The 276,735-nt window shown below is 35.4% G+C and overlaps 37 protein-coding genes and 1 pseudogene across 69 annotated transcripts in view; 17 read left to right on the top strand and 21 right to left on the bottom strand.

The window, feature by feature from the left end:
* The window catches only part of LOC143445052 (uncharacterized), a 51,600-nt gene extending 40,549 nt beyond the window's left edge, over positions 1-11,051 (bottom strand). For 2 of the 4 annotated variants that reach the window (XM_076943864.1, XM_076943865.1), the window contains exons 1-34: positions 10,694-11,051; positions 10,422-10,552; positions 9,967-10,057; positions 9,599-9,778; positions 9,329-9,445; positions 9,060-9,176; positions 8,828-8,985; positions 8,598-8,702; positions 8,273-8,444; positions 8,103-8,202; positions 7,793-7,931; positions 7,387-7,516; positions 7,117-7,230; positions 6,893-6,984; positions 6,415-6,556; positions 6,029-6,303; positions 5,755-5,910; positions 5,147-5,316; positions 4,927-5,068; positions 4,555-4,721; positions 4,273-4,394; positions 3,784-3,930; positions 3,629-3,667; positions 2,887-3,462; positions 2,626-2,768; positions 2,421-2,525; positions 2,109-2,280; positions 1,891-1,990; positions 1,674-1,812; positions 1,460-1,598; positions 1,105-1,218; positions 817-908; positions 561-699; positions 43-293 (exon numbers count right to left, since the gene is read on the bottom strand). In XM_076943864.1, the coding sequence (XP_076799979.1) occupies positions 43-293; positions 561-699; positions 817-908; positions 1,105-1,218; positions 1,460-1,598; positions 1,674-1,812; positions 1,891-1,990; positions 2,109-2,280; positions 2,421-2,525; positions 2,626-2,768; positions 2,887-3,462; positions 3,629-3,667; positions 3,784-3,930; positions 4,273-4,394; positions 4,555-4,721; positions 4,927-5,068; positions 5,147-5,316; positions 5,755-5,910; positions 6,029-6,303; positions 6,415-6,556; positions 6,893-6,984; positions 7,117-7,230; positions 7,387-7,516; positions 7,793-7,931; positions 8,103-8,202; positions 8,273-8,444; positions 8,598-8,702; positions 8,828-8,985; positions 9,060-9,176; positions 9,329-9,445; positions 9,599-9,778; positions 9,967-10,057; positions 10,422-10,552; positions 10,694-10,748 (5,031 nt within the window). In that variant the 5' untranslated portion in view covers positions 10,749-11,051. The remainder of the gene's footprint in view (positions 1-42; positions 294-560; positions 700-816; positions 909-1,104; positions 1,219-1,459; positions 1,599-1,673; positions 1,813-1,890; positions 1,991-2,108; positions 2,281-2,420; positions 2,526-2,625; positions 2,769-2,886; positions 3,463-3,628; positions 3,668-3,783; positions 3,931-4,272; positions 4,395-4,554; positions 4,722-4,926; positions 5,069-5,146; positions 5,317-5,754; positions 5,911-6,028; positions 6,304-6,414; positions 6,557-6,892; positions 6,985-7,116; positions 7,231-7,386; positions 7,517-7,792; positions 7,932-8,102; positions 8,203-8,272; positions 8,445-8,597; positions 8,703-8,827; positions 8,986-9,059; positions 9,177-9,328; positions 9,446-9,598; positions 9,779-9,966; positions 10,058-10,421; positions 10,553-10,693) is intronic. The other 2 variants (XM_076943862.1, XM_076943863.1) reach the window with 1 other exon arrangement.
* Positions 11,052-11,162: 111 nt separating this feature from the next.
* On the bottom strand, positions 11,163-17,709 carry LOC143445053 (putative tRNA pseudouridine synthase tag-124). The gene is made up of 9 exons (XM_076943866.1): positions 14,998-17,709; positions 14,763-14,838; positions 14,202-14,337; positions 13,757-13,934; positions 13,454-13,549; positions 13,125-13,256; positions 12,502-12,617; positions 12,173-12,303; positions 11,163-11,807 (listed from the first exon to the last, which is right to left on the bottom strand). The coding sequence occupies exons 1-9, from the start codon at positions 15,153-15,155 to the stop codon at positions 11,244-11,246; spliced, it is 1,587 nt and encodes a 528-aa protein (XP_076799981.1). The 5' UTR covers positions 15,156-17,709; the 3' UTR covers positions 11,163-11,243.
* A 4,934-nt stretch (positions 17,710-22,643) lies between these two features.
* Positions 22,644-29,014, bottom strand: LOC143445744 (GDP-L-fucose synthase-like). Its single transcript, XM_076945046.1, has 5 exons — positions 28,683-29,014; positions 28,389-28,576; positions 27,926-28,098; positions 27,036-27,229; positions 22,644-23,349 (listed from the first exon to the last, which is right to left on the bottom strand). Exons 1-5 carry the CDS (start codon positions 28,926-28,928, stop codon positions 23,182-23,184), a joined length of 969 nt encoding a protein of 322 aa, XP_076801161.1. The 5' UTR covers positions 28,929-29,014; the 3' UTR covers positions 22,644-23,181.
* A 10,114-nt stretch (positions 29,015-39,128) lies between these two features.
* Positions 39,129-40,923, top strand: LOC143447251 (putative methyltransferase DDB_G0268948). Its single transcript, XM_076947262.1, has one exon. The coding sequence runs from the start codon at positions 39,230-39,232 to the stop codon at positions 40,136-40,138; it is 909 nt and encodes a 302-aa protein (XP_076803377.1). The 5' UTR covers positions 39,129-39,229; the 3' UTR covers positions 40,139-40,923.
* Positions 40,924-41,511: 588 nt separating this feature from the next.
* LOC143447494 (otoferlin-like) lies at positions 41,512-90,782 on the bottom strand. Of its 8 annotated transcripts, XM_076947629.1 has the most exons (50): positions 90,523-90,782; positions 88,942-88,997; positions 88,138-88,226; positions 87,937-88,036; positions 87,545-87,681; positions 87,102-87,146; positions 86,650-86,691; positions 85,729-85,905; positions 85,093-85,199; positions 84,699-84,810; positions 84,568-84,622; positions 84,300-84,494; positions 83,908-84,069; positions 83,570-83,649; positions 83,221-83,407; positions 82,708-82,894; positions 81,379-81,496; positions 81,087-81,192; positions 80,894-81,002; positions 80,264-80,459; positions 79,707-79,827; positions 78,076-78,270; positions 76,676-76,792; positions 76,358-76,510; positions 75,273-75,453; positions 74,794-74,918; positions 73,887-74,021; positions 72,576-72,737; positions 72,410-72,496; positions 69,753-69,875; positions 57,177-57,335; positions 56,843-57,002; positions 52,923-52,955; positions 51,613-51,746; positions 51,345-51,446; positions 48,996-49,119; positions 48,374-48,418; positions 47,010-47,140; positions 46,355-46,570; positions 45,930-46,111; positions 45,672-45,842; positions 45,360-45,517; positions 45,040-45,182; positions 44,823-44,911; positions 44,592-44,690; positions 43,464-43,599; positions 43,102-43,201; positions 42,679-42,863; positions 42,364-42,464; positions 41,512-42,295 (listed from the first exon to the last, which is right to left on the bottom strand). In XM_076947629.1, exons 1-50 carry the CDS (start codon positions 90,599-90,601, stop codon positions 42,115-42,117), a joined length of 6,387 nt encoding a protein of 2,128 aa, XP_076803744.1. In that variant the 5' UTR covers positions 90,602-90,782; the 3' UTR covers positions 41,512-42,114. The 8 variants fall into 8 exon arrangements, with proteins under 8 accessions (XP_076803744.1, XP_076803746.1, XP_076803747.1 ...); XM_076947631.1 differs by lacking the exon at positions 85,729-85,905 and having other exon boundaries at positions 90,523-90,781; XM_076947632.1 differs by lacking the exon at positions 85,729-85,905 and having other exon boundaries at positions 85,093-85,196; positions 90,523-90,781.
* Positions 58,786-61,946, top strand: LOC143447497 (uncharacterized). Its single transcript, XM_076947640.1, has 3 exons — positions 58,786-59,616; positions 60,336-60,413; positions 61,540-61,946. Exons 1-3 carry the CDS (start codon positions 59,449-59,451, stop codon positions 61,756-61,758), a joined length of 465 nt encoding a protein of 154 aa, XP_076803755.1. The 5' UTR covers positions 58,786-59,448; the 3' UTR covers positions 61,759-61,946.
* LOC143447496 (uncharacterized) lies at positions 62,169-66,351 on the top strand. 2 transcript variants are annotated; one of them, XM_076947638.1, is made up of 4 exons: positions 62,170-62,879; positions 63,026-63,385; positions 64,580-64,921; positions 65,553-66,351. In XM_076947638.1, the coding sequence occupies exons 1-4, from the start codon at positions 62,850-62,852 to the stop codon at positions 65,877-65,879; spliced, it is 1,059 nt and encodes a 352-aa protein (XP_076803753.1). In that variant the 5' UTR covers positions 62,170-62,849; the 3' UTR covers positions 65,880-66,351. The 2 variants fall into 2 exon arrangements, with proteins under 2 accessions (XP_076803752.1, XP_076803753.1); XM_076947637.1 differs by having other exon boundaries at positions 62,169-63,385.
* Positions 90,783-94,518: 3,736 nt separating the features above from the next.
* LOC143447331 (two pore channel protein 2-like) lies at positions 94,519-105,527 on the top strand. Its single transcript, XM_076947380.1, has 16 exons — positions 94,519-94,965; positions 96,637-96,834; positions 98,978-99,106; positions 100,230-100,349; positions 100,584-100,810; positions 100,991-101,117; positions 101,645-101,800; positions 101,991-102,226; positions 102,562-102,732; positions 102,982-103,046; positions 103,248-103,402; positions 103,589-103,793; positions 103,885-103,975; positions 104,104-104,217; positions 104,314-104,447; positions 104,709-105,527. The coding sequence occupies exons 1-16, from the start codon at positions 94,588-94,590 to the stop codon at positions 104,840-104,842; spliced, it is 2,640 nt and encodes an 879-aa protein (XP_076803495.1). The 5' UTR covers positions 94,519-94,587; the 3' UTR covers positions 104,843-105,527.
* Positions 105,528-105,625: 98 nt separating this feature from the next.
* LOC143447334 (protein YIPF4-like) lies at positions 105,626-111,525 on the bottom strand. 2 transcript variants are annotated; one of them, XM_076947384.1, is made up of 7 exons: positions 110,141-111,525; positions 109,314-109,472; positions 108,827-108,850; positions 107,462-107,567; positions 107,185-107,311; positions 106,743-106,934; positions 105,626-106,136 (listed from the first exon to the last, which is right to left on the bottom strand). In XM_076947384.1, the coding sequence occupies exons 1-7, from the start codon at positions 110,220-110,222 to the stop codon at positions 105,999-106,001; spliced, it is 828 nt and encodes a 275-aa protein (XP_076803499.1). In that variant the 5' UTR covers positions 110,223-111,525; the 3' UTR covers positions 105,626-105,998. The 2 variants fall into 2 exon arrangements, with proteins under 2 accessions (XP_076803499.1, XP_076803500.1); XM_076947385.1 differs by lacking the exon at positions 108,827-108,850 and having other exon boundaries at positions 110,141-111,519.
* A 493-nt stretch (positions 111,526-112,018) lies between these two features.
* Positions 112,019-113,581, top strand: LOC143447333 (uncharacterized). Its single transcript, XM_076947382.1, has 3 exons — positions 112,019-112,350; positions 112,475-112,655; positions 112,744-113,581. Exons 1-3 carry the CDS (start codon positions 112,076-112,078, stop codon positions 113,299-113,301), a joined length of 1,014 nt encoding a protein of 337 aa, XP_076803497.1. The 5' UTR covers positions 112,019-112,075; the 3' UTR covers positions 113,302-113,581.
* A 597-nt stretch (positions 113,582-114,178) lies between these two features.
* Positions 114,179-116,904, bottom strand: LOC143447332 (T-complex protein 1 subunit delta-like). Its single transcript, XM_076947381.1, has 4 exons — positions 116,266-116,904; positions 115,581-116,132; positions 114,655-114,885; positions 114,179-114,552 (listed from the first exon to the last, which is right to left on the bottom strand). Exons 1-4 carry the CDS (start codon positions 116,836-116,838, stop codon positions 114,289-114,291), a joined length of 1,620 nt encoding a protein of 539 aa, XP_076803496.1. The 5' UTR covers positions 116,839-116,904; the 3' UTR covers positions 114,179-114,288.
* Positions 116,905-121,309: 4,405 nt separating this feature from the next.
* Positions 121,310-125,058, bottom strand: LOC143447355 (uncharacterized). 4 transcript variants are annotated; one of them, XM_076947416.1, is made up of 5 exons: positions 123,112-125,058; positions 122,361-123,013; positions 122,049-122,170; positions 121,595-121,888; positions 121,310-121,504 (listed from the first exon to the last, which is right to left on the bottom strand). In XM_076947416.1, exons 1-4 carry the CDS (start codon positions 123,387-123,389, stop codon positions 121,613-121,615), a joined length of 1,329 nt encoding a protein of 442 aa, XP_076803531.1. In that variant the 5' UTR covers positions 123,390-125,058; the 3' UTR covers positions 121,310-121,504; positions 121,595-121,612. The 4 variants fall into 4 exon arrangements, with proteins under 4 accessions (XP_076803531.1, XP_076803530.1, XP_076803532.1 ...); XM_076947415.1 differs by having other exon boundaries at positions 121,310-121,888; positions 123,112-123,403; positions 124,794-125,058; XM_076947417.1 differs by having other exon boundaries at positions 121,310-121,888; positions 123,112-123,373; positions 124,794-125,058.
* Positions 125,059-130,445: 5,387 nt separating this feature from the next.
* On the top strand, positions 130,446-131,830 carry LOC143445166 (AN1-type zinc finger protein 1-like). The gene has a single exon (XM_076944073.1). The coding sequence runs from the start codon at positions 130,848-130,850 to the stop codon at positions 131,616-131,618; it is 771 nt and encodes a 256-aa protein (XP_076800188.1). The 5' UTR covers positions 130,446-130,847; the 3' UTR covers positions 131,619-131,830.
* Positions 131,831-131,872: 42 nt separating this feature from the next.
* On the top strand, positions 131,873-132,929 carry LOC143445163 (proline-rich protein PRCC-like). Its single transcript, XM_076944071.1, has one exon. The coding sequence runs from the start codon at positions 131,889-131,891 to the stop codon at positions 132,927-132,929; it is 1,041 nt and encodes a 346-aa protein (XP_076800186.1). The 5' UTR covers positions 131,873-131,888.
* Positions 132,930-133,918: 989 nt separating this feature from the next.
* Positions 133,919-135,383, top strand: LOC143445167 (tRNA-uridine aminocarboxypropyltransferase 2-like). Its single transcript, XM_076944074.1, has 4 exons — positions 133,919-134,057; positions 134,118-134,499; positions 134,597-134,725; positions 134,871-135,383. Exons 1-4 carry the CDS (start codon positions 133,975-133,977, stop codon positions 134,976-134,978), a joined length of 702 nt encoding a protein of 233 aa, XP_076800189.1. The 5' UTR covers positions 133,919-133,974; the 3' UTR covers positions 134,979-135,383.
* LOC143445165 (ribosome biogenesis protein NSA2 homolog) lies at positions 134,727-138,058 on the bottom strand. Its single transcript, XM_076944072.1, has 8 exons — positions 137,898-138,058; positions 136,664-136,731; positions 136,071-136,197; positions 135,840-135,983; positions 135,663-135,747; positions 135,489-135,583; positions 135,155-135,347; positions 134,727-135,059 (listed from the first exon to the last, which is right to left on the bottom strand). Exons 1-8 carry the CDS (start codon positions 137,898-137,900, stop codon positions 134,992-134,994), a joined length of 783 nt encoding a protein of 260 aa, XP_076800187.1. The 5' UTR covers positions 137,901-138,058; the 3' UTR covers positions 134,727-134,991.
* A 1,527-nt stretch (positions 138,059-139,585) lies between these two features.
* LOC143447212 (ADP-ribosylation factor-like protein 2-binding protein) lies at positions 139,586-140,050 on the bottom strand. The gene has a single exon (XM_076947198.1). The coding sequence runs from the start codon at positions 140,048-140,050 to the stop codon at positions 139,586-139,588; it is 465 nt and encodes a 154-aa protein (XP_076803313.1).
* A 36-nt stretch (positions 140,051-140,086) lies between these two features.
* LOC143445162 (endoplasmic reticulum-Golgi intermediate compartment protein 3-like) lies at positions 140,087-142,035 on the bottom strand. The gene has a single exon (XM_076944070.1). It carries the CDS (start codon positions 141,980-141,982, stop codon positions 140,822-140,824), a length of 1,161 nt encoding a protein of 386 aa, XP_076800185.1. The 5' UTR covers positions 141,983-142,035; the 3' UTR covers positions 140,087-140,821.
* Positions 142,036-143,712: 1,677 nt separating this feature from the next.
* On the top strand, positions 143,713-151,949 carry LOC143445834 (uncharacterized). 6 transcript variants are annotated; one of them, XR_013113867.1, is made up of 9 exons: positions 143,859-144,043; positions 145,991-148,770; positions 148,920-149,046; positions 149,131-149,263; positions 149,591-149,754; positions 149,894-150,053; positions 150,549-150,620; positions 150,699-150,872; positions 151,035-151,949. XR_013113867.1 is itself a non-coding variant. In XM_076945170.1 (7 exons), exons 1-7 carry the CDS (start codon positions 148,754-148,756, stop codon positions 150,752-150,754), a joined length of 729 nt encoding a protein of 242 aa, XP_076801285.1. In that variant the 5' UTR covers positions 143,851-148,753; the 3' UTR covers positions 150,755-151,949. The 6 variants fall into 6 exon arrangements, 2 of the variants coding, with proteins under 2 accessions (XP_076801285.1, XP_076801286.1); XR_013113869.1 differs by having other exon boundaries at positions 143,713-148,770; positions 148,942-149,046; XR_013113868.1 differs by having other exon boundaries at positions 143,715-148,770; positions 150,699-150,811.
* On the bottom strand, positions 146,677-148,011 carry LOC143447210 (zinc finger BED domain-containing protein 5-like). Its single transcript, XM_076947195.1, has 3 exons — positions 147,918-148,011; positions 147,127-147,474; positions 146,677-147,038 (listed from the first exon to the last, which is right to left on the bottom strand). Exons 1-3 carry the CDS (start codon positions 148,009-148,011, stop codon positions 146,677-146,679), a joined length of 804 nt encoding a protein of 267 aa, XP_076803310.1.
* A 2,989-nt stretch (positions 151,950-154,938) lies between the features above and the next one.
* LOC143446347 (uncharacterized) lies at positions 154,939-157,537 on the bottom strand. 2 transcript variants are annotated; one of them, XR_013113918.1, is made up of 7 exons: positions 157,275-157,537; positions 156,957-157,093; positions 156,712-156,811; positions 156,332-156,596; positions 156,192-156,250; positions 156,059-156,124; positions 155,897-155,973 (listed from the first exon to the last, which is right to left on the bottom strand). XR_013113918.1 is itself a non-coding variant. In XM_076945942.1 (5 exons), the coding sequence occupies exons 2-5, from the start codon at positions 156,239-156,241 to the stop codon at positions 155,076-155,078; spliced, it is 876 nt and encodes a 291-aa protein (XP_076802057.1). In that variant the 5' UTR covers positions 156,242-156,250; positions 156,332-156,472; the 3' UTR covers positions 154,939-155,075. The 2 variants fall into 2 exon arrangements, 1 of the variants encoding a protein (XP_076802057.1); XM_076945942.1 differs by lacking the exons at positions 156,712-156,811; positions 156,957-157,093; positions 157,275-157,537 and adding an exon at positions 154,939-155,650 and having other exon boundaries at positions 155,789-155,973; positions 156,332-156,472.
* A 12-nt stretch (positions 157,538-157,549) lies between these two features.
* LOC143446348 (uncharacterized) lies at positions 157,550-162,494 on the bottom strand. Of its 2 annotated transcripts, XM_076945943.1 has the most exons (6): positions 160,126-162,492; positions 159,367-159,562; positions 158,928-159,169; positions 158,637-158,745; positions 157,876-158,103; positions 157,550-157,690 (listed from the first exon to the last, which is right to left on the bottom strand). In XM_076945943.1, the coding sequence occupies exons 1-5, from the start codon at positions 160,138-160,140 to the stop codon at positions 157,922-157,924; spliced, it is 744 nt and encodes a 247-aa protein (XP_076802058.1). In that variant the 5' UTR covers positions 160,141-162,492; the 3' UTR covers positions 157,550-157,690; positions 157,876-157,921. The 2 variants fall into 2 exon arrangements, with proteins under 2 accessions (XP_076802058.1, XP_076802059.1); XM_076945944.1 differs by lacking the exon at positions 157,550-157,690 and having other exon boundaries at positions 157,874-158,103; positions 160,126-162,494.
* A 5,363-nt stretch (positions 162,495-167,857) lies between these two features.
* On the top strand, positions 167,858-169,931 carry LOC143446350 (large ribosomal subunit protein mL42-like). Its single transcript, XM_076945945.1, has 4 exons — positions 167,858-168,752; positions 168,972-169,023; positions 169,148-169,288; positions 169,422-169,931. The coding sequence occupies exons 1-4, from the start codon at positions 168,677-168,679 to the stop codon at positions 169,627-169,629; spliced, it is 477 nt and encodes a 158-aa protein (XP_076802060.1). The 5' UTR covers positions 167,858-168,676; the 3' UTR covers positions 169,630-169,931.
* Positions 169,780-180,636, bottom strand: LOC143446346 (guanine nucleotide exchange factor DBS-like). Of its 4 annotated transcripts, XM_076945941.1 has the most exons (27): positions 180,356-180,636; positions 180,176-180,269; positions 177,670-177,880; positions 177,422-177,512; positions 176,947-177,066; positions 176,750-176,866; positions 176,478-176,627; positions 175,964-176,076; positions 175,716-175,818; positions 175,506-175,640; positions 175,185-175,376; positions 174,806-174,973; positions 174,326-174,523; positions 174,092-174,124; positions 173,833-173,930; positions 173,664-173,730; positions 173,150-173,335; positions 172,814-173,002; positions 172,375-172,494; positions 172,088-172,191; positions 171,520-171,691; positions 171,200-171,395; positions 170,948-171,126; positions 170,768-170,837; positions 170,520-170,590; positions 170,199-170,312; positions 169,780-170,087 (listed from the first exon to the last, which is right to left on the bottom strand). In XM_076945941.1, exons 1-27 carry the CDS (start codon positions 180,359-180,361, stop codon positions 169,965-169,967), a joined length of 3,420 nt encoding a protein of 1,139 aa, XP_076802056.1. In that variant the 5' UTR covers positions 180,362-180,636; the 3' UTR covers positions 169,780-169,964. The 4 variants fall into 4 exon arrangements, with proteins under 4 accessions (XP_076802056.1, XP_076802053.1, XP_076802054.1 ...); XM_076945938.1 differs by lacking the exons at positions 180,176-180,269; positions 180,356-180,636 and adding an exon at positions 178,171-180,146; XM_076945939.1 differs by lacking the exons at positions 180,176-180,269; positions 180,356-180,636 and adding an exon at positions 178,171-180,146 and having other exon boundaries at positions 176,953-177,066.
* A 143-nt stretch (positions 180,637-180,779) lies between these two features.
* Positions 180,780-183,520, bottom strand: LOC143446351 (small ribosomal subunit protein uS17m-like). The gene is made up of 3 exons (XM_076945946.1): positions 183,303-183,520; positions 181,891-182,078; positions 180,780-181,025 (listed from the first exon to the last, which is right to left on the bottom strand). The coding sequence occupies exons 1-3, from the start codon at positions 183,420-183,422 to the stop codon at positions 180,902-180,904; spliced, it is 432 nt and encodes a 143-aa protein (XP_076802061.1). The 5' UTR covers positions 183,423-183,520; the 3' UTR covers positions 180,780-180,901.
* A 339-nt stretch (positions 183,521-183,859) lies between these two features.
* LOC143445905 (zinc finger HIT domain-containing protein 3-like) lies at positions 183,860-185,469 on the top strand. Of its 2 annotated transcripts, none has more exons than XM_076945298.1 (2): positions 183,860-183,960; positions 184,568-185,469. In XM_076945298.1, the coding sequence occupies exon 2, from the start codon at positions 184,592-184,594 to the stop codon at positions 184,997-184,999; it is 408 nt and encodes a 135-aa protein (XP_076801413.1). In that variant the 5' UTR covers positions 183,860-183,960; positions 184,568-184,591; the 3' UTR covers positions 185,000-185,469. The 2 variants fall into 2 exon arrangements, with proteins under 2 accessions (XP_076801413.1, XP_076801412.1); XM_076945297.1 differs by lacking the exon at positions 183,860-183,960 and adding an exon at positions 184,001-184,494.
* Positions 185,470-186,242: 773 nt separating this feature from the next.
* On the bottom strand, positions 186,243-194,768 carry LOC143445904 (SH3 domain-binding protein 5-like). 2 transcript variants are annotated; one of them, XM_076945294.1, is made up of 9 exons: positions 194,577-194,768; positions 192,866-193,035; positions 192,551-192,730; positions 191,703-191,861; positions 190,784-190,957; positions 190,395-190,523; positions 190,068-190,229; positions 188,993-189,166; positions 186,243-188,847 (listed from the first exon to the last, which is right to left on the bottom strand). In XM_076945294.1, the coding sequence occupies exons 1-9, from the start codon at positions 194,692-194,694 to the stop codon at positions 188,467-188,469; spliced, it is 1,647 nt and encodes a 548-aa protein (XP_076801409.1). In that variant the 5' UTR covers positions 194,695-194,768; the 3' UTR covers positions 186,243-188,466. The 2 variants fall into 2 exon arrangements, with proteins under 2 accessions (XP_076801409.1, XP_076801411.1); XM_076945296.1 differs by lacking the exon at positions 191,703-191,861.
* Positions 194,769-196,232: 1,464 nt separating this feature from the next.
* On the bottom strand, positions 196,233-213,964 carry LOC143445151 (3'-5' RNA helicase YTHDC2-like). 2 transcript variants are annotated; one of them, XM_076944048.1, is made up of 32 exons: positions 213,792-213,964; positions 213,574-213,664; positions 213,330-213,449; positions 213,122-213,195; positions 212,826-213,028; positions 212,430-212,596; positions 204,949-205,051; positions 203,161-203,320; positions 203,031-203,085; positions 202,836-202,888; positions 202,564-202,646; positions 202,336-202,400; positions 202,127-202,263; positions 201,853-202,045; positions 201,593-201,729; positions 201,205-201,383; positions 200,886-201,064; positions 200,459-200,666; positions 200,313-200,394; positions 199,779-199,928; positions 199,442-199,570; positions 199,198-199,310; positions 198,958-199,089; positions 198,637-198,798; positions 198,311-198,454; positions 197,982-198,137; positions 197,552-197,706; positions 197,299-197,375; positions 197,073-197,155; positions 196,868-196,978; positions 196,606-196,749; positions 196,233-196,545 (listed from the first exon to the last, which is right to left on the bottom strand). In XM_076944048.1, exons 1-32 carry the CDS (start codon positions 213,883-213,885, stop codon positions 196,480-196,482), a joined length of 4,005 nt encoding a protein of 1,334 aa, XP_076800163.1. In that variant the 5' UTR covers positions 213,886-213,964; the 3' UTR covers positions 196,233-196,479. The 2 variants fall into 2 exon arrangements, with proteins under 2 accessions (XP_076800163.1, XP_076800164.1); XM_076944049.1 differs by having other exon boundaries at positions 202,573-202,646.
* On the top strand, positions 204,670-212,341 carry LOC143445152 (uncharacterized). Its single transcript, XM_076944051.1, has 14 exons — positions 204,670-204,761; positions 206,814-206,991; positions 207,734-207,890; positions 208,057-208,207; positions 208,309-208,392; positions 208,537-208,662; positions 208,816-208,974; positions 209,093-209,230; positions 209,336-209,463; positions 209,552-210,684; positions 210,839-210,997; positions 211,076-211,193; positions 211,307-211,416; positions 211,588-212,341. The coding sequence occupies exons 2-14, from the start codon at positions 206,865-206,867 to the stop codon at positions 211,863-211,865; spliced, it is 2,868 nt and encodes a 955-aa protein (XP_076800166.1). The 5' UTR covers positions 204,670-204,761; positions 206,814-206,864; the 3' UTR covers positions 211,866-212,341.
* A 518-nt stretch (positions 213,965-214,482) lies between the features above and the next one.
* Positions 214,483-217,338, bottom strand: LOC143445153 (uncharacterized). Its single transcript, XM_076944052.1, has one exon. The coding sequence runs from the start codon at positions 217,282-217,284 to the stop codon at positions 214,483-214,485; it is 2,802 nt and encodes a 933-aa protein (XP_076800167.1). The 5' UTR covers positions 217,285-217,338.
* A 1,836-nt stretch (positions 217,339-219,174) lies between these two features.
* Positions 219,175-220,521, top strand: LOC143447026 (uncharacterized). The gene is made up of 3 exons (XM_076946935.1): positions 219,175-219,372; positions 219,581-219,648; positions 219,750-220,521. Exons 1-3 carry the CDS (start codon positions 219,305-219,307, stop codon positions 220,412-220,414), a joined length of 801 nt encoding a protein of 266 aa, XP_076803050.1. The 5' UTR covers positions 219,175-219,304; the 3' UTR covers positions 220,415-220,521.
* A 3,875-nt stretch (positions 220,522-224,396) lies between these two features.
* On the top strand, positions 224,397-226,685 carry LOC143445192 (snRNA-activating protein complex subunit 3-like). Of its 2 annotated transcripts, none has more exons than XM_076944116.1 (8): positions 224,397-224,613; positions 224,746-224,876; positions 225,024-225,210; positions 225,369-225,515; positions 225,640-225,776; positions 225,846-226,013; positions 226,148-226,232; positions 226,299-226,685. In XM_076944116.1, exons 1-8 carry the CDS (start codon positions 224,521-224,523, stop codon positions 226,470-226,472), a joined length of 1,122 nt encoding a protein of 373 aa, XP_076800231.1. In that variant the 5' UTR covers positions 224,397-224,520; the 3' UTR covers positions 226,473-226,685. The 2 variants fall into 2 exon arrangements, with proteins under 2 accessions (XP_076800231.1, XP_076800230.1); XM_076944115.1 differs by having other exon boundaries at positions 225,592-225,776.
* On the bottom strand, positions 226,510-243,624 carry LOC143445191 (transient receptor potential cation channel subfamily M member 3-like). 3 transcript variants are annotated; one of them, XM_076944112.1, is made up of 37 exons: positions 243,382-243,624; positions 242,292-242,380; positions 241,694-241,882; positions 239,494-239,617; positions 238,672-238,811; positions 238,519-238,592; positions 238,257-238,381; positions 238,002-238,173; positions 237,499-237,664; positions 237,104-237,227; positions 236,891-236,966; positions 236,404-236,504; positions 236,063-236,197; positions 235,728-235,817; positions 235,292-235,459; positions 234,809-234,979; positions 234,113-234,210; positions 233,284-233,512; positions 232,935-233,068; positions 232,548-232,620; positions 232,184-232,375; positions 231,978-232,052; positions 231,595-231,812; positions 231,321-231,435; positions 231,153-231,258; positions 230,212-230,332; positions 229,884-230,068; positions 229,605-229,725; positions 229,413-229,527; positions 229,031-229,263; positions 228,805-228,893; positions 228,561-228,676; positions 228,064-228,155; positions 227,641-227,957; positions 227,329-227,513; positions 227,069-227,169; positions 226,510-226,991 (listed from the first exon to the last, which is right to left on the bottom strand). In XM_076944112.1, the coding sequence occupies exons 1-37, from the start codon at positions 243,439-243,441 to the stop codon at positions 226,754-226,756; spliced, it is 5,157 nt and encodes a 1,718-aa protein (XP_076800227.1). In that variant the 5' UTR covers positions 243,442-243,624; the 3' UTR covers positions 226,510-226,753. The 3 variants fall into 3 exon arrangements, with proteins under 3 accessions (XP_076800227.1, XP_076800228.1, XP_076800229.1); XM_076944113.1 differs by having other exon boundaries at positions 228,805-228,890; positions 243,382-243,623; XM_076944114.1 differs by having other exon boundaries at positions 239,494-239,605; positions 243,382-243,623.
* Positions 243,625-244,498: 874 nt separating this feature from the next.
* Positions 244,499-250,756, top strand: LOC143445662 (peroxisomal sarcosine oxidase-like). The gene is made up of 8 exons (XM_076944919.1): positions 244,499-244,672; positions 245,536-245,684; positions 245,780-245,987; positions 248,226-248,414; positions 248,651-248,791; positions 249,147-249,305; positions 249,777-249,852; positions 250,104-250,756. The coding sequence occupies exons 1-8, from the start codon at positions 244,565-244,567 to the stop codon at positions 250,226-250,228; spliced, it is 1,155 nt and encodes a 384-aa protein (XP_076801034.1). The 5' UTR covers positions 244,499-244,564; the 3' UTR covers positions 250,229-250,756.
* Positions 250,757-250,855: 99 nt separating this feature from the next.
* Positions 250,856-253,212, top strand: LOC143447192 (peroxisomal sarcosine oxidase-like; annotated as a pseudogene). The gene is made up of 7 exons (XR_013114052.1): positions 250,856-250,958; positions 251,074-251,220; positions 251,317-251,476; positions 251,600-251,788; positions 252,236-252,385; positions 252,514-252,651; positions 252,934-253,212. The product of XR_013114052.1 is annotated as a peroxisomal sarcosine oxidase-like (transcript).
* Positions 253,213-253,350: 138 nt separating this feature from the next.
* On the bottom strand, positions 253,351-258,454 carry LOC143445661 (eukaryotic translation initiation factor 3 subunit E-B-like). Its single transcript, XM_076944918.1, has 9 exons — positions 258,205-258,454; positions 256,168-256,284; positions 255,186-255,312; positions 254,797-254,978; positions 254,316-254,504; positions 254,009-254,239; positions 253,736-253,897; positions 253,502-253,597; positions 253,351-253,434 (listed from the first exon to the last, which is right to left on the bottom strand). The coding sequence occupies exons 1-9, from the start codon at positions 258,397-258,399 to the stop codon at positions 253,396-253,398; spliced, it is 1,338 nt and encodes a 445-aa protein (XP_076801033.1). The 5' UTR covers positions 258,400-258,454; the 3' UTR covers positions 253,351-253,395.
* A 6,621-nt stretch (positions 258,455-265,075) lies between these two features.
* Positions 265,076-273,849, bottom strand: LOC143446366 (protein phosphatase 1F-like). The gene is made up of 13 exons (XM_076945964.1): positions 273,564-273,849; positions 270,139-270,245; positions 269,713-269,915; positions 269,329-269,517; positions 268,648-268,761; positions 268,214-268,337; positions 267,761-267,897; positions 267,500-267,677; positions 266,733-266,965; positions 266,414-266,487; positions 266,185-266,287; positions 265,912-265,977; positions 265,076-265,757 (listed from the first exon to the last, which is right to left on the bottom strand). Exons 1-13 carry the CDS (start codon positions 273,728-273,730, stop codon positions 265,401-265,403), a joined length of 2,052 nt encoding a protein of 683 aa, XP_076802079.1. The 5' UTR covers positions 273,731-273,849; the 3' UTR covers positions 265,076-265,400.
* A 362-nt stretch (positions 273,850-274,211) lies between these two features.
* On the top strand, positions 274,212-276,525 carry LOC143446495 (intraflagellar transport protein 20 homolog). The gene is made up of 4 exons (XM_076946146.1): positions 274,212-274,448; positions 275,275-275,360; positions 275,920-276,023; positions 276,102-276,525. Exons 1-4 carry the CDS (start codon positions 274,319-274,321, stop codon positions 276,178-276,180), a joined length of 399 nt encoding a protein of 132 aa, XP_076802261.1. The 5' UTR covers positions 274,212-274,318; the 3' UTR covers positions 276,181-276,525.
* The last annotated feature ends 210 nt before the right edge of the window (positions 276,526-276,735 follow it).

Below are 276,735 nucleotides of genomic sequence, written 5' to 3'. Positions count from 1 at the left end.
GATTACGGTGACAGTGACCAAAAAAAACTTAACTGAACTTACATAAATAGAAAGTCCTGGTCCAAGATCAATGTAAATTGCTTCTGCTTTAAGTAGCACGCGAACAGACTTAAATGTAATTGTCCCAGTCTGATCAAGTATGGTTTGAGCTCTGACTTCAAACCACCTTTCATTCATTTTGTATACATTAACTTTTGATAAAGTATACATACAATCTTCAGTGAAAATTATTCTAGAATCTCCATCAAAATTGGAATAGGTTCCTTGATCAGTAGTTCCACATGAACTAATTTCTACATGTTTAAAAATACTTTTTAAAATTAATGCATTTTTACACAATAATATAATCTCCATCAGTTCAAACTGAATGCCAGTTGTGCTTGCAAAAGCAAAGATTAAAAAACACAATGACTAGTTACAAATAAATAACATAAATGACAACCTTGCAACAAAATTTAATACACATGATAAAAATTGCTTATCCAGTTATCACTAATACTAATTACAACCACAAAATTTTTTTATTGGTGCTAAAATCGATATTTTCAATCTTCACGAACCAATGTCCTCGCAGTCCAATACGCCATCTCGTATAGAACATATCTCATCATCATTACAACCTCCTTCTTCACAGAGAATATTACCATCAACACAGGCACAAAGTTCACTACAATCCGGGACATAAAACTTTTGATTTGCCTAAATTATAAAGAAAAGATGAGTATAAAATTACACAGTGGTTAATGGCTAAATTGCAATAACTTTTGCTTTCCTTTTAAGATTGGAGTACCATACCAAAGGTTTTGTGAAACACACCTTATAATATTGGCCTTTAAACAAACATCCACATTCCTCTGGCTTCACACATTCTTGAGCAGACAGTAACAACCCTTCATCACATCTGCAGCCTTAAAATAAACAAAAATAGTAGCCATGTAACATTTTTAACAATAAACACACTTTCACATTATGGAAATGAATACTATTATATTGTTTGAATAGAAAAGTAAAATGAAGAAAGTATTAGAGTAGTGAGTAGGTTGAGAATAAACTACTGTACTGGGAATCAAAGTACCATCAAATAAACTGGATTTTTTTTAATACCTGCAACACAAGGTTCACTTGGACATTTAGTTTCAGCTTCAGGATCCACACATGTATTGGGGCAACCGTTTGAACATGAGTCAAAGGTAGAATTAGCTGGACATCTTCTGTCTTCTGCAAAGTAACACAAAATACTATGTTTTAAAAATAATTGTATATATAACCTATACCAAGATTCTTGCTTATACTAAAACTCATATCCACATTAATATACACATAATAATATACCTGTAAAACTCATACTAATATTTATTTCACCAAACATATTAGCACTTAAAATTTAAACTAGTTTATATGGTTTAGTCAGCAGCAACAGGTCAAAACCAGCATTCATGTATACTTTGAAGTAACTTACCTATATCACACCACTCTTTCCATTTATACATTTTATCCATTACCACACCCTCAGTTTCGCAGTCCTTCACATATGATGCTATGTTTCCTTCAATGGCAAAACTGGATCCATTGTGCATGCAAGCATCAAATTCACAGTCCTACAAACAAACAGATTTTTTCACCAAGTAAGACATGAGACAAGACCAATTTGTGAATCTGCTATACTGTCATACCTCAATATAAAGCAAGGGATCTATAATTCTCATGCATTCAGAGAAAGGTGAGTTTGGATCACTCATGATGTCACATCCACACTGACCGACTTTGAATCCTTTTGCATCACAACCAGGCAACTGACCACTGGGTATGCAACTGTTAATGAATCAAAATAGATGAAGTAAGCTTTGGTTCACAATTTAAGAATTATCGTACAAGTTAAATGAAAGTTACCTTATAGGACTCCCTTTAACTTTCCATGCCTCCGCATGTTCAAACTTAGACAAACTCCCGAAGTCATCAGAAGGGTCACCGTTATAGTTACCAGCCAGACCTAATAAATTTTATTATTATGTACAAATACTGTATATAAAAATTTTTGAAATGTTTGTAAAAGGAATTGCTTCAGAAAAAATAAAATGCTTTAAAATCATCTTGCTGGGTTAGTGTACCTTCAACACAGTCATTATAAGTAGTTGGCAATGCAACCCTGAAATTATATGAACCATCATATTCAATCATGATTCCATTCTTGGAGACAATTTTGACTGACAAACCAGCGGATCGAACACGAATTTCCCCATCACGAGTCGCATAAGGTAAATTAACCAACGTTTTGTCAATCTAGATCGAAACAACAGATATCTTACAAAAAAAAATTTTAAGTTTAGTCACTTTTCAAACTTTTTATATGTTCCAAATGCAATGATTATAACACAAACAAAAGCACTGAAAAACATATTGCATCCAAAAGGAAACTTTACCACAACAACACCGTCACGGCGAATTTCGATTTGAAGATACAGAATATCCACAACTGCTTTTGCAAACCAATATGGCACGGCATGTCCAACAGGATCATTAATAAGCTGCATCAGAAAAACAATTAACATTCGGCATAATTTCAACAATAACAACATAGCAAGCGTGTTTTGATAGCTAATTTGAAAAGCATGAAATAATACTTACTGTAACTTTGATCTTGTCTAATGCACTACATGTTACATCTAGCATAACGTAAGTGCATGTTCCCAGAAAACTAAAACTTCTTCCATCTAGAGTCTTGTAGTGAAAATCTCCTTTCATAGCCCCATCATCCTTTTTATTTACAGCTAAAAACATCCAAATAGTTTATGTGGATAAATTGAAATCAAGCATAAGAAGTCAATCAATTATACTCAATCACTACATAGAGCCTACATTATGGAATAATTAGCAAACAAAACTAACCTTTAGCATAACAGAGAGATTCTGCAAGAGACAGGGCAATTTCATCAAGATCATCGAAGTCTTCGACCATGTTAACAAATTTATCACTTGGGCTTGAAGCAATACCCCGTAGCTCAGTTTCAGTTATTGTTTCACCAATTCCCACAACAACAACAGAAGAAATTTCACGTAAAAATGCAGCAGATTCAAACGGATCATCTAAAGATGGGCCATCAGTGATCAAAACTGTGATACCAGGAACCCCAGCTCGTCTTCCATTTGATGAAGTTCGACCCATAAGTTCCTGGGAAACCATTGCTAATGCCAGTCCTGTATTAGTACCACCTCCAGGATATGAAATGGCATCAAGAGCATTGACTACTTGACTCAAGTCATTCAGGTCTCCCAGTTTCCACAAAACTTTTGGAGTCCTGCTATAACTTAAAGCACCGACTTGAACAGCACGTGGGTTTACAGGAAAATTACTGATAACTTTGGCAATGAAGTTGGTGATAAATTTGAAGTTTTTACTTCCAATAGATGAACTTGTGTCAACGACAATAACCAAATCCACAACCATGTCTTCTTTACAAGTTACTAAATAATTAAATATTTTTATCGTTAACAAATATTTATTATAATGTGGCAAAAGCACAATGCGATAAATATATGCCATTGACGTACTGTTATTGCATAGCGAAAACCATAAGGCATATGGTGCATATACAACACATTAGTATAGTATAACGATAACTTCACATACCAGGAATTGTAGTTAAAGAATCAGGGGCTGGAGTAGTATCTAGAAATAAAAAAATAATGCTTCCATGCAAAGCAAACCCATTCAACATGAAAAAAATCAGATAAAATGGTAATCTAACAGAACACAGTATAATTTACATAACTCATTAAACTTACAATCAGGACCAGGTACACAATACGATAGGCCAATTTCGTTTTCTTCACAAACTAAACCATCTTTACATGGGTCATCTTTACAGACATAATTGTTGGGGGAAACACATTTGCATTCTTGCTGACAATGATGTGTAATTTTGCTGAATCCTGGAGCAAAAATGTAAGGTTTTGAGAATCGATACATCTAAGTTATGGGTTACATCAATGTTTCTCCAACTACTTGCCACAACCCAAGTTTGGATCACTTGGGTAATACTAGTGGGTCGCAAAGGTGTTTTGTTCAGCAACCATAGTTGTTTTTAGACTTAATTGGATTTAGTTACATTTTTCAATCAAAGGCATGGTGTCAAATTGTTATATTAACAATTTTTGATCACAAACAATTTGGTTGAGAAACGTTTATAGCTTTGAAATAAACATTTTATAACATATTTGACATAAAAAAGCAAGTAATTTTATAAAAAACGGAAAGAATATAGTGGTTCTCACCTTGCGAAACATAAAAGCCATTGGGTAAAGTGCATCCACAATCTTCTTGCTTTATGCACGCATCTCCATCTCTCAGCAAATTAGATTTACAAACACAACCAGACACTCGAGGTTGGGGGCAACTATACTCAAAATTGAACAAAAAAATATTACAACTGATCTTTTGTGATATTAGATTTTGTTATTCGTATATTTTCATATAACCAAAAATTTTCCAAAACATAGACATTCGAAAGTCAACTAATTGTCAAAATTTGTATGTAGTGAATTTTGATAGCTAACCTGTCCGATGCAAATGGATCTTGGCAGGTGTTAGGGCAAGCTGTGCCACATCCATCATAATGCTGATTATCTGGACAGACGATAGTGAAATTTGATTTATTCATCCAGTCACAATCAACCAAGCTATCGTCTTTCTTGTGACACTCAGATGCATATTCATTGAGCGCCTGCAAAGAAATGTTGAAAAAATAAATTCAATTTAATATGAAGTTTTTAAAAGTAAACAAACATAATTACTACTTTAATTTTTTAATAACAATTCTAATAATATATTACCAACCAATATGTTATGAAACTAATGTTACCAATTTTAGTATTAGGAATTTAATTTCATTAAAGCGAAATCTGGAAATAAACTTAAACAAAGCTCACATTGTCTGCAATTGCCGTATCTTCGTTTCTACCACAAGTATCAAACACACAATTTTTGAAGTATGGTTCAGGATCAACGTGATTGTGACAATCTAAAAACGGTCCTTCAGGACTTTTTATGGCTCCACATTCTGTGCCTTCACTGAAATTAAACAAACCATTGTCAAGTGAATTGAACAATACTGTGTTCAGTCAACAAGAATTTATTATTGGCTCTTACTATTGGTAAACATCATTAACGCAGTCATTGCTTGGTGGTGAGAGGGGATTGACACAGATTCCTTCCTGAAACTTTTGCCCAAATTCGGTAACATTGTCTGTTACAAGTCCTTGATCGTTTGTAATGTCATCATATAGATCACCATTGTAATTACCACACAAGCAATCCAGCTGCAAAATAAGACGTTGTGAATGTTTACAACTTGTAAATGCCATCTTACAGAGCAATAATTCTTGAAACTGCAGATGCAGAGTTAATCCAAAAACTCATTTTGTATCATCAGTCAGTAACCAAAATTAGTGTTGCAACTTGCAAGCAAGTACTTTGTTTCTGGATTGACTTAACCCAAGTCAAATGGCTGATTGACTTGGGTTAAGGCAAGTCAAGCTACGTTGTGACTCAAGTAAAGCCAATTTAAAGATAATAATCAAATTTGCAAAATTTGGTGACACCACACAACGAGAGGAGTCATTTCAGACAACTACCAATTTATTGAAAAAAGTCAACTCAAGTCAATGGCTGTCAGTACATTAGTCATTACAGCATTGCCTGCAATATGTTGACATGATGTTAGAATCAATACAGACAACTAAGGAATATGTACATACTTTCTTTTTATAAGAAGAAGGAAGATGCACCAAAAGCTTTCCTCTGCTAAACTGAATTTTAATGCCATTCTTCTTCAAACTAAGTGTTAAAAAATTTGATTGTTGATTTAATGACATGTACCCATTTGAAAAACTGGTCACTGTCTCTTGGTTGATCTGAAAATTAACAATACTTACATGAACCAACCAAGAAGCGTTACATTGCAAAGGAAAACACAGCTTAAATTATTTTTATGTCAAATAAAAAATTATTACAAGGAAGTTAAAAAAGCACCTTCACAGTTCCATCAAACAAGAAATTAACAACAGAAATGTCAGTGCCACCAATCTCAATAGTAGCAGATCTCATTACAAGCCTTGGAAAATCCTCTATGGCTTCTTGAACTACATGATCAATAATTACTTTAAACCAGTAAGGATCGTTTGGTTCCATTCCTACTGTTTTTGTAAAGCAGTAACGACAGGTGCCACCAAATTCATATTGGTTGTCAGTAGATCCATCAAAGGAAATATAATGGGAATCCCCCCAAACCTTGCAAGTTGAGTATTCTGCAGTGTAACATTAAAAATGTAATAACATTCATCTAACAGGCTGTTACTTAATCTATCCAGAAAACACAAATTGCAATAAGTGTTTAATAATAACAGAAGTTCCATTACCAGCAGGGTAACAACCCAGTACTCCATTTGCATCAAGCTTGCATTCACTGTAATCATCACAACTTGTTGTTTCACAGTGTACCTCTCGATTTACACATTCACAGATCTCCGTGCACCCATCTTTATAGAATGCACTTCCAGTCTGTACAATGACAGTTATAACAAGCAACGTGAAAAAACAAATAAAAGAAAAGTGTTGATGAAGACAAAATGAGCATATGTCAGGATTTTAAAAACAGTACTTTTGAGTTTTTATAGAACAAGACGGCAAGTAAAAGCAGAAAAAAATAAAGGAGAATAGCAAAACTAAACCACATGTGAACACCCAACTCTACTTCAGTTTAATAAACCACAATACCATATCACGCAAAATCAGAAAACAGTCTTACAATGTGTCTACTAATAAAATGACAACTCATGATTACTGACCCATTGGATATATTGCATATGACACCTAAACTTAAAAGTATTGATATACCTTGATGTACTTTTTATCAACCAAACAACCACAATCTTGTAAAGGTACACATTCATCACTAGACTTGTAGAATCCGTCATTGCATTCACATCCTGGTTAAATCAGACAATAAAAAATGCATTATTTAAAAATAAGTTAAAGATACTCAATTACAACACATGTGTTATAATTTGGATCCAGTTTTGATACACTTTTCCAATGAAATACTAATAATTCCAGTATACCTTCCTGACATGGTGCTGTGTTTGGACAATTCTCTTTTGCTCTTGGATTCATGCAAGAACTTTCACACTCACTGACACACTGAGTATAACGAGAATTTGGTGGACACACAGGTACTGCAATATAAAGAAGTTTTAGGTAACAAAAAAGACTTCAAAACATAATCCGTAGTAGGATTATATTTGATAACGAATAACAGAAAATAAGATAAGGTTCTATTAAATAAAAAGCTCAAATCAGAGCCAAAATTTTAATGTTCACCCACAAATTACCAAAGCCGCAACGTTCCCTCCATTTGCATATAGATATACCAGCAGCCTGACATTGAGTGGCATAAGCTGCTATATTTGTTACTAATGCTTGCTGTTCACCCTTGTAATGACACATGTCATATGTACAATCCTGAAAAAATGCATTACAGTAACTTTATTTCAAAATGTAATAATATCTTCCATTTAAGTAAGCTCTAGCTTCCACCCTATCTCAATTTATGTTTCAATTATAAAATTTCACATTTTCAAGAGATGGGGATAGAATTAGGTTCACGTTGGTGAAGAAAGGTAAAAATTTTGGTTCCATAATTAAAACCTTAGTTGTTCAGTAGTATACTTCTAGTTTTTAAAGATATAGTCCAACCTAATAGCTTGCATATCATTATCCAATATTAAGATATCTTACACTCATAAAGTTTTCTGGATCAATTTTGCCATGACATGCACTGAAACATCCATCTTTAGCATTGATGATGTCACAATCACACTCTCCTGTGTCGTAGGTTTTCTTCGGACAATCATCCAGAAGTACGCCATCACGGCATCTAAGCATCCACATAAAGAAATTTTAAAACCCTTCACTAAAAAGTGCTTTGGGTAATTATCAATATATTAACAAAAACATTCACATACCAAACATAAATTTGACCAAAAATTTAAAGTTATAATGTAGAAACACAACTGTTTCAAATAACAACGATTAAAATGCGTTTGACCTAGGCTGCCCTCCTTCTGTTTTCCATTTGTTTCCAAACTCATCCTCTGTAAGTCCTTCAAGATCATCATCTGAATTGTCATTAAAGGAGCCACAAAGACCTAATGAGTAATAAGAAATATCCTTTAAAGTAATATTTTCTACTGAAGTACCAGCACAGTGAATATTTACCTTCAGTGCAATGTTTGTATCCAATTGGTAAAAACACATCAAGGTTATATAGGCCGTTATATTTAATTTCAGCCATGAATGATGTGATTATGCGATAAGATGTTCCAACAGAGAATATTTTCAGTCCGGTTTTTTCATGTTCATATGGAAGATTAATGGCTGCACCATTCACCTGCATTATTACAATATTATACAACTTCAGTAAACACATCACTTGTTTTGTACTATGCCAAAATCCTTCAACTTAAAAACGTAATATATACAAACAAAATGTATCAAATGATCTAAAAAAACTATAAAGATAAACCTGCTTAGCATTACTTGCCTTAAATATGCCACCTCTTCCAATATTAATTTTTAGCCCTTGTACATAAACAATGCCGCGGAGAAACCACGAAATTTTTCGGTTTCCTCTGCCAGTATTTTCAACCTGCATTGCATAGTTTATTGTCCAGTGTTTGCTTTTATCATTAAACATCCTAAATTATTTTTAACATGTCTTTAAAACCAAGGAAATTCAGAAAGCGCAAACAAAATTAACATAACGGCAAATACCTCAACCCTAATGTAATGCAGCGAGCTGCTAGGATAAGTTGGGCATGTGATGTTCAGAAGAATGTAATTGCACGTTCCCATGAAATCGATTTTGCTGCCGTCGAAGGTTTTATAGTGCGGGTCGCCTCTAGCGCTGCACTTATACTTGCTTGCTCGGGCTGCGGCAAAAAGAAAGTATTATAGTAAACCTGAGTAAATAATAGTCGATGTGGCCGTAAATGCTAAGACTAACCACACGTCTTTCCAAAGAACCCTGGAAGACAATTGCATTTGGTTCCATCGTCTTCGTCATCATCTTCAACGCACTTGGCGCCATTTTTACATTTGTTTCTTAAAGTACACGCCGATACTAGAAAAATAATGGTTCATAAAAAATTACTTGGTATCGTGTATATCTACACTAGCAAGTACAGTTGGAAATTTCGAGGTATTCACATACTGCCAGAGTTTTAAAAAAAGCAATTTTGTTTTAAATATGAAGTTCCAGAGCACTGCTATTACCGTCTTGACATCTTTCGCCACTGATACCTTCCGGGCATTTACAGCTGATGTCATTTCCTCCTAAAGAGGAGCAACTTCCGCCATTTAAACAGGGATCATCAGCACAACCATTTAAACCTGTCATAGAGTATTTTCAGCCATTTAGTGATTACGTATAAAATCGGTTACTGCACTATAAAATTTACCAGGTAATTGAGTATAATAATTGCAATAAGTTAACTTTTACTACCAAAGTATAGATCGGTAAAGTGCGCATTGCAGCAAACTTACTCAGTTGACAAAAGTATGGTGCTTTGCGTCGGCAAGCTTTTGTTCGCCAAGAACCAGTTAGCACCATCGCAAAGCATTCCTTTTGCAAATCGGGTTGGGAACGTTTCCAGCCTACCCAATGGCCGTCTTCGAGCGCCTTACCGTCCTGCCAGACATACTTGTCACCAACCAATTTACCTCCTGCAGATACGAAAACGATCTATTAGAAACTTTTTGCTACAATGTTCTACCATTTAACCGAAAAGCTGCTTTTAGTGGAAAAACGATGCTTATTACTCGCGCTGTTTTATTCTTGATTTAAAATTAAGTCAAAATAATGACGCCAAGGTGCAATGCTATAATGTACAGAACCGAGTTAACAGCGTCACCAAGTTGAATTTGTCCGTTCAAGGCAGCAGTATTTTCAACATTAGCTTTGATGTAGTCAATGAGAAACTTAACGGCAGCTTGACTTTTAGGCTAAAAAAAATTGTGTTATTGTAACTTGTTTAAATGACAGAGATTGCATTTTAGTAATTTATTAAGAAGCTAAAAAAACTTTAATTTTAATATTAAAAAATAATGAAACAACCAAAGATTTAATTAACTGCCTAAAGCAGTTAACGACATGTTATAACAGCGTTGGCTAATCTAAAATTAAACTTAATGCACATTTAAAATCATAAAGCCCTTATAGATTTACTACATTAGTGGTGGAAAACGCTTTCGCACCTTATGCCTTAAAACACGCTGTAAACATCAGCTAATTTACACTTTCAATAAGTTGCAAGCATGCTATGGAAAGACTAAAGACAAACACAGAAAACTTGAATGCAGCTATCACCATGGCCATTCTTGCTCCATCGCGCCCACATGCGGCGGTAGCATCATCGTAGCTAGCACTTATTTCGACAAGTTTGTAACATTTACTACCGTCGGTGTAGGAAACGTAATCGTCCGGACACGAAGGGTCTTCTGCAACAAAATTATTAAGCATAAAACGAATTACATCATTTAGGCTTAAGCTATAGGTGAGAATAACTAAAAGCATGTAATAAAACAATAAAATAAAAATTTAAAACGTTCAGTAGAGACTTATTCGCCGTTTGACGTTACCTTGTGCATTGGCAATGCCAGCCAACAATAGCAAAATACAAGACGAAAATAACATCGTAATCAAGCCCTGTCGAAATACACAAGACCACCAATATTTGAACTTTACCTTACTGTGAACTGAACGCAATAACTCAACATACCCAATGATGGCCAAATACGTTTGCTTGTAGATGAACGTTACTTATAAATGCGGGCGAAATGCAAATCCACGTACATGGCGACGTGTTTGCATCAAAGGCGCATCTCTAATCGAAATCAAATGGATTGTTGTTGCTTAATGCTCTTGGGGTATCGTATAATTACTGCATACGTAGCTATCGAGAAACGCGTGGTTAAATGGAAATGTGGACGAAAGTTAACAAATAGCCCAGGCTTAACCGCTAATTTACGTAAGGTTTTAATGGAATCGGAACGAACGGATATGAACCCTCTAGCTTGCAAAAAGATGTGCGCAATTATACAACAAAGACATGGGTAAAATAGTTTATTTACAATGTTAACTTTGAGATGGGTCAAGAACAAAATTGCATTGAAAGGATTACATTTAATGCTATAGGTTAGAAGTTTCTGGTTCTGTATTTTGCTCATTTTCAGCGCTCGTATTTTTTTCGTCTGGCATCGGACTCTGGTAAGCTAACGCAGCCCTCCTGTAAGCCCCTTTGTTAATAAGACGTTTAACGATTGACTGTTTATACTTTGTTCGCGCCTCTTCAAGCGTTTTTGTCTCCGGGCTGACCCCGTGGTATTCATGGGTTTGGTCGTGATCAACTCCACCGAGGTTTTCTGAAAATTCCAAAGCCGCCAATTCTTTCGAATTTTGATTGGTCAGCCGTGAGCACACGTGATCATACATATGACGTATGGTCTCAGATTTGGCTGAATACACATTGTAGTTCCTCGCTAGCATTCTAGAACTTTCCAACACATCTTCGTCCCAACGCCAACAGATATCTTCATCCTTAAATTCGGTGTCAACCAATGTGAGATTGATCGCATTAAATGTGCTAAATCCAGGTTTCTTGGGTGATTTTTCAACGTCAAGAAGATCGTCTATTACGCTTGGTGAAATACGTTTCAATCCTACGAGCCCTAACAGCGACATCATGCAACGAATCTGAAACAAATAACCAGAAAGATAAAGGTATGTAAGCACCGTAACCGTACCATCAACAGAAAGTGATCGCGTACTTACACCCACACTAGAATAATGTCATTCCACGGAAGACATAATCATAAATATAAGAACTTTTTCGTTCCGATATTTTAGAAATATTTTGAATTCCAGAGTTAAGTTCGAAAAACCTATTAAACAGTATTCAAAAAAACTGCCTCAAATGTATAATGTTAGGATTTCCATTACGTGGATGGAATTATTCTAGCGTTGGGGATCGAAAACAGAAAGTCTAAAAGCATTTAACTAAACAAAAACGGTCGATGTTGAATTAGGCATTCATGCATTCTCTATTTTGCACAATGTACCTGGTGATACAAAAAGGATGAGCCTGAAACAGTGGCAGAGCACATGTCACATTCAGGATTGTTTGAATTTGTAATTTCCTCAACTTTAAAGGAGAAAATATCCCTCTTAAAATGCTTGAATACATTCTCGGCTGAAAATAAATTGGTCAAATTGCATTAAATAGTTAGCCGCAGTTTGGCCGAACGGTAAAAATAATGGAGGGTCTTGCAGTAACGAATTGGAAGCAGTTCACTTGGTTACTTAAACTAATGTTGTTCTGTAACGCTAACACAGAAAAATTTTGCTTGAATTATACTTATTCACAGCAGGGAAAGTTTAAAAGACTAACAATGTTTGGTGCAAAAGTTTCTGAAGTCATGTTTTCCAACCAACTTGCTAGCAGCTTCTTGCATCAGTTTGATGTCCATTCCCCCACGAGGAAACACATAGCGATATGTACGTGACCTGGAGACGAAATTAGGCCTTGAACTGTGCAATAAAGCGACCAACTCAAAACCTTAGCAGTGATCGGATGTAGTGTCAGAATATTTACCCTTGGATTGAGAAAAATCGTTGATCGCGGCCAGAACTTGATCATTATTCTGCACCGCTTAGGATCCCAAGCAAGTTTAAGTGCATTGTCCAAAACACATCTTTTATTCAGTTTTTCTTGCTGTATTGCTTAAACTTTAAGCTGTTCAACAGAACAGGTCAAAGAGTATATGGCATATGCCCTTAACCTTAAACCTCTATCCAATACTAGACAAGCACTGCGAAACATTTAATTCACGTTGCCTCTCAATGCGACTCCGCACTACAGCCAAGCTACGCTATAAAATTGACTAAAGAAGTGGATTATATATCAAATTATATATTGCAATATTATTGCATTGTTAAATCGCATTATTGTGTATTACCCTAAGCTGAATTAAAACAACTTTTTTTTTAAAGATATTGTTCACAGATTTATACATGCAGTGGTATCTTGGAGTAAAGTTTCTCCTAACTGGTGACCAAGCAAGAACACGAATATCGGAAGGCAAAGCATCATTGAGCATTTTCACATAAGGGAATTCGTTGTGATCGAGACTGGTGTCACTAATTCTACAAAAAAACAAAAAAATAGATTACCTAACATTTGTATTAACTTTTCCAGAAAATGATCACACATTGCTTGATGTTCAGCAAACCTTTAACCTGATGTTTTACTTTCTAATACTACAGAAACACTAACAGGTATACTTGGGTTTAAAACAAGTCTCCAATTGGGCCCAAATTACAGTAATAAATGACAAGCTTACGAAAAACCATCTTCACAGTAAATGCTTCGAATGACATCTGACTGATTTCCATCTTCATCATACTCTTTAGTTTCTGTTTTACCCCACACACCATACCTAGAAATCGATTGCATTGGTTAAGTTGTGTAAGCAAAGTAATGCTGTTTGCTGCTATCAGTCATGAAGTATGAAACACAAGCAATAGTAGAAGTTCAGAAAGTGTATCTGTGTAGTGTTAGGCATAAAAAGCAAGAAGAATCAATCATCGATAAAAGAAGGAAAAGTTGATCTTAAGAGGAAATGTTTGCTTTCAAAATTTTATACCCTTCATTAAGGTTGCTTCGTAATCTGAGGCTTATTACTTGAGATAAACCGCTGACGTCTCTGTCTGTTCTGCCACATCGTTCGAAATTAAGGCGCCTCGAACCAATATTTGGCACAAGCTGTTGCCTTAACAGTGCTTCCAAAAATACACGTTCCACAACATTCGTATGGCCTACCACTGAAGAAAGTATTATCCTTGTTACAACATTTCAAAAATCACATAAAAATGAAGTTCTTGGACAACTTTTTGAAAATAAGATAAAAACCCTTCCATTTACATCCATAAACGCATTTTCACTAAAATTATTACTGCTCAATAAAATAGTTGACCATCATAAAAATAACAATTTTTAACACAAAACAAATAAAAAATCAGTTTAAATAAATAAGCAACATCACAGTTATGTTATAAAAGGAATAGTTAAGTGGCACAACAGTAACATACTCTTCTGTCCCCATGACGAATCTTGCCATGCGTATCCTGCATAGTCCCAGCCAAGATAAAGAACTTTAAAAGCAACTGTTCTCTCTGATAAAACATCGAGAATAATATCTTCTGGGTCAGGGTGATCAACTCTTACCTTTTACAAATGATATACATGATGATTCAATTAAAATTAAAAGTATCAAACCATAAACTAGTCTGATGAATTACGTATGTGATACATTATTTACAATGATTGATAGCAAACTTTAAATTTCAAATTTAATTATTCATTAAAAGTATAAATAAATTATTCATGTAAAAGTATACATCCGGGGTAGGATTTAGTCAGTTGCCGTGCTAATCAACCTCCTTTAGCAACAATTTTCTTGCCACAATGTTGCAAGTTTTAAGTGTTAGGATTTTTCCTATCCCAACCATTAGCTAAGTTTGTTGTGAGTGTTATTGGTTGGTACATTTTTGAACTTCCATAGATAAGGCAAAAGAATAAACTTGAATATCAAAACTGAACTCTTAGCATGAATCAAACTAAGGCACTACAAAATTGTTTGAAAAAATTACTTTATCTCTTCCATCAAATGATCCTGGATTGTGCATCCAATAGTATGTGTCCAGCAAACGTTGCAGCTTAATCACCCTAAAGAATATGAATCCAGATTTTACTGATATCTACAACATTTTGATGTGGGTACACTCATATATATAATAAAAGTTATAACATCTTCTAACATGATTTAAAGCTGTAAATTTAATTTCAATTTAACTAGTTTCCAGGAAATAAAAAAAATCTTCATACTTGTAAACTAATCGATCTCGAGTCATCTCTCTCAGCTTAAGAAACTCATAGTTACTGTTTCTTGAAGTTTTGTTTTGATACACTGCTAAATGTCTTGCAGGCACCATGAAGTGTTTCCCAATAATAGAGGCATTCTTTAAACTTTTAATAGTTATCATGTCAAGTTTATTGCCCAGACAAGATCACAAATGAGCTTTAAATTTCAAGTGAGAAGTACCACCGTACTACGTTGTTGTTTCTCCTATTGAATTGTTTTTATAAATCAGCAATAAACCAAAGGGGATATCTTTAACAAAGGTTAAAACAACTTCTAAGCTTGGTATATATACATTTTAAGAACTCAAGTTAGATTTCTGCAGAACAGACCATTTGTAGAATAAACTAAAACACTACATTACAAGTTAAAAAACTAATACAATGCATTTATGATAATGTATTATACATGGGTACATTGTATTAACTTGACAATGTACAAAACGAACAGAACTTTAACACAAAATCCTGTTTATACAGTGTCTCACGAGCTAATATCTTATCAAAATATACGTCATATACAAAAGTATGAAAAGCAGCAAAGGGCTTAAATTTTATTAACAATAACAATAAATTTACCTTCAACAGCCTTTTTTTTATAAAAAAAAAACAAAAGATGTTACAATTGTCATCTAGATATCAACTTTTATATATTTTAACTAAATTCTATAGATAAGAACAGTGCAGTAGCAATAGGTCTCACCAAAACTTGAAAATACTTTATGTACTGCAGTTTACAAATTGTTGAAAAAACATTTTTATAAAAAATTATGAGTCAAAATCCATACATTTCTTTGTTTGAAATAGATAAATATGGAATTATGGATACTGGATTGAGTGGTTATTGCACAAGCCATAGACTGCTAAAGAAATCTTCCACCATATCCAAAGATACTACCACTTGGTAAAATAACCAGAATCCCTTTCTTTAAAAATGCATATTTCTATATGTTGAATTGTTTTATAAATGAGGACTATAGCACTAATTTCAGGCACTTTCTTGATGTTTTGTTTTGTTTTTGTTGTTTACATGTTTTTTCCAAAAATTCCTGCACCCTTTGTTTTATTTGCTATACCCCTTGTTGAAAAGTCAGAAATTTTCAAAGTCTATAACAGTGGTGGGCAAACTGCCTCGCCGGCATGTTTTTTGTGGCTCTTCTAGTCGAATCGTAAAATTCCAAAAAAATTGTAAAGGCTACCAAGAGTACCGTTTACGAGCGTTTCTCTCTTTTTCTTTTCTTTATTTAGGCCAGCATTTCGTTTATGACATAACAGTAGACATAGAATTTGAAGAGTTAGTTAACAGCAAGTCAACGCAATTTCATTGCTAAGACAGTAAGCTTTAGCTCAGTTTAGTTTACTTAAATACACTGCAAAACGAAAACGATGACATCTAATGCTAGCAAAAATTAAAAAAAACGTTTTTGTATTGAAATAATTTTGAGGCTCTCTGGTACTTGTATTTTCTGCAAATGGCGCTTCCATTGAATACATTTGCCCACCTCTGGTCTATAACATAGGAGTACAACATTTTTCCTATACAGAAAACATTTACAAACCTTTTGATAGCCTGGACTAATTTTTTTAGATAACAAGCTTATTTCACCAACTTCCACGACATAAAAGAGTGTATTTTTTGGGGAAAGAAACATATCAAAACCAATTCTTTAATTGTTTAAAAAAAATTTCTTTCAAGTCCTTTACTCTTTGGGAAGTTTATGCCAAAGAAAAGGTTTGAGCTAATTTAACCTACGCTGTCCACAACGGTAAGTGTTTCATACACAATGACATGCAAAATCCATTAACATGCTGGTCAAAGTTTTTGAAGTACACATTACAAAATCAGTTTATGGAAGTGCAGTAAAAACTTGCTACATTGCAAGGGAAACAACAGTGGTGAAATAGGTAGTTATAGACTAAAAGTGCCGCCCATTAACTTTAGATATTATAATTTAATACTTCTTGTAATTTAAATTTCACATGAGCCCCTGCGTATATAACATTTAAAAACCAAACTCGAGACTGTTACAAACATGTAATTAAGAGCTTAAAGGTATAAATGCAAGAAAATAAACCAACAATCAATGTGAAAATTTAAAGCAACTATTGCTTTAGTTTAAACTAAAAGACAAAAAGCAGTTATAGACCAGGTTATGACACTTATGATAACTAAGTAGGCTAGCCTAGGTGAGACTGAGGATTTTATATTTAAAGGGCTATACCGCTTATACGTACAACAACTAGAGATTAGTACATTAACAGTGAAAGTTCACACTGTCTGCGCTTTACTCTGGACTACTGCTTTTAAATCGAACAATTTTTGATCTTTTTATCAAAGAAGCATTACAAGAAAATTGTATGTTAGTTAGTTACTGAAAGCACATTATATATTCCTCAGTCACGTTTAAGTGGCGATTTGCCACTGAATTAACCAACATCAGAGAACTCGAAGTAATCATATTGCTCTACTGGTTGACTGGAAAGTTTGTATGATGCACCGGTTGCGCCAATATTCTGCCTATTCTGAAGTGCCTTTTAGCTATTTATTTTATATTATAAGTATTACAAATTGGCGTGGCGCAAGCTTTTGCATTACATTTATTGGCGCATTTATCAATTTTCAAGAATTTCACAGTATATCAGGCCTATAAGTATTACGTTGTAACGTGGGCGTGATGCAAATTTTGGCATTACATTGGCGCATTTATCTGGTACAATGAAAGCAAACTTTCAAGTAGAACCCACAAGTCCGCTTGGCAATCACGCTTTCACCAATTAGGGAAATACCTTAAAATGAAAACACAGCAAAAACATCTTACAACTGCAGGCAGACCTCTTTAATCCAAACTCCGACCGAAAGGAATCCCTGTTATCCGACAGAAAACTACAGGGAACCGATTTCTTCCCATGCATTATACCCCTTTAATCCGGAAACTTCGCTTTCCGAGTCCAACACCGAAGTTTCGGAGCAGATGTGCTAAATCAAGATGCCCTGAAGAGCTAGTTTACTAAAAGCGTGCCCGTAAAATATTTTTTCGTTTCTATGCGATCATTAAAATTTTGTTTTGTTTTTTTTGGAAATGATTTTTGTGACACTGAATAGCTTTTCCCATTTACAATGCATTAGTGTGCACGAAGCCTTTCCTATACAAAATTCTGACAATGACGATAATGATGTGTTCCGACTCAACGATATTTCGCCCTATTTTTTGATTCCGATTATCCGGGTATCTCGCTAAACCCACATTTTATGACGAAAGAAAATGGTCCGGATTAACGAGATTATTTAGCAATAACTATCTTACATCCTTTGTTAAAGAAATTATGCCTGCACGTAAACATAATTAGTAGGGCAAGTTTTTGCAACTTTTTTTTACAGCTTCCGGCAGCTTCCTAAATACTCAGAATTTATGTAGTATGATGTTTTAAGCTGTTTGTAGGAATTTTATATTGCAAATTTTTGCAACTTTTTTCTATTTTTCATGCAACTTTTTACTGCAACTTTTATTAAATATTGTGCAAAATGTAAAGGTGTGATTTAAAAAACATGCTATAAAACTTTTTCTAGTATATTTCTATTCTCTTTGCTTTGCATAACAAAGAGATATGTGTTGGATTAGCTGCATCTCAATGTTATCTATGACGCAACAGTTGGCTTGCAAGCTAGAAGTTTAACAACCCCAGCCAAGCACGACAGTGCCCTAACTAAATTAGAATTGGAAGTATGACTTGGCTTTTGGCCAAGCCCGCACAAACGGAAACAGGTTGTGTCTAGTCTTCCGAGGTCAATTTTTGTTGAGATTGCTTAGTTAGTTGCAGACCTAGGGGGTTTGGGGTGGGGCATTTGACTTGTTTTGGGGGGAGGGGAGGGGTGGGTTAACGCTTTGCTGTTTGGCTTTTTGCGGAAAATTATTTCCGCATTGCGTTATTTTCTTGCTGCGTACCGGCAAAAAATGTTATTTTTGGCGGTCTCGCCAGGCCGTCTGTGAAATGGGAAAGTACCAAATTTGACAGCTCTACAGGAGCTGACAGCGAAATCCTGTCATGTAGGTTTCAAACCTAAAGAACATAAAGATGTATGCATGATCGATTGTATAGCGAAGAAAGAAACGGAACAAGCAGACACCCTGCAAATCTTAAACTGTTGGGTTATACAACGGATCCTTTCGAATATCTCACACCCTAATGCTTTTAAAAACTTGTGCATAAATGCAACTTTTTACTGCAACTTTTGTTAAAATTAAGTGCAACTTTCTCACGTTTTTAGTGCAACAAAAACTTGCCCTAATAATTAGCAATAATATGTGACCGTCACATGCACCGCTGATTAGGGTTGGATTATCCGGATAACGGTTAACCGATTAACCGCAGGTTTTTTTTCTATCTGATATCCGGATATAATTCTGCCGGTTAACCGGCTAAAAGAGTATCGTTGCTAATGCGTTTTACAGTTTTTAGTAAGTTTGAACATTCTTTGTTACGTAGAGGCTGACTCCCGCTGAGCGCAATTAAACCTTTGTTCACACTTCTATTGTCTTATACAGTACTTTCAACTACGGTACTCGTAAAATGCACGAGTGAAATTTAGTATCACGTCACAAAGAAAGCATAATGAATGATTCTTTTAATAGAAGACTGCATTCTCATGGCAAGGTAAAGTCTGTGAAGTGTCAGTTGAAAAGCTTTGGCTACAACCTAGTTTGAAGTGACTAAATTTAAGAGATGGAATTTAAACGTTTCAAAAGTGATAATCCAGTTTGGGGCTACTTTCTACGATCAAGAAATGGTGAGAGGGCAAAATGTGAAACCTGTGAAAACACTTAGCAGTTATTATCCGGTTAACCGGTTAGATCAGGGGTGCTCAAAATAATATTTATATTTATTCCACTTTTTCTTTTCTCGAAATAGATTATTTCCATTGAAGCTTTTATTGAAATAAATAATTTACATCGAAGCTTTCAAAGAATAAATAATTCGTTCAGTGTTTGACAATAAATTATTCTTCACTAAACAAATTATTTTCTACAACATGATTTATTCATCGTCGTCATTACCAACTACATTCATTATCTTGTTGACCTCACTGACTCCCCACAGTTGTTTGTTTGCATGTAGAAACAATTGCGACTCAAAGTTAGAAGGAGTGAGTCGTTTTGATGACATTGAGTCGTTTTGATGACATGGTTAACTTAAATTAACTTAATACCGTAACTTAAGTAAAATGAATTATTTTGAAGCTAGCCGAATAAATAATTCTGAAAGAAAAGAATGAAAAATAAATAATTCTGATCGAAAAAACAGAAAAATAAATTATTCTCGAGGAATTATTTAAATATATTTAAATAAAATATATTTTTGAGCAGGTCTGGGTTAGATAAATTCCAAATATACGGATATATCCGTTATCCGGATAGTAAAAATTATTGATATCCGAACTAACCCTACCGCTGATGTGTTAGCACAAAACAACATTACAGAATTGTGTCACTGCGTATGTAGACAATTTATCTATGTAAGTTAGTTAGGTCTAATTAATTACACCGTTAAGTTCCACGTTAACGGTTGTCTTTTCATTTATACATTTAACAAAGCTTTCTGCCAAAAGTATACGCTATGTCGTTATAACTTAAATTGTTGCTGATAATAATGACGTAGTTGAAGGCCAATGAAGTTGAAGTTTAGACACAAAACTTTACACGTATAGTTTTATAGAGAAACCGTAGCTGCGTAGCGTATGAACCGTTGCGCTTTGGTTGATAATGTGACTGCAAGCGCCTTGGACGTTTATTTTAAGTTTACAGGTTTTTCGCAAATTTTACGTTCTTTCTTTGATTAGTTTACTTAACATACACTTGCGTTTTTTACACTGGGTTAACTAGTTCGCATTATGGTTAATTTAGACATACACCTATTAAGTTTCAGTTAGTTTAATACGAGTTTTAGGCCGTGTTTAGTTGTGGGCTGATCTGCATCAACAGTCAGCACTGAGGATAGCATGCAGTTTTGAAATTAGACAAATGACTGCTTTCCTGAGTCAATTCTTCCCGATGCCTGTTAGATTTCTTCCATAACGTCCACAAAGCCGCTGAGGTACACACTTACACGGATTCAATCGACCCGCAGACGGCCACAAAGCAATATGACCAGTATATGCCAGTAGGCTCGCCTCACCACTAAAAACTGAAGGTACACCGAAACTTCAGCAGCTCCAATAGAATAGAAATGCCCAAATTTGGTTTCCGCCGAAAACCGAATATTTCGAAACTTTGCAAAAAAACTCCTTTATTGCAGGAAAATTATAACAACCAGGGATATAATGTTGCTACACTTAACAGGAAATCTAAGTAGGCTATGTCATTTATGTACCTTTTGGATAACTGACAACCTCATTCCCAGAGGTGGGTAGTCGGTACTTGGCAAAAAATGCACCGACGGTTCTGGTATTCGGTACTAGTTTAAAAAAGTAGTTCGGTACTTTTTGTGTAAAACATGCTGCTGCAAATGCAATGCGTGCCGCAATTATGTCCGCAGTAAAGGTTGTACCGACGGCACCGGTACTGCCCACCTATGCTCATTCCACACTGAACATGATTGCTATCTATCTTCAGGCGCCCTATAAGCATGTAAAAAAACCTACTTTTTGTTTATTTTATTTTAAAGTAAGATTAACAAAAAATGCAATCGAAATATGCCGCATGAGGCTGCCTGAAACTTAGTATGTAACTTTGGTATGCCTTAGGCCAGGGCTTAGGCTATTATTTCATGAAATTGTAATAAAATAACTTATCTATAACTCTTGCAATAGAATGCTGAAGTCAATAGTGAAATTTTGTGCCGAAAAAGTCAAATTTCATCAATTATTACCTACAGTCCTACATTTTAGGCTAACCTAATCATGCGACCTGCAAGTTTTTAAGGCGCCATTTGCTAGGGTAATCCCCACACTGAAAAACAACAGCCAGACTGGGCTCTGATTGGTCTAACTCATACGTGTCAAACTCCCGGCCCGCGGGCCACATCCGGCCCGCTTTACATGAAAACTTGGCCCGCAATGCTATTTTATACATAGAACTATTTCTGGCCCGCGAGATCATTGTATAGTAAAACTTACTTTTTTCAAGCAAGAAACAAGATTATAACAAATCGTAAAATACAGCAGCACAGCAGTTGCCCCACAATACGACAGAATAAATCGATTTATTCTAACGCTTGTAATCTGGGCTGCTTTTTTCTTTATTGTTTGTTAATTCTTTAATGCTTTTGCAAAGAGAAAAATGAAACATACCGATGTAAGAGAAGAATAATTAATCAAAAATAGCCCAGTCAAAAATCGTCAAAAACATCAAAAATTTGGTGTTGTTTCGCTGCCTGTTCCAACTCATGTTTCTTGTCACGAAATGTTTAATCAACTTTTATCCTTGACCGGCCCGCGGCGTTAAATAAGTTTTGAGTTTTGGCCCCTGGTGCGATTGAGTTTGACACCCCTGGACTCTAACTACTCTAAAACACTTTCTTTAACCATGACGTAAGAGTCCAACAAAACCATGGAATCGCAAAATTTCAGCATATACGGCTCCTTAACAGGCTGATAAGGTCAGCGTATTATGATGAAATCAAGTGCATATATTACACCATTTAATACATTTGTCGAGCAATATTTGCCACACGTTATTATCAAATGTTAAATATAACCTGTTTATTTGAACTACATATTTGTTAATTAAGGTAGCATATAAGAAGGGGTAACATGCAAATTGAAGAACCACCCCAGTATAATGTCGCATAGCTCGAGCATATAGGTATGACATGAATTGAAGAGTATCTGCATAATCCAAACACACAGCAACAAATAACAATAAATAACTGAAAAAGTGGGGAAAATGTAAAACTGTTCACCAACTAAAACCAGAAGCATCACTTTTTACGGGGGGGGGGGGGGGGTTGGACAAATGGAATGTAATAATAAAATATAATAGCACCTGCAGAATAATATCAGGTAAAACACGTTGAATATTGTATTTTTGTGTATGTTAGTATGAAAATTCATGGTTATACATTACTTGTATCAGTCAAAATATGGTATAATTATTTAATATACTAAATATAAACAAGAATAATTCACACAATAATTTTCATCACATGGCCACTGAACTATTTTCTGGCGATTTCATAATTGTCAACAAACCAATCACAAGTTTCTTTCAATGCTACATCAATAGGAGTGAATTTGAAATCAGGAAGATACTTCCGCAGTTTTGAGTTATCTGCAGTTTTCTTGTATTGCCCATCTGCTTTTTCGGTGTCAAATATTAGTTCTTTCTGCAAGTTGATACCAATCAGATATCGGAAGGGTTAAAATTCAAGTGTACTTATATAGCTACACAGTAAGATCTCAGTGTGTTTGCGACTTGTATCTGAGTAGTTCATGCAAACTTAGCAATTATAGTTTTGTAAATACAATAACTATACAACATGCGGATTATTATGTAATCTACGTATCAACAAAACTGAAGGCGCTGATCAGTAACCTTTCAAAACTGACGGATACCTTAAATGAAGTTAGGCTAACTTTTTTGTATGTACAACAGACACAATTTGTAAAAAATATGGGCAAAGATGCATCGGCTTACAATTCATGATATGTTTAATAAATCGTGAAAAGTTACTTGTTAAACTTTTTTTGATAACTAGTTGACATGTTTGATAGACTTTAAGTCTATCAATAAACTTCCGGTAAACTATCAATAACTTCATATTTAAGTACATTTTAAGTAATATATTTAAGTCTTTCAATAAGCTCTATCAATAAACTTCCGAAAAAGTTGACTTTAAATAGGGATGAATTTTTGCGAACTCAGTCACAATGTGATCGCGAACTTAAATGGATACGAATTTAATTTAATACCAATTTAAATTATATTACAATTGATTTGTCATTACAGCAGAATTTGCCCAAGCCACCACCTAAAGCAAATGGAAACTACGCAACTTACAGGCCCAACATGTTAATATGCACATGCCCACACAAACTTGAAAACATCTTGAAAGCTTAGTGCCTGAGAAATGAAAAACATAAAAAAGAAGCAATTTTTGGGGTTTTCTGTTGTACAATAATTTTTATTTAAACTGTCCAGAACAAGATGAAATATTGTCCAAAACTACGATGATTTTTGTGTTGCTCTTTCGGATGGCATTGATAAAAGAAGTGTAAAGTGGCAAATAACGTGTCCATAAACACACATTGTGATGGACAATGTGGTTATGTTATTGAACATCACTAACGCTCGTAGATAACTATTCAAAATATCTGAAGTGTAGTTTATAACAGATTAAAAGTTTTTAATGTAATGACTAGGGCCATTTAAAGTCATTAAAGTCATATTTTTTTCTATGCATCAGTAAGTCGTGAAAACAACTTTAATGCAAAAATCGCATCCCTATGAGGTATATATATTAAAAAAGTTATAAAGTCATATAAAGTCAAATTTTCCTGGTTAGGTCATAAATCAGCTTTTTAAGTTATATAGTCATATTTTTGAGTTATAAAGTCATATCGTTGTATACTTTAAACAAAAAGTACCAATTTAAGCGGTGAAGCAATGAAGCACTAAGAAAGTAAAGCAATTTCTGATTGAACATAACACTTACAGTCACACACCTATATTTTATGAGGTCACAAATTGCATTATGAGGTCACAGTCACACATTGCATTGTGTTGCAACACAATCTATTCTACTTCTCTGCATTGAAGTGGGATGTCATGTGAAGTTCAGTCAGTGGGTAGGCAAGCTAAAAAGCTCAACCTTGGTCTAGTTATATACAAATACAGTACAACTAGTAGCAAACTGAAGAATATAACAGTTAAATATATACAGAGACTTAGACATAGAGAGAATATCTGGTTCAGCATGCCAAAAGTGAAAGAATCAAATGCAGCGAAAGTCAAAGCGATTGTAAATGAATTTAAGGACTTCACAATCTCCCCTACAGAGAAACTGTTCTGTCAGGTATGCAGTTGCATTGTGAAGCATGAGAAACGTTTTTTTGTTGAACAGCATCTTGCAACACTCAAGCATAAGAAAGGGATTGAAGCAAGAACGACCCGCTCCTCAGCTCCGCAACAAGCATTCATTCACCCGGTGCAACTAAACGATTTTACCAGTCAACTTGTTCGGGCATTTGCATCAAGTGACATTCCATTGGTAAAAGTACAACATCCATCAATTAGAAAGCTGTTTGTAGATTTGGGAAAAACTGTACCCTCTGAATCAGCCTGTCACCAAAAAGTATTTGAATTGAGTGAAGCAGACAATCAAAAACTGCTGGATAAATTGAGTGAAAAAGAATTGTTTTTTGTGATGGACGAAACAGATTTAAGAGGCAAAAAAATTCTGCACACGCTTTGTGGTACACTGGACAAGCCTGAATCTTGTTTTCTGGTTAAACGCTCTGTGCTAGACAGATCGCCAAATAGTCAGAAGGTAATACATAAACTTGACGATGTGGTGAAAGAACTCAATATTAACAGAGACCAAGTGAATTTATTGATATCTGACGCAGCAGCTTACATGTGCAGCGCTGGAAAAGTGTTAAAAGAGATATATCCTAAACTGCTGCATGTAACATGTGTTGCGCATCTACTGCACAATTGCGCCTTGAAAATAAAAGCCTCCTACCCCGAAGTAGACAATTTGATTGCAAAAGTGAAAGCAAGTATCTCCAAGAACAGAAGCAGAGCTGCCGATTTTGATTCATGTGGCATACCACCACAGCCAATAGTTACTCGTTGGGGTAGCTGGTTGAATGCTGCTCAATATTGTGCCGAGAGACTTCCACAAGTGAAAGAAATAGTCAATGCATGGGAAGGTGAAGGAGTTATTGTAAAGAGCGTCAAAAATTCAGTCAACGATCCAAAGTTGACTAGTCAGTTAACAGAAATATGCCTCCACTACAACAATATTTCAAACTTAATACTCAAAATGGAAAGTTGTACGTACACCATCAAAGAGGCCCATGCTGATCTAAATGCCCTTGATTTCGGAAAAGATCCGCTTGAGCTCAAAAATTACATTAAGAAGCGATTGGACAAAAACGATGTGAAACAAATTATGGAGCTACAAAGACAAGTCATTTCACCAGCGCTTTATGCAAAACTGCAGAAGTGTCAACCCACATCAGCGTCTGTGGAGCGCTCATTTTCATTACTAAAGTCATTTTTACGTCCAAATCGTAACTTCAAAGACTCTAACATTCCACACTACATGAAACTGTACTACAACAGTGGTTTAAAATAGAAATGGATGTGTATTACTGTTATGATGCGTATGTTTTACTCTTTAGTTCCGTGAGTGACGTTGTTCGCATGTAAAAATACACGATTTTCACATAAAGTCATATTTTCCAAAAAATAAAGTCATATTATTGATTTTTTAAGGTCATATAAAAATGGCCCTAGTAATGACGCTGGAAGAATTTTTAGAGGTCTGAATTTTTAGAGGACACTTGATAATACAGAAAACAATAGAATGTCAAACCAGATCAAGCAATATATGGTGACTTAGGCGTGTTCTAATATACTAAAAAAAACTTTGTTTGTTCATGCAACATTATTTGGTAAGCCTGATATCGAAGCCGGCAAAAGGTTTGGGATACAAAATAAATCACAGATTATGACATGATTCAAATTTGAATAGAATGGGGATTTGCTTTGATCCGAGTACATGGATACGAAAGCATCGGAATCAACATGTTTTTGGCTGAGATATTTAAATTATACATCAATGATAAAATTATTTATAATAATCATGATACTACAGTATCTTTAGGATCAATCCCGGCCAAAAATAATAACTTAAATGTTTTTCTCCTGTTTGCTTACTTCTTGCAAAAATGCCTAAATGTATCTGCAGGTTTGGTATTGATGATGATAGTAATAAATACATTTGATGTGGTGAATACTATCTAGTCTTACTACTAGTTCTATCTACTAGTAAAAAGTACTTACAGTAAAATTCATCGCCTTTGCCACTTTTTCAGCTGCATTTCTTATCGATATTTCATCTTCTTCTCCAACAGAAAGAATAATTGGTTCCGGCTCATTATACTCGCGTAATGTCCAAATCATGAGCCTAGCTAAATCTCTTGAATAAATAAATTGTCGAAGAGGTTTTCCTGTGCCCCAAACAGTGAGTGGTTTACCTAAAACAAAACAAGACCTCAGCAAGCAGCAAAAAAATTACTAAAGTGAAGGGCAAGCGCTGAAATAAGCTAACAACATAGAAAGCTATTAACTGAATAAATTTTTAAAATAAATTTCAGTGTTTAAATAATTATTATCATCAATCATAACTTGTAAACTATTATGATACACTTGGTGGACAAGTGATGTTACAGAGAAAGGTATGATAAGTGGCAACAAGATGCTTGCTTGTAGGAATTAATGAGAGTTTTGCATCAATCGAGAGGTTATAATGCAACGAAAACTAGAAACAAGGGGTAACTAAATATGGCAGCTCCTTTTTATTGACACACTGCATTGGGCTATTTGTAATAATTACTGGCCTAAACATCGCACAACCAAACAGGTAGAAACATGTATTGTTGCAAACATGCAACTACACATTTTTGCAATAAATGTCTGACTGTTGAATATTTTAACAAAAATTATTGTTTTTTGTACGGGAATCTTCTTTGACATTAAATGCACTTGAAACACCACCAAGCCCACTTTTTAACCTTTTTGCAACTCCAAAATTATATTGCGTGGCACCATGACTACAAATGAGGCCACATCCACAGTTCAGAAAATTTTGGTATAAAATGTATGTATATCTAACAGTAACAGTTTAATGTTCAAATTGGCTGTAAAAAACATGTTAAAATAACTAATAATACCTTCTAACTTTGCCTTGTAAATTTTATGCATAAGGCCAGGTAACACATGGCCGTCCTCTATGTTGTAATTGTCATGAGGTCCAAATATGTTGCAAGGAATGACAGATGTGTATTTGCAGTCGCAGTCCTGGCTATATCCTCGATTCATTACGTCTATCATTCGCTTTGCATAACTATACATTAATTTAAATACATTTTATTATTTCCAACTCATATAATGAGAATGTTCTATAATGCCTGACACAATGGCTTCTATGCTTTGCTTTGTAACTATAACATTTCTTAGAAATGTAAAAGGCCTTTGTTGTCACCTTTTTCGTACTATTTACACAACGCAATAAAATCAAAACCGTGATATACTATTATGTGCAATGATTTAGACATGAAATGGACTGAAAAATCGAAGTAATATAAATTATAAACAAACTCATAGTTTAAAAATTTAGAAATAGAACAAACTTACCTGTATCCATAATTTGAATCATGTGGTGGACCCTTATGTAACATAGTTTCATTAATGGGATAAGATGTTTTATCAGGAAATATACATGTTGACAGACAAGACACAACTTTTTGTGCTCCATTTTGATAAGCATTTTGTAGCACATTGTCATTAATTGTCATGTTTTGTCGAAAAAATTCCAAATTTGCCTGACAATGACAAAATATATATAAATGATGAGGTAGTAGAAAGCCAATCAATAACTTACTACAATAACATATCTACCTTCGCTTCATTCAATATAACAGCACATACCCTTAAGTTTCCATACAGCCCGCCAACTTTTGCAGCTAGATGAATTACATGAGTTGGCTTGTGTTTTGCAAATACCGCCTTTGTGCTTTCATAGTCTGTTAAATCTGCATCTTTGCTGGACAAAAACACCCAGCTTTCATTTTCTCTTTTTTCACCATTTTCAACAACATATTTTATTCCTTTTCCAACCAAACCTGTACCACCAGTTACAAGCACCACATGTTTGGTACTGGAATCGTTTTCCATTACAACACTAGTTACAAGTAAAATTTAATGTCTTAATGGAATATGCTATGTTGTTAAACTATGATCTAAAAGACAAAAATTTGCAAACTTATTGTTCTAATGACCCCAGTATCATTTTTGGACCTATAACTATCATTTTTTAAATATTTCACATTTTCTTATCTGTTACCACAAACTAAGATTGACTTGTAATACAGTTATACTAAGATGCATACAGTACTATATTGCCATAACAGGATGTGTGTAGAAGAATTTGGAGTAAGAAGTTGAAACTTTCCTTTTTTCTTTTTAAATATGTAATTTTTATCACAATCTATAAAATCATATACATAAATTTTTATCATCTAACCTTGTTATACCGTCCAGGTTATACCGTCTATGACTCAATGAACTTGAAATAATACAACATAGCTTAGCGCCGCCATTTCGGTGAGGGGACTGCATTTTAACAATTTTTTTGCAGAAAGAAATGTTAAACTCAGTATCTGAAGTGTAAATTTCTATTTTGCTTGCAGTTTTAACTTATTTTACTAACTTATAAGGAGCAAAATGGGAATAGCTTTGCAATAATGTCTCGTACAATATGTGAATGTTTTTAATCAATTTTCAAAAAACCGAAGTAAAATAATCAGCACAATTTCAGTAAACACATCATATTTTCTGTATGTACTAAAGTACCCTGCTATTGTGTCAGATTTGATTTTTGACATAACACTTCACAGAAATTTCAGGTTGATTGTAACCCTTTAAACCTTGTGTCCTTTTTCTGTTCTGTACAATCAGTGCCATAACTGCTTTTAAGCAAAATATAAAATCGCGCTAGAAAAACTTTTTAATTATTGATAAAAACTAGTCCTAGTATTGTCTTGTGTTAACAGTATCTGCTCATTTTATTTCAACACAAACTCAAAATAATGTGATTTGTTTTAACTAAAAATGTTACATACAACACATGTGTGATTGCCCAATGCTTTTTTAGTTCCAATTCTGGATGAAATAAAATGGAAAACACTAACATGTGCAATCATAGAATTTGCCCTTTTTCCACATAAATATTTTTGAACACGTTGTGACTATTGCAGGTGAGTTTGAAAAATTACAAAAATTAAAACATTTTGAAGTCGCAAAATGCTGAACTTTTTCAGTCAGGACGATTTTTTTGAATTGTATCCTTTATTTTATGTAATTGTAATTGGGCGACCAAAGAATAAAATGTTAATCAATATGGCTTGATCAAAAAAAAATCCCACCAGCAAACAATGAGTGAGATGAAAAGCAGCAACTCCCAAAGGCTTGAAACGTGCAAGAATAATGTAAGTAAAAGGGAAAGAAAAAAAAATGGTTAACCAGGCTACTAAACCCAACATATAATAAACAAAATACTATGTTTGCCATCAGGCATGATTTCAATAACAAAAGATGCTCAGCTGATGAATTAACTCAGATTTCATCTGCTCTAACAAAGCTCACCGCATGGGTTTGCGAAACGTTGGTTCATAAAAGAAATAATTCACCAGCTGAGCACTTTTTGTTATTATACAATAAACAAGTTAAAAAACAAATTACAATGGCAAAACAGTGCCCACAAAAACTAACATATATATGTAATAAAGCTGGATACTGAGGCAGCGCAATAACTAGGCTACAAACAAGCTGATAAAAAAGATATGTAAAGATAGACTTAGTGAAACGGTAAAATACGACTAACACTAGACTACCGGTAGGCTAAATTAAAAAAGATTAGTGTATCTAAATGATGAAAAGAAACCCCATTCTAAGGATCGAAATCCAAAGACCAAAGTAAGGGCACGATAGCCGGGCCATCAGGTACACTAAACTTATTGAATATTAATAATATTATATCCCAACATTGCATGATACATGTGATTAATACATGTGAACTTCTCACAGCTCAACCGTTCTACACAAAATGATGGCACTGCATGTTACTTAATAAAATAATAATTTGGCATCAATTACTGCACCATATCATAAAACGATGTAAAGAAAAAATTTACACACCAGCAGTTTTCAATGAGAAATTATGTGAGCGGAGACACAAATTTTGGCGTGACATCGTGCGATGAAGCCTCAATTCTGTTTTTATTTAAGCTAGTATAAAATGGTTTTCAAACAATCAACTTTTGCTTTGATGTAAAAAAAAATCAGTTTAAAGTATGTTAATTTAAATAAAGTTGAGCATAAAATAGTATAGGGTAACTCTCAAATTCCAATCGAAATAACTAAAATTCAAAGTGCTTTAAATGTTGTCGAAAAAGCTTGCTTTATACCCTTCAACTACCTTTGCCGTTCGGCGGTCGTACAACAATCATTCTGGATAAATAAAAATAAAAAAGGTACTGCAGCTAGGCTAGTGGATCTCGAAAACAGTATAAACTATCATTCTCAAGCCAGTCTCTTTATTTTATTGCGAAGAATTATCGTGATCGTGAAGAATTATGATAAACGAGACGTGGATGCATTTAGTCTAGTACTAGTCTATTATAACATTGATAATACTTAATTTAAAATTTGTCTCACCTTTTTAAATCAATAAGTGTAACAGATGTATTAAGAAGCTTATTTTCATATTGCTGGCTTTTGCTGCTAATTGTAAGTGTTGTTGAAAGCCTCAAATCCTGAGTCACATTAAGCAGAACACGTCACAATAAGTAGGGTGTAAAATGCAACATATACTAGGGAATTACAACAGGAAACAATCGTGATTGTCAATGATTGCTTACCGTGTTGGCAATCTAATGTTTTGTCAACGCGTTGTTAATATGAAATGGCTTGAACAATGGGCTGATGTCCAATATACACAGCATAACTAACCACAGTTCCACCGTGGTTTAATTGTACAAATCCAGTTAGAATTATGAAAAATGTTTTCAAGTCGGTGAGTGAATGTTTTGCGGTGTGATAAGCATAGGGTAACCAAGCAACTGTCCTTTATTTCCAAATAAATTATTCAGTTGTGCATGTTCTTTTTTTAATAAAATAGCCAACGAAATGCTTAATTTGTAATCTCTTTTCATTGTTATTATTGTTTTGTTGATATGTCGTCTTTTACATTGTTAGTCAATGAAAATTCTTTTATCAAGCAGTCAGGTGCTATTTTACACGCCATGGTGGATGCACAGTGCATTCCCGGCACCCATAAATACTGGAAATGGGGACCGGGTGCGCCTAGGCCCCTCCCCTTTTATTACTGGGGGCGTGAGCCCCCACTTAATAAGATAAGCACTATTATGATTGACGCTTCAGGACAGTTCGCAACCTACCAGGCCTACCCAATAAAAGCGTATTTAGTTGGGGTGGGGGGCATCGAGCTGTGTTTTCTCACAAGTTTGGTTTACCCATTTTTTAGCAATATGCCTAGGCGTTTTAATTCCTTTTTGTTCAATATATTTTCAAGTGAGCGACTCCTGTTTCCTTAGCTTCAGGTGTATTATTATAAAACAAAGACCTTTGTCAAGAACATATCATAATTGTTCTGGTTACCAAGCATTGAGAGATATTTTTCAACACTCTATACTTCCAACCAAGCAGATCAAGCATAACCGTTGTTGATTCGCAGGTTTTTACTGTTTAATCGAGTTGTAAGTTGTAGATAAATGTTGGGATGAAAAGCATAACAAAACTCATTATGATGTGAAAACAGATACGGTCCATATGCAATATAAGTTCAGTTTATCAAAACCTTAGCTGATTCTTGCAAAAAATACAATAGGCTACGGCGTCTCAAAATTGAAAATATAAATATTTTCATATAGGTATAAAAATAAATCAATACAATATATAAATAAATGTAAAATAATAATACAAATAAATGTTTTAAAAATTCTCATAAATAGAGTCAATTACTGTACATGCAAGCATACATTTGAGGGATATTTTTTGGAGCATTAAGGGGTGAAATTCTACGTTCTTTGCTTTTGGGCGAGGTGGGCAGTGTCAATAAATTTAGATCAAATTTTTATAAATTTTGGCCCCTTTCAACGCAATTTTAAATATGCCAGGGGACATCGACTTTGAAAGGTTCCCACACACGATAGTTTCGTATAGACGCCCAAAATATAGTTTGATTAAAAAAGTATGATTAACAGTCAACATGCAAGAGAATTTTAAAAATGTTGGAATTAGATCATAGCTGGATATGAAACAAGACCAAGACCTAATTTGGTTAAGCGTAGAAAAGATACAGAAACTTATTGCTCTGATAGAAATTATTCAGGCCATTTTGAACTTGAAGAGGCTGTAGGAGCAAAAATGGTTTCTTTTCACTAAACTGGGTAAAAGTACCTCAGTCTATAGTTCTTGCATGCTCTTAGAATACTAGAACGCTGTGGCTGTCAGTTGGCTACAGATTGCAACAAATATGCTTACAAGTGAAATCGTTTAATTGAAATTATACACACGTTTTAACGCAAAATTACTAAGCTAGTCGCATCTCGAAAATTGCTGTTCTACTTTTGTAGTGTGTAGATGGGGAGTTAATATGTGCGGCTTGATAAAAAAATGTGCAGTGCATGAGGAGTTCAAATAAGCTTTTCCCAAAAAAACATATTCATACATTAGATAAATGTCAATCATAAGTTGGAAACCACATCGCAAGAGATGGTGCAATGTTATTACAAAAGACTACTCAAGCCACTACAAACTTTCTCTGGTGTTATACCTAAAATAGCCTAATTAGTAATAATAATTATTGTAGCATAGTTATCGCAATCACTAGTGTGCATACACCATAGTCTGTGTATCCACTGTTTATCACAAATACTGTAGTTGAAGGAAATGTAGAGGCAAAATTTCCCAATGACATTATTATACTTTTATTTGATTTGTACTGTCTATCTTTTAGTGCAGTTGTGGGCCTCAACATTGTACCCTCTCCTGGCCACAGAAACGGGATTCCGGTCCCTAGGATGGAGTTTCTTTGGTGCGGCTTTCTTTAAACATCCATTTGCTGTGCAATTAAAATATTCATCGTCATTTTAATCTAACTATGTCACTTTGTATATATATTTCGGCCATTAATGTACATGTTTTTAATGTTAGAAAACATGTCGTCTACATCTTCCAACAGTGTAATTGTTTGTGTTATTTTGGCCTTAAATTTGTTAAATTTAGGAATTATTTTGTGGGTTTGGTGGCCATGCTAACCTACCATCTTATAGCACAATTGTATTATTGCTATCTTACAAGTTTTAAGCCCTTGGGCTTCGACACTTTTTTCTGCTCGTTAACTGTTCGTGAGCATGTGTTTTATTGTGCTATAACTACAACGATTAGCATCGCAACTTTCGCTTCACACAGTTAATTCCGAAAAATAAACAACACAATACATTGAATACAATACAACGACAAAAAGGCTATAGGCTACAGTGGTACGTAATGCTTAGGCCTGTGGCGAAAGTTGGCGCCACAGAGCCACATAGAAATCTAAATTTATGTATGACGTCATTCATGGTTTCTGCTCATTATTGACGTGCTTTCTCATTGGTTGGTTTGTAGGTCAAGGTCAGCTGCCAAAAGATATTGACCATGCCGACCAAATAACCCATCCTACTTGTGACACCATCACAGCCGGTAGTGTGCGTTCTATACAATACATGATCTGCAGGGTGTCCATAAACTCTGGGCACATAGTGAATTTTACTAATTTTTTTTCCAGATTGAATGATGGCTCTGTCTAAAGAAGAACGAATCAACATTAGAATTGAATAAAATTGTTTTCTTTTAAAAAGTATGTATTTTAACCATGTACCAAGACTTTGTGGACACTCTGTATAGTCTACTATCCTGAGTTTTAACGTTTTTGAGGCGATTAAATAGTTCTGCCTAGGAAGAATACTTAGGAGTCACAGCCAGTCGTTGGAAGCCTGGTATTTTATTTAACTTCAAAGATAAACCACCAAGAACCCCTCAGGCCTTTATTTAGGCTATTGTCGAATAGCGTAGGAATCTTTTTTTTAATCGCGTTAATTTCATGCTCTTAATTATTCTAAACCTGTTAGAATGTTTAGCGAAGGCCCTCAGGTGTTAATATACCACAAACATGTGCTAATTAATTTACTTTAAATTTACAGTTGTAGTTAAAATTGTTAACAACTTACTAGTTAATCAAGATATAGTTGGTCAAATATTTCGATACAGATTGTATGGTTTGTACAACAAATGCAAAACCAGAGAGAGATTGTTGTCTCCAAATTCAACATCAGGCTCATAATAAAGTGCGCACAGCCGCACGCGTATATGTTTTAGTCAAACTTTTGTCACGTCACTATAACAACAGTGTCATGTATAGGTAAAAGTTTATTTAATTTTTTGTATTTTGTGTTGTGAAGATAGAAAACTGTTTTAAGCATGAATAAGGTCTTATATAGCCTATAGCTAATTGTTTTCAAGTGGGTAAGGTATAATATCAAAGAATACAGTATTTGCAAGCTTAATTGTGGACAGAACTACCCACTCGAAACCACACGCTACTTAAAAAGCTCCTTGAAACGCACGTTGTACCAACGTCCAAGATCCGGGAGTTATTTTAAATATTTAGATATTGCCACGAAATAATCCCAAACACCGATAAATAACATAAAATATCACAACTATAAGAGCACAGCCATTTAGTGATGACAAACACTACTTATATTAATTGATTATTAATTTCTAAGTTCATCAGCTAGGCGTTTGCCAGCTTAACTCTTGCATAAAAAAAAACAAAAACATTAAATACCGTCGAAAATACAAATAGGCCTATTGTGCGTCAATTGTTGGAGTTAAAGAATTTCAAATGCGAGCTGATATGGCCTACAGACAGGCCTATTTCACCGGACGAGTGAACAACAGACGTTATACTACTGAAAGGTTTACCCAATATTTACATATTTATATTATAGATATAACTGTTTAATATTTCAAAAGTGACTTCAATTCGGTTTATTAAATGACCGTTGTGATTTAATTTTAGAAAGTGACTGTTTCATCAAGCATAGGTCAGGCAGCCGGTTGTTAAAGATAGGTCGATAAGTTACGTTTTTTTCAATTTGTATACATTTAAGCACATTTACTCCAATTCTTGTGATTTTATTTAAAACCATTAATTTTACAACAAAGATTTAACAAGTACCTCACCTGAATGAAACCGGTAACCTATACTAAGTTGAAATGTGCGTTAGTAACTGAGCAAGAAACCGATAACTAACTTTTCGTTGGTCCCCCTGCATGCAGAAGAAGCACTTTATTGTAACAGAGAGAACTCGCATAAATAATCTGAAATTTCTCAAAGTTGTTGTATATTACAAAATTGTAAAGTAAGCTGGCAGTATAGAAACTCCATTTAGAAGATATGGCGTCCAGGGTATAGAGCACTATACCGCAATAAATCAATCCTGAACTGAAATTATGTAATTCCAATATTCACATTAATATTTCCGCTGGCATTTATTAAATTAATTGTGTTAAGAATAAAAACGATACGAAAACGTGTAATACAGTAGTCGTTTTTCAGTGGTTCTCAAAGTCGATATTGATGGGTTTTGTATATAGCAGTTCTTAAGCGCGATCGGACCTCAAGGGTCGCATGGGTTCAATGCAGACCAGAACAAACACACTGTACGCATGATTGAACACTGGCCCATTTCTGGGGGCCATAAACATTTTTACATCTTCAGTCTTTTTCGTTCATCGCAGTTACCATTCCAAAAGAGTAACAGGCAGGATTGTTGTATAATAGTTACCATAGTCTAACTAAAACGTAATGGACTGATCGTCAAACACAGCAGGTTGCTAAATGTTGTTCTACTTATCAAGCATTAGGAGAAAAAGTTTAATGGCCCATTTCTAACAAAGCCAATCTCGAACTGCAGTTGTTGATAGCTAATACGGAGTTTTTCGATTTTTAAAATGAGGTGTAAAGGAAAAGTCTCGGTTATATGTTCCAAGATAGTTATATGATATTGGTTGGAAATATGTTACCAAACTCAATATGACTGGAGTACGGTTTGGGCCTCTACAAGGCTAATTGTTTAGCAGAAAACTTGGTGGATCCTTGCAAAACGCATGATAGGTGGGTTACTGGGTTACTGGGTTATGGTTATACAGCGTTGCAAAATTGTTGAAAAGGGCGTTTCAAATTTTTACACCTTAAATTACCAACCGTTTTGTTTAAATAAAGCGAGCAGGAACAGTATGCAGGTTTTGTTTGGATTGTAAGTTTATTAATTAAAAAATTGCAAGCTTAACTTTAAACATACTACATAACCGATTGTTTAAAACGTATAGTAAAGTAGGATAGATCGCCTAGTTTATTAATGTACTTTAAGAAACCTATATATTAAAAGTTAAAACATTTTTCAACGCAGGCGGGTCAAAAGGTCACCATTGTGACTTAATAAAGCACATATGATTCCATTCTTTTCAGCTATTTAAAGGCATGAACAGCAAAAATTGTGGTAAATCAACATGCCAAGTGCTAGTATAGCAAATGATAGGCTATATTAATATATTGGATATATCTAAGACCAAAGGTCTTTAATTGTGCTTTAGAACTCCGTTTATCTATTCTATTATTGAATCCGTAATTTCTTCTATCGCTTGTTTGTTTCTTTCAACCAACACAACATTTATAAATATCTGAAATTATTATATTCCAACCAGTGGTACGCACCGTCTCGTGTAAACCGGTCCTTGGAAATTTAATGACCTCCGCGAACCGGTTGTTTACAAGCGTATGTATAGGCCTACGTAGATATCGGCCTCGGGGCAATATAGCATGCTGCTAGTGAGAGAACCGGCTGTTAAAATATTTGAATCCCACCACTGATTGCAACCGTGGCCACACTTTAATTACGTATTATTTTGTCATGTTCAGTCGATAAAACGTACATAATTTATATGTGTCGTAACCAATTACAAATCGACACCAACGCAATGCGTCATAGAAAGATATTGTTTCAAACCAATGAAAATCTGGCAACCTGATTACGTCAGCAGAGAAAAGTAAACAAGCAAACGTGGTTATCGCTATTATTGTTAGTTTAAATGCTACTCACACCATAACCACTTGAAAGTTAGGCTACTTCACTACACGCGTCATAGTTAAACTAGACAAGCTACCTTATAGCCACGTAATACATGATGTGAATATTTTAAATGATACTTTTCCTAGCCAGAGAACACACAATCGCTTAATTAACTTTATCTAAACTATGTGTGGCCCGACCCAGTACACAGTCACAGCAAAACGTGGCGTACAGTTGCACTGTTTGCTGTAGAAACTTCAAATGTGGTGACATTTCCTAAAAAAGGTTCAGTTATCTTGTTTGGTTCATGGTTCGTGTTTGTTTTATAAAGTTTAATTTTGTAATTTTTGAAATATTATCATATTTTCATAAATTTGCTCTCTCTCTGCATTGAAGGGTATCGTTTTCGTTTACTCATTCACGCACAACTAACTCCACCATACGGACCACATATGGACGCCACCCATATGGGTTTCTCCTCTCAACATGATCCTAAATACAGCACTGCACGTTATGTATGTTTATAAACGTTACCGAAGGGTAGGTGAACGTTTGTATGAATCTCGCGGGTTTCTATTTTTGAGATCTCTAAAAATTTTAATAGCAATTGGATAATTATAATATTGACTCATCACAAAAGAATAAAGTATTAGCCAACGACACACCATTCATTAAACAGATCACTGGAGTAAATAAAGGCGTTAACGTTGCACATATAGATAGCGTAGAGTTGTGCTAATAAACTGAGAACTTCTGCTGGCTGAACCAAGAAAACGTTATGGTACAAAGAGCACAAAATTAATGCAGGAAGGAAGATAGAAACTTAGGGCAGGTAACTGGATGCAAGTTATTTCAGTTTCTCAAGATGTTCAGTTACTTAACATTATTTAAGCTCTTCATAATATTCAGTAATAGCGTATAAAACAACCTGGCCTATAGGACTTACTTTATCTCAATAAATGCCAGCTGAAATACCAACACAAATGTTGGAGTTCCTCATTTTCAGTCGAGGCTCGATTTATTACGCATGTGTAATTACGCTGAAAGTCATAAAGCTTTTTCTGGAAACAAAAGCCTTGTGAACAAAACATTGCCTTCTAGCTTCGATGTTCTCTGAAACTTTTATTGTTTGATTTTTAACTGGAAGGCTAATCTATTAAATAGTATTGACAGTCATTGTGACTTTAACTTTGTTTTTGTGAACTTAGTTTGGAGGACTAGAATATCATACACTGTAAAACAAATCAATAAACTATCAAGTTTTTTCAACTAAGAATGAATTCCTTATATAAACAAAGTAATGTCGCCAAAGCCTATTTGAAGTACAGGCCAGTTTATTCTAATGATGTTGCTCAAACCATCATGACATATTTACAAAGACATAACGGAAATAACAGTTTATCGTCAACGTATGATTTAATGGTCGACGTTGGATGTGGAAGTGGGCAAGCAACCAATATATTTCCCTCATATTTCAAGAAGATTGTGGGAGTCGATGCCAGTGAAAACCAGATAAAATGTGCCACGGAGCAAAACAAATTTGATCACATCCAATACGTGGTCGGAAAAGCAGAGGAATTGCCTTTAACGGAAAAGAGCGTGGATTTGTTGGTTTGTGGAGAAGCTGTGCATTGGTTCGATTTATCAAAATTCTTGCGGGAAGTGTCACGTGTTCTTAAACCGAAAGGATGTATGGCCATATTTGGTTATTGGATTCAGTCGATTACTCGAACGATCAATCACTCTGAATTGTTTGATGACGATGCTTCGTTTCATCTAACTATAAATTTGCTAGAAAACATGGGCAGGATAGCCATACCAGATAGTGATGTGCATGACAAAATCTTCTATGAGTTGATCGGTGGTTACAAGAGCACTTTTGAGCAAATTTCCTTCCCATCAAAGGAACGCAGAGATCACATTTCCATCAAAAACACGATTAAATTTGCCGATCTTTGTGGGTTTGTCTGTTCGTTGATGGATCTGGAAGAACTTGAAGCAAAACGAGTTCAACTTGATAAAATATTCGGCGATGTAAAGGAAGCTAATGTTGAAAAGTTTGATCTCTTTCAAGCTATTACTAAGAAAATGATGAAAATCTGGAATGATGAAAATGAAACGGAAGAATTTGAAATCAATTTTAATGTTTTCATCTTGCTCGCGTGTGCAGCAACTGATGGGTAGCTCTCACAGATAAGGCTAAAACTTGAAAAACATTTTCGAACTTCTGAGCTTTACAATGTCATCATCAAACTTACTTTTACCCTAAGAGTATTACTCCATGTACCTGGGCATAGGAATCTAAGATAGGCTACAACCATACACAAACAATTAAAAATTAAGTACCATGTAGATTGTAGGCCATGTCATCGACGTTTTCTGATATTGGTGAAGCAAATTTAACAGCTCGCTGGTGCTCGTAGCAAGACCAATGTGATTCCGCATTGCCATAAAATTATATTTTGTGACGTAGGTTTTTAATTTTAACCTCATAGCAATATCGTATCATTAAGATAAAGTTTCTGTGTAATTAAGAAGTTGATTGTTGTTTTTTACGTAAAGCCTGAAGTATAGGTTATATAAAACTTACCCCTAACATACTGTATACATTTCCGAATACAAAGCTTTCATTTATCTGTACCCACAACCCAACATAGAGTTAGTTCTATTCGTGCGTTTACTGATACAACGATCTTGTGGACATAATTATACTTTACCCGCTTCGGGTGTCACACGATGCTTTGTCCGATAAAGCCATATGGTATATTTGCTTCCGCTTGAGTTGTGCGTGTTTGTTCTAGACGTGTCCATATATAGAAATACTTTCCGGTGTATTGGCTATTGGTTACATTTTTCATGCATGTCGGTATGGTATTGTTATAGAATGAGTGCAATACTTCTGTGTGTCGCTGCTCGCTACATCCATTTGTCTAAAACAGGCCCGAGTATTAAATTTAGCAACACGTTGATAGAGGCGTGGCCGTCTTCGATGTATGCGATAATGCTGAGAGAGGGATGAAGTATAAAGTAAATCCGAAAAGTAGATGAAGACCTGCCTCGTGGTGGCAGATGTCACATAAAGGGCACTGCGTAGGGTACACGTTGGTTGGTGAAACATCAACTGCGTCCATATCGGACCGCGACGAACGCAGGCCAAGCAGAAGGCGTTTCTTGATCCATCTTCAAACAAAAATCCGAGTTTTATCGAGTCAACCAGTGTGGTCGATTGCGACGTATGGAATGACGATGAGTGAGGTTAAGTTACCCGACCCAAGGTAATGTTAAAGGCGACGAGTTCTACTCAGTGTAACATTATACTTCCAGAAGATTCCACTCGATTGAGTTATAGCATAAAGTATTTCTCTGAACAATAAAGAAAAATAGTGTCTGGTTTATACTTTGCAGCACTTTGAATCCTACGTACTTGATTTTTTTTATATGATGTCACGGTAAATGCTCAGCATACCATGCGAATCCCAGTAGCATAGCTGTAGCGTTTAGCTCATGGTCATAATCTGGCATTGCTTTACACTTCAGTCTCAAGATCAAAGACTATGTTTGTCAAAAGTGTGTATTTGTTCAACTCTACGCTAAATGTACGATATTGCACCGAATCGACGAGATATACAACAAACATGTGTTAAACGTAGCAGACTACACGTGACAGTGCAAATGGACGGGCTTGTGTGCAATCACTCAGAAAAAATAGAACCAATTATAAATAATCCATTTTATATTAACATAAACCTGAACGTGTGAGATAAACAGGTGCTTTATCTCCAACTCATAACCGATTCAAACAACTTGTTCTAATCCAGCCACACAAAAGATAAGAAAAATATCTGAATGGAAGTTTGTCACGGCGCATAATTGGATCCCGATGAACACAAACTAAAGCCTGGAAATCCAGAGTTAAAGGCCCTAACTCTACTGCAGATCATGCTCATGTGTAAGTCCAAAATCTACAAAGACTGTTACGTTTGGTACAGAAGCGCCTCTGCCTAGCACGCTATTCTATACGCACAGGCTCGTATGTAGCAGAGTCTTCTACTGCGAGTATTCACAAAATATTCAACTGCGATTGAACAGGAAATCAATTGAAACGTAATACTGCCAGGTGGTGGTTACAACTTTATACAGTGAAGATTGTGAGCAAAAACCTAAGCTCCCAGAATTTTTTTCATAAGCCAACTGGGCGAGGAGTAAATGAAGAGGACAATAAGGGCAATGAGAAGAAGAAGAACCAGAATCTTGATGATGAGCCACTTGAAGCGGGTGCAGATGAGATACCGGAGTGACTTAAGCGGATTCATGAACCAGACAAAGGAAGTGTCTGGACGACTATGACAAAAAAGTGTATGATGTATATTTATTTGTACAATGTTTGTTTCTTCCTAACTTGCACTTACTTAGGTTTCTCTAACGGATCTGGTTCATCCCTCCCGTATCCGGCCGGATTCTTTTCCGCATCCTCTGCCGTTAATAAACTTATCTCCGCTTCGACCTTTCCCTAAACATCACAGAAATTCTGTAAAATTCACCGAACAATGCACGACAAACCCACAGGATAAAAAACTATAACCGTTTGATCGATTCATGTGGATAACTACAGTGCATAATAAACGACAACCCGAACAGCCTTTGTCGGAAAGAGCAAAATTTATACAAACTAATACGATATGAACAATAAAATTTTAATCAATATCATAAAAGAAATGGCTTACTGTTATTTCGAGCTCATCCTGATCGTTTTTGGCAGTGAACGGCCACCAACCCTTGATTCGTCTCTGCTTGAACAAGGACACCATCGGAACATCAGCATTCTCATCATCGGCAGCAAGATTCAGCGTACATTTGTTGGCGGACTTCGCTCCTCTTGGCATACGAGTTAAGTCCAGAGTCAACGAGCCTGTTTGATGAGAAGAAAAATATTGATTTCTCAGATTACAGTGTCTGTCTCATGAGGGCATGCACATCTCATTTTCGCATCATGGTGTATAAGTAACGTTTAAATCTGTGAAAGTCTCACAGCTAAACCTTGCGTCGGTTGCATGTAAATATAACGCTATTAATATATTAATTTATCTATTAAGATTTTAACGATAGTAAGACTTTCTGTTGTTAAATTAAATGAAGTACTACAGCACCCAAGAAATCGTCGGCAGAAAAATGATCCGCATCCCAGACCTGCAAATTCAACCTCGGAGGAATTTTGAATTCACTCTCATCCCAGGAAAATATAGATTCCTGAAAACAATGAAACAGCCAAATAAAAACAGACATCAAGTTCTCGCATGCAGTATTGCATATTTAACAACCTTGAATGCATTGAACACATTGTATTCATATGCAAAGTATTCGTAACTTTTAACAGTCTGTTCAATAAAGCCGAAAAGTCAACAGTTTCAGTATAATTTCAAATACAATCCTTTAATATTTCAATTATGACAAAGTAAATTTCATTTCCTTATCCGTTATAACAATGCAGGGAAGTCCCCAGCTCTGATACCTTTTTGGAGACGACAATCTTCTCCTCAGCTACAAGATAATCAAAGGGATAAATAAACCTCCAGTTGAAGTTTCCCTCCCCGGTAAGGGACCGGTAGTGAATGTCGGTCTCCTGTTTGTCGTCACCTAGCAACCACCTGAAAAGGTAAATCAAGCTGAAACAGAACATACACGCAGACCCAAAAAGCCACTTGTAGCAACCTAATTCAAGATAACGAAAACGAATTATTTTTATGTAAACTTCACTCTAAATAACGCGTTTGACCAACAATGACAACACTGACATGCGATTCACAATAGAATGACGTCATAGCCTAAACATGAACTAATCGCTCGACCTCAACTTGCACAACATATAAAAGCAAGGAAATTCAGCGCCGCCAAAACTCTTAGTATTTCGTTTAAGTTTAGGAAGTTTGTCACAAACACAACGGCTTGGACAACACCGATCTGACCCTTTGACGTAAATGTCCGACATTTTCTCGCCCGTGAAAAAATCGTCGTCCTCGCATATGACGTCATCCGTATTCCAGATTATGACACGTATCTCGTATCTGATCCGAGCCGCGTGGAAATGCATAAAAATACGATGATATAGAGATAAGTAGATACTTATGTTGAGGCTGGTTGAAGCGAACAAGACAGTTGGTGTTGACTCCATTGGTTTAGTTCACATCAAATTTTTCACCAGCAAAGTCAACATTGCATCGCGTGTACATTTTTTTTAATTTAAACGTTTGAAGTTTTAATATGGTTAAAGCAAATGTCAGTTCTTTGAGCTAAGCTTAATAATTACCGGTACAGAAAACTTTGTTTTCTGTAGCCAGAGTTTTTACCATATCCCACAAATTACAGTATTTCGATCATTAACTTTTGGTCTAATATGTTGTAGAATGGAGTAGGCGTGTTCTGGGTATAACGAGACAATCTTGGTATTAAAATGTTTTACAGAATCTACAATTTTTGAAATACACATTTTGCTGTTTGGCAATTTTATTATTTACAATGAAAGATTTTTGGAAAATGTAAATTTGGAGATTTTTTTACTAAGCGCATATATATAAACTACAAGTATCTCGAAAAGAACAGGTTCGCGTCAAGCAGCCCAACCAGTTTTCACAAAATGTACCCTTTCACATAAATGTCAGATGCTTTTTCTCCGGTGAAAAAATCGTCATCTTGAAGCAAAACATCGTCGGTGTTCCAAATAATTACTCGTAGCTGGAAACTTTTAGCAAAAATGAAATATTTAAATTTTTATGAGGCTCTGGCTAGACGCAAGGTAGCGCTACAACGCTAAAAACTAGACTGTAAATATAAAAAATGTGTGGTAATATACTGTGAAGAGTTATACACAAACTTTTTGGGTTTTCTTGGCGAAACATCGACCGGCGGACCAGGCAGTGGCATGTCCATGGGAAACATGTCCACCCAGAGCTCTACCCTGCCCTGGCATAATAATAAAACAACAATTACATAGGTAACTGTATCAGAATGAAGATTCAACTCAAGAACAAACAATATATAGTTGAACTAGATTAAATACCTCTTTGTTTATGAATAAGCAATATATTTACCTGCTCAATTCCCGGTTTGTCTGAGCTGAACAAAGACCTTGTCTCCACGTGTTCCGGCACCAATTTGCATCCTACCTTGGGAATCTCGTCCCAATGACGTAACGCAACCAACGCAACATGTTCGTCTGTTGGCTTCTTGTGGCCTAACGACAAAGAGTTTTAGATTTTTTAAGTGCTCTTTTTAATTTTTTTCTACAATTTTCACGGACATGAAAATAAATCGGAGACATTAGTACAAAACACTAGACATTACCATACAAATGAGACAGATATCTTGAAATGAAAAACGACATAGTTTCGGATGATTTCGTGGTAACTACCGTTTTCATCTTCAAGTTCGACTGGTCCTGTGAAAGTCTTCGTCCCGACTTTGACACGACCAGGCATGAAGTTAGGTCCCTCAAGCTTGTGATCCTTGCACAGCTTCTGAAGGATCTGGGAAGGTTTCATCGGATCCCTCCACTGGTTGTAACCGAATCTGCATCATTTTTTTCAATTATTGTTACCTAATCAATTACTTAATACCTGGAAAATTGTGAATAACTTCAAATCTATTCAGCATTAACGCAAAATTATTTCATAGAATAAAGTGTAGCTCGTATAAAGATGTCTACAGTTTCAGTTCAACGTACATGGCATATTTCTCAGCGATTCCACATAGGGATCTATGCTTGCTGTAGAATCTATTCTCGAGGTCAATCTTAGTCTCACCGATGAGATCATCAGCACTTAACAGATCCCAATCGAATATCTGGACAGTCAATATGCTTTCCATGGGAAAAGTTGCTTCAAAATCGAAAGTTCTGGAAGCATTTTTCGAAAACGATTAAACACACAAATCCATTAATCTCGATTTGTTATTAATTAACCTACCAACAGGGTTAACTTACTTTCCAAAAGTCGGGTTTAGCTGTTTTGAAATGTAGTTTTCCTTATCGTTTACTTTGTTGTTGCCTAGCGAAATGACCACGTATGGGTCGGCCTTGCCGTTCGGGTCAGTTGGATGAAGGTCAGTGGCTCTTATGACGTATACACGCACCAAAACATGAATAGGTTCGTTCGATGGCAGACCCTACGTTTAAGAAACGATTTTTAGCACAATAAGCGATGTTTGATAGCTGAAAAGAAATACTTCACAATTTGCAATAATTTGCACTTTGCCTTCTCTTTCAGGTATACCCGACAAGAGAATTATTTTCAGGCATATTTTCAATATACTTAATTTTTTTATCAAGTTATTGATGTTTGAGCACTAGCGTACTATCCTGATATGTGCGGTATACTGTATAGTTTGAGACTAATAAGCTCCCTATACCTTAAACATTCCGTATTGTGGATCCGGCTGTTCAATGTAATGGGGCAAGGGGTAGCGGTAGATCTTGAAAGCCCCCTTAAACATACCCACGATACGTTTCTGGTCTGTGATGTCATCGGCGTGGTCATCTCGCTTGCCCCTGTAGAGGTTAAACGAGTGCAAAAGGTCATTGAACCCAGAGAAGTCGGAAGCGTTTTCAAGCTCGTTGTCGTAGATCTGTTGCACAAGACATTGTTTAGTGATTGCTTTAGGGATGGAAAAGCAATGAATAATAAGCAAAAGATTTTAAAAAACAAAACAATAAAGAAATAGCAATAAATACTAGCATGTTATTTTGTCGCTATAAATAATGGATTCCTAGTCTCATATTTCCGAAAAGATATTGAATCCTAACAACGGGAGGGTTATTGAAACATTGCGCACGCGATCCCTAATGAACTCTAAAAAAACATTATTAAAACTACCAGTTCCCGACACGCAATGTAACTAGCAAGTGCCACGTATATGCCTTACATGGAAACGTTCGTGTAAAATCATTCACTCTATCATTAATACTCGTGTACGAAGAGTGTACGTCCATTTCGGGGTCATTTCTGGCGCGTTTCGATGATACGATTTACATATAACTTTCCCAATACCACGAAACAGTACAGACCTTCAGTTCGTCGATTGGAAGCTTGTTCTGCTTTTTTCTTTTAGCGGGCGTCGCGAGACTCTTCTTCGCTTGCCTCACCGCGCCGACCGCACCACGAAGCAACTTCTTCGTCACTTTGTTGTCTTTCGTTTCTGATTTGAATAACGGAAATTATAATTTGTCTGTAAACAACGCCCCTTCCAGATGGCGCCATTGTACGATTTGTTTAAATCACGAGGCAGTCTGTGTATAATAATAATTATAATTCGTTTTAAATTGTGTCCGGAAACTGCATAGATTAACTAAAGAAGCTGAATTAAACCGACGAGACGCCGTCCGCTTATTTGCAATATGAATAAAGCACGTATGCGTTACTTAAGGATCGGCAAAACAAAATTAAATGAAACATGGCCTGGAATACCTTATTAAACTAAATGCTTAACTGGTTACAGAGTTTAGAGCATATTTGAAAGCAATTACCATAACAAAATTGAGTGTCGTTTTATATACTAGCGCTAAAACGTTTTGGCGACGATTTTTTAAACGTGAGAAAACGGTTTCCTAATTAAACAAAGTGACACAATGGCCAGACGCTCGCTCAAGAAATTAAACTTAAAAACTAATTTTTCTGGGAAAGAATTTTTTTCATTTATTTCTGAGCATGCATCTGGCACGTTGCCAACATCACGTGACCAGACTCACATGGTGCAGGCGAGGGGCAAAAACAAAGAAGAATAACCCAATCAAAATATCTGATTTAAATTAAACTGAGTTGCACCGGTTTAAACTTGAATTGCGCCATGAAAGTTTTCAGACTTATATTGATTGACTTAAAACTCAAAATCAAAAGTTAATTATCTGCTAAAATTAATTAAATCGAACCACATCTTTCAATCTGTGTAGATCAACTCGCAAACAACAAACCGAGTCGAATCTGGTCAAACTTCGAAACGTCACCACATAATCTTACCAAAACGGGTTACTTTACATATCAAGGCTAATATACCGTAAAAGAACAGCACAGCCGCATGCAAAATAATTGAAATAATCATTGCAATCTGCAATGCATTGAAAAGTAAAAAGAAACCCTTTGTCTACCATTTTCTAAAAATATGAATTCATACTATTCACCGAAAAAGAAAAACCAACCAACAAGTAGATCAAACGTATTTAAAATAATTAAAGCCTGTTGACGATTTTAACGTTATTTTAAATACATGATCACAAGAGCATGCTTCGAAACCGAAGCAAAATCAGCACAAAGCTTGTAATTATATGGTGATCATGATTCGAATGCCACAAGTCACACGATTGCCACATGCAATTTATCACAAATCTCTGGTAAGCACTCTAACTAATTATCCAGTAGTTGTACAACTGTATACCGTGTTTCTTCGTGATTGTTTGACCAAAATAGGTCAACGTTGCAGCTGCAGAAAAAAAGTTAAGTACAACTTTAGACTTGGGATAGAAATTATACCATAGGCATATTTTGATATCCTAGCGTGCTTAGTCGCCTATTAAGCCAATGTCATGTTAGGAGATACCAATTTCCTTGGCCTTCCACGTCATTCAGAAGAAATTTTGTTATTGTTTCAAGTATGTGATGACAATTTATAACTTACTGATAAAAATCATGCAATTAACCTTTGCTGCGTTGGAATGCTAATCCGAGTAGAAGTTAAAACAGACAATGTGCATTGTGCAGTAGCTATAATAACGTAGGAATAATAAAAGCCAGGCATTGTTGCCAGCTATTGAAAGCGTACCCAAAAATACACACCATTCGCGATTACATCATATTTGTGGAGAACGTGAGCGAAGAATTTTATGAATAATTTAACAAAACAAGTGATGCACTGTAATAATGAATGAATGAATGCGAAAGAAATTTAAAAAAAAACATTACATCAACAAAAAAAATATATTAATGAAACGTGAAGCTTGTGCGTATGTTCTGTTAACTAATAAAACCGACGAGTAGAGTATACACTCGGCAATGCCTACCGCTTTCCATTGACTTCGTCTTATTATTAAACTGCTTCTCGTCGCCAGATGTCGCTCCGGATTTTTCCTCCTCACTGAAAAGATCCTGTTGCTGCTGCGCTTCGTCATCTTGTTTTTGTTTTTCCTGTAAAAGAGACTGTTTTAAAAACCCTTTAAAGCAGGGATGTCCAACCTGCGGCCCGTGGGCCACAGTGCGGCCCGCCTGAGATTTTTGTGCGGCCCACTAGTCATTTTCACTCCAAGAGTATGTACTTCATGTACCCATTTTTCTTGAAATTTAATAGGTTTTGCGGCCCATTCAATTATTTCAAGTGACAATGCGGCCCACTATAATAAAAGGTTGGACATCCCTGCTTTAAAGCAAAGAAAAAACTCGTTTCCAAGTCAACAGCCATGTGTAACTAGCGGCGAAGAGACTCGTGTTATTTCCTGGTGCAACACCGAAGCAAAAGTTATTTTCAACCTAGTTAATTAACTTTCTATTGAATTGGGCGTTCGTTAAATCTCATAAAAACACTATAAACGGACGCCACTTTTGACGTTCGAATATTCAAAACTTGCCGCAGTTTAATGTAAAGGACTACAAGGGTTTGTTTTTAAAACCTCACACACAAAGAAAATTGAATTCTGAATTCGACGCAAATACAACAAGTTCTTGAATAAAAGTAAAGGTTCCAAAACAGTAAACAAATCAAAAAGTGACGACTTGAGAGAAAGTAATTCGAAAAATTTAAGCTTTCCCGTTATCAACATGGTCGTTACATAATTAGTAGGGCAAGTTTTTGTTGCACTAAAATCGTGAGAAAGTTGCACTTAATTTTAACAAAAGTTGCAGTAAAAAGTTGCATTTATGAACAAGTTTTTTAAAATTATTAGGGTATGAGATACTCGAAAGGTTCCGTTGTATAACCCAACAGTTTAAGATTTGCAGGGTGTCTGCTTGTTCCGTTTCTTTCTTCGCTATTCAATCGATCATGCACACATTTTTATGTTCTTTAGGTTTGAAACCTACATGACAGCATTTCGCTGTCAGCTCCTGCAGAGCTGTCAAATTTGGTACTTTTCTATTTCACGGACGGCCTGGCGAGACCGCCGAAACTTACATTTTTTGCCGGTACGCAGCAAGAAAATAACGCAATGAGGAAATAATTTTCCGCAAAAAGCCAAACAGTAAAGCGATAACCCACCCCTCCCCTCCCCTCCCCCCAAAACAAGTCAAATACCACACCCCAAACCCCCTAGGTCTGCAAACTTGATCCAAGGCATTGCAGCAAAACTCAGTGTTGGCGACTTTAACAAAATAAATAGCCTGAAAAAGGTGACCCAGTGAAAATGTAATTTTCGGCGGTCTCGCCTGGGCGTCAGTGAAATGGGAAAGGACCTCAAATTTAAACGACAGTGAATTAATCAAGCAATCTATTAACATTGAGATGCAGCTAATCCATCACATAGCTCTTTGTTATGCAAATCAAAGAGAATAGAACCATACTAGAAATAGTTTTATAGCATGTTTTTTAAATCACTCCTTTACATTTTGCGCAATACTTGATAAAAGTTGCAGCTAAAAGTTGCCGGAAAAATAGAAAAAAGTTGCAAAAAGTTGCAATATAAAATTCCTACAAACAGCTTAAAACAGCATACTACATAAATTCTGAGTATTTAGGAAGCTGCCGGAAGCTGTAAAAAAAAGTTGCAAAAGTTGCAAAAACTTGCCCTAATAATTAGATATTAGCCCAAAGCGTCAAATTTTGACTTTGGTGACAATTCCATTTTAACAGGATAATTTTATTCTATTTTTTGTTGAACTTAGAAGCAGTCAAAAACGGCATGATGGTGTATTAATAATAAGGTTCATTAGTTCCTGCTTGCAAGAAAGTTACTGTATGTTAATTTTTATTTGCTCAGCGCACTAACAGTAGGTAACAATAACACAAAATTGAAGCCACAATTTGATAACCACATGACACCGAGACGGTTTCCATAGTCAGCCGCATTATTTTCTATGATTCTTGTTTTGAATTTAATTCAGCAGATGTCTTATAATTAAATCTGACATATAGTTGATTAATATCCATGCGAATGTTTTCCTCTTGTGCTCAAGTTGACAATCTCAGAAGACCTGATCGGTTTGCCTTAATCCAATAGACAGTATCACGAGTCATTTTATTAAATTAACTACTTCTTTTGGTGCAGTAATACGTGTAGCTGTGTGCACAGCAAAGTTTTGGGAAAAACATGTACGCCTACGCGGTGTAACAAGAAAGTATTAACCTCCTAATTAAAGAATTGATTAGTAGAACTACATACCAAAGAGAAAAAAAATCAAAATTTAAAAATCGACAAATAAACCTCGTTAAGAGTTTCAAGTGATGCAAAGTACTTGCTCCACCAATCCAACGTTGTTTCATCCAACGGATCCTCCTCTTCTTCGTTGATCCTCTTGTCTTCTTCCTACACAATACGAGCAAAGGAGATGATGAGGACAGATTGCTCGCATGAAAACAGACCGAACTTCAGAATTTAACGTATAACATGACAATATCTTAAAATCTAGACGGAATTTTATTTTGAATAGGAGGCGCATGTATCAGCCTTAATGCAGCAGTTTATGTTCCACCTGAATTTCAATCTTGACAGCGCCGGCTGCCCCATTTGGTTGTTGTGTTTGAACCGGGTCCACTGTGAGCACTGTGTCTTCTTTTGCGGCGATCGCTGCCGCATACGCGGCCCGGTGCTGTTGTTCTCTAATACCTGACAAAAATCACAACAACAAGTAAGATGGGCGTGCTCTGAAAAGACCACCAGAAGCCAAAGTCGCGATTTTCAAACGACAATGGACGCGGTATGCAGAAGCTTTTTCTGTGCACTACACTATAAATCGTCGATGGTAATACTGAACAATAAATGAGACGCAAAAGACATAACATAAAGATAAGGGATGAAGATTCTTTAAACTGTAATAGATGCTATATGAAAATAAGATTCTTAATTAACATGGTGGATGGCGGTATTAGAATGAGAAATAATAATTAATAACCAATGTGCTAAATATGCGTCACCTATTTCCTACGGTCTACGCCATACTTACTACGGTAATACATTAAATACACATGTCGTGCAGACTCTGTTGGGACAACACACAACGATATAACATATTAAAACTAGTTAACACGTTTCAATAGAAAACTGATGATGGGATTTGGTAAATGAACGTGTGTACCAAGGGTCTTCAACATTTTCGGGCCACGGACCGCGAAATGAAAATGATGAATGGTGACAGGTTACATGCAAGAAAAAATGGACGCTAATTCCGAAAAAATAGTTTTACTAAATAATTGCGCTAAAAAGTGGTAACAAAATTCAAATAAACGTATTAAAACACTCATTCTTATTGTTGCACGAGATATAGACGCGAGAGCGCTAAAGGGCTTCTGTAAGTTTTGAAACCAATTAAGACTGCTTTAATGCACATTTGGCTAATAATAATCACCACTGCCATACACGTCATACTAAAACCACAGCGACAGAAGCTGTTCACTTACGGGCAAAGCGGTTTGTGCGACAAGTTTTCTTGTGAGGAAACGAACAAGTACACATACAATTTCGTGACGCCAACAAGCACCAAAATCTCTTCAAAAATTACCAAACGTTTCGATCATAGAACTTGACACAATTGGCTTTATCGCGCTATATAATGCAAAAATCAATATGGCATCGTGGGCCACAGGTTGAGGACATCTGCTGTGTATGAGGAACTTTAAGATACTAATAACGATGAAAATATAATGACTTAGCTCCATAACAGTTTGAATGGGTTTAGCAAAATACAATTTACATGCAAGTTAAGAAGTTAAAACATAAAAGTATAGAAAAGTTAAAAAACACAAAACTATGAAAAAAATTAAAAAAAAACATTATCGTCATTACCTGCAAGACCTTGGCTAAGTAGCCTGCACGCAGCTTGTAAAAAAAAACAATAAAAGTTAAGCCCCATTGTTAGGCAGTGGGCAAAATAAATGCATTTATGATCAACAATTGATATTAGTTACATTCTGCAATTTTCCATAAATAACTTGTGAAAGAGCTTAATTAAAAACTATGGCAGTTTCCCGAAATAAAGATAAACACGTACCTGTAAATCTGCTTAACAATTAGTGATCGTGAATTTGTGTGTTGTTGGTGCAAATTAAAAAAAACTCGCTAAACGATTTTTATGTTGTTTATTGCGAGTCTTGGTGTAATAGGACACAACGTACCATGGTAAAATTAGGACTAGGCTATTGTGGTGGTACGACGCGCTGCCTTATACTTGTTTATGAGCGCGAATGAGTAAAGATATTGCACAAACATAAAAAACACTTTCAACGTAGGGACTTTCGTAATTCGAAGGGCAAATGTACAGCTTTCTCGGGGTGACTCTATTCGCAAAAAGCTTTCTGCTTATTTTACACTAAAATAAACGATATAGCATCGAAAGGGGTTGTGGCTATAATTGGCCACTTGTTAATTGCTTTGATTTGAAAGTACAGGTAAAATGTAAAAGCAAATAGGGCAAGTTCTACAATTTAATACAAATGGCAATCATTTTATATCATTTAAGCATTTATATTACGCTATGCCATATACCTCGCCTGCAGTGCTAAAGTTAGTTAAAAAGTTTTGAACATTCTTCGCCAACCAGCACATCAAACAACTTGGATTTCAAATTTGTTTCGTTCAACTAGCAATCAAAAAGAGATTTCGCGATGCGCAAACAAATAAAATTCTGGTGCGGTTAGATTAAGACGAAACTAAACTTTACATGATAACTTGAATTCGAAATGTTCTGAGGTTAGTGTGCGTCGCATAAAAGCTAACCATAATCGAGGAGTATTGCAAGTTGGCTATCACTGTATCCAGATGAACTGAAGTTGTAGACAAACAAACAGTTTTGGTTTTGGCAGTAGATGAGGCGAAAACAAGAACTTGACTGTTTCAGCGTGCTGAAAGTTACCACAAATAAAGCAGTCCGAAACCATTTCTCATCCACTTAACGAACTTGGCAATGAATCAATTGAATTTAAATTAAAGACTTGGATTAGATATTACATTTTAGTGGAGAAGAAACAAAGCACTTTAAACCTATTCCTGGCAGCCATCCTTTCTTCAGCATTTTATAAAATTTTAAACGATTTATTTTATTTGGCGTCTTTAAGAACCCTGAACATTATAGTTCCATTTTCGGACAATACTTAACTGAAAGAAACAAAGTATTTGAAAATATTTTCAATTTAAGGCCGAAACTGATGTTCTATATGTGACGTTGCTGGGTTATATCATATCAATAAATAGATCGCCTTGAATTGAAAATACACACTAAAATATACAAATCAGACGGATTTTGCTCAATCAACTGGGCCACTCGGTATATAACAACAATGTATAAAATATGTTTATTATTTTGATAAAACTGAAAAACACGTAGCAAATTTTGATGTAGCCTAAATGTAAATCCACATTCAAATTAAACATACTATGAACAGTATGATGGACAACCGATTTATATAAACATTTGTTTGTATTAACGTTTGGGTTCCCCTTAAAGAAAAATTTTGGTAATTTACAAACATTTGAAAATATATCATTTTAAACACTGAAAAAATTTAAAATATATTTCACTGTTAGGATTTCAACTAATGCTATTAAAATGGCCTTATTCGGCAAATGTTTAGACAATCTTTGTACGGGCATGTTATTCAGACCGCAGGTAAACTCAATCTAATACTGATTAAGCCCAAAATGACATGATATATTCTTCAGCATACAACCGGTTACGTATCCAGTTTTTATAATGTTTTATAATGCCTAATTATTATGTAACACGAGTCAAACGACTTTAACGACCTTATATAAGAGTGCTTCCCTTCAGAGAAAACAAATACTTCCGTTTTGTAAAACAAAATGATATAATCGATTGAATAACCTTGTGAATTTAACAATTCTCTATAACTTACAATAAAAAACGAAAAAGGAACTATTTGTACAAACGTCACAAGAAAAAGCTTGTTTTATATTTGATAAACCCGTATTTTATGTTTATCGCAAATACATTTCTCGTTGAATGACTCATAGAAATCATTGGTTTCTAAGCAAGAATTAATGCCGAACTAAATACCTGTGCTTGATTAATTATCATTAAAACAAGATTACATTTCGTTATACAGAATAACAAGTGGAAAAATCGGTAGCAAGAAACCGAACGCAAATGACGTATCAACTTGGTGAGTGAATACGAATACTTTAGACTTGATTGTATCTTCATCGAAATGACGGGTCATTATTATAATTAAATTTTTGAAAAAAACAACTATTTTGGGTGATTTTGTAGAGACTGATTAAAAACATTCTTCACTTGATAGAAGAATTTTTTTATTATTGACTGGAAAATGTTAACTTTTCTTGTTTGTAAGTCTTCCTCAAGGAAAAGATGACACGGATTAACCTCAAATAAACATTTTTAATAATGAAGATTTATCAATTGATCAACAAATTCCGTGGATATTGCACAATGATGAGCACGTTTTGCCACAAAACTGGTGAAGGAATCGGCAATTAAAAATACACTGTGCAAAAAAATAAAAGCCTGCATTTAAATTTATTCCAGATATGACTGTAGGGTAAGTTAGATTTATTTTAAGCATCTTAAGTGTTTGGCGTCAATCACGACAGGCACAACAGGCAAAACATGTTAACAGGCACAACATGCTATTTTCTGACACCTGTCCAGGATACCTTGTTATTTCATTTCAAGACTTGTCATTTCATGTCAAGCGGCATTTCAAAGCGCCAGCTCACCAGTAAAAGATGGTCATTAAACAAGCAAATTGTACTGTTATATAAATTGGAAGTTTTGTCAGTTCGGGGACCGCTTTTGTAAGTCAGGACCATTAGCCGCCACCAAAGTATCACAGAGTGATATAAAAGCGGTGAATCTGGTTGTTTTCACGCAAGAAACAAATGCATGTAATGAAGAAATTGTTCTAGTGTACGATCATAAAAACTAGGTTACGGTTGTTTGACCTTCAAACAATTCTTTCAATTTTATTAATAGAAATCGGAATCGTGTAACAACCACATATTTCTTTTTGTATGAACATTCCTACACAAAGCAATCTTTTCAAAAAGAAGAACAAGAGGCTTGCAAAGTGGCTTGCAGGTTCTCACAGATACCGCATTTTGCTTTTTTGATATCAATAAATTATGACTTGTTAAATGGAAGCCTTAAAGATACTGCATGATTGACATCCTGACGATTTTTGCTGTTTTTGGAAACATACGAACAGCAAATATAAATCATAATTAAAGCCTGGTGGTATTTTTGTAGTTTTGAAGACAGCATGATTTGTTGGGCGCACGATGAAATTTTTTTAATTAATATGGATGACCAATTCGTTTTGCAGATATGGACGGCACAACTTCAACTTCATTTGTCAAAATTTCTATTTTAATTGGGTTACTGAAGAATATATCGCTCCACTGGTTGCTAACGCTTGACTGAGCTATCGTAACTGTGAAAAATTTTGAAAAACATTTGCCTTAATGAATAAGGCTGTGGTTGACTAACTTAACTCCTGTGTAACAACCAGTGCACGACAAACATTTGGTTTGTACCTCGAATCTCGGTTCTATCAAAACCTTTTTTGTAAACAAACATGGGAGTTTGAAAACATTCAAAAGTCATACATTATTAAAAAAGAAATAAGTTAACATTGCTCCTGCGCTAGATAGCGGCGCTTTCCTCTGTATTCAAATCATGAGAATGTCACCAAGCTGTGATGAAATCAGAGAACGTAAGAAATAATGCTCACCAGTGTAGGTTTTTGACTTATCAGCAGGACGAAACATGAACTTGGAGATGTTGCTGATGATGTGTGTGCCCACCAGCACTGAACGTCCGAACGCCCTGCAGTCTACCACGGTGATGCTGATCGGGGGACACCAGTACTCCACTTCAGGAAGATCAACATCCTAAGAGGTATCAAAAAATGAGTATGAACGTCGTTCCATTGCAGAAAAGACGTACAAAAAGTATACTACTAATTGTATCTTATTTACCTCTACTGTGTGTGCGTATGAAAACAGATTTTACATCGTTTCACTTAAATTTAAACGTAAGCATATCTGTGGTGATTGCTGGGTTACCTCGATAAACCTGACAGGTTCGGCAAAGTTCGGATTTTTCTTGTAATTGCTGATTACGCAAGACGAGACGCTGCGACCGGCAATCTCAACATCGACTCTTGGCCGATCAACAGAGATTAACTGCACTCGTTTTAAGTCCCTCAGACCCCAGAATAAGACCTGGAAAAATCGCAAGTCTGTAGACTATACCTGGTTGGTTAAACATTTTATGGGTTATAGAGATAGGTTACGGTTGGAATCGACTCATATCCTAATCTATACCCGATTTAACATCAACAATTATTACGTTATGAAACGTGAGTATATGTTATATACGTCATTCCGGGAGAGCTGTATGCTATCTAAGAAACTCCGATCAGGTCAATGGCCAACTCTCCTTAAATAGAGTGACGCAACACTGTGAAAGTATAACGAAATATAACGTAAATTGTCGGGAGTTTCGGGGTTTCATTTTCCGTGCAGTAACCCTGTCGATGACATCATGATCATGAAATTTGGCCCTTTTTGGTGAATTTTAATAAAAATTGGCACAGTATTTTAGCAACGTAATCTTTTAACTTATAAGATAGTCTTCTGTCAGTCATATTAGGCACATTTTAAAAAATCTTGGGCCAAAATTAAAAATAACGTAGTGCATTTGCATTTTTCTAAACAAAGATATAGTTGATTGCATGAACTCAAATGACCGAACGACTGGGTGCAAGATGCCGCGATTTCAAGAAATGGAGGGGATTACACATAAGAGCATCTTTGTTTTTCTAGCGGCGCCACTAAACACAAAGAAAAGAAACAGAGGTCATTTAAACCTATTGCTGCTTGTAGCACTGCAAGTCCAGATATGCTTGGACTTACGTTATAAGCATACTCCGTTTGCAGAACCGCTTGCGTAAGAAGCTGTGAAAGCGGACAACTTCACTGCTGGAGACCTTTCATTATGAAAAGCACCGGCAAGAAACAGAAAATGTGACAATCCAAATAGCAGACACCGATTGCGAACATGAGTACATGTATACTGTATGAAATATCAGCACGTATAAATGGACCGAGATAATTTGCGATTTTTTTATTACGAATTTCTCTGACGCGTCTAATGACGCAGTTGGGTAAAAGAATTATCTCCAAGCCGTGTGAATCCTGGTCACGAATTTGTTAAAGATGTCCAATTGAATGTAAAACCGGGCGCTTCAGGCGTAAGTAAATGACTTGGTATAAATTCTGTCAAAATATTGTAGATGCAAATATAGACCAACAACGCAGTGTTTCAACTTTCAACATCATCGTTCCAAAAGTTTCATGAGGGTCGGCCTAATGAAATACAAGTTTTCGGGGAAAAATTTGCATGCAAAAATAACCACGCAATAAACAGCTTTCTTGAATAGTTGTCATAATTTCCTGTGCGTTTTCGAAATGTGTAAGGTTCGAAGAAGGACATACCCAAATGCTAATTCTTCACCGGTAGATCATGTGACAATCGAGTAATGAGAATTCCGGTGACGGTTTTACCTGACCATTGGTAAAAGCGTGGTCGATGTTTATAAATAATTTGTGGGGCGCAAACTTTTCCTGCAATTTGGGCGCAAGTAATTACACGCGGAAGGGTAAAAGATTATCGGGACGACGTTACTAGAAAATCTAGACGACATTTGGCCGCACTACTGTGTGATGACTGATGACGACAAAGCATTCTATTGGTGCCAGGCATGTAAATGGATACGCGTGAAGCAAATCGAGGTAGTCTGTACGTTAAAGTTTTCAAAGAATTACATGCCAAAGATTAAATGCAAAAGTAAGTGCCAAAATTATGAAGCCCATGAAAATGCCAACATTTACATGGTAAATGCTACTGTCCAGCTTATACGCAAGCGGTCGTGCGACGCGTTTATCCAAAAGGGTATAGCAATTTTCCCCTTTGTCAAGCAGTTAAGGATTTACGTAACCTTATGTTGTTTACCAAATTAACAGTTACCACGTTACGATATAAGTAAAAATAATCGCGATAGCCAGGAAATATGTTGAAAAAATTTGCTTTGTCAAACCAAAATTTTGAACCGAACTTTTTCCTTACGCACGAGCAGTTACTCAACTTGCACGAAATTGATTATTTGCGCATAGGCTGGCACACTTTTGACTATAACGGGGCATAATGTCAGTTAGTCGCCAGCTTTCAAAAATAGATAACGATTGTATAAAAGCGCTAAATTCAGCCCGTAATGCAAGCATTTGAGAACAGAGATAGAAACAGCATACACAAGCATAACAACAAGAGACAAATATGAAGACAGTGATGACAGTGTTTATAGTGCTCAGCACTTTTCTGTGCTTAGCCAGAGCGAGACCTACCATGCCAACTTACATGGGGCACTCGGACATTGAACTACAAAGGATGAAGAAAGATATGGAAACGGAAAATTTGGTCAGCGTTTGCCCCACGCTTTTAGAGGTAAGTCGTGCTTGAAGTTCATAGTGGGATTTTGATTCCGATCGACAGAAGTATAAAGCGAGAAAGCAATCGAATCGTGTACTCGTACTGTATTTACTGAAAGAAACAAACTTTTATGGGATTTTATAGCATAAGAATTTAATTAATCAACTTTCTTTCCAAAATTGCATATCGGCTGATTGTCAACAGAGTATCTCAAATATTTCAAGTAATTTGTATAAAAAAAAACGTGAATGCGCGCTCATTTGCAAACCATAAACGAATCCTGCTAAGTACGTGTGCAATGAGTAAAGCGATGCGTGATGAAATTTTTCAACATTGAGTCACTCTATTTTGTAAACAACGTAGATTACCTATTGAACTAAATTTGCAGCAAAGTAACTTATCCGGAGAATAATCTGCAAACAACAAACAAACAACAAACTTTCGATGGGGAACAATTAATTATAGTTGCAATTCGACTTAATATGTGAATCGTGGAACCGAACGCCGCAATGCTGGATTATGAGCCCTATTTATAGAAAAGCCTTTTTTAAAATTCGAAAGGATCAATTTAATATAAACAAACGGCAAATAATGTGAAACCTGTCGTCTAGACGCAAGAGATATTTTTGAAAACATTTTGAAATATCTTGAGCTAAAACGAATAGAAAGCGAAATGCAGTGTTCACAAATTGACTAATTATAATTATACAATTAATAAACACTTTTCTTTACAGATCGAAAAGAAGCAATATGCCATACATTACCTGACCAAAGACAAAGTAGACCTCGTAGGGGCTGGCAACCAAGCACAGGTGGGTCATAAACAAGTCTTCATTAGATGTGACGTCATACAATACGAACCAACAAAAATCACGAACAAAAAATTTAATAAGGCCAGTTAATATAGATGGAATTGTCCAAAATTACGTCAAGGGGTTTTCCGCAAGAAACATGGCGCAATATCCCGTCGTAATTTTTAGTCTGGTGAACTACTAAATTAATTTTAAAAATAGAGCGAACTCTACTTGGAACAAGAAACCAAAGTAAGAACAGGATAAGCGGGCACGCGTTTTCCACGTCGCCGTCACACCACGCCGTGTTGCGTAAGGTGGCGAAATCGCGCGACCAAGCGCACGAATGGTGAATTGGCAATTATACGGTAATATTGATAAAACAAACAAAACAGAAATATAATTCGCAAAGCTTGGATACAGGAGGGCATTACCCCACTGCCCACATGCCCGTATAAGGTACAGTTTTTACCTTTTCAAGCGTTTAAGTACGGTGATGGCACGTATCATCACCACAACAAAACTCAGATAGAAAAACGTTAATCGCGGGTTTGAAATTGTCAATGTTACTCGAAAGATAACAAAGTTTGAATGACCAAGCCTAAAATTTCGCCGGTTTAGGCCGCAAATATTTCGAATAGCGAGGCACGCGCCAAAAGCGAACGTTTCCTGTCATCAAAAACAATATGTGTATAATTACGAATTGTTACTGTAGCGCCAGCGATCGCTTAACCATGGCCGCCAGTTCATTGTTTTTGTGTTACCTGCGTTAGACACCGACTAACTCCGTTTATACCGAAGCTGTTATAGAAAACAATCCATTTTAAGGTCTTCTAATAATGTAATTTCTCGTAATTGCGACGTGACTTGCTAGAGAGAGTAAGGGCGAAATCAGATTAAGCAGTCCGTCAAACTGTTATAAAGCCACCACAAAGACTATTACTAAATCTAAATGTTCAAAAATTTCTATTAAAGCGCCTGTTTACACAATAAACTGTACCTGGCACGGTAACGTGGAGTGAATTCGAACATGTAATCACAATCTTGTACACGACCTTATGCATGAACTGCCTACACTGGGTCAGCTTTAATTTGGTTAGGAAACTTGCAAACTATACCGACCTTAACCTCGGTTTATCCTTCACAGAAGTTTAGCGTCGGAAGTTGTCTTTATTCCACACCGATAAATGACGTCGAGGGAACTTGCGAGATTACATCGCAAAGGCACAGGGCATGGATTCAAACGTCAAAGGGAAACGCAGGTCGATATCAACAATGCAGGCCTTCCGATAATGTAGAACTTGTTTGGTGCCTCGAATGGATCGAGTTACCAGGACTATGCCAACTGAAGATACCGCGTGTTTAACTGGACTGTAGTTGGACATTTTTTGCGTCACATAAAGTATTTATTTTTCTACGTATAGTAATTTATGCCGACTAACAGCTCCCAACCGTTTTATACTTTCTACGTGGTACTTCTTCAAAAGAATGTAAATGATATCTTGTACCTTTTGAGTTTTTATTACTGTGCTTTTTTAATATAAAACTTCATTACCTAAACTTGGATTGGTTTTGAAATAACAACTAGAAAAGTAGCACAAAGTCGGACAGTTTCAGAATAAGGTTTTGGAAACATACAGTGTATAAAAAGATTGGCTATCTATATTAGAAGATTATGACTTGGTCACTAAGCAACGAGCAAAAATATTTAAGTCTGCCGCGGGTTATCTAAATATTTTTATGCAGGTACAACGCGGTATCTAGGAATTTAGACAAGGTTAAGTTCATTAGCTGGTTGTCACTGCTGCCGAGAGTAGTAGTAATTGCCCTTGCAACAGACTTGATCAGAAGATATAAGGTTTATCCAAAAGTAGACGACAAGAAAAGACGTAAGCTTGATAAATGTTAATTCGGCATTAACTTTGGCGAGATGTTACCAACAACATGCCGACGGCGGAAGGAAAATTCTTTTGAACAAAGGCAAAATTGTGGAGTTCGGACGCGTTGTGTTTCAATGAAAAGGGCTTTATCGGTTGACTGCAAAATTAAAACCTGCGGCCGACACGTTTCGATGATATGTCAAGGTTACGCGCGGAATGTAACATTACACGTTTAAACTACAATTTGTGGAAAATATAAGCATCAAACGAGGCAGGATTTTCAATCACAGTCCAAACAATCCAGGCCGCAGAGAGTCAGACTTATATATATGAGTTGGTAAACATTTTAAGTACATTGACGGTTGCTCGGGTAAAAAATGGATATTTTTACACATTTGATGGCGTATTTTCCTAGAAACCTACAACGGTTTGCAGCGCTAAGCGGTTCGAGCAGTATTAAGTAGTTATGACTTGACCACAACACGTTAATCCTGCATTTTTAATATACAAGGTGAGGCGATTTCACTTCAATAAAGTTGACGAAACAAGGAGGAACTGTTTATCTATAAAAGCGAACATGTTCGGCCATTATATGCTATATCTGGCGGTGAGTAACATATGATAAACCAGTCTGGTGTAATTAACCAGATATTTTCGAACAACATGCAGCTTAAGAAGCCGAGTGTAAGCTCTAGTCCGTGGGCTATAAAATATGAAGGGAAAAAACTGTTTGAGAGCAAATTTACCTTGCAGTTAAGGAAGAAATTACGAAAGAAAAGGAAAATGCATAAAAAATCCAACCCAACAGATTTGAAACAAGGACTTACTACCTCAAACGGAAGACCATATTTAAATTCTATTGTCAAGCAATGTGCATCAGTAGGCTGCTGGATATTTCTATTAACGTTTACCATGAGGATATTTGCTGCGGAAGGGAATCTCTTCGTCATACCGTCAACTTGTTACGACTGTTTAAGACAATCCGTTTATCCGCACCGTTACATTAACAGTCTTGCCATGTGCTTGAATTGCGTGTCGTTATGCAGGAACCGGCAAGAGCAACTAATGCAGTATTTAATGGGACGCGTTTGTCGACTAGGAAGCCAACAAGAGGTAGGTACTGAATCAGATTAAACATTTTGCGTCATTCTAAATAGCTTAAAAGTTGCATAGTGCATGTGCAAAGTTTATATGTCGTATGCCCTTGAGCGCCCATAGATTTTAAACGGCTACGGAAATTTCTACCCGCTTGTGCGTTTAAGAAGTAAGCGAGTTTACTACTGTATGTAGTAAGTGACACAAGCTAAAATTTCGTATGTTATTCAGAATATAAGTGAATTTTCAAGAAGGAGAATTATAAGATTATTTATACATATAGACATTTAAGGAGCACTGTAGACAATGCATATAGATATTTTTCGCCTATAGACAAAAACATTTGGGCATTCACCAGGAAAGGAAACGTTATCTTCGAATTCAATACAAACATGTCCAATAAGGATGAAACGAACTCGTTTATGCAATGAACAAAAACTCGTGTGTGTCAGGCCAGTCATTTAATTAATTTATTATCATCGAACGAACTTTCGACCTTCATCTGCAAAGACTGAACTTCTTTAGTCGGGAATTTTAACCAAGAGGGAAATCATCCGGGATAAGTGATAGGTTCCCATCAACAGACAAGACGAAAAACACTTTTTCAGGTGAACTTAGATGTTCTTGATACACATATTCAACAAAATGGCGTTTTTGCGATTTTTGTTTATTTGGATATGTAACGGACAATTCTTCTTCCCACCGAGCAAAATATTCTGTCTTACCTTCAACCTAATCTCCAGGAGAAAATAAATTTATAAATTCCAGTCAACAGGAAAAGAGTTCTAACAAAAATAGACAAGTGATTTGAATAGCTAAGTTATGTATAATGATCTCACCGGTCTACTTCGCTATGGTTAACCAATCTACACAGAAAGCGGCACAAGAAAGACGTTTATCTCACAGATTTCCAATCGCTATACCCACTTTTGACACGCATTTTAGCCAAAGCGAAAAAAGAGATCGCTTTCAAACAAGGCAAGAAAACTCACTCGCTGCAACAAAAATATAAACAAAATCTAACGAATCCAAGAGAAAAAACAGCAAAAAGCGGCGACCGCGATACGTATGTTGCTGCGAGCATACATATAAATTGGCGGTGCATGAAAAAGCGATTAGTTCCAGGTGCGAAGGTCTGCTAATACAATGTACTTTCTCAAAGCCGCCGTACTAAGCTTTTTGATTTATTTAATCGAGACGTTACCTGTGCAGGCGACACCAATGCCAAGTTCAAGTCCAGCAGTTAGCACGCAGCAGACAGAACCACGCAATCTTGCCGAGTTCATGGTCGATTACCGAAAGTGCAAGCAAGACCTGGCACAGGAAAGAAAACTGACGAAACGTCTACGAAATGAGAGCGAGGAGAACGGAGGCAAGACACTGGAGGAGTTCTTGGACGAAAACCGTTCTCGATTCGTACATGAAAATGAGATCAGAAGCGACCCGGAGTATAGACCAAGAACAACACAAGAGTACGGGGAGAAACCGATACTGAAAAGTAGCGCGGCGAGGAGATCAGACGGTCGAAGGCCACTTTGTGTAACCAAGTTTGAGGTAGGTTTATTCCTGTTTTTTTTTAGTATATTACAACTGCTTTAGGTTCTACATATGAACAAATTACTGCAGTTTAGGATATTCTTTTATAATTTTGCTATACTGCAGTATATAACTATGTTATTTAAAAGTATGTTACTCCAGTTGCATTCTATTGTTTAGCCGCTTTTAATTTTTGTATATATAAATATTTATTACATTTTTTGTAAAGTCGGGTTCATAAAAATTATTAAGTATCCATCACCTCAAACACTTACTTGGTTATTGTTTATCAAGAAAATAGCCGTAAGGACAGAAACTTTTGCATACTTGCGTATAAGCTTTGCTGAAAGAATTTCTTTCTCAAACTGAGGTAAATGACGTTGTCACGGTGTGCAAGGCATACCAACGCGAAAGTACTTAAAGTGACTTCGCGAGACGTTAATCTGCGGTCAGTAGCTCTCTGGAAGTAACTGGTTAAACGACTATAAATGAATTACAACAACGCGGTACCGCCAAGCACAATGTTACGGTCCTTGGAAGTTCCATTTCTTACGTACTTTGTAGTATCACGGAAAAGCTATCTCAACCAAGTGGTTTGACTGCAAGCGGTTTAGTCTGGACTCTAATGCCAAGGTATTTTGTTTTTCAGCCTGGGACACCACATCAGGCGCGTCACGTCGAAACAGAAGAGATGGTGACCCTGACAAGAATAGGAGAATACAAACAACCATTCCACATAGGGCGCTGCAGGGAGAGTAGGCCCATTTCTGGTCCTTCAACCGCAATTTGCGAAACAATCAAACATCGACATACAGCGATCTTCACTATAAGCAAAGCGAATTACCAACCTGGAAAATACGGGGTCTGCGCACCAATTATAGACCATGATGTTAACGGAATACCGCTGCCGTATATCAATAGGTATCTCTGCCAGGGCTGGATTGAGTTAGATGGCGCGTGCACATTGTTCGTATAGCGTTTGACGACTTGAAATATGCAGTTTTGAAATTACCAAGAAGCTTAGAGTTGGTAGCTTGCCTATCAGAGCGATACAGAGCTGTATGACAGCAACGTCAAGGTGCTTGGCCCTACGAGTATTTTCTCTTTTATTTATATATTTACGCATCACTGTTTACGTATCGCTTCAAGGTCTGATACGAGGCCGTATAGAGAGTATACTCATAATGCAAAATGCGCGACACTGAACAAGTTTATGCTGTAAATTTACCTTACTCTATTCTACCAAGAGCCTGATTATGATAATTTGTTGGAGCGGCCAAAGCTCTGTGTTCAGTATTGGTGTATTTCAAACTTATTCAACGTACTTATTTCTTTGCGTTGGTTCGCAATTTTGTTTCTTTGTTTCGTTTTTCACCCTTCTACTTTGTTTTTTCCTCAAGTGCAATCGCTTTAATATATTAAATTAAACAATACAGAATACAACGGCATGGCGTTAGCTTCTGTAAAGCAGTAAGCAAAAAAATGTCAGAAATAATTATATATGTATATTTTCGGGCCGAATGTGTGAAAGGGCCCATTGATAAAAAAACATCACTGATTCCGCTACTGTTTTGGTAAAATACTAGACGGGAAGGTAAAAATATAGCAAAACGATAAAAATACTGCAATTAGTAAACCTTGGAAACAAGATCAAACTCTTTTCTGCATATAATTAGCTATTTAAAAAATGTTTCAGGAAAGTTCGATGGCGCGTTGATAAGAATAAGATCGGCAGACGTGGTGTATGCTCGACAGCGCCCAAAGGCATATAGTGTCGTGTCGAAGAATTGTCTGAAGACAATTTAATCGCATTCCGGGCGATTTTGCAAGCAAATGAGATCGCGTTTTGAACAAAAGAAAAACGAAAACGTTTGATAAATATTAAAAAAAACGGGTCAGATATATTACCAAAATCCGACTTTAAAGACTTTTGGTCGTACATGAGTGAAAGTCGACCCAACCGAAACGTCTTGTGTAGTTTCACCCAAAATCAAAACCGTCATCTTTAGAGTGAGTGGCGAGTGTGCAATCCATACAGAAGTATTGGCCAATGCTACAAAAAGCTATAGAAACCACAGATTTCACCAAGCTTGTTTAGCGCTCAAGGTGGGATAACTACCTATCCCGTTCCAAGAAGCAAACAAGTCATCGGAGACAAACAACCAAACAAGTTACGTTTGTAACTTATTGAATTCCAAGTACAATGGAGCTGCTTCAACATACCAACATAACAAAATACAATTTGGTTTACTGGCATTAAATCACGTTGCATAGCGATCAGCGTTCCAATAGGGCAATATTGTTGTTTATAAGTCTAACTAATCCGTTCAAGCAAAAAATTACGCGCGTCGAAGAAATCAAAATGCAAAACAACGTCTTCTTTTTTATCGCTTTTTATAATCAGGCGTGTAGCATTGGTAGGAAAGTGTGGGATCTCATACTGCGCAATACTTGGCCACCCAGGAATGCTCTACGCAGAATTTTGCCGCCGTTATCCTTACAAGACTTACACATAAAAATTTTAACAACTTTGTTTAAATTTGATGTCAGTAATCAACTCCAAAACCGCCGCTCCACAATCAACACCCACTGACTAAACGAAAGCCAGAAAATAACTTGACCAAACATGAAGCTATATAATGCAACAAAGGCTTATGCTACAGCATCTTATTAGAAGCCCATTTGTAAAAAACTAACTAATTATGGTCTTATATCTTAAAATTAAAGTAATCTAATGAATTAACTAACAAATTAACAACTTGACTGAAGTCAAAAGAGTTACGAATTACGTATTCTGCATTGTCGGGGCTTTCATAATTATCGCTTTTAAAATGGTTTAATGCAAGACGTTAAGCAAATTTTCGGTAGTAATTCTGTCAACTGAGTTAGTACTTTGCCTTTAAAGTTGGGGTTGAATACTGGCAAAAATATCAAAAATAACTTCAAAAGAAGGCAAACGCTGTCAGTAAAATACAACAACCAAATGCAAAGAAAACTTAATCATAATGGGTGCGATATAACGAACACAATGCAGGTGGTTATCGACAACGAGTGTATTCATGAATTCATAATCGTTGAACGAATTACATAACTTTAACCACGACTTGAAATCGACACAGAAATAGACAAAGAGACGGTTATAAGCGTAGTATGTCATGAAGTGTGTTAATGAAAGTGTCAGATCAGGAGAATTTCAGGATTTCACTTCACCGAAAAATTCTGTTAACCAACGTAAAGTGTTTGTGGTTTGGAGTTAGGTAATATTCTACTTTGGTTGTAAGTTAGTGTAGGGCTATTTAATTTAGTCTCACAAAAAATACGCAAAAAATATAATTACAAATAGTTTCAAAATTTCAATAAAACTTAACAAAATGAGAACGAAATAATTTAGATAGCCTTGAAAGAAACACATTGTTACCACCGCCAACTCGAGCATTATTGGAAACACGGCAGTTGACACTATACTGCAATATCTTCACAATCACAACGCATTCTAAAGCGATGTATCGTTACACTAAAAAATTCTGGATTCCATGTTCCTTCTAATCTGAAGTATTGCCATGCTAGTTTTAACTACTGTACTGCGAAGAAACATACTTGTTAATTTCGTTTTTAAACACCGATTAAGTAACAATGGTTACGACAGATGTACAGTTAAACACATATTTTATTTACAATGTTAACTAATTTTGTTTTTCTTTTTCAATTATATATAGGACCGACGTAAGAACTTCAAAAACTATTTTCAGTAATGCGATCATGAAGCAAAATGTTTACGGGGTTAATTAGAAAAAGGTTCGTGCACAAAAACGTTGAAAGACCAAACTGACGCCTTTTTTGAGCTACCAGTGGAAATAAACAATGACCGGAATTTTTCCAAACACCAATCATTTTCCAAGATAACCGACGAAGTCATATATCAATCACAGTAGGGTAATGAATTTAATTTTATGAATGAATAAAATTTTATTAGGTTAATTACATCCGTTTAAAACTTGGCAAATAAGGCGCTGGTTTGCATTTCAGTATATGGATTAATCAGGGGATTTCCAGTGTGCGCATATTGTATTAATTCTATATCCAATGCGGAAAACAACGCAACAAGCTAAAAGTGTTTTAGAATCCAGTCTAATATACATCCTAGACTTTACATACACAGCTATAAATAAAAATGTTAGTAAACTCCATATCCTTTTCCGTTTTTTGTCAACTGATCTGGATAAAATTAGAGTATTAGGTTAGGGGAACTACTGAGAGGGGATTTCCCGCAACGTGGAGTAAAAAACCAATGGCAAATTAGATTATCACGGAATTCGTGTTTAAACTGCACGAGAGCTAAAAATCGTTCTTTTGTGAACTTTTTCTTTTCAGATTAAGAGCATATTTGTGCACCTAAGAGGTTTAGACCAAACTTCATCTGGTAATTTTTGTAGTTAATCTGGTTTTTCTGCGGAATTAAGTACCGAGCTCCAAGAACTTTACTTGGTGGGATCGATACGATGTGGCCAGAATGACAAACGTGATCCAGCTATTTGTTAAACTCTTAAAAAAATTCCTAACTAATGAGCAACCTAAGCAACGTTCAGATTGTGTGGCTTGGATTAAGTCTTGCGTTCACACAGAAAAGCAGAGATAGCAAGTATTTCAAAATTGCCAGGAAAATCAGCAACCTATACGTCCGACAATGGCGACGCATACGAATTTTTGTTTGGTTTAAACATTCCCACTTTCGCGAAAGAAGCGACTTGAATTACGTCACCAAATATCATCATGTTACATGTGTGAATAATATTTCATGCAGGCACCGTCGTAGACAAAAATGGGCTTCGGTAAGATAGTATAATCGCACCTCAATTCTGTGTTTGGCAAGTAGAGGTCTGATTCCTTTTGGCACTGTGTATTTGGGGCCTTGGTCGGTCAGAATCGATTCAGTAACCTTGGCTGATTCTTCATGGTCGACGGCGACTTTTATCTGTAATATTACAAAATTGAAATCAATTGAAAGTCGCATTAAAGTTAATATTGTTTGGCTTTTTGGATAATTAAATTATGATGTAATTGCTTGTGGAATAAAAACTGTTCATAATGCATTAGGCCAGGAAAATAGAATAACCACTAAGAAAAAAAGGCAGTTGACAAATCTATTTATCCACAAATCATCATTGAAGTGAAATACGCAAAAATAGTTAATTGCTGCGTGATCCATTCGTCACAATTGAATCGTAGGAAATTAAAAGTCAACAAAATTATATTTCTACTCTTTATAAAAGTGCCAAAAACAAAACGGTTTAATTAATAATTAAAACCAATTAGAAGCGAAATAAAGACACGTCAAAGCAAAGCCTTTAAATGTCTATCTTAATTGTTACTATTATCAGTCACACAGTATTTGCATAGTTAGCAATATTCTGTAATTATAGAATAGCACCAGACGCTATTTCAAATGATAACAAAAGAATATAAATAGTGACGATGAATTACTTCATACAAACGAAAAGTTAATTGTAGGGTTCTGGCGCGAAATCACGCCACGAAAAAGCACTTCGAATAAACTATGACGTAACATACAACAGAACGGCCAAAAAGCTACAAGACAAACCGTTAAGACAGATTAAAACTGTCGTTCTCGGTATATAGTGCTCGTTAAAGGATAATAATCGTTATCAGCATGGTAATTATAACCGTGATCAAAAAGTCGCTGTTGGGTTTTTTCCAGTTAATATGATGGCGAAGGACGACAGGGCACGCCATGTTATGTGACTCCACTTGAGACACTCCACGCGCTCTTTATAATTAATTGTTGAAATTTAGTACGCTCAAGGACATATTACGGTAATATGATAGGTGTTAAGTGTTAAATGGAAATGTGTATAATATAGTAAAACGACTGAAAAGACGTTCTGTTAACATCGATGGGGAACAGTGTCAAAAATACCTGGTATTTAGTAGGGATGGGCCGATACGAACCCAAACCCAAATAGATTCGCCAAATATCGCCTTTATGGAAGATTCGGGCGAACACGAATACCAACAATGGCGAACCCGAATACAATATTACTCATAAATTTACTGACTTTTGTTAAAAATGATGATCTAGTTTCCCGACAATGCTAAACTAGAGTCAGCAGTACTTACAATGAAGGTCGTTTTCATAACGATTTTGCTTTTTCGATCGTTTTTTAAACACTATTTCTCGAAAGAAAGCGATTTGTTTATCGATTACATCATGTTACAAGCAAGACTTGACAACTTTTGGATGAAATTTTATTGTTTGGTTCTAATACGAATAAATTCGAGATTCGTTCGTGTCGACCTTCATGATATTCGGCTTCGCACGAACCCGAATAATCTTACTCGCGGCACATCCCTAGTATTTAGTAGTTACTGGAAACATAAAAACCAATTAAAATCTAAATGAGGTTTTCGTAAAAGTATGTAAGAAAGTATACATATAGACATTTTAACTTTATAATTTACGGAAAAAATTCGATGGGGTCATGTAACCTATATCTTGTATCCTACCTCGAAAATAGGCAAAGCCGTGTTCTACATGCAAACACGAATTAATGTGAAAAATTTTAAAATACATTCAGCGTTAAAATTTACGTAATGTTTACGCAATACTTGTTGGAAAGTACCAAGCAAACAAGATTACTAATTTGAAAGTGAAAAAAATGAAGTATAATTGCGTCATTTTAAGAAATATGAGAAATCGATCTTACAAAAAAGTTCTAAAAGTCTACATGAGGACTTTACGTTTTGTCCCCGCCAAAACCACAATTGCTTTATATCGCGAAGGAAAATACAAAAGAGGAACACAATATTTTACCTATAAGAATTCCCCCGATGAATGTAATCAGATTATTAGGAGAAATATTGTTCGTAAACAGAACCGAAAACATCTGTTGTAAACTTTAGAGGTCACTTAAGTTTCCACTATTTATTTCGAAAAAGTTGATTTGAGTTTATTAAAATCGTTGTTTGACCTTGCGTCATCACCATCGGTCAACTTGCTGCTGTCTTGACGCGGGATGCCTACTACAAGCTCGTTGCTTGTATGTGGCAATGACTAACGCATTTCACGCGTTACCTCTCAAAATACTTGAGATCGCTCTAAGATAAAACGGTATATTCTGGCGCCAGAATTGAAATCTGTACATGGTACACGTATCTTAATCCGGAAACTGACAAATTGCGCTATTATATCGCTACATGACCTCCACCAGAAGAGGTACTTTTTCGGTTAAAAGTCTAGTTGTCCGTTTTCGTGATCATTTTTGACGAGGACCTTTGTATTCAGTATTAAATGTGTCCTACATCAAGCCAAGCCACAAAACAGCAATAGAAATTGTGCTGCACACTCCACTACAGAAACATGGTGTTAAGAAATGTTAAAAATATGACATGCTCAAACAATTGGTGTTAGCCATGCTCTTGAGTGAAGTGAGGATGTACAGAACGTTATGAGAAAAGGACGAAACATGATGGTTAGCATTCCGAGCAAACCTCAAAAATATTGTTTTTCGATTGCCGTTTCGTTTCCCTCCATTTTGTTAGCAAAAGGTCATCCATTTCACGTTGGTCATAAGGAATCTATAATTTTCCGGGTTACGAGAGAAACCGTGAAAAGTCAGTTGCTGCATGCCTTGGTTACGCTTTGTACGTTATATACCTGTAATAGCTCGAAAGATGCCAGTATCTCCCCTGCTTTGGTGACTCCACGGTATATCTGGTACCAGTCAAGCTTTGGTGGAAATTTTGGCGATTCGTAGCGTTCGTTGCTCATTTTCACCGTTGGCTTCGCGATAGTGCGCCCGATGTATTCGTCTTTCCCCTGCACAAATCAAAAACAACATTTTCGTGTTAATGTGTTCATGCTGTAATATTTTGAGTACACATATTTTTTGTTGTTATTATATCATCACCATGCCACTGTGCTAATTAATTATTAACCCTCGCGGAAAACTAGTTTTTATTACAAGGTATGTCAAGTAATGACCAAGCCTTATGAAATAATTTTTAAAACAAGTTCAATGCGTGTTGGAAAAACCGGCAAGGCTGTAAAATGAAAATAGATTCACTTCGCTCAATCTTCGATTTTGTAATTTCTTAATATTGTCAAACGTTGCTGTAAATATTACAGGGTTGTATATAATGGGGATGGCATATCAGTGTGAGTAAAATGACATATCCTAGAAGAGCGAGAGACCTGATTTCTTGAATTTTACGGAGTTCGGTGAAAAACATCCAAGTGTTCGATTGCATATTTGTTATCAAGATTCCAATGATAAGACGAAAAACTCCGCCCCTGTGGCAAAATTTTGACTTGTAAGCAACAAGAATTAAAATCTTGCTATTGCAGAAAGCGACGCTAATTCTGCTTAATTGCTATCTCGCAGCAGTATGTGCAGTGACCACACTGGCGTTGCGGGTTTAACATTTTAATGCGCTTTCGCAAGATATAAAAGCTAAATGTCTTCAAGCTGCAACGCGCAATGGTTACATCTGAGAACGTTAATTGCTTTGTAATTGAAAAATGGTTTTGCACAGATTTTCGTCGAATGCTTGAAAATATCGTCTCGGTAAGTCGGTCTTATATCTAGAGCTTTCACCACCCAGTACGCCACGAGGTTGTTGTGGACTTGTAACAATGCGCAATTTCTAAATTTGATCTACGTAAGCCGACTTTATATCAGCCGACAAAAACCCGCAAAGAACATTCCAGAAGTAAAGAAGCAAAATATATGGGCGTTCTTTTTTGGAAAGATTTCATATAGCAAAGTTACACAATTGCACTGTACAATGAGGAATACGATACTAATGACATATATCTGCTATACTACGTCTATAGCAAACATTCAGACATTACTATAAATAACAATCATTTTAAACATTACAAATTAGCTTAATCACATTATTATTATCGTTTACTTTCTTGTAATACAAAATAAACAGCAGTCTAAAATCGTATAAAATGGCTCACAACGACATCTTTATCAAAGACTTCAATGATGATGATGGGCGGATCATCCCTGAGTTCCTCTGCTCGTCCAAACAAGGTCAGATTTGGAATGATCAGGGTCTGATCCCATGTGGGGTTAAGTGTTTCTTCAATTAACTGAAGAGTAACGTTGACCGAACTTAGTCGAGTAAAAAATGTTAACATTGTAAAGACATAGGTAAAAAGTGCTATCCTTCAAGGTAGTTAGTAACTTAGTAATTAATTTACAATAAAATCAAATATGAAAATGAGGGTTATTGACGGTGTTTGTGCGCAGCATAGACTTGTTCTATCTATCGCACTTGTACAAGAAGCGATTCGGTTTAGACTTTAGAGGAATATTCGGAAAAATAATGCGCTTAGCGACATCCTGCAATATGCTGCGCAGCTTGCAACACAGTGCCTGTGAAGTTATGCAAATGCACGGAGAAATTGCAAGCATGCTTAATTTAGTTCCGCGTTTATTAAATCTTCCGTCGCAAAAGTTGCAAAGAATATCAGTAATCACCAGTCAGTATTTTGGAAATACCCGTTAACCTAATCAACTTAACCTTATTAGGACCGGGTCAGTGGCGCATTTGCACGTACGGTCGGACCAGACAGACGACTTAATTATTCGGGGATAAGTATAAAAAAACCCAGACACCCGCCCGAACATTTGAAAGCCGCAACATATTAAATGCGCATTAAGTCAAACCAAATAACGCGACATTCAAGAAAATTAACCGTAGGAGGCTTAATTAAAGATTCCCCAGGGTCCGCGTTGTTTGTGCCAATAACAAAGCTGCTTATAATCGGGAATTAGATCGGGGTCTGTATCTATACGTAGGCCGTCGCCGTTTCGTTAAAATCATGCGTCTTAAAACTACTGTATTAAAATGTCACGCACCTGCGTCGTGTCTGTGTGTATTGAAAATATGACTTTGGCAAATGGATCCGAGAGACCGGATTCATCAGCTGCCAACAGATTCCGGGCCTGGTACATGTGAGCACGAAGTTCAAACTGCTGCCGATCTGTAATGCATGCGGATATATGTACATTGTAGAAGTCAACATTAATGTTTGCTGAAATTAAAATGTCATTAAATAATATCATAAAAAGAGAAAGATGGTCAATTTTAGCTGTATTACTTGCAGAACTAAACCAAGCCCGATTGGCCAAAGATATTTCTATTTTCTAACACATACTATTAAAAACAGTCTACACAAGGATCTCTTCATCTTACGGTATATGGTACTAATTTATTTAAATCGTATCATTGTACAACAAAGTCAGCAAATTCCTAACGACTACTCCACTCGCAACGTGCACAGCTGTACAAAACAGCAGTTTCAGTATCATGCAAGAAAAGAAACCAAAAAACTGACCCTTATAGGTGAGGTACATAGGCGGAGAATTGAGCGCCTTGGTCGCCCTGGTTACCTCGTAACCCTGCGGCAGGCCTCTGAGAAAATCTCGTTTGTTTTTAGCAAGACCGAACCACAAATAAACATCGAGTTTAGCTTGAATGTTCCATCCGGATGGGCCGAGACTCCGTTTTCCCGGTAGCTAAAAAGATTAGTATCAAAACCTTGTTTGGTATTTTCTCCTAAATATATACAGGGTGTTACTAGGAAACAAAGTTAAAGCTAGAAACAAGGTAAGGTAAGGAAACAAGGCAGGTAAAGCGTGAATAATTTTTGGAAACATTTTACTGCTGAAAAATACAAAATACCGGTGTTTGAAGGATTTGTAAAACGAACTAATAAATAGAATTGCCGCTATCCGGCGATGTAAGAAAAACGCAGACACTTTTCTTTGAAATCGATGCAGTGGAATGCAGTATAAAAGTACAGAACTTAAATGTTAAATGTTGAGAAGCTTTTGATAAACAAGCGTGGGTTGTGATTTGGAATACGTCACCACTGACCAGGCTCACAATACCTATTATGTGGTCGAAATGAGCGATAAAATTTGTCACGTAAGCATGTGGCAAACATATTCGGCAAGTTTTTTTCATAGAACTAATCCCACAGCGGCCACGATATAACGTATCCTGCTACCGTCTATAGACGTACTTTGACCAACATACAAATTTGTGTAAAATTAATGTAGTTGTGTATACGTCAAAAACACTCCTTTCACCACCCACAGACATATTCTATACAGAATTGTTCTATTTAGAGATATGGTTTTGTTAACTGTTAACGTTAACCCAAACATGTACGCATTAATTTATAACCGAGAATTAAAAAATGTCATTTCTTAAAATACGCCCACTCATGAGCTTATTGCTGACATTTTACGGTGCTTTGCCCTCAACCTATCCCATAAGGCTCTTGAAAGTTTATAAGAAAAAAACGAAATTTATTCCCAGAAGTACCTAGCTAAAAATCTTAAACGTTTATGTGTAGGATTTCATCCATATTTGGTATATCAAGTTCGCAATTCACAACAAGGATGAGATTCTTACTCTCAGAAAGATGGTTTGGATCTTCCCGCAATGTATCCCGCTCTCCTCCTGCCTCACTGAGTGTAGGATGACGCGTGCCGGCATCCTGGAGTAAGCGACTCTCTTCTGACCACTCAGCATCCAGATGAAGACATCCGGAATGGATTGTTGTGGCTGGGAAGGATAAAACAAGAGAGATTATAATGCAAATAATTCACACTTACTTAACACGATAATGCAAGCAATAATAAAATCATACAAGTTACAAAAAACATTCTGCATTTGTTGTGAGTTCGAACATAGTTATAGAAAAATGTGCAGTCCGCTATGATGCCTTACATCATCACAAAGCCACTTTAGTTTGGCCAATAAAGACTTCATCTTGGCAAATTTTTCTTTTAAAGTTGTTTGCTTCAACTTTTTTTTGATTTTATTTGCTTCGTTTCTCATCCATTCCTGTAAGTATAGACATCATACATACGCAATTAATGAGGTAATAGTTTCAGTGTTACTACAAAAGGCGTATAATTACAACATACCATCCCAGACAATGTTGAAATGTTATATGTAAGACAAATCACGATACGATTAAAGGTCGATCATACCGTAAAAACCCGATTAAGGTCTATCTATAGACTGGACAAGTAGACACACCCATATTGTATTAGTTACACGTCAGATTAAAGAATTTCTATACGCGTCTCTGGCTAGCCAGTGAGCAGACTAACAATACATTAACAAGCGGGTTTACAGTAGCTTAAAAGTCATAGGAATGTTCATGTTTGCTCAGAAAACGCATAAAGCTCAAGTTTGCGGAACAAGTTTGTCTTAAACTGACGTATTTAATGTGTAGTTAATATATCCACACATTTTTCACCTCGAAACCCACCCCCAGCACGAATTAAATTTCGCGGGTCAACACGAAGGTTAAGGAACCGATACAGCGCAGACGGCTAAGTTATGGCATTTAAGGTGACCTGATGTCTGAATACAATGCCAACATTTAGGTAACACTTTTATTCGTTTTTAGTATGCACGTTGTATCGGCATGTTGGTAGGCCAAGCCCTTGGCCACCGTATGTAAGTTAAGTTTTGTTTAGCCTACTATCTTGGTTAAAAAATGCCAAAACTTGTTATCAAACGTTAACATTCCACGGAAAGATTATCACAAATGGAAAAGTCGGTACCTAACACCGTACCCAGCCCACGTTTTGCGCCATTCCATTTGCGCGGAGAAGCACCTGGCCGATGAGTTAACGAATTTTGAAAACGGTTGGGGTGTGAAAGTCTAAAATCAGATTTTAATAATCTAATATTTCATTTCTGGTAACGGCATAAGTTTTGGGGAAACCTGCATGGATATATATTAGCTACATAATGAATTTATTGTTTAATATTAAGACATACTTGATTTAGCGTTACATTAGTCTTATACTTTAGGAAGTGGGGTGCGTCAGAAATGATACGTTAGCGCCTTCTAGCGATTGTAAATATTTCAACAACATTTCATAAACCTCTGTTGAAGAAAATTCAACCTATGGCATGAAGTAACCTTTGGTATGAAGCACGGATAGCAACAACAAAAATATAGCTAACTAAAGTACATCTAACAGCATATGCTACAATCTAACACTGTAAAAAGGACAGTACTATTAACAAGCAACACATATGCTTTATGTTCACTGCAAGGTTTGACTTAAAGGTTTAACTAAGAAACATTCTATGACAATCACACTGACCACTTCTCGCAAACATAATTTGTCTCTCTGCTTATCCAGTCTCGTTCTTCCCATTCCTCTTTCTCCAGTTCCTTTTACAAGCCGGGTAAAAGTAACGCATCCGTTGATAAATTCCTCTGCTACTCCTCTCAACCGTCGATCTGGTCGCTCCTCGTCCGTCTTGATCATCTCCTGGACATCTTCTATCCCTTCTACCTGCGCAGGATAAAAATCCGGAAGATGATATGTGAAGATTTTTAATATGCGTCCTACGTTTGTTGATTAACTGCTAATTAAAAACGGTCGGAAATGCTTTCGGGTATTACTGCATATTGCATAGTCCATATATTTCGTGTGTAATATGTGCAATAATTAAAATATATAAATTACTAAACTCACACATAGTCACACGTATAAAATATTGAGCGGTTGCGCGTTACACCTGAATGTGTTTATAAAGAAGAACTGATTAAATTAAAGAATAATACTTTAACGGTTTGTAAATTCCTTAAATACTTTTACACATTCCAACAACATTGTCTAAAAATTTTGCAGCAAAAAGGTCAGTAGATTTATTTAGACAAATGATGACAAATCGAGGAAAATTAAAGGGGAATTCGTATCAATTACACATAAGAAAAAAGGAACACGTTTAGTGAAACAAATGGGTTTAACGTCAGTTTTAATATTATATATAATTGATTAAAAGCAAAAGCATCAATAATTAAATAACAAAAATCTTTGAAAACCTTCAAGTAAAGGTCAAAGCAACAAATACTTTAGCTTTCCCATTACTAGCAGCAAACTGTAACGCCATCAGATAATGCATAAGCGAGTTCAGATTAATTAATCCCGGAATCCGAAACCTTAGGCACTCAAATATCGTCGTTAAAGGTAAGGTATTCTTCGATGTTTTAGATATTTTTTTTATGCAACGGCTGGTGGGTTTACCGCATAAGTTGATCAGTTTGCAGTATGCTTAATAATGATTCTCCAGCGCGACATGGATATCTTAGACTTAGAGTTATCTCGGAGGCCCCATTGTATAAGCAAAAACGGCAAACTGTCCAAAAAGGGTACATGCGTGACCGGTTATTCATTTAAGCACAGTGTCTCAGATTGGGGCCAAATGAGCCCTTTCAAGGAGTTTGTGTGGCCTATTAAACATTTGCCTTCTTACAAATATCTTTGTTTTGGTTGATAGCCTTTACCAATTTTCACCTGTAGAATCTATTAAGCAATCTTAAAATCAACGATGCTCCGAGGCTTTAAGCTGATATTATATTTAACTATTATAGCTCATCATAAACATTCTCATTGGGGTCTTTAAACGCTATCAATGAACAAGGTTTGTAATATTTTGGTTATGCAAACTTTTGTTTTTTGCATCCTAATTTATTCCCAGTGAACTGAAATGCGGTCAACTAATTAAAAGCTTGCCCAATTCTGGCCTATACACTATACAGTCTACAGTCTTCGCTATTCCAAGAAAAAAATGAAGTAAATATCAGTGTTCTTTTAATATGATAAAATTTTCATTAATTCGTAGACAAAAATATTTTAACAAACAAAATTCAACGCAAACAGCCGAAAATTAAAAGAAAACACAACTTATGCAATCACTGCTCGAACTTTACAAATTTATGACTTACCAATTTGTCTGCAATTTTATGCATGATGTTTGAATTGTAAAGCCGTCGTTTTTGATCGTGCCAATAACTGGTCAAATACACACACGGCTTTTCCTCGAAGTAAGGCATATGGTAGTAATAACTGCAAAATAAGTCAGTTTTAAGAAAAAAAAACTTAATGTTGGGATCATTTATTTTGCTATATATAACTAAAGATAACAAGATCCGTTGTGTGTCGCTGGCAAGTTTTAGGCGTCTATGCAATATGTTCGGGTTATAAGTCCATATCACGTTAAAACAAGTTTATCCACCGTTAAAAATGTCTTTAAGTGTTATGTGTATTTGTGTACGTAATTTATGTTTACTACGTCCTTACACTTGACAGTGTATAACTTAAAAATAAAAAACTTGGCATATCTAAATTTTAACCATTTCTATGGAAAATGTTCACTGCGTCACTTAAGAATATTATGGACGATTTATGAAACGTCTATAATATTCGGCCAAACATAATAAATTATAAGGGCGTAGTAAAGTAAAGTTTGTACGTTAACAAAAATTATATTTTATACACTTACTTATCCGACGTCTTTGGTGTGGCGCTTGGAGTAAGTGATCTGATGTTTGGGTTTTCAAAATTTTGATTGCTACCCTTCAGCAGAACATTTCTCTCATCATCGTCGCTGTCGTCAAGCGAATTATCGGAATCTCCTCCGTCTTCTTGCCGAGTCTTTTTGCTGAAGTTGGCGCCATCGATGTCGTTACCATAGTTACCTAACAGTATGATAAAAGAATTATTTTAAAAGATTCATTCATTTATCATCATCAAACATACTTCAAGGAATGTCGAAATGTCTGCCTGGGTTGAATTCCTCTCAACTTCAGCTTACGATATATTATCCTTTTCATTATTTTATAGGCCTTGCCGAATTTGGAATCGTTTAGTTGAGTTCACAGATAACAAAGCGAGTTGTTTGCTTGTTACAAGTTATTAGTGCGTTGCTGTCACAGTCTATAGCGTCTCAGCTAGCGTGTTGACCGTATGGCCTTTGGGGCGAGAAAGCACTGGATTACCAACTACTTTATCTGAGTTGAAATTGGCAGTTACCTGTTTTTTTTTTTGCAGCTAAATAAACAAGGGAGCTACAACTCGACTGTCGATATGATTGCAATACTACTTTGCCGCGCTGTAATATAGCAAGACTCACCCACAGTGACCTCAAAAGTAATAGGTTTATCAGACATGGTCTTGCTTATCATATTAGCATCAAGAATTGAACCGAAAAGAAAAAACTCCTCGATTTTGCCAGCACCAAGCTAAAAAATAAAAAATCCGTTAAGAAAAGAGCTAAATGTGGTACTGGTATTAAATAGTCACTATAAAGTCTGTTAGAATGGAACCTCCGATAGAGGGGTGATGGTTTCAACTTCTACATCGGATGACCCTTGCCCCTCGCTTGCGTTGATGTTCACCAGGTCGACTGAGAACCCCATCAAAAGGCGAGCTCTATAGGTCGTGTAAATATACGAAAAGAAAGTATTTCAAATCTGCTACATCTTTGTTCTAAAACATTCTAAGTTGCTAAGTTTTATTTCTCATCAAAGTATTAACATTTTGTGTGTATTGAGCAATAAAAAATGTCTTGTTATTTAAACATAATCAATGCAATTACAGCCGTTTAATTATCTTCACCTAAATGCGACTCCTTCACCTAATCCTCCATTCAGATCAGAATGTTCATTGACCATCGTGTAGTTACGAGGTGACCCGTACATGTTTACATAAGTTGGTCCGAAAGTTGGAAGAAATCCTACTCAGCAAAAAAAAGTCGCTAACGCATTTTAATAAGCATTTAGGTTTAACAAAGTCTCATCGCATTTTTGGCTGATGAAATACTCTAGAAGTAGAACAATATATCAGAAAATGCAGCATCTCGAAATAAAAGTGGTAATCGTAATTTCGATCTTATTAATGTTTAATTTGCTTCATGCACGTCAAGGCATTCATTATACTGATCACAATAAAATTAAGGTAAATATTTAGCTAAATTCATGCAAATGCAATACGATACATTGGTTTACGAAAGCCTGTTCAGTAACGATCAGGTTATATCAATGAAACGGGAAATTAAATAATCACAACTTTTACAGGCTGCATTTTGAACGGCTTGTGTAATTTGCAAAACATTTTGAAAGTAACAAGAGCCATTTCGGCTTCGAAATTATAACATTTAACCTTAAGTACTAAAAATTTAGCTAATGTGTCTGTAAGCCGAAATGTGGTTGAAAGACATAATGGTAAATCAATTACAAAAACCGTTCAAGAATTCCACACAGCACACGTTGCAAATGTTACATGCCCATATATTTAAATTTTCACAAAGCCTTCTGTTAGCAACAGAAAACTTATTCCAGCGCCGGGCTTTCAATCAAATGCATTATACATTTCTATTTTGCTAGTCAAGTTCTACATCATGCAGGCTAAAATTTCCAAATTTACCAAAATGTTCTGTCCATCCAAGTGAATGCATGAGAAAAAGAATGGTTAGTATAAAGTAAAGCAAATGGTAATAGTAATATTAATTTTGCAGCTATATTATCATCAATAAATATACGCACAAGCTTCGATATATAGTAAAATTAAAATATGACCTGTCTGTTAGATATGTTCTAGGTATTTTACTATCACCTATAAGACTTATGGATATGTCATGCTTGTTCATTAAAGACATTATTGGATGCTGTGTGTTTCGAGTACATTCCATAATCAAGAGCAAATGCAATACATGCATGACAATGATATTTGCATACTGTAGCTGATGACAGTGACAGTAAGATAGGGATGACTGACTTATCTTATGCTTTATCATAACTATCATAAATATTGTTGTTGTAATTTTGCGTTGTTGACATTCTCCATAAAAATTAACTTTACCCAATATGATAAACTTTTTCAAAACAATATTCTTTTAAACAAATTTCCGAACATTACAACCAAAACATGATCAGGATTTGCTGATACCTCGGTCTCCTGAGTTGGATATTTTCTCCAGTTCTATGAAAGTTGTTCCAATGACAGTGTTGTTTAAATTATCCTTGTCTCGAATTTGTATCTTTATTCGTTTACAAAGTGGAGGAAACAATTCGGTGAAAGTTATCTGCTCATTCCAACACGGTTCGTAGCAATTCTTCCTCACCGACGTACGGCCCTGATCAACAAAATTTTGGGAGGAAAATGTTAAGATAAATTGAAACTGAAGTGCAAAGTAATTCTAAATTTCCATATTGTTTTGTGATTTACAAAATCAGAAGTTCTAATGTTCAGAAAAACGAAATAATGACGCAAGAAATAATACGGAATGCCGATGAGGTCATGCTGTTCCGGTCTTAGTTGTTTTAAAGATTATTATACTGTAAAACTGCCACTGAATTTCACGGTGTGCATGTACTTTTTAAGCATTACAAAATAAAAATTTTGTGTCCTACAACATCTGTATGCAATTACTTGTATCAACGGAGGAACATTTCCTTTTACCTTCATGTCACAAAAAGAAATTTCCACATATGGATCAACGAGGTCACGGGCTTCTCCTTGAAGAACAGTTTTCAATTTTTCAGTAATGCTTGTATTCATCTTGGGCAGCCCTTCAGCCTGATAGATTTTGAAAACGTAACGAGCTCTCTGACGTTCGGCCAAGACGCCTTCTGGCAGGAAAAGATTGCTAAAAGAAATTTTAAAGTTAAGCCAAGGAGATTATCATATGGTCATAAATATTGAAGCTATAGGTAAGAAGCTTCAAAGAGTCTCGCCAATGCCACTACTTATGTTTAAAAACCTGCTATCAGAGAAATTCATCAACGTTTCTTTTGAACTAATTTATCACCTTTCTATATCATCGGCATTGTCATCGCCTGCCTTTGGAACTTTTATGCTGTCTCCTTTGCCAACAACAGACACATCAACCTATTTAAAAAAAACTGTGGGTATAATACATGTAAATCATACATTTTCACACAAAAGTTCATTTAAATATCAGTTTTAAACTTTTTATATTTCTGTTTCATTACATGTTATTTCTTATACATAACTCTGCAAGAGTTTACAAAAAAATTTCTTTTACCTGATTAATATAAGTTGAACATAAATGGTTAATTTAAAATTCAGCTTTTCTCATTTGTTGAATAACAGGAGATTATGCAAATTGTCCAAGCTTGTACTGACCTTTAAATAACCTTTTGGTCCAGTATTCAAATCATCTGGATCTGTTAGCACTGCCCACTTATGATAAAAATTGTGATCTGTGTTTGCATATATCGTTGCAAGATCTATCTTGAACTTTCCTACAAGCTTCCCAGTTCGTAAAAAATTTCTTGATTGCATCACCTTTGTCAAAAATAAAAGAAACTACCCTTGAAAAATACAATGAAATAAATGTACAGTAATGCATTCAATGAGCATTTGTGGTATAAACAGTTTAATAAAATTTCCCATATTATACTTGTTCTAAAACTGAAACAATGTAAAGTCTAACAACAATAACGACCACCAGTAAACCATGAAAAGTTGATTGGCAATTGGTAAGTTGCAAAGAGGTTGGCAATTTTGAAACGCACCTTAAGCGTAAGGATTTTGTCAAACAAAACTTCTTTGGGAACATGGTAGTCAAAAACAAATACTTCGTTATAGTAAGGACAGTTGGTTGATTCTTTCTGATTTGTTTGTTTCTTGTCATCACCAACTTGCACCACAACTATAGGATCCATGTTTGTTCCGCTTAACTGACGAGCTTCAATGACTGTGATAGAAACCTTGCACAAAAATTTTGTAATAAATTTGAGTGATAATTTAACAGATGGTCATGGCTCGAAAAATTTAACTCACTTGAAAATGTTGCGGCTTAGCAGCACCTGATTCAAATCGAGTTTCTGGCTTTGACCTTAGAAAACACAGCATAATATAAACGTACATGACAAGCAAAGATTCGGAAAATCAAAAATGAGACACACTGATACCTCTTATTTGTGACAGGTTGATCAACCATTGTCATGGATACAACAGACATTGCATCTAAATCTGGATTTGAGCGGCCAATCAAAAGTCTTGGCTCTCGAGTAGGTTCCGAATCTTCAAATGGCATAACAAACAAAAAATATTTAAAAATAAGGGACATAAACACCTTTTCACAAAAGAAAACAGACCTTTTTTCACACTTACACTTGGCTCTATTTTTATTAAAATATTCTATGGTTTTTATAACTATTTCACCAACCAGTTTCTATACATTGCTACATAACATTAGCACACAAGATTGTTTGAAAAAAAATGGACCATTTATATAGCACATACATGACCCGGAAATTATGTCTATAACTCTTTCTGTGAAATTCAAACAAGCAAAAGCATTACCAATCGCTCCAGAGTTAGATATGACAAGGTCCCCAGCACTATCAATTGGTCTCTGTTTGCTTCGAAGACCAACAGCTCCCAAAAATCCCTTCCTTTTTGAGCCACTACTAGAAATCAGAAATACTAGAAGGCTTATCTCAAGCATTGTGAGATGACAAGGGAAATACAAACATGCACAGAAACTAGCTTAGGCACTAAATACGGACAGTGAGGATCACCTTCAAAAATATTATAAAAATATTATAATATTTCTTCACCATAAAGGGTAAATTAACAGAAATTAGATAATGATCACAGAAGATGTATCATTGTTTCCACTAAATTCTGTGAGGACACAACAAAGTTTTGTTTGTGTTATAAATATTGCCATTGCTCACATTTCCATCCAATTGCATGACTGATGCTATCATGCGTAAAATGCAAGCAGTCGTAGCAGATATCTCTCCCAAATAGCAGTGCAAACTATCATGCAAAATATTACAATGCAGGCAAAGAGACAAATAGACATTACAACTTTTGTACTTGCAGCTCATAGATTGAGTAAGGAAAAGGACAACAACAAAAAACAATTAATGAAATATTCATCAAAGACTAAAGCTGTGAAGCAAGGCCAGCAAGCTCTTTGTTTTTAGATACCCAAGACTAGACTGGGCACTGCTGGAGCTTTTCGATAACACTGAGGGAGGACGAATAGACATGCCACTTGATGATCTTTCATTTGCTGCTGCTTTTAGTGCAATGGAACGAAATCTACTTAAAGGTTCACTGGGGCATCGTGAAGTACTTGTTGACGGTGGGTTTCCAAAAGGTTGCCTTTGTAACACACACAGAAATATGCCAATACCTTTACTATTTGCATATTCAAATATCATATTGCATTCAATATTCAGAAAAAACAACTGGAACATGTTTGGCGATATTGCAGCCAGGTTTATCTTATAATTTGGAAGCGAGGTATGTATCTGAAAATCCAAATCAATTAACAAACAACATCAAACATTTATAAGCAGCTTCACAAAACACATAGTTTTCCGTTATGTTTCTAAGCAGACGCATTTAAGACATTTCATAAACACATGTGTATGTGTTCGGATAAAGTATTTGCGTTTTTGTTTTCAATAATATCAAAAGTATTGAAGCAATAATTTGATTATGCAATATTACGGATGAATGACGATACACGAAAAATGGTACCAACATCCATGCCAAGCAAGAAGATAGCCTAGCTGAATGCATGCTTCCCCCATTAAATGATTACTTACATGATTTTAACAGTTAAATGTATATTAGCAATGGCTCCCAACAGTTTGTTAGATAAGAAACTGCCCTCTATTCGCATTTTTTTGATGTGGTAGTGTTATGTTGAATGAAGTGATTTTAGTTCATTATTAATAATAACAGAAAATGTTGAATTGATCACCCGGTTTGGCTATCAAATATCCTGTAGTTAATATTGCAAAATTATGTATCATGTTTCATATGTGACTTGCAAGCACTCCCATTAATAATAAAACTTTTAAACATGAAATGCCTCCAAAATTATGAGTATTCTTTTACCTTTCTGCATCCGGATCCTTTGCAAGCAAAGGCTGCAATAAGCTAGGTTGCAAGAATAATAATTTTACACAGTTAAATTAGTCACAAAATAGATAATATAATTGTTAGTAAGGAAAATACTTCACTGCGTCCAATACACAGTAAAATATATTTCTACAATCAGATACAACAACAAAGCAAAACAGTCAGTTTTGAAAAAATATTCTCTTCATATCAATTTTTTTTGGTTAATATAAATTTATCTACTGTTTACCAAATATGTTGTTCATCAGACATTATGAAGATTATAAACCACTAGGACAATTTTATCCAACCTCTTTAAGGAATTGTAAAAATACAGCATTAACTGTTAAGCCAGTAAAGGTGACACCACCTTACAATGCACAGGGGATAAGTAACAATTTGTTCAGAAATTGCTTAAAACTGTCGTCAACAACAAGAATTGTAGATACCTTGTCTCTGAGCTGTCAGAGTTTATTGAAACTTTGAAAACGGAGCTATCCAGCAGCATAATGAAAACAGAAATACAATATGTAATTATAACACAAAATTGACCAATTAATTTTCAGATGATACGATTGATACCATACAAACTTTGACGCAAGATTTTAAAAAAAATTATCATATCAATTACTGTAACTAATATTACATGCTTGATTATGCATGTGTTATTACATTCACATATATATATGAAAAATGATTGCAAGTAATTTCATTTCTAAATTTCACACAATTACAATTTAAGCAAATTAAGTTCAGGCAACAAAAAGTTTTACAAAACTAATGCATAACTACAAAACTATATCAACCAGGCCAAAAAAATTAATTACCCTTCACCGGAACAGTCAAATACAACATAACCTTTAATTCAAGGAATGTATCCTACTTTTCTCACCTTTCTTTTGAGCCAACAGTTACAGCAGAATTGAAGCTAAACGAATCAAGAGGCTTTGCTGGTGCAAAGTCTTCTACACACCAGTTTCCAACAGTACCATCTGGGGCCAAGTACTTGATTTCAATGCTTATGCACTCCTAAATTGATAAATTTGTTAGTTGGCTACTAACATCCGTGGTGTTCATAATCAGTTAATAACTTAGTTCTAAATTTAAATGCAAAAGAAATCAATAAACTATTTCAGTCCTTGAGTTCATACTTCAGGTTTTAACTTATTTTGCAGTGACCCAACTGGCAATAAACTAATACAAATAAAATCATCAACTGTTTTGTATAATAGATAGGATAAAACAGTAGCTCCAGTAAAATATGACAACCACATCAGCAAAAACCTTAAGTGCAACATTATTCATATCAAGAAGGGGTTCTGTCAGGGACAGTTCTCCATTCTTCACAACCTGCTGCAACACCATCTGAAATCTTCCGATCCATCTACAAAGCAACCATTTCTTAGTTTTCTGCATAGCTGACTACAGGAAATGAATTGTGAATTGAAAGCTTAATAAAGTAAGGTTGTATATTAAAATGTCCACCTGTTGGAAAAAACTTTGTTGTAGTTTGATACGTCAATTGTTAAACTGTCACTTTCTTCAATGTTGCTAGCCAAAGGCCATTCAAATGTCTTAAAGTGAACAAAATAAAGTTAGGAGCGTGATGGACTAATTTTAAAAACCAAAATGAAACCCATGTGTGATGAAAAACGTTATCTTTGTCAGAATATTTTATACATACAGATTAAAAGTTAATGATAAAAGATTATTTAAATCAAATTGAAATATTTGAACCTTAGGATACTGTGCACTTGTGAATATTATTACTTAACATCATGTTATAATAAGCATCTTTCATTTTTCAGATCATCCGTCAAGACATATGTTATTAATGACGATGTCATATGTTATTAACGACTAATGTCAGGTCAGTGTATGTGATACTTTAATCTAATACAGTAATACAATGGTTCAACAAAGGCCAGAAATGTCAATATGCTGATATGATGCTGTGTGTGGAATAATAATAGTATATAAGAATGCCGCGACTATAAATAATTGATGACCAGAAAATTTAGCATGAAAAGCTAAAAATGCTACAAAGGGAAAACATCTCCGTGTAAGATAACAAATACCCTTGAAAATAATGGTTATCAAACATGTAGTCATTAACAACAATTTTTTAAGTGATTAATTTTATTACAAAATTTATATAAACAGTTTGCAATAAAATATTCTCTATAAATTGATTTGATAGATCTACTGAAATGGATCGGAAAAGAGTTCAACTTAAACAATTTTAGCAATGAACAAAGTTAACAGCTTAGCTGGTTGTCTTAACTCTACCTCATTGAATATGGCTTCATTTCCACATTCTTCAGATTTTGTTCTATAAGAGTGATCTGTAAAAATAAATCATGCTACGTTGACAAACAATACTCAAATTAATACCAACAAATATATTAACTTATCAAAAGGAGTACAGCAGGTTACAAGGTTTGAGAACTTATACGCTATAAATATTGCTAATTAGTCAGTTAAAATTTTACACCACTTTGAACACGTAAGGCTAAACAAGTTTTAGTCAAGTTATAAGCATAAACTTATGACATCCTTTCTTTAAAAATTTCATTTTTTCGTTCCAGATACGCCGTCAATACTCACGCAAGAAGGTCGATTTATGAGAAACATCTGCTTGGGTTTAGAGTGGTGTTAGTTTAGGATGCCGTTTTTGAAGTTTGGCTATACAACGACGTCGTAAAAGCAAAGAATTTTTGGATTGGCAAATAGTTGCGACATAGTAGCTGCACGATGACCACAGCATTTGAAGTAACATTCTTTACCGCGCCCAGTTTAAACAAATCATTCACTTGTTCATTTCATAGCCTCCCTATTGCGTGAACGAGGCGGAGATTTGTTTACTTTTTTCCGCTCGAACAAACGTGTATATTTAATATTTATCTTACGTAACACTTCTTTCATATGACATTTACGGCAGGTACTTCAAGCTCTCTTATTTCTTGACATCTCAAAACTTTAAAGGGCTTTTCGATAATGTACCTTCTATCAGGATTTATTTTACGTACAATCTATAAGTACAAAGTGTGAAATATGTTATAGAAACGGCAAAAGAAGCCTGACAAGAGATACGATTTTTCGCATAAATTTTCTGAGTAACGTTTCAAGTAGGCATATGGCATAAATTTTGTATGTTACGTTATGACCAAATAACCTTTCAGAGGTATGGGAGTTGCATGATTAATATTCATGATACGTAGCCGCCATACATTTTCGTATTGATTTTGTTTATGTATATTGGTCACTACTTTAATCCCAAACTGGAAATAATCTAAACCTCGTAATGAGAGTCCTAATCATGTAGTTTCGGCAGTTTGTGTAAGCTATTTTATGCATTACTATCGCCGTAACTAAAACCCGGGAAATCGGCGTAAACAACCAAATTAATCGAAAACAATCGTAATTTTTGCTTTGTTATTTGTGTGTAGTGGCGTTATTCCGCTGTAGGCATATTTACGCGTCAGATGTACGTGGACTATTCATATATATCTAAAAATTCTCGCAATATTGTTAATACGAAAAAGTAATTTGTACGACTAGTCAGCTACTATAGGTGAAACATAAACTGTCACTGTAATGAGGCATTTATGTAAACAAACGAAATAAACATTGAGAAGAATGTTAATAAAAACTAATGCACTTTGTTCATGCTCGTGTATTACTTCTTTATCAGTAAATGTTGATTGAATTTGAATCGCCAGTTTTCTACACACGTTTGGAAGGAAAACTGTCATAATTAAACATATTATGAGATACACATCAAAAACAATGTGCTGTTTTCAGACACTAAGTTATAGTGCTGTAATGTAAACCAAGTAAACTTTTTCCAAAATGAATTCATGCACTTACTTCTGAAAGTTATCGTCGCGCTTCTAGCGTTTTTCCCTTTCAGCCCGGTCACACTAAGAATCGTCACTTGCAATGACATTATATCCGGTATTGACTATCGCAAAAACACTTGCAATTCAAATCACAAAATTTGAGACGTTTCACGACGGTAACATAGTAACTAAATCTTGAAGGACAAACACTAGGAACAAGACCATTTATATATTAAGAGCCCGCGGCAAAATTGGACGTCCAAGGGCGGTATGCTGGTCCCTACGTAAAGCTGTTAAACACAACCGTCGTAAAACATTCTCGCAAGACTCCAACACTTCTAATACGTTGGTCATAATCTGCTCTCATAATATCGGACAACTTCCCTGTGGTAGTTATTGGCCTACTTGTCATGCGTGAATGGAAAGCAAACTAGATAAGGCTAAGTCATGGCTACGGACAACTGGATTTCTAACTTGTCGCAACGCATATATGCACTCGCGTAGGAACTGCCATAGGGTAGAAACTCGTTTTCAGCGCCATATCACGAAGATTCTTTCAAATACGTGGTTACGCATATAAAAAGCGTATTTGCCTTTACTTCTTGGTGGACGGCAAATGTTTGGAGAGTGACACGTATGAAAGAAAGTTGACAAGATTGAATTCCATATTCGCTTTAATACAATAAGACAATAGCGACCCATGGACGCGTAGCCAATGCAAACTGAAATTTAAATTCATAGCAAAAATCATAAAATTGTTCGAAACTGACGTGGTAAAGCAATCTAACTACGCCCTTTTCAATTTTTAAAACCAATTTGACAAAGTTAAGTTCGACTCTATTCAATAAGAAAACTTAAAAGGACAAAGAAAAGGTTTTGCTATTCGCGCCACTCGCCTTTGAAACGACTCGGCCTTTCTTAATCGCATTACTATTTCTTTCGTAATCGTATCATGAAGCAAAGTCTAAACAAGTTATTCTGTTTTGACAATTTCTGAAATAGATTAATGAAAGATTCTGTACTGACAAAATAAATATAGGATACTTTGCGGGTTATTGGCTTATGGTAAACTACAGTCGTTAACGATTGTATAAAGTAGGCTACAGCCCAAAACTCAAGGATTACTTTTAACTGTAATAGTACACATACAACTGTTAATTTCGCTGGCCTAAACCATTGCTAAAATAAGAGAAAGGTAACATCTCTGCATTTGCATGCTAAACGGGTAAGTGTTTAGGTCTTACATAATTTACGGCGTTATTTTCGTCCCTCGTCTTTACATTGTATTAACGTTTTCAACCATATCGTTTCATAAATAATGCATGACTAAGCTTGTCAGGTTAACCTGCCGCAAATGGGTCTTATAAATGAATCCCTATATTAATTCTGACAAATAATATTGCTCGTTTTCCCAATAGTTATGAACAAAAATAAAGGTAACAAGATGTGACTTCAAACGCCTATAGTGATATCTGTAAAAGCTCTTAACGCTTTGCATTGTGGAGAAATGCAACATTTAAACCATATATGTGTATAAAGCGGTTAATTCAACAAGGTTATGTACTTATGTCTCCTTGTGCTTTGACTTTTAGATTCTCGGAAAGAGCTCTTTTAGAATTTTTCATTTTTGTTTCCTGTGGACTTTCTATTGAAACATCCATTTCTAACTTGACATTGAAACATTTCTACCGTTATAAGCAATAAAGTGCCAATAATTTCATGAAAACACCCTATTTGTCAATGTAACATACGCTACTAACACCTAATGTAGGCAGCAGGCTACGTCTAATGCACAACAGATAAATCTTGCGTCAAGTGAACGCAAAACAGCAACCAAAAATATTTCATTTTGTAATATCCATTACATCTGGGCAATGGCTAAAATTTACAAGAACATCAATTTAAAGATGTTAAAAAATCGAAACAATGTTACGTATGGTACGGTATCTAGCATAGCGTGCTGGGTTGCCAACATAGGTCTGAATGTTCTAAAAATTGCAACCTACAAAATGAGGCATTAAAATCAGTTTATAATGCACAAATCTAAGGCTAGGCAACCTAGCTATACTGAATTGACAAAATCATCTAATCTAAAATTAAAATTTGCCTCAAACATAACTTGAATCGTTGTATTGGTGCCGCGTGGACAAATCAACTAACGTTACAATGCAACTACAACAAACTTACTGACGCGTAGCGATTTTGGAGTAAGTTAGTCGATGGTTTAACTTGTTCCGTAACGATGTACGTAACAATATAGCAACAATATACAATATACAAATTCCGTAACAATATACAACCATATTTACAGTGTATATTCGCCCTTTTATGTACGCTAATATAAAGTTGAAAACAAGCTCTGATTGTACTGCGCAATTTAACCAATATTCAGGTGCAAGTTGTGCTATTTTAAAAGTAAAACTCCCAACTTCCTTTGACGATTTTTGTGGTTTCCTTTGACGATGACGTGCAATACATTTCGGGTAACAACTGCGTAAGCTAGCGACTTTCACTAGCAGTAAGATATTAAGTTTAATAAATCATATTTGTATTTTCTACATGAGGAAAATTTGTAAAATTTTTTAAAGTCTCAGTGATTGCGTTACTATAGTGAAGTTAATCTTTTCTTTTGCAAAGAACGCATGTAACAGTGTGTAACTTATAAGGCTCATACATGTTGTTAAAATGCGCTCTGAAGCAAAGCGTGAGGTGTCGCTATAACTGCGAATCAAAAGGGTATTGTGTTCTGCAAAAAAACTAAACTGAAGATAGACTTTCAGGTAGGCTATAAGGTGGAACGAAAAATAAGTCACGAAGACTATTTCTTCAACTCGAATAGCGTATCACGTATAGGCCTGTGTATATGCATTATGCACTTCGCTATAACTGTATATAATATGGTATTACATGAATGATAAACATAAGCAAGTAAATAAGTTGATCGGAATACATCTAACATATACATTATTATGAATGGAATTAATTGTCCTATTATTGTTCTCTTCTCCGCCATGTTGTTCTTTTTAATAACTCTCAAAGTTTACTTTTGATAAATGACCGGTCACAACATGTATAAGAATTACACAAAATTTTATCAATAAGAACTATGATAACGGTTCAGACGTCATTCAGGTGATAATTAAGGCGCTCTTTAATTGAGACAGAACCTAAGTTATCTTATTTAAAGTTTAATGTTGCTTAGATTAATTTCGACGTGCAAAGAACCAAATATCGCAAGGTCAGGTAATAGACATAGTTCTCAGCGTGTGTTCACGTAAAATACCTAAACATTTGTCAACATTTTATTAAAAAAGTGTGTACAGGTTTTACTATAAAACTACAGCAGTAGTAAAGATATAAAAATGCTGGCGATGAAATAAACTATTAAAGCATTTCCATTTAGAATCACTTAAAACTTTATAACTATTAATTTATGATAGTTTTATGTAACAACTCGTTGCATGCTGACAAACTTGAAGGGTAACAATAAAGATGCTCACCAAAATAGCTTAATAGTTTGCACAAGCTTGCCGTTTGCCAGCGTCAAATATTAACAAAATCTCACATGAATTGCCGACACCAAAGCATGGCATTCTTTGTTGGCATTTACAACGTCATTTTACACACATAATTAAAAACGTGTTTTTGTGGTCTACGAATTTTATATACTGTAACTTTGTTAACATGTCCATCCATTCGCTCTGTGTTGTAATTAACTAAGCATATGGTAAGGTTTACAGTATAACTTGCCAGTATAGCTTACTTACTTGCCATAACGAACGCTTTGTTTTTGTGTGTTAAGAAACCTTTGTTGGTTATCAAGTTTGTTTATGGAAGATATTCCATTTACAACTCTTTCTACAATTCTAAGTTCTGTGAATGTCTTGCCTTTCATTTCGTAAAGCTGGAGAAAGGACATGCAACGAACAAACAATTCTGGTAAATCATTTAACCGAGTTAAATATTTATCTAAATTCAACGCGATGTCGCGCAGGCTCAATTTTCATTGACTGGGGCGAGAAAAGCCAAATGTGGATGTCACTCTGAAATACCGCAAAAGACTTTGTTCAAAATTAGCAGGCTGAAATTGAGGATGTCAGAAAATCTGGTTATACCACAATTGCGAAGTGATTTAAACAAAAATGAAAAGTTGGCGATAGCAACGACGAAAAACGAGCCACACGAAACTAATGGCGAAATTTTGGTGATGGAGGAGATTCCTGACAACGTTCATATTAACAATGTTATTGTTGAAAATGTCGCTGTCATCAGCACAGGACCACAGATAGAAATGACGTCATCTACAAATGAAGTTTTTGTAAATACCATTTCCGGTCAAGCAACAGGCGGTAAATTTCAGTACCAGGCAGAACGAGAAACATCTCCTAACAATTTAAAGGCAGATAAAGTGGTTGAGGGGAATTTAAGCAATCATATCAAGGATCAAGATCGAAGTAGATCTGAAGAAAAGGTAAATATGTCCATTTTCCGTTCGTTGGCAGCTCGACAATCTGTTTGGGTTTTAAACCGTTGGTTCTTAAACTGGGTTATACGAGGCCACAAGAAGTTTTATGGAGTAATTCCAAAAAGTTTAATGAAATGTTCAGAAAACATATTGCACTGTAGATTAAAAACTTCGATTACACTAAAATTACCCTAATTAATGCAACACTTATTTCCTTCTTGCGAAATATAACCTAAAATGTGCAGCTATTTTGGAAGATAGCTTATAACGAAATATTACCGGGAGTAATATAGAAATCACACAAATGTCAAATATTTTAGAGTCAGTGTTAAAAAAGTTTTTAAAAAACTGCTTTAAACCTACAGTCACTGTTGTCCAGATGACTGCATACAGGAATTTATAAAATTTAAGTAAAAGTATTTCACTCTGCAAAATTACTCGTCAAGTTTGTTTATGTCATGTTCACCTTGTCTGCAGTAACATAAAGAGCGGATAGATAATTTAGATATAGGCTAATATTGCCACACCATACAAGTGTACGGGACATACCGTTTGAGTTACCTCATTTCTCCAAACCATACAAAGATTTTAATGGTTGAAACCATTCTCTCAATGGGATATTAGCAAAACTGTTACATAATATGTTACATCAGTGCTTCTTAAACTTTTTTGGTTTTGTTCACCCCTAGCATCCATCTCCAGATTTCATTCACCCTTGTCCCATGATATGATAAAACTATCCCGTCTATATATAACAGCACAAAATGACTTAGGTTGTTTTGATTTTTGTTAAGAAAAACTCAAGCTAAGTTTTACCATTGCAAATCTACAATTTATATGAGCACTATGGTTTTGCACTATTGCATCACTTCTGTTTGATCACCTGACGGTTCACCCTTATTCACCTCTTTTGGTTGGTTCACCCCTGCAAAAATTTTATTCACCCTGGGGTGAACCATTCACCTGATTAAGAAACACTGTGTTACATCACCCAAGTCGACTTCCTAATCTAATTCTTTATCCAATTCAACCAAAAAATCTAAATTCAAAATTTGCCTATCTTTTCTTTTAATCTCTTGCTGTTTCAAAGCAATGGTTTGAGACAGCATTCATAGGCAATTATATTTTCGACTTAGCCTAAAAAGTAAAACGCCTATACGGTATTTCTTCATTTATCAGCCCACAAAAATGATGAAAAATAAATATAAGTCGCATGAAGAATTACGGTTGGAATACTGAAGATAAAGCTTTGTATTTCAAAACAAAACACATATTTTACTATAATTGGGCCATGCATGCAATTAGACCAAGACGTGAGGAAATTTATGTTAAAAGATATAGTTGCATATGGCTTTACGGTTATTATTTAACTAATTTTGTTCGATCTGAGTAGTGAAACAGTAAAAGCTCTTTTTCAATGTAAGCCATAGAAAGTAGGCCGAAGTACCAATTGAATAAATACAAGCCTTGGCTTAAATTTGAATAATATATTATATAGTACTGCTTATAGTAATAATTGAAGAATTACGATAAATTTTTCAGCAAGGGTTACTTAGGAATAAATTGGGGGGAAATCCCTTTAAAGAAAACACAATTCAGATGACGTGTGTTCTTGTCTAGTGGTTCACCTTCATCATTTTATCTTATGTTTAATGTAAAGGTTTATACTTTACACAGAATTATGAACTCGCGGCCAGCTATATTGAAGATGCCATGTTCGGTCGGACTTTGGAATACAATACAGACCCTACCTCTCTTGACCATTATAGACGTTACAGCAACCGGTATCTACAGTGGACTACGTTACTCTTCATGTGGTTTTTGCTTATACTTGCCTTGTTTGAAGATCCGGCTGTAGTTCCCCTTCCATATTGGGTAAATTGAACGAAAAAGGTTTTTTATAATCCAGAAAATTTTAATAAATTTTATTGATTTAAAAAAATACATGATTAAATGATAAATTGCATGTAGGCCTACTTAGTCGGGTCGGTAGCCGAGTGGTACGAACAGTAGCCTTGTAATAAATGCAGCTTGTGTTCCGTGTTCGATAGGCTTATATCCGACCTTCTTATCTCATGACTCAATATTTATTTGTTCCTGCTCGTTTCATTTTTAAAAATTAGAGTTCCGAAGAAATTTTTCACAGGAAACAGTTCCAAGGTAATATCTAATAAATGGTTTGTCAATTTATACAGAATATAAACGTTTTAGAATTGTCACTACTGCGCAAAAACTGTTTTCGGAAATTCAAAAAAATGCTGATAACTTTATATTCATTCAGTAAAGTTATCGCTGTAACAGCATTTTGAATGGCTTTAAGGTAGGTTGGAGTGCAGCCACAGAATTTTCCCGGAAAAGTTTTTTGAGTTCTGAAGAATTAGTGTACACGATGCCTACTGTAACCTACTTATTTATAATCAACCTAGCCCACATCCTTCTACAGTAGCATGAAAATTTCTGTGTTATTATTGCATTGCGCGGTAACGTAATTTTGTTAATGTTATCAGCTTGCAATGTTGTAAGAAATTTTATTATGTCATTCCGACATAGATGAAGCATATAGCCTAATGTAGTAATGACACAACTATATGCGCCACAAAGACATATGCTGTATTTGTAGCTCTGAAGAATTCCATACCTCAATTTCCTATCTTCAAAAAACTATGCTACTTCTTCCATGCTCACAGTTTACTTCAGGGTAAAATTATTAGAATATGGCAATGTAACAATGTCTTTCAAAACTTGTACCAACAAAAAATGTACATTGCTTTCCCTAAAAGTGTGCTAATTGGTATCTAATAACATTAATTGTAGCGTTGTTATGAAAATTTGTACCCTTTAATCATGTAAACAACACATGGAAAAACCAAAACTTAACTTTTGCTTTTAAAGACTTGTGCAGAGGTTCTATGATTTCATATTAGCCTTTTTAAATACCACAGTATAGAAAGAAAATTTAGGAAAGCAGTCAAACTATTGCTTATATGGCCTAAGTAGACCAACATTAGTAATCGGGTTATGACCTTGGCTCTATTGATACTTAAACGACTACTCATTACCGATCTCTTTTTTATTGATGATAAAATTTAGTAGCTATTTGTGGTGAGCCAAGAAAAAATTGAAAAAATGTTAAAGTTCATCAAACCTAATGTTAATCAATAGGGCCAAGTTGCTCCATTGACGGCCAGATCTGTGACATCACAGTAAGGTTATTAGTCATCGGGCATGTTCTCTGTGTAAAAAAATCAAAAAAGCAAAATAAAAAATGTGTGACAATCGGAACTTGCACAAAGGCTAGCTTGGTAACCTGGGCTCAAGTAATGAAGAATCATTGCCATGTGCATAGTCGTGCAAAGGCTTTCTTCAGTCTGAGGATAAACAATATCATGCTACGCATACCATACCTGTAATAGTTAGTGTAATAGTAAAAGTAGCTTATACCAAATTAATTAGCAAGATTCATAGTATAGTTTAGACCGCAAAGTTTGCAAAGTAATAAGCTAATGTTGGCTTTTTCTAAGAAAATGTGCAGATAGAAGTAACCAAATATGTGGATGCGGCCAACTTTTGTAAATCAGAAACATAGATAAGGGTTGACAGTATTCAATGTGTGGGCAGTACAAATAAAACGATTTTTGCTCAAAACGTGTGGGTGGGATTAAAATTATCAACAGAAAATTCTTAGCTCCATTGTCTTTTTGTAGTAATGCCAGGCATTCTGACACTTGATTCTTCCAAGCATTTCTTGTGAACCTTACCAAAAAGACCACAAAAAGCTGTAACAAACAAATCATCCAATACAAATACACTCTAACAAACTTTAGTAGAGCAAACACTTTACCCAGTCTGAGGACAAATATTTCAATTGTATACTATGGAAGCATACTAGGCTATTAAAGACATGAATTTGAAAGTATACACATGAATTTGTGACAAAGTTCTTTTACTTGCACAAACTCCAATGCATATTCCGAGGTTTCTTGCGGTGTTTTCAAATCCTGCTTTCTTTTTGTTTCAGGCCACGACGATAATGGAGTTGATATGTCTCGGAGTAATTTTCTTCCGCCTTTCACAACTATATAGATTTGTACCACAGCGCACTATGATCACAGATCCTAAGAACATTGTCATTGCCCTCACAATAATAGTAAGTGTATGAAATTTGTACTATTTTTTCCCAAGCTCTTTTTAATCGCAAAATAACACAAAGTGATTGTAAACATATGTCAATCTTTAGTTCATGCATTACTAGTCACCCAGGATGGATTATCTCAGAGATATCACTTCTGCTGATTCAGCTCAAACTTGCATAACTGCAATTTCATCTCACCATGCCACACGTGATTTAAAAATATGCTGTTGTTTCAAATTGGCTTGGCAGTGCACTAGTCGACAACATGGTTGTTGTAGTACCTTTAAGCAAGATATATTACCAATGCTTGCTTCTGTTTATTGATTCCGTAAACAATAACCCAGTCATAGATCAAAGAAAAACTAAAACAACATTCACACAGATAATATTGCAATTGTAAGGATTAGAGGTACACTGAAATTTGGAAGGCCGAATTAGTCCAGTCAAATTGGGTAAAAATGCCCAACTTAGGTTTTGGCCAAATTCATTTCCAGATTTGACCAAAACCAAATACCAGTATTTAAAAAAATTCTAAAAACCTGCTTGAAAATTACTTCATTGTAGGTAAACTATAACAACAGCAGATATGATTGTTGTTGCTCGTATAACAGAAAATCTAATTGTGTAATTTACATACCTGTCTGTTGTAAGTTACATCTAAGTATACAGTATATTATTTCAACTACATATTTTCATAACTATATAAGCCTTGGTCAAAGGGCATTGTTTTGCTTACTTTTACGATACAAATATTTGTAATACTTGACTATACAATTTGGCTGAAGTAATTTGGTTCTTTTTACCGAAAATTTTGTTTTGGACCAAATCAACAAACACAGTTTGGTACACCCCTAGTAAGGATTGTTGTCAACATAAAGTCATACTAAGGTTTTCTACAGTCTGATTAACTTTTCAACACCAAACTAGGAATGCTTTTTTAAAATAGTAACTATTTTGATTTATAACCCAATAAACTTTGTGTTAATCACAATTTGTTCTGAAATTAAATGTGACCTCAGGTGTGCAGTTGTCAGGAAATCCAGACTAGGTGCTGACAATTGTTGACAGCTATGTAATGAAGAACAAATGTTGATGCCAGCAAAAAAGCAAAAATACTGTATATTTTGCTTGTCAACAGGTAACACTAATTGATATGGTTGTATATATCGGAATAGTTGAAAGTGGTGTGAAAGGAGCAATCCGTGTGTCCAGAGTATTACGTCCATTGTTTTTTATAAACATGAATGAAAGCAAACAGGTTAGCTATAATCTATATTTCATAACATTAATTATAACCACTAGCACATAGAAAAAGTCAGGTAAATTTTCAAAGTAAATAAAACTACCTTTTTAGTTGGAAATTTTATTTCATTCTAATGTCATTCTTTTTTCATTATACCTTTTTTGTTTCGTGAAATTATTTCATGTTGTGAGTGTCATAAACAATTTTTAGTAATCTATTGTCTGGTTAATGTTTGTGTTGTATTTTTAGGTGCGAAGAGCATTTCGAAATATACGCAATACCGTTCCAGAAATACTTAATGTACTCGTACTCTTCATGTTCAGCATCGCAGTTTTCACGCTATTAGCATTTAAACTTTTTCAATATCGCGGTCTTTATTATCGTGATGACGTTAGTCAAAAATACTTTGTCGATTACTGGGATTCATTTTTTGATCTTTATGTTTTAGTGACAACAGCAAACAGTCCAGATGTAATGTAAGCATTTTGTTTATACACTGTTTATATATTCATGAATATACCACTAGTCACTTTTTATGGCTAAAACCTATGCTGGAAATAACCACAATAAACAAGTAAAAATCTGTTTTTTGGAAAAATGGATATAAAATTGACATTGTTATTTGCTTTGCAAGCGTTTAATGAAATATTTTTTAGGATGCCAGCATATGATTCAAGTGAATGGTTTGCCTTATTTTTCATTGCCTACATCATTATCAACACCTACATCTTCATGAATTTGTTCTTAGCTGTTATTTATAATAATTACCGTGCCCATCTAAAGGTAAGTTTAACACATTGTTGTTTGCAAATATTACCAAACCAACTGCGCAAATAAAACAAGAACCAAATAACGATAAAGATTTTTGACATAATAAATTGTATTGCCTGAAACCATATGCCTAACCTGTTGGTGTTTCACTCATCTTTTTTAAGACTTTTTTGGTAGATAAGATCATGTTTTCACACTTCCAAGCCATACACTGTTGTTTTTTTAGTACAGCAGTTTTTTAGCAACATTTCTTTTAGTCAAGCGCGCTTGTTAATCAAGCAAATGTGGTATATTTGCATTTGTGTTCTTCCGTATTTAACTTTGATGAATCTGGTTTAAATTGTTTGTGAGATTAATGGGTTCCACAACAAATAAAACAGATATAACTTACTACATGTTACAATGCTATAGATAGCCATTTTATTAAATTCTAAAGCACATAGCGAATGAGCCATAATAGTATGTGTGAATATATAAAGTTGGTAATTTAACTTTGAATTTTTTAAGTTGTAATAATTATTAGTATGTGTTGAAAATAGACTGAAATTCGAGCAGCTGTTTTTTGGAAAAGAAAAAAGCTTGAGGAAGCTTTTGAACTTTTGGCTGATCATTTTCCAGATCAAAATGCGACTGTCACTGAAAAGACGTGGTTTCAAGTGATGAAAAAATTAACCAATCCTCCAACCTATCGCAAGGTGAAATTTCACATAGTATCATAACTTCATGGTATCAGAGTATTTATTCTGAAAATAAGAGAAGTCTCCTTATCATTTAAACTCAGTAATAGTTCTTATGATTAAATCCCCAGTTACTGAGCATTTGTTTTCCATGTTTCCACATATGTTTGGTGTGTTGTTAAGTTCAAAAAATGTAAAAATGTTACAGGTAAATTTGTTTTGGGAAGTGCTGCAAGCATATGGAAAAGAGGATAAAAATGAAGAAAACATCGATGAAACTGACAAAGTAAATGGCATCGGAAAAGATCAATTCCTACAAGTTGCAAATCTGTTAAATGTTAATCTTGTTGAGGATTCTTCTACTGTGAACATCTTCTACATTTATGCGCGTGATGTTTACATGTCTCGACCGAGCAGGTTTATCAGAACTTGCGTCAGTCACAGGTATAATGTCCGACTTATCCATGCATTTAACAGCACGAAATATGAGAAGGTAAAGTCAGCCGTAAAGCCAAAATAAAACAACCAATAGTTATTGCACATTATTTGATCGCTTATGTTTACAGCCAAGTATTTACTGAGAAACAAAACAGAGATTCTAATTTTGTCAGGAATATAATTCCATTGCATTCATAGAATTTCAGTATGAACTTTTGAAATGAGTGAAATAAATTATCATTTCATAGGTACCGCCCACTATCAATAAGTTTTTAACTACATTATAAATTCGTTTTTGGTATTACATTAAAAAATTTCCAAATATTGCTATCTGTTGCTAGATTCTTCGTATATTTTTTTGATCTCATGATCATAGCAAATGCAGTATGTATTGGAATGGATTGGGAAAGTACAGAATGGTTTTTCTTGAGTATTTTTATACTCGAAATTTTGCTGAAAATGTTCACTTTAGGTCCAAAGGAGTATTTCAGTTTTTCAAGGCTATGGAACTGGTAATTATACATTATAAATGTTATTTAGTTTTGAAACTATTCCTGTTAAATTGGTGATTTAGTTATTTTCATATTGGTGAATGTAAACGGGTTGAAGATATTACAATTGATTACGAAAAACTATTCCAAGCCTGGAGATGCTTAATTAGCTGTTTAAGGTGCCTATATTGTTTTCGAGTAATTATGCGTTTTCAAATCGTCATAAATAAGATGTACAGCAAAGTTTTACTCATAATCCTTGATTGATAGGTTTGATTTTTTAATCATCATGTCAGCTTTTATTGCAACAATTGTTGAAGCAAGTCTGGATGAATGTAAGTCTTGTTGTCATAAAACTTAGTTGAAGTAGTACTTTGAAGATTTTGTATAACATCTAAATCGCTTTATTAAAATACTACCACGTACATACAGTTTATTGAAGCAAAGAATTTTTGTTCATAGTTTTGCAAGCGATAGCTTTTGTAATTCATGTTTACATAAAATTTTAGTAGGACTGTGCTTTTGAATTGTTTCAGTAAACACATTTCCACGAGAAGTCCTTGATTTCATAATGGTGCTGAGATGCTTACGACTTGTCAGAATAGTGGGAAATGTCAAACGTTTTCAGACCATTTTAATGACGGTTCTAAACATTGCACCATCACTTGTTACATATGGCATTGTTCTACTGGTAAGTTTATATTCTTATTTGCTTGTATGTACTAGTTCATCTTCGTTAAAATATAACATTAAATAAAATATGCCGCTTAAATCTAAAATAAAATTCTGTAGAAGAACAAAATATTGAACACGTGAAATTTTGTGTCTTTTTCTCTGGATTGTAAAGCATAGAAAATCAATATTTTGTGATTTATAGATGATCTATTATGCTTTTGCCATTGTTGCAATGGAATGTTTTGGTGGATTAATTTCCGGAACAGGTTATGAAAATACAAACTGTGGAAATCCCAAACTTGAGGGTTCAGAATTTATAAGAGTGGGTTACTGCAATAACAATTTCAATGACATCCTTCACTCTCTGGTCACCCTGGTGGAACTAACTGTCGTGAACCAGTGGCACAATATCCTTTCATTTTAAAAAGTGTATTGTTTAACAGTCTGTTATCATCAACAATACTAAATTAAGGCTTTTACTTCCTTAATACTGTGAACTTATCACTCTTGGCTATGTCTTAGTCACAAGTAAGGCCGCAAGAATCTTCTTCATCTTTTTCCATTTAATAGTGGTCATCTTGATCATGAAGTAAGTACTTCAGTTAAATTATTAACACAAAAAATACAAAAAACAACATGGAGAAACGTTCCTTCAATTGCAAGACTGCTATCATAATAAAGTGTCTTATAGAAAACAATATGGCTTTGTATTCTTAGCATTATTGTCGCATTCGTGCTGGAGGCTTTTATCTTGGAATATTCACTCTCAAGATCACATATAGAAATAAGAGTGGAAAAAGTTCTTGAACAACTGGGACTGATGGCACAAACGTACGTAACATGTAGTAATATCACTTATTGCTATATCTGTTAAATTCAGCCGAGATTATGTGTCAAAATGTCATAACCTGTGAACTTCACTTTCAGAAACATGACAAGCGTAGATCACGATCGAACACAGCTGGTAATTGATCAAGAAAATGATGACAATCGTGAATATTCTGGAAGTCATGATGCACGTTACAGAGATGGTCCAAGACATACATTTAGAATCAATAAGGGTAAAACAGTTATGTCTCTTGTTACTATAATTTCAGAGAACCTTCATGCTATATTGAGTGTTTATACAATTGAACTTAATAGATGAAAAAACATTAACTATTTGCAAATGTAATTACTCTCACTTCTAATACAATGACACCATCATCATATCATTCCACCATATCACCTAATTTAATATAATTTTAATTGCAAAAATGTGAATGTAGGAACTCAGGCAATCAATTTTCCATTATTCTGGATTAAAACTACTTCCACCACAGGTCACAAGAATGTTGAGGTTCTACTGCAGAGGATGTTCGAGGGAGAATTAGAAGTCGAGGCAGTTTCAGGATCATCTTCCCAACCACAAACAGTAACCCTGGACGATGTGACAGGTACGAGTGTCACAGTCTGACGACGGGAATTTCTTAACTAGACTTTGTGCAACGGTTGGAATCAACAGCAGAGACACATATCAATGTTACAGGCTTAATAGCCATTGTTTCAAAGATGTTGGTCTTGCTCCTGTTTTTATATCAAGAAGGGATTGAACAAGACTTAATTTCATCAAAGCAACAAGTGCTTGTTCTCTGTTTACAGTCTTATTCTAATGTTTTTGATTTTATTCTCTTTAAAATTTAAATAGATAAATATGGGTGCCTTTCTTGTCTTATATGCAATTTGTAAAAATGTGCAATACTGTCTTCTGTAAACCTCATTCTAAACATGAAACATTTTATTGAAATGAAGAGTTTTAAATTGGGTTTGTGCAATTATATTACATTACAAAATACCAAATTGTATTGAATGCACAAATGCTTGTAAAGATTATCGTCAATGTCAACGTAATATCCAAACATTCTGGTGATGCATGGAATACCATAGCTTCTATACAAAAGATACTGTTGGAAGCCATGAAATACTGCATTCAGTAACTTTTTGTGCCAGAACTAGGCAATATTCATTGTTTGACCGACATTATTTGTATTCGTGTATATGACAACTAAGTTACTATTACTTGACGTTCTTTTGTATAATATTTTTCAGAAAATCACCTCAACTTTTACTATGACTTTAATATCCAGGAATAATACTAATTTTCGTAGAAAACCAAGTTACTACACGGCATTCTGACCTAAATTTGATAACTCTGTGTTTTCCACTACACTGTGTGAATAAGAGACCACACTTAAAAGCATTCCTTAATCACTGTTTAATGAAATGCAGCACCACATTACCTCTGGAGCAAAAGTAGCATGGTAATTAACAATGTATACACAAACCAGTGTCTTGGAAAAAGTGCATTTATAATGATATGCAAACAATTCCTATAGAGCAGAATTGTTTGATATTGAAATAGGTAAAACAAGTGACTTTAAGAGAAATCGTTTAAAATATGTCTTAGTTGAGCCCATACAAACGATACAGTCATTAAACTTTATGTATAAACTAAAAAAAGTTGTCTTTTACAACCCTTAACGATTTTTGTCCTGAAGTAAAATGTAAATCTATGAAAATGATATCACGAGAATAAATACAGAATATGAAATTGTTAACAACCTTTAATCATATTAAACGCCAGAATAAAGCGAGAAAAAATAAACATACAATAAAAATATTGGATAAATTAGAAGAGCTTTCTTTTCCTTGTAGGATTCGTTTACTATTAATGATGCAGCACTGTAAGAAGCCCAGAATATGCCCAATACCTAAACAAAATAATTTAATATATATAGCAAATAATTTCTGCTGATTTTAAGTAACAAAACTTTATTATGGTGATCAATTCCATTTCTCATTTTTGATAACTGAGCTTTTCATGTACATTTAGTGTTTAACGTTCATAAAACGTTTTATTTTTTGTAAACATATACCACTATTGTGCCTATATTCTGCTGCATATGATCATCAGGTTACATATCTCTGATCTATGTTGATAGCTACAACAAGCTTTGAGTGAACAACACAAAGTCATTCAGAAATTTCACATTATTTTTAAGTTACACACCTGTCGGCTGCCTTAGCTGTTACATGTATAATGAACTATTGATTATCTTATCCACTATTGCTAATTGTTAATGTACTTAATACAGCCCATAGTGTTGATCAGCACTGAGAATAATAGCGTTAGGTCACAAGTATTTGCAAAAGTCAGCAAAGGGAATTTCGGAGTGTTTCTTGGTGAGAAATTTGCGTCTTGTACAACAAAAATATTATCTCTATAGACTCTTTATATGCACTAACAAAATGTACCCGTTACACAGATATTACCACTATTTGTGGCAGTTTTCTTAAAGAATTTAATTTATTCTTACTCTTATTAGGAAAGCCATCACTTCTACGCTTCCAACGAGCATCAACAAAGCTGCTGTAATAATTAGTGGGAGTAGAGAGTATCCAATTATTCCAAGGCATTGGGAGTAACCGACATCACCCCCCAATACACGAGCAAGGAGAAATATCAAAAGTGAGCCAAATAACCACATTGTCAAGATCCATGACACAACCTAGATTATTTATTTGAAGGGTTGAATCTATGGTTCAAAAATTTGAAAAATACATACAACACATATCATATAAGAAGAAAATTCTTTAAGCTGTAAGCTTCTTGCTTTTAAAACCTCTGAGTGCGATGTAAAATATCATGGAGAAAGTTTTATGAAAATATACCAAGAAAACTATTGCCAACAATCCAACATATCAAAAGTATAAAAGATATACAGAGGTTATAATCAAAGTAATTATGTCTTCTCTTACCCGAAACTGTCCATATAAAGAGACCATAGAGAATATCAAAACAACTGCAAGTGGGCCCCAGAAATCAGGATTCTCTCGAACAATGTGACGACTTTGTCCAAATGATGGCAAAGGAAGTAATACACATCTAAAAATATTACTTTATAAGAGTAAACTCCAACACAATAACTACAAGGTTTGAGTAAGCGACATAAAGTGTACATTAAAATAAAATTGGTAACCAACATTAGCAAAAGAATCACATAAGACATTTATACAATTAAATAATTCTTGATACCTTATCTTGTAATAAATATCTTTCAAGTCAATGTCAAGTTCTTCAAGCAAAGGCTTCTCTGGTTCATCCTCATCGGTATCATCAGTTTCAAGTAGCCAACCATAGCCTAAAGCAGAAAAGTTCTAAGCACATTCGTTTAGGCTGCAAATAGGAAGGCAGTATGAGTAACCATTATGGTTGTTTTTATTTAGGTCATGTTTAAGAAGTTCAAGTTAAATAAACTAATCGCATTCTGTATCAACCAAAACTAAATTTGAAAAAAAATGTTTTGAAAGTTTTAATACTCTGACCACTAGCACCCCGGCACCAAAATTTTCACTTAAAAATCACTAAATTTGGGAATTTCCTTAGGCCAAAACTGTTGAAACATTAGATTCACAAAGCTGTGAGAAATTTAAACTATTTTTTGTTTTCTATCCTTGTAAATATGAACATATAAATATGATATCAGTGAACATCTTCAAGTGCATTGTTCTGTTGTATTTACCGTATTTTACGGACCATAAAGCGCACCCGATTATAAGGCGCACTGTCAATAAATTTATGCACTGTCACGATCAATTTATGAGGAAAAAAAAGGATTTAAATTGCGCCTTACGCACCGCACCGCGCACCTTGTTACGTAATAAATGTAAGCAAGTCACAATAGTACAACGAGCAAAAGAAAAAATGAGCCTAGTGAATATCACAGTTGCTAGTTGCTTTTACCGTAGTATCGTATAGTATAATAATAGTATCGGTACTGGTTTTGAGTGTAGGCAATAAAGCACTACTTGATCCATACATTAGGCGCACCGGCTTATAAGGCGCACGATCAATTTATGAGGAAAAAAAAGGATTTAAATTGCGCCTTATGGTCCGTAAAATACGGTAGTTATAAAAGCCAGATAGTACTTCAGAAAATTGGCACACTTTATAGCCGGTACACCAGATTTTGGATGATGTAAATATGAACAACCATAGTAACTATTCTTTCAACAGGTCAAACAAATATCTTGGTATAGTAACAAGTATTTTCAACACGGCAATGCTAAATTATTGACATTTGCATGCACCTTAGTTATCACCTTTGCCATGCAGGTGTAAAAACACAATATAACCAACATTAAAGATGTAACACTGATTTATTTCAAGCATACAAGGTCAGCCAATGAATAACTTAAATAAACCAAGTCGGCAGTCAGTAACCAAAAAATAACAGAACAAAGGTTGATATGGTTAATCAACTAATTGTATTATACTGTAACATTCAAATAAATCGTAATAAAGACAAAGTACCTATCAAATTTGTTAAAAAAGAAAAGCTGTAAATTATACAACCTTGAAACCAAACTAAGTCATATAACTACCACCGTTTAAATAAACCTGAATCAAGCAGCAATTCAAGCCCTGAAAATATACATTGCACAGATATAAAAAAATGTATGCGTAGGCTAAGTCCAAAACTACACCACATTCTTACATTTAAATAATATACATTTAAACCAAGTGACACGTAAAAGTTAATTTTTGGGGACTTCGTCTTAAATAAGGCAAAAATGGATATTTGAAACCATAATGGTGACCCAATTACAGAACCATGACTTCAATAAAATCAACTACATAAATAGATGAAATAAATCTGATTGGTGATAAAAACAAAATACAATAATTAAGTGGGCAACAAAAACAGACAACTGAAACTTTGTAAATTAATTATCAATATAATGGTTAAGCGACAAGTTAAATGTTATTTAGGTTTTGTGAAGAAATACTGACTTCATAAAAAAATTCAAGATTTCACATGACATTGACAAGCAAAATTTAATCCAAAAGTATGGACAATTGTGTTGTGAACATAGATCATACATACCTCTCCGTTTTAAAACATTGCCAAAATTTCCATCTTCAATGGGTGTTTGGGAAACTCCAGGTGCTGTTTCAATATTTCCTGAGAAAGATTGACCCATTAGGTTGAGAGCAACTTCACCAGTCGAAGTCGACATTGTGTCATATTTGAGGTTGCTTGTAGCTGAAATGGCACATCACATTTTATTTCCTATTGCATGTCAACTACAGTAAAATCCGCTTAATATGATCACGGATAATTAAATCTGACCACCCACTTTATATGACCATTTTAGTCTGGTCCCAAATTTTGCCATATAAAATTCTCCATTTACTATGACCAGTCTTCTGATATTAAGACCTATTTTACTATCTTTTTCAGGATTTTTTTACCATTTTTTCTTGTCAATAACTCAACTTGACAGTGACAATTGTGTCATGCATATTCTCAATTCACCTACTTCCGTTCACTTTTATGTTGCTGTTTAATGTTAATGAAATAAATGATGAATTTGATGTTTTATGTCATCTTGTACCTAACCGTATCGATCCTGGTGTGGTTAAACGGTATTGTAGGAGTTTCGGTTTTTGTGGCCATTCAAATATTATGACCAAAATGCTCTGGTCCCAATGTGGTCATAATAAGCAGAGTCTACTGTATAAAGCATATAACCAAATGATTAATGTTCTGATATTTATGCTTAACAAGTTAGTAAAAATTAAGACTTTATGAGCTAGTAAAAATAACAATAACAAAAAATTACTGGTATTAACATGTTTCTATAGCTTACCAGTAGCATCAAATGCATACAGTATGTCTTAAGCATATTACCAGATACAGCAGAGACTTACTAGATGAAGCTTGAGATGGTACAAAGCTAAATTCTGACGAAGTGGAAGTTGGACTGTTTAAGTAATGGTCTTTTTCAGTCATAGTTGTCAATTACCCTAGTCACTAGCAATTAATTTAAAATCAAACCCGTCTGGGTAATTTTGCACTAAGTGCTCTGTGTATGCTATGTGCTCTTCAAGCTGGAAAGCAGGGCAATTTTTGACGAGATCTTAGGGGTGCAGGACGGCCAAAATTGGGGTGGCTGGCTGCGGAAGAGCTAAAATCGAGGTGCATCAAGTGCAAAATGGTGTACTAGGTGCATTTTGCAGTCAACAATGAACACTGTAGCCTAAACACAAAGCCTGTAGGCCTTCTTTTTTGCTGGTAAAAAGGAGACATGCAGGTGCAGGTGCAGACATGCAGTACAGTCTTAAAACATCTTGCGGGTGCAGTTGCCATTCTTTCCACTATGGGTGCTCTATGTGCATTAGTTTGTATGTACACAATGTTACCAGGCTAGCAGCATTGCCATTTGCTGTTTGACAGTGTATATGATGCTTTACAAATTTTTTAATTATTTAATGTGATATAACCATTTCAGTAAAAGAAACAGTTTGCTTGAACATTATGTAATATTTTTTATGCTTACTTTTCAAGTTTTAAAGTAGACTAAAACTTGTTGTTCTAGTCTACTAGTTTAGGAAGTGACAAATTCATCTAAAGTGAGCTTTGAGGCTAGGCAGCGCAATAGAGTAACGCAACTACTTCAGTTGTTTTGTTTTCTATATTATTGTGAAAAAAATTGGAAAAAGGTAAAATTAAACTGAAAAAAAACACACATCAAGTACCCTATAATGAAATGTGGGGCTTTGTGTAGAAGTGCACAATCACAGGATGCATTTGTATACTAGACTCAAGTTACTTAAATTGTAATGTCATCTGGTTGTAAACTTCTGCACTAGACACGAAATCTGCCGCATACCAGGTAATAAGTAAGTGGTCAAATAACGTAACTTGATGCTGCTGCACATTAAAGCACTTAGCGAAGAATGAGCACATAGTTCAAATAGGCCACAAGCTGAACAAGCATAAGTGCAAAAATTACATGTTGATCACATAACACACCCATAGTGCACAAGTTCGAGAAATCCGTTACTAAACGACATTAAATTACTTTGGAGCTTGATGGCAGATAAGACGTAGGCCTGACATTCACTGATCGGTGAATGCGTGTGACATTGCTGACACTTCACCATGTTTACCAGATCGTTAACTGTTCACCATGATTAAAGACCATAATGACGTAATAAAGTCACAGCCTACATCTCTTTACTCAGCTTGAAATTTCATTAATCCCACTTCATTTCTGTTGACTCCAGAACCCTACCAAGTGTTGCCATCATATTAAGAAAAGCGCTAAAATGTCTGCTTCAACACAAACAATACTGTTGAAACCAATAGTTTTATTTTCGCCTAAAGTGGCAGTTTTCAACCCACTGTCACTAAATACATAAATCAAAAAAATAAATGTGCTTAACATTTCTGACAAGCACTAGTTTAAATTTAGAGCAAAAACTGCTAAATTGGCAAAATTACCTTATTAAAGTTGATATATTGCATAGCCCCGACAAAACTAAATTGGCAACACGACATAGGAGATGACAATCGCCACATAAAGACGGTGTATGTTTAATACATTTTCAAAGATTTGCCATTATACCTCACTAATTAAACTAGAACCTAAATTAAAAAAGGGATTTTTTAGAAAATATTAAAAAACTAAATGAAAACAAGATTGTGTAGAAAATTAAATATTAAAATCTGAAGAGTTTTGTTTTAAAACTGAGTAGTTGCATAACGGGTGCTTTCCCTTCCAGGCAACATGGCAGACAAGCTTTTGAGTTAGTATTTTAGAGTAGAAAAGTAGTAGGTAGAAAACATTTAAATTGGCAATCATGTTTCGTAAGGAGTTGCGAAACTTTCTTTTGCAAATTTCAGGAAAGCAAAAGTTGGACTTGTGCACGATCGCTTTTGCTTCTATCAAAAGGCAACCTTTTTCATCTTCTCTCGTCATGTTGAAGAAGAAACAAAAGTTTTATAATCGCTACATCGAAGAATATAAACCACGCATTGATTACAGTTTTGTTGATCCATTGTTAGAAAAAACAGAATCAAAATGGCTTACGGATGTGGAAGAAGATGAACCTGATTATAAAAATACTATAATAAGGTATGTTCTTCAGGCATTTAATATTATTTTTGAAAAGTTAGGATGATAAACCATGGACAAAGTAGTGTATATTATGTAACAATGTGCATTTGGGTCTTTGGGAAATGTGACGTTCATCTTGCAGAGAAGCAAGACGAAGAAGAAATATTTATGAATGGAAAAAGATGGGGAAATCCATGGAAAATAAATCATACAAACGCACCTTTACAACTGAGCAAATGGCCCATGTCAGATTTCTTCACGAGGAAAATCCTGAATTATGGACACAGTCCCATTTAGCAATGTCTTTTAATGTTGAGCCGGAGGTGTTTATCAAACCCAGTTTTATGTTTACTTGAAATGTTTTTCTAAAACAGAAATATTTTCCCATGTAAAATGTAAACACATTTTTAGGTGATTCGAAGAATATTAAAGAGCAAATTTGTACCGAAACCAAATGTTGCAGAATTCCAAAATCAAACAGTGATGGAAAAATCTGTTAAAAAGCTTTTACCAGGACAAGCTGAGGGTGATGTCAAGTCTTATTTAGCTACTATCAGTGCTGACATGACTTCGGACTCAACAGTAGATGACAAAATCATTAACGAAATAAGATGTAACCCTTGGTTTAAATCATTTGATAAAAGTAAGGATCAAGATTATCTAGAAATTGAACTGATTGAAGAGGAAGATGATGCCATTGAACTTCTCACCGATGAAGAACATGAAGATGAACACTTTTGTGAACTTTATGATGATCCTGAAGAACTTGAAGATGACTCAGATGAATATAGTGATTGTGAAGAATTAAGTGACAATGTTTCTGTAGATGACAATGACACTTATGAAGTAAATAGCAATTCTGAAACAGATGACAGTATAGAATCGCAAGATGACAACCTTACCATAACTTCTAATGACAATATACACTTTTATGACAATGATGGGAGATTTGTATATAAAATACCCTAACTTACATAATGCACTAATTAAAAAAGACATGTGAAAATGTTAAAGAGCAACCAGGTGAAAGCAAGCAAGCAGTGTGTTAAATTGCATCTTGTGGATACCTTTTCATTTACAATTACATTAAACTAGTTTGCTGCTGCTGTACGCAACTCAGGTATACATGCAGTATTTCAATAGAATATTTCATATTACAAAATTGGATTACGATTGAAAAGTATCTATGTTGGAGTTGTGACTAGTGCTTTGCTGTTTGGGAAATTGCAAAAATCCACTCTAATATTCATTGTATTTGTTACTTCGCTACAAAACTAGATAGTCCTATAGGAATGATAAATTGACATACAAATGTAGAATTAATGCTGATGCATTTTAGCATGACACCAACTCTGACACAATAAAGCCTTGTAAAGGTTTATTTTCTTGTTTGTTTTATTAGAGTGAAATTACTGAAAATGCAATAATTCAAAAAATGCCACATGGATCTTCCTGAAATGTTGCAAGTAATTTTAATATTTCTTTGGCTATTACCTGATACGATCACAAATCTCCAGTTATTGCAATAGTCCGCCAAACTCAAGACTACAATTTAAGCTAAAAAATCAAGATTTACCCATTCCCAACTGCATTTCAAGTTAACCCAAACATGTGACCTGGAAGTTTTGATGTACCACTTGGTAGGGTAGTCCTTTCACTGAAAAACAACACCATCCATGTTGTCCTCTGATTGGTCTAACATTGGACTTTTTTCGGCCATTACGTACAAATCTAACAAAATCATGGAAATCGCATAATTCAAGGGTTGTCAACTCTTTAACTACAGTATAGTGAGATCCTGAAGTTTATCGCTCGTTTTCCTGTGTAAGTAATAATAATCAATGGATGCTGGTGTTCAGAAATATATTTCATACAAACGTGGAACAAACATACACAGCTTTCCACACACATCATGGACTAAACATGCACGCCAGTTCTTATGGGCTTTAACTGCATTCAACGAGTATTGACGATGTCGTCGATTTTCATGATGCTTCTAACGGTTTCAGTTGCCAGCTCAATCGCACTCGTAGATACCAAGAGTGGTTGAAGAACATTCTCAGCAGCCATGTCGGATATTCCTCCTTTGCGAACATTTATACCAGTTCCACTTTCTCCGTTGGCATGACGATTGCGAAGCTCTGTCACAGTGGTGATAGGGTTTAGCCCAGCATTTTCAGCCAGTGTGTATGGCACAACTTCAAGGGCCTCAGCATACGCCTGGAAGCAACAGTTGAAATGGTTAAGTTTGTATGAGAATGGAATTATGTACACATTAATTATCTACAGAAAAAATTCCAATAAAAATGTAAAAATTTCTACCTGGAAACAATAGGCTTCCATTCCACTTAGTGTATGTGCAAGTCTAGCCAGTTGAACAGCAAGTTCAGTTTCAGGAGCTCCACCTCCAGCAATGATCGCTCGTTTTTTGACCAGACATCGAATGACACAAAGAGCATCATGGAGCGAGCGGTCAGCTTCATGTAAGACAAGTTTGTTTGAACCCCTGACCAAAATTGACACTGTTTTGTTTCCAGTGTTGCAGCCAGTAACCTGAAGATTTAAAAGAAATTCTTTAATTGCCTAATTTGTCAAATAGACAATACTGTATAACTAATTAACTATGTTACCAGTAGCTTCATTTCTGACCACTTTATAGTTATTCATTAAACATTCTGGCTATATCTAACCATTTGGCCAACTCGCCTGCACTAATTAAAAAACAGTTTTCTGATTGTTTTGGTTTGTACAGATTGTTTCTTATAACAAAAATGAAGCTGGTGACATTTTTTAACATAGCCTATAAGTTACAAGTTGTCAAAAAATAAGACAATTTGCTGGTTTCTTTTAGAGATAACATTTCATATTAGTCTGTTGATTTTCCTATTTACAATGCTTAATAACCACGGTAATTAGGCAGATCAATAAACCTCATTTATACATACATTCCAGTTAAAAAAGAAAGGCAGCACCAACTTCACTGCCAACATCCATACATTTTAAAGCACTTTGCTTATTTTGTAACCAATCTTGAACATTATCAACTTATCACCAACTAACATCATCAATAAAAATCTACTGATCACTATAACTAACTCAAACCTCAATCCACTACAAAAAGGCAATTTTGATTAACTTTATGTGTTTTCTCCCAACTAACCCATTTCTTTACTAGAAGCAACGCAACCTCAAATACTCACAAGAGACATGTATATTAAAAATTGTTGCACTGTGTAAATTAGACCTACCTTGACAACTCTACCGGTTCCCAAATTTATCTCTTCAACAAGTTCAGCAGTTGCCAGCATCTCTGGGTTGAAATGGTCAATGCTAGCTATAGGTTTGCATCCAGTGCTCTTGCAAACAAATTCAATGTCCTCACGCTCAATGTCCTTCACGACCAAGATTTTCATCTTGTTAAGAAAGTGAAGAGCAAGATCACTTAGTGCATCACGCAAAATCGACTTCTGAATCAGCAACACATTACAGCCTGCCTTCTTTATTTGCTTCACCAGATTAAGGGTGTATTGCCTTTCCTCCCTCAAAACGCGATCCATCTGAGTGTAATCGGACAGAACAACCTGATTTTCCATGTCAGTTTTTGGTGGAGATAAGCAAAACTGGATGAGACCAATTTTGGCTTTCTCCACTTTTCTTAGTCCCCCTCCTGGACCGGTCACCGTCTTCTGCGTCAAGACAAGGCCTTCAATGAGCTCAGTGTCCTCCACAGTGCCACCAAGTTTTGGAATAACACGAATATCTCTAAGATCAACATTGTTTTGGTTTTCTGGATCAATCACCTGAAAAATGGTTTTCAAAATACATTTTTAATATTTATACATAAAAATTGAATATTTACCATGTACTATGTAACTACTGTGTAATTGTAGGAGCCTATACAATGAATTCAACACATCCATAGCTTAAAAGCACCTTCAAAACTGCATCAACAGACATTGGCGCTAATATGCCAGAATATTGAGAAACAACTTTGGAATTCAGAGAAGTACTTGCACTCTTCAATAAGGTGGCACGATCGGATAACTCAATAGGTTTTGAGATGGATGTGAGAATTTCCACTGACTTAGAAGCACAATCTTGGAAAGAATCAGAAATGGTAGTGGGATGAATACCTCTTCTAAGCAACTTAGACGCAGCATTAAGAAGACTTCCTGCAATCACTACGACTGATGTTGTGCCATCACCAGCTTCAACGTCCTGAGCTTTGGAGAGTTCCACCAGCATCCTTGCAGCAGGATGCAAGACCTTCATTTGCTTCAAAATAGTTGCCCCGTCATTGGTAATCGTTACATCACCTTTTTCATCTTGAATCATTTTGTCCATGCCTTTTGGACCCAAACTTGTCCTAACAGAGTCAGCAACAGCTTTGGCAGCTTGAATATTACTTTCACGAATTTGAATCGGCTTTTCCTTATCTTTGAATTGACCTGCTCCTTTTCTTTGGGATGAGAGCTTGGCAGGAGTAGCAATTTTGATTGGAGCCATTCCTAATAGTAACTAACAAAACTTCAAATAGGAAGTACTTAAGTAACACTATAAAAACAACAGAAAAAGATTATATTTTGAAACACAATCACAATTTTGATAAGAGCATAGCAACTTGCAATATAATGATAAAATACAACCTTATTATTGAAAGTGTTCTCACTGTATTATGTGCTAGTGCCCTTTCCTAGTATGCCAACAATTAAACAAATACATGCAGTTGCGAAAAATTACTGGTAGTGATGCCAAACAGCTTATCACACCACAATGATGTGAATAGATGTGCCAGAGCACAAGCTGCAAGTCAAAGTAATCAGCAGAAATTCTCAGTTACTGAAACATATTTGGGTTTAGTGGCCGTGCCAGCCTTTCATCGTTACAGCACCACAGCATAGCTAACATATTTCACATTTTAAGCCCTCCAGGTCTTGCCACTTCTAGTTTGTTGATTGTGTGTGAGCATGAACCTGTACAGGATAGAAAACTAAAGACAGAAGAAAGTTATAAAATTTATAATCGCCAAACTACTCTCGACATATTCATTTCCATGTTTTTTATCTAATAGTCTATGCAGTAACTTCAGGTCTCCGTCGTTACAACTCTATTTACACTCCTGACAGCTCTAATACTTGCTACTTATAATCAGTGCCATTTAGCTACTAAAATTAAACTAAATTAAACTAAAATTTCATATGATGTGCAACAGAACTTAGCTAATGCTCTGATTTTCTGGCACAGAATAGCCAATATGCACAATATTAAATGTATTATTTCGGGTGGCGCTAATTTTGTCAGTTCCTTCATTGGCACATTTATCTGACACATTGAATGCAAACTTTCTAATAATTAGGGTCCCATAAAGATTTTATACCGTATCATATTTACCGAGGTTTTACCTTATAAATCACAGTCTTAACTGAAAAGTACGACAGTTTTTGAAGAGAAATCAGGCGTGCAACGCCACAAATTTTAACGTGAAGGTGTGCACTGAAAGCTCAATTCTTTGTTTATTTATTATACATTGGTGCTCAACAACCACATTTTCTTTTTTAGTTCAGTGTGTGCATTGATAAACCTTAAGCGTGAAGATGCCACACCTCTCACTATGGGTCACAGTCAAGTACATTGTACCCTATAGTTCAGGGGCGGGCAACTTTTTTGGTCGGCGGACTGATATGAGAAAATAAACTACTTGGCGGGCCGGATTCCTGAATCGATACATTAATCGTGTATTTATCCACCTATGCAAGGAATAAATCGTATTTAATGTAAACTTTAAGTTTTAAGCATAGAGACCAAAAACAGTATTTAATGAATTTATTAACAAATAATGTACTTCAATAGCTGCTGAAGTCAAAACTGAACTGCTAAACTGAACTGCTGAACTGTCTGCGGGCCGCTCAAAATCCCGTCGCGGGCCGTATGTTGCCCACCCCTGCTATAGTTCCTTTTGCATTGAAATTAAGTTCAGTTCAGCACTAAAAATTCTGCAATCAAAATGTTTAAAACCATTGTCATTTTAGTTTCCTTGCTTCGTATAATAACTGAAGCATACCAAATTCTTTGCTTTCTTCCCAAGTGAAAGTACGAAAAATTTTGAAGAGAAATCATGTGTGCAAACATACAAATTTTGGTGTGATAGCATGCACGGACGAATCAATTCCTTGTTTATTATAAATTGCCATTTAAACAACCAATTTTCCTTTATTCATTTGTTATAACGTTCAAGAAAGCCCATTGTGGCAAGTATGACACCCGCACGAACGAGATTCATCAACATAGCCGCCGAATATTTTACTCATCACGTCGATTTATGCTTTTGACACTAATTGTAATATGAAAATTGCGAGAACTATCTGAGATTAGCAAATCAACAAAAAGTGCAGAAGGCCGTTTGCCCTTTCCCACCCTCCTTGACTGTAAAGTATGGCAGTTTTCAACCAAAAAGTGGGCACCCAAAGACACAAATTTGTTTTGCAAATTTTGCTAGGATGTACTAAAGTTTTAGTTCCTTCTTTATTTATTATAAATTGGCACTCAATAAACCTAACTTGCTTTGCTTGTTTAATATAAATTAAGGTAAAGATAAAAAAGTTTGTCATAAAGATTACTACGTCTTGTGTGTCTGACACATTTTCCACTATGGCCCACTCCACCTAAACTGGAAAATGTGCTGTATTTGGGTCGGAAATCTCCTGCGCGCAATTTAAGATAAAATAATAGCGATTATACACGCAATTAACTTTATCCCCCTCGCACTTAGCAAACTACCCCATTTTTGGCCCATATAGTGGAAAATGCTGCACGCAGAGGTTCATCAAAGTGGACACCAAATTTTTAAATTTTAACGCCGAAGTAGCCTATCAGCTGATAAATAAACAAAGAAAAGCTGGTTGTTTGAAAGACAATTTATATTAAATAAAAAAAGAATTGAGGCATTAGTGCACGCCGTCACGCCAAAATTTGCGTCTACGCATGCACGATTTCTTGTCAAAAATCGCCGAACTTTACAGTAGGGCGCATTGCAACACTAAGGCACTAACCATATCGTTAACCTACTTAGCCTTCGGGCCAAGCTGGAGAATGTATATAGTACTGTATTATAAGACCTTATTTAACATAAATGAAAAATTTATTATGATATCAAAAAAGTCTTTAACCCACGTCGGTACACTTAAGAAAACGGAAAACGTTTTTGAACGTTCAACGCTTAGTTACAAACGTCCAGAAGAATCCATGCTTTGTTTCGGCTGAGTAAGCACATCGAAATTGTCAGTCACAGAGTGGATAGGGCGAAAACATTTGTTTTGCTAATTGCACTGAAGCGGGGTTAACACAAAGACTTCCAGTAAACGTATTTTACGTTTTTTTTTAACTTAACCAGCATGCTTTTTCGGTTAATTTAATGTAAACGTAAAATCTGTTGGTGAGGTGTCTTTATGTGAACCCAGCCTAACAATAAATTGCTGTGTTATATTTGTATTAGTGATTTTTCGTCATTTACTGTGGGGAGCGAAAGAAATGGTGCTAACCTGGTTATAGCACGCCAAAACATAAAAGATACGTTGCTGACATTTACGATAAGCTAATAAAGTAATTTTATTCATAAAAAGTAAGAAGAAATTATTAATGTATCAGAATTGTCAAATTTTTTACAACTCACGGTTCACTTTTACTGACAATTTTTTAAGAACCACTAATAAAGACAACTAAACTTTATTGACAAAAACTTTTACTAGTCACTCAATAATCTTTTTCAAAAAATCGTGTTTCCAATAACCCACTATAAATTCATTGTGACCTCCACTTTACGGTATTCGCTTTTGGTTAATTGATTTTGTACAGTCACATTTTGGCATGCTTTGCCGCCTACCTCAAATAGCTTTGCGACCCATCAAGCAACCAGTTGATTTTTATAGTAAGCTGGAGTTGCCAACTGCTAGACGAACTTGCAAACTGTCTTTCGTATTGTTTATCATTATCTTATATCTAAAGCTGCTGATGAATACTGCATATTCATAAAAACGTTAGTTTGAAATAAATATAACCTACTCAGTGAAGTATTACTCGATTCATTAACTTCATTAGGGTCGACCAAAGTCACATTGTTAGATGACTTGAATTGACTCGTGTCAAAGATCCTAAATGTCATACCGTGACTGGAGTAATTTTGGACTTTGACTTGAGTTACGGTATGACAAAAGTGACAGCAAAAAGGACAACTTTAGGTGATAAAATCGGGCATTTCTCCAAAAAAAAACTACAACATTGTAGAAGCATCGAGCGTAACCCACATTGTGACCTCAGTACAATTTTTAAGTTAAAAGCATTGACTTCACCTGACTCTAATAACAGTTTGAACCGACTCGACATGAAATGTGTCACAACTTAAATTCACTTGACTCAAAAGAAGTGACTTGGTTGCAACCATGGGAAATTGACAAATGGTTAAATCGACAAACAGATCTAGTTTGCTTTGGCAGAGACTAGCGTTTTGCGGTGGTGGTCAAAGTAACCACAGAAGTTACTTAACTGGGAGTATTGTTATTCCCGAAAAAATCTACTCAACTACAGGTAGAAGTATTGCTATTCAAAACTACTCAAGTATGAAGGAGAAAGTGGATCATTTTAAACTACTCAATTTCAGAAGTAGTATCGATCTACATTCTACAGTATGAATTTGTGCAAGCACAAATTACCATAAACCTGCTAAAAGCAATAAACTGCAGGGAAATGCGTACTTTTACAAAGCTTTACAATTCTAAAATGTAGAAATACCCATGAAAAAAACTACTAAAGTACCCATAAAAAACTATTTAAGTAACCAAAGTAGAAGGAATCTACTTCAGTAGACTACTTAAGCAAAACTACTTACTGAACACCACTGTTCGGGGTACGCTACGATTTCAGTAATAACATACCTACATACGTATAGGTCATTAGGACTAGGCTATGTATAACAGTTGACCAAATCACCATAAGTTTAATGTGAAGTTGTTTCATTCACTTTTAACGCAAGTACGAAAGCTTTTGCAACAGCGAAAGAGGGTTTGTAATGGTATACAGTAATCAACAGATGACTAAGTTGAATTGAAATTGCAGATATACAGTACTTTCGCAACTTTAGAACAGTGCAACAGTTGAAGTTCCAAGCTTCTCTCGATCTCTGTTGGTTTTTACACGGAAGGTTTTTATAGTATTAGAGGATTGCGTATTAGGCATACGGTAATAACTAATAACATATTACGACTTTCACCATATGAGTATTAAGTTTTCATCCGTGAAATATAGCCACGTTCGTAGATGAAGGTAAGGTTCTCCAGGCTTGTCGACAGGCCGAAGTTTTAAGTCTTCTATAAAATGGAGGGCTGGATTGACCAGAAATCGATCGCTGATAAGCCAAAATCGAGTCTTGAAGCAAACTTTTGGAGGATAACTTCGTTGAGCATGTAATTTTGGCTTTTTCGCTGCTTGACTGAGGCTTTGTAGCTTTACAGTCATTGGCGGAGGGTATTAGTAGTATGGATACACGTTCGCCTGTTACGGAAGGCTGCAAAAAAATCATATCCACAATTAAATGATACATATAGGCTTATAAAATGTTTATACAAATAAAAAGACTTCTTTATCATAGTACGCTGGCGTTAATTGAACAAGAACAGAGCAATAATGACAAACAAAACAACAATAACTGAATTTTGAGGTATTGCCTGTTGTAGGCCTTGGGACGTGTGCTTTTTGTACCAATCTCTTACAAGTCCTTGAGCCCTAGGTAGTTTGTGTTCACTGGCTGTTTGTGGCCGTTTTCTTTGATCTCTTTCTTCTGTTGGACCTATAAATACAATCATGGTGATATAACTGATTCGAAGGAAAGAAAAAATATACTATATTTAGAAGTACGACATTTGTTTTTTTAAGCTGTTTGTAAGTAAACGAATTACGAATGAAATTAATTAATTATAATTAATTAATTAAAATGCGATCGAATGCATCTACTTAAAATTTATGCAATCACGCTATACCTTTCGTCGGATACTGTTTAGGATAAGATATTTCGTCTTTAATTGCAATGACATCATTTCGCCTGTAAGAGAACAAAGTATCGTCGTCTGCTTTACCATCAGCTTTAGAAGCTTCTGGAACATACGAAGAAGATCTATGGGATAAAATTTGTGGCTTAGATTTTCGCGGTGATAAAGCGGTTTTGCAACGGGTGTTAGCGTCCATCGAGAATTCTGTATGTCCATGGTTGAACTTAGTTATTTGAGTTCTATAACAGCCCAGTCTCGTAAATGGAGTCAAAGGAGGTTTACCACGAAAAAACCCAGATTCAATAGAACTAAAATCCTTCTTTCTCAAACCACGCTGGCAAGTGGAGCAATAGACGTTCGGGGTTATTCTACGACGCTCCGAAAACGGATTCATGGTAATTTTTGTCCCCTTGAGATTTGGAGCTCGGTCCAGCAAACGATTTTCTTGGGTTTTGGCATAGATCAGCGGCTTGGAAGGCTTTTGTATTAATGGAGTAACTGATATTTCACCATTATTTGGCATCGGAATATACTTTTTTGCGGCTACTTTTTGAAATGGTAGTGGCGATGTACCGATGCATTGGATGCTACTCCGATCTTCTGCGTCCTTTGTAAATGTTGAAAAAGTTCCAGATTTATCCGTTCTATTTCATATGAAAAATGATGACAATAAAATGAAATATAGAGGACCCTGCATTACTTGAGTTCTCATAGAACAATTAATAGTCTTATTTTTATTAACCTCGGTGTGAGTAATTCTTCACAATCAGGAAGTGAATTTTCCCCCGAGCTGTTTGTAGGGGTATTCTGGGTTGGTGTAGAATACGTTAGAAGATTTTGCGGTGTTGAAGGAGGAGCTACTCTTCCTTGCATTAAGGAGAGCTTTTCCGCTTCAGAAACTCTCTCTTGAAGTGTAGCTCCTTGTTCATCATCAGATTTGAAACGAAGTCGAATATTTACACGAATCGGAATGAAATCATTTGATGGGGTCACAAGGGTATAGTCTGAAACTTGCGTCATTTTCGAACTTCCACCTATATTTTATGTACGCTTGACCCTATGCACTTGCAAACACTAAGATCAAAATTTAAAACAGAATGGAATTTAATCATAACACTCGAACCATTCAAACCATAAAATATGAATCCTAACCAGTAACAACACAATTTTGGTAATTTGCTTAACGTGAGGGAGAAGTCCAAAAAAGTTGGCCTAAAGTCAAACAATATTTGTCAGGAAGTATATCGGGCCCAGGGAAAAGACATCGCGCAAGGCACTAAGCTAAAAACGCAATAGGGTGGTAGGGCCAAGTAGGTTACTGCCGACAAACTAAAACTTTTACAAGTGCGGATAAATTGAAGTTAAAGCGCCAGGAACTAAATAGCTTCTTTTTGCATGGTGACGTATCTGTAAGTGCTACCACGTTTACAACGTAACGTAACTTTCCATGTTCAAAATACGCTTATTATCTTCTGCTGCTTTTCTTTTAAAAAATATTGGTAGACTATTTGTGTTTTTTTTATATCACAAAACTAATGTAAGTGCCGACAAATGGTAAAGATTGACCGCCGATGGGGGGCACTTAAAAATTTGGGGAGGGCAGCTACCCCTTAAAATTTTCCGTCGCCTCAACCCTGCCGGAGAAAAAATTTTTCAATGATATTTAGTGGTAAACTGCTGCATTTATTGCCCAACATATGAGGTAAAAAACGCAAAGTCATCGCTTCATTAATATTAGATCATAATGTAAAAATTATATGCATAAGTTGGTGTTTGGATCAAGTACGATCAAACTATTCAAAGTGACTACTGTATTAATTTCATCTTATGTAGATCACGCAGAAAGCTGTAAAGATAGGCGGTTAATAGGTTAGGATAATGGGTACGGAAAAAGTAGGTTTAAGATTAAGCTAATTAAGGTTTTTAATTGAAGTTAGATTTAAATAACTATGTTATAAGATTCATTTTAAGTTAGGTTAACTAGAAGGCAGAAGCTATGGAAAATAGCTTTAATCGGGCAATTTTTCTCTACAGTGAAATAGCGCAGTGATTTGGCAGCGAAGAATTTTAAATGTTTCTTGTTGGTGACAAGAAGTCGGTGTGATTGGAACGTAGATACGTGCGTAGCAGGAATATCTTGCGTTAGTTAAGCCTACCCTAGCTTACCGTTGAGACATTTACTGTTGAATGCACAGACCAAGATGCTAAGCTCTAAGCTGCAGCTTGGACCTACCACAACCTCAGTCTTGACCGTTTGCGCTAGCCAAGACCGCTACCAGTAAAGATGGAGTGTACCGTAGTCTATCCAAAATGCGTTAGCTATATAGGCTAACCTATGGCTTCTCAAACTTTTTAGTTCTGCGACGCCTTGATGGGTAGCCTACAAGTTAAAGATATTAAAACAATAAACGTCTAATTACAAACCTCAAGTGATGTTTTTGTTTCTGGCAAAATCACACAAATGCACACAATCTAACAAAGTACAGTAGCTGTAGCCTACAGTAATAAAAGAACCACGTAATGAAAACAGCAAAGCGAATACAAAATTAACAAAGGATAATTCAATTTATTAAAATTGAATTTGTTTCACGACCCTAAAATTACATTTTGTGACCCGGGTCGCGACCCACACTTTGGGAAGCCCTGGGCTAGCCTAACATTACCAGCATACTTAATTAAGTAAAATTTATAATAAATTATAATTTATTCAAACCCCAGCCATGAAGGATATTGTTTTTGCATTGTGACGTCATCATGGCTAACACATCCGACATAATTAGTACCAAATTTGTGATTTAATGTTGGCAATGACTTCTTAACCACAAATCCATAATACAGTATATTATACTTACAGACAGCCGTTCTTTGATTGAAAGCCAACTAGCTTTTGAACTTCCCTCTTTTAACTATATTCAATACTGCATGCAGTAATATATATACTGAATAGATAAAGAAACAGTACAGGAATATATTGCCCAACTAACTCAAACCCTCAAAATTATTCTAAAGTATCGACATGATTAACAAACTTAATTTTTGCACTGTTATCTCCTGTGTGCTAGGACTAGGCGTATTCCGATGTCGATATACAACACACTCTTACGTACATGGTAACTAACAAGTTACCATGTACATAATCATAATCCATATATCTGTCAAATAAATAAACAAAATAAACGCACAGCGCCAGCTGCATGTGTGTTTCCTAAACTACATAATATTATGCGTATAGCTATAACGACACTACCTGTCACTGACTAGCCTTATTTTTAGTTTATACCCGAGTTGTATATATGGTCATTATTACACACTTCAATTACTTCGCGTTAAAGCCAGAAATCTATATTCTGAAGTATGACATGGAAAAGTGAAAAGCAGAGACAACGATTTAAAGTTAACAATGCGATGGTAAACACTCGTCAGACCCTTGACCTTCCCTCTAACAAAATGTAATTCTTTTGTTATTGATCATCACTTATACCAGGGCTTCCCAAACTTTTTTGCTCGCGACCCCTTTCAAACTTCTGAAGTTTTCCGCGACCCTTCACCTTTAAATTGATTAGCAGCGCGAAATATACATTAGTCATTACTCATTAGTGACATTTATTGAGATGCAAAGACTGAATTCAAGCAATCAGTACTCAAAGCTTACTTACTACTTTACACATATGTAGGCTACTGGAAACAAAAAAGCAAACACATTTATTCTGTGTGATTGGTACGACTGCTTTCTGCTACAAAGCAAGTCCAGCCGTGGCTCAATATATGTTAATGCTGGTCTCATGGCGGTTTCAATGTTGATTAGGCTGGAACGATATTTTGTTTTGATTGTATTTTGTACTTCGTGTAAAATTGGTATACGCTCTGCGACCCCTGAAGTTCGTTACGCGACCCCTTGCGGGGTCGCGACCCCCAGTTTGGGAAGCCCTGACTTATACTAAGTCAAATCTATTACTACTTCGTTTGCCGATAAGTCAATATTATTCTCGACAATGACAAAGTGATCACTCTTTCAACGGCGGCGCCTAAAGCTTTGAAACTTGCTTTGAGAACGCATTATAATTTAGCATAAACGATAACTACAATATCTTCAGCGCTTGTTAGCATTTAGGCCATTTATATCACTAGTAGCCTAAATACAAACATTTACGGTTCTGTCTGCCTTAGATGGGAACGGGTTTTTGTGTCAAAAGCTATGATTACTTACAGCAACTTATCCGCTGACAGTCGAGGGTTCTCAAACTCATTCCGGATCCGTTACTTCATGCAACTTTCACTGGTATAACTTTGCCAAGCCATTTTATCATCCTTGTCTATGTCGGCTACCCATACTTAACTAAATTCATACGGCACGGTTTCCCACAGTGACGATTTCCAAAATATACAGTAATAATGGCGGTAGAACCAAAGGAACCATGAAACATCCCTATAGAGCCATTTAGATCAAATTCAAATTAAGATTACAAATTTTATAAATACAGTAACAATGTGTTATAACTTAGTTATAGCAAAGAATGTTTTGTAACTCAAGGTATTCCCTTGTTCAGTCAATCGATTCTTGCCTCCTTTCCCATACCTCTTCCCAATAGTATCAACCCAGGTTGAAACCTCTAAGTCTTAAGGTGATTTACAACCTAATTCTTATGAGTAAACCTTATAATTTGTTTTCTTTGCTTCGTTACATTAAATTCTTTTGCTGTGATTGCGTAGGTGTTATTTGCTCAAATAAAGGCATCATTTTGTCTTTCAACGGGATAGCTAAGAGCGACGAGCATCCAATTATTTGTATTAGGCCCGCGGAAAACGCACAAAAGGCTTAAATCGTTTACCCTCTGTTTGACCTGGCGACAGCACAGCGTTTGCTCCACAGTAATGTGTACTGTACTTTTATTTTTTCCCACAGGTATGTCGCTAGAGAAAAGTTAACTACAGGTAAACCCCTTTACCGAACCATACCTGATATAAACTATAAGATAAACTTTGCATTTTTGTTTTAGGGCAAAAAAATCTTCTCGATTAGGAATAAAGCCCTACAGTATATACTGTGTAAAAAATTTTGAAAGGTTTTGAAATAAAATTAAAAAGCAAACTCTTTCCGAGCTAATATTTTCAAGACAACGATACGCAATCTTATTCAAAGGTTAGGCTAAGTGACAACTCTTATGTATAAGAGCCCATTATCACAACAAACATACTTTCTACCATTGTTAGTGCTATACGAAATTTTAGAAATCGGTGTTACTATATTTTTGTTTGACTAAATTATCGATTGACAATATAAGATTTCTAAGACCATTATTTGTCACAACAATAAAAATGGGAACCTTGCTATTTTTTACGTCAATTCAAGGCGTGATTGGATTAACTCAGTCTAGGGATGCAACCACAATGACAAAACATTGGTAAAACTTAAACCTTATGTCCATAACTAGCTACATTGTCTTCAAGTTGACCTTGGCGCGCCTAATCTCTTGTAATTCCAACCAAACAAAAACCTCAGCGAAGATCGCTCAGATAAAATTAAGTTGAGTGGAATAGATAAGATTATAGGATCTAACTTTCCTGCATTTAAAAAAGGGATTTCCATATACCTGGAACGTCAAATAATTTTGTCGGAGCTCAAAATCAACAGAAAATCTTCAGCAAACTTTTATCTAGCGACTATAGTGTCAAAAGTAAACGTTATAGGCCTGCAGAATAAACAAACGTTTTATCATCACGCCTTTGTGAAGCATAAACAGCAGACGCCGAGATGAACTCCTTATAACTTATTAGCAATCATATTGCTCTTTCACCACTATATTGAAATACAGTAAGCTAACGGAATTAGAAAGACTTTAATCTTTCGCCAAACTAATTCCTACACGTCGATTTGTAGTTTTTGTCTGAACTATTACACATTGATTTCAAAAACAATGAGCTTCCAACTCTATATTCATTTTCCAACCGACAGTACGGCAACGGTATTATATATAGGCTACCTGGTTTCAAGTTCCTATCATAACATTATATTCAATTGATACCCGGGCTTGACAATTATGATGTTTAGGCTAGTGATCGGTCGTAGCCGTTTTAGAATAGTATTTGCTCATTGCACATTCACCATATATCCAATATCCTGCATATAAACCTAAGCTAAAAACGAGGAAAAACTTTTTGTTTTGTTTGTAATTGGCCATTGCAGCTAGAAGTGGACGGCAAAGACGCTCAGCATTTTTCACCCAGAGATAAAACTGATATAGGAAAGTGATGAAGCATAAAAAACGCATAGACTTCTGAAAGTTTAAAATAAAATTTTCAATTGGTAGCCATATGCAAAATGTATCTCAACCCTAGCAACGTTTTAAAAAAAATTCAAGATATTCGTTTCATTCGAAATCAACAAATTGTCCTATTTTTAAAAATTCACTTATAGTGACCACATATATTCCCTTAATTTTTTAATGTACAAGCCTATCAAGCTTATTTAAATAGATTTGACAGACTAACCAATAAAATACACCATTAGGTATATAAAGATTGAACTATCACAGGACTTTAGGCTCCTTCTGTTAGTACAATTTATTTTATTACAATCTTGCATAACTTATAAAGATTAGTCTAACCAATAAGTTAATAAACAGTTTGATGAAAAAATTTCGAAACATTCGTACTAAAATATATTCAAAAAAGCAATGTTCCATGTCTATATAGTGTACGCTGTTGTAGTAGACTTCTGCTTTCTGGAATCGACCTGCGGTTTTCCATGAACATAAAACTTTGGCGCATGTATAGGTAGATATTCTCTTATATGTTGTGCTTAAACCAAACTCAATTCAGTGTTTAGTGCAAAATTTGAAACAATGAAGAGAATTAGTTTTAAAGACCTATTTACTTAAATAGGCCTAAAGAAATGGTGTTCACATTAAGTCAAGCAGCGATCTAAACTCTGTTGCGAGTTGTAATCGGTTAGATGTTGTCATTGTTATAAGCAATAATTTGTGGTCTTACTCTTGACTCCAACGGTTAGGCCTATTACTATTCATTATGTCAAATCAAAAATTATTGAAATTAAATAAGAACTTAACTAAAATTTGTACCTCTCATACGCACGATAGTGGAATAGTCTAAGTGCAAAGCGAAAAGAGAAACAGGAGATTAAATTTATGCGGATTATTAAATTTTGCAAAGTTAACCCAAGACGCGAAGTAATTCTTTAGCCCTACCCTGCGTTCAAAACATTATACTTGAATCGCCGTTGCAGCTCAATGCCAAAATTTCACTGACAAAGGCTTTATGGACAATAAGCTTTAGAGTAAAGACTTTTTTCAAAATATTTTAGAAAGTTGTAACCAAAAACACTACTAAAAGTACGCTGCACTCCGAGCAAAAAATTTTGAGAACACAGAATTGAGCAAAAACAATTGACGTGTTTTTAATGAAAATTTTTTCAAAACTTGTCTTTGGTTTTTTTTTTACCTTTCCTTTAACCTTATTACTACTTTACTAAAAAGTATAGTTTAATAATTATTTATGAATAATATCCTACAGTAGTCAATGCCTTATTTTACCGAATGCTTTTTGATCATTTAAAATTAAATGCAACACCGAAAACGTAGCGAATCGCTTGTCGTTACGACCCAGCTACTCTAATAAGTAGCTTATACCGTAAACTCCTAACTTACGTAAATTAGTAGTTTTTAATACGTGAGTAGAAATTTTTTTTAGTTGAAACCTTCTTCAGTATAATTTGACCACATCTACTTGAATATCATTAGCGAGTGCCTGCCGAGTCAGATCGCTGTTGCTACAAACGGTGACCCCTGATGAATACTGTAGGGGTGTTTTAATAAAACGCGTGTAATTTTGCGGTTTTTATTAAGCTGTTCGTTGACAAACGGAACAAATAAGGCATGATACCGTCAGAGGTGTAGCTAAAGGGAGAATCTTATTCCCTGGCGCCGCCATGTTGGGACGCCAAATACAGTCAGAGTTTTTCATAATGCTTACAAAATTTTAAATTTGATAGTGGATGAACCGTGTTAACCCAAGTTTATAGTAAATTAAAAAATAAGATACAAATTGGCACTCTGAAGGTTAACTTTATTTGATATTATTCTACACGAGCTTTTGCATAAGTTTGCTTCTTCGGGTGTAGTATGAATGATATAGTGTAAACACTGGACACCAAAATTGATATGGGCGTCTCATCTCGCAATGCTGATTGTTTCGACTTGGGGGATTTCGTATTAAAAAGACTTTCTTTTGTTAAGTACTTCGTGAGAATGCTGGCTACAACCCTGGGCCACTGACAAAACAAACGAAAGTTAAACATAGAATTGTTTTGCTTAATTTTATAATGTAGCGAGGTTGAGATAGAGTGTTGTATGCCACTCTATTACTGGTGTACGTTTATAATGAGTTATTACTTATAGTAGCCTAATTGGTCCATATATTTCTTGTGTTTTCATTTCGTTTAGTTAAGAACAGAAGAAAAAGATGGCAGAGTTGGATATTGGTAAACACTGTGGAGCAGAATATTGCAATCAGTTGGACTTCTTACCCTTTACGTGCAATGGATGTTCGGAAATTTTTTGCCTAAAACATAAAGATCCTTGGAACCACCAATGCATCATTGAAAAACTTGAACAAAAGGCAAAAACCACAAAGAAAACTAATAGCACTGCAGTTAAATATTTCTGCACGTTCGAAAACTGTACTTTAAGTGAACTAGTGCCGGTATTGTGTTCACTCTGTGAAAAACAACAGTGCTTGAAACATAGAAATCCAGAAGAACATAAGTGTTCTAAATTGCCGGAAATAAAGAAAGAGCCGCGTTCACAATTGCCTGCTTGGAAACCCAAGTCACCAAAGAAGGAAAGTAAAAGTTTAAAGTCTCAAAAACTTGCTGCTAAAGTTGCATTGATGAAATTAAAGCAAAGTGCAAAAGGTGACAATTCTATTCCTGAAAATGAAAGGTTATATTTCTCTGTTACTGTTAACACTACAAAAGATTCATCTAAGTCTCTGTTTGTCAGTAGTCATTGGACTGTTGGAAAAGTTCTTGATAGCTTTTGCAATCAGTTGAATTTAACTAATACAAACAATACTGATTGTGATACAAAAATAAGACTCTGTTCTTCTGCAACTGGACATGTTATAAAACCAGATAAAAATATGCAAGATGTAATGTCAGAGCAACTACTATTCAATGGATCATCTATTGTAGTAGCTTCTATGCCAAAGGACTGTGAAATAATGCAGATTTAATAGCATCTGTTATAGTGTTGGATTAGAACTTCATCTGTTGTTGGAAATTTTTTTCATTCTTTAATTTTACTGTGTTTGTAACTGTTATATGCCTTGAATATATGTATATATATATATATATATATATACATAAAGATAATATGCTTTTATTAGTATCTTAGCAGGATTTATGTTTTAGAACTTTGTTTTTGACGACTAGCATTCTTTTACAGCTGGTAATTTTCCCAAATAAAGTAACATTTTGTACTCTTTAAGGTTGAAAATTTTATAATGTCATTGTTAGGCTTATCAGCATATGACAGTTCTGGTTCAGATGAAGAAACTGAATCACCTGCATCCTCAAAGACTGCATCAACAAAAAAGACTAAAGTTAAAATAATTGTTCCACTAGCTACTGCACATTCATCGGATGAAGAAGATGAACCCCCAGCAAAGAAACCAAGCGTAGGGTCTGGACTATTTTCAAAACTCCCTGCTCCACGGAATACAGTTGGAGGAGGAAAACAAGTAAATCGAACATTAATACCTCATGTCTTTTCAAAGAAGAGCGATGTCAGTCAGGGTCAATGTTCAGTTGTGAAGTCAGAGTCACGAAAACATACTCCTACAAAGGGAAAGGCAGAAATCGACTCATCTGATGAAGATAGTGATCAAGTTAATTTCTTTTCTTTTGTTGACAAAAACGATTCCCAACATTTAAGTGATGAATCAACTTCACATTTGAACAGTGAAAATTCAAGCATTCCCGCAGCCACGATTCAAAATGCAACTTTTCAACCACAGACTTACAATCAACTAAATATCGTTGCAAACAGTGCCGCTTACACATCAGTGGTTCCTAGTCAGATTTATCTTGGTACTAAAAGTAGCAACACAGCACAACCTCATCAGTATTATCAGACAAATGTACCTCCACCACCTTATGAGTCTGCAACACATCAAAATCCATCAAGTATATCTGCTTCAGTACAGGAACCTGGTGTTGATAATTCATGGCAGGATGATGAACGTTTCAAACGACTACAAGGCAAGAAAGGCCGGAAAGAGAAAGTGGAGTTTATAGAGATAAATGCAGATTCTGCACTCGATGGTAACAAGGAACTTTTGCTGAAACAAATTTCCGAGGAGAAAAATCTAAATCGAACATCCCATAGTAAAAGAAACAAGGATATGCCTTCATCTACAAGTCGGCGAAAGCACCAAATGTCCTATTTAATCCATCAGGCAAGGGAGAGAGAGGTTGAACTTAAAAACGCATGGGCATCGGGACATGCAGCACGCATGGCTGCTAGAAACAGATACGGCTTTTAACCATGCAGCAGTCAGTGTAGTAAACAAAGTATAAAATTGTTTTTATGTAAAAATGGAATGATTGATATTGTCTTTTGATCAATTTTTATAATACTGAGTGTATAAATAGTCAGGCCTTCTTAATCTGAACCCGCAAAATTCGAATCTGTGTTATTTGACAGTAAATTGCTACAAACGGATTTCATCCCTTTAATCCAGAAACCTCTCCATCAGAATCCAACATGGCTATGAATAAATAGAGGAATAGATGTGACAAATCAAAGGAAAAACACTAATCTGGATTATGAGAAGTGTTGTAAAACATTTATACATCAGGTTTTCAAACTTCGCACACTTCAATGTGTGTCTTATAGGATGTCATTGGCCATTTTTTTTAATTGAATCAGTCATTTTGGAAACGATTGGGTTTTCAATACATTTCTTTTTTGCGTCTCAATCTATTGTGGTTACCTTACGCAAATGGACTCAATACAGTAAACAAACTAAAAACCATGAGTGCTTCGTTTCCTTAAGTCAGCTATTTTATCTGTTTCTTTTTGAGTGTTGCCTAAGGAAAGTTTTACTTTAATCAGTTTATCGTAAAGCTCAGGAACTAAAGTAGTGCGAATTAATGAGGTCTGGCTATATTGTAGGATGCTCAGCACATAGTGTTCAGATTTGTTGCACTATCTGTGTTATTGTAAGTAACGATTTGTACAACACATGATGAATTTTGCTTTTAACTGACTTCTGTATAATTTTGTTCAGTAGTGTTTGAAATCATTATGTGAATGACCATTGTGGGATAACTGTATTGTTCACTGGCATTTTTATGTCACATAAACATTGCCTGCTTTTTCTGATTAATATATTTTCAAGTACTTTCTATGTGAAAACGCAAAATTTTATTGTGAATTTTACAGTTTGTTATTGTACTTAGTTTTATACTAATGGTACAAGAGGTATTCAATAACAGACAAATTCGTTGCTCACATTGCTACTTTGACCATTGTTTAGAAAAGTATTTCTTTGCCTCTGACACAAACTTGCACACGATTGCAGCGTTATGGAAAATGAAGACGATTTTTTAAATATTTTCAATCAAGTGAATTTTGAGGTTCAAAGACGTGAAGTGTGTGAAAGATGCAAGTGAGTAATAACCAAAAAATCAGTAATTTCATGTTAGTAGTTAATTTTAATCTATTTTAGGAGACCATCCACTGTGTGTTTATGTCATCATTTGCCAAAAGAACTGATAAAACTTCAAAACACGGTGCTGCACATATTTCAACATCCTAATGAAGAGAATAGACCGCTACATACTGTGGCAATTTTGAAAGCAGCCTTGTGTTCAGAATCATGTAAAATAAACAAGGGGCGTAGATTTTGTCGGTTGTGCCCCGATTTATCCAAGACATTGTCACAAACCAACACATTTCTACTTTATCCTGGCCAAGGAGCAAAAAACATAGAAGATGTTGTATCTAATGCTTCGAAAGAAAGTGTATTTAATGTGGTATTAATTGATGGAACCTGGAAACAAGCATCTTCAATCTATGCACAAAATAAATTTCTTCAAGAGCTTCAAAAAGTAAGTACAGAAAGTAGATATCGAAAGTAACATTCAAATCTATAAGCATTGTGCAAGAGTTTGTAAAACAGGATATGTGACACTGGACCTCTAATAGGTTCAACTAAATTCTACGGGTATTAGTGAGTATGTTATCAGGACTCAGCCAACAGAAAACTCTTTATCAACTGTTGAATGTGCTGCACTAGCTCTTGAATACACTGAAGAAAGCAAGGACATCAAGGAGGTATTTTTGATCAATTTTTTACTTTGTAATTGTACTCATTACAAGCACAGTACAAAATATTGCAAATGCATTATTATATTCTCCAGAGCACAAACATGGATGGGCAGTAGCTAAACGTACTTTAAAGCATGTCCATTTCTCACAGATTCTTTTACAACCGTTACGAAGTCTTTGTCAATTTCAACTTGATCATGGTGCTACTAAACACCACAGCAAAGAATACATTGAAAATAACAAGAAAAATAGAAGTTAACAGATAATCTTCTTCACACAAGCAACACAGCATTGATACAACCATCATTTTCAGGATTGTTCGTTACTTGCGCATATTTACCTGATCACAAAAACATAGTTTAGTAATCGCTGATCAGTTAATAAATAAAATCAACGGGCTTAGATTATTATAACATGTTTACATTTCTTACTTACCCCATATTACTTTTCCTCCCTGTGTTACCAAACCAAGTTCGCTAACATTAACTTCTATAACTGTACCCTTGGTTATTACACCAAGAGAAGTATACATTGGTGATGAGGGATTCTTTTTAACACCGATGATCGGTAAACAAAATGTTGCTTTTAACTCTGGATGTGTTACATGTGCTTTCTTAAATCGCAATGCCTTCAATAAAAATATCGCTGCTGAAGTTTCAGTTTACATAGATATTGAAGATTTTAGCACAGTTTGGAAATTCTAGTAGTGGTGATAATTTACATAATGCAGTGCTGTAAGACTCTCTTGGTTTCAAGAAAAAAAGCTTACCATTGGCCTAATAAATCTTTCATATTTTGGTGGTTTTCGAGTGAAATTTTCGGGAACATGGCATACTTTTGTACACATTCTCTTCCAAGCTTTTTCTGAAAACAGAATATCAAAAATTTTTCAAAATGAACCACTCCAATATTAATAAAGTTGGTTTCTATAAGAAAAGATTACTTTTTCTTTTGCCTGTTGTGATAACTCTGAATACATCTGCTTGACTTTGTGCTTTGACCTTTGGCAAGGGAACTTCCCATTTACCCTGTAGTACAAACAAAGGCATCACACTTGCAAAAGCTCGGAAAACTATGGTATGAACATCCTTATTCACATGTAGTCTTCTGATATACATACCGCTTTTTCTTTACGTTTTTGTTTTATCATATTAGATAAAACTTTTGCTCTATTTTGTCCCTCTCTATCAAGAAGATAGGCCGGCACAGCTCCTTCTGGTGTTTTTTCATCATCTTTCTGTTTTGTGTTTCTAGACTCGTGCAACTATATACAAAAATTTTATATGTATAGTTAGTTATTTTATGAATATGAAATACAGTTAAGATAGGATCAACCTAGCTTAAGCAACACCTTAAGGGTCTTTTTCATCTGTATCTTTTCATGATGCCTTTGTTTGTTGTAAAGTTTGGCCTTCAAACCAATCAATTTCTTTGCGCGTTTGGCCCGAATGTGTGACTCTCTCCCTTCTCTTTTCCTCCTAATAGTACCATGTACATATATCAAACATTAAAAATTAGTCATAAAAACGTAGGCTACGTTACAGAGTTAAGGTAAAATGTAAGATAGCACTTAAGGTTTTTATGTAAGTATATTAAAGTTACAAAACTTTTCCACCATGCTGCTATTGGTGCACTAGAAAATGGTAATAAAAAATACATAATTTATTTTAGATTGAATGTAAGATACGAATTTGTTGTCATAGATAACCCAAGTTTTGTCCAGGACTAAACTTTTGTTAAAAGGTTGACAAGTTTTTCAAGTGCGTGAGTAGTGTCACCAAAACCATCAAGCTTTTAATTGAGTATCTTTTCTTTTTATGTATCCATTAGGATACTATAAGCCATTTTTAATGGAAACACTGTTTTTTTGTTAATGTCCATTACCGCCATTTTCAGCGTCCCCGCTGCTATTTCTATGATAAGTAGACTATAATCATAACTTACTTTCGTTCATGGTGGTCCAATCTGTATCCATGCCTTTTTCTATGAAGTTCTATATGTTCATTTTGAGGCTACAAATACCAATCATTTGACAAGTTATTAAATTATAAAGGCACATGAACACTACAGTGTTGAGTCAAGGCATTGTATGGTATAATAATCTTTATCCTCAGACTGAAGAAAGTGTTTATACGAACTTAACCCGGGGCTGATTCCTCATTGGCATCGCTCAAGCCGTTGTGCAAGTTCCATTTGTCACACATTTTTTTTATTTTTACATTATCCTGCCCGAATTTGGAACTCATGACGAATGGTGTTTGTTGTAACTTGTAGTTGAACAAGTCAAACACACCATCAAGCCATAAAGTTGCAGCACGTAGTTGATTGTGATTTCTGGTCTATTGATTATGAGTCTCCAGTTCATGCACACTTTTCACAACCAGAAAGTTCAATTGTTCGTGCTGAATTATTCTTGTCTGGTTACAGACATTTTCTTAGCGGTCACTTCAGTTTGTATTGCTTGAAATTTGACTGCCTATGTAAGTTTGACCACTTACAAGGTCAGTTAGGTGTTGAATCCTATACAACTGTCGCTAGTTGCTGTCTAATTGCCGTGGCATCAATAAGCACAATTGTTCACTTTGATTTATATTGATTCTTCATTGGTTAAACATGGTAAGAACATAATATTGTGTTGCGATAACCAAAATATTAACGTCTTCTCGACTGGGTCATTATAGAACAATAACAAAAAATTCTGGGCATCAACTAACGGGGATATATAACAGCTATTTTCTTGGTTGGCACGAAAACACGTCTCAACGAAACCCACTACAACCTAGCAGAACGACAGCTGTTGAAAACATTCAACATGACATTGTTTGCAGGTTGGTGAAGGATTACGACTTATTTTCTGGGAAAATTGCATCTTGCAAGTAATACAAACATAGTTACTAAAGTCACATTATTTTACTTGATAGGTTTCACTGTTAGTTTTTAGTCTTCATACCTCTATACGTTATAAACTGTTTATCAGGATTTCAGAACAGGAGCAAATGCCTGTTATTACAACGGTAGCGCCACCGGGTATCGAATACAGGTGCCATTTTATTTATTGCGAACCCAGCGCTCTAACCACTCGGCATCCCGGAGAGCTTGACATCATTGACATGTAGACACTTATTTCTAACCTAACGCATGGCATTGATCATACAAAAAATTGGCTATTGCTGCTCACCATGATGATGTATTTTTAACCAATCAATCGTTCAAGAAATCCCCAACCTCTCTGGTCCTCCAATGAATAAATAGTTGAAATTACGATTGTGAGGTCTGAGAACCTTTATCTCGCATCACACAAATACGGTTCGTGCGTTGCCTTCTAAATCGATCTATAGACATCACATACATTTATGTTCATGATCCATAGAAACTTTAACATGACACACGATTTTCTAACTGATGGTGATAGAAAACGACCATACATCTAGGTAAACTGAAGGGGCACAGTGCAGTGCATTTAATTAAGCTGATTAAGCGGACAATGTATTTCCATCGAGATGAACTAGAAACTGTCTAAGGCCTAGGCCAAAAGCAAATTGATCAAAAGCGATCGTGAACTGATTCGACAATAACGAACAAAAAGATTTCCGAATCCAGTTACATACATGCCATTTTGCGTTGTTTATCCTAACCCTAGCCAAATAGGCCAATGTAAGTAATCCAAAAACAGGAAGAAAATATTATGTGTTTGTCACAAAAATGCCTTTGCATATTAAGTCGACAGTGAATTACAGGAACCGTTAACCGTATGAAAACATTCTTCGTTTTTTTTTATTATGTGGGCTAGTGAAATTACTCGAAAATTCTCTCTGACTAAAACTGAAGTTTTGCATCTAATTTTTGCTTGCTGTAGGACGACAACCAAACAAGTACTTCATAAGATGCTATAGAAATCATGTACTGTTTCAAACTCCTGTAACAAAGGTTCGAAGTTAACACCAGATTCTTTGCGTCTACAAATGCATTTTTTTCAATCTTCATGCCAATTTCCAGCAACATTTTGCATGCGATCCAGAACTAAGAAGTCACCAACTTTTAGGGGTAATTCCCACAATGAAAACAACACCAACCACACACGCCTTCTGACTCATTGGTTTTGAAAAATGTCTGGAAACTGTCTTCGCTTGCCGCTGGCATGTTACAACCAAAGAGATGTAGCCAACTCACACCTCAAAAGCGTGCGTTTACTAAGTGATCTATGGAAGTACCTTCTTGTTTGTGGAATAAATTAGAGTTGTAGCGACAAACGGGGCACTACAATTGCTTTTTTAAGATACCCAATAAACCATAAAGTTTTTAGTTTTTGTTGGTTGACATCGCCTTAAAAGAAATTATTAGTGATTAAAATACAACTTTTTTTATGTAATTTGTTTCAATTTTATGAGTATATTGGCTGTAATTATATAAAATTAAGTCCAACAAAAAAATATATACAACAATTAAGAATTGAAAGCGTTCACACGCAGCATGCATAAAATGCCTACTTTTTACAGAATAAAACAAGTACAAAAAAGATAAAAAATAGCACCAATAAACATATACTTACTAGTTCAAAAAAGTTTTGTATATCATACAAATAAAGTATGGTAAGTAGCAATATACAGAAAAGTATATATAAAGGTGTGCATAATCAAGATATACACTGTAACTTTTTGAAATGTATGGACAAAGTTATTACTGAGTAAGTCTTGTCTTATAGATTGATTGAATGCTTGTAGTGTTTAAGATGAACTTGAAAAATGTATCATTAAACAAATGTATTAAATAATAATATAAACCAATCATAAAGAATATTCTGTAGCCTGCATAAATGTTCGATGCAAAACAGAAAGTAAAGTATTGCAGCAATCATAGGAATGGAGTTCAGCTTGTAGTAACCACTGAGCAATGACTGGGTGCAATTGAATGGACAACGAGGCCTTGCATCAAGTCTACATTTCTGCCTTCTTTTTCTGCACGATAATCCAAAAACATTTCCTTGAATGCAATAAAATCAGTAAAGGTAATAAACATGTCAAAAATTTCATCAGTTATTTCATCTTTGTGTGCTTGCAGCGACGATGCAAACTTGCTCATGGAAAATTCAGGGATTCTCAATCTTAATTGCTCTTCCAGGTATCTTTCAATAATTGCTCCATACTCTTGAAATATGTCCGTGTAAATGAACTTATTTTCTTCAGTGTCTTCAAACTGGAGATAATATTTATCCATAAAGGAACGTTGAATTATTTGGAACTCTTCACTCATGATGATATCTTCTATGGTTCCAATTATAACATCAAATCTTCGATGGGAAGAACTATTTCTACTTACAAATGTTGCTTCCATTATAGCAGTAAATTTTAACTCCATAAACTATTTGCCTGCAATAAATAACCAAAATATTAAGTCTATAATGTGATATTGGACATCTCCTGAAATGTCAACATTGCACTTGAATTAAGTCGCAAAATGAATGATTATGACGCTGTATGACATGCTTAAATACCATGTGACTATGATAGATGTGTAGAGTTAAACATAATCCGATGATGCCTAAAATACTGTTAACATTTTTATAATAGTTGAGTGATTTCTAGTATAAGTCTAGTACTAGTCAGTTTCATGAAAAATAATCAGTATTCAATTTATGCATACAGCACACATAGGAACAATAGACATAATTATAAAAAATGAAACTACACGACACGAAAGTACAAAAAAAAGAAAATCTTTGTGTTTCTATAGTTAAACAAAAACATTCAATACCAAGTACATAATTATACACTATAACGATTTTGTTATATGAAATTTACATTGCAAATGGATTTTTTTATAAAATGCTTCGGTTCATTTTACTTCATTCATATTATTTACTGTGCAAGTTTAAGCATAAAAGTAAAAGTGAAACAAGTTATGCTGAATTTACTGTGAACATAAAACCACTGATAAATTTAGTTGCTGAAAAATGTGCATCTATTGCAATATCGCATGCTATAACCTAAAATCTAAGTTTCCGAGCATGATGACTAGTCAGTGATTGCAAGCTTGTGTTAACTAACTAGGAGTTCTTAAGTTACACAAAAGTTTTTGAAATTAACTTTAGGCAACAATGAAAAATTATGTCAGCTTTCCAAGCTCAATTTTTCGATGAAGGGCAGTGGTACCATGATAAATAAATGAGTCTAATATTCCTGCAACTGTAAAAACCCCACCCACAATAGCACATGCTGAGGTAAGAAAATGCATAAATGATCTCTGTTTTTCAACATAGCGTACCATCATGGGAGAAAGCTCATACGACAAATACATCCCAGGCAAAATAGTATCACCAGTATGTAAAGCTACTTTTTTATGTCGAGTTACAGAGAACTGATTAGTCCGAAGTGTTGCTCCACTCAAGCTTTTGTATGTTGTTGGAACTATTTTGGTAAAGTATTGAAAGGCATTAGCACCTTTATCAGCATACACAGTCAATCCGTCCAAGGGATGTTCTTGACCAGGGTAGCTTGTTCCAAATGACAAATGATTAATAGTGTGTGAAACATTGATGTCAAGCTTACCAGTAGCACCATCCATGTCGTGAACATGCAAATGACCCATTTCATAACTTCTTCCGGGAGAAATATGAAAATTTCCAGCCACTTTGTTTACTTCTAAATGCCCATATAGCATGCATCCTTCACCGATGTTGATGTCTGGCATAACAGTAGGTTCACGTTCACATTGGGGGATAGATCCATCACGAGGAAAAGCCCAACCTTTTCTCCTGTATGCTTCTTTTACATCCTTGCATGTATTGCAGCATGTTATATCCTCAGTTTCAGCTCCAAAACAACTTTCGCATCTGTCTGCTGGCAACTCCTCAGTCTGATTCTTACCTGCGATGCCCAAACTCTTCATTGGTTTAGCTGTTGTGTCAACTAAACTTCCATCTGCATTCAGTCTTTGCTTCATGAGGGTGTGATCTACATTTATCTGTTTTTGGCCAGAGACATCTAATGCGTCCAAACTAACAAAATCACATGGCAGAAATGGTAAAGTAATATTTATGTTAATATTAATTTTGTGTCCTTGTGACATGTCAACAAATAATTCTGGGTGTACTTCAACACTCCAATAGTAACTAAGCTCAGAACAAAGTAACATGACCATGATAAAACTTGATATCAGCGTGATTGCAGCACCTCCATATGTTTTGATGCGAAAATCTTCCAAAGTTTTTGGATAAGCATCAAACTTTTTCAATTTCTTGGCAAACGAATCCCAACCAGGTGACATTTGTACAAAGTTTTATAGCAATGATGCAAACACAAGATGACCTACACTTCATTAAACCTGTCAATAACAAAGTGATAATTATAAAACAACTTTCACATGACAGTGAAAGTCATCAAGTCATCAGTTTAGATACAAGCAAACCAAGCTCTTGTTAAAGTATCAGTATATCACAACTTAATAGATGATATGTAATCATAATTCTATAAACCTACACAGAATATATGGGTAGTTCTCTAGTACTAAAAGATCTGAAGTCATACTACACGATAATATAGTGTAGTACAAATACAATATTGAATGCTACCTAACAACGATAATTGAAATACCTATATATTCTATGAACTTCATAAACAATGCCTACTTGATTGTATTTTATAGAAGGCTAAAACTGAAAACCATTTAAATGTTGGATGCATTGCTTCTTCATTCTTTCTCCATAAAGTGTAATACAAAATGACAAACATCTATTAAAGACATCACATATTGTCCATGGTTAATGTTTTTTAAAACTTGGTGACTAAAACACGTTTTGGTTTACCATCGTCTTTAAGTACGCTTTATTGAAACTATGTTGTCATGAAAATTGTAAAACATGAATAAATTACTCTACTTGACCAATTGTATTTCAAAATACACTTTCCTTAATGTGTTGGATTTTAAAATATCCTAAATTTATCTGAATGGATGCCGTTGGGCACCTATTGTTTTTTTTAAGATTATCACAAGATGTTCATGATGATTTTTCATGATCAAGACTTTCAAGATACTCAATACTTCCACATAGTGGTGTCATGCCATAACCTGCTTCCATTTTGCCATCAAAAAATTTTTATTTCAATTATCTGTTTGAATCAGCAAAAATGGAGTGTCAACACAGTTGAACCAAATTGGGAATAATTGAAAGTTTGGATAACGTCTTCGTAATAACTGCGTAAGCAGTCGAGCTTACACACAGTTCAGCCAGTCTTCGTGGAAGCTGCACACCCAAGATAAATTCAAGCAAACTTTCTCTTCACTTATTTTATGCTATCGGGACTGCTGACATCAGGTTATGCACTTGCTATACTAGACCTCTATTATTTTATGAGTTAAAAAGCGCTTAGGATATGTTGCAAAAGTTGGACAACATGGAACCTAGTATACAAGTCCACAACCAGATAACGTCACAACTAGAGCAGCTGGGGTCTAGTATACAAGTGCACAGCCACAGGATGCCTTTGTATACTAGAACCCAGCTGCTCAAATTGTGACATCGTCTGGTTGTGCATTTGTATATTAGGCTAGGCCCCATATTGTAATGATAGCAATAATATAGCCAATAATAGCCTACCACATTGCTGCCTTCATGACCGTCAGACTGTACAGCATTTAAAGATATTACAAAGCATGCATTACAATTTAGTATTGATTTACAAGCTTTATATAAATCGATAAGGCCCAGCTGTCACCCTGCTTGAAAAATGTGCTGTGTTCTCGGTGCACTGGAAGCACATCCAACAATTCATAACAACGTTGCTATAACTAAATCTTAAACATGAATCAAAACAAGTTTAAAACTGAATTCACGAAGTCCCAGACATTGAAATTTTGGCTTAGCTTAAACATTACGTGAAACGTTGTAAAAATAAAAAAGATCGTTTTGCAGCAGCAGCTGGAACAATGGTTTTCCAAGGAAGAAGGTTTTTGGTGGAGAAATTTTAACCAGTGGAGGAAATGGGGAGGAACTAAGAAAACTGGGAAAGATTTCTGATTTATTGCTTCTTCCTCGATTCCTCGTGAGTTGATCTATTTTGTGAGAAAGGCAAATAGCTTTAGATACCAAAATGAAAATACTGTACAAGAAAGAGATTAATATCGATGAAGTGTACAGTAATCAACAAAGTCACCCCATTCGTCTGCTGTACGCCCATTAAAATGGGCCAGAGTACGGTAATTTTTTCCCATTGGAATGGTAGGAAGTATGCACTTCTAACTTTAGAGTAAGACGGTTTGCATTTGGAATGGGGAGTCCTTTACTTCGGCAGAAACATGATTCGTGGGAAACCCCATTGCTGAAAGCAGGTAAGGTCGTTCCGGTACCGTACAGCCTGCAGCGGTGTGTGCTGTATAACTATAGCCTAGGCGTTTAGCTTAAAGCTTATGCCATATAACTATAGCCTACGCGTAGGCCTTTAGCTTAAGGCTTATACTGTATAATAGCAGTACCTTACAGATTGCAAGGTTTAGATAAAATTGCCGTAATTTCGCGTATAATAGAATTAACCGGCTATTAAATGTCCAACTTCCGGATCCGGGTAACAAAGGACGAACAGCGAACCAGTAAGTGTGTAACCGAAGGCAACAAGCACAAATAATAGCTTGCCGAGCCTATACGTTTCATTCTTTCAGTTTTCTATACTCTCAAGCACACTTACTCGCAAAATCTGGGTACAAGCATGCTCCATTAAAAAGCGTTTTTGGCTACATCTAATCTCACCTCCGGCAGACCCGGACCTCCGCCTTTTACTGACTAGGCTATCGTATAAGCATATACTTTGTCACGGTTATCACCATAATAGAATCTTAGTTACCGTACTACCACTACTGCGGCCACTGAATGCTGAGCCTGCTCTGCTGGTCAACATATTTGAGAACATGTCTGCCTGTGATCTGTATATATTTTATGGGTAGTCGACAACCGACCTTTGGATTTTGGTTGACTGTACAGTGTTTGGCCTTTTTTACTTAAGGTTTTCTCAAACTTTAGCGGGTTTTTCATGTTTCAGCATTGACTATAGGTTATTCTTGAGACTTTGAGGTATGAGCTATAGCCCCATCCGGAAAGTACGTTGTGCATGCAACTTACGCAAACTTTGGCGTTCATTGAAATCTCAATTCTTTGTTTGTTTATTATGAATGATAGTATGAAGATAACAAAGTTTGGTTTGCACATGAGCGCGTTGATGTCTCTTGCGTATAGGTGCCACACTTTTCACTGTGGGTTATAGCCTATTTTGTTTTCTTTGGTATTTTGTCATCTTTATTGGAAATCACGCATTTTAAACAGGGAGACTTACGGCCAAAAATTAGGATGTATGTTTTAGGCCACGCTAGTATTAAAACTCTAATTATTTTTTGTCACAACCACTTCTTAGTCTAATAAATGGACTCGTTTCTATAGCTGTGTACATATTAACTAATATATGTAACTAGTGTAAGTGTTAACATTGGTGTATATATTTTTTCTTGGTGTTCTTTTCTTTTTTGGTGCTTAGCATTTTGTTTTCTCTTAAACTGCTTGGGTTTAATAGCCGTGCTGACGTTTCATTGTTGTATCACCACTGTAGTTTACTTGTGGCGTATTTCAAGCTCTCCGGGCTTTGCCACATTTTTCCGTTTGTTGTTTATTTGTGAGCATATTCTTGTTTGACCAGTCTACAACGAAGTTAGCACAATATTCATTGCTCCGCACAGTCAATGGTGAAATATAAATATATAGTATGATAAGATAAAAAAAATTTTTTTGTACACTGAAATTTCAAATCAGTGCAAATCCAAACTTTGCAATCGTGCGCACTTTTAGGCTGCCAGGTGTTCTTGTTGATGCTTTAGCAGGCCCGTGTCTGCGAGAAAAAAAATTGCAATAATGCCTGTAAAAATGCATAAAAACGGTGTTCACAAATGATTAAATGCTTTGAAAATTCAGCTAAGTTCATATAAATGTGTTCAACATACCTGAAGTGTACTACTGAATATAATTATAACCGCACTTCAGTGTGCTCTTGCCAAATTCTGTAGACTGCCTTTTTAAGTTGATTGAAGGTTTTACATAGCGATGTTTAAGTTGACATTCACATGTCAGTAAGCGCAGGAAAAATGCTAAGACTGATAAATGGAGTGCACCTAGCGCTTGACAGCGGCTTTTTTAAAAAAGTGTTACTCATGCGTTTCGATGAAAAAATGCTTTTGCTTTTTTATACAAAAAAATGTGATCAATTTTTCACTCCCACTCTTTTTAACAATTTAAAGGTATTTTCATTTTGCCGCATTCTGGAACACGATGGTACATTTGCAAGATTGATTGGTTTTACAGTTTCCGATAATCCGGAGACCCCGCTAACCCGACATTTTATGACGAAACAATGTGGTCCGGATTAACGAGGTCCTACTGTACTTACGTGTAGTAAGCTTATGATTCTCTTTTAAATACTTTGTCCTAAAACCTGACCGACACTTTTTAAATGCTCAACCCAACTTCCGTTTCTTGTTTCAACGCTAAGTTATGTTGTTAATTAATAATGTTAGATTAGTACAAGGCAGGTTGATAAAAAATTATAATTTTTTATGGTAATTAAGGTGGTACTGTTTTGACCTACTGAAAATACAGTATCTGTAATTTGATTTCATATTTGTATTTTGGTTTCAGATAAATGTTGCTATCATCCACAGGCTCTGTAATAGAATAAGTAATGCGTAAACTTAGCAAGAAATACTGTAGATGTAGAACGAAATGTTGTTGGCCAGGGGTGTTCAAATGATTTCTGCCATGATCCACCACAGCCAAACCTGACAACATGATGCTTCACTAAATACGAATAGTAAACATATTGGACATGCTTAAATTTTTATGGTGTTTTATTTATGTAAATTAACCCTACAACATATTAATAACTTTGTAAAAATCAAAAGAAGTGTGCTACAGTTGCAAGATTTGTTCAGTGAGAAAAATGATGAGTTGGTTTAGATCTCACAATAGCATCGAATGGGGGCTTTCTGTCACTTACTGATATCCTCAAAAGCTCATGAAAATGAGCATTTGTGAGCCTCGTTCTATGCTTGCAAAGGTACGTAGAAGCGAAGCAAGTAAGGACCCTTCTAGCCAGCCTGGTTATAACTGGATACCTTTCCAAGGTTTCAAGTGATAACCAAAACACATTTGGATCTGCGATACAAATCTCATCTCCTATAAGATTACACAGTTCTACCTGCATTTTAGACACCACCAATGCATATTCAGTGGAAAGTTGGGTTTTCCAAATGTCATCAACATCAGCAGACAGTGGATGAGAGATTAGCTCTATAACTGAACTGATTTCATAAAATTCCTGTTACAAAACTCGGTGTCCAAATTTGACAAAACATGACAAATCATTATCACAGCTAACTTCTTGTACTTGCACTTTCAAGCATGGAAAGTGGAGCATGTCTTTGGTGATAGTTGAAACGAATAGCAACAGCTGTTGCTTGAAAGATTTCTGGCCACAGTTGAATGATAGTATGCCCCTTGCCCTGGAGCTTCAAGTTCAGAGTATTTAGATGGGTAAAACGGTCAGCGAGAAAAGCAAAGTTACATAGATTGGTACCTTCAAGCAGAGTACTAGTTTGACCCTTGTCATTCAAAAACATGACCAGCTCTTTACGAATTTCCCACAGCCTTTTCAAAGCATTGCCCTTACTTAGCCATCTCTTGTTATTATGCGTGAGTACGTCACAAAATTCAGCGTTATGCTGATCTAGAAAGTTCCTTAGTTGCCGGTGCTTAAAAATATTTTTTTTGTTCAATATTTATTTACACTAAAAGTATGAGAATACATATAATTTTATGCTATTAAAAAGTCCAAAAATTAATTTCAACGCTGACAATTGGTATCCACATGAAAATACTGTAAAAAGTTTTTTTTTTCAAGACTACATTGGAAGATCCACACAAAAAGTTGAAAAGATCCAGATCGAGATCCGCCATTTGAACCCCCGGTTGTAGGCTATGTTGACACAGTAGCTGAGTGATTAGAGCGCCAACCTTGCAATGGTGTGAATCCCTGCTTTATTCGTAGTGACTCTACTGTTGAAATGTTCCTGAGCAAGACATAAAAAATGTTTTCTCATTTGCAATGATTCTGGTGAATAGTTTCGAATTTGGGCAGAACAAATAGCAAGTCAAAGTATAACAGTGTACGCAGAATAGTAAGGTAGCCGAGCCAGTAGAAATCATTGTCTAGTGTAAGTGATATGAAGACTTCTGGGTCCTCGGATTGATAGTCCGGTACCATATTAAAATTGACCTTGCAGCGTGTTGCTTTTTGTGATGTGTGTTTCAATTACATTTAATGATTTTTTGATGATACATTTTGTGATGTGTGCTTCAATACAATTGATGTGTTTTTTAATTCGCTTTTGAAATTAGTATGATATCAGGTAATAAAGAAACACTAGTTTTAAAAGGGATATTTTCCTTACATGGGCCTATCACAGAAAGTTGCCTAAGGGGCCCGTAGGTGTCTTGCTGAGCCTACGTATTGTACTATAATGGTGACAAGAATGTCAGTTTCTTGTCTGCATGGCAGTATATCAGTGTTTTCATTCCATCTTAACATTATTACCGTCTTTGCAGAAGTTTACCCATAATTTACGCATGCAGGGGATTGAGCTGACAAGCAGTAAGATTGTTTAAAATTCTCCATGCCTTAAACTACAAATGGTAGAATTTGGTAGTATTAGAAACTCCCATCATTACTGTAGCTTTGGAGGTATTACATTCGGAGTACTTACACAGTGAATAGTTAGTGTGTTTGCCAGATGAAACCATGTTGTTTGCTACAAATTGTAACACTAACAATGTATACTGTGTAAGTCTATACACTCTGAAGAAAATAAATTAGTCATGAGACCCTGTTGTACAGTATTTAAAGTGTTAACTTCTAAAAAAACTGAATTTAATAATAATGTGAATGTTTTAGGTGTATGCTGTATTTAGTTTAATTTTTAGGTTTTACTTAGTTTTTCAAAAGTGAAATGCCTAAAAGACAGAGGTAAGCATGATGCTCACACAAATGTATTCTTATATGTTTTAGCGTAACTTGTATACATGTAAGCAAGAATTACATTTGCAGAGTAGTTTGAATTTGTAGTCCAGTCATCCAACGTTTTCTTTGGTTAAGGTTGTATGATATTGTAATAGACTCGATTTGCTGGCTACTCAGGTAGAGCTACTGACTGAGTATTGGCAACAAGGAATGCGAGATCTTTCAGATCCCAGGGTTGCTGAAGCCGCTGTTTCAGCACATTTGACGGAGAATCAAGTGAAGGTACAAAAAGGTTAATCTTAGTAAAACCTAGAAAGGTTTAATAAATCATCGTTCAATTTGGAAGAACATTTTTTTGTATTTTAGGTCTGGATAAAAGATACGTGGACAAAAAATTCCACCAGCGCTAGTACCCTGGGAAAACTTAAAAATATCTCTTGCAAAAGAAGAGTGTCAGGGTATAACCTGTATTCTTCTTCTCTTAAAAAGGACGGAATTGGTACATTGTTTTCTTTAGATTGTGTTAAAAATTGCAACAGAAATAGAAAAATTTGCATAATTGTGTAGTCTATAACTAATGAACAGCATATATTTCGTAATTGTGTTGCTTATCAATTATGATTTAACATTTGCATGTGCTATTTCTTCTAAGTAGCGTCACAGCTACATGGTATTGAAAAAAACAACTGCTGTCAATTTTTCTAGTTTTCATCCCCCCTGAATAGTTTGGCTTGCCATTTTTCTCCAGAATAGTGTTTCTTGTTTCAATTGTTTAATTACTCTGTCTGGTTTTCTTTGCAAAAGTTTATTTGCAGTTTAATTTAAGGTTTTAGACAATGGGCAACAAAATGGAAACAACTGAGTGATGAGAAAAAGAAGTTTTGGGAAAAAGAAGGTCAAAAGGCAACTTCGGCAGAAAGGCTTGCTCCAATCACCGAAAAACGAATCAAGCATCTAAAAAACCGTCAGTTAAAGATTATAGATAATGCTGTGAGTAAACACTACTGCAAAGTACTTCAGTTCTTGTTATAACAAAAATGGGTAAAGAAGTAGAAATATAAATTATATATATGTTTGTTTTCTAATAAAATATTCAAAAGTTACATGCAACTTAGTTTATTTTGTGTAGTGTTTAAAGTTGGAACAAGTTGGTTATGTAGCTGGTGGTGCTATTTACAAGGATGGGTTGTTTGATTTTTTTGCTTGCAAAACAGCCACTCATTTTTTTAGTGGTACATCTTTTCAAGAAGCTTTCATAAATGAAAACCATCTTGCTACCTTTCTAAGTGGTATGTATGAAATATGTCCTTTTTGTCATTTAACTATTAGGATCAACAAATATTAGGAAAGCCTATTACCAGGATGATACCATTACTTTGATCGACGATTTTCTGTTAAAGCAGGTTTAACCAACTATATTAGCAACTTAACATTGCTCTACTGCAATTGCATTATTACATTTGACATTTTGATTTAAAATTGAAGCTTAAAAATGAAAGGTCACTGTTCAGGAACTGAGATATTTGCGGTACTAAAAATTGATCGTATCTACAGAAAGAATTTGAAAAAATGAAAGACTTTCAGAAATTACTTGCTTAACTATGGCAGTTATTGACAGTTTCAGTCTGTTTTTAGTCTCATTTATAGTATATATTAAAACCATATTTCAACTGTGAAGTAAACTTATTGCATTTTTGGAGCATTTTTATCAGACAGATTTTACATAGCTGCGATTGATGTGTTGTCATTAATAATTGTGTTCAATTTTTTTTGGGATATTTTAGACAAACCATCCACTTCTAGAAGTTTGAAAATCCTAAAAAAAGAAGTCAGAGCAATATTTAATGAGAAATATTGTAAGTTTTTTCTTTTGTATTGTTTTAGTTTTACAGTTATTATGAAATAATTGTAGTGTTATTTATTAAATTCTTTAGCAGAAGCTGTGAAAAAAACAACCAGCGGCTGCCATATTCCAAACTTAATGAATTAGGCATAAGCATGCTTGGCCTGCCATCAGGAGTTTTTTTAAAAAACCCAGCAGCGTATGGTGCGTGCATATGCAAAGATATTATCAGTTGTAGGAACCAGCTTAAAGTAGTTATCAACAGGTGTGGTTTCGGCTTTGTTGTATGTTATATTTGTCTGTTTTTATTTGTTTGTCATAGATGCAGTATATCTTAAGCTGATGCAGTGGTAGTGTATCTTGTTTTTATGTATCTTGGGATACTGGTATTATATTCGGTATTATACTATTCTTTTATAATTGGTAGGTCTGCACCAGAGAGTGACAAAGATATGCTTGAAGTGGTAGTGTTAGAAGGTTAAACTGTAACAATTCATATAATGATGTTTCATTGCCAGAGGTGGGTGGTCGGTACTTTGAAAGAACAAAGCGATTATTATTAACTCTGCTATTACAGTGCAATACTGAGGGATGTAAGCAACTACACGTGATATACGTACAAACCCAGAAACCAGTGTTAGCAAACCGTACATGTTCAAAGTCGTGTTGCAAAAGAGTAGTTTGGCACTCTGCATCGGTACTTTTTATATAGAGGATCCTGTTGCAAATGGAATGCTTGCCTCTATTTATACTCCGCCACAGATTACTCCAGTTCAGAACATAAGTGACGTCACTCAGAACAAAGAACAATTGAGAGCGCTAAAATGGGTATTAAGGTTTGATCAACATGATTTCAAAACCTTGAAATAATTACTTTAAGAGTATCGGAACCGAATAAAGTATTTTTAAATAAACTGAAAATGTATTGCGATACCATAGATCCGCCGCACTGCCCACCTCTGGTGTTTGCTTTGTTAGATTATATCGGGCGCTTCGCATTTCTCATTTTTTGTATTTTTTTATTCATTTTTTGCTTTACTTTCTTTTACTGTATTCTTCGCTGTCTACCAGTTGCATGGAATACAGTAGCGAACTTTGCTGATAAATTAATGATATCCGCTTTGCCTCATGTTGTTATGCAATATTTTGCTGTTAATGTGCGTTTAGTATTTTTTGTTGCTACACGTCTTCAGTTCTTTTGTAATAGTGCCTTTGCCTAAATTTGTTGCCAGTTTTGCAGCTGTATTTTGTGTAGGTCGTTTGAAAAATTCGTTATCGCAGCTTTCTTTCTTGCACTTTCAACGTTCGCTGTCTAGTTCCAAATAAACAAAGTACTGTGGTGTTTTTGGTGTGTGTTGCTGACCAATTGGTATCTTCTTAACAAATATTTTTGTAAAACTGGTGACTCGAAACAACTGTAATACTGTAACTGTATACTTTGCACAAGAAATAGAGCAGGGGTGGGAAAGTTTTCAAATACCACATTGCAGTTATCTGGGAATCAGTTATTCTGTGGCTGTTTAACAAAATTATAACCTCTGCAGTAACTATTCCATCATTAGCAATTACGTATTTATCATGACGTCACGCGCTGTGCGTGGTATTGCATACGTTGGAATTTCCACCAAGTTATGTTTGCTGCATAGGCAACGACATCGTCATAAAGAGGTCATTCTACGAGACATCATATAGTAACACGTGAATGTAAGCTTGCAGCAGCTAAACCATGTTTGCCCCGATCAATACAGGTAATTTTTCGTGTTTTTAAGCGTCACGTTGCCAATGACAATTTGAAACTTAACTTAACGTTTCTCCCTAAACTTGACAGCTTTGTTTTGTCTCTTAACCTAGAAAGCTTCGACGCTCGTCGTTTGATCACTTTAGGTCATCGATTTTAGTTGACGTTTGAACATTTTGTTTGCGCGAACAAGGAGTAGACAGCGATCTCCAGATTTAAGTTTGGTTCTCGTAACAGCTTTTCCCTCAAGAAACGTTGGAGTAATCCGGCATGTTATTCTGTCTATTATGATGCCGCTGCACAGTGTGCTAAACTCGCAAGAACGTGCTAGGAGCATTAGGTCTGTAGCGTACTCGCCCACAGACTCGTGGGGTTACTTGTGGAAAATTTGTGCCTTTCCACTGTGATGTTGCGTTTCAGGCTACAATACTATTCCAGCTTACCTAGCAAGGTTTTCATGATGCCTTTATGTTCGTCAGTCAAACTCCAGGAATTGTAAATATTTCTGACGTCCTGACCAATGTGACAAATAGCTAACCTTTTCCGCCTCGATTTTTCTGTTTGCCGGACGCGCAGTGATGGACGTCACATAAACACTTGACCGTAATCCCTGTTCTTAGCAGCCCATATTTTTGGTTAACACTTGAAAATTAAAAGTTTTGCTTTGTTTGTAAATGTGAATCGGAAAGTTTCCTTGATTCTGTCATAGTTGGTGCAACACATAACAGCTAACTGTTCATGGTCTCGTGACAGATGGGACTACACGAAATAGCAGTTGTGTATGGTTGTGTTGAACATTTATTTCACAACGCAGTATATGCTCAAAAACGTACCGTCACCAATTCTAGGGGACCTTGTCATTAGTACGTCATTGTCATTGTCATTCGAATCCCCAATCTGTTCCTATATCAGCACCAAATGATAAAATTCCATCAAAAAGTCGCCAAATCTTGCTTGTAACGTGACGTAATTACTAAAAATTAATGATTAAATGGCGATTTGAAAAGTAAATTTCTTAAGAAAATGATTTTTGGTAAGAAATGTTGACTCTGGTTGAGCCAGGAAAATAGATCATTGCAAGTCGATAAATTTTTAAGTAGCATAGTAATTAGGTTAGCCATCATTAGGATTCGTGTTCGCCCGAATCTCCTACACAGGAGATATTCGGCGAATCTATGGCGGGCTTGGGTTCGTGTTGGCCCATCCCTACCAATTAATTATTATTGATCGAAAAGAAGCCAATTGCAAAATTTACACACTATGCAGATGTTATTCATGCACACCGTAAGCAATACTTACTATACCGATTCCTAATACCGACTATGTATGCTTCCTTTATCGAAACATGAGAATAAATATAGTTTGCAAATAATTATAATTGGCCCCAGAATTGTAAACGGGCCTGATCGAACCCGATAATTTATTTGAAGAAATAATAATAAACTTATAGCGATAATTTATAAATTTATTCGCTTACATATAGGGTATCGTCATAGACTTTGTTATTGTCTACATTGTTTGCATGACCTGTGCTAACTGAAAGCTTTTGTTTATTAAATACTGTGATGAAATTTCTTCCTATATGGATCCCCTTCAGTATATGGTACCCATCAAGGCAAATCTTATGCGAGAGTAGGTTAAGGAGGCGTCTAACACAAAAATGCTATAAAATTCCTGTTTGTTTTTTTATACAGCGTATTAACTAAAAAACTGATTACTTGAAAAGTCTTCCATGGGGCTCTCTGAAATTTTGCATACATTCATTCCACAGAATGCCATCAAAAAACTATGATTCAAACTTTTTTGACATAGCTAAGCTTAAAATTGACACTGCAATTTTTTGACTAAAACTCCGATTTTTATCGCAATTTTTAGTTTAATTATGCAAGCGACATAGGAAATCCAAACACGCCAACTGCTAGGGTAATTCCGAGGCTATCAATCAATCAACCAATCATTTTATTTTTCGCCAAAAGCGGGGTGGGGACGAAAAATCAAGCCAGTTGTTACTAACACGCATCAATGAACAGGAAAGTGACAAAGCCGAAAAGGCTTAAAACGTGCCCAAGAGAAATATATTCTGGTAACAACTGGGGCACGGCCGGCCACTGAACCTATAATTAGTTAAATCCATAAAACATAAGTTGAAAAAGCGAAGTTAAGCAGACGAGCAGGTGGTGTGTTCAAGCAACTGATGAATGAAAATTGCTTCAATGCTGTAACTGGTTCCAGTCTCCAGTTCATCTTGAAAATACGTAAAAAACGATCTTCAGTAAATATCCGAAGTAGTTGTGTAATGAGTGTTGAAAATTTACAAGTTAATTAATAAACAGATTGAAGTATAATTTTCTTTGTCCGATTCAAAATTTCCAATACCATCATCTAATCAAAGTGCTTTATCAAAAGGTACTTGACGTGCGCAAGCTGGATGCTTACTGCCTATGTCTAGAGTTTGGCGACAGCAAATTTGGTGGCATGTGGTTGAGGAAAGCTATAACTATTTTGAAGTTAAAAGAAAGATACAGCTAGTGAATGTGTTTTTAATAATTCATGCGCAAACGTGGATTATCACGATAATTAACAAAGCGCTGTATACCATATTTCATTTCATTTATTCCCATTATTGGCATCGTAGCTCGCTGCACAGATATTAGTAAATGCAGAATAAAGTATTTAGTACATCAGCTCAAACAATTCGTGGAAAACATAAAAATTCCACACACAATATGTTTACAAGTCTTCGTCATCGTCATCGTCGTCGTCATAATCGCTATTATCCATTAAGGAAATTAAGTGATTTAAGTCCTCAGATGGTGTCTCATCGTCGTCATCATCACTGGCATTGAAGGTATTCATACAAGTCATATTTAATAAATCCCTGAGCAAGGGGGTGTGCGGCTGGAAATCTACTATTTTCTCAAAATAAGACCAAACGTCTATTAACTCCATTTCCTTAAATGCTTGCAGCGTACAAACGTATGCTTTCAGTTCAACTGGGATTTTACAAACAGTGCCATGTAGAATGTCAACCTGTCGTTGATAATAAAATAACGTGCCCAGCATATCTTGCTTGACAAGCTCAATTTCCTCTTTACATCGTTGAAGCAAATTGTAGCAATCCGTCCTTTGCTTGTCCAGTGAGGTTGGACAAGAATTGGATTTTCCAAAATCTTCCAAAGTCCGTGTCCTAGGCTGGTGTAATACTGGATAGTCTTCCATTTCATTGTATTGTACAATCAGTTTGCGGAGATTTCGATTAATTTTTCGGATGTTTGTCATCAACCGGTTAACGATTGCTTGTCCGACTATAAAGTATAAACAAACAGTAAAAAAGGCGTTAAACGTTTATCACACATTGAAAAAATTTATTTGAACAATTAAAATGCAACAGCTTCCTTACAATTTCAAACTATGATCAAAAACAGATAACAATAATCATCCACCTGGATATTTTTTGACCAAGCTACTCAAAAACGTTTTTTCCACATTGAAGTTTAAAATTTTTTGGGTTATTTCCTGCCGCTTGTTTTCAGCGGCAACAGTAATAGTTTGAATAAAGATTTCATCCGAAGCATCCCAACGCGATATGCCAAGCTTTCTCTCCACAATAGTTAGCTCCTTATCAAGTCTGCACAAATAATAGCAAGAGACATATATTTGACGACGTTTCAATATTCATAACCCACAGTAGCAAATCAATAAAGCAAACGTACTTCGCAATTGCACTTTGGTGCTCTGTTAGGTCGTTTTCGCTGTCAGTGATGTTGTTTACAAGATCTCTAAAAGGTTTATATGTTTTTAAATTAACACCTTTTGGGACGAACTTGGTAGCGCATAGATACTTACATGCGTTTGTAGTAATTTTTTAGATCGAGAGCATACTGTTCAGTTGGCATACAGTAAGCCTGTATTCAAATTTTATATTTGTAAAAAGAACCAAATAAGGATGAATGCAAATATAAAACACATAGCTATAAAACTCTCACCGAATTTTTTTTTGAGCCTACAACCAAAATGAATTAATGCATCAGTCAAAAGGTCGGTTCGATGCTCTGGCTTCATCTCCTTTGTAATACAGTTGAATTTTCTTAAATAAGACCACAGTCTCTCCATGGCTTCACCATCAGTCAGCCCAAACCCTTCCAGTTGCCTAGGGCTAAACTGCAACTGGCAACTTAATTTGTGGCCATAACCATGAAAAACCGGAACTGCAAAATCAACACGATGCAAAATATGATGCTGTTTTCTTATCTGCAGACAAAAAGAAAGCGTAGTTCAATAAAAATATGCGTTACACTAATGACAAAAAGAAGGCAGATTTTCATAACAAATTCATTTACTTTAAAGGTAAACTTTTTAAATCAACCTGTAAGTGTGATTTCAGTTTGCAAGCAATGTCATAACAAATCTTGAGATTTTTATTGGAAGACAACAGCTGATTTAGAATCCATACTGCATAACCCAACCTAACATCATAATAAAATCAGAGAAATCTTATTTTTTGAACCATATGCCTTCTTAACGGTGCATAAGATAATGTACACCAGCAAAACATGTATCAAACTTAGTACATTTTAAATTATCATATGTAATTATTGCAAATTTAACCACCTTTCTCCATGTTTCATATCCAAGAACATTTTAGGAAACTCATGTCGGCAACAAGCACCAAACACCCCTTTTACATCCAATTTCGTACTTTTTTTCTTGGAACGAATCAAACTCCCAGCTTGAAAGTTACTACAATCCTTTGAATAGCATTTTAGCAACTAAAACTATCAAATATATACACTTTTTCAAATATTCCATGGAATTCCATTCCATTCAATATGGGCAAATTGTTATCACCTGATATATAATACCAAACCAAGGCTTAATCTTAGCAATAATGAACCGTTTAAGACTCAATTTTGTGCTGTAAATACATACAAACAATTTTGTCTCTTGTTCACTGTAATCATTCATAAATTTGTCAACTTCAACTTGGTTGCAAAAAAATCGTTCCTGGTGCCGAGGGAAGGCACTCTGTATGCCGGCAGTTTTGCGCCTCACCAAGCCAAAGTTTCCATCGAAACAGTATAAGTTGTTGTTTGCAACACTCTGCACAATGCAACAAACATACATTACGCACAAAAAATGTGTTTTTTCAATTATTAATAGCAGGAACTTAAGCTGATGAATATCAGAGTCAAACAAACCCCTTCACATGCTGGACAAACTGCCCCTGAATCAATTCCTGATATACAGTAACCCGCATTTAAGTCCTGCATATGCTGCAATTGATAAACATGATGTCTGTATGCTTCAAACACTTCTTGCAACAGTATCCTTGAAAGTTTTTTCACCTTCAAAAACAGTGAAAACTATTGGAACTTAAATACCAAATGATTACAAAATAAACCTACAAGTACAAATTTATTTATAACAAGTCCTTATTGCCAAAATATGCTGTTTAATTTGCACTTGAACCTTTTACCTTTAGTCAGGTAAGTGCCTTCTTGGAACAAGTATTCAAAAAAATCATACATACTTTTGCTTTTTGACCTGGTGCTCGATGGTATCGATATTCCAACGCATTACAAAACCCCTCTGTCGAAACATGTTTTTCCAAACACAACACTCGAAGTAGTTCTAAAAGTTTCTATGGAAACTGCAACTTGAGGAGATGTAGGAGAACAAGGCCATAAATTAGATCGAAGCAAGGTTTCTCCTTCAGAATAACAACCGCAAAATTCAACTAAAACATCATGCTGAATGCCTAGAATTTTCAGAAAAAAATCAAAAGTATTGATGTCAATTACTGGACAACATTACAACATTTCAAAAGTACAAGGTAGTGGTTTATATATTTGTCATTTTTGATTACGATTAAACGTTTAGGATAGAGCTTTTATATTACAGGAACAGAAACAATTGCTTCTTGGGCTTACTCACATTAAAACGTCTTATAACGTATATTAAAAAGCCTTATAGCTTAACAAACATTATTTTCTGCATATGTCTTTACAATAGAATGAACATAAAACACATAAAAAGAAAATTTAAAACAATGAAATAAACGAATTCAGAAATTGTTTTATTTGTTTCAAATCGAACTAATAACTGAAAACTTTCCTGAACACCCTATCGCATTTAATGTAAAGTTTTGGCTAAGAAACACTTGGTGCCAATGGCGCAAAACATCAAAATGAAGCTGAGGCCTCTATGACAAAGGGGAACCTAACACATTTAAAAAAAATTCAGTAACTAGTTTTATAAAAAAAAAATGTCCATTATGAAGCTAAAACACACCTTGGTTGTTGACAACTGTCAAATGCTTGGTATACTGGCTGTTACACCGATGTTTATCAGAGCGCTTCATAGTACGTGGTTCAAGTGGCATCTTACAAAACATTTTTCCCTATATATCATGTAGAAATGTAAATTTAACAAACTTGATTGTACCATAGTGGGTCTGGTTCATACTGTACATATAAAATATTATTAACTTTGTACATTGTAAAGTACATGATCTATATGCTTAAACGTTTATGAAGTAGAAATTTCAATTCAACACAACGACTCACAAAATACATATTTTACCTTCCAAATGTCTGGTGAATGGAACCAAACTGCATCATGACAAGTGTGCCAACAATCCAAACAAAAGTACTGGTCAGGTCCACAATCAGAACATCTTATTATTTCATCTACTTCTCTGTGGCAATGGTAACAGGTAGACGAAATACGATTGTACGATTGTCGCTTAATTACAAGCAATTTTTTTTCCAATTCCCTCCAATTCTTAGATAGTTTTTGTCTTTTCTCTGAATAGCACTGCTTTCCTTATGAAATAAATAAAAATACATTTACAAAAGTAACTAAATACAGTTAACTTCATATTAAGCAATTAAGTATAAACTCTACATGTCAGGTTTTTCTTTGTTGAAAATTCTAGAAATGAATCCAATAGCAGGCATTTGTTCACAACGATTACAGTTAGTTGCATTTTTAGCAAAAATTTACAAACAATATCACCTACCAATGGTCGAAGAATCATTATATCCACTGTAAGAGGCCGAACTGTCATTTAATTCAGAAGTATTTAAGGGTAATAAAGGGCTATCATTGGAGGCAGATAGAGCTGGAGTAAAGGTTTTGCAAAACAAAGAAACACTTCTTTTTCGTCTTCCTTTAATCTTAACACTGTATTTTGCCTTTACTCGACGAATAATATTCTGTGGACCATAGAACAATTATGTCATTATCAGGAACTAAATAACATGTTTTTCATAGAGCATATCGATTTCACACAATTAAACAAAAGTTACTTCCATAGTGAACCTTTCATTTTAAAGCGATTGTAAAATTTCCCTTCTCCATAGCCCATAAACAATTTTAACAATCCTGAACTTGTAAACAAATTAAAAAACCAAATGTAAAATGTGTGTGTAGATTGGAACTTGCATAAAAAACAAGCTCGCAGTACCTAATCGAGGAAAGTTAAGTCATGCAAAGACTTTCTTCATTCTGAGGATAAAGATTGTGATAATATATCATACCAAATAACTAAACCAAAATAAAACAATATTATTCAAAACTGTTTTACCCTTGTGCTTGAAAAATGATAAATACAGTACATAAAATGGTTTGTCTAAATTACCATAAACTGCCAAAGTGTGCTGGGGAAAAATGAGCCACAACATAAATGTAAGGGTATGGATAAAAAGATATATCTTGTTATGACACATTTTAAAAAGCCAGAAAAAGTTTTTTTGCATTATTCAAATGCCCAACTTACCGATTTCGGAGCCATGACAATTTTGTGTACCAATATTGGGTAACTTTACAATGTTAAAATCAACACATAACATGTGTGTAGATATAAAGTACATATAAGTCACAATCAACTACTATCCTGCAGGTCAATTGAAATTGTTAGTAGTAAGTACTGGCAACTTGTAAGTGCAAAGGTTGTTCATCAAACAAAGCCAATAGGTAAAAACAGCATAATTTATGATGCAGACCTCTAACAAATATTTGTACGATTAAAATATTGCTGTTACTTCTATAACTTAAATGATAAATGCTTTGAAAGTGAATAATAGCCTTGGATTTAATGAAAGAATGTGGGCATCAATAATAATTGTAAAAGGTTCTACTCTAATTATCTGTGAATCATTTGTGGCAGATGTGACAAAAAACAAAGTTCTTCAATATATGGGCTTCCATGAAATCTCACAACATGTATTAGGCTACAGTTAAACACACGTACCACAATGCAATTTACCAATGTCATTGATTTCCAAAATGCGGCAAAATAAAAATACCTTGGAATTGTTAAAAAGAGTGGGAGTGAAAAAATGATCACGCTCTTTTTGTATAAAAAAGCAAAAGCATTTTTCCATCGAAACACGTGAGTAACAATTTTTTAAAAAAGCCGCTGTCAAGCGCTAGGTGCACTACATTTAAAAGTCTTGGCATTTTTCCTGCGCTTACTGACATGTGAATGTCAACTTAAACATCGCTATGTAAAACCTTCAATCAACTTAAAAAGGCAGTCTACAGAATTGGGCAAGAGTATATTTTACAGTGTTAAAATCTAGCCAGCTTGCTACTGGCGTGTCGAGATTTATGTTCGACTAGCCTACGTACCGAGTGCTGTACCGTTACTAGCAGATATTTCGAAAATGATCTTATACAACCTTATACAGCCATGGATAAGCAAGATAAAGGCAAAAACAAAGAAAACAATATAGGTTATAGCCCATAATGGGAAGAGTGGCACCTGTACGCAAGAGACACCAACGTACAAGCCGAAATTTGGTATCTTCATGCTATCATGCATAATGAACCAAAAAGAATTGAGATTTCAGTGCACGGCAAAGTTTGCATTTTTACTTTATCGTACAACAATGTACCGAACCTTACAACAATGAAAGTTAGCCTGGCCATTAAACCCAAGCAGTTTAAGAGAAAACAAAATGCTAAGCACCAAAAAAGAAAAGAACACCAAGAAAAAATATATACACCAATGTTAACACTTACACTAGTTACATATATTAGTTAATATGTACACAGCTATAGAAACGAGTCCATTTATTAGAATAAGAAGTGGTTGTGACAAAAAATAATTAGAGTTTTAATACTAGCGTGGCCTAAAACATACATCCTAATTTTTGGCCGTAAGTCTCCCTGTTTAAAATGCGTGATTTCCAATAAAGATGACAAAATACCAAAGAAAACAAAATAGGCTATAACCCACAGTGAAAAGTGTGGCACCTATACGCAAGAGACATCAACGCGCTCATGTGCAAACCAAACTTTGTTATCTTCATACTATCATTCATAATAAACAAACAAAGAATTGAGATTTCAATGAACGCCAAAGTTTGCGTAAGTTGCATGCACAACGTACTTTCCAGATGGGGCTATAGCTCATACCTCAAAGTCTCAAGAATAACCTATAGTCAATGCTGAAACATGAAAAACCCGCTAAAGTTTGAGAAAACCTTAAGTAAAAAAGGCCAAACACTGTACAGTCAACCAAAATCCAAAGGTCGGTTGTCGACTACCCATACCATATATACAGATAACAGGCAGACATGTTCTCAAATATGTTGACCAGCAGAGCAGGCTCAGCATTCAGTGGCCGCAGTAGTGGTAGTACGGTAACTAAGATTCTATTATGGTGATAACCGTGACAAAGTATATGCTTATACGATAGCCTAGTCAGTAAAAGGCGGAGGTCCGGGTCTGCCGGAGGTGAGATTAGATGTAGCCAAAAACGCTTTTTAATGGAGCATGCTTGTACCCAGATTTTGCGAGTAAGTGTGCTTGAGAGTATAGAAAACTGAAAGAATGAAACGTATAGGCTCGGCAAGCTATTATTTGTGCTTGTTGCCTTCGGTTACACACTTACTGGTTCGCTGTTCGTCCTTTGTTACCCGGATCCGGAAGTTGGACATTTAATAGCCGGTTAATTCTATTATACGCGAAATTACGGCAATTTTATCTAAACCTTGCAATCTGTAAGGTACTGCTATTATACAGTATAAGCCTTAAGCTAAAGGCCTACGCGTAGGCTATAGTTATATGGCATAAGCTTTAAGCTAAACGCCTACGCCTAGGCTATAGTTATACAGCACACACCGCTGCAGGCTGTACGGTACCGGAACGACCTTACCTGCTTTCAGCAATGGGGTTTCCCACGAATCATGTTTCTGCCGAAGTAAAGGACTCCCCATTCCAAATGCAAACCGTCTTACTCTAAAGTTAGAAGTGCATACTTCCTACCATTCCAATGGGAAAAAATTACCGTACTCTGGCCCATTTTAATGGGCGGATAGTAGACGAATGGGGTGACAAAGTAGTACCAGATAAAAAAAATAACTCGCCCTCGATTGTAAGCCAAAAAAAATGATCACAAAAAAACTTTATAAGCCGCAGCTTACAATTTATGTTCAAAGCTATGACAACATTCACAAACAAGCTAATGTCTAATGACGAAATGTATTGTGCTAAGTGTCATAATTAGCCTTTATTCCTACGGAGTTCTCTTGCAGATCTGATGATATTATAATGTTACTTGTGCTTTATTTCATGTGCTTAAGAATAAGTGCTGTTCTATATTTTGGCCGTGTTTAGTATGCGCGACCCCGTTTTGATTACTTCCGAATTACGTCATTTGTATTACGGAGTTCAACGCGTTAGTCTGATATTGACAGTCGTTAATTTACAGTCTACTGAACGCAGCTTTATTCTGTGCTCTGAAAACATTAACCGTTTCGTTGAGTATAATAAATGATGATTCAAAGACATTGACAGTTTGGTTCTGGTACCGTGATGCTTAGCTGACTATCAGGAGTTAATGAATGCGTTATCTATGGAGTCAGATTAGCGAACAATTGATCAAACAATAATAAACAAATGTTCACAACCCCAACAATACACCCAATTAGCACAGTATGTACTGTTTTGTTAGGGTGTTGCTAAATTTTTGTCAGGGTTTGGTGCGCATCATTCTTTTTCTTTTGCGTCCAAGCATATACACTAAATTAAGCGTTTGTTAATGTAATGTCTATGATCCGGGTTTGTTATTTTGATATCGCAAGGCATTCAATATGACGGTTCCACGACATATGGCCGCGGGAAAGTGGCCGCGAACAAACTCACCGGGGTCAACTGAACGTGACGTAAATTGACCGCGGACAAACTGACTGTGACATAAACTGGCCGGCGATGAAATTAACCGGGAACAGACTGACCGGAATGAAAATTGACCGGGAGGTAAATTGATCGTGCAAATGCTGAATTATTGTGTTTAAGTTGATGGTAGTATATGATATGTAAATATTTGTTTGTAACTATTTCCTTTGTTTGGAACAAAATTTTTTTTTATTTCAATACACATTGAAACGTTTATTGAAATTAACAGAAATATTTCCGGAAATACGAGAAATACGAGCAACAACATTAAAAGACGTTCACTGCAAAACACATATGACACTACATAATATGGGCACTAAAATTTACACAAACTGTTATTTGACAAACAAGGAAGTTTATTGCGCAAATTGTAGGTTGTGGGCGATGCCTCTGAGAAAATCTAATATGTCACGGTTTGCAAAATAGGGATAGGCTACAACGCATTGTTTCATAATCTCATCAAACAACTCGTCTAAACCGGGAAAATGCATGTAACAATAAGAAATCTATAAATATGGGTCACCGTACAAGGGGCCAAAAAACTCTACGAGTGGCAACCTTGACTGCAATACACATACTGGATAGTGACTAGATAGCGACTAGATAGTGAATTAGAATTTTGACCTTTTGACGGCCAATTTGTCGCCGGTTAATTTGATCGCCGGCCAATTTATCGACGGTTAATTTCATCGCCGGCCAGTTTATGTCACAGTCAGTTTGTCCGCGGTCAATTTACGTCACGTTCAGTTGACCCCGGTGAGTTTGTTCGCGGCCACTTTCCCGCGGCCATATGTCGTGATCCCCAATATGACGTATCAACTCGGGTTCGAAAACGTTTGGGAACATTTGAGTTGAGTTGCGGCAGTTGCAAACGCACCTACAATTAATTAGGAGGAGAATGAAAAACGATGAGAACTACGTGCCGCATGGATTTGGTTTGGTCGTCGTGCTAACCTTCCATTGTTTTAGCACCACTATATTTTACACCTTGCTGGTTTTAAGCCTCTAAAACGCCAGGGATGGGCTTTTCTGATTTTTCAACGATTTATTGATTGTTTGTGATCTTGTTTGGCCAGTTTGCAACGAGGTTAGCACCATACATACTGATTCATCATTATATATTTTCGTCATCAGTGCGGTAAGGGCGAAAAAATCAATACCAGTTGCTTTAGCATGGGCCAATCCATGGAAAAGTGCAGAACCGCAAACGCAAACGTGCATGAAACTGAAAGTATAGTTGTCAAATTGTATATCTTAAACTAATAGACAACTGCCAAGCAACTGAAAAGTATGTTCTTATGACAGCAATTTGAACTTTAACAAAAGATTCAATTGCATTAATTAAAAGTTCTTTGTTCTCTATAGGCAAGAAAGTACTGTTTTCCGACCAGATCCAAAGGTTGAGTTATTTCTGTCATTTACCCATCTTAAAAGAGTTGTGCGTGGAATACCAGTCTGCCAATGGTTTTGGCAACTTTCCTTAAAGATCTTGTACCATTTTTACACTTGCAAAACTACATTTTTTAAACAATGCACGTGACTACTTCCCTGGCGCTTGTTCGCTGAGGTTGCTGATTCACAATACGATTACCAGAAGATTTTTTCTGATGGGTTTATCACTCCCCCTAGACGAGGGGAGGAAAGTTATCCGCTGACGTAGTGGTTAATGATTGGGCCTGTATGCCTGAGGTTTTAATCTTCCTAATGTTTGTTCAAATTTACTTTTGATGTAGTTTAGTCATGACTCATGAGAGATCAGAGTTTGGGTTGGAGATATTAGTTTGAGGTTAATTTATACTTTGAAAAAATTAGTATATATGTCATTTTAAGTTGAAAATTAGCATTAATTTCAATTTAGTAACTAGTATAATTGCTCTTTACTGTATTTGTATTTTCCTACTTTGGTAAACGACGGCCGGTAAGATAACTGTTTGCTTCACTGACCGCCGTAAAAACATACCAATTGTGTAACCGGCTAGCCATTTACCAAGTAATTTTTTCCAAATTTATTAACTTACAGCTGATGAAATAGACGCTGCCTTTTTAAAGTCACTTTCTGTAACACTGATAAACTACCTGCTCTTTTGTTTTTATAATTGTGAGGCATTTTTATTTTCAGAGAAATAAATTAAAGCAGTTTTTTTGTGCTAAATCTACATTACTTGCAGCTTACATGCACACACAACAGGTGCCTACTATAATTATATTTTTAAAAACATAAAGACACTGATGCAGTCTGAAGTATTACAAAGAAACAGTTCAAAGTAGATTTGATCAATTGTAGACACCAAAAATAACCTGACATGATATGCATAACAGAGGCCGTTTGGTGAGTCAAGTCTTACGGTTATGCATATAATTCACATGTTGTCATTACTAGTTACACTTTCATTGCCAATATCATGCAGGTAAATTAAAAAAAACACATCAACTCAATATAATACATCTTACTAAATCACTCTGACAATAATAGAGGGCTTGTTGCTTAGTGTCCCATTGTACCTCGGTCTCCTCTAGGTCTATACTAAATAACAATCTAATAATGATACCTTAATTATGAAAGATTAACCCTGTAACCTGGCCACTAAACTTAAACTCTAGTGGAATGGAGTTTGCAAACAATACAAGAGCAGTTATGTTCATGTTGTATTATCAAAATCTAACATGTTGCTAACTCAAGTTATTAGTCCCTTGTTGGACTGTCATAGTCCACATGAAACAAGAATCACAGACTATTTTAAGCAACAAGGTATTAACAATATTAATCAAAAAATAATGTTTTTGATATCTTTCTCTCCAATAGACAGCATTAGCCTAATTCCCTTGCTAGCTTATTTATCTATAAAGGCAGTGATAGACCAACAGAGGGGTCATTTCATGTCATGTTAACCAGGAATTTAGAACGTTGGTTTCCACTATCTCAGATTTTGATCAAACTTTGTAAAATGGAAGTACAACTCCTCATGAAATAATCCAATTTTTTTGGAATCAGGCTTTAGTGGTCTGAGATAAAGTCATTCTAAGAAACATACTTTTGTGATCACTGAAGCGGAACTACCCTGATGTTTTCGTAGTCCATATTCATCAAAACATATTTTTGTTTTGCAGGAGATTTATTATCTGCGTATGGGAACTTTCCTCGTTTATCAACTTCTGTAAAAAAAATTGGATTTGTACCAGCCGTTATGAACTTATGTACCACTTTTGGGAAGCAGGCCTAATTTTTAAGTTTAGCATAACTAAACTTTGGTGGCATACTGCCTAAAAGCATATAACATATGTACATTCATACATTTTAATTTCTTTGGTGTCATTCAAAAAAATTTAATAATCTTTTAAAGTAAAGCTATTCCAAAATATTACCGTTTCTGTTTTACTATTAAGTAGGATTTCAATAGGATAGAGCTGTTTCCTTTAAATTCTGGCATGTACCGTATTTTCTTGAATAGAAACCGCCCTCGAATAGAAACCGCACAATTTGATGAAATCACTTCTTTACTGATAAAAGAAAACGAAGCAAACATATCTAACGACATGCAATAAAAACAACTCAAACATTGTACACATGTTTTATTTCAACTACGGTATTGTATCAATGGTCATTTTCATCATCATCAATAATACTGATATCCGTTTTCTTGTTACCGGTAGTTATGGTAGATAAACTCGAATGCCCACTGAGCACCAATTAGAAGACAAAAACGTTCATGTAATAAAAATAGAAGCCGGAAAAAAAGTTCAAAAAGCTGCGGTTTCTATTTAAGAAAATACAGTATCAAAAACACAATTTTTCAACTACAGTACCTTGAAATTCTGTTGACAGTGTTAGGTCATCATTCCATTTTAATCAATTTCTTATGAGATAAATTTTATGTGAAATACATAAATTAAATCATTGCAAACTTCATCCAGTTTTTATGGTTTTTCATGTAAAATCTGGAAAGTAAAAAACTAAAAATCCATCGTGAACAGTGAGTGGTCCATTTATACAAAACAGGGTGCAAAAAAGGCTTTTTTTCCTGGCAGAGAATGCTGAGTAAAAATGAAATATAAAGCACAGTGCTGTTGATGGTGCACTAAACTTTTTTGGAAATCTTTATGCGCCCACAAATTTAGCAGGAACATGTCTGTCTTATTCCGTGAAAAACTGAAAACTCTGCTCATTTTTCACCAAACACAAACTATTTAATAGAAATTTAACGTGAATTGGCGAGTGGTACGGTACTTTTAAACTGAGACTATGTTAGTCTTTCACAGTCTGGTTGGAGCATAGGCTAATTTTCATGTAAGATTAAGTTTATGAAGACATCATAAAGCTCTCAAAGCAAGTCACAAGTAGTAAATCTTGCTTTGAACAACATAACTCAAATTCCTGTTTTGTCATGGGGAAGTACCCCTTATGCTCTTCAGCATTCATCTTAGTAAATCCTTCTACTTATGATTCGATTACAAAATGCATAAAAGTTTTATTTGTTATTTTAAATATTGTCACTCGTCACGTCTTGTGAATGTAAATTTTATTGTTTAATGTAACTTTCGAAGCAACATTTAGACTGCATTAGAAAAGGTTAGGTCTCACTTGGTTGCTTCCCACAAAATTTACATAATAACAATTATAATGAATGTTAAATCTAGGTTTTAATGTCTTATTACCGGTACTTAATCTTATTGTCCACAAACAAAAAAGCAGTTTTAGCAATCTGCACATATTTAACAGAAAATAGTTCTTTCTAATAGGCCCAATAGTGTTTGAGCCTTGGTAAGGACAGAAACAGAACTTCTGCTTCTATAAAAAGAAACAATAATTACTGGGCACCATGAATTTGAAGTGTTTAAGTCGGCGAAACATGTTAATCTGCCCCTGATTGCAGCACTTCTCGTTTTAAGTCATTTATGGCTGATTATATTTAATGTTGCCTCTGTTAAATTAATAAACTATAGAAAAATGCTTAACAACGACAACAGTTAAACATTTTTAGCTATGATAGATCTTACTGATAGGAAGTACTATAAGAGTCTACAGTATGGAGTCTGGTAATTTGGAAATGATCCTAAATTAGTGCGTAATTATCGTACTATCTTTTTGTCGGTATGTATTCAGGAATGGTAACTATTATGTGTGATAGTTTCTTGATAACTGCCAGATGTTAGCATTACCATGTCGAAGATTGTTTTTCAAAGCATTTCAAGCATTTGATTTCTGCATCTCAACTAAAACAGGTTTATATTTATATTAAATTATTTAGTTAAAATTATTTCTTAGTAGTTTCTGTGTAACATGCATTTAGATATGTAACTATACCTATCATATAATGCGACAAAAACATGTTGTAGTATTACATGGTGAGTGGACCTAAGACTATACATAACTACCCATAAAATACTAATATCTAGTGTATTAATAAAAGATTTAAATAGAATTTATGTATTTTTTTGCAGTTGTGTCATGTACGAGGAACAAATCAAATGACAGTTATTTTGATGATCCTGGGTTAGTACTTAAAACAACTTTTAACAGCTAAAACAGTTTTCAAAAATTTTCGTCATCCAGCAACTAGTTCAAAGTAGCTTAAACTGCATTTTTAAGTTTAAAAAAAAATTATACTAATTTTCAGGGCGCCAAGAGTGGCTTTAACAAAAGATCAAAAAACGATTGTTATGTATCATCCTGCTCATGAAGTATCGTATGACAAAACCATACCCATTCAAAGAGATGACCCACGTTACAACTTCAATAGCGTTAATGACCTTGTTCGGTATGTCTATCATTTTAGAACCTTCTTGATGATGTGTATTTAGCTACAGTTGCACATAATGCACTTATAAAGCTAATATTAAGCTTAGAATAATTAAAATGCAGAGTGTTTATTTGCAATTTTCTTTTCTTAGAGAACGTTTGGAAGAAGCAGAAATTGCACATAAACCAGTGGAAGATCCGAGTGTTCGACACATGTTTCCTATGCATGACCGCGATGTTTTGCCAACAGTTATGGAACTTTCTAGCATTTTTTATACATCAAAACATAGATGGTTTCCAAATAAAGCCAAAAAGATGCGCCAAAAGAATAATCCTCCTCAAGACAGACCATTTGAATGAGTCTCTCAGAACAAATGATTTATCAAGTTTTAACGTGGATTCCAGAAAAGAATGGCGGAGTGCAAAAAGTTAAAATGCCTAAGGGATTAATATGTAATTTGCACTACATTTGCTGAACCATGAAATTGACAATCAAAAAAGGACTGCGCATTCGTTTTAGATTTTTTATTCAAAAACACAGTACTAAAATTGTTCTTTAAACGGAATGTATTAACACACACAGCAAAAGCTTATTCATGAAATTTACTGATATACGGTGCAAATTCTAAAGATTGGAATACAAATAAAAGTTTCATATTGCACTTCACGGTATACTGCACTATCTTCATTCACTGTTAGGTGGACAAATATGAAGATACACTTTCGAAAGACGATGTTTCACTCATTGAAGCCATATAACTGGTTGGTGCCCACCCTTCGAAACCAGAATCATCAAGACGTACTTTCACCCATCCTTCCTGCGAAACCAAATTAAGTTATATCCAGTTCGCATGCTTTAGCAGTGATACGGTAATGGTTTCATAGTTCCATGTACAAAAGTTTTATCTTTAGCTCAACAATCGACAAACCTTTCCAGCTTCAAGTATCTCCACAATATCACCAACATGAAGAATCGCTTCACTTTCATCTGTCACCTCACTGCGATCCTTCATCACCACAAACCTGCAGCCACTAGAAGTTCTCTGCAATCAAAATTCCTCGTAACGAGCTTAAATTAGTTTACAAATTAATCAACTTCCATTTTCTGCCAGTTACCTTAGTTTTGCCACGGTCAATAATCCTTACCAAAAAAGGGTGCTCATTATCGCCTATCATATTTACATATGAATAATTGCAATTATAAAATATGTCCGTTTTTACGGTTTTCCGTTCAATGCATCACACCTCACCGAATTATCCGAGGTATCTTCTGTATCGGAAGTCGAGCAAGGCGGTGGATCCAGTGTCCTTGGTAAAGATTCTGGAAAAAGGATTTTAATCGCCATAGAATTTGCATTGTTGGCATTTCTTTGTTTTTCACTTAATCGCTAAACGTTTAAAATATGCACGTAACAATGTGCATTTTGGAAGCAGTAGGTGATAGTTTTGCTGCTTGTTTAGCATTAAACTTTGTTACAGGCATTATTGGAAAACTTACTACTTTTCACTTTCGACTCTTCAACAATCATATTCTTCTTCATTGACTTTGTGGAGATTTCCGTGTTTTTCTACCAAAGAAAAGAGACTTTCCTCAAACTGGCGTATATTTCCCCACACAATGTGCATTTCCAAAAATGTGGAATAACAATACCGGTACGACATTATTCGAAAAACCTACGCGTTTGAAAATTTTGTCTTTTCCTTTGCCCATGGATGCTGAGCGCTGTAAAGTCGATTTCGATTTCTTTAAATTCGATTTCTCCGTTTTATTCGCTTGTTTTTCAGGATGGGCTGTAGCTGGCTTTGTTTTTCGTGTGAGACTTTGGCTACGTTTGGCTTTGGCGCCATGTTTTTCGTCTGCACATAAAGACAGCGTGTACAGAAACTTAAACTTCGATGAAAACCGCTTTTAAGCCAGTCTAAAACCTACTAGCACGATGCGGTGCGGGAGGTGTCGTTTCACTCTTGGGCTGCAATGCGAGGACCTTCTTGATTTCATGCACCCAGTCTTGTTTGACGGCCGCAGATGGAGCGACGATCGTATAAACTTCTTCTCGGCCTTGATACCAGATTTCGAATTTACAGGGATCATTTTTCATGGTTTCCGTGATGCCTGCTGCCCCCATCTAAGAAAAATGTGGATACACACTAAAGTGCTGTACCAGAACAAAATCTAAACTACTAAGATTTAATACCAAACGGTTTTACTTTTATGAAATACAAACAACAAAAGTTACAACAGAATATAACCTTAAGAGAGTGTTTGAATAGGTAAATTTGCCCTTTGTTGTTTGCTGAAGAACATTGATTTCCATTGCCAGATGCTGAATTCGCATCAGATATAAGAGTGGTGTCGCCAGCCTGTTGTTTGCAAAAAAGAATTTCTTTTTCGAAAAGAAAAAGATGGCGATGCAGTGGTTTGCTGAAAACAAAGTATAAGTCAATTTCCAGGTACAAATTAATACAGCCAAAATCAAAAATTTATTTCTTATGGTACTTCTATGTCATTGCCGTTAAAACACATGCTCACAATTTCTGTATTATATACACAACATTGCTCGGACACATAGGTATTCCATTTTGAGATATTTATGTGAAAATTTGGTACAGTATATCAAAATCGAACTAAAATACGAAGAACGTATTTAAACTAACCATATTTCGTCAAAATTAACCTACTGAAAGTATTTATTATGCTGTTCATAAATACATTGGTTCAAACCGATCAGCTACCTTGTTTATACGCGTTAATTGAACAAATTTTACTTTCGATAATTGTAAGGACTAATAGAAGTCAACGGTATTTAAAAGGGTTCACCTGAACCGAGAGCGCGTTAAGTTCTTAACTCTAGTCTTCTTGTGCTCAACTTGAACGGAAAAGGGTCCCTGCATAAGAAGTCTTCCTAAGCTCTCCAACTCACTCTATAACGTTTAGAAATTTCAAGAAAACGTTTTCGACGACATAATAACGATGCACCATGTAGCATGCGTAATACGAATAAAAAAAAAACTTTAACAAAATACTCGTCGATATTTATCAAATATAATTTTATTCCGCCTGTGTAAGGGTAAGGCTGATCTGTAATCAGGGTATTATTGCGTCACCTGGTAGCCAACGATGGCAGTTTGATGCATCGAATCGTTCACCAACTTCAAAACATCCAACATCGATTGTACTGCCGCTTGCAACTCTTTTTTGTGAGTGCTACTGAATTTCAGCATTTGCTGTCGATCAAAATTATCACAACTAACGCTTTTGTGGGTGATAAGCTTGAACAATCTTTAACTATAGCGATAGTCATGTACAAATTGTGTACATTTCATAAAGTAATTGACTACATTTTTGTGGGAGGAAAAGAATAATAATATAATAATAGAAAAAGCATAAAGATGACGAAAGAAATCTTAAGTCAATTACACTTAGGCCTACTTTGTGTAGACAAACGAAGAAAGAAGTACGCGTTCTAAACGTAAACTTGCATACAGTAGTGTACAAAGAACGGTGTTGCCTATGCTTTATATGGTGTCATGGAAACAATCTTACCTGTAACAGAAGTTGATATTTAGTAATTCTTTGCACAGGCTTCAACAAATAGGCACTTAATGGTAATGGGTGTCCGAGACGTTGTTGACATTCGATAAAAAAGGGATGCTTTTCGCCGATCAGAGACCGTAAGTGGTCCGATCTGGCGCTGTTTTGACAGTATTCACAGTATATGTTGAAGTTATCTTTCTGCAAATGGGCAACCGTTGATTAAATAACTTTGAAACAACAAGGCCTTTTCATTAAGCGAGCAGGTGTTACGCCTACATGAATTAATAAATAGGCGAAGTTAATTGAATGAACAGACGTTCTCTGTAATGAAATCTGCCCACTCACTCGCTTAATAAAACATCCACCGACATTGGCCGGTGTCTCTTTGCATTCTTCGAGGTCACTGAGGAATATATCTCCGTGAAATTGGTAGATGCTTTCCATGTTGCCAAGTAAAACGTTTTTCTTTCCCTTGAGGCTTTCGGGTACAAGTTCAGAAAACTGATCATCGTCAATAGGTTTTCCGTATCCCTTGATATATAAAGGACGTTAAGTAAGCTGAAGGTTAAGGCTTTCGGTTAACAACACACTTCACGTCAACAGATAAGACTTTTTCACAAATAATTCAAATTGGAAATAACGGGCAAAATAAAACAACCTGTCGTAGACAAAAAAGATACGAAATGGCGAGAACACAAAGAGGGGGTCGTTGTAATGGTATTGAGCATACAGTAATTTAAGAAATTATTTCAGATATGAAATAAAAGACTTTCCTTAAACTTTAATAAAGTAATCAATAAATCCGCAAAAGTAATCTGAAATCATTATGTAATAACAAAAGATGTTTTCGTAGAATTACCTCGACAATACTCCGTAATTCCTCCACATAAGCTCGCTCTGTTTCAAGTAATTCTTTCATCACGTGCCTGTATAATAAGATTAATAACGTCGTCCGGCCTTCAACCAATAAAAGATGTTATATTAATTCTATAAGCGCTCCAGATTTTATGTTTATTGAATCTACACACCGTAGTTTCGATTGATGATCGGCGTTACTGCTTGAATGAACGAACTTGGATGGTGGAGGTGTTGACTTTCGTCCCTTTGCTGGTGAATTGCTGAGTGACTATGAAATAATAAACAGCTAAGAAAATGATTTCTATGTACTCTTGTTATATGCGGTGGATCTTTTTCTGATTTTTACCGACAGGGCTTAAAATTTTGTAGCAATGCTGGATTTTTACACGTCTCTTTGCTTATTGCCTTCCTAAAGATTAACCAACTTACCAAAATTTCGACTCTCGATTTGCGTTTAACATGCTTTATCCGTAGCAGCAAAAAATAATATCTCCAATCAATTATTGATTAAAGAATACGTTGATCAATTAGCACTTAAAAACAATTAATTATTAAGAAGCACAAACATGTTGCAATAACATGACAATCCTATACAAGACCTCAGTCAGTAGGGTTAAAACATTATACTGTAAATAGCAAGGCATGAGCAGTCATAGCATATACCGTAAATGAGTTTCGCTTGTTTTCATTGCTTGTGCTCCGTCCACGCGTCGCAGCCGTGGGTTTATTCTGCTTCGACGGTTCAACAAGTTGAACAGGCCTCTCGCCGTGTCGGGTTGTTACTTTTTTCAGACTAGCGCGACGCTTTTCGAAGAGATGTGTGACATCATTTAATCGGTGGTTTGCATCCTGCACAACCTCCTATCGTAAAACTCCGAATTAGTTTGAACAGGTATTAAAAAATATTTAAATTGCTACATGCTAGGCATCGCCGTAGATAGCTCAGCAATAAGTCGTTTTAAGCCGCGGCAATTCCAGGGATGAAAGAGCTGATAATGGGTTTTGCATCTCATTAAATTTTAACCTGGTATCTGGTGCCTTTTGCATAAATATTCAATACCTAATTCTCAGCCCTGAAACGTGAAGGTTGTAAACTCAAAACACGAATCGATTGGCGAAGTAGAAAGTAAATTGGCAACTCACGTCAAGATCAGGGCTATTCAGTTCTTTCATATTAGAAAGTCGATCATTTTTCGTCCCGAAAAAGGATTCCAGCTCGGACAGGGCTTTGTGTGCACCTTCGAAAGTTTGCGTCTTTTCCAGAATTTGACCAGCAAGCAAAGTCATTCCTTTGTCGCACCAGGAATTTACCTGAACGACAATTGCGAGTCAAAACACAAAGGGAATTTTTGTCACTCAAGCATCAGCTGCCTCAACTAACCTGGCAAACGTCATGAAGTACGCAAAAATGTTTTATTATACCGACGTCCAAGCTCTATTGTTCAAATGGGTAAATATTTAAAATAACTGCTATTATAACCAGCACTGCCTAATACGTAAGCGACTTAAACAATAGTTCAACCTCTTGGATGTGCGTTAGCGCCACTAAGTTTTCCTTCAATTGTTCTTTCCGTTTTTCCATCGCGAGCGACAGATTCGACGAGACTTGCCTCAGTTCTTCGCACTTCGGAGCGATGCAGTCAACTGCGTAATGACTGTTTTCAATCAGCAGGTCACCGGATGAGGCCACCCCTTCACACTTTCGCTCACACTCCTAAAAAACGTCATCCTTAACGATGGGAAAATTATTAGACATCTGGCAAATAGCGCTAACCGAATGTCACTTCCCTGACTATATTTTAGATAAACTTTTTTAAACTACACTTTGAAATCTGTTCTTTACCTTAAATTTATCTTGCATAGATAGATGTTCCTTAATAAGCGATTCCACCCACGATATTGTGGTTCCGACGTTGTCATTTTGTCCATCCAAATATTGGGAGAAAACCTCCAAAGCCAACTGTGCTTCTTTGTAATGCTTTGCATAAAATATTAATTTGTTAAAAAATGAGTCACTTTTCTTAAAAAATGGGGACATTGAATTAAAACTGACTTGTTCAAACTGCCGAAGCTGTAAGCATTGGTTTAGTCTCTCTTCGTGCTTAGACCAAAATCTCTCCAAAGCAATATCCATTTCTTCAACAAGTGACAACACACTGAAATCAGGCAAAACATTCCTCGTTTAATCAAAGCAAGAGCCTACATACTCGTCGTGCGTAACTACCAAAATTAATATACAAGTTTATGACATGACGAAACTGTTTAATCAACCTAGAACAAGACATTCTAATTGTATTGTACCTCTGTAATGATTCGGCTTCATGGAACCGATCTAGAGTTTCACCACTGTTTGAAGGTAGGGATATGTTGTTTTTAAGTTCAACTGCTTCATTACGTAATTCATCAATCTGACCCTTAAAAGTGTTGTCAAAACTAAATCAAAATCAGCATTGATCTTGAAAAAGCATACTCCAATGGTTAAAGAGTGAAAAAGCACGCATTAAAACTAGTATTTTATACCTATAGTGTATTATGTATTTTCAAAAGGCCAATCTCTACAGATTAACAACATTTGAATTTCCGAGAAGTCTCAGCGGGTTGTTGAAGAAGTCAAACAAGTTACCATGAAATTAGTTTCATTGAAGCTATTGCTTAAACGTTGTTGTTCCATTACGTTTACCACGTTTTTTGACAACAATATTTTGTATTTATATTGAGCCCACATCGCCCTCTAGGTTCTACGACAATCTGGTGTAACATTTATGTCAATTAGCAATAAACTCATCAAACCAAACAAAGAAACGTTTCTCCATACCTTGTGGGTAGCGGTAAAACTCTGCTGTGATTTGATCAACGCTTCTGTTGACAAAACATCATTTGGCAATTCTGTTTCAGCCAGTTGAGTACCGTATAGTTCAAGCGATTTGCAAACCGCGGAAGCGTGTGTGGTGTAGTCTTCCATAAGCTTTAGGACATAAGATTCAAACTGAATGTTCTAAATTTCAAAACGACATGCATCTACATAACCAGATGCAGAGAATACTCAAAATCTAATAGCCTGAATACGTTAAGTACTTAATACGTTACCACTCTATTTTTAATCCAAGTCTGGTGATTGTACTGATAATCTCCTCCAAACTCCTCAGTAAGTTGATTGGAATGAATGCAGGAAGACAACTCCTCTGAATTTGAAATCATCATCACCTATTGTCAAGGATAAGATTTATGCTTGGATATTTACTTTGATTCTAATCTAAAGCGACATGGTATGAGTATGGACGTACCGGTACCTTCATTCGAAAATCTTCTTTTTGCCATCGAAAACCAATGTCTGATATTGTTCCTTGAAGAAAGCCGAGTGGTTTTAGAACCAACACCATTCTCAAAAACCCGGGAAAGAAAGACTGTATAGTTTAAAAAAGACATGTAAGATCAAAGTATGCGAACGGTGAAGGGGTCAAGTAGATATTGGAAGCCAGAGAGTCATTAAAAAATCCAAAGCCAAACACACTAGACATACAGAAAAGAACATGTTGGTATTTGGGGTGTAAAAACGGCCATTACTTAATTACTGCAATTACCCTACTTTGGTTTTCAAGTCCTAAGTTTAACTAACCAACTCATTAATCACTAAATGTTATCAAATTGGCACGGTTTTTCATGACTAAGTTTGCGCTACGTGTTAAGCTTCAAATTTATCTCAATTGGTAGCACATTATAGCAACAAGCTTAAGAATTAGTCAAATATACTGTAACCACCGCCAATCTGATAAGGATCCCTCTCAATGATGACCATTTATCTTTTCTACGATCTATGAGTAACACGAAACCAACATCAGCTGCTGAGGCACTGTAAGTAAAGGTACATTACGCTTAGGTTTACCTTTAATGGTCATACTGGGCTCATTTCGCAGCAAAACAATTTTGTATATACAGGTATGTAGTCTGTAAATGTTTAAAACGTTTTGTTTAAAAATTACACGAAAACGCTGATCCTAAGCTCTTACCTTGTAACACTTGCTAGATATAAAATAACATCTTGAAAATCTTCATCTGAAACTTCACGCAAAGTTGGATAATGAGGAAAGCAGATGATTGGTGCGTCACATAGGTCACGACCTCCATGCATATAGGCAAAGCAGCATTCTAATTGAGACAACAAACGCTTCGCAGTGATGGAACGAGATGATGAAGTGAAATTGGGAAAGGCTACAGATTCTGCAAAATAAACACTGTTATGGTCACAACATTTTCAATCACATTCTAACTAATGCTCTGGAAAACACCTAAATATAGGCCTAGTTTATTACGGTGACATGCGAAGATGAACACACAATGTGAGTATTAAAACTAAAAAGGGTAGTTAGGATATAACTCTAATCTACATAACATAGATAACACTAAAAAAATTATACGACAGGCTATAAATGTAAAAACAAAGTAGTCTAATAGTCGGTTTCTCATTAAACTAAAATATATAACTGATGGAGAAAACCAAGTTGTTATACCATAAAGAGCCGTTCTGTTTGCTTCTAATTTCGACAGAAAATCACTCATAACCCAAACGGACGATGAAAACAAGCCGTGTGGATGATTCTGTTGCTGAACATGCGTGCTTGCGTCGCATACTGCGTCCGTGTAACCATAACGTCTGTTTCTCGTTTGATGAAGCAATTTTATTGGCTGAGATAACGACATAGAGCAACAGCAAGATAATCTGCGGTTATCCAAAGTATCAATATTTTTTACGTCGTTGGATGGTTTGGTGAAGCAAACCGTACAACTGGGTGAGTTATCTGTAGGTAATATATCCTCGGAGCTGACGTCATTCACGGAGTGTGACGTCATTTGATTATTATTCACAAAGTCGCAATCATCATCCATTTCGACGTTGATCTTATCACTTGCAATATGAACTGGGGAAAAATCAATGGCATTGCGCCGCGTTTTCAAATATGACACGTCGTAGTTTTCATTTTGAGTATTATTGCCGTTTTCTTCTGGAAGAAATTCAGCATTGTCCTCTGTTTCCAGCAGTCCGTTTATTTCCATTTTGCTGCCTTCACACTTACAAAACTGTTGGTTTTCACCACGAATACTCACTTCCATCATAATGCTTTACGACGCTAATATTCTAAACTTTCAATCCATTTAAAGCAAACTCAAAGAGCTTATCTATCTTCTTAGTCTTCGTTCTATTACGGTATATTCTTATTGCTTATTTATGACATGCATCGATTATCGCCAAACCTAATAAGTCAAAAGATGACCATGGTCTTGCTAGTAATTTAAAAGATAGATTTCCGTCACAAACGAACATTAAAGCCAGTTCAGACGGCAATAATTTAGCCTAAAGCATCAGAACAAATTATTTCCTCTCATTGTAGTTCAGCATTCACCTGCTAAAAGCTTATCAGTATATAGATTAGAGCTCGTAAGTCATGCGGTTAACCATTTCTGGAGGCAGCCCAATACGGAAAACCTTAGTGTACTGTTAACCTCACATTTCATTTCCACAAACCCAATAACATGTTGTAGCAAGAAAAAAGGCCTTGTATACCCACCGCCTCAAACCATTTTCTCATAAGATGTCATTTATGTCACGCGGACGTAATATTTCTTAAGTTGATCTTATTGCCGAGGCTGACATATTACGATCGTAGAAACTAAAATTGACTCACTAACTAATATTTGCAAAGACGGCTAATAAGGATTTTCGCTTCGCTTACTTACGACATCACTAAGTACATTGTCCCACCAAGAAAACAAACAAATGCCCGTGCACGTGTGACAAGCATTGTCCCTTTACAGTGGGACCGGGTTGCATTGTTTTATTGTCTTGTTATTTACCAAGCTAACACATTCTTTGGCAGACTGAATAAAAAAGGAAACTGAGGAAAAACGGGTTTAAGTGACCCTCGACGAAGCACCTTCCCAATCGAGAAAATAAATGCCCCGTGAGAGATACGGCAACGACGGTACAAGTGGTCTATCGATTGATGATGGGAAAGTCACATTTGCTAGCGAGGTTGCATAACAAGCGCGACCAAAATATATTTTACGTAGAGCGATCGTTCTAGACTAATTTGGAGAAGGAAATAAATGTCATATTGCAGTCGATGGGCGACTTCCAGGCCCTAAAACAGGGAGGGTTTGAGCAGACAATTTCAGTAAACAAAAAGCAAGGATCTTTTTAGAAATAGGTTTACACAACCACTTGAAATGACACTTGACCGCTGCGAGACTATTTACACTATTACAGCCAAAAGGGCGACATTTGAAACTCGAGTTGCCATCTTGAAACAAGCGCTTTCACTTACGGCTACCACTGGCCGTGTTTGATTACAAAATGACAAGGAATACCGCTTTTATAAAACTTGAAACGTTGCAATACTAAATGACGGTACAGTATGTATTTTGGAAGCCATACCACAAATACATACCAAAACACATTACAACACAGATAATACAAAAAAGTATTACATTAGCATGCTGCTACAGTTATCAACTCACCAAATTTCTTGTTCACCGCTTTGATTGTTTTCGACATATCTGTCATGGCCTCTTCTTCCCAGCTGTCACTAAATTTCAATCTCTGTTGCGGATTCTGCCAATACAGAGCGGTTACAACAGACGTCAAATTCAAAGTATCATTCACTTTTAAATACCTTCGAGTCTTCGACTCTTATTTACCTTCATTGTTGGCCTTAGCGGCTCAATCGCCCGTGGTTTTTTAAGACCTTATTTCCATTTCACGACCGCAGATGAAATGCTGTATAAAGCGTTCAGTGTTGCCTTTTTGAAGTACCATCTGTTATTTTAGTCCATTTGGCCTTATACGTCACTGCTCTACACAAGGTCTTGATGCACTAACGATTTTGAAACTGTACACTAGCGGGTAGCATTAAACATAAAGGAAACATCTACTAGAGACAACTGGACGTCCTCTGACTAAAACGTTTAAATTATTAATATGCCTTCTTCCTTATTACTTAGGCACTCAACGTCGTTCGTAGGGTGACGTCTAGAAACCAAACAAACGCACGAATTAGCGTGGGGAATTTTGCATATCGCGTGCACTAACTGGATTTCAATTAGCAAAATATATCGATTTAAATGGAATTCACGCCTTTTTATTATACCACTGAAAGCAAATATGAATGTTGAGTAAGACAAGGTACACAAAGTCAACAATATACAAAAACGCAACACTTCGCAGACAAAACACAAAATAGCAATTTAGATCATTAATTTGTCTTTACTATCAATCTCAAAGCTGTATTTCGGAACAATTTCTCGAGACCTGATAGCGTCACTCATCGCTTTTCGCGTTTCTTCATCGACCACCGGCTCCGTCAAGTATCTAAAAGTAACATGTGACTTTAGGCTTATAGGGAGTATCCTCTTGTGTCTGCACGTCGTTCCACAACATTTGATATCAATATTTCAATCAATGTAGTCAGTGTTTTACAGCTCACTTCACAGTCATAGGAGAGATATTGGAAACTTCAAATCGCGATCTTTCGGCCTATTGCACGTATAATGCACTTTTGTGTGCTATCAGCGTCGCTTTAAACATGAGGCAGTAGGACCGTAAGGATAGGGAGTAATAATAAATAATGTCGGGCAGTTTAGTGGCGGCCGTTTGTCACGCTTGAGTGACTACAATTCAAATATTTAGATGTAGTGTAGAAAGTAAGGTTAATCAAGGTTCGAAGTAGAGTAAGTTTAGATATGACTTCTTTTGCGTAAAGCGTGTTACTTGCCCACAAGTACATATAGACTGACTTAAAAACGCAATGACATGGCGCCACCATGCGGAATGCTAATATTGATATGTAAACAAAAACTTGGTAAATGTACAACCGAACCCTAATGCTGGTGTTAGGTTCATCGCATTAAAACAATTATGCAGGATATACATGTCTGATATAAAGATATTAGAGTTATGTATGTTTGATGAAATGAATAAAGTAAAATCACATAATAATAATAGATAATAAAATAAATACCGGTAACTATGGTAGGATTAATTGTGAGTTAAGTTAAGTTTGACGAAATTTGATTTAGAGAAAAGTTCGACAAAATCCAATGGCTATAGTTATATTCACAATGCAGTTTTGCCATTTAACAAAACAACATCACCTATCTTTTCACTACAGAAGCAAAAAATGTTACAAGCAATGCTACATCTAAACTGTATGTTACAGCTAAAGATATTTACTCACTCATCACCCTTCACCCTCAGACCAGTCATCGGATCAACAATAAAACCAAAAGAATAAATGACTTCTTCTACTTGATGGGTCTCCATGTTACATCGAGTTTCTGGCATCTTTTTGATCAAAACAACGTCACCGACCTTTGCCTGATTGTCTGGATTATAGCTGGTAACCGGTTCATTCTCCGGAAAATACTGCGAGACAGTTAAGGGTGAATTTGAATAACAAAATTTGTTAGCAGTTTATTATTTATTAACCACTTATGACTGATGACAACCATCAACAATACAACTTAATAAAGAATTGAAGAATTAAATGAACCATCAACATAATGTGTTTTAAATAAATTGTTTAAAACAAAAGTTTTGGCAAGCTAACAACTAAAATTTTAAGGATCACAATATGAATCCATAACACAAAGTAAGTAATAAATATGGCATAGGAGATTGTTCTTCATTGTTGATCTTACTAGGGCCAGTAAACAGCAGCAAGCTTTGCTAAGCACATTACAATGACACACCTAGTATCATTTCCAGATTGCATAATTACAAGTGAGACATTGTATTGCTACACCACTGAATCACCAGCATAAACACATACTATCTTGTACAGAAATGGTATATAATTTCTCACATATATATTTGGAATACTGTAATACTGTTGTATTTTTCTATATTTCAAACTTCTCTAAAACTTGAAATCACTTTGCACCTTGTTCTACGTGTGAAGCAAAATTTTTAAACTGCAATTAAAAATAGAAGATAGTATGACTTAACCTAACTACGCTATCCACTTGAAAAATTTATTAATAGTACCAAAGTTTTTAACACTGTTGCTCACCATATTAATTTATACACACTGATTTAGCATAATCTTAACTATTTTTAGGCAGCATTAAAAAGTCTTTTGCTAAACAAGTAATGCAAGTTTCTAATACATGACAGCCAATGTATATTATTGAAAACAAACTATAATGCATGAAAATTTGGGTATAGTATACAAGTACATAACCACAGGATGCCTTTGTATACTAGATCCCAGCTGTTCAAATTGTGATGTTATCTGTCACTTGGGTACTATTCCCAAAATTGTATAAGGAATATAACTGTTTTAATTCTCATTCATTCCTGTTTCTCAATTTTTAATAAAAAAGTGACTGTTTCACCATAAGTTGGTAAAGCAACCTGTTGTTATAAATACAGTTAGCTTAGAAGAAAGTATAAATGTAGTAAGATATCTTTAGTAATCTGGGATTAAATTAAAGTTGATTCAGATTAAATTATAAGTTTAGGTTACTAGATGTTGTAATAAAAAGTTAGGTAGTTTTAAACAAAGAACCAAGAGGATACTTCTTCCAATGAAACAATGACAACATTTAACAAATCACAAAAAATAAAATTCAGAATATTGTCACTCACCATTCCAAGATGCTTATTAAATCTATTTAGTTGCACCAGTACACGTGCCCTTTCAGACACCTCCGTTGCTGTCACTTTACCGATTGCCATACGCAAACTTGTGAAAAGGTGTCGTTCCATTATGCCAAAAATAGTATAAAACCGTTTTCCCTTATTATATCTTTATATTCTAAAGAAAACATAGAATAAATCGACTTTTGTGGTGCATTGCCATGTTGTATAATCTCTTATTTTACTCTAATTTGTTTGCGTCTGATGATAATTCATAAAGCTGTAAGTGTCTCCTGACAACCTTACCACAGGAAAGATGTCGTAATAAAGTTTATAAATCCAATTTCCGCTATAATATTATTGCAAGTGAGGTTTTAAATTTCATTTTAGTTTGTATTTGTAACATAAACTTTTACTTATCACGGTTAATTATGCTGTATATGTACAGCACAAGCCATGTTCGTTATAGTTTTAGGAAATTGTTTTCCAAGATCTATCTCGGTAATTCCCCCAAACATGCCATATTCTTTCCATCTTTTTCCTTTTGCTGTAATCATTATAATTATTGTTGCAATGCTGTTACAGCTTGCTAAGCCAAAATAGTCTATGGCTCTATGCAGGTATCGTATCGTATCACATATCACGATTTCCTACGAAAATCGTTCACGTACGTTCGAAGTTATTTTTTACAGGTTTTTGTGTGCCTAACTTCAATCTTATAACGTAGTAAGCTAAACCTACCATACAATCTAGCCTATATAAATCTAACTTTAATTCAAAACTAAGTTTAGCTAAAACAACCTTTTTTCATACCCATTCTTTTCCAATCTAACGGAATATCGTTAACAAGTTGTTAGGCAAGTTGCATGACCTAACTACGGTGAAACAGTCACTTTTTTCGCGTTTTGTTGCCATTGAGCTATGGTGGATTTAATTTAACATATATTGGAAGACTAGACGAGTGAACAAGTTTTGCAGCCTAGCTTATATTTCTTGTTTTCTTAGTTACCGTAGCTCACATTTTGATTAGTCATATTCTTGGAATTTTGAAGAACCGATTAATATATTTTTTCAAAAAAGTGTCATAATACAAATGTTAATTATTGTAATTCAGTACTATAAATTCAAATTTATTCTGGTCTAGTTAGGTTGGTAGGTTTTGTGGACTTTTTAATGTAGAGGACATATGTATTTTCTAAAAGTACGTACTATTTATTATGAAACGTTTTTGTAGGTATCAGAGGTTAATTTTATAAACCTGTGACCTTTTGCAGGAATTTTACTTCTGCGCATATACCATGATACCAGATATTACATGTGAAGTGTGCAAGGAAGCACAACACAAGTACAAATGCCCTACATGTCGGACTTTGTATTGCTCAGTGAACTGCTACAAGCAACATAAATCTAATCAATGTCAACCTAAACAAGTTTTGCCAAAGACATCACCACCAATTTCCCCAGAAAAATTAGAAGGTATTGATGATTATGAAAGACTTGATGGAGCAACTCTGCAACTTCTATCAGAATCAGATAATTTACAAGAACTTTTGAGAAATCCTCATTTAAAACAATTGTTAAAGTCTGTGGATAGTTCCACAGACAAGAAGCTTATGATGGAGAAGTACATGCAAGAGCCGATTTTCATTGAATTTGCTGATACTTGTTTGGGAATAGTCCGGCCAATTGCTGAGAATGCATCGTAGTGTTTCCTATTTTAATTTTTGTGCAAATGTTGGAGGCGTAGCATCAGTTATCCATTCCATTTTACAAAGAACAATGTAATCTTGAATAGTACTGGGATTTATGCGTCTAAGTAACATGTTTGTTGAAATATGAACAGACATGTTACTATATAAATGCATAATAAAGTTGCTTTGTATCATGTTCTATTTACCACAAATGTATGACCTTTCTTTCAAGAATTGTGTGTAAAACCGGGGCTGGAAAAATCTATTTGACTAATATCTGCTTAGTACCTAAAGTGCTCAATAACAAAAAAGTTTTAGGTTTGCCCTAAAATTGTAGGTAGGAAAGAATTTTTGAATCAATGGATTCACAGAAACACGCAGCTTTGATTACCGGTTCAATGCTTGATCGTTACATTTCCACTAGAAACCTAAGTCTAGCATAACATACTTTGTTGGCAACGATTAATAAAAATAATTAAGGTGTAGTGACTGTGTGGTTTGATAGTTAAATGATTATGAAAATTAGCCATCAACTAAAGCTAGGCTAACTTTCTAGCACTGCATAAAACATACAAATGTTTACTACTAAATGCCACTACTTTGATCACAAAATTCAGTAAACTTTGCAAAAAACGTAAATTTATAACTTTACAATTTTATTTACAACATGGTATTGTACATTCATTTTCTTTCCTGAAGTTTCTAAATAGCCGAAAATGACAGAGATGTTTTTGAAAGACTTTAGTTTAGTCTAGACTCAGCAGGGGTTCCCAACCTTTTTTGCTGCTCGTACCCCTTTGTCAGGTCAGAGCATTCTTCGTACCCCCAAAAAAATTCTGATGGAATTTTTCATATATATATTGCTAAATTAAGTTGCTTTTATAGCTCAATTAAACGTTAAACCGGTATTTCATACAAAAATCATAATTTGTGACCCAAGGATCTTCGTACCCCCAGTTGGGAACCCCTGCTCTAGAGGATAAAGTTCCAGAACTGTAAAAAACTGATGCTAAAATCTTATACCTTCAACATCCAAGCGATTTAGACATAAAGTTTCAAACCACTAATAAAAATGGTTTTCATTTTAAAACTTGCATCAATTACAAGGTAAAAGGTAACTGCTGAACCTCATACAACTTTGCAAACATTTTTAATTTGAAAACACCTTAAAAACAAGTTTCTAACTTGTCTTCTACTCATTTCTAACACCACTTAAAATGTAAAACTTGCAACTGCTCTAAAATAATCACAATTGCACTCAGATAATCACACGTTATATTATGTAAAACTGCAATACAGTACTATGTTGTAATATATGTGATAGATCAAGAGTTGAAAGGAGTACTGCCCACCAACTGCAAGTGCAAAATTAGGCAACAAAAAGCTTGAAACAAGACTAAAACCCCATAATAAATGATGTAACAAGTGAATAAAAGCTGTGAATCTTGCATTGCAATAAAAGCAATTAAGAACAATACAACACACTGTGTGCAAGATAGGATAGAAAGAATAGGACTGCATGTATGCACTGTGTTATTCGTTTGGGTTAAGTTGTTTCGTTCAAGCTTGTGAAGCAAACTTTCTGGCAAGATAAGCACTGGAAGGCACAAGATCACCATGCAATGAATAAATTAACGTTAATTGTTGATTTGCAGGATGAAGATAAATAAACTGAAAACAATGTAAATAGAATTAGGTAAAATACAGGGGCTTAAACTAAGTGTATTACTTATGCATGAATATTTCACTTGTTTTGGTTTATATTTTACCACTATTTGAGTTTACTATTTCACCACCTAGTTGTGCTAACTGGTATTAAAGAAAGTGTTAACTGTAATTTTTTCACACTCTGTAGAAAACATGGTTGTGAAGCCACCAACCTTGTTTCACAGGAAGACATTAAATTAAAGCAAGAGGTGGCAAAAAGACTTCACAAAGCTTGATTGAAAAAGTTGAACGATTAAGCAGATATGATGAATTGAATAAACATAAAACACAAAATGAAAAGATGTGGAAGAAATGGAGATTAATACTGGAAAAAGTGGCAAAAATGAGATTGGAGCTGCCAGTAAGCGTCATAATTATAACATACACAACTACATTATAGTTTATTCAATCTAGTACAGTGGTTCTCAACCGGTGGTCCGCGGACCCCTGGGGGTCCGCGAAACGTTTTCAGTTGGTCCGTGAGAACTTCGAAATTTGCAACATAAAGTACGAGTTTTTAAAAATTTTTTGCTGTTTATCATTGCTTTTTGAAATAGGTTTGAACATTTGCTTAATTGCCTATTGTGATGGGACAATACAAAAGCTTATTGAGATTTATCACCCGCAGGGAAGGCCTATTGTGATGCACTAGATTGCGGATTATACGAGAAGACAGCTGGATAGTGATTTCAAGTAAAAATATCCGCATAGTTTGATGTTATTTTGAATGAATAGCGCAGTTGTGCACCAAGACTTTTAAGTAAAACTAAGCAAAGAAACATTTAAGTGCAGTCTCAGAACCCTTAGTTTGCTTAAACTTCAGGGGTCCGCCACTGCTTTGACAGCAGCAAAAGGGGTCCGCCAAGATCAGAAGGTTGAGAACCACTGATCTAGTAGTACTAGGTGTGAAACCAATCCAAGATTCACATTTTCAGTTTGCACTAACTAGTTTGTTAAAACACAAAAATTTTAAAAAAATATTTTACATTAGGCAAAAAGTTTAAATGCTGTAATACTTGTATGCATTAATAAGTCACTATGAAAAAACGCTGCAATAAATGTATTCATTTCAGGTTGAATAATAATAACATGCAATCTATTTTCACTATAATAAAAATACAGTGGCAACTACAGGCCTCAACAGTCTGGCATATCATAAAACTTAACTGCTGCTACACTTTTCTTTTAAGTGCTATAACTATTAACACCTTCAACACAAGTTATCTCAGGCAAAGCGGAATGGTAACAATGCAAAAGCACCTCATATTCCACAATGACTTTACTGTGATACAATAGTCGCCGCTTATTGGAGCCAAATCTTGTTGAACGGAATTTCTACATGCTAACATAGTGCAAAATACTTCGCTAAGTGGATCCACTCCTAACGTCTGGTCATGTAGCAAAATGCTAAAATGTAGTAAAAAATCTAGTAGAATGCTTTCCCCCAGCTGTTGTAACATCGCTTTTCACCTTGTCGGCTCTGAGAAGTGAGCCTTGCGATGTAATAGACACTGTAGTTTTCGTGACTATGCTTTGAAAACATGCGTTGAATATCCAGTGAGACTTGAAGAACCGTAAAAGATTATTTTGAGTGATATATGTGTTATTTTTGTGTTCTTTCTTATTTCGACGTTCAGACTGAGCTTGTTTGAGTCATATGGAGACATAAAGTACATCCGCTGTTTACTGGATCCGCCGCTTATAGGATCTATTTCTCCTGGAACAGAGATGGACCTGATAAATGGCGACTACTGTAGTTCCATTGCAACCAAATGTTAAAAATCCTGGATGTAATCCCCATCATCACTGAAGTTACTTGCAGAATCAGAACCTAAATCAGTTAGGTATAGCAGATCATATGGATTATATTCTAGCTTTGTCCTTGCAAAAATATCACCCATTAAGTCTTCACTGTTAGTTTTTGAAGCACCATCGGGTGAATCAGCTATTTCACGCTCAAGGAAATCTAAAGCTGGTTTGGGTAGACCAAGTGGGTTTTCTGCTCCCACACCAGACCCACGTTCCGAGAGCGACTTCATTGCACTGGATGTCTTATCATCAGTGCCTGATCTTCGTAACTTAGCAAGGTTTAAGCTGTATGTCTGTCTTGCTTCCATCAGCTTCAACTCAAATAGATTCAGCTTTTTGGTGGTTGACTAAATTTTTGCAAAACAAAACAAATTATTGAACACCATAAGTGGTTCCCAAATAATCTATGAAATTAATAACAATAATTTATAGCTATGACGTGGTTTAAAACAAATATATGATACACTTTGTTAGATGTTTTGCAGAAATAACCTCCAGTTTATCTTGAAATTCTCTTTGAATCTCAAAATAGGGCTTCGACTTGATGATATTCCGCTGCAACTTCATTTGCAAGTCAATCTTCTTCTCTTCAGCAACCTGGAACTTTTTTGTTGCTTTTTGATGTACTCTGTGTACTCGATTTTTCTCTTGTGAGGCTTCATTTACCTGAATATGATCAGATGTGGTAACAGTAATTACTGGTTTTTACCACATAAATCAAACTGTACAAATGTAAGAGCATGACATAATTTCCAAGAATAGCGTTTAAGTCACAATGTGATAATTATGGTCAGTTGGTCTTGCCATGAATAAAGATAGACTGAATAGTAAATACGTTCATTTCAAAAACATAATATTAATCCATGGTTGTCATTGTCATAATCACACAAACATATAACGTTATGAAACCACGTACGATATGCGCACTCTACGTAATACAGTATGTTAAACAAAACAAACATTTAACAGGAAAGGAAATTAATTATGTGACATTACGTTTACTCGTTTAGGCCATTGTAACATATAAATCTATCTAGCATAACAGCATTGATGTAAGGTCATCTAACTTGACCATTTAAATAACAGTATGTAAGTATCAGAACAATTAAGCAGACATATAGCAAAAGCTTGATAAGGCTTTTTCATGCGGTTGTTAAGTGGAATTTTGCAGATTCCATGATACCACGACACTCTATTTTAAGTTGTTAGTTTTATTGCTCATAAATGTTTTCAGACAGTGTTCTGTTAAATACATTAAACGTCATACATATTACATGATACATGAAAACTTATACTGGCAAGAAGTTAAACACCATACAGTACAAACACAAAGGAGCTGTTGACCAGTTCTATATTAAACATAGAACTAATAAATATCACACAGCAGTTTCACAACTGCACAGCACATATACAATACTACCTTACGTCATGGGTGTGTACTATTTTTTTAAATTTAGAAAACGAATGCAGTATAACTACTTGATAATTATTACAAAAGTAGCTTCATATAGCTAAATGATTGTGGCACACCTTTACATAAGGTCATTATCCACTATAATCAGCCCACCTTCATGTTAGCCTGGTTTAGCATTTCTTGCCATGTTGGATCGAGTTTATCTTCTGCAGCAAGAACTCGATCTTCTGCAACTTTTACCATATCTCGTGCCGCCTTCTGAAGATTTACTGCTCTCTTGTACTCCATTGCTGCTTGCTGTGTTTCATGCTGACACTAAAAAGAATTTGAATGCCTTATGTAATGAACTGGTAAACATTTTGCTCAATTGTTGTAAAGGACATTTTATAACATCATCTTATAAATGATTCCATTTACACTTATCAGTAAAGTTTTGGAATTGGCATTAATGCTTCAAAAAATTGTTAACTATACACTTACTTTCTTTGCTTTCTTAACAGCATCAAAGTAAGGACGTGCTTTGTTGACACAAGAGCCGAGCTCTCTTGACATTTCCTTTAGTTTGTGTGCGTAATGGGTCATCAGTGATCTGTACTTGGCGCGTGTTTTCTGTATTAGATAAAGTTATTACTTATGTAAGTTGCTTGGATATACTTGCATATATGTAAGCAAAAAATAAATATATATGCAAGTTGTAATATGTACTACAGTAAGATTAAAGGTGAGAAATCAATTCAAAGTTGACTTGAAAAACACAATGATATCTAAAATCATGTTCACCACCACCACCAAATCATTAAATTTTCTAAGCACAAACACTCAGCTATTCTTATAGTTTATTAAAAAGTTTACAACAACAGAATTCTTACATCAAGATGAACTTCTAATTTTGTAATTTTGTCATGTGACCGTTGAACGAGGTCAAGGTCACAATGCAGTTCCCGTGTTGACGTGGTTGTAATGGTGGACTCTGCGTTACTCACTAAATCAAGGCTTTCAATTGATACTGTCCGATGAAGAACAGGATGGTCCACATCACTGACCTACAACAAACCAGCGGTGGAATAAGTTTTAATATTTAACAAAACAAAGTGAATGTTCAGATGGATCATTACATTAAATGTATTAAAAATGGGCGTTACTTTAACAGCCTTAACATTATGACAGTCATTAAACATGGTAAGCATCTAAGCAAAGCAACAGAAGTATCATATATATCATTTTTGCTATACTGCATACCACAAAACAAACATAAGACAAAAATGCAATTGCAGTAACAAGCTGTTGGAAGTTCTAAATAAAGATTGCCAATAGTAAAGATTTAAAAGGAAATCAGTTCAAATAACTGAGTAATAAAATAAAAATTCTTGGCGTTTGTGAATGTCGTTGTGGTTAAAACCAATCAGTTGCCATTTGTTGAGCACGCATCAGATAATAGTAGCCTAAGGCAACAGGTTAAATTTGGCGGCATTAAGCAGCTATTTGCACAAACCCGTTTAGCTGCAACTTAAGCAAGCCACATGTACAGTATGATATATACACAAATAGTAATTGTAACATAAATGTGCAAACAACCTTAACTAGTTTAACAGCTCAAGAGTTGTTGTATTGGCATGCACACTCAAAACACATTATGCATACGGTACAACTGATCTATTATATTGATTGAAATGTAATCAATGACACAATAAAGCTGTCAATACAGTACACAGAGCACGTTGAAATGAAAAGAGTCAACAGGCTTCAAACACATATTTACAAAATTGAATTCAGGCAAAGCATACACACCGTGTTTTTATGTAAGTCATAATCTGACTCGGAAAATGCTTTTCTAAATGGATTCAAATGTGCCAGTTTCTTACTGGCAAACAACCACCTTTTATGATCAACTCGATTTTGATATGCGGAATAAGAGGAGGAAACAATCGATTCATCGAATTTAAAAACCTGTGTATGTGTTGTAAGAAAAAGGGTTGCTTCATCGATAAGATTCTTATCCACAAACACAAAAGTCAGCTCTAAGCCAACCTTCATACCAAATTTTGCATCAAAGCAAACAAGAAATTATACAAGTATTGAAGCTAGTGGATATTAATCAATTCCTTCTACTCTACACTAAGCATATGTTGTATATGTTGAGATAATCTCATTAGAAAGTACTGAAATAGCAAATACATCACTATTACCATAATATGCCATATCTTTACTGTGTTACTGTTTTATACTCTTTACACTATTAATCTGGTGAGTAATCCATTCTGGACCTACGAATAAATGCTATTTTTTTTCTAGTATGCGTTATTTTACTTCCAATTAATGACTAAATTAAAAAACAGTGCCATCCGTTATAACAGATATACCTATTAACCAAAGTATGCAATGTATCATACAGCACTTCAAATAAATGTTCATATATACACTATATAAGCTAATCTGTATTGGGTTTATTTAACCCTGACATCTTTTGATTAACTAACCCATTTAAGTGAAATGAAGAATACTAAAAATACAGTGTTAAATTGATTACATGTTGCAAGTGTTAAATTCTTACTTGCACACTCTAAAGAAAATTTAGGATGTACAAACTGAACACTCTAAAATGTTTAACACAGTAATGAAATGACTAAAACCTCTACCTGAGAATGCAATGACGACATCCTGCTATGACCCGTGCTTTTTTCTCCAGAATGTTGACGTTGAATATCGGATGATGGACTCAGCGTAAAAGAGGGATTCCGGCTTGGGACAGCAGAATTAACATGCTCTGATGCTCCATCACTTAGATCAAGGTAACTTCTCCTAGAATCTCGGTATTCCTTATGATAAACAGTGGATCAAAATTATGTATCATCAATTGTAGAAAATATATAATGATGATTGATGTGTTTGTAAGCATATTTCTTGAAGAGAACTTACCTCTAACCAATTTTAACAGTTTATTTCGTGATTACCTGTAGTTCAAGAAGAACTCTTGTGTGATCAGAAACCATTCCTCGTCGTTGAGAAACAAGTTCATCAACTTCTTGAGCAAGAAATAATCCCAATCGGGAACACAAGTACAACTCCTTTTCCTTCCTTCTTAATTCCACTTCAAGTTCTTCCACAGAAACGCCGTGTATATCTTAAATCATTAAAGATTTAGTTTTTTATTTATAAGTATTACCAAGGTGCGACAAAACCCAATATCCTAATAATGTCATTACAACAAAGAACAACTGCTACAATAGAGCTTCTAAAATTAAATCATTGATCTTAGAATGCAGAAATCAGTTGGTAGGATTAATCATTATAAAGTTAAACCCAGACATAAAAACATGATCAACTTTTACAACAAAGGTCTTGTAAAAAGATCCTTTGCCCTCTCTTTAAGCTGGTAAGGTAAGCTAGCAATTTGTTCCTTGCCTAAAATGGGGCTAGAAAATTAAAATTCTAAATGCAACCTCACTTTTGTTATGTACTGAACAGACATGTGGTGTAAATATGTAAGGAAGACATGTGGTGTAAATACACCAAGTACTGTAGACCTGACACTTGTTTCAATTTAAAAAGGTACGTTTTAACGTTTTGAAATAACCTGGAACATTCTGATACATATTACATGTAAATTTAACAAATTAATCTATCTATAAGTAAATGAGATTAATTGGTTGATTTAAACACTTCTATTGTTGTATTATAATTTGTGATCAGAAAAAAGAAACTTGTAAGTGAGTTTCACATCTAAAACGTGTATGCTTCAATACCCTAACATCCTAAACAATGCAACATGACCTACTCAATCTTGCAAAAAATATCACAGGATGACAGACTATGCTGTTGATATTATTCTGTTAGCTCAATTTAATGTTATGTTTGTACTACAATTGCTACAACTATAATCAGAGATTTCACCATTTAAGAAAGTGGAATGTCTGTTAGAACCTGTTCCATTTACGAACATCAGCTGCTATCTGTCCTCTTCTTGATATTACTTGACAGTGTAATTGGTCAAAATATTTGATTTTATTATTACTAGCTGCAAGTATCTCATTAAGCCGCAGCAAAGTAGATGCATGTGTGCCGTTGATGAAGTCAGCATGTGCCTAATTTATTAAGTAAAATGCAGAAGCAGGAAGAAGTTGCATTACCATGTGTTGTTTTATGGGATCAATAGGCATTTAAGCTTGTTTGCGCTGCATACAGTTCAAGGCATAGTATTGATATATGCAAATTTGCAGTATGAACATAGAATATATATATATATGACATATAATTTATGGCAAAAAATTTGTTACATCTTGTGTATTGCATAAAATTATTAAAAAAACAGAGCTACAGACCATTTTTAAATTATACACCTATATGGTATGGCCATCTTTGTCCTTGAACTGAGGAAAGTCTTTGTACAACTCAAAATTCTGATTGTTACACATTTTACAATTTTTTGTACCAAATTGCCCAAATTTAGAACTGTTTACCAGGTCCACTGAACAGAAGCAAACTGTTAACACCCTATCCAAAGGCCTTACAAGGGTAGCGCCACTGGGTTTCAAACACAGAAAACGGGTCTAATCATTGTTAGCCCAGCGCTCTAACCACTCGGCTACCATACCCAACATTATAGTAAACATATTATCACAGATAAAAACTGTATAAATTACAAATAATATATAGTTAATATACTTTTAAAGAATTCTTCTGCATCTCCTGGGATGGAGTCACCTTCCTCATGTTCAACTGCTCTTGGCATGGGAGGGGGCTGAGAAGATTGTCCCCAAACCAGTGAAGGTTCTTCATCCATACCAAACTTTATACTTCTTTAAATTAGCCTATTCCATTTCAAAAAGGAACCTATCTTGCATTGCTATACCCAAAAAAATTCTGATCTTTATATGCATAAAGCTTCTAGTACTTGGTCATAATTTCATAAATCATACCATACATATACAGTATACTGAATATACATTAAGTCCACTAATTTATGAGAAATTGAATCCAATCCAATTTCTCTTAAACAGTGATCTTGGTTCTTTATATATCAACAACTTTGTTCTTAAACAGCAAAGAGCAGTGTTGCAGTATAAAATCAACTGTATGCGAGACCATTGTAGATTTAGGGGAGTAATCTGGAAACTTACTCAAGGGCAGAAATTCATGGTACACAGTCTACCATCTGACCATATCGGAAAGCGTGGCACACGCATGCCAGACTTTTTTTATCTTTGCTCCAAATTATAATAATAACCAAAATATTGAGCTTTCAACCAGTCAGTGCACACCAAAAACGTCAATCATTTGCAACATTTAAATTTTTGAATGATTATAATAGGCTATAGCCTATAAAAACATTTTGCTTGGTGAAAACAAAAACTTTTTTCGCCTTTTCCGCCGTTTAGGCTTTTAGTAAGATTCAAAGTTTGCTCTTTTTGGGTAAGATATCCCCCGCGCAATTAAAATGAAACAATATTATACGCGTAAATAATTTTCATCCCTCGTGCACTTTGCAAACTTTCCAATCTAGCAGCTATGTTCATTGTTCAAAGACACCTTCTTTTCTAACTTCTAGCAATCGCTCATCTTGTTTGCAGACGACTTAAACTCAATATTCCGCTTACACTCTATACCAAATAAAGCCTAATCATACAATATTAGGACCAGGACATCAACTCGGTTTCGCATCCTTGGCTACTGTCTTTACCGTTACGCTCTGTAAAATCTAGCCGGGCTTCATAGACTTTACGTAACTTCAACAAGTCATGGAAACTTTTTAAACAATGGAATGATCCAACAAAGAAACAGTACGCTGCACTTATCGAGAAAAGCGTGAAATTACATCACCATTTCCGTCAGTCGTTATTAAGTTAACGATTTTGTGCTTGTATTGCTTCTCTTGATTGATGAACCGCGTCCATTGCGGGGTTTTGGAAAATACCATAACATTGACATCAAAATCTGTTTAGCCATAGAATACAAAACCTGCATGGTGAACGGAAATTTCGAATACTGTACTCGTTTGGTACCGTTAAGCCAAAGAGATTTAAACACATTTCAGCCAAGTTCAACTTGTTTTAACACTTGTCGCTCTACCCTCACTTTGAACAAGTAAGCAAAGTGAAAACACCGCGGAAAAAAATCTGAATTTTCACATATAAGTCCTGAAACTTGAACATAGAACTGCGTATTGTATAGTGTACATTATATGTAGCGCTCCCGATTTTATCTATTAGATTTATATTTTCCAGATAATCCTAAGATTTCCGCATTGCTGCGTCGAATAAAACAATAACAGAAACTTATACTACCAACACTATAGCCTACTTTTTAAAAAATACAACGCTATGACAAAGGAAAATGTTTTATTTTAGTACTTCAACACAGATTTTGTCAATATATATCAATGCTAACAAAAGCTACCTTTTAAAAACATAATTTTCCACATTTTTCCGTGATTAAGCACTCAAAATACATAAAGTACAACAATGCAACAACAAAACAGCGTTAAAATCTCAACGAAACTATAAATCAACAACGATCAACTTCTAACAACTTAAACTTAAAAACACCTTTAGCTAAATTTATTTGTTGTTCAACAATTTGCCTGTGGAAGATCCCAAAGTTTAAGCAAGGTATCTCCCAGATTGATATCGATTTCCTTGGAAAAAAAGCAATTTTTGCATCGACATCGCACATATCACAAACCATTACACGTTACCTGAAGACCATAGCATATGATTCGACTGTTCCATATGTTACACGTTAGTTGGGTCAATGAACTAGACAGTGCAGCCGTCTTCAACCAATGAACGCTAAATATATTGATCACATCATCACAAGGTTCCTCAAGCTTTGCGAAACCCTGTTCAACATACCAAAATAAACGAATAAAACTACAAGCGAATTGCGTAGAAAAGAAATTTGCAACTACTGCAGGTATTGTTAATTTAGTCGTTACGAGTTGTCAGAAATCATAATACCTGTAACTGACCGACCCCCTTCACGGCAAAAAATACGTAGATTTCATGATCTATTACTGCTTTTGTAAATGCAGAAGATATTTCTGGGCTTGTCTCGATATTACCAGCCGCCTAATACAAGAGTAACAGACACGTTTTAACAAAACACAACAATCGGATTGAATTAATTAAAAGACTGAGTTATAATAGCTACATTTCGTTTCACCTGTGATCGTCGAAGATCATTCAAACTATTAAGTGTTATAACGAAATAACGTCTCACAACTATAGTCGCATCTTTCTCCACATCTGCAACAGTAACGGAGAAAAAGCGTCACGCCTTTTAAATTTCATTAACTTTGTTTGTCAAGTAGTGATATGTCGTTTAATGCGTGCGATAGTGATAGTTTAAGTACTTCTATCAGTATAATGTGAAAGTTTCGAGAAATAACCTCGACAAAATTGACGAGTTGTATTAGAGGTAGAAGTGTCTGATTCTTCTTGCTTTTTCTGAATACCGGGCATTCCTCTGAAATATAAGAAACAAATAAACACAGAGTAATGGATAAATCGCTCTTCTAAAATGTAGATAAGTTATACAGTATTACTGGTGACAGACTTATCTAAGCCGTTTAACCTGTAAATGTTACAACTTCTATCAATTTAAAAATATCATTAACGTATGCTTTTTATCGCTGAACTTACCTGAAATTCAGACATTTGGGTTGTTTTTTTCCTGCTGCTGTTGCCCCAGTATGATTACCTTTTCCAGACCCCGGGGTACGAGGAATAAACTGGGATGAACGTCCACTGTCGTCGTGGGTCACTGGGCGAGGTCGTTGTCCAATACCGGAAGGTTGCTGAAACAAGAAAATGAAATGCGGATAAGTACAGAAGAGAGACAAAATATTTTAGATCAGGTTCCATAGTATTTGATAGTAACATGCTAATGTATAGCGTACAAAGAATGATTATATAAAAGATTATTTTTTACCCATTCAAACTTCAATCTTTCCCTTTCAGTTGTATAACAATCATCCCTTTTTTGCAAATTCATTAAAAATAAGACTTAACAAATTACGTCACTATCAAACACGATAAGTTCGATAAAATATTCCTTATGGTATGAACTCACCGTGAGTCCAATGGTTTGGTCTTCGCTGCTCAAAATGTTAATGACGGAAGACAAAATGGCCTCATCCTCCTGTTGCCATGGTTTCGACGGATTTCGTATCCTACGTGTAAACAAACTGTACCACTTGGTGCGAAGCTGCACAATCATGTGCGCCAGCTGCAATGATTGAAAGGAAAATTTTTGACACTACTGTTACAGCTATACCTTGTTTTAACAGAAGGTAATAAAGTTTACCTTAAAAGCATAGTGATAGTTTGTTCATAATAAATTTTATGTCATTAAAGATGACGTAATCAATGTTTGAGATATTCCTTTCTGACGTAACTCACAGCAGGTTCGAGTGTAATTTTTATCCAATTTGTGATGCTTAGTGTGGACATTCTGCCTAGATCAAGGTCTTCCGATTCGCTGTCGCTGTCTGGAGGAAAACCATCAGGATTGCCCATGTTATCAGGATCCAAAATCGCATCACTCTAGAATGAAAATACACAAAAATATTAAAAGATCTCCTTCATAAATTCATCGAAAATCTCGCTCTAGTTTAAACAAACACAGACCCTCAAACTTTCTTCAAAATATTCATCCAAAAAAAATCAACCAGCGCAAGCAACATGTAGTTGGTCATTACGTGCTATAGTTTTATTTGCATACACACCTCTGAGAGGTAGACAGGTCCAGCAAACAGAGCAACGCAAGCGGAAGACAGTGCAGTGTTACAGATGGAGAACGAAAGGCCTCTACTGGTCGCTTTTGTCATCTCATCATATACCAACCAGTCCGATGGAAGCGATTCCAGTACGGCCGCTTCCTGTCTATTCTATTAAATGAAAATCATAAATTGCATAGATTTTGCAAGCAGTTGTTCGAATGACTAAATGTTATGAGTTATCGACATAATCACGCTAAACTAATTTTGCAAAAGGCATTGTTAATTACTTAAACATATATTTTGTCTTATAAAAGTATTATCACTGACTTTGCCGCACACAGGTTGCGAAAGAACAGAAGTGTGATGAAACCGAACCCTCTTCGACATCCTCGAACTAAGTCGCTTGAACTTCCGATCGGCGCGAAGTATGTTCGGGTACAAACTGGCGCACAGAGCAGCCTTTAATCAAGACAAATTGGGTTGTATGCAAAGCTCTCTATGGTATAATAGTGAGAATAATAGTAAGTGTGAATATATCAGTGAATAGGTATATAAAACATAAAGTACCTTGACAACGGCCCAGTTTTCGGAATTCGTATTCAGGTCTCTAATATCGCTGCCACCCCGCGCCCTCACAAATCCCGTGGCTCGAAGCTGACCCAATAACTGACTTCTCATACCTATTAAGAAGTGCGGAAAACTGGAAATTTGACAGATAAGAAACTACGGGTCTTTTACACAAAAAACGATGATATTTTTGGTAAATGTTGCCGATGAAGAAACTGTTCGAAATGAATGCGAGAGGACTCACCGACAATCTTTTCCATTGCCGCTTGTGACATGAAATGCTTCTGACAGAATTCTTTCTCCCAACCGTCACTTCTCGCTTTCTGCCACGCTTGAAACGCACGCAACAGACACATATGGTCGCTGAATGTGCCTGGAAAAAGTCTTTTTTTAAATCGCAAAAAGCGCTTAAATACGGTGGCACACGTATTAAAGCTTAAATACGGTGGCACACACATCAATTCAACACGTCTACCGATAAAGTTACCGGTACTGAGCAAAATAAGACATAGAATACAAGCAAATGCAATTTTAGTTGGTTAGAAGATTTAATGCAGTCCCATGCTTTACGTTCATTTTACCTGCGGCAAATTTGGTTCTGCTTTCCATAGCTTTCCTCCACACTGAAGCATCCAGGGGTACAATGAAGGGGTCTTTGTGTGACAGCGAACAAGCTATCGTTAGAATCGGATCCAAACATTTCAACACGACGGAGTATAAGATCATTTTTCCTGTTTGAGTAAAACATGTTAAGGTTACAAGATATATTTGATAAAATGCATTAGGTCACAATTAACTTCGATTGTTTAAGCTACGCAAATGGATGAAATCAGGTATACGATAGAGCGGAGTTTTCCCAAAACTGACTGGTTGTATATATTGCACTATACACAGCACATATCAGAGAAATTTGACATTTGCAATAGACAAACTATGTTCGCGCTATTTCAATTAAAGTTAATTTACAAGCAAAACAATACTGTTATCATTCTTTTGAAAAGTAGAGACTCGATAGCATCCGCAAACGCATCGCATCAGTATATGCTAAACACACACTATGTTTACATACGCTACAATATGCGATGCTTTACTATATGCTAAGGTTTCATTCTCACCTAGTCTTGGTTCAATAGGGAGATCAACAAGATGCTGCCCGAGTTCAGTGAGATTTTCGAACTGATCCAACGCATCCATCGTCTATCATACGATTTATAATAATTAACAGATACGCATACTGAACGATTTAATTGGATAATCTTACCTTGAGTAAGTTAACGGCGTTGTTTACGGTTGAGTTGGCGGGTAGGTTGAGCGAATGCTGGAAATACTGTGCAATAGGCGAGCACTCATCAAGCAACTTGACGTGAAGGCAAAGCTCGTGCAATGGAGTACACAGTAACTCGGGAGGGTGGCCGTCTACCATGGCTGCGTACTGGTCCGTGGAGTAAAGGCGATAGCATACACCCGGTCTGAAGACAAGAATTTTTGAAATTTGTTAACTTAGACGTAAATGTATTGCACTTGTTGAATGTTTTATTCTTATCCAGTGCATCCGTCGTTAACGTATTTCAGCTTTTTAAAGTAGAGCTAAAAGTTGCTTTCGCCTTTTACAATTTTGTTTTAACTATCTCCTTTTCCCAAGAATTTCTTTTTAAGTTTAAAAAGAAATATTATTGTTATGTCTTTACCTGCACAATGCCGATTTTTCAGCTCTTTGTGCTGCGCTTGCTCGAGATATCCACTCATGTTTGAGAACGTTTACTTCTCTCACCGAGTCCTGCACTTGCCTGACAATCTTGCCTGTATCAACGACAAACACTACGTCGCTGATAGTCACCGCACTTTCGGCAATATTGGTCGCCAAAATCTGTAAAAAAACATAAAAATAAATTTATTTAGAAAGATAGAACTCTTAAGTTATACTGCAACGCATTGTGGTCGGAGAACACGTTACATACGCCAGTCATACAACATTGTAAAAAAGCTTTTGATGTTATTTAAACTTACAATTTTTCTTGTACCAGCGGGCACACTGCTATAAACTTCTTTAAGCTCGTGAGATTGCATTCCAGCATGTAGTGTAAATAGGCGAATGTCACTGGTGGTTGTGATGTCACAATCGCCCATTACGCGGTCGCAGAGAACAACGATCTCATCGTAGCCAGGCAAGAAGACCAATATGGCACCTGTGTTTGAAACGAACAAGAAAATATATATGAAGTTCAAAAAAAGCATTGTAGTGATCTAATAAATAGATAGTATCTATTTCTATATTCTATATGCTACTAACAATTTAGGTTTCGATAACTCCAAATCTTCAAATTGACCTCTGACGCTAACATTACCGACCACCAATTAAAGAGACTGAAGGGTTTTATATTGTGTGCAACTGTACCTTGGTCCGACGAGGAACATATGGTTCGCAACACCGTCATCAGCAGATCGAAGTCAATTAGTTCTACATCCTGGATGCGATGTAACGACAGGAGGTTGTTCTCGTCACTAGATGATGCTCGCTGAATATTGCGACGACTGTAGAAAAAAAATCATACAAAATATAGAAGTTAAGTTAGCTCAATAACAAACGACTGAAAGTAATATTTGAAACGTGAAAATTCGGTACATTCGAATGAAACATAAATGCCTCGGACTAACCAAAGGGTACTAAGAAGCTCAATAATTTCACTGTGATCGCCTTGCTGGGCCATGTCTTTCGCCGTGGTACCGCCAGGAGACTTGATGCACGGATCAGCACCTAATGCGACCAGTTGTTCGGCTTGGTCCAACATGCCATGCGCAGCCATAGTCATGAGTGGAGTGACACCAGTATCGCAGTGACGGTGGTTAGCTGCAGGTAAGAGAGAATTCAACTAAGACGGAAATTTAACCTGCCATAAAATTTATGATAAATACTTGGATGTGTTGATACCTGGAGCATTTTCACTGACAATCAGATGGAGTATCTCGTCAAATGCGGCCTGATCTTCGCCGTGCCACGCATCAAATATTGCCTTGTCTAAACCACGGGACGAAAACGCTGCAGTACCGGCGTGTGGAGCGTTTCGCCTGCAAAGCGCAAGTTTTGGAATAAAAACTTTAACAGAAAATGTTTATAAGATTATGCGAGACGATGCAAACCTCTGTTCATCCATGGTCAGTCGTTGCACTTCCACGTCGACGTCAGTTTCGTCAGACTTTTTTTCCTTCAAATTAAAATTAACAACAGTTAATAAGACACACTGTGCCGACTGTGGTAGTGCTGCGTAATTCAGCATATCGTGTTCTTTTCGTCACAACAAAAATATATGGTCGTTTTTTATTGTAAGATGTGTACTAAAAATCATAGTAAATTAAGCTGGATATTACAACAATTGCCTGCGACAGTTTTTGCTTTTTCCTTGTTTCAATATCTAGCAACCATTTGTTAAGCTTCTGTCTCTGCAAATCTCCTGCGAATTTAAACGCACGCTTTTATACTACAACTGATTTCAGGTTCAAAAATGATTCTTGGCCTTGCGAATGCATGGAAAAGCTAAACAGGGTGCTACCATAACTAAAAATAAGACTTAAGCTGATATTTGCATTAATTCCTTTTAGTTATCCAGTCTCAGAAAAGTAACAAACTTTCAAAACCTTACTCTTGTTTCTCTCATCTGTAAGTTTCTTAATGTTCTTATCCAGATGGCCAGTGCTGAATAATTTGCAGAGATACTGACTCAAATTTTGCACGTATTTGCTCATTTCCTTTTCAAATTATGTTTAATTCATCTATCAAACTCACACGGTATAAAAAACACCGTTTTACGTCAGAGAAGTCAAACCAAATTTCCTACCTTGAAAGAATCTCTTCCAGAAAAATCTCTTTGACGTCATGTAGATTTCCGGAAACTGTACAGCAAAATGAAAATATACGAAGAAACGTTTACTAATGACGCAAGATGTTGTGTGTGTGTGATCACCTACTTTTTACCAACGGGCACGGTGAGAAGTAATCCTGAAGAAACTTGGCATTGACTGCGTCACTGACCAGAATTAAACGGAACTGAGGTTTTCTTGACATCAGCAGCTTCCGAAGTTTGATGAGAAGAAAATCGCAGAAACGATCGCGTTCGTGAACTTCATCCTGCATAGGAAGAGTTGCTGCTCATAAAACAGTTTAAAACGTTGACCAAATAAACGTTACTCTAATAAAAAAGGTTAAGAAAGATAAGAATGGGGTAAGCCTTGGGCATGAAAATATTTATGATTCAAACTAAACAGCGCAAATGTAGTGTTTTGTAGAGTGACATGAAGTTAATGTTATATCTACATTATTCAATTCTTTTTCTGTAAGTTGCCATCCAACAAACATACTATACTACGCTGCCAAAAAAGAAAATTTGGCAACGCAAAAAAAACATGGCATTTCAAATCGATCAAAGATTACGAACTCTGCAAAGAAAGCGTGAGAACTTTTTTCAAGTAATATTAACAACTTAGGCAACATAAAAGGTAAAGCGTTCGAACCGTCCAAATAAATGGCTATGAAGTTCAAAGAAATCAATACAAGTTATAGCAAAGGCACGAGTGACCTAAAAAGAGCTTTGACACTTAACTTGCCGCCAGGCCTGGAAAAAAGACAATACATTGCATGACAATTGCAATATCTCCATATCAACGAACTGCTTCCGGAGCGCCATTTAAATAAAGATTTTACTTTATAAAAGGAAGTAGTTGACATACATCGAACATTTAATATAAGCAGGTGGATCGGCGTTTATCAACAAAACATCGGCGAGCTTTCAACTTGTTTCGCAATTACTGGCATCGTTGCAAACCACAACTTCCAGCGGTTTTCAAACCATTCTGCAAAACGCGTTTAAATTAACATCTCGGCGAAATACCTCAGCAAAGACCGACAAGACACAACAGCTGGCTCGATTTAGGTCGCATCATATCATTATGACGTTCAAAGACGTTGTATTGCGATAACGTGACTGATCCACTAACTTTACCATGAATCAAGCCACCATAACGTCGACCAACCTGAGCAAACTACGAAAGCTTGGACCAGCGCAGACCGGATTAGTCACGAAGATATTTCCGTTACAAACGGCATTTGGTGTAGGTCGCGTTCAACGTACGCTGTGCCACCGTTATTGCCATAAACGCAATTATCATCAGGTTTAGGTGGCGTGATCGACATATTGTTTGGTCCTAAAAAATTTATGCGCTTCTTGAAATATGAATACGTCAATGGTTTGCGAAGAAAAGTGGACTGCTAATTGTTTTGACATTAGAAAAACGACCTTTTTTTATACGTTTACGTCCATCGTAAAGAAACTGATATTTTATTTTATTATATTTTAAAGATACTGATTTCAACCCCGTTTGGGGTCGCAAAATTTAATTTTGGGGTCGTGAAACAAATTTAATGTTAACAAATTGAATTGCTTTTTTTAATTTTGTATTCGCTTTGCTGTTTCCATTACGTGGTTCTTTTATTACTGTAGGCTACAGCTACTGTACTTTGTTAGATTGCGTGCATTTGTATGATTTTGCCAGAGACAAAAACACCACTTGAGGTTGGTAATTATATGTTTATTGTTTTAATATCTTTAACGTGTAGGCAAGGAATCGCATAGATTTTTTGTTTCTGAAATAGGGTTGTAGAAATAAAAAGCTTGACAAGTCCTGCCTTAAACCACTATACACGACTAGCAAGTTTTTAGGAAAAGGCGGACATAAGATAAATCCAGGAATTACACTTACTATTATGACATGTGTGATGCTCTGTAGTGCTGCGTCCCCGGCCATCAGTGTTCTCAGAAGAACTCCGTTCGTGCAGAAAGTGAGAAGAGTTCTAGGCGATGCTCTGCAAAAAATAACAGAACAATTGTGATCATTCCAGTTTTGATGCCAGAGCTATTTTAAGCGGGAACATTGTCGGAAAATCGTAGACGTTTTGAATGACTACTAGATTTTTTCGAATACGAAGCTTCTTTGACATTCCCCTTACGTGACATGAACAAAATACATGCCAACGGGCTAGCTGTTGAGTGGTTAATCGGGGTGCAATATGATTACGGCGGGTACGTGACATTTCAATTGCAAAGTTACTGCCCGACAAGTAGCAATAATAGTACGAGAAAGTTCGTCAAAAACTTTAATAAGGCTCAGCATGTTACAACAAAGGCCGAAGCTTCCGTTTAAATTCAGAAAGGGTAATGAGTAGATAATGGATAGCTTTATTTTAGTTAGAGAGTAGCATAGGTCAAGTAAAGATTAGCTTATGAGAGTTACAGTTCCTATCGTCACTCTGGCATGTGATGCATTCGTCAGATAGCTTTTGCAATGGCAAGTTCAGATCGACAAATGGAAGTTACTGTTTTTTATACAGAGAATTGCATAACAGAAAGCGTTCTTTGGAAGTTCCTCTTACCCTATCAGGGAATCATATGTAATCGCGTAAGTATCGAGTAAGTTTGACATATATGGTAGACAGCAAAGCGTCGCATGACGATCAGTATTTAGATTACTCCGAACACGCTAAATATGAATTACGAAATACAGATTAAGCGCGTATATTAATATGGAAACGTACCAATCATATCACATGTGATGACGAAATCACAAGACCACGCGTCTCACGTTTTCCAGATAATCAACTTTTAACATTTTGAAGTTCGGGCCCCCAAGGCACGTCTTATGTGGTCATCGACAACTGGTTAGGGCATACGCATATGATAACATTTCTGTTTGTTTTGGTAAACATAGCCATTCATTTCTGAATATAAAGGCAGTTAGAATATGTTATAGTCAGGGAAAGGAGGAAATTACGCTTTTACTGTTATAGCTGAGAGCAGTTAAAGATACATGGCTATTACTACATGTTTCTTGAACTAATGCACTATGACCAAGTGCTCGTTTTATAAACCTTCGCAATAAATACAACGGAATAACCTGCAATGCTGAAATAGACCAAACAAAAAGTTTCTGATGTCAGTAAGCATGTAGTTTTAAAAACAACCTAGTAGCATTTATACTGGCAGTGGAGGCAATAGTAGCAGTGTATCGTGAGAAAGGATTAATACGCAGCAAAACAGACGACATGAATTGCTAATGAACCAATTTCAAAACGGAATATTTAATAATGTATGGTGCATGATTTCATGTGCAATGGTGAAACAATGCTGATCAAATGAATATTGATTAGGATTTAGAAAAGATTTAGGGTCTACTGTACAGTAGAAGTGAACAACTACTTGATGTAATTATATAAAAGAAACCAGTTACCCAAATTGTGACATCACTTCCAAGTTCCACTATTATAATTTCTGCACTAAGCTAACCCAATAAAATGCAAGGTAATCTGGGTACATAAAGAAAACACGGCCGTGTTCATAAAACATGTTATGAGTAAGAGACCATTATTACCATAGTCATCAGACATGATCCAAATTCTAAACGTTGAGTGTTATAAAGCCCCAAAATGTTGTGAATACCTAGCATTTTAATGTGATCAGTGCTGAAGAATTGGGTGACTAGACTCAAATTTCGACTAAAGGCTTTTTGATAATAACTGGATATATACTAATGCAATTTTGGTTGAAGACAGACATATTTATGTGTTGTAGATTGTGAAGAAACTAGTGCAAACTGGAACTAAACGTTAAAAAAATCTCAAAATGGCTTGTTCCCAAGCTCTTCTTTCACAAATCAATGATGACTACTTAACATGTCAAATATGCATGGAACCATACCAATCACCGAAGGTCCTGACATGCCAGCATTCATTTTGTACAAGCTGCTTGGGTGAGAGTACATGAAATACTTGTGTTGCAAAAACAATTGATTTGGCAACTAATGTCAAGCAATTTTGTGCAAATGTCGTAGATGTCTGGAAAAGCACGCTGAAAGTAATCGAGAACGGCTTTTATACTTAATTAGAAAAGCATCATTGTGTAAATGGTTTTCAGAAATCCTTAATATAGAAAAAACATGACAATTATGATAATAGTGTTTACATCATGTTTTCAGTGGAGATAACATAAAAAAATCAGGCTGCTAAATAACATGGAATTAATAGTATAATGACCGTAATTAAGAAACTCACGTAAAGTATTAAGTGTGGTCAATTAAGCCCACCACTTCTTATACAGCTATACTGTTTGAACTTAAAAATCATGGGGTACACTTAAGTGTGGGTGTTATAAGTTGTAGTACTACATAGTATACTGTATTGTACAGAAAAGATAGAAAAGAAGAAAGTTTTATTTTGTTACATATTAAGATCTGCATAGACATAAGTACAATATAAATGCAGTAAAAGTTTAAATATGAATAATAAGTTTTATGTTAAATTTTATAAAGTATAAACTCAGTATTTATTATGTTAAAATCTATGGTTGGTCAGCTACAGAAGAAATTTGATAAATAATATATAAATAATAATATAATACAATTAAATTTTTCCGGCAAAATTTGCCAGATGCCGAATTATTACATTAATATTTAATTACCAGTATCAAAAGTCAATATTCTATTCTGGTTACAGAATCTTGTGACAAGACAGCTCAAGGTTCCTACATTTTATGCCCAATTTGTAGGCAACGAACAATACTTGGCCTTAAAGGAATAGAAGGATTGAAAAACAATTTTGTCCTGTCCAATATAATAGATATGCTGGTGGAATGGAGAAGGGTTCACACCAGGTTGGGAAAACTCTTTGTCATAATAAATGTAATGATTTGCATATACTAATAAGGATAGTTCTTGCTTGACCACTACCAGATAAATCAACTATCTTTATATAAGTCTCGATTACGCACTGGAGTTTCTGCTTCCTGTTTGTCGTAATTGAATTGCTGCTATTTGCAGAGAAGGACAAAGAGATAATACAGAAATGTGTCAAACATGTCCTTCAAATGATGCCACAATGGCTACATATCAGTGCATCGAATGTCTGGACCAGTTGTGTGCAGACTGTGCAGCTTTTCATAGCAGAACAAAATTGACAAGAGACCATGAGGTATTTATAACAACGAATTATCTGAGTCATAAGTTGAAAAGTTAATTTAAACAGCAATTAACTAGTAAATGGTTTCATTGACCTGAGGCTTAAATGGACAGGTTGTGCCATTACATGAAATAGAAAATGGTAAACACAAGGACAAGATCCACAGTCAGGAAATGAGCAGATGCACTTTACATGAAGTAAGCTGAAATCCTCATTCATAACTTGTTTGCTTTGTGACGAAAACATTGTGCAACGAAAATCTTGGACAAAATTATGTGATATTCAGATGTTATTCGTGTATTACGAGTATTTAATTTTCCTGCTTAACTCTGTTTTTGTAGCCTCTTAAGTTGGAACAATACTGCTCAAAATGTGATCTTTTGATTTGTCGGGACTGTATTATAGCACATCACCAAGGTCATCCTCTCATGCCTATCAAAGATGCAGTGAGGCAATTCAAATTTCAGGTTCAATACACAATTTCTTTATCTTTAACAGTTTGTTTAGGAGCAGTTACGTAAACTTATATATGATATTTTTGTGCTTCAACATTGGCACTACTGTAATTTATGAGTCGTGGTTTGGCATGTTAGTTTACACTCACTTATATGCTTTAAAAGGTACAAGAAATTCAGGGTGAAATGGAATTCGGTGTGGAGTCATCTCGTAAATCCCTGGAGGAGCTCATTCAAATTGAAGAGGAGGAGAGACAAGAACTTGCTCAAGTGGAACAAGACATTGAAAGACTCACAAGTGATTTCATTTCACTCATCAAAGAGGTGGGCTGCCCAATCATACTTTAATATTCACTGTAACTGCAAACCAGGTTAGCACATTGGGAAACACCAAGTCAAGGTTAGTTGGTATATCCGGTGATCTGTTTATAACATTATTTAGAAACGTGCAACTCTTCTGAAAGAAACGGAGGATATTCAAAACAAAAAACTTTCAAATCTCAGCGTCGCAAAGGAACACCTAGAAGTACAACTTCGATGCATGCTGAACTGCACCCAACTGTCTAGCTGTGTTCTTCAAGTAAGAAATCTGAATAATCTTAATCAAAGTATAGTTTAACATTACAGAAATATTGGCCTACAGTAAATGCATATGATATGCAACAGCATTAACACTCTTTTATAGGATGGGACGGCTGCAGAAATATTATCACTTAGAAAGAGAGTAGCTGAGACCATGAATGAGCTGAAAGAAACCGCATACCAAGTTCAAGAAAATTATAAAGAAAGCATTGCACAAGACCATTACATAAGGTAGAATAACACATCTATGGGGACTGAGCAGATATTTATTAACCACAAGCGTTGTGACAAGTGTAAGTATCAAATATTTTATTTTCAGATACACTCCTGGTAACATCGCTGAGCACACTGCGAAAGGTATGGGTGTTACTGAAAAGATTAGATCCACAAAGGCAAAACAAATAAGTTTAAATGTCTTCATCAAACCATCAGAGCGTGTGGCACAGGCAGAAGAAGATAGAAATGGTTTAAGTCAACATAAATACCACATGTTAAAAGTAGAACTACCTGTTTTACCTGCTAAAAGCAGTAAACCAAAACTAGGAACACCTGTAGCAAAACGTCGTCACTTGGGTGTTAACTCTGGTCAAACTGTCAAAGAAAAACAATTGCAAGATAACTATGAGCAAAACCACTCAGATGTATATTGTGGTGACAATTCAGCATCTTCTCAGCACTGTGACTTGAAAGTAAACTCAGTAGCCACATCAAGCAAACAGCGCCTGGACGATACTAAGCAATATCATTGTAATCAAAAAAATGAGCCACTTTTTGTCCAGATACCTGACAAAAAAGATGAACAAAACACGCCCACGCCAAGCCCAAGAGTAAGAGCCAAAAACAAAGAATCTCCAAAGCATACCCAAGGATTAATCAAGGAGTATCCAAATTCGACAAAACCAACTATGGTCAAACCCTCAGTTATAGTAAAACCAACTATTGCTGAAACTCCAGACTGCTACAAGATTACCAGAGCAAAAGGAACCGTACCAGTGCCGGTAAAAAGCCATTCAAATATTAACAAAGTATTGCCCAATCACTTCTCCACATTGCCACATAAACCAACATATGTAGCAAATGGGTCAAACATGGCAGTGGTCCAACCATGCCGAGCTGCACCTAAGCCACCTAAGAAACCATCAAAAGTGAAAATTATACCAGAGAATGGTTATCACACAGTTGCAACATCAAAGCCAAAAGTGAAATCTTATAAGAAAGCACCAGCCCCATTACCACCAAAAACCTCACATACACAAGCAACACTGCAAGCAGATATAGTGAAGGTCTTTGGTAATAAAGGTCAAGGCTATAGAGACTTTCAGGCACCTCCACTTGGTGTGGCAATGACCATTGACAAAACACTTGTTCTTGATAGTCATGGTCAGCAACTTGTTATATTTAACAGTGATGGCTTTTATATGTGCAGGTTTACTGTGAACATACCTAATCAAGGTAAGTAAGCGCAAGCATATCATTGTTGAAACAACAAATTTTCTTTATATATATATTAACAAAATAACATGGTTGAAATAAAAACTACAGTATTTTATTCCATACAAAGCAACTTAATCTACACATAGCTTTTTCAACAAAAACTCTGTTTTAGGTAAACTGAAGCCAATCAACCTGGCCGTTTCACCCACGAATCAAGTGTACGTCTTGTATAAAAACATTGTAACAGTTTGGTCATATGATGGAACCCTTCTGACTTTATTTGGACATGGTGAATTATATGGTGCTCATGGAATTGCTGTCGACAGTCAGGGTAAATTTTTCAAAATTCTGTGTTTTAAACCGACACTCACAAGTTAGATGGTAAAATGTATTTTGCACTGTTTTACAGGAAGAGTTATTGTTAGTGATCTACAAAAGCACCAAGTGATTGTATTCAACAAACATGGTCAAAAGGTTCTGGAGTTTGGACAGTTAGGAGAGGGTAACCATCACTTTCAAGGGCCAAGGTCTTTCTTTCTTTCAAGAGTTTTTCATTTTAAAGACATGCTGTATCAAACATAATTTAATTGAGTCTTTTGTTACAAGTTTTTAGCAAAAAAATCATTTATTGTTGTCACAGATATGTTTGTGCAACGAGCAGAGATGAGATAGTTGTTTCAGACCACAACAATCATTGTGTCAAGATATTTGACAAAGACGGAAAATTTTTAATGAAAATGGGTGGAAAAGGTAAAGTAAAAATGAATCAGTAACAAGATCAGAGTTCTGTGAGTCAGGTTTCAAAAACGTTATCATATGGTAAACTATGGCTCATATAAGAAATTCTTACTAAAACTATTACAGTTTTGTGACTAAGTAAAAAAGTATCAGTAAAGTTGTCATGGCAAGTATTTTCTACAGGCTATAGCAATGAAAATGTCAGCCATCCTGAAGGCATTGCCGCTGTGTCACCAGGAAAAGGAAGAGCAGAAGCGATATTGGTGGCAGACGAAGGCAATAACCGAATAGTAGCATTTGACCTTCAGGGATGCTTCAAGTGTAATGTTGTGGAACAAGCAAATGATCTCGGACTGAAAAGTCCACAATGCATTGCAGTTTCCCTTCATGGAAAATTGGTAGTTTTGCAAACAAACTCTATTCAAGCAAGGATGTATGAACTACACACTGTCATAAGATGAAATTACTTTTTCTGATTGTACAAGTTTACATTTACAGTGGAAGCTTGTTTATTTAACTCCACTTAAAGTCAAAATTTTAGAAAACCGTACAGAGTATGATAAGTTAACTGGTCCTGGCAAAATGCCTACTAAAATGCATATAAACTACTTACATTCACACAGGTCTTAAAACTTTATTATCTTGATTAATTCAAACAGTGTTTTTGTCAACCCCAAAGCTGTCCTTTAGTGTATATAAAATGGGATTGTAGTTTAATTGTAGCCTAGTTTTCAAAGACATTTTCCACTAAATTAACCTACTTCGGATAACTTTAATATCTCTTTGTAAATTACGGGGTTCCTTTAGTTTCATATTAAATGAGCTTACACTGAATATGTAATATCATTATAGTTTATTATTTCTTTCATGCAATGTTGTTTTCTATTTTTTTATTCATTGCAAAAATGCCTCATTATAAATATGATATGCATCTTAAGTCCGGTTTCATGAAGGAAATTTTTTGAAGACAAAAAGCAAATAAGCTAAGTTGAAAATAAAATCCACAAGTTTAATCAAGGTCTCACCGACTTTCGAGTCGAATTTGGTACCCCACAGTCTGTCCTACACTTTCTCCACATTCCAAAGCTACCCGTTCTGCCATGGAAACAGCTGATATACGCCGCGGTTGAGTACAAACAATGCGGCAAACTTCATTTCTCTTCAAGCTTTCTTCTAAGATAAACTGTGGAATCTGTAAAACAAGCAATGACTTGGGCCTTGTACAAAAACCTAAAAATTGTAAATGTAGGAAAAAGTTTTTTTGAAGACGATTATGAAACAGAACTACCTAAAGATTGCATCAATGTGATTGGTATTACAGAAGGATGGCGTACGCATAAAAACACACACTGTATAAGCCATATATATAACAATTCTGCTTTCAATTCAAAAGCTCACAACAAACTGAAATAATATCAAACCTGTGTTGTCTTGCCAGCACCACTTGCTCCACAAATCAAAACAACAGAGTTGTCCCAGATGGTTTTTACAATTGTGTTTTTCATTTCATACACCGGCAGTTTCTTTTGAAAATCATCTAGGTTTGACTGTGTGCATTTAGTGGGTACTTGTGGGATTCCATTTGGTAGACGACCGCTAGGTTTGTTTATGTCAGATCGATATCCTGCGAAAGAAATAAAACATTTACATGAAATGTGTTTCGATGAAGTGGAGAAAGGATGGAAGAAAACTGACAGAAAAACAATAAATGTGCTACCAAGATATCCAAGTGGCACTGGACGATCCATTTTAGGTTGGATATCTTGTCTTTCCTTTTGTTTTACAGGCCACCTAAAAAGTAATTATAAATACATTATAATTCCGCAACTAGCTGTATGCAATTTCCCATTGCCCTTTTTACTTGCTTGTAACGCGTTTTGATTACCTCCATGCTTAACCACCTAAACTTAAGAACCAAAGGGTACCTGCTTAAAAGTGTGTGCAAAATGCGCTGTGAATTTTGTCCAAACCTAAACATCATTGGGGATTCCATCATTTCATTTGGTTGCTTCTTTCGAATTGTTAAATAACGATTCGTCCGTCTGCTGTGTAACACACACAAAACTAACAGTTTATCTGAATCCAATAGTTAAATCATTGTGTTATAAATGTTACTATTTTGAATGTTTGAAAAATAAATATGTATGTATAGTAGTAGGAATTTCTAACCCATGACTTTTGGAGATTAAACCCATTTGGCTGCATTTCCTGTGAATATACGCTCGTTCCGCACCCGTGAAAGAAGATGGGAAATCACATTCTACAGAAACAAAAAGTATTTAGTATGCTATAAAACAGAAGAAAGTTTTGGATTACCAAAAAATTCTATACGACATTCATATGTTTCACTATTCATAGAGTGTAGTGTCAAGGTGTGAATTTTTTACCTAATGTAGTATCATCTTTCTGAAAACGATCAATGGCTACATGAATAGCAATCTTTAAATCTTCATCTATGTTGTATGTGTTACTGCTGTGCATTTTAAAGCGTTGAACTTATCTTAACAATACACACAAGAATGTCACATACTCTGCTGCAAAGCAAACATACTACAGTAAATTCCTTTGGAAAAACAATAACAGTGAATTGTAAAACTGTATCCAATTGCAATAGAACAGTTATAAATAGCAGGAAATGTCACAAAGTATAGAACTCAATGCAAACACGCAGAAAATCCCTGCTGATGGCTGTAGGGTCAACAGTTTAGCACAGTATGATAATGAAACAATCAAAAATAAAAGCCATGGTACATGCAACTTAAGCAACGAGCATAGATGTGTTAATTCAATAAGCATTCAACCAATATAGTTTTCAAAGGTTTGACAGTATCAGAGACACATCAACTTACACTATAGCACAAAAAATTATATAATTGTTCCACACTGTTAATGGACACATATCGGAATTTTATCGGAAAAGTTGACAAACAATTTGCGACTAATGCATGATGGCCAAATGCCATCGGACAAACTGTTAGTATAAAATAAATTTGATAATGCAGGACTATTTAATTTGCAAATTTAATAATTGGAATGTAGAATGTTATAAATGTCTAAGTAAATGGAGTTTAGGATAAATCAAACACTCAGCATTTTATCAACTAATAAATTTCCATCAGCATCTTTTATCCTCAGTCTCCCGGATGAATATCTTGTCTCTTGTCTTCCGTCTGAGAAAACAGTTTTACAAGTTCCGTCTGGGTATTCCCGTCTTTTGAACTGAGACGTGTGGACTTCGCGCTGCCCATTGCTGAATTCGATTGTTTTTTCACCTGATGCTGTAACAACCATTACAGTTCCATCAGGATAAATCGTCTCTTCTGTACCATCCAACTTAATCATCTTGCTAGACCCATCCTGAAACGATATGTGTTTGGAACCATCAGGAAAATGTCGTTCAACTTGTTTGTTGCTGAATTCAATAACTTGCATTCCATTGTTATGTGTAGTGTGCTTTGTCCCAGAAGAAGTGTATAAGTAGGTGATGGTCTGATCTGGCGAAATGGTCTTGATGTCACCATTGGTGAACTTAATTTGCGTGCTTCCATCAGGTGAAACAAGCTTTTCTGTACCATTTTGAAAAGAAATTTGCAATGAGCCGTCCTCTAAATGTCGTTCAACCTTGCCATCATGCATTGTGATCTTACTATCATCCTTGATGCAGTTATCATTTCTGTCAACAAGAGGTTTTCTGGTAGTTTTACTTAGTGCTTTTGGCCGAACTTGTCTAATTTCTGGCTTTTCAATTGCTGAACCAATGTAATCATCTATGTTAATATTTTCATCGTCGTTAGGAATGGAATCAACAATATCATTAATTGCCTTCCAAACAACATTAGAATCTTTCTTCTTTTTGATTTCTTTGCTTTTCTCAATCTTTTGCAATTTTTCTTCAAGTTGCTTCACTCTTTCAGTTAAACGAGAACTTTCTTTGGTTGCAACCTCAAGTTGGCTTCGCAGGCGGTTGTTGATGGCTGTCAACCTTTGTTCCTTTGTCTTCGATTCTTCCTGAGTCTCCAGTATTCTCTTCTCTAGTTCTTGGATATATTCACGATCTTGTTTATTAGGAATTGACTTGATAGCTGCAACATGTTCTTCAAATATTTTTCTGTCCTTTTTCAGCTTCTTTGTCTCAGACTTTTTGTATTCTTCCAAACGTCTGAGTTCATCTTCTTTTTGTCGCTGAAACTCCTCAAACTCTGTCTTCAGATTACGAAGTTGCTCCTCTTCTTCTTTACGAACTATACTTAATTTTGCAGTCTCACCTTGAAATTTCTTAATTTCAGTTTCCATCTCACCAAGCTTGGTCTTTAACAGGCTCGGACAAATGTCATCATTTGATGTTGCTTCAGTATTAATGATTGGGTCTGGGTTTCTGGTCTCTTTGTTTTCTTCAGCAATGGGCTTAAAGATTTTAACATCCACTTCTTTTGCAGGAATTTTCTTGTTTTCTGAATATAAATTTTTCTTATTCGGTGGCCGTAGGCTGGGAAACAAACTCAACATCAACTTGTTTGGAGGTAAAGGTTCAATCTTCTTCATAATCACAGAATCATTGCCTTCAAGTGTATTCATAGTGCTAACATCTGCATAATGGTCATTGCAAAATTTTTCCATTTGCTCAAAAGTTTCATTCGATGTTTCGTCGTGCCCCTTTGTGGCATCTAGCTCTAAGACAGAATCCTCAACGTCTGACCAAGCTGATTCATTTCTGAAAGAATCTTCATCTGAGACTTCTCCAACACTTGGTGGCTTTGGTGGTGGATTCACAATGACTGGTTTTAAGCATAGTTGCTTAATGGGTTCTCGATTTACTAAGCGAGCTGTCTTCCTTACCCTTGGTTTTATAACAGGAGGATCAAAGTTTTCACTCAACCCCATATTCGGCTGCACTTTAGAAGAGGAGGTAGCCTTTGGAAGCTCAGATTCTTTTATGACGTAACTATCAATTTCCTGTTTATCTCGTGGAACTTTAGGAGGTTTATGAGTAGTTTTAATTGTAACCGGACAAGAATCATTTTGTTCAGATCTCTTTTCTGCAAGTGGTTTCTTCACAAATTTTGTTCTCTTGGGTGGTCCATTAAACCTAGCAATACCTTGACCTTTTCGCAAAAATGTTCGCTTTGGTGTTGATGCTACAGACCGCTTTGGCATGCTGTTTGCCTTGTCTTTCTTCAATTGCTCTTCCAAAATTTCTTCAAATGTTTTGCCACCTTTTACTGGAACGTTATCAAATTCAAGAGAAATGGAAGAAGTTTTCTCAAAGCTTGTTTCGACATCACAAGGAAAAGACTTTTCTTCAGTAACAACTCCAACCTCTTCTGTATCTTCTGATTCATCCTGTACTGACACATCTGAATCATTGCCAGCATGTTGGAGAGCAAATTCCAAAACTTTCACTTCACTATTTTTATTGACTTGTTCATCTTGGTCTTCACCGATCTTTACCTCATTAAGATAATTCATGATAGATTCGTTATCAACATCCTGGATTGAACCATTTAAATGAGTATCCACATGGTCAAGATGCTCTACTTCAACTTCATTTTCTTCTAAGCATATGCTGCCTTCTGCATCGTGTGACTTTTCCATGACAGTTTCCAAATTTAAAGGTTGAAGAGTTGGGATAGGAATTGCTAAAACATCATCAGTTTCAATATTAGAATTTGCTGGTGACAGAGTTTCAGGCATCTGTTGTGATTTGAGCAACGCCAGCTGGGTTTGCTGTTGTTTTTTCAACTCTTCCTGTTGCATTAGCTGCCAGAGTCTGATCGCTTGAAGCTTCTTTATAACATCTTGCTGGGTCGATGTTTGCCCAGATTCAAGTTGGTCAAAAAGTGAATGGATATCATTAGTCGTAGGTATATCATTTGTTTCCATTTTTATAACCACTGTGACCTTAACTCTTTTAAAAACATGAAAAAATAATTGCAAACATGTAAACTTGAAGCATGGGTCTTGTGGTTTGTGAAAGTTTCATCTCAATCATTTTATCTCCACCTGTTGTGTCCTTAACTGACATCTACCAGACATCATTGTGATGACGTCATGACTTTCAAATAACAGTGATAATGGCTATATTATATATATAAGACATTACGATGCTTTTATTTTCCTTGAAACAATCACTACATTATAAAACAACTGCATTCCAGTTCTGACCAATTTGTAATTTGAAATATAACAGTAGCTTTGTGATGGTCATGAATTCAAAACTTGATGAAAGCCAAGCTACACTGTGCTTTCAAGTTTTTGTAAGTTAATGGTGCAAATGCAAAACCTTTGAAGCCACAATAGCTTGAATAATCAAAAATGAAAGTGGAAACAAAAGTTGAGTGTATACTTTGTCTAAGGCTGCCATATTTTTCACTATGGCATGCTGCCAATCAATAATCTAAAATTCAGGTGGAGTCAAATTCTTTCAGTTAATGCATTAATCCCAGTACTAAATTCGGGCAACACTGTAAGAAACATCAAAAAAATAAAAAATGTGTGACATTTGGAACTTTAGAACTTGCATGACGGCTAGCTCAGTAGACCGAGGAAATACCATAACATACCAAAGTCAAATTTCCAGTGCACCATACCTTTCCCTGTCATAGTTTTAGCTCTAGCTTAACCCCACAGTGGAATTGGTACCCGCAAACTTTTTATGTCCTTTAATCAATAAAACAATGAATTTATTTTTCGTCAAAAGCGCGATGAGGACGAAAATACCAAGCCATGCAGTTGTTATTAGCACGCGCTATTAACGGGAAAAAGTGACAAAGTCGAAAAGGCTTAAAAATAATTAGGCTAATAATTGCTAGTATAACAGCTATAGCCTAGCACGACCGCTATAGGCTACCCATAATTAATGGGTTTGAAAACCTACAAACATCTGCCGAAAACTTACACCGGCCACCGAAGTAGTAGGCCTAGGCCTATCTTCTATAATTACTGATAGGCCTAGGTAAGGTATTCCTCTTGTACAAAAGCCTGAAACCAGTTTGCTAAGCCTAAGTTACATAGAAAAATATTAGCTGGTTTCAAAAACGAACGATTTCCCGGGAACTCCGAGATCGGAAGTGATAAGAGAAGTAGGAAATTGAAATTACGTGAAGATTGTAAATACGTGGTTTGAAGTAATTTAAATGGTACAGTTAACTGACGCAGATTTTAATAAGAACAACTAAACGGTTTCTGGTATCCTGCGCTTAAGCATTTATTCGCCGTAAAAATTTATGCAAGGCAAATTGTTATCTAATATAAAATCTAAAATATTTAATACAAAAAATAACTAAATACTTTAATTAAAGTATAATTTTAAAACCTAATTTGGGTTAAGCATTGAACAATAGTACAATACTCAAACTAAGTTACAAATTTCGTGTCAATGTTTAGGTGAGCCCAAAGAGATTTAAACACATGAGTAGAAACTTCTCTTTTGCGCATGACGTCATGTTTGTTTCTTTGATTCTCTTGGAGCATATTCTACTTTCGACACGGTCACGGTTCACTACATAACAATAAACATGCAGACGACGACAATGATTTTCAGATCTGTTTGCTGCTGGAAGAGATTAGTCTTATTATTACGGTGCAGTTGTTGGGATCCAATAGGTGTTAATTTTAATTGAAATTAATTAATGAAATCAGGTGATAGTTTTAGGTTCAGCAATTAACTTAGTTTCAGTTCCTTGAACTAATAATGCTGCTGTTTTGTATCAAGGCATGGCTTAGCCTAGCCTACTTGAGTTGCGCGGGCAGATTTTTTCGTTCACCACATTTCTCTTCGACCAGGCAATTAGCAACTAAACTCATTAGCATAGGCCTTATGTTGCAGGTGTTGTGTCATTAAAATAGGCTACTGAAAGTCTGATTTCAGATCTTGTTATTGTGGTGCAGTTGTTGGGATCAAATGGATGTCAATTTGAAGTTAATTATTGAAATAGATTGTGACCCAGAAGACGATGCAGCAAACTTCATGTAAGATAGGATATGCCTATTAATCAATTAGCCAACTGCTGTTGAGCTTGTCCTGTATGGCGGTCACCCAGAGTGTACGTTCTCGCCAATTTATAATAAACAGCCAAGCAAAACAACAAATTAATGTAAGTCGTAACGAATATTTGAAGAAATACTGTACTGATATATTGATGTCATTTAATCTGATAATGAATATATTTATTTGCAGATGTGGACAATGTTTGCATAACTGCACAAGTAATGAAACTTTGCTGGCTCATAAAAAAACTGCTCACGGTATATTTGTTTTTTGTTTGAAACTTATTTCATTTGGAGCTATCATTGGCAGATTCCGATTAAAAAAATCAAACAAACTTAATTTTACACTTGTCTTGCAGAATCTTCTTGCAATAATGTTACAAAAGAAAATCTGATGGTATGGTGGGAAACAGTGGGTGGCGTTAAAACAGATCTAACTGCAGATGCGGTTAACTATTTTATGAAGCTATTTTCTTCGTACAGTTCACCGGATGAACTGTTTCATAAATTCTCCAGTGATGGAATTACGTGCATCCCATCACTATTTTTCTTGCCAAGAAAATTGTCATTATGTTTAACACGAAAATTGTTTGATGTATTTTTATCACACGTTACCACTGTTGCACACAACAAAAAGGGGAAACACTTGACATTACACAAGTTAACCCGAGACGAAGAATTCATAATTCAGTACATAGGTGGTTATATTTTGCAGAAACTCACTAAGCGCTGTATAAATCCGAGAGAAATAGATCTATTGTCTTGTTTAACTGATTATAGTAATGAAACCACTAATAGTTCCTTGATTTCCGCTTTAAATAATAACAATTATGGACATCTTACAGTTCCAGCGAAATCACTAGTGAAATTGTTGATGTATGTAGAAAGTGTCTTTAGGAAACAAGACATAAAGGAGCACATCATGGAAAGTTGCATGTCTTCTTTGAGTGTTTGTAACATAAAAAATATATTTGAAAATCTTGTTTTTGATGAATGTTTGCAAAAATTGTGCATGAAAATATGAATTTTACGTGAAGATTAGATGCTATCAAAAAGCCAATCATTTAAATTCAGTACTGCATGTGACCTCTGATCAAAATGTAAGTCTGAGAAAATCATTAAAATGAATGTACATTACATAGTTGTCTTCTTACATGTACTTCGTAAGTTTTAGCTCAAGAAGGATTAAGTGTTACTGTATTGCACAAGCAGACTGTCAAAACACTCGAAATCAAGTTATTTTTTTCGCTTCGGCATTGGATCATCGCAAACATCACCATGTTTCCAGTCAATAACGTGATTTACATTTGACCCCTTAAGTGACTTGATATTCTTTTTGCACATTATCACATTTTCAAATTGTGCATATTGGTGAATATCAGGCACTTCATTTCGACGTCCAGTTTGTCTCATATGACCGAAATAGGCCTCCAATGGGTCTTGGTTTAAGCGCTTAGTTAAGACGTATGAACCTTCTGGGCTGTTCTCCAACAAGAATTTCACCAATTCAGCAATGGCCATGGATGTGGAAACTAAACCGTCGTAGGTTTGATGGCTCAGAAACTGCTTTGACTGTTCGGAAACGGACCCAGTTAAACTGCTTTTCCATTGTTTTAACTCTGAAAGGAATGTATTAAGCCATTTCAGACGAGGATCATCAATCGTTGTATATGGTTTCAAGTCTGGGTTGTATGAATAATTTAATCTGGTGTTTATGAGGTCAAACCACTTATTCATCAAACCAGCAAACCACGTACTCATCTTCATTTCTTCTCCACCACAACTCTTCATTAAACTGGAGACAGTTCCAGAGAGCAATTGTGCGGCATAGCAAACCCGCATTTTTGCGTAACTCTTATGGGAAAAATGGCCATCAGTCAACTTGCAACTTCTCAACTCTGAACTTTCAAATAGGTAGGGAACTTTGCAAAAATGCTCCCACAAAATGAAATGTTGATTGTACTTCATCATTCTAGCTCCACCTGGACGGCTGGATCTCACACAGTTACAGGCTGTCTTCAGCAAGTGTGGAGGGTCACTAATCAAATAAATAGGCATTTCTGGCTGATAAATATTAATGCACTTATAGGGGACGGTCAAATTGGAATTGTTGAGCAATTGGAACAATTTTCGATTGCAGGATGCACCATCAGCAACAAGTGCTAAGACTGTAAAACCACATCCGTCCAAGGATTCAACCACTTCCCAGAACATGCTAACCAAGTGAAATGCCTTTGTATTCTTGGTGGCATAAAAGACAATAGGCCGGGAAAAATTGCTAAGGATACTCCTACCATAAAATTGAAGGGCATGTGTGGCAGGAGCTTCATTATTGTATTGTCTGTCGACACCCAGATCAACAAATCCTATTATTCGGTCTGTTGCTGCATTGTACACAATATTTTCTTTCACTGTAAACAAAATAAGCATGAATAAGAATCTTACACAGTGTGATTAATAGTGTTAAAAATACCAAGAAAAGTTTCACCTTTCATTTCATCGATTGATATAACGAGAAATCGTTCATGTGATGCTAGACTGAGACTTTTGGATTTCAGTTCTTCTAAAACATTATCTTGAATGGCAGGTGCAGTGCAGTAAACGTTTCTGAAAACAGTACAAAAGTGAGCAAGTGAAACAATTGCTCGTAGATAGCCAAATTGCAGAGAACTGAACCCATACGCTACCGATAGTCATTAAGGGTGCGTGAGCTTGGTAGTCGTAAAATGCCACTTTGTCGTAATTCTTCATAGGCATTTTTACTTTTAGCAGCTAGACTCAAACAGAACCTATAAAGAAAATTGCAAGGGTTGATTTTAGCACGCTTTTACGAAATAAACAAAAAATTGAGGTCAACTGAACTTAAAACATGTTGATATCTTTACACCAATTACTTCAGTAGTTTATTACTCAAGGAGACCTAAACCTACTTTATTAACTCAGGGTGATATCTTTCCCCATTTCTTTATGTAACAAATGCAATAGGCACAATTGAAAAACTAGTTTCACCTGTATGCAAGTTTCCTAACTGTTGGTGCATTTTCAGAACTGAATGGTGTCATAGATCTGGTAGTCATGTGTGGCAGGCCACTTCCAGAATTATACAATCCAGAACATATTGAAAACGATTCAAGATCTTTTATGGTGCCGTGTAGTGTTTGAGTAGTCATGTCCAGGGAGTAAATACAACTTGAGCGAGGTGCTTTCCAGCCATAATAGCATATCCTTAATGACATGTCATATAATACTCCAATCGAGTATTTAGGTTGATCACAGCCATCATAAAAAGAAAAAACAACATTTTTGTTTTCAAATGACCTCTGCCAACCTTCCGGCAAGCGAGCAGATTTCAAGGACGCAACAGATTTGAAATGTATTTTTGTTTCAAAGATACGCTTCTTCGGCGGCTTTCTTAAATGTACCTGCGCCAAAGTCAGCTTAGGCAAAGACAAAGTGGGTACTGCTCCTTCAGGTAATTCTTTACGGGAACCCTCTGCAAAAAACTCTTATTTGTGCATACATGAACATTTTCAATTCTGATACTTGTAATCGTACATATATTAATCTGAAACCAGTGACGGTTTGCACTAATAGCTTGTTACAGATGCAGTGTTATGCTGTGCTCACTCGCTAGTAAATTTTATGAAGTTCTGCATCAAACCATCTCATGGAAAACAAACACTGCATCAAACGCTAGACATGGCATTACATTACATATCTTTCCTCAATACACTAGCTACACTACATGTAAGTGTATGTAAAACAAATTTTACTTAAAACAATGTCAGATCTTTCAAAATGCACTTCACACATTTTCACAGCATCTCGAGCAAATAGATTTTTTATGTGCTCGTCGCTTCTGCAAGCCAGCACGATACACTCCAACCTTTCTGCCCAGCTTTCCTTCTCTTTTTTTACAAATTTTCTCGAAGGTATCTTAAAGAGAGTCACGGCAGGTGACCTGTTGTTACACATCGGTAAACAGCACAAGTTTGCCATTATTTCAGACTATTTAGCTTATTTCAATAACTCAAAACCTGCAACATAAGACCTGTACTAATGAGTCTTAATCTGTAAAGTTTTTATTCTGCGCGTGGAGCGTAATTTTATGCGCAGATGAAACAATACAATATGACTCGGTCTATCTAAATTTTACATCCATTCATTTTATTTTTCACCTTAAATGTGGTGAACGAAAAAATCTTCCCGCGCAACTCAAGTAGGCTAGGCTAAGCCATGCCTTGATACAAAACAGCAGCATTATCAGTTCAAGGAACTGAAACTAAGTTAATTGCTGAACCTAAAACTATCACCTGATTTCATTAATTAATTTCAATTAAAATTAACACCTATTGGATCCCAACAACTGCACCGTAATAATAAGACTAATCTCTTCCAGCAGCAAACAGATCTGAAAATCATTGTCGTCGTCTGCATGTTTATTGTTATGTAGTGAACCGTGACCGTGTCGAAAGTAGAATATGCTCCAAGAGAATAAAAGAAACAAACATGACGTCATGCGCAAAAGAGAAGTTTCTACTCATGTGTTTAAATCTCTTTGGTGAGCCTTTAGTATCATTTCAATTATAAAAAAGATTGAAATATTTTTGAGAAACAAACTCATAAAATAAAATAATGAACAAATTAAACTGAAGCTTAAAGTTGGTACATGAACATAACTTAGTCAGCTAAGCCGAACCAACAAGGATGGGACCAACCTAATTACCTAAGATAGTCTTGAACCTTACATAAATTTTTCCCAAACGTATTTTACATTACCCAGCTTCCTCTTTCAGTTAAATGAAACTAAAACTTTTTAAACAAACGTATCATCGAGACATAAACAACGAGAAGTTTTTGTGTGGACTGGGAACCCAACTAAAATACAAAAAAATCAAAAGGCCAAAAGAAAAGAAAATGGCGTAGAAAGTTTTCGAAAAGGTTAAGCCCCTACACAAAACTATTTTATCATAATTTTGTTGATTCTCTTGCAATGTGGTACTGGCGACTTTTTATTGCAATGTAGCTGAATTTTTTGTACATTTATTTAGTTCTTAATATTTGCATTGTGTTTTACTACTATATTTATCTTATTTTGTATGAAATGCAGCTTGACGTTTAACACAAAAAATGGCAAGATTGAAGGCCAAATACAAAAGCTTTATGAATGTTGCTGAGGAGCACGGTTTTATTTCACCATTAGTACACGTCGGACAATTCAAGGTGTGTTTGTGTTTTCTTGTTTGATAATATATGACTGTTGAACGCTGATAATTGTTATAACAACACTCAGGGTTAAGTTTTGCGATTGGTACTTGGCAATCAAATTAAACGAGAATTGTTACAAATTTCCAGGAAGAATGTGAGCTTCTTCTTCCAAAATCAGTGATGGATTTTACCACAAAGGAGGAATTTTCTGTTGAAAACTTAGCAAAAGAACTGGATGTGGATGAAGCAACAGTTAAAGAACTAGAGGAAGTTTGCAGGTGTAGTGGTTGTTCTAATTGCTGCACAATGCTTAAGTTATCGTGTTGTATAAGGTACAGTAGTTTGAATGCGTATTATTGGCTACTTATTGCAATAACGCCTACTTTGAAAAGGATTCATAGAGAATCTTTTGTTTATCTTTTTAGCCCTTCGTCTTTGGTGTGTCCTCGTGAAGGAGAGGTACTTGTGTGGGATGATGCTAATTGCATACCTAAAGACACAGGATTAATCACTTTAAGTCATCGGCGCAAAAACCTTGTGGAAAAAGTGCTCAAACCCTCGAAAAAATCACGTCTTCTTCATTGCAAATATACCGAGATGGACTGTGCATTGGTAAACAAATCTTTTATTGCAGTGCTATGTATCATTTATTTTTATAAAATACATGTGTTTTTACATTAGGTCACTTTATTATAATGTTAGCATAATGGCTAAATTGGCTAACTTTTGGATGTATTGTGGAACTAGTCTAATGGTTTTTTTGTTTCTAGCTTGCTCGTACTCACGGAATTCCTGCAAAAGATGACAAAGATCAAGTTACTTGTCCAGAAATAGTTATCACAGTTTCTGTTAGTTTTCCCAGAGATGAGCGTAGGTATAAGGCCTGTTGTTCAGACATATATGTCCTTGGAAGTCAGGTGAGTAATGTATTTTACAGCCAACCTAACAAAGCCTATTTCAGATAGTTAAAATTTACGAGACCTTTAATTTTAGAAACTAACTGAGCTCCGTGACAAAATACCTTGCGTACTTGATCACCAGCCACTTGGAAATTTTACTGAAAATCCAGACCTTCCGCGAGACATTTGCTTGAAAGATATTTGCACTTCTTCGTTCTTCTGTTTTGAAAATACATTTTTTAATGATCTGCGAAACCCATCTAGTGTTGATCTTAGCAAGTAAGTGGAGATGTTAAGAAATGATTAAGCAAAAGGTGAACTGATTTTTTATGGTGTAAAAACTTTTAGGGACATCATAGAGTGGGCAAAAACTAATGAAACAGCTGTACCTGATAATGCGCAAGTTGCTAGCATGGATGAATGCACGTTCAATGACCTACGAATTCGTCTCGGCTGCCCTTATGTTTTTTTACATCAAGGTGATTGTGAGCACCAAATTCATTTCAAAGATATAAGGTTTGTGTTTTGGTTGCTTTATTCATGAAAATAATTTGCTTTTGTTGTTAACAGTTTTATCTAGGAAGATGGAAGGTAGATGGTTTCAATTTGTGTGTGACCATTACCGCAATGTTGTTTTCTCTTTTTTAAAGGTTGTTTAATGGTACAGATTGCCAATCCAGAAGCGCATATCCAATAACAGTATCCAAAGCACACTTAAAAGGACAGACTTGCAAGGTATTTGTTTTACTCATTCGTACTCATACTCATTCAACCATAAATTCGAACTTAATTTTCACTCAGGTTTGCAACTTCCACCAAGCCACTTGGTACACCAGATACGATTCACTAGCAGATACTGACCCAGCATTTTTCTGCGAGTTTTGTTTCAAGCTGTTACATTATGACAAATCTGGCAACAAACTTGGTGAATTTACAGCCTTCCCTTATATTCCTGCGTTCGCACTGAACTATTAAACACCTATCTATCTAGCTGTAAACATTTTCAACATAATCCGGACAGCCAATTTTATTAACACCAAACTAAAGCTTTTTTCACAGTTATGATGTGTGTATAATGATCGAGCAGCAAGATAAAATGCATAAAAAACCACGTAGGTACAATTTGTATTGAGAAAAAACACTGTGCACGTTTTGCAGAGGAAGTATAATAAATAAAAGGCCATAAGAGATTGTAGAAAGTACAAAGACAGTGTAGTTAAACAGCAAATAACTGAAATGCTGTAGAACACGGTAACTCATTTCACAACTTTATCTCCAAAAAGAAGCATTTCAGGTTGTGAGTTTGTTAGGCTGGTAAGTGATACGGTTTGGCGTCGAGACCTTGGGAAAGTGGAAGTCTGGTTAGTGTAAGGTGGGTCAGAGTTGTTATTGGAATTCAGCTGAGGAACACTGGGTGCTTCTGCCAACTGGGCAAGGATTTTCTTGTTCCTTTTCAGATGTTTTTTACGGCGATGTTGTGATTTTGATTTTGATCTTTAAATATTTTAAATAGAGTAAGCTAATTCTATTGGCTCACTCGTCTGGTCAAATTTCAAAGCTTTTCAATTTACCTGCCCTTCCTATTGATGTTAGACTCATTATCTTCATCCCACTCACTGAGTGATGTTTGATCACTAAATTTAATTGGTCTTTGTGCATCAAACTCTGGTGCCTAAAGTTACACACATAAAGTAATACCACTCCTATTTACAAGCTAGCAAAAGCGCAGTGTAGAAAGTATAACTAGTTGGGCAAACCAAATCATTTTGAACCTTAGTCGGTTCTGATACCTATATCTGGTAGTTATATTTCTCAACAAGACATTCCATACCTTTCCAGCCCACCAGCCATCAAATGGGGTCTGGGGAACAAGTGGCGCATATATTTCATGCCAACTTGATGTATCAATGTTGTCTGTTATACTTTTGTATGTCGATTTATTCATTGGAGATGCTTGACTACCCACACCAAGGCCAGTCGATAAGCTTAGACGCTGATGACGAGGTTTTATTTTGTCTGCAATTGCATATTGGTGAAAGAGCAAATGTTTACCTCAACTTTTTTGTAAGTAGATTGGTGTAACTATAAGCTATATTTACATGGCTACATGACAAAAAAGAACAGTCAAAAATTAAATTCGTACTTGAGATTTTCTTTGTATTTGTACTGGATGTTGCAGGAGGAACCGAAAGCTTACTTAACATTATGGGAGTTGAGCTGGTGGAGGGAATTTGATCATTAACTAAGTTGGTGGCAACTTTCAGCATTGGTGGTTTCAAACGTGTGGGTGTGCTATTGGTGATCTCTAAACGCCTTAAACCACTTTCAGAAACACCAGCAAACATTTCTTTAGGAGTGACTCTTCCACTGGAAGATCCTGACTCAGTTGAGCTTAATAGGTCATGACGAAGATCCTCGTCAATCGGAATGGCAAAATTCCTTTTGAATAGTGGTCGCATTCTACAATAATTATGACAGTCAATATGAGGATTAGATTGTGTTAGGAGAAGTGGAAAATTTCTTACATGTAGTTCCATGTCTGTTAATAAACTGATATTATACTTACTGTAAGCCGTAATCAGGAATTTGTGTACTGCCATGAACAGTGTGATTTATGTTGGTTATCTGCTTGCTCGTATCAGTTGCAAGCATGATGTCCTAAAATCCAAGTTTCAACATTTATTTTATTATTTGTTGTTAGTCTCTATTAGTTGCGCTTATTACTGGGCAATAATATTGCTCTGTTGTGTAAGTAGGCTTAAATATTTACTTAATACATATAATGCAAACTGCACAATATACAATCAACTATTTTACTTTTTAACATTGGCTTGATGGGGACCGAAAAAAGTGCTAGTTACAGTAGTTGCTAATAGCATGCGCTTTTACATCGGAACAAGTGACAATAACTAGAAAAGACTTAAAACAGTTATTAAGATTGTGTTGATATTGACTTGCTATGACAAGCAGCAAAAGTTTCATATTTTAGACGAAGTTATCCTGACTTATGTGCATATTTAGGTACAAACTTGTATTGACACAAGGCGAACAAAATCGCAGTACCTGGCAAGACATGGATTTAAAATCCTCTTCCACCGCGAGGTGATTGATTCCCTTGTACCGAGCAAGTCCTTTTGATTCCAGCTCATCGGCACTGGGATTATTTTCTTGAATGATACCTAGTATTCAAAAACAGATTTATTAGCTTTTCGTTTAAGCTTTAACACAAGTTGATAGAAACTGTTCCATGATAGTCTGCTAACTTTAAGCTGCTTATTAATAAAACAGCACCTCCACCACTGCTTACCTGTAGAATTAGTTTTTCTTAGCGGTTTTTTGAATTCAATTTTCTCAGTTGCTTTAGTTGGCATATAGCGATCTTGACTGATAGTTCTACTTAAAAAAACAAAATCACAGCGAAACCTTGCAAAATTCCATGCATCAAGTCCACGTTGGTCCAATGGATATACAGTATCATATATCCAGATATCTAATACTTTGAACTTAAAGCGTTAGAAATAAAAGCATCTTACCTGTGTCTTAGGAAGTTATTCTGCCAGTCACTTGCGGTACTCATTTCTGAGTCCTGACGAATACGACTTCGATGTCTCAGTGACCACCAAGCACGCACAGATGCTGTGCTCTCGGGCACGACTCCAAGCTCTGGAGCCGGGTGAACGTCGTTTTCACGCCCTGAGCATGAATCAGAGCGACCTGTGTTGTGTCGAGATCTTAACCCAGATCCACTATATTGGAGCTGAAGAAGCTAAACAAAAAAACTAAAATGGAATCTGAACTTACCCAAAATTTATTTACCTTGGAAAATGTCTTAATTTTGCATAGTACAGATGAGCATTATTTGACTGATAGTAAAGCAAGTTGTAAATTAAATTTATTTGTCAATCAAAACCAAACCTTAACATTAGTATCTTCCAGACTTGATAAACGTTCATGCATGTCTACAATGTAGTTTGTCAGTAGAACTTCTCGTTCACACATATCATCAACAGTATCAAGTAAATGATTAAACCTGAATGGTTTAAATGAGTGAAAATCGAACAGTTTCTAGTTTCAAAACAATTTCAAAAATGTTGAAGATTTCCTTACTTTTTCCCATCTACTGAATCTTCCTTAATGAGAGCTTTGTCTTTTTCTCGAAAATACTCATCAACACAATCTTCTTCAAAGTCATGTAATTTTTCAACATCATCATCATCCAGAAATAATTCTGTACCACACAAATCACACCCATTTATGTGAAAAAAATATACTATGTTAAAACATATGAACATTTATGCTTCAAGATCAATAAAATTTTACATAAAACCTTTAGGAATAACACATAGTTCAGCAACAACAGATAAAAATTGTTTCTTATTAACGTACTTAATCCACGATCAGATGTCCCGGATTTCCTCTTTTTGCAAAGTGCTTGAAAGATCAAGAAAATGTAACTGATAAGTATAAGTGGGGGTGGCAAGACTGGCCTCAATTCAAACTCAACAATTGTCATATAACGTTGAAACTTCCATATTCGGTCTGAGTAGGTCTTCACACGTGCAAATGTATTACTGTTGAAAATGTTGTTTACCGTTAGTTTTATTTTCTGTTTCTCATCTATTTTATCAGAATCCAGTAAGTTATTGTAAGGTTTGGTTTTATTTGTTATGTTGTCTATTGGATAACTTTGGTTTTGGTTTAAAATTTCACTTACTTAAAAACAGCAATGAGCAAGTTCAGCAACAAAATGTTGGCAACAAGAAGGTAAATCGTCATCAAAGTTGGTGCTATCCAAGCTCCAACGACACACAAACTTTTGTCCTCACCATAGCAAGCTAAAATATTTAATAAAAATTTGCAACCTTATATGTAATTTTTTTAAATACAGTCAAATCCGCTTAATTCGGACACTTTGGTTCCGCTCACTTTTGGCCGAATTAAGCGGAGAAACGGCTTTGTCCGAATTAAGCGGAAAATCAATTGTTCGTTTCATGGTCATGCATAAAGGCAAAAAACGCATTTAAAATACTGTACTGTTGCGTAATAACTGAATTGCAGCTGCGCTATACTGCAGTAACTGGCACTGATCGCATAAAACGTCTTCGTTTACTTTAGTGAGCAATTTCACTTTTTGTCCTAAACTTTTCTGTACAATTTTGTCCTACAAGATGGACGCGATTGTACCGAAGTAAAAGCGACTATGAAGCTGGCACGGCCTTATATGAGTTCATTGTCGATTGTTACTGCATCGATCGTCATTGTTTCACCATAATCGCTCATAATGCAATTGCATCTTGTCTTAAAACGAACGAAGTACTGTTTATTGTGTCATAACCTAACGATGGAATTGCGAACATGTGTCCGAATTAAGCGGAGAATTGTCCGAATTAACAGGAGTTTTTTACGTTCAATTTTTACTTTTGTTCCGTTCCCGAGCATTTTGGCCGAATAAAGCGGTTGTCCGGGTTATCCGGTGTCCGAATTAAGCGGATTCGACTGTATATAATTAATACACAAAAATAATTTTTATAAGAATCAACATCTATTCCATCTGATACTTTTGGTTAAATATTACTACTCTACATGTTAAAATATTGCAGATGTGTAAAATTTCTATTAATCAAAAAGACAATGATATTATTTTAAGAGTCTCACGATCTATGGTCCCTGCATACACTTCTCCATACAACATGAAGTAGGGCTCTAGCATAACATCTTTGAGCAGTGTCCAGCTTGCATTTTCATTGGGGTGCAGTATTGCCTAAAAATATGAAAGCATATCAATACAAAGTTGATATGCAAAAAAATTATTTCTCAAAATACCTGCCGTGCTACCCCAAAGCTAGTCAAGATGACTGCAAGAAGAATGATAAACGTTGCCATGTCGACCATCATCTTTCCCATCAACATCACATATGGACCAAGATGTTTGTTAACACTGAAACCCGTTAAAATCATAGCGTAACAGCAATAGATGCATAGCGGTATTAGTCAAAAACACCTTAAACTGAATAATAAAACTCAGTTGCTTAATTAAATTATATGTGGCTGTAACACATGCTGCTAGAAAAAGAGGCATAACAGGATAGTTTATCACCTGAAGACATTTAGCAGGTGCGTATACCACAGGACAATATTGACACAATACAAAGCCCGGCCTATTTGAAGAATATGGTCATTCTGGGTCAACCTCAGGCCTAGGGCAGTAAAAAACATCAATATTGTTACAGAATCCATCAAATTCCAAAAACTGTTCGCCCACACTTTTATTTTCTGTCCAGCCCCACTTGGTTCAGATACTACGATCTCTCGTACCTGAATAATAACAGATAATAAAGACCAAATCTCATATTAATAGCGATAACTACTGTAAGAATAGGTTACATTTTAGCTTACTTTACACTTTACTTTAAACAGAGGATAAAATATAACAAACAAAACGAGAAATATTTTGTTTTATACGATTTCTATAAACACCACCTTTTCCATGGTCATGGTTATCACATGTGAAATAACTATCCACTCTGGTATGGAAGGGTAATTGGACATTTTCACCTGCAAAGTGTGTATTTATTTATTCATAACTAATAAGCATACATTTCAACTTCAAACACCAATAAAGTTGAGATTAAGATGAAGCCTAAAGCAAGCGCACATACACAGCAACTGTTAAAAATTGTATTCACCAATACAACATATGTGAAGAGCAACAATACACCAATATATGCCATGGCGTACATCCAGAACTTAGTAATGGGTGCATTGTAAAACTCATAGATCTTTTTATTAAGTGTAAGTTGTTTGGGTCGTGTGGTGAGCATAACATAAGCGTCTTGTACCCTTTCTTCTGAAACAGCTCTCCCAAGCACTTCAGGTTTCTGGAAGTTAATAGCAAGATTAGTCAGGATTTAACACCAAACAAAAATTTGAATAAAAGTTTATACAACCATCTAAGTACAGCTCAATCAAGTTAAATTGCAACTGAACAAACAAACAAAAAATAGTCTGCCAAAAATCGCAAATACATACATAACACTATAAAAAACATACCGGTAATGACAATGAACTTTTTCCACTTGAAGATGAACTTGAACTGGATGACGAACTCGAACTTGAGCTGGAACTAAACATGCAATGGTCTCAAGAAACTTAAACGAGCTTTTGGAATTTTATGAGACTTGTTTTCTAACCCTCCTCGGTTTAAAACCACAACATAATAAACAAATTTAACACCTCAGGCCATTTAACACCTTGTTACATTCTTTATCACGTTATGGTTTAAACATAATAAAACCAATTTATTAAGTCTACACTAAATGGAAGGTCATTGGATGGCCACCACTAAGCCTAATTACGTATTTTAACAGAGCTGAATGAAATAAAATACACCATCCACAAATATGTTGTTATAGACAGCATTTAACGATTCATTTTTACCCTCCAATGAAAGAGGAGAGGCTGGATACTTCATGCATGTGTTCCTCCATAGTTTGAGGCATCAATAACAATTCTTCATGGGTCTTGAAATCGAGTGTGAGAAGAAAAATGGGACAAAATATACCAAGTATCACCTGTCGAAGAGATGATTTTATATTTATCTAATTTTAATTTTTTAAAGACTTATTACTTATTACTATAACTTATGCAGTGCAATTACAACTGAAAAAATGTACTTTATATTTCAATAATTTTTATTGTACAATGTACAAACCACACATATTTCACATTTAGGATAATACCAATGCATAATACACGAAATACAAAACATAAAAGCTAAATGAATAACCTTTAATCCTGAGTTTTTGCGCTCTGACAACCCACCCATCCACAAATCATTCAACAAAAGCTGAACACATGGATGGGCGATAAAATCACGATGCTTGGCAGCTAAGGCAAGACTAAGGCAAGTCTGACGACTCCAATGTTTAAGTTCGTAAGTGAGAAGATGTTTTGTTGCATCATCGTCCGCATGATAACATATTTCAAGAAGTTGAATGGCAAGATCTTGAAATTCTCTGATGACAAAAATATAATCTTGTTTAATGTCCATACCATAAATTACAAAACTTGTATTTTTATTAAGGCTAAGGGTAATGATGAAGCAAAAGAATAATTTACTTACAAATACGTATAGCACAAAATCTCAATTGAACAATGTTGTTATAATTATATACCACCGATTTTTACAGTTATTATTCCATAAGCGTTTCTATTAAACATCGTCTTAATACATATCCAGTATGATACTGTTACGCTAATTAAGGTGTTTGTATGCCATCTATAAATATTTACCTCTTTATCTTTAAAGTCTAAACTCTAATACTTAATATTTCAAAGCACGCTTATGTTAATATGTTGTAGAACTAATGTCTTTTCAGTATTGATTTAGATATTAGCTGTGTGTCATGGGAAAAAAGTGATCTGGTAATAATCGCTATGCAAAAACATGTAAGGTGATTTCTCCAGGATACTGTTAAGTGCAAAAGAATGTACCAATGTGACAAAAACTGGTACTTTTCTTGTAACCAAAAAACGTCTACGAAGAACACGCATGTCCAGTTGCAACCAATATACACTGCTTAACAAGAGCTATAAAGTATTTCCTCTTATCTTACTTTGAAAATGTTCGAAGTTGATCAGACTCTTCCACGTCCAGGTCATCATCTGCAGCTTCTTTGGCCATTGTCTTATACAGCTTGCAAGCAACTAAAGCCTGAAGGCAAGTGAGATCAAATTGGTATTTGTTGATTTTTGCGTTTTAGCTTTCAGTATTTCTTATCTTTCAATCTACTTTTTACACGTAAATGAGTAACAAGCCTTCTGTAAATACTTCCACATTATTAGTAGCTAGTACAAAGTAGATATATCGTGGGTGGTGTTAGCTTAAAACTCAATAACTATGCAAACACCGAGCAACTGCAACTGTAGATTGTGTGAAGGCTTGCACCATTCAAATTCATTTTTAACTCAGGCAGTTTTTACAAAACATTGCTTTACCAAAATTATACAATGATGACTAATTGACTAATGACAAACTAGTATACGGTATTCAACTATTCACACACCTACACAAAGTTCAAAAAATTGACATGACCCTCATTTATTCATGGCGATGCATTGAATTTACGAAATACTGGTCAGTAATTCAAAAAGTTCAAAAAATTGATATAGTTTGCATTCATTAATCTGAGGATTAACTGGTCACAGCGCAATATAGTTTGCATAATTACACAGCTCCATTTTATTTAATTGTTACTTTAGTAACGCACTCTAGATAATGATACCTTGGCTGTAATGTTACAGTTATATACCTTAGCAATGGCTTCCTCTCCCTGCTGCCACATAAACAGAGCCATTTTTTGTCGTTTCATCAGAACGGCCCATATCAGCAGTTCATGGAATGGGTAAGGAAAATGTGGTAAAGTGGGATGTGCTACTTCAAGTGCTTGCTTCCTATTTTCCTGCTGCGTGATTGTGGAAGTCTGGTAAAATTTATAGAAATCAACAAATATATAAATACAGTATGAAAATGCCTTGCAGCAGTGTGCATTGTTCTTCTTATTACTTATGCCAGTACCATTGAGCAAAAATGCCACACTGTATCTAAACAGCATAAAAGCATCAATAGCAACAAAAAGCAATAATGCATTATAATTTTTCAGAAATATCTTAGTTATATACTATGGTTAGCTCAAAATTGGTCTGCCATAGTAGCATTTTGCACACAATGGCTAGCGTGAGCCAATAATAACAAGTTTGAATACAAGCTTCATAGACCACATGCTAAGCCTTACTTCAGCCTTTCCAGCGACTGTGTTACTTCCAAAAGTATTCAGCCCCATCATGAAGCTTAACTGCTTTCGAACACCAGGTTCACTTTTCATCTTGGCAGCATAGTAGAGGCGAAGTCGCTTTCTTGTGTAGCTGGATCGATAAGCACCGCCCATAAGCAGCTCTATGACCTGATGTAGTATTTTAAATTTCTTAAAACGTTAAGCACATACAATTAATTTTGTCCTAACGTTTTAAAACTTTTGATTTAATAACTTATAAATCTTAGCAAGATACTACCGAACAGATGAAATCATAATCAATTAAAACAAGGTTTATTTAAACCGTAAACCATGGTTTAGTCCTCACTTGCAGTTTTGAAATATATTTTAATCTACAGACTCATTAATCTACAGACTCATTAACCATTAATTTTGTCCGAATTATACTTTTACATACCTGGCCAATATCTATTAATGTAAATCTGCATCCCGGTGGAATATTCTTCTTAACATCATTTATCAAGTAGACAAGATGAACAGGTGTTTTCTGCACAAACAAAAATTGAAGAAGTGTAATAATTATTTTACCCATTCTCAAATCCTTATTTTGCCATCAATATGTTAAGATGCATTGAAAATAACAACACTATAGGAGATATGGTTTTTGCTGCATTATAATTTAAATGCCGTATATAAAAGCATGACTTCAAGTGCAAATGCTGAATTCGCTACTTCGCGTGGCAAAGAGCTAACAAAACTGAACAATGCGACAAGAATTTAGTGAAAACATACCGCATTGTAGAGTTCTTCAAGTCTTGCTATGGTCAGAAATTTATGCATACTGACACCATTTTCCATGAGTAACTTAACAAAATCAACGCGGTCATTAATCAGGGCGTCCATCATGGCTTGTTGCAAGGACAGCACCTAGTAAAATACCTGGTCTCAAAATATCCAGTTGCTGTGTTACATCAGCAACACATAGGCCAGTTTAAACGTTACCATTGCCAGGGGCTACTTTTGTTAATGAAGTCTGCGAAAAATATTTTACTGACAAAATGAATGCTACCAAGTCAATTCAAATGCTATTATCACATACTTCAAAATGGAAAAAATTAACATAGAACACTCACTGGCCATTGACGACCATATACGAATATTTGACTGGTGGCAATATCAATGCGATTCCAGGACAGTGCCAGATTTAACATGTCAGGGGCAGATTTACACTGAGCTGTATAAAAATAAACAAACCGTCAATAGCGATAATCTGTTTTCTTAAGGTCACTCATAGAATGACACTTTGAAGTGTATTGGAGTGTTAAAGCAATAACAAAAAAGGAAGCTTTTACACAGCAGATTATAGTAGGCATGAAAGTATGGTAATAAGCTTTTGTACAGCTTTTTAAAACGACACTAATTAAAAAAATCGTCTAATTAACATTTAACAGGCAAAGTTCTAATCCCTACTGATTAGTTAAAGCTGCAGTTTAATCTCCTTAAAATCTAGCCGTGATAAACAAGATTGGGGAAGTGACCCAATTCTGTGACTTAGCTTATAAATTTAATTTCCTGTGCTAAGTCAAGCCTTGGATATTGTACGTTGTTTCCAAATTTTACCTTTCAATATAGCAGTTAATATGGCAATGTCAATATCGTCTTGTTTTACATCTTGTCCCATTCTAAATATGGTAATCTGCAAAGACAACTGGTTGACAGTTAACAAACCCAAAATCTTGATGTAAAAAACACAGTATATTTCGGATAAAAAACAATATATATACTAATTACACATATCAAAAGTAAATCGATAAAACAAAATAGGTATAATACCAATTCCTTCTTTTTAACACATTCCATTATTGACATGTAAAAATATTGGGCTTGATCTCGACTGCATTTGAATGTGTCCTGGATAAGAACAAGAAGTTGAGCTCTCAAATCTTCCATCATTGTGCTGAAACATATACATGCAATCATAGACACAAGAGCAGGTTGGTCTGAAGCACATTTACGTGCCTTTGTGAAATTACAAACCATGCTAAAGCTTTGGTATCAATACTAACCAATAACTTGAAAATGCATTTAGTTATTCAAACATTTATATCATTGAAAACTCTTCGCGTTATTGCTTAAGCAAATGTAGACTAAGATTAAAAGCAATTTATTGATGTGAAAGTGGATCAGTAAACTGTATTAAATTTAAAAATAGATTCCTTAGGCCTTACCCATCTTCATCAGCATACTGATGAGCAAAGGCAAGTAAGTCAGCAGCCCTTCCACTTCCATCACACACTATGACCGGTATGGGAGGGTTCTGGCGCACGCTTTCTAGCACTACATTGATTGTGTTTTTACCACCTTCAAGAACCAGACATACCATCGATGTACGATCTGGAAACAAAAACAGCTAAGAATAGAAGCTTACTTCTAAAATTAAGTTAAAAAGTCGGCTATTCACCACAAAATACAATCGTTTTTTTATAAAAAAAATATTTCTTATTGTCAAAACATGCTTTTCTTGATTGCATTGCCAGCATCTCATTATGTTGTGTTATATATTACAACAAGATGACTACAACTGATGTAACATCACTCAAGAAATAGCAGTTTCCTGTACTAATTGGTGTTGTGATGTAATTGTAATATTTTTGATTAAAAAAAATCCAAAGCAACATTGAATTATGTTAATGGAAGTAATAATATTTCAATGAGTTTTCAATTAACTTACGAGGGTTTATGTTCTGCTGAGATAACCGTCGTTCAAGTTGCCTTCTAAATCTCAACTCGCTGTCGTACCTTCCATCTGTACCATTATCGACCAGCAGGAAATGAGTGTGAGCAGTGTTTAATACAGAACCTTTACTTAAAGGATTTCCCATGGTCTGGTAAGCGCTAATAGGCTGCATTTTGAAAAATTAACATTGAAATGCAGGAACTATTTATTAAAAAGAGGAATATAGAAAGCAACATAAAGTAGACCAACCTCGGAACCAATAAGATCATCTCTATGATCCACCACACCCCATGGTGCGACACCAATGCTCACAATCTTCCTGCGTGACCTTGCTTTGTGTTCTTTTATTGCGTCACCAACAATCATTCCAACACCTACAAGGTTTTAAGACACGACTTGCAATACTTTACAACAAATAAACTAGCATGAAACGCTGATGTCTTTCAAGTAACAAAACTGAACTATTATAATGTTCAGAGACAAAAAGTATTATTCTTTTTTAAAATGATACCTGTGTTCAGACCAAATGTCATAATCCAAGACCCTGTAGTCTTGGCAGCTTTTATCAAACCATTGCAGAATACCCTGAAAAATCAGCAGTTTACACATCGTAAAAATGAACAAAATATAAGAGGTCTCAACAGTAAATACAACACAAATTAACCTATGAAGTTTAGACTGAAGTTGGAAATTATGTGCGCCACCGTGCACTGATATCACCATCTTTGGTGCTGAAAGTTTCCATTCATCTAGTAAAAGCTGAAGAACCAAATCTGGCTTGGTATCATGAGCAAGTCGTATGTACTGTGAAGATTCAGAAATCACAAAATATAAAATGTTTTAGCACTAATTTCATCAATGTTATACGTCTATTTGTCGATAGTATAATTGTAGAACTAACATTCTATACAGTGTGCTTTCATATATATAATATTAGTAACTTTAAACATTGTGTCATTGTTCAAAGTTTCATTTGACTAGACAATACCAGTGAGACTAAGTCGCATCAAAGCGAGATTATCTTAATGTACCATCTTAATACTGGATAGATAACTTTCTACAATGGAACTTTGATATCTACTGCAGTTACATAAAAAAAATTTGAATAAAATCATCACATGCAAACATTTTAGCAGTTATGACATATTTCAAAGTGATGTGCCAGTTAACATGTTTACAACTTTCCAAGACAGATGGTTACAATGACCACATGACTATTAACCTCTGAATCGCACAATATCACAAGACAACAAAATGAGAAGGGTTTCACTGCATTGCACAATACTATGTTATAGGCTTAAATATAACACTGATTTTATCTCTACTTCGACTTCACTTTATCCCATTCCTTACGATCAACACCATAACCAAGAAAATCAAAACCACAAATTCATCGTTATCAGCAGAAGTTTTATGAAATAGTACATCGACAGACTGTAGCAAAACGCATGAAGTCACACACTGAAAGTAACTTTTTTTTACCTACCTGTGACTTGTCACCTTCACCTGTTCCTTGAAATTCCAATGTTCCATACGCATCAGTTGGAAATAGGGATGTGTGTTGTGAAATATTCCACTTACTCCCACCATCTTTTGACCTAATCATTGTACTATATAGCAAAGTATTTCAATCCATTCATATACGAATATAAATTACACGATTTTTGACATTGTTAATATTGTTTACAAGTTTATACTAAAACTGATCCTCATCAAAGTGATATAAGATATTTGTTCTTAACCATTTTGGGAGTTACCCAGATTTTCGACACACAGAAGTGACCAACCCTACCAGAGCCTGCTTCAAACATCTGACTACCATACGAAAAGTTTAGCATGCAATTTTTCATGGGTTAATCCAGCATTTCTTAATCTTTTACATATTGTTTTCCCAACTATACCAAACTCAAATTTCCTCCCTTTGGTTTGTAACAGTTTTTTAGCTAGACCTTAAGTAAACCTCACATCTAAACATAATTGAACCTAATCAACCAAACACTTCAATTTAACAGATTTGCTATCATCAAGTCCTTACATTTCTGATACATACCACAATTGCAAAGTCTATGCAGATTAGTAATATACAGTATAATAATTAATATATGAATTTTCTTAACATCAATTCAAATGTAACTTGGCCATCCCTCCTTGGGTGTATAAGACCATTGGGCAGTAGCTACAGTGCAAAATGCGCATTAAACAGTAAGCTAGAGCATATAATACATGTTCATTTACAACAAAACTTCTTTGTGAGTGAACTTGCAAAACTTCCCATCGGTTAAGAACAGCTGGTTTAATCCAACCAAAAACCGCACAACATATGAACCTTCAAATTATACTTAATTATGTGAAAGGAATAAAAGCTAATAAGCATGGCCAACAATTATGCCGTATATAAACACCACACCATATATATATATATATATTTACATATATATACACACATATAAATTTTGTAATGCAGTATAGGTGTATATCCGGCTGGTGATAAATAACTCATGTGTTATGGGACTTTCCTGTACTTTTACAAGACGATAACTTGTTTGTTTAAAAGTGTAGATATTTGTGAAGCACTCTAAATGTTAGCCTACAACGTCTACAAGGTATTGTTGCCAACTAGATAGTTATGCTTATCATATGTTACCTAAAAATAAGGACCTGATAAAAAACGAAGCTTGTAGTATGATTTCATAATTTTCGTTTGTTATAAACAACTAGTTTGACATGGTCCATTCTCATGTTATAACAATACAAAAAGAGAATTCGATTGAAAGTTGTTTTATCTTTACACCTGTTTAGAAGTTATTTTGTGGATAATTAAAACATTTTTATGCTCAAGTTATGTAGAAATATTATAATCTTATGACGAGTGACACTAATCGACAGCCCTCCAAAATCAACTGGCACCCCAAACTAGATAAGAACCACTGGATTAAGACAAAAGGATGGAAAATTAAAGAAAAATAGAATTTTAAACATAAATATGTTAATTGCCAGGTACTGTATATACATCAAGGCTATTCAACTGTCAGACCACAATCTGAATCCATACCTTTTCAGTGTTGAAACTGAACCTCAATATTAGACCATAATATTATATCCTCCCACAACTAAAATGCACATTTGTCAATTGTTGGTGGAGCATATTTTGGCCTATCCTACAATATGTAGTGTTGGGATACTGGAATTAGTTTCCATCTTAAATCCCAGGAATTTGAGAAAAAAGAAAGGGGTAAAACAAGTTGACCTTAGTGGAGAAAGAATTTTAAAAAGCTTTATGAGTTGTATATGGTGGCTACAATTCACTGGTTGGTAATGCCTAAAACTGTGTTTGAGGAACCACAGGTCTATAAGACTTGTAGCAGTAAGTGAGTTGTTACAATATATTCTAATCCCTTGTATATAATTCGTTTGCATGATCCAGATCTGGCAGTAACTTTGCTAACTAAAACTAGGTTACCAACCAGTTCTGTTATGTTATGTTTTAGCTAAAACATGGGTTCAAAAATTATCAGGTATTCATTTAAATATTACCTAGTTATTAATACCAGATCCTACTTTCATGGATGTGAATAAAAAAATTTCATCAGAAATCTTTAAACATTTAATTGATCTAACAGGACTTTTATTGATAATAATTAATTAATTAATAGTTGAATAGCTCTGACATACATCACTGAACTCACTGTATATTTATTGATTCAGGTTGGATGAATGAAGTTTCATATTGCTTGGCGGAAGAAAGTTCAGATACAACAGCAACCTTGCCATGAAGACTGTTTGCAGTTGCACCAAGAGGCAGTATTTCTTCATCTTCAATCAAACCGGTAGTGTTTAAGTAATGATGATCAGAAAACAACCTTCCACAGCCACATCTAAAACATTTTATGTGTTCAAGTTGAAAATAGGCCACATAAACTTGTCCAAATTAACACCAATATGGGAGGTGATGGCAAACACCCAAATCCAATGAAATTAAAGTTGTGAGTGAGCAATGTCGGAGATTAGAGAGCAATCAGGATTGCGTGGACTAAAGCAGAGAGTTTGTTAACTTTCAACAACCAATGACTCTTCAAAAGCACATATGTACTTAGATGCTGTCCACAACAATGATTTTATCAATTGTTTTTTAAAGTACAGTAATATAGAAGTTTAGACATATTGTTAAATTCCAGTAAAATTAAAAATACAAACTATATACTGAAACACAACTACAGATTACATACTTAAACAGTAATCCAAAAACATAATTATATACAACCTAATTGTAAAAACAAGAATCACCTTAATGTTACTTCATGTGTATTGGCGGAGCTGGGAATAAACTTTGTGCATTCACGCTTTCGAATGTTAATTTCAATCCAACACTTCTCCTGTTAAAGAGTTTAAGATAATTGTCAAAATAATCGTATTTACTGTGCTAGAAAACATAATTCTGCAACCAGACTAAAATTTATCTGCCACTCATTTTAATTTTAGCTGAACCGAGTCTGTATTTAATGGCAAGATTTACTGAAATCACACACTGGAACGTACACGTGTGCAGAACTGACTGGTGAAATCGCTAACTAATCAAAAAATCCTGGGAACCAGATAAATGTTCATCAATTCTTATCAAAATTTGGTAAATCGTTATGGCTAAATGAATGAAGCCAACTTTAATCATTCGTCAGGCTTTGATAGTGATAAACATTTTTCAAAGTTTTTCTCATTTTTTGCTGCTATAATTTTATCCTTACTTTGTATTTTGTGCATATCCTTTTAGATAAAGAGGAAATTTATCTTGACCATAAGAACATAGCTGATGAATTTGCCTGGATACTGGATGCAATCTCTTTTGAGGATAAATTTAGACTATTAAGGTTAGTGAGATTTTAAACATGTCCAAAATATAATAATGGTTTCAATTTGATTAATGGATTGCTATTCGAACATAGTTAGCTTCTAGACTGTTGGAATGATATGGCAGAAAAAAGCTCATAATCTTTACAGCTCTGCTCACTTTACGCCAGACAGGAATTATGTTCAAAAAAAATTGACTGAGTCAAGGACTTTTTCTAAAAATATGTGTGGATGGAAATTGTAAAATGTGCAGGTTGGTTGGCTCAAAGCTGTGTTTTAATTTGCGCATTTGTGCATAAAGTGTGATTTTTGTCCAAAAATGGCAAAATACTACTGTAAATCTTTATAGACAATTGCTAATGAAATTAAAAAACTATACATAAAAAAAAACTTTTCCAAGTCTGGCCTGCGGCAAGTTAAATGTTTACATTTTACAAGTCAAAATAAAAACTTTATTCCATGCATTTTGAAATAAATCAACTACAAAACAAATACACCATGAAAAATGACTTAAAAAAAAAACTGTCCTCACCGGCTCCGGTTCTTCACCCGATGTCAGTCGGCTTCGCTCCGTTGGATTCGACGGTTGCATCACTGATGGCCTGAACAACACCGTTAAACCAAAATGTACTTTCACTCATCATTCGCTGATAAATTTGTTAGTGGCAAGCACCTCGCGAAAAACTAAACTCTCTCACCAGGCAGGCAACAAAGGCATAAGCAGTAACGCAAACGCGTGTTGTCGGTGTTGATCAAAACACCAATTGTGCACTGCCTTTTTTGGCGTCGTGGTCGAGTGGTTTTACAGCTGCGAGCTACTGCTATCTTCGAATATAAACCGCGGGTTATATTTATTCATTCGGTCCGCTTTCTGCCGCTTAGATTCAACTCAAGGATGGCTTATGTTATTTTTAATGTTTTATAATATGGGCCAAAACAGATAAAATAAAATTTGAAAATCATACATGCAAACATAGGATAAGCCTAATGTAAAATCGTTCTACGAACTTTCCTGCGCGTCCCAACAACATTTTGCGAGACCTAATTTTGGTTAAATGGGGAGTTTTGTCAAGATTTTATCCTCGATAGTAAGTCTTGGTGCAACTTAAATTTGAAGTTGGCTTAAGTATGTTCATTTTCGATGGTAATACATTTCGTGTACGGCAATAAAGTAATCATTACGTGAGCGCTTACGTTGTACTATGTCTGATTTCCTTGCATAAAACGTTGTTTTTACCTAACAATTCCTACAAACTATAATTTTAAGTGCTGTAAATTAACTATTTTCCTCAACGTCAATAAGTGATCTTAACTTTATGTGACCTTAACTTTAATTGTTGTTCCTCACGTTATTATCAATTGTCATTTATAAATTCATTATGTAACGATCGGTGGAGTCTGTATATTGTTTTCATTATATCGGTTTATTAGGCCTAATTTTGTATAATTTAGTTTGGTAAATATTTGAATTCAATTGATATGAAACTTATAACGCTAATATTAGGTCAATGTCATTTCATTTTTTTAACGCCACATCCCACCAGTAATTTAAAACAGTATATCGTTTACCTTTATCATATGTGGTGGTTTCCCATTGTTGCAACTCTGGTCAAAAACGTACTTTTCCATCAAGTGCACTCTCAAATAGGCTAGGTTTCGCAAATTTTATCTTTTGTTATTGCTGTTTTGCAGTCTCGAAAACATTACATCTAATAATGACTAATAAGTTTTATGATGTGATTGTTTGTGGTGGTGGTATTCAAGGACTTTGGACCACTCATTATTTAGCAGAGCGAAACAAAAATGTTCTCTTGCTTGAGCAAGTAAGTCCTTAAGTTGATTCAGAATGCTTCATCTAAAGTGTGAAGTATGCTTTTGTCATAGATTACATGCTTGAACCGGGTTTTTGGTTTACTAACGAATAATCAGAATAGTTGGTGTTCTTTTTGCATTTTGCTTTTTTTTTAATTGAGGTTTGATATTGATGAGATTAGAGATGTTCAAATGGCTTCAGTAAATCCAGTTAATATAGCCGGTGGTTTAGTATTTTCATTGCTAAAATTGTATATAATGTGAGAGTGACCGTTGTTGGTTTTGAAACTCTGCTGTCAATGAATATTTTTGGCTGTAAGTGAGGACAATCTAGATTGGAAACTTTGCTAAGTACGCAGGGGATGAAAAATCCATGGACTGCTTTACACATATAAACAAAATCTTTTGTGTTTGTGCAGAATCCTTAAAAATATATTTCCAAAGTGGGACATTTTTGTTCATACTGTATAGTTTCAAAATAAACCTGACAATACTTCTAACACAATTCACTAGAAAAAGTCTTACCCACACAATTCTTTTGGGAAATAAACAACGTTGTGCACACTTGCTTTTTTTCTGAACGATTTGCATGCATATGTAATCGTTATATTTTAAGCTTGTTGCGCAGGGAATTTTTTCCCCGAAAACAGCAAACTTTCCAATCCGGGTTACAATTTCCCCATTTTGTTCTAAATTTACATGTGAAAATACATATATTTTCATTTTTCCTGGCTGGGCGTGGTCTTTGTAGTAAAACATTGTTAAATTGAACTATAAGGCTTAAGATAGCTAACCCATCAAGAAAGTAACATATCTATCATTGAAACGTCTTCGGTTTATTGGCAGTAATGCCTGAGATATGTAATTTATTCAGTTTCCTATGCCACATACTAGAGGAAGTTCCCATGGTCCATCCAGAATAACTCGATATTCCTATATCGATCGGCATTATGCAATGATGATGCCAGAAGCATTTAAAAGATGGAATGAACTTGAAATGAAAACCAGCTCTAAGCTATTTTTGTAAGCAGTTTTTAATAAAAGTCATAAATCGATTAAAACAAAATAAATAAAAAAACTTCCGGGCAAAATCGTGTCAAATAAAATATGTTTTGCAGAAATTCTGGTGTTTTGTCACTTCTCACTGAAGAAGATGCCCAGCCAATGTTGAAATGTTTGTCTGACTTGTCCATTTCATATGAAATATTTCAGCCATCTGAGATCAAACAACGATTTCCAGGGTTGATTGTCAATAATAATTTTATTGGTATCTATGAAAAATCTGGAGGTATACTGAAAGCAGACCAATGCATAAAGAGCCTACAGGTAGCACAAAATGTATTATATCGCAATTTTAACATGGTAGGGTGCAATACTTTAACTACAGTCAACCCTCGATTTAACGGACAAATGCGGACCAGCAGCAGTCCGTTGCTGGAAAAAGTCCGTTAATCGAAAATACCGTACTCCCACTACTGTACAGTGTACAGTCAAGTACTCTGCTATAGCAAGTACTCTCTGATAGCGTAGACCATCTGTCACCGCAAATTCTAGCTTTTGCTTGGAAAACACGCCTACGATAAAACACTACAGTACTTTGATGGAGAGATGTAATACATTCATGACGAACACTGCCGAAAGCGTTGCGGATGTCGAGGTACGACACGACCAGAGGTCGACGCCGCATCTGAGCATCAGCAACGACAGAGTCGAGCATAAATACATGCTCGTAGACGCCTTCTGTGGGCACAAAGCCCTTCTGTTCGGGTGAGACCACTCCGCCGTCGACGGCCCAACGCTGAATTCGGCGGGCGATCACCGACGCATAGACCTTATAAAGCGTGCAGCAGATCGAAATCGGTCTCCAGTCACTCAAATCGTTCATGTCACCCTCAGAGCTTTTAGGAATGAGAGTGACGCGGCTTCTGCGCCACGAATCGGGTACGGTACGGCACGACCTACAGACCTCGAACAGATCTGCAAGGAGCTTCCCCCTGGGGTCGAGATCCTTCCAAAAGCCGCTTGAGGATCGATTTCGCAACGGCGCTCACTAGCGCAACCTTCGGTAATTTTGCGAACGGTACCTTTCATGTCTTTCCAGAACGCTGAGCGAAGGGCCGCACCTCTTCGGTACCGAGCGCTAGGCCGGGTTTCAGATCGGCCATCGTCTCCGCGACGTTGACCCCTTCTGCGCTTCCTCTGAGATCTTGCCATCGCGCCACGGTTGAATCGGGGGACAGACACACGTTGTTCTTTCCGGGCACTCTGGGCAGTCGTCCACAGCTCCAAATCTGCAAAAAGTTTTGCAAGGTCCGACCATCCTTGATGGTAGCAATTTAAAATTGTACGGAGCGAGCAAGCCGGGCTCACTCCGGGTGATAGACTGACGGGATTTGGGGCGTCATACCGAACCGTGTCAGTTTCCTGGTTTACCGATTGGTCGCGAGATAATCGGCGGGGAGAGCGCGTGACCTCATCATTGTTATGCACATCCGCGACCGCAATTCCGTGTGTTCCGCCGACCGGGGCAGAAGAACTATCAGTAGGTCTATCAGGGCAGCTATTATCGTCTAAACTACTTAGTGAGGACCCAGTGCCGGTAGGGGGGACGTGCTCGACAGACCGCTCCAACCGATCCCGCTCGGCAAGGTAACTAGATACCCGTTCCCAAACAATAGCAGAAAGGTCAGTCCCGCTCGATTCCCACGAAGATGGATACATCACCCCGGAGGACGACTCGCTAGACGAGAGGTCCGACATCGCTGGCGAAGATGGAATTGTCGGCTCGGATGACGATCCGTCGGGCGAGAGGTACGTCACTTCGGGCGAAGATGGAATTGTCGCCGCGGAAGAGAAACTGCTGGGCGAGAGGTACGTCACATCGGGTGAAGATGGTAAGGTGTGCCCGAGGGAGTCGCTGGTGGAATTGCAACTCGACCTGCTCGACGCTTCCTCCAGGTCCGCTGATGTTGTTTGCACTCCATACAAAGCCAACTGTTGCGGAGTTAGCCTTTGCAGCCGTAGAAACGGTTGCATTGCGGTCAAAGGTGACACGCGGATCAAAGGTGACACGATCTTGTCCTTGCTCTTCTTAATGTCTGAGACTGTTTGTTTTTTGACACCATACTGATCGCAAACACTCGCAACGCTGGCCCCTTTTTCAAGCTTTTTGATCAGTTCTAGTTTCTGCATCACCGACAAGTTCACAAGTTTACGTGTTTCATTTGGCTTAGACATAATGCACCGTACTAAACACAGGCAGGTTCTAACGGATTCTAAGGTGCACCGAATGAAGGCTCTTGCTAACAGAGTACAGAGTACGCTGACAGAGTACGCTGATAGATCACAATACGCTGGTATTGTGACGTTATGAGAGACAGCTTTCTAATCGTTTCACGCATTCACACAAGTAGCCTGTCGAATTCCAAAACAATAAAAACCGTTCTTTTGGTACATTCTTTTACTCATAGATCTGCGCATATTGAGTCCGTTAAATCCGAACTCCGTTAAATCGAAGTCCGTTAAATCGAGGACTAACTGTATTAGCTTTCTGCATTTTTTTAGGAATCCATTCAGTCTTTTGGTGGCAAAATTCATGATGGAGAAAAGGTGATTAAAATCACTCCGGTGAGTAAGGGTGAAGTTGTGGTTACCACAAACAAAGGATCATATCGGTCTAAATCTATGGTGTTAACCTGTGGACCCTGGACCCAAAAAGCTCTAAGTGGATTAGACCTAAATATCCCCATTGCTGTAAGAGAAGTCTCAGGTTTTTTTCATTTTTTTTAAAATCATCCTGTTGCTCATAAGACAACCTCTACAAAAACAGTATCTGGTACTGAAAGTAATTTGAGCTGGTGTTTCTTTTTAAAATTTAGATTTGTTTTCTTTTTAAAGTGTAAATTTATTTTTTTTAATTTTAATTAACTGACTACAATAGTTAGGAAATATGTGTAATTTACTTTACAAATACTTTTGTTGTTTTATAGCCAACCAGAATATGTGTTGCGTATTGGAAGGCGAAGAATCCTGTATTATATCAAGCAAACAAAAAGTTTCCAGCACTAATATTTTATGGGAAGGACCATATTTATTCTACTCCAATCATGGAATATCCTGATCTGATGAAGGTGAGTAAAAAGGAATAAGCTGAACTTGTGTACTTTTTACAATTCAACATCACTAGAAAAGATTATTAGATAGCATCAAACACCAAAAGACCTTTATAAAAACTGCAACTATGAAATTCTTTTATGTGAAAAATATATAGTAAAATAAAATTGAAAATCACATCCATTGTCTGTTCTGAGAATTGTAAAAAAGTATCACCGTACAATGTTCAAAAAAGAAGGATTAGAAGCTGAATAATTACACGGTAGAGTACACCTTCAAACTGCAAAATGTGATTAATTTTTTCTTCCAAAGTAAATTGATTTTGCACAAAAAAGAAAAAGTTATATAAATCAGAAAGAAAGAAATTTTTAGGTTTGCTGCCACACCGGGCCAATTATTGATCCTGATCAACGTGACTGTTACGATTCTGCGAGTTTCGACCTATCAGTGAAGGTTCTAAAAAGTAGCATCAAAAAACATTTTCCCAATCTCATTCCGGAGCCAGCTGTTTTGGAGACTTGCATATACTCAGTAAGATCATCCTTAAAATCTGCTTAATACGTTCTAATGTGCTTAAATATTGTAATTTTAAGTGTGCTTGTTGCTGTGGAGGGTAGAATACAGAAAATGATAAATTATAACTACTAAAGAGCATGTTAAATAGTATAATTGCTGAATTAAACAATAAGGCTTGAGCCAAAGTAGATGTGATTACTTTAATTGCAGAAGTTTCAAATAATAACTGTATTCATTACTGATATAAGAGGAATTTGATAACTAATTTTATCTACTGCTTATAGCTAAGTTCAGTTGGTTCTTGTCAGTAGTCAGTTAGTGAACTATAAATTACCGTTACTAGTAGAATTCAATGCAGTACTTAGTTAGTTAGCTCGTTGGTAGTTGTAATTACATAAAAAGTAATAAAACAAAAACTTCAGTATAAAAAAGCCAAGGCCTTGATAAAAACATTTTTATGCAATTTTTATAAAATCTTTTTTCCAGGTAACACCAGATAAAGACTGTATTTTGGATTGTCATCCACAGCACAAAAACATTATTGTTGGAGCTGGATTTTCAGGTATTGCTTGCTCAAACTTCGGATGTTGTATTTGTCATGATGTAACTATCAATTGTATACCTTTCATCAATTTGTTTTGTATACAAAATTACAAATGATACTTTGCAAATATTTCTGAATACCAATGTATTGGGTAAACTTGTCTTCTATACTAATTGTGTTTGTGTGGATAGAGCTCAGCATGACTATTTCTATATCATCACTATGCAGTACGTCATTGGGTTTTAAAAGATGTTTCTCTCTTCCTGTAGGTAGTGGTTTCAAAATATCTCCCGTGGTTGGAAGAATTCTTGGGCAACTTGCACTACATGAAGAAGTTCAAGATGAAATTGGGACATTTTCTCTCCAACGATTCAAAGCAATATCTCATCTGTGATATATTTTGATTTAGCTATAGTAATTTTAATAACTTGAGATAACGTATCTGTGAGTTAATTTGGTGCTGGTTTAGTAGACTTGTTCTATATAATTTTGATGATTAAATTGAGTTGGATTGAGCATAAATGTTTGCAATTATTACTGATATGATAAACCCTCATGTGTAATTTTTTTCTGTATCGGCTTGTTTTATGCATCTGTTCACTCAATAGCAATTTACTACTAGTTGCTTGAAGAAGTTTTCCAACAATGACAATGTGCATGCTATCCAAAATAGGCCTATAGGAATGTGTGCATTGCACAATACTATTCAATTACTTTGCTTCAAAAATAATACCATTTATTGGAGTTAAAATCGAAAAGGAATATCTGCTTGTTTTATTTACTTCCAATATTTTGAGTATAGTTTCAAACAGTGCATTTAGTGTATAAGCAAATGAAAATTGACGATTTGTTGAAGTCATTTTGCGAAAGTATTTCATTCTCTTTTGTTATTCACTAAAAATTGTTTATTTATTACCCTAGATTTTAAGGTGTTGTTCGAAAAGTTATAGCTTTTCAAACTAATTTAAAAATGCATTGGACCGGCTTTGCACATTTGCCTTGAACTAACTTAATTAGATAGGAAGAAAATGTATGATGTAAATGTTTGCTGTGGAGGAATTCAGGGCTTGTGGACGGCTAATGTTTTAGCTGAGAAGAAAAAGAAAGTCTTGCTTCTGGAACAGGTGCCCTAACCATTGATGTCGTGAAAGAAACATTCCTATTTATTGAATTGCCTCAAAAATTTACATATATAGTAGGCTATTTGGGCTTCACTTTCACTGATTGCTTTTTATTCAGTTTCCATTGTTGCATACTGAAGGAAGCTCATGGATTATCGAGAATTACAAGATACTGGTATAGTGACCCTCATCATGCCCAACTGATGCCAGAAGCTTTTCAAAGATGGGATGCATTGGAAAAACGAAGCAAACTGGAATTATTTGTGTAATAAAGATTTATAATTTTGATGTTAAGCTTGGATGTTGTTGTTTACAATCTCATAGGATTATTTGACTGAATCTTGTTTGCATTTATGCTCAGGAATTGTGGTTTGCTCAGTTTTTTATCAAAGGAAAACGCAGAAAAAATGAAAATGATTCCTCATGAAGTAATATCTAGCAAAGATGTAGACAAGAGATTTCCTGGTCTGTCAAGCGCTGGTCACGATGCCATTTACGAAAACACTGGAGGTGCATTGAAAGCAGATTAATGCATGCGAGCTCTAAAAGTAAAAAACTATGACTTTTTCTGAGTAATAGCGTAAGTCATATTATTGCCACAAACTTGATAGTAATCTGTATTACATGCTGGTAATTTGTTTTAGGATTCAGTTTTATCACATGGTGGTGTAATACAAGACAATGAAAAGGTTGAAAAAATTAATACAATCTCACCTCAAGAGGTTGAAATTCTTACAACCAAAGCTACATACAATGCAAAATCAATTGTAATTACATGTGGGCCCTGGACTAATAATATTTTGAAAGCTTTTCATATTCAACTACCAATAAAAGTGAGCAGCACCATTTTTTCGCTTGATATATTATGTTTAAAAAAAGGCTGTCACTATTTCACCAGAAAAAATCATCTATTCAAAGCTATTTTTCATAGTTTCTTGTTAATCAAACTTAAATGTTATTACATAGTAACTTAAACCTAAATTTAATGAAACCCTATAAACCTTAAATCTACTTTTTGCGTACGCATTTTTCTAACAGTCTATCTCTAACTATGGGCTGCGTGACCTACTTACGGTGAAATAGTCACTCTGCTAAAAGAATGGTATGCTAAAGGTATTTAGGTGATATATATATGTGATCAAACTAAATTTGGTGTTAAAGACATTAGCATTCCATTCAAGTCTAATTTCAACAGTACTGTTGACTGCCTTTTGGTGAAAACAGTGTTTTTATATGTCACCTTTATGTCTATTGGCAAACATTAATTTATCTAATTTCAGACTTTCAGGATAAATGTTCCATATTGGGGTGTCAAAAAGCCAGATCTCTTTGAAGCATCCAAAGGCTTCCCTTGCATTATATTTGACTATGGAAGTGCTGATGAGCACATTTATTCAATACCAATCATGGAATACTCTGGTCTGATGAAAGTAAGAGCTTGCGCTTTCTGATATAGCCGACATATCGTTTATGTGCATTTTTAATATTGGTAGAAGTTAGTTAAGTATAGATGGTACTTGCTGGAGTAACTGCACATGCATCAGTAATTTGAGTTTAGGTGTCACACTTCTGTGGAAGTCGAGTTGATCCTGATAAGCGACATGATTTTGACACAGTTGCTGCAAAGAACGCTGCAATGCTGACCAAAAAGCATTATCCTAATTTATTGTCAGTTCCAGAAACCTGCATAAAATCTGTGAGTAATGAGACTAACTAACTAATTTGATGAGACTAACATCTCTATGTGACATGTTCCTGTCAGTATACGTCATATCCAATATTTCAAAAAAGTACTGTCATCATTTAATTCAAAATCTACTCTTTGTTTAAAATTTACAAGACAAAACTTCTATACTGGATATACTTCCATAAGCATAAGAACATAGTTATTGGTGCTTGCTTCACAGGTTTTTTTCCAAATTCATTTTGTTTTTATTGTTAACCTAATCATCTAATTACGCAATATGTAATCATGCAGGTCATGGTTTCAAGCTCTCTCCCACTGTTGGGGTGATTCTTAGTCAGCTAGCTTTGGGTGAAAAACCGAAATATCCACTGGACAAATATCAAGGTTCATCGTCAAGTCAAACTTGTGAAATGTACAGTTGCTTTGTTAAATCATAAACCTTTTGCCATTCTCTGCCGAGTGGTTGCACTTGTCTAATTTCATGCCAGCTGTTGCAATATAAAATGTACCAACTGTGGTTTTAGAAATTTTCCCACAATGCTGCTGTATTAAATTCCTCAATTAAAATGAGTACTCGTTTTGCTTGCTGCTCAAGTGCTCACCTATCCATCCCCGTGTACATGTTAACACACAAATGTGGTTATCATAATAACGAACTGGACATAAATAACGTTATTCATTTAGCGCACTTTATGCAATGACAAGGTCTCCACTAACAACCATCTTTTATTTCTTTTCACAAATTCAAAGCAATCACCAATTTTCTTTTGGTCCACCAGCCCAGTGAGGTACCTGTGTAAATTATACATAGCTTAGAAAGGATAAGAAAGATGACAGTGTGTTGGTTTCTTATACTTACACCATCCACCCGATCTCTTTCCTTGTTCAACCTTCTTTCGACATTGGTGGCTAACATCTGAGTACGCAAAGCCAAACTTTTTGTTTTCTCAATTACCTGTTTTTAAAGAAAGATAATTACAAAAACTTATGATAACACAATAGAAATAGATACAATAAATGTCAGTACAACATAAAAATGCATTAATTTATATTTCTCAATACAACAGCCTACAATGTAGGATTGATAATGAACCTGTTCGTAGGGAGAAATTGCTTGTGTTCCCATCATAACATGGCCCATTTTAGAGTCAATTTTAGCATCCAGCCTAGCATTTCGTATCAGATTAACAATCCATCTCTCTGCTTCATCAACTGACATGTTTAATTTATCCGCTAACATGTCAATGCTGATACACTAATTGAAAAATTGAGTTTGCTTTAAAAAATCCTGAATCAATACTTTAAAACATAACAGACTAAATTAATTCCAAAATAAATTTATGAACTGAAACTTTTTCATAATTACTTGGTGTATTCTGCAAAATGTTTCAAATATAAACAATCTTGCATTTTCAATGAAGTCATCAAGGCAAGCGACAAGGAAAAAATCATTTGCAAGAACAGTCTCACATTCTCTCAGCTTTTCTTGCGCTCGATCAAAATCAAAATGAACATACAAGCACTCAATAAATTCTGTGATTGGATCCCGATAAGTATATGACTCTTGCTGTATTACACGGACAAGGTCTTTCAGCACCTACAAAAATTGACAAACTCATGGTTTTAAAATCCCTGAATATTTACAGACAAGGTCATAGGCAGATGTCTCCTACCTGCCTCCTTCTTTTGTTTGTGATTACAGCTGTGGTCAGATACCTCAATACCCATGGGCACATTGTTTGTATGGCATTTAAATATGGAGGCTGATATAGAAACAAATCAATGATTTCATCACGGCCTTTGGCATGATTGAAAAATACAAATAGAGACCAATGAATGAGCCACGTTCGTTGTTGAAGAAGCTTAAAAATGATAACACAAATTAACAATAAAAAATACAGTGAAAACTCATTGACTTAAAGTTGAGAAAACTCAATATTTATATTATTTTCAGTTTTTCAAAGTTGGTGTAACCAAAATTAGAATACAGAAGTTTTATTGTTACCTGTTAATTTAAGTGGTGCCAAATTTCAAGTTAACATACTTGCACAGTGCTAATGATTTTGATAAGAATTTCTTTAAAAAGTCAGGATACTGTGAATGCCACTGCATGATTGCTAAAGTTAGATAAATTAACCATTGTTATCAACTTACACGTAGAGGACTGGCAGTAATATTTGAATCAATATTTTCTCGTAGTCTGTGAAGATCTTCCCACGCAGTATCCCAATCCTGCATCAAGATTTCACTCGCCAGTTTGCCCCACAAAGAGTCAATAGCTCGTTTATCATCCGGTTGCACTAACACTCGATGGAAATAGAGATACTCTGCAGCACCTTTTTAAAGCATAACAGAATTTACATAAATAAAGGAACATTTATAGCGTAAACGAAGTCAATGCACAAAACCTATCATTAGTAACAACACCATGAGCACAATGAGGGCTTCCAGTAACATTGGTTCCTATGTAAGAAAAATGATGTATATCATACCTGGTAAAATGCAAACCTAAAAGTAAAACCCTGAAATGTCAACTAAGTTACCTGAATAATTGCCACACTCATATTGAAATTTGGCATAATTATACAAGGTATCAAGATCTTCAAGTTTGAAGTTGTGGTTCTTTTCAAGGTATTCAAACAGTTGCTTCCCCTCTCTGGAAGCTTCAATCTAATAACAGATAGCAAGTTTGCTTGTCTGCAGCAATATTACTCAAAACCTATTATTTGATTTTCAAAACACGTCAGCTATGTTACGACGAACTAATTAAATTTGGGGTAAGACCCAAGGAGGGTCATGCTGCAAGCAATGCACACCAGGTCCTGTCTGCTTACACTCTTTTGTGCAAGAAAAATATGGGGAAAACCTTACTTTGTGAGAGAAAGAGTGGGAAAAGTGCATACATACATGTGAAAAGAACTAAAAAGGTCACATGAGATTTGCTGCACATTTCGTCATTTACTCAAGGCAAATTTGATGAACTGAGTTCACTAAAACATTTTACATGAAAAAGTATTAATTGTCAATTCTCAAACTACCTGTCAATTTGGTTTCCTACCAACTTGGAAAAACTAACTAACTCACTACTTTAACACGGTGAGAGAAAAAATGTATGGTTATAGCAGCTTACATCCATTAGCATACCATATTAATTGGTAATATTATGAGCTGCCCTTCTATTAAATTCTGGAAAAACTTGGGTAAGAAAGTTCATGGTTACTTTGGGTTAAATTTTCTATGACAATGCAAATATTTATAACAGCTGTAAGGTGTCCTTATTAATAAACCTAACAAAAACAATGAAAAAATGTTTAGCCACAGCTATTATAATCGGGATAAGGCAGGAAGGAGTTGCAACAAAACAAAAACAAATTTCTCTGACAATACCAAAGGAAAATAATGATTTGTGATGATGTGATGTGAATGTTTTCTTGTCGCTGTAGTTATTTCAGCGAGTTTAAACCTTTTAAGGGCTAGATAAAAAAGATAGAGCAATTAAAAAAAAAAGTAGAATAAAATTCAAACCTGTTTGCGAACTTCCTCTTGTTCAAAAATATGAACAATCGGTTCGGTTTTAATGGTGTGTGACTTTAGTAAGGAGACAACTTTGTTCCTTTTCTCACGAAGTTGAACTGGAATTTCCTGTGTAAAATACATAACACTTAGCTGATAATCACACTAGATCAAAGCAAAACTATAACTCACAGTATGATAAAGTAAACGCTACTTCACAGGTGAATGTGGCAAGCAGGCGGGATAGCCCTTTTCACCCAGAAATTTCTAGAGTCCGATACAAAATCAAATTATTCAGGCTTGATATTTCATTTTGCACTTTGTTTCACATTTTTGTCTGGCAAAGACTTCTGAAAATGTCACCTTGCATTTTTTCCACTGTGTGTGCAATCACGGGCGCCAAGTTAGGGAGTGCGGGAGTACGACACGCCCGGACTTTGGCAAGGTTTTGCATTTTTCTGAAATCCTAACATGCGTTAAGTTTCTCTAAATTAATTTTTTAATAATCACTGACTTGTTTCTTATCGTGTCAACAAAAGCACAAAGCTTTATTTCTGGAAATCGTTTTGAAGCCTAAAGCCTTATGATGTAGTACAGTATAAAGACCTGTTTAAGCAAACAAACTTCTTTTATTTTTGGCAAAATGTGCAGTGTAAGAAGATTTTTGTTCATTAAAAGACGCTTTAATAGCGTCCCGTCCACTTTAAAACAAACTGCGTGTCTTTATTTTGAACCCTGCAACTTGCAGAGCATTTTGGGTGAGGAGCGTGGATTGTTCTCTTCGCCTCTTTCTTCTTGAGTTTATTTTTCTCTTTTAACTCCTTGGCGAACGTTATCTTGTCCGCACAACGCACTTTGACGGAAAGATGCTCAATTAAATCCGAGCGCTTGCAGTTTGAACCTTATTTAATATCTATCGTTTATTTCATGTCATTTTGAAAAAGTATACTTGTTTCAAAGTAATAAAATATATTATTTCATTCAACGTTGAAAATATGGGATTTGCAGAGACACATTTTTGTTTTGTGAAAACGATAATTAAGCCTATTTTGTGAGGGGTGTGTTCGCTCGATCTGTTCTCGTATGTAGGCTCATTTACCATTGTTGTGTCGGATGTCAACTTTCATACAACTTTCAAAACACTATACCGTACAATACCTGAGCTTCACAAAATGAATGAAGTCAGACAAAACATCAAGTAAAACATTTTTGGCAGTAATCTTTAAATGTGATGCCTCAAAAGCGATTTGCGGAAATTTTCAGGTCGGAAGAATACATCGTTAATATTTTTACAAAAGTATTTACTCAACTTCGTGTATCACACTACTTTGCACTGCATGTAAAGCAGAATCATCTAGTTTACTGTTTCATTCAAAAACATATCTGTGTTTTACAAACTGCACAATAGCACCTAAACCAAATATGAGTTTTAAAACTGGTAAGAGGACAAAAAATGAACATACACTATTAATTTCAATAAACTTTAAAGCAATGGATTGACTGTGATTCATTTCGACAAAAAATTTACGAAACAAACATATTTTTATTGCGCATTAAGTCATTTCATGTTGCGTGCTACTTGCTTTCACTAGATTGTGCTTGTCTTTCCTTTGATGCCGTCTTTAACCGATCCAAAAATTGTGTTCAACCTGCATTACGAGGCTTGTATATGGTTATTCATTCGTCTTAGCTTCTCTATTTTTGTGTTGATTTACCACTCAAGCCTCTATACCCATTGCACTATACCTTTTTATGGTTGCAGTTACAAAAAATATTTTTTCATTCAATTATTTAATATTTAATTTTTTTATCTTATCAAAGGAATCCTGAACTTTAAAGAATTGCTGCACTGGACTATAGAAGGGCACCTTTGAGTTAGTGCAGCAATATAACAACTAACAGTATAATACATTATATACTTCTTTTGTACTGTACCACAAGGCAAGTACATTCATTGCGATGACATCTACATAACAACATTGCAATTAGAACCAAGAAAGCATAAATAAAGCTATATACATATATATACATGAATTGCAAATGTTTTACCTCTCCTTCATAAAGAGTTTTGTACACATCCATGGCAAAGTCAACCATGTTGGTGTTACTCAACAACTCAAGCTTGCCCTCATGTAAGTCACGCTCATCAAAAATATCACGTTCCGACAAAAATTCCAATAATGGAAAAACTAGGTGGCGATCAAGATAGCATCCCACTTTTGATGTTAAATCGTACTCAGCCATTTTGAACAACCAGGAGACCTAGTACAAACAAGTATCTGCACAAACAGTATACCAACAAAATTAAACCTCGAAAGTTACAATCTTTTTCCAACTCCAATAGGGCCTTTCTGTGTGAGTAAAAAAGTAAAATCTGAGACGTCAATTTGAAATAATGTCTGCCATTTGTGGAACGTAATTTCTCAACTTGGAAAATTGTGCTTGTCACACAAAGCGAACTATATTTACAGAGTGGTAGGCTAGCGCTCACAAATATGCAATAGGCTACACAGACCCCTTTCCGAGTATATTTCACACACACTAAAATACTAACAAAAGGCAGTAACATAACACAAACGGCACCTATTTCATCAGCAGTTACAGAAATTATGAACAGTTAACAGTTAAGTCAGAGTAACCACATAAGTTGCTGAAGTAGAAATATAGTAGCATATCAAACCAGCAATAGCACTTAAAAACAGCCCTGAAAATATTTTATTTATGTTATTTAATATTTTATTTGTGTATAATATGTCCTTGTCCACGGGAAAATTCATTGAGTCCCTCAAAACAGCGAAAATAATTCCTATACATAAAAAGGGAGACCCACACCAATGCAGTAATTATAGACCAATAAGTCTCTTAGTCTTATCCTCATTTTGGATTATTTTTAATAAATACAAGGGTACTTAGTTTTCTAAATAGAAACATCTTTTTCTTTGAAAACCAATTTGGGTTCCGCAAAAGGCCATACCACTTGCCATGCAGCCTCTTCATTAAGTACGAAAATCAAAGATGGTTTTGAAAAAGGCAACTCAGCAGTGGGCGTGTTTTTGGACCTTTCCAAAGCATTTGACACAATTAACTATGATATTTTGCTTGCGAAATTATGTCACTGCGGCATTAGAGCAATCGCAAATAATTGGTTCCAAAGCTATCTTTCTGCTCGTAACCAAGTAGTAGATTTTAATGGAACCTTATCTAGCTCAACTTGTAAAATGCAACATGGAGTTCCACAAGGATTGATTCTTGGACCTTTACTTTTCCTCATTTATGTAAATGACTTTAAAAATTGTCTAACAAAAATGGATGCAATTATGTTTGCTGGTGACACTAATTTAGTTAAACAAGGCAAAAATATCAATAAGTTAGCAAAAGAAGTTGAAGAGAAATTAGTTACTGCCCATATATGGTTTATTAGCAACAGGCTAACTCTGAATTTCGCCAAAACCAATTTCATGATATTTTAAACCAACCCCAGCCATAAATCTAACACAATTAAACTCCAGTTGGAAGGAAAATCTATTGAGCGTGAGAAAAGCACTAAATTTTTAGGTAGCTGCATCTCCAAGAAAATCATTCTTGGAAAATCCACATGACCACCCTGCTGCAACAACTACGAATAAATCTCAGCATAGTTAGAAAAATAAAACCTTATTTAAACAAAGATAACATAACTACTCTTTAACTATTCTTTAACACTCGAGGCCTTGTCACATTTTTCCCGTCCAATTTCTGGAAATTATTGTCAATAACTACTAATATGTTTACTACCACCTACGTCAGCACAATTTTTTCCTTCCACACATTGAAGGTGAAAAATAAAATGAATGAATGAATATTGTTACTCCGCAAAAATCTACTTCACTACAAGTAGAAGTGCTGTATTACGGTTTAAAACTATTCATGTGAAAAGTAGGAAGTAAAACATTTTAAACTACTCAAGTAAGAAGTAGTTTGAGAATTAGTTATCAATCTAAAATATGAGGTTGTGAAAGCACAAATTATCAAAAGCTTGCCAAAAGCAAGACAACCGCAGGGAAATACATAAATTTATGAAGCTAAGTAGTTTCCGACATACTTTTGTCATTTGTCAGAGCATCGTTGCGTGAAATACGTGAAAATCAAGTTGTAGACTAAAAATTAACGCTTTGTGCAGCTTTGATTGACCAATTTCTAATGAAAATTACTACAAATTATCTAGCAACACTCACTAATGTTTACTTCCGGCATTTTTGCTAAACCTACGTACGTATCAGAGTACCGGTACGTAACTATGACCTACAAACTACTTAAGTCTGTAAGTAAAAGTACCCATGAACAAAACTATTTCAGTAAGTATAGCCAGAGTAGAAGAATTTTACTTAGTACGTAAAACTACTTCGTTACTGACCACCACTGGTAATGACGTAATATTCTATGAAACTTTAGCCTCATACGAAGTACAAAAGTACAGGAGACCTCTAATTTTTTGAAATATATATGCAAGTACCAGATTTACAATTAGCCTATTAAGATGTAAGTATCGTAATATGTTACTCAAATCTCTTGTACTAAACAGGCTGGCCCATCTAAGCCAGACAGTCCAACACTCACACATGTAACTTCAAACGTGACATTTTGCTAATGTGGCGTTACTTGCTGTTGGCGCCATAAAAGTATTAACGGCAAAGATAAAGGTAGAATTAGCTTTATTTCGATCAATAACATAACAACACTTCATCTTAAAAAAGCATTGGCCTTATAAATTACACAAAGAACAAGCTGTATTTAAAATTTAGATAAAACTAGTTTCAAAATGGCGAATTTTGTTTTAGACATTTAATATCCAGTCGAAGTTGGTTGGCTACATCTGTATTTTTTGTACGTGATAAGTGTAAGCTTAATCTTGCGTAAGCACAGCAATATGTAGAAAACCGGGATATGCGACCATAATAAGTAATCACGTCAACATATCTGTCGGCTTGGTAATAGACTGGTTAGAGAGCAGGCTTCGCTCGCCCCGCCCATGTTCGATACAAGGTGGCGCCACCGATGTAGCCCTTGGGCAAGGAACTAACGACGCTTGCCTTTGTTAATAAATGCTAGTGAACAGTTCCAAATTCAGGCAACACAATAGAAAAAAATTTAAGTGTATGAGTCTATCGAATTTGCACAAATGCTAGCTCGGTCATATGGGCTCGAGCGATGAGTGATCATCACTAGATATACATGGTGCCAAGATTTTCCTCAGTCCGAGGATAACGATTACAGTTCCATATAATACCGGATTTCTATACAAGAAACAAGTTGATAGATCGCATCAATATTGAGTCGCCAGGAGTGCGAGCATGTACGCAGCATGAAAAAATAGTTTATTTAATCGTGTGTGAAGTAACCACCACATTGATAGCTTTATAATTACATTACGATGCCCGTATTTGGTTGCAAATTTTAGTCTTACGTGACTTTAACATTTAGCTTTCGGGCAAGTCCTGTTCAGAAATGGTTTTACAACGTCTTTTTGCTATAAACGCTCCGTCTTCGAGATATTTAAAAGTAGCATATCAGTTTACTTAACTCTATTTTCACTAGGTGTGGCTTCTCCTGCACACAGTCACAGAAAAACGTGGCGTACAGTTGCATTGTTTGCTGTTGAAACTTGAAATTTGGTGACTTTTCCTAAAAAATGTTCAGCTATCGGTCCATGTTTGTTTTATAAAGTTGGAGTTTGCAATTTTTAAGATATTGTCATATTTTCATAATTTTTCTCTCTCTCCGCATTGAAGCGAATCGTTTTCGTTTACTCATTGACGAACCACTAACTCGACTAACTATTCTCTTGCGTTCTCTTCTCGCAGTCAGCTGGTTTTCTGCACAGCGGGGGCGCGGCGTAACAAGAAACATTTCTAGAAATGTATCACTTGTGGAAATACTTAATTTACACTAAATTCACTTTCTTTTGCTTTACAATTTTGATGTATACAGGAAGCCAGATGTTTTTGCTACAAACCTGTCAAAATCCGATCAGTTTACGACGTATAGTTTTCGAGTAATTAACCATTGAAAATGTGTGTGCAATGTCGGCCACACCTAGTGAAAATGGCAAAGTCGCGAGCCCGGTATGGATAGGGTTAAGATGTAGTACTCGTATTGACCACGTCAACATGTTGAGCTTTTTTTAGCTTCGACGGTCGAACTAATAAAACAAATGGAAAATTAATGTGTATTTATCAGACCAAAATGAAATTCATTCCAAGGACAATTACTAATCAGCTATAACACGCCTTAGACCTTCAGATGAGATTAGTTAGTATCGAGTGATAGCCGTAAAGGTAGTCAGACTTCACCGTTCATCTCGCTCGACTAAGTTATAGGAATGACAGAAGCCGCAAAGATGGCATGTGACAAAAAAGGATGTTACTATTATACGTCCAGTAGCGCAGTATACACGTTCTTAATTTTCATCTGGGTATGTTACATAGTTTCTTGTTCTTTCTGCCAATACCAAACCTGTGAAAGTTAAAGCATAAATTATCTCTCAGTTTGTATTTGACTTAAGTCAAACTTAATTCTTGTCTGGTCTTCTAAATCCGAAATTTTAGATTTTACAATGATCGTGCAGGCTAGTAAGGGGTCTTAGCTAACACTATATACTTAATTAATATCACCCCTTTCACAGTGTCGCATCAAACTGATTTTTTACATTTATGTAGAGTAGGAAACGTCAAGATAAGTATCTATTACTCCTGTGTTACAACTGGGGTTGGGGTAGTTGTAATCGTTTTTCGTAATCGATTATTCAATCGTTAGCATTTTATGTCATAGACTCATACTCAAAAATTAGCTAAATATATTTTATGTTACTTCGAAGCTTAACAATTTAATATACGTTCTTTGGGAGTTTAAAATATCGCTTTACTCGATTGATTGTTCGATTAACGTTCTAGAAGTAATCATCCAAGCTCTGGAAAGTTATATGAAAAGTAATCGATTTAATCGACCAAAACGCACAATTTATTGTCCAAAATCTTAGAAAAATTGATTATTATTTAATCGAATATTTTCCGGGTTTTGGCGTAATGATTCGATTTATTTGTTACATGAGTCCAAAAAGGCCGCTTACAAATCCAATAAATCATTTACGCTAACGTTTACTCGATTACTTATTCGATTACTAGGTAGACCGGTACCGGTTCGTGCGAACCGGTAGTCAACAAGCGTATGTAAAGGTCTATATATATATTGGCCTCGGGTCAATATGGCATGCTGCTAGTGAGAGAACCGGACGTTACAATATATAAACCCCACCACTGGTCCCAACCCTGGATGAACGTTTGTCTGGATTTTCTTCATATTGCTGTGTTTACGCAAAATTGAGTCAAAATCTGAAAAAACAATAGCTACAGCCGACCAAGGACCAACTTCAAGGTGATGATAAACGACTAAAACAAAAATCACGATTCTACAACTAGTGTCGTTCGAAGAAATATTGTATTACTTTTCAGGTATTTCCAACAGTTTGAAAAATAAAAGATAGTCTATGTTTTTTAGCAACAAGTCATCAAAATTTAGTTACGCTTGAATCATTATTTCGACTTGCATTTCCAATGCAGTTCAAAAGTTATATTGGTAAATACCGTGTTAAATATTTTGAAAATTTCAAACGATGAAGAAAACAATTGATATCACTCAAAATTAATTACAACTGCATAGTAACCGTAACGTATAGAAAAGTGTTTAAGTGAAAATAAGTTTTGGCATAATTTCATTTCAGCAAACTTTCGGAAAAGATCTGAACTTGATCAATAAATCTAAGCTACTGTACCATTTTCAACAAATTTAGGCTCACATTGTTTAATTGGCACTCAGTTACATCGAAATCGAACAAGCTGGGTGCCATGGAATATGTGAGTTGACGTCTAAGGATATCGTAATCAATATTGTATAGATCAGTGGTTCTCAACCTTTCATGGTTCGTGGCCCATTTACAGAGACCCTCAAAATCCGTGGCCCTCTGCCCGTCAATAAAAATGTAGATTGTTTATTGCAAAGCAGTTTTTACTTCACTACTGCGTATGTAGTAGCTTTAGCGCCTCTAATTTTGCACAGCAAGCACAAACACGTGAGAGACTTGTGTCCCGCTTCGTCTCGTCTTCCCCTACTACTGTACTATAGTTAACTTGTGAGGCATCTGCTCATGGCTACGGAGAACGATCTATGCGGTTACCGTTTGAGAAACCCTGGTATAGATATTCTTACCGTAGTTCGAAGTATTTCAGTATAGCACAACGTAAGGTATTTAGTGTATGATAACCGTAGCCTACATATCGTGAAATAATTGAATATTATTTAAATAAAACATGTAATGTTCTTGATCTAAGATTCTAAGCATTACAGACATTTACTCTGAGCTGTTCTGTGGTTGTGACGGAGAGTGGCAAATTCAGGCACAATGAGCGGTGACGAACAAGTAAAACCAATAAAAAAGTATTTGTGGCAACTACCCAGAGCTTAAATACTTTGTGCTGATCCTGCCAAGCAGTCTTGGCTGCGTATAGCATTCTGTCTTCCTACTTGGGAGTTGGAACACCAAAAAATCCCCAAAATTTGTGGAAAAGCCCTTGTAGTCGCGATCCCAAAGGCTCAGAAGCCGTTTTGGAACCCAAAGCCATGTTAATCTTCCCCACGAAAAACATGGTCGGCTAACAACAACATAATAATGTTAAATGACAACATGACCCATTGGATGCTCGAATTGTGCAGACTTTAACTTTAATATTCATATTTGGCGCATGCAAAGAAGAAACAAACTCAGGCCGTTTCTATTTGTAGAAAGCAAACTGACTATGTCTAAACAACCTGTGCTTTGGTTGTGCTATGTACGACTACTACCGAAACACGTGAGACCGAAAATTAAATTTCAAAATGTCAACGCAACTTGATATCAGGCTTCCAAGTTTATTTTGAAGGTACAAGTGGCGGAAAAAATATTGAGGTGAAATGCACTGTGTAAGTTAGAAAGGCACACAAAATCAGGTTTAAGAAAAGCACAAGTATTAGAATTGGGGGGGTGTTGATAAAAACATGCAATAACTACCGTTTGTTGATGACATATTTCTGTTAAGAACTTGTCACAAATATTAAGAAAATAGAAACTCCACATATATGTAAAGTAGAAAGGTCTACACAAACTGCACCACAGAAATCAGAAAAGGGAAATGCAATAGACATGATCAAATACATATATAAGCGCAATACCACGATCAAAACGCCGATCTACTTCTCTGACGACCTCTGTGAGCAATCTTAACTTTATGATTGACTTTCTTTAGCTGTTTGTGTTTGATTGTGGGCGATAAAGAATTGGTTATGGCAATTTCTGTGTTTTTCACTCGTCCGTTCTTAATGGAAACCCCATGAAGAGCGTCCGGTAGTGAGCCCGAATGCCGTTTGTTTAATGAAGATGATCGCAACTTGTCGTCTTGGCACGTGACAACCAGGCTCGCGTGGTAAGGTATCTTGGCGCGTCCTCTACTGTGTATATGAGGGGCTCGATAGCCCAAAGCACGATATACTTGATTCCTTTCGTAAGGTGAGGTTGTCGTACTTGTTCTTTCAGGCTAAATGAATATGCCAAATTATGATACGCGCCAAAATCAATTTGTTTTTAAGATTTGCCAGTGTTAGTAGTTTCAACTATGATTGGCAACACTCGTCGTAATATAAGCCATTATGAATTGCAGGCGACATAAACTAGTTGAGCATTAGCCCTACCCTTGCTTTTGGTGGGACGTCGTGAATTAACGGCAGACTGTTTGCCGACTTGGCATCATCGTTGCTCTGAAACAGAACAAAACTTTCATTTTAAAATCCAACATAATCCAAAATATAATAGAGCAAGCTATTTATAAGTCAACGACTGGTGTAACTGTTGTCATAAAACATTTTGGCTCACTTCTTAAATGCAACAACTTATGCAAACAGCCATTAACCTCAAGTACATCAACATTGTTTCCGTCGAACAAACACTGTTACTTTACAACCTACCTTTGTCTCGTTAAAGGACAATTCTGTGACAGATTCGATGGTACTTAATGACAATAAACTGCCTCTTGTGTCCCTTCGACGAAATGTTGGCGACACTTGAGAACTTGATTGAAAAAGTAAAGAAATTTGTTACAGGTTGTTGATTCAATGCAACAGACACAATATATGCCAGCTAAATTTTCCAAGTGAGCATTTCAAATAATTTCTAGAGCGTAGTAAGCGTACTAACCTTGTCCATCTGGAATTATACACTGAATGTGGCAGCCTTGTGTGAGGGGAAGATTGGGTTACTAAGATCGTCGGCTGCAAAATTCAATAAGATTCTACACATGCCTAAGATGGCTATAGGTATACAGATGAAATATATTTCGGTGTTAAACCGTGCAAACCTACCCTGGTTTATATAACTTTTTAAATTCAATAAGGGATTATTTATCATAAAATATCTGCAGCAATCATTATTTTTGTGAATTTTGCGAATAAGACTTAAAACCGACGTTTTTGTCATTGAGAGCATGGAATTTTTCAGCGAAAAAACTTTTTTATACCTTTTCAACTTTTTTCTCAGTTACACTTTTGACAAAATTGACGAGGAGTCTGTGCGGGATTTTTATCTTCTCAGCTGGTTCAACGTGGAACCCATGAAGCATACTTAAGCTGTTTGCTGATTCATCATAATTAGTTTTGTTGTTTGGCAGATTACTGTTGGTACGATTATTGTTGTTGTTGGTATTAGCGTTCACATTATTGTCAACCGGTTGTTGTTCAATTTGTTCTTCGTCTAAAGTAAAGAAAAAACTGTGAAAACAAAATTAAGTACAGATTTAATAGACAAACTTCAACTATTATATTAAAGATATTGATTTGCGGCAACGCCGGCAACAAAAGGCAGCGCGATGCATTTCTCAAGCTTTCGGTTTAAGTTGGAGTGGTTCCCAAACTTTGCAAACTGGCAATGCAGTTCAAAACAAAAACTGACAAAAAGAAAAACTTATCCGGTTATACGTTTTGACCAGTGCGATGAGTGAGCGCCCACAAGACCACGGAAAAAACCCTAAGAGCTTGTTTAGAAACAACCTAGCTTATTTTCTCACACAAAATACAACAATACTTGTATAGATTTGCTTTCCACTACTAACTGCTTATTTGTCACTAGTTGTAACCGCTATAAAATTCATATTGGACGGAATGTGACAATTGCCACTTGCCTACGTCCAATCCAATCTTTGATTTGCAACAAACAAGAGAGTAGACGCGTCAGGGATCATCAGACGACGACAAACTCTTATTTAAACTGCTGTTCAATAAAATAAACCTGTGAGTTTCAATTTGCTCAGTTCTTCTTGTTCTCCTTCTTCATTGAGGTTTATGTCTTCCCTTAGGAATATCACAAGCACAGTGATGTTATCGGTTGATCCTTCCGATTTTGCTTTCATGCAAAGGGTATGTGTGACTGTTGCTCTATCGTTCGTTTCTGATAAATGATCACGCACCTGTACAAAATTCGTTAGTTGAATCATCAAACACCATCTCTGGCTTTCTTATTGCATTTCAGTACAAACGTTTCCGATCTTACCAATTTCACAACATCAGTTTCACTAAACACATCCCAAAAACCATCACATGCTAAAATTAAAAAGTCTTCGCTTCCGTCCAATGGAACAGAAGCAGTATCAGCCTCTCCACTGATAAAGGGTTTATGATCGGCGTCACCTGCATTAAACAGAGTTTGAAAAAACGAATAATTTCTGGTAAACATCAATGTGTTCGTAAACAACAGGACAACAGATGAAAACAGTAATGTACATGCTACACCGAAACTAATACAAGACCAAGTGGCACTTTCAGAAGATGATACTTAATTACCAGTGGTGTATTTGTAAATCATGGCACTTACAAAAAATAAATGCCACAACGTTTCATTGCGTTTAATTTTGATATCCTAAGGCCTAACCAGTCCATTATATGAAGCAAGTTAAGCAAACTGATTTCCAGTGTATATCTATACAATGTATTAGGATAAACCAACCAATGGCTCTTGATACAGAGAGACTTCCATTAACTCTCCATGCTCCAAACCACACAATACATCCTCCCAATTCCTCAATCCGTTGCTTTTCATCTTCACGTTCAGGTTTATGTGGATTCATTATCTAATCAAAAATATAAAAAAAGATATTTCACCTTCGACACATCTCAATAGGCCTACCATTGTGTATAACCCAAATCATGCTTCTGTTTTCTGTTGTTTAAAGACGATAGTTTTAGTTATGGCAAAAAAGCAAGCTAACACAACTCAATCAGCAGTTCGAGCCTAAGTTTGTGTTCAACACACATTTCGGAAAATATATTTCCATTTTACCAATCCCTTACTTTATATTAAAAAACCTCATAACATTGTATTTTCTTTAGTCACTAAAGATGTTTTTTGCAATACAACAAATCATTTAGGGTGTTACTAACCGTCATAGCATGGCCGTTTCTCACCAACACCGCCTGACTGTCTCCAACCCATGCCACATGTAATGTGCTTTCAGTTATTACAGCAACTACAGCGGTAGTTCCACTTCTAAGATTCTTGAACAATCACAAGAAAGTGATACTGATTATAATCAAAATATAAACAGTTGACTATTTTTTGCTGTTCTTTGTAATAACAATTAGTAAAAATGTTTGAACAGACGATTGAACTGAAAATAGCATACGTATTAACAACAAATAGGAAATAACTCAGTGCCAATGTCACTACTATTAACCAATAATAAGACATGAACATTATTGAGAGCAAAGCTAGTTTAAGATCCTACATGGAAATTAAGTCGTGATGTATTAACAGCAGTACCTAATTTAACTATGATCTAATATTTAATCAGCAAAACGCACAGGATATTGCAACACCGAAAACAGCGCACATCATTTTGTCATAACATATGTTGGGCAATACCAAGAAGGTAAAACGAGAACTACTAAGATCTGGTCAACATCACATACTGCACAAAAGTGTACTTGTCTACGGTTGCTGATCAACAACCTATTTTAATTTACCTATCCCATTGTGGAAGATGTACTTAGAAACGAAAAACCTTTCAGCAGAGCAATTAAAACACAAAATTATTTTGTCTAAATATAATCATTCACGAGTACCTCAACTTTTGCTTTTTCGCAGAAGTCATCATCTGTTTTTCTAATGCATTTCTTCAATGCTTCATCAACGTCAGTATGACAATTTTCTTGCTTCATAAAGTTTAAATGCAAATGTTTAGCAGCATATGTTGATGCATCAAGCCCTCCATGCCCATCATAAACTGCATACCATTGGATAATAGGGACATCCTGCACACAATGAAATGTTTGATCAGTTAGTTTTACTTTTTTCATTAAATGCCTTCAAACAACGTTCAATAATACTTAATTATTATTAAAATCATTGTAAGCGAACGCAATAATTATAATTATTGTAAGCGAATACATACACTCAATAAGGTTGGAATACATGATAAAAATGGTGTGTGGTGTATGATAACAAACCTTTTTGCCTACTAAAATATTTAGGTCAGGAATAATTGAGTGTTTGTCTTCCATTTTTCTTCTTGTATTTCGAATGCCATAATCCGAGCTCTGTAGGGGAACAGAATGATTTAGCAAAGTCTGCGGCAGCTCTTCATTCCATTTTTTACATGTTTCATGGATAGCAGAAAACATTAAATGTGCCAGTACAGCGTTGTCATAATCTGTGAATAATGAATAAAAAAGAAGACATTACTTAGTTTTTGTGAAAATCATCTGTTAAAGACTTATAACTATATTTTCCTGAAATAACGATAGTATCAACTAGTTGACGAATTGTAATTCATAATTTGGAGTATAAATACTTCAAATAATGAATACAAATAACTGCAATCATTAACATTTAATTGATTCAAAGCAATTATTTATGGCATATGTGATATTTACATGGTACACCATCATCATTCTGTTTGTTTGCTGTTGATAAATCTCCATGTAATACAGAGTCTGTAGTTTCTCTGGTGATAAGAAGAGCCAGGAGGTCGGGACAATCACTGCAGGAATAACCATAGTTACAAGGAAATCAAAGCAAGCAACACAAGTGTGCTCATAACAGAAACATGTCTATCTTTATATAAAAAGTGCAAAGCAAACAAAATTGAAATATTCTGGTCATTTATTTCCATTTAATTTCTAATGTTGGGCCAGTTATCATCCTGCAAACATGTCAAAACGATTTCATAATTTGTCGAGTTTGCCCATTTCCCAGCCATGTTAATATTTAACTTTCATTATGAAGTCACGGAACAATGAACAGCCTAGCAACCACAACCTAAGAACTGTTAGCAAAGTAAACATCGTAAGATCATCTGTTCAACACTGAAGACATTTGTTTAGATGGCATCATAGTGATACATACTGTCATTGTAACCAAAAGATTGCTTGCCATAACTTGGGAGCATAGTCAAACTCAGCTCTACCACAAATAGAAATACCGCTACTGACAGGATTTAAACAAAAACTGATTTATGGTTTGAAGTGATTTTTATATTCACACAAAATTCATAAATTACAGAAGACTTCAGCTTCAATTTTTTCTGGGCTGCTGTCTGGAAAAAATATATTTCATTTTTGTGTTTTTATAAAAATACCTCACTAAAAAGAACTATTTTAACCATAAACAATGTGTGTATATATATATATATATGTAATACTTATTTTGGTAATGCGCAAAAACAAGGAATGCGGGATATTAGTGTTGTAGACTCGCCTTGAACCCATAAAAGCAAATTAAAAAATTTAACAGTATTTAGTTAACAAAATAGTAAAACTTTTCAAAAACAAAGCATATATTTATGCACATTTTTCTTTATTAAACTAAAGATACCAGTTTAAAGCATGAGCATTTTAAGCAGGACTAAATAGACATGCGTATCTGTATTTTAGTTTACTGCATACAAGCAAACACTGTTTCTAAGATTATGTATGGGTAACTGTTCCATCAACCTTTAAACATGTATGTACAAATAATATATACTGTACATATCGTAGATATTCTCATAGGCAAACTATACGCCTACTACATTGTACAACAGACTATTACAAATAACCAAGTACATTGAGACTGAGTGTCACCAACTGCATTGGCTGCAGGTTGTGGATGACAGCATGACACAGTGGCTACTTGATATGGGTCCTGATATTTAGCCCGAGTGGCTCAATAACTACGGCCCAGATAACGATCAAATTGACTAAAGAGATGTAAACATTCGTAAACAAAAAATAGAGTTGCAAGATTTTTCTTCTCGGTTGCCAAGCAGTTAGAGTGCTTGGCTTTCAATGATGTGAACAAATGTTTGATACCCAGCTGCACTACTGAACGTTGTAATGCCCTTGGCCTTTAGTAAGTAATTAAAGACGTTTGCTCCTTTTTTGTGGTTTTGGTGAACAGATCCAAGTATGGGCAGGATCACACAAAAATTAAAATTTATATGAAAAACATATTTTTTGAAAAAAGCACTAAGACAACCTCAAGCAAAGATAAGTTATCATAGGTTCAAGTTATATTGTGTCAACTGAAAGTGTTATTACTAGTTTGTTTTGGTTGTAATTAGTTAGTATTTGATCAATCTGACTCCATTGATATGCGTGTTCGTTAAACACTGATAAACTAGTAGGGCATCACAGTAGAATAACCAAACTGACAATGTTCTTGAATATAATTATAATATTTGAAGTAATTTGGAAGTAATAATGTGTCGCATATACTAAACACGGCCACACTATAGTACAGCGCTTGTTGTTAAACACACGAAATAAAACAGTCATAACATTATAATATCATCAGATCTGCAGAAGAACTCCGTAGGAATAAGAGCTAATTATGACAATTAGGACAATATAACTTGGAGGAAAGCTGAAATGGCATTATTATACCAAATTATTGCAATATTAACAAGTGCAAAAATATTCATATTGTATTGAAAACTAACACGTTTTGGGCCTTATACCAGACCTTCCTCAGAGTCAGAGTTTAACATTATATACTAAATATACAACATACAATGTGTAAATGACAAAATATAAATAATTAGAAAACGTGTCTTCTACAGAGATCGTGATAAGCTGCGAAAAAGCTGCAGGTTTAAGTTTTGGAAAAACTTAGCTCGGTCTGAGAATAAACATTCTGAAAGCATACCACTTACATAATAATGTGCATTGAAAAGTTTATTTTTCTAACGTAATTAATACAACACTAAGTAAATCGCTTTTATGATGCACTTCTGCATTAAAATTTTAAGAATCAATGTCTTTCTACTACCGAAATTAAACACTTCTTGCCTTAATATATATAACATCTAAAATTTGTATGCTGATATTGACTGTATGGTAATCAAAATTTTACTAAAATCACATGTTTAGTGGATATTTTACACAGTTATTGGTTTAAATTTCAAAAAGAAAGTTCATGTATAAACTTCATAATATTAGGCAATCACAGCAGAAGGTGTGGCACACTCATATACAACACTTGTCGATATGCTTGTTTCATTTTGTAAATGTAAAAGCCAATCAATTAATTATATTCAAACAGCGCTACCTTGGATGAACAAACATTGATATGTAGGTGAGGTAGTTATGTTTTCAATGCAAGCCATCAGCAGGGAAAATTTAACCTCTGCCTGTACAATTTCTTAATGCAAACTAAGATTGTTTACTGTATAACGGGGTAAATTTCACACATTTTATAAGGATTATGACATTCACTGTAGTAGCTGGATAGTCTTACAGAAAAATGTGCAAAACAATTTAAACTAAAGCTTTGTGCACACTATAGAATAACACAAAATGAGGGTTTTTGCAATAATTAATGTAAACTAGGTCTATCAATATTGATTAAGACAGTTTTTTAGATTAACTGATTCTTTCTTTTGTTTGAAAGCAAAGTACAACATATAGATGATAAAGCATATATATCTCAAAAATTTCGGTAAATAAATAAAATAAATAAAGTTTGCCATTGTTAAAAGTACTATCAACAGACGAAAAATTTATTGCCTAACACTTGTCTTCCAGAAAAGTATGCACGCAGAATTGTCGTTTTGCCCTAAAATCTATATATATTATAGAACTATTGCATTGGTTGGTGCGATGCAAATTTTGGTATTACATTTATTGGAGTGTTTATCCGGCGCACTCAAAGCAAACTTTCCAGTTAGAGAACACTTGCCGTAGCTTAACCTACAAAAGCTACCCCACTTTAGCAGTTTACAGAAAATAACAATACACAGAAGATTAATATAACACATTACAAATTAGCCTACATCTCTTGTATCAATTAATTGCACATATAACTTATCTATTACTGTTACCTTTGTTTCAGATGCTGTAAAGCCAAGCCAGTACACTCAGCTTCCAGTTCATCTTCACTTACACGTTGCGACAACAATCGAAATGGCAATCTTCCATCACTTCCCACAGCTACTTCGTGAATTTCCAAATAATTATGAAAAAACTTCTCCATCGGAACCAAGTCCATGCTTCAGAACTGGAATAAACAACACGTTTCTTGTCTCTCAGCCTTATTTATACTCTGTTTCTGGTTACTGTATGTAGAAAAGGTAGCTCCATAAACCAAGCAAAGGGAAACTACCAGCACCAGATATCATGAAAGTTGTTTTCTTTGTGAAAACTGAGAATGGTGTAAACACGCATGCTGATAAATCCGTTGTAAGAAACAAAACAATAAAATAATTTACTGAAAGTTAATACATGTTTTAGATGCAATTTCCTTAATCCTATAAAAAAAACTTTAATTAAATTAGTAAAACAGGATCGGTAACTTGTCATTTCGATGTATTTGATTGCCTTTCGTATTTAAAAGAAATTGTTGGTAATTTTTTTAATCGTTATGAAACAAAATAACCAAACCGTAAAATATGCATAGAAACTTTTCCAAACAAAACAAAACTGAACATATTTTGAGCTGAGTGGGTGAAGTTACGTTATTGGTACTGTAAACGATTTTAACTTCTGTTACTTACGTGATGGGAAAATTTCTGCAGGTTGTCCAATTAGGCAGAAATTAGTTGTTTTATGTAGTGTTAAAGGGAAAATACTACCTGTAATGACTGCTGAAGATACATTAGCGGATTCTGGCTTGCACTTCGATGATCTCAATAAATTAAGAGTTTTAGAACCGGAAAATGCTCAGCAAACTGGAGAATTGAAAGAGGAATGCCAAGAGTTTGTTGGAAGTAAGAAATTTTATTATGCATTATGGTTTGCAACTCGAAATACAGCTTCCGTTTTCAGATCGTTCTTTGGTATCATGGTAAGCAGTTGCATCATACTACATAATATATCAGGACTTTTATCCTTGGATCGAGAAAAATCTTTACACGACTTAAACTTGTCGTTGATTCCTCATCATTTGAGCCATAGTTACCAAGCTCGTTTGTGTGCACCTTCCAACAGACATACAGAATTACCATCTTTTCTTTTTTTATGTCGTATTGCTCAAAGTTGAAACTGTTCACCAGTACCACTAAACATAGGAACAAGCACTGTTAGTGCCTTGCTCAAGGGCTTTATAATGGTAGCACTATTGGGTATAAAATATTATTGTGGGGTGCATTATTACAAACGCATCACTGTAATCACTCCACTATCAAGCTCACTAATCATGCAACCCTGTTTGTTCAAACTTTGCAGCTGTGTTTGCAATTTTGTTCAGAAATATCAAGTTTTGGAAAGATCTCCCACTGCATGTTTAGTCAGTATTTTCATTTTTTAAATCAAGTAATTGTTACACATTTATATCGCTTCATATCGCTTTTACACAAACTGAGCTTATATATTTCATAGGGAAGGTCGTGTGTATATCTATTGGAAGTTTGGCAACACATTTTGATGTCATATTATTACCAGTATATATATTTTGACACCTGGTATATCTTTAAGTAGCTGTCTAGAAATATGAAATTCACGTTAATAAATTCACAAATTATTGAAATTGGATATAGTTGTTGTTTTATTTGATGATACTATACCCATACCATTATTGGTTTGTATATTTCACAGAAATTGCAGAATTCCAGAAAATGGTTGGCAGTTTTATTAGTATTACCAATGATTTAGCTCAAGAAGTTGAAAAAGAAAAGATGAAGGTTTGGTGCTTTTACGTGTGATGCTTATCAACAATTTTGTTTGTGTTGATGTAAAACATTTGATAATTTTAACAATAATAATAATAAACATTTGTATAGTACCCTATACCTGGTGAAAAGCGCTTCACAATAAACAGATAAAAACTACAAGTAACTTACAAAATATAAAAGAAAAAAGCGAAGCATTTCAGAAAAATAAAGACTTAAAATGTTAAAACACAAAAGCAGTGAAAACAATGCGCTTTTTGGTAATATTTTAAAAGAGTTCAGGTTTTTCACATCATGGAAGTCTTTTGGTAGATCGTTCCTGGCCCTGATAGCCACAACAACAAAAATTTTGTCTCCATATGTTTCTGTCCAACGTGATATAACTTGAAATAAGTTCTTTGATTGTGACCACAGAAATCTTGTTGACTGATAACAGCACATTTACTTTTATTTCCATCTAATTGTTTCATTGTGGATTTATGGTATGCCATGTATCCTTCTGTATTGCTTTGAGAATGACTAGTCTTTTTGCTACATGAAACATTGGCACATAAATTAATGCGTTTCACAGGCAATCGGATCACGTAACATGTTGAGGTCAATCGCTAAACAACGTGAATCAGAGCAGAAACAGTTACAAGCTTTAATTGCTGAAAAGAAAAACCAGTTGGAAAGGTGATTATTTACCTATTTTTGGTGTCAGTATGACAATTACCTTTTTGCAGGAGAACTAAATCTAATTTTTAATTGCAGGCTACGTGTGCAACAGCAAGCCTTAGAAAAGCAAGAAGTTGAACAAAATGAGTTCATTGATCAATTTTCAACCACATGATAGTACATTCATCACTTCACTTCCTTTCGTTTTAGTTTCTTATTCAAATGCGTCGTTTTATTTTTCTACATGCCTGTCGTAGGTGCAAATTACATGCCAAATAGCATGCTAGCATTAGTGCTAGCCGCATTTATTAAATATGCTTGTTTGTGTCAACCATTTACAGATGTATACAAAACATGTCATAATTTATTTTACAAAACTGTTTTATTTTCTGCAAGCGTGAATGCCCTGCACTATTTTAATAAATAAGAACTGAGCTTACATTGTGATTGAAAAACACATAAATGTGCTGACCTTTGTATGTGCTAAATTTGTGGACATTATAACACCAGAGAATTTGAATTACTAGTTGTTACAGATATATTTCTTTCATTACAACATGATTCAGTGAAATATCTTCTTGTATGATTATTCTGTGAAACAAGCAAAAGCAACTCTGGGTCTGAAATGAACTAGCAAAAAATATTTCTACATGTTTTATACTCGGTAATTCTAAATTAGTTTGACTACTGCGCTCAATGTAGTGCCAAATGCCACTGTTAATAATTTTGT

This window comes from Clavelina lepadiformis, chromosome 2 (genome assembly GCF_947623445.1).
Source record: "Clavelina lepadiformis chromosome 2, kaClaLepa1.1, whole genome shotgun sequence".
Classification (NCBI taxonomy): Eukaryota; Metazoa; Chordata; class Ascidiacea; order Aplousobranchia; family Clavelinidae; genus Clavelina; species Clavelina lepadiformis.
Note: the sequence above shows the minus strand (reverse complement) of the source record. Positions and strands in the feature narration are given on the sequence as shown.

Bases quoted from the DNA above. Each gene is read 5' to 3' on its own strand.
- LOC143445053 (XM_076943866.1), bottom strand. From the start codon at position 15,155: ATGATAACTATTAAAAGTTTAAAGAATGCCTCTATTATTGGGAAACAC. The intron at 14,839-14,997 runs GTATGAAGATTT...CATATTCTTTAG, and splicing joins CGAGATCGATTAGTTTACAA to GGTGATTAAGCTGCAACGTT. The intron at 13,935-14,201 runs GTATGTTACTGT...TACTTTCTTCAG, and splicing joins TTCGTCATGGGGACAGAAGA to TGGTAGGCCATACGAATGTT.
- LOC143445744 (XM_076945046.1), bottom strand. From the start codon at position 28,928: ATGGAAAACGATTCCAGTACCAAACATGTGGTGCTTGTAACTGGTGGT. The intron at 28,577-28,682 runs GTATGTGCTGTT...TGTCATTGTCAG, and splicing joins GGCTGTATGGAAACTTAAGG to GCAAATTTGGAATTTTTTCG. The intron at 23,350-27,035 runs GTAAGTACTTTT...ATCAACTTGCAG, and splicing joins CAAAGGCGATGAATTTTACT to AAAGAACTAATATTTGACAC.
- LOC143447251 (XM_076947262.1), top strand. From the start codon at position 39,230: ATGAATTCCTTATATAAACAAAGTAATGTCGCCAAAGCCTATTTGAAG.
- LOC143447497 (XM_076947640.1), top strand. From the start codon at position 59,449: ATGAAGACAGTGATGACAGTGTTTATAGTGCTCAGCACTTTTCTGTGC. The intron at 59,617-60,335 runs GTAAGTCGTGCT...TTTTCTTTACAG, and splicing joins TTTGCCCCACGCTTTTAGAG to ATCGAAAAGAAGCAATATGC. The intron at 60,414-61,539 runs GTGGGTCATAAA...TATCCTTCACAG, and splicing joins GGGCTGGCAACCAAGCACAG to AAGTTTAGCGTCGGAAGTTG.
- LOC143447496 (XM_076947637.1), top strand. From the start codon at position 62,891: ATGATAAACCAGTCTGGTGTAATTAACCAGATATTTTCGAACAACATG. The intron at 63,386-64,579 runs GTAGGTACTGAA...TTACCTGTGCAG, and splicing joins GACTAGGAAGCCAACAAGAG to GCGACACCAATGCCAAGTTC. The intron at 64,922-65,552 runs GTAGGTTTATTC...TTTGTTTTTCAG, and splicing joins TTTGTGTAACCAAGTTTGAG to CCTGGGACACCACATCAGGC.
- LOC143447494 (XM_076947629.1), bottom strand. From the start codon at position 90,601: ATGTCATTGCAAGTGACGATTCTTAGTGTGACCGGGCTGAAAGGGAAA. The intron at 76,511-76,675 runs GTAAGGCATCAT...TATCCTTCCCAG, and splicing joins TAAAGTGGCTTTGTGATGAT to CCACAACAATCCATTCCGGA. The intron at 42,465-42,678 runs GTAAGCCATTTC...TGTGATGTTTAG, and splicing joins AGGATGAGCTCGAAATAACA to GGAAAGGTCGAAGCGGAGAT.
- LOC143447331 (XM_076947380.1), top strand. From the start codon at position 94,588: ATGTCAGAAAATCTGGTTATACCACAATTGCGAAGTGATTTAAACAAA. The intron at 103,794-103,884 runs ATATCCTTTCAT...AATACTGTGAAC, and splicing joins TGTCGTGAACCAGTGGCACA to TTATCACTCTTGGCTATGTC. The intron at 104,218-104,313 runs GTACGTAACATG...CTTCACTTTCAG, and splicing joins CTGGGACTGATGGCACAAAC to AAACATGACAAGCGTAGATC.
- LOC143447334 (XM_076947384.1), bottom strand. From the start codon at position 110,222: ATGACTGAAAAAGACCATTACTTAAACAGTCCAACTTCCACTTCGTCA. The intron at 107,312-107,461 runs GTATCAAGAATT...TAATATTTTTAG, and splicing joins GATATTTATTACAAGATAAG to ATGTGTATTACTTCCTTTGC. The intron at 106,137-106,742 runs GTAAGAATAAAT...TATTTTGTTTAG, and splicing joins TGATGGCTTTCCTAATAAGA to GTATTGGGCATATTCTGGGC.
- LOC143447333 (XM_076947382.1), top strand. From the start codon at position 112,076: ATGTTTCGTAAGGAGTTGCGAAACTTTCTTTTGCAAATTTCAGGAAAG. The intron at 112,351-112,474 runs GTATGTTCTTCA...TTCATCTTGCAG, and splicing joins TATAAAAATACTATAATAAG to AGAAGCAAGACGAAGAAGAA. The intron at 112,656-112,743 runs GTGTTTATCAAA...ACACATTTTTAG, and splicing joins CTTTTAATGTTGAGCCGGAG to GTGATTCGAAGAATATTAAA.
- LOC143447332 (XM_076947381.1), bottom strand. From the start codon at position 116,838: ATGGCTCCAATCAAAATTGCTACTCCTGCCAAGCTCTCATCCCAAAGA. The intron at 114,886-115,580 runs GTAGGTCTAATT...TTAAATCTTCAG, and splicing joins GAACCGGTAGAGTTGTCAAG to GTTACTGGCTGCAACACTGG. The intron at 114,553-114,654 runs GTAGAAATTTTT...TGTTGCTTCCAG, and splicing joins TGGAAGCCTATTGTTTCCAG to GCGTATGCTGAGGCCCTTGA.
- LOC143447355 (XM_076947414.1), bottom strand. From the start codon at position 123,389: ATGACGCAAGTTTCAGACTATACCCTTGTGACCCCATCAAATGATTTC. The intron at 122,171-122,360 runs GTATAGCGTGAT...TTGTATTTATAG, and splicing joins TAAACAGTATCCGACGAAAG to GTCCAACAGAAGAAAGAGAT. The intron at 121,889-122,048 runs GCAATACCTCAA...ATTTTTTTGCAG, and splicing joins CGTCCCAAGGCCTACAACAG to CCTTCCGTAACAGGCGAACG.
- LOC143445166 (XM_076944073.1), top strand. From the start codon at position 130,848: ATGGCAGAGTTGGATATTGGTAAACACTGTGGAGCAGAATATTGCAAT.
- LOC143445163 (XM_076944071.1), top strand. From the start codon at position 131,889: ATGTCATTGTTAGGCTTATCAGCATATGACAGTTCTGGTTCAGATGAA.
- LOC143445167 (XM_076944074.1), top strand. From the start codon at position 133,975: ATGGAAAATGAAGACGATTTTTTAAATATTTTCAATCAAGTGAATTTT. The intron at 134,500-134,596 runs GTAAGTACAGAA...GACCTCTAATAG, and splicing joins TTCTTCAAGAGCTTCAAAAA to GTTCAACTAAATTCTACGGG. The intron at 134,726-134,870 runs GTATTTTTGATC...CATTTCTCACAG, and splicing joins AAAGCAAGGACATCAAGGAG to ATTCTTTTACAACCGTTACG.
- LOC143445165 (XM_076944072.1), bottom strand. The intron at 135,748-135,839 runs GTATGTATATCA...TTTGTACTACAG, and splicing joins AAAAACGTAAAGAAAAAGCG to GGTAAATGGGAAGTTCCCTT. The intron at 135,348-135,488 runs GTAAGCTTTTTT...TTTTTATTGAAG, and splicing joins AAAGATTTATTAGGCCAATG to GCATTGCGATTTAAGAAAGC.
- LOC143447212 (XM_076947198.1), bottom strand. From the start codon at position 140,050: ATGGAAGCAACATTTGTAAGTAGAAATAGTTCTTCCCATCGAAGATTT.
- LOC143445162 (XM_076944070.1), bottom strand. From the start codon at position 141,982: ATGTCACCTGGTTGGGATTCGTTTGCCAAGAAATTGAAAAAGTTTGAT.
- LOC143447210 (XM_076947195.1), bottom strand. From the start codon at position 148,011: ATGGTACCGGACTATCAATCCGAGGACCCAGAAGTCTTCATATCACTT. The intron at 147,475-147,917 runs GTACACTGTTAT...GGAACTTTCTAG, and splicing joins CGGCTACCTTACTATTCTGC to ATCAGCATAACGCTGAATTT. The intron at 147,039-147,126 runs GTTAGCTGTGAT...GTTCAGTTATAG, and splicing joins TGAAAGTGCAAGTACAAGAA to AGCTAATCTCTCATCCACTG.
- LOC143445834 (XM_076945170.1), top strand. The intron at 149,755-149,893 runs GTGAGTAAACAC...TATTTTGTGTAG, and splicing joins TAAAGATTATAGATAATGCT to TGTTTAAAGTTGGAACAAGT. The intron at 150,054-150,548 runs GTATGTATGAAA...GGGATATTTTAG, and splicing joins TCTTGCTACCTTTCTAAGTG to ACAAACCATCCACTTCTAGA.
- LOC143446347 (XM_076945942.1), bottom strand. From the start codon at position 156,241: ATGCCAACTGAACAGTATGCTCTCGATCTAAAAAATTACTACAAACGC. The intron at 155,974-156,058 runs GTACGTTTGCTT...TTATTTGTGCAG, and splicing joins CACCAAAGTGCAATTGCGAA to ACTTGATAAGGAGCTAACTA. The intron at 155,651-155,788 runs GTGGATGATTAT...TATACTTTATAG, and splicing joins CTTGGTCAAAAAATATCCAG to TCGGACAAGCAATCGTTAAC.
- LOC143446348 (XM_076945944.1), bottom strand. The intron at 159,170-159,366 runs GTAGGTGATATT...TTATTTCATAAG, and splicing joins TAATGATTCTTCGACCATTG to GAAAGCAGTGCTATTCAGAG. The intron at 158,104-158,636 runs GTGTGTTTTAGC...TGAAAATTCTAG, and splicing joins GACAGTTGTCAACAACCAAG to GCATTCAGCATGATGTTTTA.
- LOC143446350 (XM_076945945.1), top strand. From the start codon at position 168,677: ATGTTAGCATTACCATGTCGAAGATTGTTTTTCAAAGCATTTCAAGCA. The intron at 169,024-169,147 runs GTTAGTACTTAA...ACTAATTTTCAG, and splicing joins AGTTATTTTGATGATCCTGG to GGCGCCAAGAGTGGCTTTAA. The intron at 169,289-169,421 runs GTATGTCTATCA...TTCTTTTCTTAG, and splicing joins AGCGTTAATGACCTTGTTCG to AGAACGTTTGGAAGAAGCAG.
- LOC143446346 (XM_076945938.1), bottom strand. From the start codon at position 178,774: ATGATGGAAGTGAGTATTCGTGGTGAAAACCAACAGTTTTGTAAGTGT. The intron at 174,524-174,805 runs GTGAGTTGCCAA...GTTTTACGATAG, and splicing joins TGAATAGCCCTGATCTTGAC to GAGGTTGTGCAGGATGCAAA. The intron at 171,127-171,199 runs GTAGGTTTTAGA...CTTTATGTGCAG, and splicing joins TCCCGCACCGCATCGTGCTA to ACGAAAAACATGGCGCCAAA.
- LOC143446351 (XM_076945946.1), bottom strand. From the start codon at position 183,422: ATGGAACGACACCTTTTCACAAGTTTGCGTATGGCAATCGGTAAAGTG. The intron at 182,079-183,302 runs GTGAGTGACAAT...ACTGTCTCGCAG, and splicing joins TTAATAAGCATCTTGGAATG to TATTTTCCGGAGAATGAACC. The intron at 181,026-181,890 runs GTGAGTAAATAT...TGTTACTTTTAG, and splicing joins CTGAGGGTGAAGGGTGATGA to ATACTTGACGGAGCCGGTGG.
- LOC143445904 (XM_076945294.1), bottom strand. From the start codon at position 194,694: ATGGATGAAGAACCTTCACTGGTTTGGGGACAATCTTCTCAGCCCCCT. The intron at 193,036-194,576 runs GTATATTAACTA...TAATGATTTAAG, and splicing joins TGCAGAAGAATTCTTTAAAA to ATATACACGGCGTTTCTGTG. The intron at 189,167-190,067 runs GTGGGCTGATTA...GATCATATTCAG, and splicing joins TAAACCAGGCTAACATGAAG to GTAAATGAAGCCTCACAAGA.
- LOC143445152 (XM_076944051.1), top strand. From the start codon at position 206,865: ATGGCTTGTTCCCAAGCTCTTCTTTCACAAATCAATGATGACTACTTA. The intron at 208,663-208,815 runs GTTCAATACACA...ATGCTTTAAAAG, and splicing joins TGAGGCAATTCAAATTTCAG to GTACAAGAAATTCAGGGTGA. The intron at 211,194-211,306 runs GTCTTTCTTTCT...TTGTTGTCACAG, and splicing joins CATCACTTTCAAGGGCCAAG to ATATGTTTGTGCAACGAGCA.
- LOC143445151 (XM_076944048.1), bottom strand. From the start codon at position 213,885: ATGCACAGCAGTAACACATACAACATAGATGAAGATTTAAAGATTGCT. The intron at 199,311-199,441 runs GTGAGTCCTCTC...ACTTCTTAATAG, and splicing joins GGCAATGGAAAAGATTGTCG to GTATGAGAAGTCAGTTATTG. The intron at 196,546-196,605 runs GTAACGTGTAAT...TTTTTTTCCAAG, and splicing joins TCATATGCTATGGTCTTCAG to GAAATCGATATCAATCTGGG.
- LOC143445153 (XM_076944052.1), bottom strand. From the start codon at position 217,284: ATGGAAACAAATGATATACCTACGACTAATGATATCCATTCACTTTTT.
- LOC143447026 (XM_076946935.1), top strand. From the start codon at position 219,305: ATGGATGTCAATTTGAAGTTAATTATTGAAATAGATTGTGACCCAGAA. The intron at 219,373-219,580 runs GTAAGATAGGAT...ATTTATTTGCAG, and splicing joins GACGATGCAGCAAACTTCAT to ATGTGGACAATGTTTGCATA. The intron at 219,649-219,749 runs GTATATTTGTTT...CTTGTCTTGCAG, and splicing joins TCATAAAAAAACTGCTCACG to AATCTTCTTGCAATAATGTT.
- LOC143445192 (XM_076944115.1), top strand. From the start codon at position 224,521: ATGGCAAGATTGAAGGCCAAATACAAAAGCTTTATGAATGTTGCTGAG. The intron at 225,211-225,368 runs GTAAACAAATCT...TTTTGTTTCTAG, and splicing joins CCGAGATGGACTGTGCATTG to CTTGCTCGTACTCACGGAAT. The intron at 225,516-225,591 runs GTGAGTAATGTA...CTTTAATTTTAG, and splicing joins TATATGTCCTTGGAAGTCAG to AAACTAACTGAGCTCCGTGA.
- LOC143445191 (XM_076944112.1), bottom strand. From the start codon at position 243,441: ATGCAACCGTCGAATCCAACGGAGCGAAGCCGACTGACATCGGGTGAA. The intron at 236,967-237,103 runs GTATTATACCTA...TTGTCTTTGCAG, and splicing joins GTGTTAAAAAGAAGGAATTG to ATTACCATATTTAGAATGGG. The intron at 231,436-231,594 runs GTGATAAACTAT...AACGGGTTTCAG, and splicing joins CACCTGCTAAATGTCTTCAG to TGTTAACAAACATCTTGGTC.
- LOC143445662 (XM_076944919.1), top strand. From the start codon at position 244,565: ATGACTAATAAGTTTTATGATGTGATTGTTTGTGGTGGTGGTATTCAA. The intron at 245,685-245,779 runs GTAAGCAGTTTT...TATGTTTTGCAG, and splicing joins ACCAGCTCTAAGCTATTTTT to AAATTCTGGTGTTTTGTCAC. The intron at 245,988-248,225 runs GTAGCACAAAAT...GCATTTTTTTAG, and splicing joins AATGCATAAAGAGCCTACAG to GAATCCATTCAGTCTTTTGG.
- LOC143445661 (XM_076944918.1), bottom strand. From the start codon at position 258,399: ATGGCTGAGTACGATTTAACATCAAAAGTGGGATGCTATCTTGATCGC. The intron at 255,313-256,167 runs GTTTGAATTTTA...ATCTGTTATTAG, and splicing joins AAGAGGAAGTTCGCAAACAG to ATTGAAGCTTCCAGAGAGGG. The intron at 253,598-253,735 runs GTTCATTATCAA...CTTTAAAAACAG, and splicing joins CAATTTCTCCCTACGAACAG to GTAATTGAGAAAACAAAAAG.
- LOC143446366 (XM_076945964.1), bottom strand. From the start codon at position 273,730: ATGGACTTGGTTCCGATGGAGAAGTTTTTTCATAATTATTTGGAAATT. The intron at 266,966-267,499 runs GTTTATTTTATT...TCTTTACTTTAG, and splicing joins GAGCAAATTGAAACTCACAG to ACGAAGAACAAATTGAACAA. The intron at 265,978-266,184 runs GTAGGTTGTAAA...GTTCTGTTTCAG, and splicing joins TGTCCTTTAACGAGACAAAG to AGCAACGATGATGCCAAGTC.
- LOC143446495 (XM_076946146.1), top strand. From the start codon at position 274,319: ATGACTGCTGAAGATACATTAGCGGATTCTGGCTTGCACTTCGATGAT. The intron at 275,361-275,919 runs GTTTGGTGCTTT...TGCGTTTCACAG, and splicing joins TTGAAAAAGAAAAGATGAAG to GCAATCGGATCACGTAACAT. The intron at 276,024-276,101 runs GTGATTATTTAC...TTTTAATTGCAG, and splicing joins AAGAAAAACCAGTTGGAAAG to GCTACGTGTGCAACAGCAAG.